The sequence below is a fragment of the Myotis myotis genome, unplaced genomic scaffold (genome assembly GCF_014108235.1).
Source record: "Myotis myotis isolate mMyoMyo1 unplaced genomic scaffold, mMyoMyo1.p scaffold_m19_p_3, whole genome shotgun sequence".
Lineage (NCBI taxonomy): Eukaryota > Metazoa > Chordata > Mammalia > Chiroptera > Vespertilionidae > Myotis > Myotis myotis.
In genome coordinates, this window is record NW_023416335.1 from 15,899,517 (window position 1) to 16,145,221 (window position 245,705).

The window sequence follows — 245,705 nt, forward strand, 5'->3', positions numbered from 1 at the left end:
GATGTCCATGATTTTGAGGTGACTCTGAAGTCCTAATTTTGTGTTTAGTGTCCTGTTTTGTATGGGTGAATTTCTCTAAGACTTTTGGGAAGCCTCCTTTGAGGCCCAAGGAGGACCTTGTATCTAATTATACACAGTCAAATGAGAGTCAAGTTAAAAGTAATTTACATGCTTTAGAGACTATCCCAAGAGCCTAAGCTATGGGAAAGGGTATTTCCCAGTCCCACTGCTTTTCATCAGGGGAATAATTAAAGTGAAGGGCCCCCAAAGGTTAGGAATCCCATGGCTTACCTTTGGAGTCTAGGAGCTTTGGTAAAAATAGATCAGGTTCCACAAAGAGGCCAAGGTCATCCTGGCTACAGAGGAAGGAGAAATAATAGCTCAACTCTTCGCTAACTCAGTCCTCTAGTGCTAGTCCTTCCTTCAGCCTTAAATGCTCAAATTCTGACTGGCTTGACCAAAATAGAACCACAAAGGAGAAAGAATCAAAGGATAATTTGCAACCTATTTCACAACAAGGAAAATAACCTGGGTTACATATAAACCTAAATCCTCTACATATAAATCTTGTTTTATAATACTTACAGATTAACACAATAAGAGGGTAATTGCTACTACTAGTGCGCCCAACTATCAAATATAAAGAATACCTTCCTCTAAGTAACTGTATTGAAAACAGAATGAAAAGCAAATGAAAACAGCAAGAAAGTAAACCCTTTGCCAGCTTAAAGCCAGTTCTTGTCCTCCCTACAGTGATATAAAGAGAGAATGATTGCCTAGGGAAAGTCCTAGAAATTAGCTGTGTTGTTAGAAGGGTGTAATACATGGAAGTTAATTGTGCTAGGGGCTATGAAGAATAGATCAGTCAATCAATATAATCCCAAACTGAGTGCATTCTCAGCTCAGCAGATGGAAATTATATGTAAAAGGAGTTAGGGAATTGTTATGAAAGCACAGGGATAAGATTAGTATCTAATCTATTATAGCTATGAGACTTTTTGAAAGACATTAGGGAAATACAAAGAAATAATCAGATGATTAAAGATAATGACATACAATTTTCAAGGGACTTAAAAACATAAAACTCTTGGAAGAGTAAAAATAATAAGAGCACCTTCTTTAATCCTTGTAGAAAACTTATTACCTTCTCCAACAAACAAAATAATCTCAAACTGATAACATCTAAAAATCCACACAACTAATTTTTATTAATGTAGGACAAATAACTATACAGGTAATATATGAGGTGTTGCTTGGTAACTTTCTAGCTAGGACTGAACCAACAATGAATCAACCTTTCCTCCTACACTGGATTGTTTTCCAGTTAAAAACCAATAGTAGTCCTCCGATTTCCCTCTAATTTAAATTGTGATTCATTCTTGTTTTTTAAGATATCCCTCTCATTTAAAAATATTAAGCTATCTTTTTGGGTTGGTCCAAAGAATTCAACAGTAATTTCATTTTCTACACATCTTGGTATGGAAAATATAGCTACCAAACACTTTCACCTCTTATGGCCTGCTAAACCTAAAAGTAGAAAATGAATGGCTGAAGCCAAAAAGATAAAGAAAAAAAATATTTTTTAAGATAACTAGTTAATACTGGATCATTTATATTGGTAGTGGAGTCATGTCCAGAAAACACGAATACACAATTATAATTCCTAAATAAATTTATCTAATTATACATCTTTTTCATGAAAGAGGAAACATTCATTTAAAAATTGAAGTTTTGCATATTTAAATTTGAGAAGGTTAACTAGCAGTTATCCAATTACCTTCATATCAGCAACGAGTTAATAATGTGCATCCTTACTAATGTTCCTATAAAGGATTGATTTTAATATAATTTGTCTATTTCTAACATCAAATTTAAGATTCTACCTGACTTAAATAACAAACAGTTCTCTCAAAAATTCTGTAGAAGCAGTTTAATCATGCAATGTCTAAAATACCAAAATAAACCTGGTGGGGATTACACCTCAGAGATGGACCGGAGACTTAAAGGACTTCAAAGAAACCTGTAGGCAAAATCTGAATATAGAGTCCCAAAGAATAAAAGTAGCTAGAATACTTGTCATATCACTCTAAGCAGAGAAATAAACTTGCATCATTTTTCTTTTGTGAGACTATTCTGTTAGACTAAAATTTTAGCCCTTTCTTTTGGACAGTCATATTAAATATAAGGTGACCAAAACAGAATAACTGGCCATTAGATTTTTTTCAGATAACAAATTTGTAGCAAGTAATTTTCCTTAAAAAATTTAGCATAAATAGTTCAAATAGATTATTTTTATAAGAAATTATTTGACTTATTGATGCCATAGGTTAAAGATAAATATTTTTAGGGAGTTTGGTAAAGTTAGATAACCTGGTTCCAAATCTTGTTCTGTCCCTTACTAGTGGTGCAACTTTGGACCAGTTATCTTATCTCTCTGTGCTTCGTTTTCTTCATATGTAAAAAGTGGGAAAATAAACAAATATCTACTTATTGAATTCAGTCAATCGACACTCTCCTGCTGTACTGATGAACTGAGTTAATATACTCAACACATAGAACAATGATTGACTTACAGTAAAGTGCTATGTAAGTGTTGGCTATTATTAGTGCATGTTTAATCAAATGAGGTATAACTTTTTAAATCTTATAGCTTAATGTTATTAATAATTTAACATTCCTCCATTCTTTAAAAACAAACCTGTGAAGGCCTATTTTCTTTTTAGCTTTCAGAGAAAACAAACATACATACAAGTGTTTGTATTTGTATGCGCAAAATACCCCAGATAGGTAAGTATAAGTTTGCAAAAACTAAAATCCTAGGTTTAACTGATTAAAATGGCCCTGCAGACAAAGGCAAACACAAAAATTTTGGGTTTTCTAGAGAGAAAGATGCATTTGTGGAACTTTCCTTTTTTTTATTTTTTAGATTTTTCTTTTAGTTGATTTTAGGGAGAGGAGAGGGAGAGAGAGATAGGAATATCCATGAGAGAGAAACACTGATCAGCTGCCTCCTGCACATCCCCCACTGAGGATTGAGCCCACAACCTGGGCATGTGCTCTGACTGGGAAGTGAACTCAAAACCTCTTGGTGCATGGGATGACGATCAACCAACTGAATCACACTGGCCAGGCTGTGGAACTTTTCTTTAAAATTTGTTTTTTCACTGAAGTTGCTTCCTATTACTTGGCTAAATATGACTTCATATAAAACACACCACACAGAATGTAAAGGATGTATAAAACTTAAGACTATCATTCCAAGTTCAAAGGGCTTATAGACTTCCCTGACCACCACTACAATATGCAATTCTACTAGCAAATGTTAATATCTCCCTTTACAGATGATAACTGGTTTTATGCTCATAGTCTCTGCTAAGATCCAAGGCCTCGGTGGGGCAGGCAATTGCGTGGAGGGAGGCAAAGTGGAGGAGGAAATGAGGGACGATCTGTAATACTGTCAACAATTAAAAAATAAATAAAAAAGCTTATGTGAGCTTGAAACAAGGCTTTACTTGTAAGTCACAACACAGAACACTTACTTAACAAAAAAAGAGGTTACAGCGGCTTACCTCAACCAGTAGCTCCCTAAGCCAATTGAATCTGGCCACTGAGCCCAGTCTAGGAGGATCTGCTCTGGGTGGCGACACCTTAGGGTGACTTGGTAAAGCCTGGATGGATTTGTTGCAGCCACCAGACTTCAGAAATTAAAAGTTCATTGACATCTACCCTGAACACTCTCCTTTTCTTCACAGCTTTAATGATCACTGTACCTCTATTGGGTTATATTTCACCACTAAATCTTATGTTTTTGAAGGCATCTTTGGGATGTCCAATAGGGAAAGCTATTTTTTTTAAATCCTCATCCGAGGATATTTTTCCATTGATTTTTAGAGATAGTGGAAGAGAGAGGGAAAGACAGAGAGAAATATTGATGTGAGAGAAACACATCGATTGGTTGCCTCCTGCACAAGCCCCAACCAGGGCCTGGGCCGGGGAGGAGCCTGAAACCGAGGTATGTGCCCTTGACAGGAATAGAACCCAGGACACCCTTTGGTCTGAAGGCCAACACTCTATCTAGGTTTGAGTGATAACTCTTCCTCTATCCAGCTATTTCTGTTTATAAAATTGAATGTGCTCCTCTAAAAGCAACCTTTAAAATTCATTAATGCTAAATTTGCTTCTGGGGAAGGGGTGTCTCACACCATTTAGAGATGAAGCCATATATCTTTTCCTCACCAAAATCCACATATTTTTTTTTTGCAAACAATCAGCGGCTTCAAGTAATCATTAAAAAGTCCATGTATCCTAAGTTAAGGACCTCTAGAAAAAAGTATTACAGTGGTTCATCCTGATTTAATACAAATAATGTTATTCATTCTTCCTTATTCCCCCTCTCTCAATCTCTCTGTCTCTGTCTCTCTCTCTCTCTCTCTCTCTCTCTCTCACACACACACACACACACTCTTACTTTACAGTCTTGCTGTTCAATCTGTAACTATACTAGCGCTTTTATATTTATTTTTTTTAAAGTGTGAAAAAATGAAGTTTTACCTTCACTGGCAAAAGGAAAGTATTTCCCACCCTTGATGCATGTGTGCTCACACAGGTTTTAGATCAAATCAGTGATATTCTCTTATTGCATTATTGTCCTTAAAACCGTCAAATTGAGTTACAGTGGATTAAACCTTTTAGAAACCTAAAATCAAAATACTTTTTTTTTTGTATATCCAGGATCCAATAGCACTGCCAAAGCTATCCAAAACCAAAATTAGGTTCTGATTGGGATTTAATTGTCCACATATATTCACAGCCACACTGGTGCAAGCAGTGGTTGCAGCTTTGCCAGAGTCTCAGCTGTTGTAATTAAAGACAGACTCAGGAGCAGCTTTGAAAGAGCAGTAATTACAAAGGCTTTGTATTATGTGGATTATACATTTGAAGGATATAGAATTCCTACAAGACTTTAGGGACTATCCTAATAGGCAAAGTTGCTCATTAAAGCAATCATCACATTTACTCTGAGTTTACAATTTTCTGAACTATGCTCACCTGATTACACAACTGCACCTCACCTTGTAAAATACAGCTACTTCTAAAAAGTTATCTTCCATCAATCTCACCCTACTACTGGACTAACTTTATAAAACTGAAATTATTACAAAGTACTAACAAATCACTCTAGTGTATCACTTATAAACACATCAAATCAATAAAATACCGGTGTTCTCGAAATGTTTGTTAAATTGAACTGAAAAAAAATCTTCCTTTTTGAACATAAAGGTAAGTAAAAAAGTGTGAATAAAAAGTAAGACTTAGATGAAAACTAATCCCACTGTGCAGCCCATTTAGGATTGGCAGTGTTAATCAGATTCCATCACATCGAATTGGATAACATGTAGGTGCTTCAAAGCCCCTAAGTCCTCCTTCATGAAAGCAAAGATATTTTGAAATAAGAGAGGAATTGAAATACAGGAAAAGCAGACCAAAGTAATATACTTACCAAAAATCAAAACTGCCAATTTTTCTAAAATTAATCTTCAGGTATTGTAAAAATAGTGGTTGTTTCCCCTAATTTAAAAAGTTTGCAATCCAGATATTGTATGCCATCCTTAGAATAGTAAAGCATAACTTTATAATTGAAAAGTATTCAAGTACACTAGTTAATGTACTGAGAGAAAAAGTGATCTCAGGTCATTTGTGATTAAGTTAAATACTATAATATACTAAAGGGCAGATGCACGAAATTTGTGCAAGGGGCTCGGCCCTCGCAGACCCGGCTTCTTCCAGAGGCTGTCTGGTCTAATTAGCATATTATGCTTTTATTATTATAGATTTTATTAATAAAAGTACTATAATTATATTTTATTGGTTGTATAAAACATTTTTAATGTAGATATGTTTAACATATTAGTTTCAGATGTACAACATAATGATTCTATATGTAATATTGTGAAATGATGAAATTTTAAGGCATTAAACTATAAAAATAAAATATGGCTGAGCTATATACTAAAATTGAAATTATCACTAGCCACCAGAGTTAAAATTTCAGAGAATGTAACTAAGAGTTATGCTATTTTTCCCTATCAGTTCACAACTAAACTCTACAAATAAACTCTACAATTAAACTCTACACATAATTAAGTCACATGAATTTTTAAATAAAATTTTTAAAAGAAAAATGTGCATTGGTATTCAAAATGCTTAGGCATTCTCTCAAAAATGTTGACATTTTTCTGAATAAGGACATTTAGAAAGTTTAAATATCAGGGCAATAAGGTAATGACATTCTTAAAAAATGAGAAGCTCTGAAGAAAGTGAATCATGACAGAGCATTGAAAATATCCCTAAACACTGGTTTTACTCCTTCAGTCCCTTGGTCTCTAAAATACCCTCCTTCCCAATCAGCAATGACATATTTTGAGAGAAGCCTAAAATCTTTTAAGAATACCTAAGAAATAAAAATAACCAATTTCTTGCCCTAACTGGTTTGGCTCAGTGGATAGAGCATCGGCCTGCAGACTCAAGGGTCCTGGTTCGATTCCAGTCAAGGGCATGTACCTTGGTTGCGGGCACATCCCCAGTAGGGGGTGTGCGGGAGGCAGCTGATTGATGTTTCTGGCTCTCTATCCTTCTCCCTTTCTCTCTGTAAAAAATCAATAAAATATATTTAAAAAACTAACCAATTTCTAGATGTGACCTCAATCACACTTCCCTTAAAAGTTGCATCACTTCTATACCCTCTATAGCTAACACACGACAGTGAAAAAGGAAATTCAAAACTTAAGTAAGTTATAATTGTGTGTTCCTTTGACTTGATACTTGGAAGTAGCCCCACATTCATCTCCAAACCCCAAAAAGCAAACAATGCACTTGCGGTGTTGGAGTGCGTCGCATTGCACTTGGAGCCCACAATTTTTAAAACTTAGAGGAACTAATACTAATAGCCCTCCGCCTTCCCACTTTCTAAACAGGTTTTCCATACAACCACCGTGAACCTCAAACTGAGCGTTCCAACCAAATAGAATAAATCCCACCACAAGCAAGGCAAGGATGGGAACTGCCTTCAAGTAGGAGTATGGGCGGGCGCAGGCAATGGCTCATATGAACCTACCTGTCGGTCAGACTTTTTCTGCACCCGCAGCTCTGTGGGGCCCGACAGGCATCACTACGTTCAAAATAAGCCAAGAGCGCCCACGGCGAAGCAGTCCCGCAAAATCCCCACTCTGCCTTTACAACGGCCAACGCGCCACGGACACGCGGCACCGCATCCCCGCATCCCCGGGCGCACAAGTCCGCCCGCCCGCCCGCCCCGCCGCCGGGGGGTGCTCACCTCGGGGCCCCCTCCCGAGCCGCCCTCGCCTACCCGAGCGCCCCCACGTCCACCGGCTTCTGCAGCGAGACCGCGGGCGGCCGGCGCCGGCGGGCATCCTCCGAGCGCGGGTCCTGCCAGGTGGCGACACGGCGCGCGCACGGCCCGGGTGCCCGGGCGGCTGAGCGCCCCGCTGCGAGGCCAGAGCAGCCGTCACCGGGCGGCGTTCCCGCCTCCGCGCTCCGGGGTCTCCCGTCGGTCGTGCGTGAGCCCAGGTGGCGGCCCCACGAAGCCACGCCCCGTCTGCGCCCCCAGCCCGCGCGGCGCCGCCTCGCTCCCCTCTCGCCCCCGCCCCCGCCTCCGCCTCCACCCCCACCCCCTGAGGAAACAGCACCCCGGCGCCCGCCCGGGACCAACGCGGGTCGAACGTTCCACGCTCACCGTGCACCGCGCACGGAGGGTTCAGGGTTCGGGGCGCTCCTTTTCCTGCCTTCGGGCAACGGAGAACTGGGGGGTCGAGGGCTTCCCCCTCCCGGAGCCTCAGCGCCCCCAGCTGCTAAGTCGTGCTATCTCGTGGCTCCTAACGTGGGGGGCAGAGCGGGCGCGAGCGTGGCAACCAGCCCACCTGAGACAAGCTAGTATTTCACGTTCAGTGTTGGAGGTCCCAGGGCCCTCGGACGCCCACCTTTGGGTTTGTGACAGGAACCCCTGGACTTCGTGATAGTAACATTCTTTCCCTCGCAAAGTCACCGAAAACCTTGCAAGCTTCTAAACCGCCTCGCCTCATCCCATAGTCCCCACAAACCTTGAGCTGCCTTCTTCGCCCACTTTCTCAGCATCTAAATCTTCACGGGGGGCCGGCGGGGGTGGTGGGGGGCGCAAGGAAACTTCAGGAACAGAGCGGAGCCTCTCAGGCACGTGCGCATTGCACAGCGGAGGCTTCTGTCAGAGTGGGTTGCATCTGCGCCTGCGCAATGGGAGGCCCTGGAGGCCCTGCAGGGGGAGACCTGCAAGTGAGGGGTGGGGGCCTGGGTAAGAATGGACTCCATATTACCGTTCAGTGTGCTAACGTGCAATGTGTATTCAGTGCAAACTATTTGCACATAGTAGGTCCTCAACAAACATTTAATGAATGACTAAATGAATGGAATATACCTGCTACTGGCATCCTTACCACTCAGACAGAGGCCTGGGCTCTCTTGCCTAAACTGAAGAGTGGGTCTTGCTTTAAGCTTCCAGGCATCCTTATAGTTCTTCTAAAGTGGCCGTTCTGGTACATTGTAGGCCTGAAACATCCTTCACTTTACCTATCTTTATGGGTAAAGATGTTGGGATAGGGAACTCAAGTGATGCCTCATTGCATTTCCCGATAATCACTTATTATAAAGCAAATTGTTTCAGGCCTGCAATTGTGAAATTAAATCTAAAGAACTGGCCCATAATACCTAGATTCTGTGGTCTATATAGCCCTTGAATCGGGCTGTGACAGAGCATGCTATAAATAATTTTCTGAATACAAGAAGTCTTAAAAATCTTGATTTTTGGAATTGGCTACTTCTTGGAGTTTGTTACCTCTAAGCCAGTGATGGCGAACCTTTTGAGCTTGGCGTGTCAGCATTTTGAAAAACCCTAACTTAACTCTGGTGCCGTGTCACATATAGAAATTTTTTGATATTTGCAACCATAGTAAAACAAAGACTTGTATTTTTGATATTTATTTTATATATTTAAATGCCATTTAACAAAGAAAAATCAACCAAAAATATGAGTTCGCGTGTCACCTCTGACACGCCTGTCATAGGTTCGCCATCACTGCTCTAAGCTCAAGCCTTAGCTAAGGAAGTTGGCCATTAGCCAAGGAACATATAAAGTCCTTGCAAAACTTTTTGAATTAAATTATAAAATCATTGAAAAAATGTACCAAAATGACCCCTTCATAAGAACTGGTCCAGAAATGCAAAAATATTTTTCAACATCACTGATGTATCTAGGTACTCATTTCTTTTAGCCTCCTTTCCTTTCTAAAGTCATTATCTTCAAGTGGATGAAGAGAGTGATCTATTTCTTGTCCTCCCAGATTCTTGCATGTCACATCCAAGATATTCAAGTCATTAGAAATGCTTTTCACATTGCTATTGCTGTTATCACTACTTTTTAAGAATATTGATAGAGCTGGGTAGAATTAATTGGAGCTGAATCTTGGCAAGCATACTATAATGTTCTGAATATACAATTCTAAGATAAACTTGGACTTAAACAGTTATCTTAAAAGAAGAGAATTCCTACATTAAAGTAGAATATTTTGGCCAGAATAAAATAAGTAAGATGTTATTAATAAATCCTACTTCTTTTCATTCTTCTACATCTCTGTATTTTATTCTTTTCCTCAAAAGAAGTAATGGTGCCATATTATCAGAGTTATCCAGAGAAATATATATATATATACTAGAGGCCTGTTGCACGAAGAGATTCATGCAATAGGCCTTCCTTCCCCTGGCTGCCAGCACCGATTTTCCTCCGGCACCCAGGACCCAGGCCTTCGGTCTGGCTGCAGTGGAGAAGCCAAGCCTCTTCAGTCTTCAGTCTTCGGTCTTTGGTCTTCAGTCTTCAGTGTTCACTCAGCCGGAGCCTCCAGTCTTTGCTCTGTGCCTGCATATGCAAATTAACCACCATCTTTATTGGGTTAATTTGCATAATCATCCTGATTGGCTGGTGGGCATAGCGGAGTGACACCAATTTGCATGTTTCTCTTTTATATGTGTGTGTGTGTATATATATATATATATATATATATATATATATATATATATATATATATATGAGAGAGAGACTGATTTATTATAAGGAATTGGCTCACAGGATAATGGAGGCTGAAAAACCTCCAGATCTGCAGTCAGCAAGTGGGACACCCTGGAGAACCAATGATGTAGGTGTAGTTTCAAAACTGGCAGGCTCAAGAACCAAGAAGAACCAATGTTTCAGTTCAAGTCCAAAGACAGGAAGATTAATGTTCTAGCTCAAGGTAGTCAGATAGGAGAAATTCCTTCTTATTCAGCTTTTTTGTTCTGTTTAGGTCTACATTTATGTGGATGAGTCCCACCCATGTTACGGAAGCCAACTTGCTTTTCTTAATCCACTTATTCAAATGTTAATCTTATCTGAAAATATCTCCACAGACATACCCTGAATAATGTTTGACCAGATGTCTGGGCATCCGAGGCCCAGTCAAGTTGATTTTACTTTAATAATCATAACTCCACTCCTTGTCAACTTGGCATCCATACACATCTCCTTAAACCAGAGGTGGGGAACATCCAGCCTGCAGGTCATATAAGGCCCTCAAAATCATTTGGTTTGACCCTGACAAGGCAACCACAGGCAAGATGTGAAATTCAATAAATCTAGGAGCTTTCTTCATAGCAAATACATTTATATTAAGTGAATTATATTAAGCTAATGATGTTATAAATGTTATAAATATCCAAATGGCCCTTGGCAGAAAAAAGGTTCCCTACCCCTGCCTTAGACCATATTTAATCCTATATAATAAAAGCCCAGCGACCGTAATGGCAGAATGAGGTGCACTGACCACCTCTCAGTCCCTTTCCCTGGCAGGCAAGCTCCGATCACCGGGGAGTCAGGCCTAAGCTGGCAGTCAGACATCCCTCTGGCAGCCTGGGAGCCCTCAAGGGTTGTCCACTTGCCAGCAGGGAGCAGGCCTAAGCTGCAGTTGGACATCCTTAGTGCTGCTGAGGAGGTGGGAGAGGCTCCCGCCATCACCGCTTTGCTGGCAGCCGTCAGCCTGGCTTGTGGCTGAGCAGAGCTCCCCCTGTGGGAGCACACTGACCACCAGGGGGCAGCTCCTGCATTGAGCATCTGGCCCCTGGTGGTCAGTGTGTGTCATAGTGACCAGTCATTCCCAGTGGTTCTGCTGTTAGGGTCAATTTGCATATTACCCTTTTATTATATAGGCTAGAGGCCTGGTGCACGGGTGGGGGCTGGCTGGTTTGCCCTGAAGGGTGTCCCAGATCAGTGTGGGGGTCCCGCTGGGGTGCCTGGCCAGCCTGGGTGAGGGGCTGAGGGCCGTTTTCAGGCTGGTCACACCCCCTTCCGGGTGGGGGTCCCCACTGGGATGCCTGGCCAGCCTGGGTAAGGGGCTGATGGCTGTTTTCAGGCTGGCCAAGCCCCCCAGCGGGGATGCTCACCCATGGGGGTGTGGCCAGCCTGGGTGAGGGGCTGATGGCTGTTTTCAGGCTGACCACACTCCCCAGCGACCCAAGCTCCCAGCCTCTCCTTTCTTTCTTTCTTTTTTTTCCCCCTTGGGATTTATTTATCTTCTATACTTGAAACTTTGTAGCCTTGAGCGGAGCCAAGGGCCAGCCAGGGCAGGCGAGAAGCTTGGCTTTCTCCATCGCCAGGGGCAACCCAAGCCTCCTGCTCGCTTCAGCTCTGTGGCTGCCGCCATTTTAGTTGGGTTAATTTGCATACTTGCTCCTGATTGGCTGGTGGGTGTAGCTGGTGGGCGTGGCTTGAGCATAGCAGAGGGTCAGTTAATTTGCATGTTTCTCTTTTATTATATAGGATCTTTAATATTAAAGGTAGAAATCTTGTCTATGCTGAAATTCTATTGTAATTTAAACATAGCCCTTTAAAAATAATTTCTTAAGTTAACTATGATTTCTTTTCCTAGATGTGACTAGCCTGTAGGTGTCACCAATGTGAATGCATTTTTTGGCAAAAGGTTGTAGGGTTAACAGTAACAGGATTTTACTAAGGTAATGGTGAACTTCAAGTGTAATCTACAACCTGACCATTCAAAGTCTCATGTTTTAGAGTTGGTAAGAACTTTAGAGATTCTGAAAACCGAGATCCACAGATGTGAAGTAACTTGCCCAAACTTGATGAAATATTTATAAGTAAGTCATATTCCCCTCTTTCTATTAAGAAATCCCTTACTCCACACACACTTACTCCATTGAAATGAGATTGAAGAGGAATAGGTCAGAAAAAAAACTAGCATCTCTCTATACAGAAAGACACTGTCACTTTCTGGATATATTTCATGGTTAGTTTGTCTAAGTGTTTTAATATAAAACATCCTTGCATCACGACATACTGGTCTGTTCTCTCTTCTCTCTTCTCTCTCTCTCTACTTCCATATCTACTTCTATCTCTATCCACCATAAGGACAAGATAAAACTAATGATACTTTAAAAAAGATTGAATCAAGTTGATTTTCAGTTGGATTTTTTTCTAGCCCTTTAAAGCTTAATGCTTAGTAATGTTTTTGGAGTGACACTACCATCTTGTATATGTTACCAGACACTGTGCCCTTTACATATATTCTCACTTAATCCTCACAAGAATCCTGAAAAGTGGCATAATTTTATTTTACAGCTGGAGAACCTGAGGCTCAGATAAAGTCATTTCCTAAGCACATACAGCTAATAAGCGGTAGAGGGAGAATTCAAATCTAAGAGCTTTGGCTCTCAAACCCACTTCCTTTTTATTGTACTACACTAACCAAAAATTTGAAAAGAACAGGTAATTTTCTTGCCAAATTCCAAAAGTAGAGATAGCTTTGTTAAAGTTTTAAGCTCTTACTGATGTTATAACCTTCATAAATTCTAATCTTTGACATTTTTTTAGGTAATTACTATAGCTCCAAGGCAGTGCTGGGCACATGAAATGGCTGCTGAACAAACGCTGTTAACACAAATCCAATAAATGATGACTTCTCTTGAATGATTAGTCAATTGTTAATTTATTGGCAAGAAAATTTCCAGCATCACCACCCATATATGGTCAATTAATTTCGGACAAAGGAGCCAAGACAATACAATGGGAAAGTGATAGTCTATTCAATAAATTGTGTTTGGGAAAACGAAGTAGCTACATGCAAAAAAAAACACATGAAACTAGATCACTATCTTATATTATACACAAAGATGAATTCAAAATGGATTAAAGACTTAAAGGCCTGAAACTATAGAACTTCTAGTGGGTAGTATGCCAAGTGAAATAAATCAGACAGAGAAAGGCAAATACTGTATGATTTCATTTATATGTGGAATCTAAAAAGCAAAACAAGCAAACAAAACTCATAGATACAAAGAACAGATTGGTGGTTATCAGAGGGGAAGGGGGTTGGGAATGAGAAAAATGGGTAAAGGGGGTCAATTGTATGGTGACAGATGGTAACTAGACTTAATTATGGTGATCACTTCGCAGTGTATACAAAGATTAAATGATTATCTTTTACAGCTAAAACTAATATAATGTCATAGACATTATATATGTCATATACACTATATATAATAATTTTACCTCAATAAAATAAAACAAAAATAAAAAGTTTCTAGCATTTTCTTCATATAGTAAATGACGTAGAAAAAAAAATCTCTTGAGTAGTTATGTAATTGAAAGGCAAATATGCACCCAATTCCCCAGGGAACGAATAGAGTGGTAACTTTTCTATGACTTAAAAATGGCTGCATCTCCCAATACCCTTTTGATGTGAAAAATGTACACATTTACTGTAGAACTAGGGAGGCCTTGACCAACTCTGGATCGATATAGAACTTCTCTGATGGAGGGAGATGATCCCCACTGGGATATGCTGGCAGAAGAGCGCCCTGAAGGCTCCCCAAGGATCAGCACTTATAGAGGAAGGGAAAGTGTGTTGACAATGGCCAACATCAGCACTTAGCCTGGGCCGAGTGTGAAAGCTCTTCCCAAACCAGCCACTACAGTATGGGTAGTCCATGGTGCTGTGTAATCTTAAGAGCACAAGCATAAAACACAAAACTAGAGAAAAAAGACTCTTTTCTCTTGAAGAATGTAAGGCCTCTGTAAGAAGCCAGATTATGTCTGTCACAGACGTAAGCAAGGGTGCAGAGGTAATGCTGTTTCAGAGGTAAAATGGAGTGGAAGGAGTAGCACTGGCCATGACAGATGCATGGGCTATAGAAAAGAACAGCCCAATAGTAGACTGTTCACTTGGTTCTTTCACCACATGGCCTTTTCAAAGCAAAACTGGCCCCTTTGTACTTACTAAGTCCCTGAAATTCTTGGACAAATCACAGTTGGGGAGGTGGTCAGATTTAGCAAAAAACAAATGAAAAGATACAGGATGCCCCATTAAATTTGAATTTCAGATAAATAAATAGTTTTTCAGTGCAAGTATGTTCTATGTAATATTTATCTGAGATTCAAATTTAACTGGGTATATTATATTTTTATCTGTCAACCCTATCTCCAAGGTAAAGATGACAGAATTTCTGGATAATTTTATCAGATGAGGTCTTAAACAAGGTTCATACCTGTTAATAAGCCAAGGTAGACTATAAATAGTATTTTCTCTGTAATCTAATGGTATCTGTGCCTACCACTATTGTAGCACTTAACACTGTATTGCAATCTCTAATTTTCTTATGTGTCCCCCAATTTTCTGTGAGCTATTTGAGGGAGGGCACTGTGTTTTCCCCAGGTCTGTATTCCTGAAACTCAACACGATACCTGATAGTCCTATTTGTTAAATGCTAAGTGAATACTTCAGTAAATTAATTCCAGTTTCAATGAACTCGGACAAATTGTCATTCTATCCAGCAGAGGGAAGCTGTGCACACAGTAGTATACAGAGCAATCCGTTCGACAGGGTGGAGCAAGCCAGCCTTCTGAACTTGAAAAATTCTATACCTCCAGCTCTCTAATTGCAGTAGTGTGGGCCACTCCCAACCCGCCCCATGCCTGTGCCATTGCATGCAGAATCAAGGTCAGTCGGCCTGTGGGAAAGGCTCATATATTCTGCACAATTGTTATTGTTCTATTGACAAGCTCAATTACAATCACAATCTGTGCTCTTGTCTTTAGAAATGCGGAACTCCCTTACTTGAAAACATTTGAGAAAAAATCTATATAGGCAATCTCCTTTTTAAAAACATGAGTAGTTTGACACATTTATACAGAATTCTAAATACCCTAGATGTTGCCATCATCCTTTAACATATTATATTTCATGTAATGATTAAAAAAAATTATTTTCATTTGGCTTAACATACTAAGCTGCCTATCAGAGAAAAAATAGAAGTAATTGTGCTAAAAAATGGTGTTATCCTAGTATTTCTATTATAGTTTTATGTAGTATGCAGGAACAGAAGTATGATTATTCTTGTTTTTCCTTTAGGAAAAAGACATACCCACTGAGATGTGGTGGGCGTTGGCCACTGTGGGGTGGTGGAACAGGTGAGTGGGGGTGCCGGTCTCTGTCATTCAGTAACCAGCCTCTGGTGGTTACTGAAAATTATTTGCTCCTGTGGCTGCTGTCCCACCCAGCACTCACACTTGCTGCCGGCACCATCAGCGGGTACAAGAGGTAGCTGCCAACCCCGATTGCCCCTCAGGGATTCTCCACCTCCCCCTGCTCCTGAGGGGCAAACGGGGCAGCAGCCACCGCTTGCACCAGCTGCTGGCGATGGCGCCAATCTCCACACAGTCAGTGGGTGCGAATGGGACTGGTGCTGTCAGATTGTGGGAGCGGTGGTGCCGGCAGACAGGGGGCCAGGTGGGGGCGTGGAGGATGGGCCAAGACCCACCCTGGTGCCCACCGCAGCCTCGTGGCCCACAGTTCCTTTCAAGGTGCACGAATTTGTGCACTGAGCCCCTAGTCAAGTAATAATATAAAAAATTAGTCAGCCAAGTTAGAAGACTAAATTATTTTCCTATTCTTACTACAGAAAATGGTAGTACAACATTTACATCATACAAAGAGGCATTCAGAGGGAATGAAGCCTAAACACAGAGGAAAAGATATATTAGAAGTGTGTAAGATAGTTGTTAAAATGCTATTTTATTTGATATTGTGATGTCATTGCATTTGTTTAAATATGTATTTTGTTATCTTTTCTTATTCATATCTACTTTTGAATTAATATTTTTTATTCTTTTCCTTAAACATGGGCTCTCAAAACTATACAAGATTCAGGACCTCAAATCCAGGATATGATTCTGGAAATATAAATTGTTATCATAATAATAGAGAAGTAAAATTGAAGTTTAGAGAGTTTATCAACTTACCTCAAGTCACAGGGCATGCAGGGTTCAAATCAGACCTGTGTGTTGAGAAGCCAGAGAATGAGGGGCCACAAGCCACCCACATGGGGCAGCAATAGCTCCTGCCTCTCTCAGATCCACTTTGGGGAAGTGAAGCCCACGGAGTGGCTTTGATTGAAGGTGCAGTTTCAGAATACCCACACTACATAAGACTTATTCAAAGATTCCCAACAGGGGGAGGGGACAGGAGGTTGCACAATGAGGGAAGGGCAGCCCTCTGTTTCAGCTCAGGATTAGAACAGGCGATAACAAGGTAGTGAGAAAGCATTACTTATGAGGTGTTTTGGGGGGAGGGTAACTCTAAGTTATTTTAAAAGTGCCCCTGGCCCAGGCCGGTGTGTTGTTTAGAGCGCTGATGTGAATCGAAGGGTCATGGGTTCAATTCCTGGTCAGGGTCATGCACCTGGGTTGCAGGTTCATCCCCAGCCCAGTTAGGTTGCATGTGTCTCTATCACATCAGTTTCTCTCTCTCTCTCTCTCTCTCTCTCTCTCTCTCTCTCTCTTTCTCTCTCTCTTTCTCTCTCTCTCTCCATAGAAAAAGTACATGAAAATTCCAGAGCCTCACATTGTAAACCCTCAATAAATATTTTTGAATTAATCAATGAATAAATAAATCACAGTGTAATTTGTAATAGAAAAAAGGGATAAAAACTAAACATCATTAATAAAGATATAGAAAAATATACTACACTAGAGGCCTGGTGCATGAAATTCATGAAGGGGGTGTCCTTCAGCCCAGCCTACACCCTCTCACAATCCGGATCCCTCTTGCAATCCAGGACCACTGACTCCTAATCACTCACCTGCCTGCTTGCCTGCCTTATCATCCCTAACTGCTTACCTGCCTGCCTGATCACCCCTAAGCACTCGCCTGCCTGCCTGATCACCCCTAACTGCTCACTTGCCTGCCTGATCACCCCTAACTGCTTGCCTGCCTGCCTGATCACACCTAACTTCTCTGCCTGCCTGCCTGATTGCCCCTAACCATCTCTGCCTCAGCCCCCGCTGCCGCGGCTTCGTCCGGAAGGTCATCCAGAAGGATTTCTGGAAGGTTGTTCGGCTCTCTGGTCTAATTAGAATATTACACTTTTATTAATATAGATTAACTAGTGGCTCCGTGCACAAAAATTTGTGCCCTCAGGGGGGTCCCTCAGCCTGGCCTGTTCCCTTTCGCAGTCTGGGACCCCTTGGGGGATGTCCACCTGCTGGCCAGCATCAAGTCCCCCTGTGCCAGAAGACCCAGAGTCAAGTCCCCACCCACTTGCGTGTGCCCCCTGGACACAGCACTCAGCCTCATGGAGGGGCTGACAGGCCCGGACATTGCAGCAGTGGCGGCGGTAGAGCGGCGAGGCTGGATCAGCCCGCCGGAGCGGTGACAGGCCTGGACACTTCAGTGGCGAGGCTGAGGGGACTGGGCACTGCCATCTTGTGGCTATGGGCTCTGCCATCTTTGTGACAGAGTGACGGGAGTGGCGGTTAATTTGCATATCACTCTTTTATTAGATAGGCTATTGTGTAATACTGTATGATCATGAGGGAAAAAATAATCAGATCTTTTTATACTCATACTGAAGGATGTTTGTAACATTTTTTTTTTTTGCCTCCAAATAAAGAGAATAATGGACTTGCATGTACCCATTATCCAGATTCAACAATTATAAACATTCTGCAGTTCTCATTTCATTTCCCTTCCTCTATTTTGTGTGTGTATTCATCATCCCAAGTCAAGTTTCCTTCCATCACCATCTATCCCCCCTATACCCTCTTCTACTCCTTCCACCTCCCTTTCCCTCTGGTAATCACCATACTAATGTCTGTGTCTATGAATTTTGTTTTTTTTCCTTAATCCCTTCACCTTTTTTACCCAGCCCCCCAACCCTCCTCCCCTCTGACAGTTGTCAGTCTGGTCTCTATATATGAGTGTTTCTATTTTGCTTGTTAGTTTATTTTGTTCATTAGATTCTTTATCTGACTGGCTTATTTCACTTAGCATAATGCTCTCCAAGGTCATCCATGCTGTCACAAAAGGTAAGATTTTCTTCTTTTGTACAGCTGAGTAATATTCTATTGTGTAAATGTACAAGCCAGGAAGAGAGACCTTAATAAAAAAAAACCATCTTGCCTTGATCTTAGACTTTTAATTTTCAGAACTGTGAAAAGATAAATTTCTGTCGTTTAAGCTATCCAGTCTGTGGTATTCTGTTATAACAGCCAGACAGCCTAATACAATGCCCTAGCATCTTTCTTTAAGATTATTTATATTCAATCAAGATCTCCTGTTGTCTTTTTTCAAGGAATGCTTTCAACCTTCCAGTTTCATCTCTATCTTTTCTTCTCAATCTTGTTCTCTCTCAGCCATTTATTATCATTTTTGTATTACTAACCTTTATTAAAATATAGTCTTCTGCTCTTTAGATAAGAAACTGAGGAAAATATAGTACAACATGACTTTGTTTTTTGAAAAGACCAGTTAAAAAATACACTCTGGCTTAGAACCAAATTGTCAAACTACTTTAGTTTTCATACACATTCTTATTATCTTCTTTATACTCTCTATATCAACTTTATTCATTTGAATCCATTTGAGAAATGGTGACTCTCCTTATCAGCCTATCAAGGTTACCATTTCTATTCAAGCAGAGTTGTTATTTTTTGTAAACCTCATAAGAATTCTTTTTATCACCATAACAACAGCAAAATGGTAATTATAGGAGGTAAAAGATGTGTTACTCTTATTGTGGTAGACATCTCATAGTATATATGTTTATCATGTCATTATATTGTACACCTTAAACTTACACAATGCTATCTCAAATATATCTCAATTAAGCTGAAAACATTTTTAAATTGTCTTAAATATCATTGTTTTAAAACCTAGAATGATCTCTGATAGGTATAGATTAATAGATGGTTTTAAAATTAATTTTATTTGTGTACACACTAAACCCGAAAATTATCATAGGTTGGCAATAAATCCAAGTTAACAGAAAAAAGATCCAAATGAATGGGACTCTGAATGTTATACATAAAATGCTATATTATATGTCGGGTAATTATTTCTTTTTTAAAAGCTTTTCTAAAGTTGATTTTTAGAGATAGAGAAAAGGAGAGGGAGAGAGAGAAACATTGATGTGTGAACCATACATTGATCAGCTGCCTCCTGTATGCCCCCTACCAGGGATTGAACCCACAACCTGGGCATGTGCACTGACTTGATGAACTGGCAACCTTTTGGATGCCCAACCAACTGAGCCACACTGGCCAGGGCTGTCAGGTAATCATTTCTTAATCATTCTATATAATAAAAGCCTAATATGCAAATTGACTGAATGGCAGAATGACAGCGGAACAACTGGTCACTATGACATGCACTGACCACCAGGGGGCAGACACTCAATGCAGGAGCTGGTCCCAGCCCACAGGCCAGCGAACAGGTGGTGTCAGGCCAGCCAAGGTGGATGCCAGTGGGGGCCCCCCAATTGCCCTGTCGGTTGCTCCACAGAGGGAGGCAACCGGTGGCAGCAGCAGGGGGCAGGGGGCGGGGCCGGTGAGTGGGTGGCACCAGGCCAGTCAAGGTGGGTGCCAGCGGGGGGCCCCCAGTCACCCTGCCGGTCACTCCGCAGATCGGCCCTAATTGCCATCCAGGCTTAGGGACCCTACCTGTGCACAAATTTCATGCACCAGGCCTCTAGTAATAAATAAGACACTTAGACTCTGAGTTTGTTTTCTTGTCTGTTAAAGAAGGTATCCACTGTTATGTGTTTTTCCCTCAGAGGTGTGGTTTGTGGATTCCTTTGAGTTCTAACATTCTTTCAGTCATCTGTCATAATTCATAATCTGAGCTGCATGGCATGCTGGGACATTCTAACCAGCAGGATCAGGGAGGCAGGGCCTGAAAGTGGCAGTGTTGAGGAGAAACCAGCAGAGGCATTAACTCCCCCTAGAAACACATTGTGCAGTCATAATCAGTCCATGGGCATGTAGCAATCTTCAGGTGACTTTAGGTCAGCAGTACTCTCCAGGAAGAGAATCTTGATTCTGAGGGCAATGGGCACAGTACCAGGTGCCGGATTTCTGGAGAGCAGTGATTCTCAATATCAGGTGGGTTTCCAGGATCATAACCCAGGGAGGACTCAGAGTAGTCATTGCAAGGAGTACCAAGAGTCCCAGAGGAGGTGGGTGAAACAAACTTGGTGAAGGGCATTTAGGTTATAGTTTACCAAACTGGGGTTCAGGTCTAAGTTTTGTTTCCAGTGGCGAAGCTGCATGGGGACAGAGAACCCAAGTAGACAAATCAGACAGAATGGCTGTACCTGGAAGTGGTGAATATGTATGAATGTATCTGTTTGTTTGCTGGTGTGAAGATTACAGGCAGGCTGCTGCTCAGTGCTCACACACCTATCCAGGACTCTCTTCACCTTTGATATATCAATTACAGATACTACCCAACTTATGATGGGGTTACAACCCAGTAAACCCATTGTAAATGGAAAATATTGTTAAGTCAAAAATGCATTTGACATTACACTGTAGAGTATCTGCAGTTTCCCTCAAGATCAAGTGGATGACTGGGGGCTGTGGCTCACTGTCACTGTCCAGCATCATAAGAGAGTATCTACTGCACATTGCCAGCCCAGGAAAAGATCAAAATTCGAAATTCATAGTATAGTTTCTACTGAACGCATATTGCTTTCCCACCATTGTTAGTTGGGATCTCCATTCACTGTTGGGGAGAGTTTATTTCCTGCCGGATTAGGTTTTCATGGGTTTGAGAAATGGACAGGGCTGAGCTGGCAAAGAGCAGGACATGAGCAAGCAGCGGCTGACATTTGGCAGGTGGAAGAGGGAGCCATTTCAGAGACTGAATGTTCTGTGCCAGTCTCAGCTTATTGATAGTGATGCTATTGGCTAGAAACCCCCAGGGCACTCTCCTGGGTCAAGGCGAGCCCCCACAGACATTTCCCTTTTGTCTTGTTTGGTTTTTTTTTTTGTTAATCCTCACCCCAGGATATTTTTTCCATTGATTTTTAGGGAGAGTAGAAAAGAGTGGGAAAGACAGCGAGAAACATTGATGTGAGAAAAACACATCAATTAGTTGCCTTCTGCACAAGCTGGTGCCATAGCTGCACCTTTAAGAGCGTTTTTGAGATGACTTCAACACTTCATCAGGCAAGCTGCACCTGGGTGATGCCAACTGTAATATGACCACTTGATCTTGTGGTGAGGGGCCCATGCTGTGCCTTCTTTGCTCTTAATTGGTCCATTTGTTATGTAAAGCGAGGCTTTGCTGTGCAGGGCCCCGAGATATTGTGAGCAAGAACTCAGGCTCAGAAAATATGTTGATCCTAGTCAAGATCAAGCACTGTCCCTTACCAGGTGTAAGAGATTCCATGTAATCAACTTGCCACTATGGAGCTAATTGGCCTCCTTGGGGGAAAGTACCAGAAGCAATGGTGAATTAGGGGGACAGTGAGAGAAGTGGTCTACTTGTGTATAGGCAAGAAGGGTGTGGTGTGTGTTGTCTGAAGAGAATGTACAAAGAATAATAAAAATGCCTACACGTCAGCTCATTGTTGTTTTTTTCTTAACACTGTACAGTGGTAATTCTAAACAATGTTGGTATTAAACTATTCATGCTGGGGTGGACTGCTCCCACTACCTCTACCCTCAACTTGGTATCTCCCAACAGTATGGGCCCAACAGTCCATGATATCCTTACTCCAGATTATTTCTCTCTTCACACAAATGGATGACCAGGTGCTCTACCTGAAACTTCAGCCCACTAAGAGGATTTCCCCTCACCACTCTTTTTCAAGAACACTCCTTCATGGGGCTGTAGTGCAGCCCATTTCATCTGTGGCTCACTCTAATGAGTTGACCCACCCATGAACCATTCCAACCCTGCCGAACTTTACAATAATTAACTTCACCTTGTCTTTGCCAACTGCCTCTACGATTCCAGAATTCTATTACTCCCATTGTCATTAAGAACAGTTCCACACAGCATCTGAAACCAGTGGCCCTGGGTATTTGAGTGTCTCAACTGAGTGTCTCAAGAGTTCTGTGTCTTCATCACTAGTTCATTCCTTATCACGTAGGTAAAGGAGCATCCTTTGGGCCCTCACAAAAAACAGAGTAGGTCCTTGAGCCTCAGAGTAATTCTCACATGGTCTTATCTCTGAGCCTTTAAAATACCATTCTTAACACTCTGCCAAGGTGTTTCTGGCATCTCCACTTCTTTAAATGTGGGTCATTTCCCCATCCCCCACAAACTTCTAAAAGCCATTTCAACAACACATTAGTTCTGGTTTCATTAGCAAGCCATTAAATCCTGACTGACCGGCTAGTGATCTTATATTAAGGAACTCTTCCTTTTCCAGATTAGTATACTATCCCCAACATCGGTCCAGCACCCTCAATATCCACCACTAGAAACGTTAGCTAATTCCTGCAGCTCCTTCAGTGAATACCTTTTCTCTCTCTGTGGCAAGTCAGCACTTCCTTAATCAGGCCACAGTGAGACTTGTCTCTTGTTGTTGGTCTAGTGGCCAGGAGGGGCGAGGCATATACTGTCTTGAGAAGTACAAGGCATTTGTCTTAATTGAGGTCTTATGTAGTCTCCAGGTGAGGGGTGGGCTGTTATCCTAGCCAGCAGCATAGACCACTTCTGCAGACCCAGAGGCTTCAAAGTTCTCAAGTGCATCTACCTAGATGTCACTATTCCAAGTTTCAGGTTCACACTCTTTTCCCCTACAAGGCCCTGACTTCGTTCTAAGAGACTGGATGAGGCTGCAAATTCGGCCTTCTCTGAAGTTCTGCTAGTCTTACAATTAGGTTCTGGTCTGGTCTCTAGCATGCTATGTCCTCTGGTTTCTGGAATCCAAAGTGTTTTTAAGTGATGCTAAGAAGGCCTTCTGACTTTCACACCTGAGTCTCTTCAGTGCATCAGTGATGCCCAGAAACAACCAATTTCACAGTCCTTACAATTACCATTTCCTTCTTACTTCTCAAACAACAGAGAGATTACACAAGCCACTGCCTCTCCTCCCACTCTGTCCTATCCAGATTCGCCATAGGTGAAAGTCTTAGTGAATGCAATTCTACAGTGTGACAAGGGCTGTCAGTATTTACTTACCCCAGTGAAGAAGTCCTGGTTGCCATCTGACTGGCAAGTGACCCAACTCTAGAACTTGTTTTTTAGAGTCAGCTTCCTAGGTCCTTTCAGAACCAACTCTTAGGCTCAGTTCCTCCAAAGCAGCCACTGAGACAAGGATTTGAGAACAAGTGATTTAATAATGAGATGCCTCCAGGAGATGTGAAGATGGGGAAACAGAATGGAAGGGGAAGAAGTGAAGCAAAAGTGTGCAAAGTCTCAGTTTCAGCAAGTTCCTGTCAGGCCCTCTGGATTGTAGTTATCTTTGAAGTTAGACCCACTCTAGACAAGGGAGATGGGTTTTCTTACACTCAAGCAACCCCCACCACCACCAAGGAGAGGCAAAGTTCTAAGCACACCTGTATTCCTGCAAGTATGGCTTTGGCTCTGGTAGCCCTTGGGAAGTGCTCTCAAGTGAGTCACTGGGTGGACTGTTAAAAGAAAAAACACAGAATTGGGGGGATGGCCCTTAGAAATGATAAAAGGAGCCTGAAGGAATATGGGTGGAGGCCCCCAAATGTCCACTACAGTGATAAAAGAGGTATAGTGATATATCTATCAGCTATTCTGAGGGACTTTACTTGGGTAGTTGGACCTCTGGCTGAGTGGGGTGAGCCATATGGACAACAGCAGGTGGAGCCAGTAGGTCTTTGGCATTGTGTCTATTAGATTGTGTGTGTGCGTGTGTAGCGTGTGTGTGTGTGTGTGTGTGTGTGTGTGTGTGTGTGTGGTTTATGACTCCTCAGTGTTTGCAGGCTTCTTCTGGTCACATGCTTGTATTCTTTATTATTTAATTGCCATCATGTTTAATGTGCCCACATTCTAATATTAGAGATATAAAAGAAGGGTGTAGCTATTCCTGTCTTTTGCTTCACTGTGGATAAATATTCACACCATGTCTATTCATAGAAACACAGGCAAATAGAATCCTGGATATAGATTTGAGAATTAATGAGCACCCATCCAGTTTAAGGTCTGACTTACAGGCACCTTAGATGGCTGCACATATAACCATAGCTTTAAAAAATGTTCATCTCTTAGAAATGATCCAGAATGAGAATTTTCAGGAACAGAGCAAGGTTAACTATAAGTGACATTGTTTATTCAGCAAATGCATGCTGTACACATTATACACCAGGCATTTTGTTAGGGGAGAGACATACAATGATGAATAAAACACAGTCCTTCTTTTTGAATGTATAAATTAGTAGAAAGAGAACACCAATACAGTGGGGCCTTGACTTACGAGTGTCCTAACGAGTTTTTTGAGATAACAGCTGTCTCTCTGCCGATTTTTTGCATTGAGTTGATAGAGTAATTTGAGTTAACGAGCTCCTTAACGAGCTCGGTCTCAGAATGAATTAAACTCGTAAGTCAAGGCCCCACTGCATATAGTTACATAATATGAACACATACCTATACAATACATATCTGTGCTGGATGCAAAAACAGATATATACAGGTTAAAAAGAGGTATAGAATAAGACTGCTAAAAGATGTACTGCTTCAACCTTGAGAATACTTAGTAAAACTGTGATTAAAAATTACAGACACCAAAGCCCACAGAGTCACTGATTTTTTCCCCTACTAGAGATGTGGTGGGAGTGTTATGTTGCATCTGCTTCTGACAGCCTCCTAAGGCTTGATTAGGATGTGGAGGAGAAGATAGCTTAAGCATAGTGCATAATAAGTGATTGTTAACTCTTGAAGGAGCTATTGCCATCACCACCAACCTATATTTATTTGTTCCACTATGAAAGATGCTCTGTGTGTGTGTGTTGGGGGGGGGGGGGGCAGGTGGGGAGCTTAAAGGGTACCTTCTTTACAAAGACTTTCCTGTTCTTTCCAGCTAAAATTTGGAGGAGATAAATTATGGTAATATGCAAAAATAATTATACTATTAAGGTCTAGTATAGCTGGAATAAAAAAATGCTTTGCAGCTGTACCATGAAGGATGGGTAGAATTGAAAAATATGAAGACATTCCAGAATAATAAATGAATGAATGAGTGAGGAGTGAATGAATGAATGGATGAATGAATGAATTTGAGCATCTGCTACATTTAAGACACTGTGTCAGGGCTGGGAGACACAAGAATGGAGAAGACTGATATGGTCCTATCCCTCATAAGAAGTAGATACAAAACAAAGAAGTACCAAGTAATTACACAATAAAAAGTGTTGTAATACTAACAAAGGAATGCAATTAGGTTGTATAATAGGTGGATCTAATTTGGGGACCTATAATAGTGTGATGTTTAGGCAGAGACCTGCAGAGTGAGTTGAAATTATGCAATTGTATTAGTTTCCTAGAGCTGCCACAACAAATAACCACACACTTGGTGTTTAAAACAACACAAACTTGTTCTCAGTTCTGGAGGCCAGAAGTCTAAAACCAAGATGTTGTTAAGGCTTCCCTCTGAAGCCTCAAAGAAAGAATACTTCTTTGCCTCTTCCAGATTTTCCTTTCTCCTGGTGTTCCTTGGCTTGTGGTTGCATCACTCAAATCTCTGTCTGCCTCCATCTATACTAATAAAAGCCTAGGTGGTCCTTGTGTGTGACATCATCACAAGATGGTCACTACAAAGATGGCCACCATAAGATGGCTGCCACAAAATGGCTGCACACACAACAGAGGCGGGACCTGGTGGAGGAGGCAGGTCAAGGCAGGGAAGGGCAGTTGGGGGCAATTGGGCCGGCAGGGGAGGGGGGAAGGGGTCCGAATTGGAGAGGTTGCAGGCCGGGTTGAGGGACAGCCCCCCCCCCTACTGTGCACAAATTTCATGCACCAGGCCTCTAGTCTTTGTATAAACTTCTTCCCCTCTGAGTCTTCTCCTCTGTGTCTGTGTGTCTCAAATCTCCCTCTCCTTCCTCTTCAAAGAATGTCAGTCATTAGATTTAGGGCCCACCCTAAACCCAGGATAATCTCATCTCAAGATCTTTAACTTAATTACACCTGTAACGATCTTATTCCAAATAAAATCACATTCACAAGTACTGACTTGGACACATCTTTTGGGGGATACGATTCAGTCTACTACACCAGATGCATGAATATCCTGGAGGTAAAGAAGGAGAAAGCCTTTTCAAGAGAGGAAATAGCATGTCAAAAGACCTTGCTATAGAAAGTAACACAATACTTTATTCAAGCAATAGAAGAGGATTTCTTTTTAAACTCACATTGAACAGATTTGTTTATAGCTGTTTCCTTTCAAGGCCCCACTAAAATGACAGAAAATGAATATGAAAAATATGAATCCACACAGATAAGAAAAAGAGACAACAATGGACCAGTGGTGATGGACCAGAGGGAAGAGTGATAAATAACTTTAATAAAATAGAAAAGGCTGGAACCTTCCATGCCTGTGTAGGAGGATGTCATAAAAGAGAAAGCCCATTTCCTATAAAACCACAGAAAGGATCAGTTACTAGAAGCACCAGAAGCAGTGGAAGGTAAGTGATGGTGCTGAAACCAATGATTAGTTGAAAATCTGAATATAAAATAGGTCCCAGTACCTTTCTCCCATTTCACTGCGAAGCAACAACCTTCCCTCCAGCCACTGTAGAATACCAGAGATTTATGATCTGAAGAAACTGAATGAGAGAAGCTCCACTCTTGACACCAGGCGGAATGGAAGATGGAAGAAAGATGCCTGACTAATAGAGGCAAAAAGAAGTGAATGGCAGAGTCCAATTCCTCTACCCCCTACCCTTGACCCCTGCTCCCTGGACATAGACTTTCAAATATAGAGGGGCATAGGCAAACTATTACTTACATATAAAAACCCAGAGTTTTTTGGGTGTTGTTCCCATGGGCTCTCCTGACGAATCTACTAGAGAAGAGCTTCAAACAGCCAATGTGACGAGAAACGTAGACAGGACAACCGTCTGAGAGCACTCACACATCCCAATGCTGGCTATGCTTCAGGTAGGTGTTTCTTCATTATCCTGGGAATTTATAGGATGGTTTCCATTCGGAAACTTAGTTCAGACTTAAACTTAGTTAGATGTATATAATTCCTTTGAAAACCTCTTCCCTTGCATTTTCTTTGTCTTCTTTCTGAAACTCCAATGTATCAGAAGTTTTCTACTCTGGTCTAGCTCTTTGCCTTTTTTGCTGTATGTTTTGATAGTTTCCTGGCTTTATCTTCCAGCCTTTATACTGAAAGTTTTAATTTAATCTCTCATATTTTTAAATTCCAAATGCTCTTTCTGTTGGAGGAATAATCATGACTGCCAATTGACCTGCAAGACAGACCCAGGCAATCAGAGGCGCCTCACCCCCTCCTCCCCTGTCCTTGGAATGTTCATTCTGCCCTTGGTTCACACAGTGGGAGCTGTTCCAAGGACACAGCCTTGAGAATGTAAAGTGTTGTTGAGACCATCTTGACAGTATAAGTGACTGAGCCCAAGTAAGACCTCTACATAAACTTGATTTTGTACCATGTGCCTGTTACATAGACAAAAAATTTAAGCTATAAAAGAATGTATACAAGTTCACACATGTAGTAAGGTACAAAAAGGGACTAAATCCAGATCTTCTGAACTGTAAGGTGGGTAAGAGAAGTTTCTTTTTGTGCAGGATGATAGTGACAGAGAGCATGGAAAGAGCCATGTGGTTGGATGAGACAGTGCCTAGCTATGGAGTGTGGATGTTGTCCTGAGGATCATGGACAATTGTATAAGTTTTATGCAGGGGGTAATTTGATCAAAGTAATATTAGGAACTTTACTTCTTTTTGACCACTGCCCAGAATCCACCTATTCAGACTTCAAAGAGATGAATTAGCAGAGTGAAGGATTCTGTAAAAATTGAAAAAGATACAGAATAATTCTCTTTTAATAGAAGCCGACAGCTCATGTAAATAGGTCTAAAAGGGTCCCAGGAGTGATAGGAGCACCTGGTAGCACAGGAGGTGATGGAGGGAGCTAAGGAGACAGCATACACAAAACCAGTTAACCATTAGGGAGCAGGGAGAGGTGCTGGACAAAGCATCGGAAGCAACTCTAACATTCTGGGTTAACTTTCATACTGATGGCTTTTTCTCTTGGACAAAAAACAGAAGAAGCTGTGTTCAGATTAGAATTACTTCTCAATGTTATGAAAGAATCTAGGATCTAAAATTCATTGCAGTTTTACATGTAAGCCTAGCTGTAATGCAATCATTTGCATTTATATAGCAACATTCATCTAGGGCAGAAACGTGCTTCCCCAGCATTAACTCATTAATCCTTACAATGTCCTTGTGAAGGAGCTGGCAAGCATGATTATCTCCATTTCACAAATAAGAAAAATGGAACTGCTGAGAGGGTAAGTGATTTGGGTGAAAATAGATGGGATCTATATTGGGTATTAATACTAGTATTACTACAAGTATCTTGGAAATGAGTTGTAAATGATTGGCTCAACACAATTTGGTGTTCAGATGTCTCAAAAATTTTAAATAAATGAATATTTTACTTTGACTTGATAGCCAATGGAATCTGATTATTATTCTGTCTTTATTCACTGTGATGAATAACAACATTTGTCTCATGGAATTCAAAGCCATATTTCTCCCTGACTAATAAATTTAGACTCTCTGAAAGGAATTATAAGGTCAAGGAAATAATAAGAGAAAGTCACTTGACTTTATAGGTTACATATCAGCAATTTTAGTTTTTGAGCCCCTCAAGAGGCAACTTTAAGACAAGATTTGGGTGCAAGTAGTTTATTCAGAGGGTACACCAGTAAGCATGTTGAAGGAGTGGAGATATAAGACAGGGAAGAGAGTAAAGTTAACAAAGGACTCCTTAAATGAGCAGGTGATGGAGGGATGACTTGATCTGTAGCTAAGAAAACGTAAAAAAGGCTCTGTGTGCTAGGGTCCCTCTGTGAGACTGTGTACACCACCCCTCAGAATTGCCTCACCCAGGAGCAAGGAAGTGGTTTTTTAAAGAAATATTTTTTAATGTTTTTATTTCAGAGAGAGGTAGGGAGAGGGAGAGAGAGATAGAAACATCATTGATGACAGAGAATCATTGGTTGGCTGACTCTTGCACACCCCACACTGGGGTCGAGCCCACAACCCGGGCATGTGCCCTGACAGGTAATTGAACCGTGACCTTTTGGTTCATGGGATGACATTCAATCACTGAGCCACACCTGCCGGGTGGAAGTGGGGTTTTTTTGTCCACCAACTCCTGCCCCTCTTTAGCTGAGGATTGTTCCTGTGGCAACCTCTGGTCTGTTCTGTGCCAGGCTGCACAGTTCTGAGGCCAGAGAAAGCCATCAGGCAGAGAAGAGCTAGGAAGCTGTAGTATAAGTGTTGACATTAAGCTTTTGGTTGCCAAGGCATCCATTTCAAAGACATCCATCCTGAGTCAACATATTGCCAGCTTTAGGACACAGCCTCCAGCAAAGTAACTAGATAAGAAATCAGGCAGCTACTCCCCTCCCCAGGTCCCCTTTTAGGAGGCCCTGAGCACCAATAAATAAGGAGAAACCCTAGGCAACCTGTACTCACCCTGGCACCAGGAAATGTGTGTGTGTGTGTGTGTGTGTGTGTGTGTGTGTGTGTGTCCAGGTGAGGGCAAGCATTCATAACTGATAGCATTACTCTCAGTAGGCCCAGAGACCAACACAACAGAAGCCTTCATCAAATAAGGAATATAAGACCTCAATGGCTGCTGACCTCAGGATTTGCCAAGAGGATCCAATAAAGGCTCTGACTGCATCTGCTGTAACATTCAACTATTCAGCATATATTGAATAGCTACTACGTGCCTGCCACTTTGCTAGGTGTAGGGCTACAAGATAATTAAGACATGGCAATTTCTCTGAAACATAAGTTCTGATCATGACGTTCTCTAGAACCAATCTTCAGTTGTTCAGATCTGATTCACACTGCTACTGTTACCAGAGAAAAATGTGTCTCATCTATCCCCATTGCTAGTGGGAGTGGGGTTCTTTGGGTACTGCTGGGATAAACATTTCCAGAGATCCACACGGGAGGATGAAACATGGTAGAAAGCTTTATTTCTGTGGCATTATATCCCTGCATTTCCAAAGCCCCATTCCCCTTTGTCCAGTCATAGAAGTGTAGCTGAAGTTTAAGTAAAACTGAAAGCAAAGCCAGTGTCCAGAGTTTTCTTTTCATGTTGGAGGCAGGTCCAGTACAGCATCAGGCTAGTTGCAGTCCATTAGTCCATTGCATGTGGGTGAATGCAGGGAAGCAGGAGCAAAAGAGCCCCACAAATCTGGAGTCACATGAGTCCCCAGAAAGCAAGAGCACAAGAAAGTGAACTTCTTTGTTTAGGGGGCTATGTATCACACATTTTCAAGGCCTTGCGGTGGCCACACCCATTTTGGCCAATGACGTCTGTTCCCAGGTGTGACTGACAGCAAACACCTTTACTATGGCATCCCAACTTTACCAGGCATGTGTCTGTCTACCCTTTGTCCAGTCCCCTTCCCCCAATGTTTTGCAGAGAACATGCCTGGCCTTCATGTTGCTTCTTTTCTATGATTCATAATTAGCTAATTACAATAATGTCACTACAATAGTATAAGAGATGCAGAGAAATTTGTAAACCTGTGATGGAAAAACATTGAACAACTTTAATATAGTCCATTCGATTGGGTTTGACTGAGGGAGCTATTTCCCAGCCTGCTTCTCTCATCTCTTCCCAATTTCTAAGTTACGGGATTTGGTTTCATGCTATAGCATGGCAGGATCTTCTTGCTTTATGAACCCATTTTCACCACATTTCAATTACTTCTTCCCTAATAGGCACAATACCTATTTGGCTTCAGTTTTCTTCATCTCTCCTAGATTGAATCACAAATATACCTGCTTTTGCCTGTCTTTCCTTTTTTCAATCCTATTTTCCCTTTTAATATCCTTTCCAATGACTGTGAGTTCATTTGGGACTTTACTTCCCTATTCCAGTGTCATCATAATGACTGCCCCTCCCTGACAATTCCTGCTCTCTATTTAAATTTATGATATTTTAATGTAATACTAAAATTCTCTCTCTCTCTCTCTCTCTCTCTCTCTCTCTCTCTCTCTCTCTCTCTCTCTCTCTGTCTCTCTCTCGCTCCCAAGGTGAAGATAGGTGAATTTGTCCTTGAGTTAGTAGATTGTTGGTGAGAAAAGATGAGCCCTGAGCCCTGTCTGCTCTATCTCACAAATGTACTCAAGATAGGATGTATGTATTTTAAACATGGGTCTCAAGAGCTAGCCTTCCCCTTCCTGACTGTTGTTTGGTCCAATGAAATAATAATGACAAGATCCTCAGTTTAACATGGAGGAAAGGTGATGTGTTATCTAGACTAGGGTTATTTCCTCTGCTCAGTGCATAAATCATGTGATTATATTTCCTGATAGTTTTGTGAGGATGGGAAATAAAATGATTTGGGGGTGTTGGGAAGGATTTAAGTGATATTCTGTTAGCTACATGGTTAGTGTTTTGCTTACCATCATGCAACTATCTTCCCGGCTTTCTGGTCATGGCAAGACATTAAGAAGTGTGTGTGTATGTGTGTGTGCATGTGTGCCTGGAGTGATAACCCAAGGACAAAGTCTAATGAGCCTGGAGTGTGTTAGCCATTTTGCACTGTTAGTGCCACATTGAGGAACTTGAGAAGCTGGAAGTTAATGCTTTATCTGCTTGCTTTGGTGGCCCTCCTCTAAGAAGAACAATTGAGCATCAAGAAAAGACAAGTGCCTACCAATAGGCGAGGTGATCAAAAGTTATGGTATATATAATGGAATATTACTCAGCTATAAAAAAGAATGAAATCTTACCATTTGCAACAGCATGAGTGGACTTAGAGGGTATTATGCTAAGTGGAGAAAAATACCATGTGATTTCACTTATATGTGGATTCTAAAGAGCAAAACAAATGAACAAACAAAATATAAACACTTATAGATAGATCAAACTGATGGTTGTCAGAGGGAAGAAAGGTGGGGGGAGCTGAGTGAAGAAGGTGAAGGGATTAAAAAGTACTAATTTGTAGTTACAAAATAGTTTTGGGATGTAAAGTGCAGCATAGGGGGTAGAGTTAATAATGTTGTAATAACTATGTATGGTGCCAGTTGGTTACTAGAAATATCAGGGGAACACTTTGTAAAGTATACGATTGTCTAACTACCACGCTGTACATCTGAAACTAATACAAAATGATATTGAATATAAACTGTAATTGAAAAATAAAATTAAAAAAGGAAAAGGTATAATTATACAGAAGGTATAATTATGTAATTGTAAACATTAAAAGTTGATTCCTTCCTTCACTCACAGAAGTTGTCTGAGGAAGTGATGAAGTACGAGGCCAAAAATACAGATTCAAATGATATCTCACATGTGGGATGTTCTCATTTTGGTAGCATTTGGCTGCCCATTATGTTAACTTTTGGTAAAAGAGAAAGGGCGTGGAGTTGTAGTCTTGTTCATGATTTCCGAAGACAATTCTAAATGGAAATCACAAATCTTTCAAGAATCTTGGCCAAAAAGAAAAGAGACAGAGAGAGAGGTAGCTATAGAGGAATGCAGGGTCAAAAAATTAGCAAGCCAGCAAACACCTAATAATGGAATATTATCAAACCAAGTTAGGGAATTTTGTTTCTGCCTCTAGTCTCAAAATGTTTTTATTAGATTTTATTTTATTTTTCTTGCAAACATGTCTGAGTCTCTATTCTGTGCCCTTCCTGGACATCTATGAACATCTATGGTCCTTTCATTTGGTAACATTCAATTTCCTTAGGGAGTCACCCTCCCCCACTCCCAGTTCAGGTGGTTGAGATGGGCTGATTCTATTACCCGTCTCTAAAGCTAAGGCTTGGGTAATTAGAGCCTTCCATCCCCCTAGATACGTAATTGGTTCAGGAATTAGTCCTGATCCAAACCAGACCATGAAATTAGCTCTAGGATTTTTATTGGAACTATTGGGAGAGAGTCACTCTCTTTCTGCAGTGGTTGCTAAGGTGATAGGATATAAGCCTGAAGCTGTGGGTAGTTACTTTTACCATCATCTGGGGAGAACTTGCATGAGAACGAAAATAGCATAGACGAAAGCACGGCCAATAGATAGAGAAGTCATGATAGCACTGATTATTTGAATCAAGCCAGGCCTGAAATAAAATTTAAAAATATCCCTTTACTTTTAAGTTACATGAGCCAATACATTCTCTTTAAGCAAATTTAAGTTTCCTTTCTTGTGCTTGAGAACCAAAGGGTTCTGACTAATATATTGAATAGTTATTATACTGACTAATATAACCTTTTATTGATCAATGGCTTTTTCTTTCACTGCTGTATTTGACTTGTCTGTGTATTTTTAATATAAGCTTAGACTTTTTCATTGTGGTAAAATATATATAGCATAAAACTACCATTTTAATCATTTTAAAGTGTACAAGCCAGTGGCATTAAATACACTCATAATATTGTGCAATCTCACCATATCCATTTGCTCAGCCTTTTTCAAGAAAACAATAATTCAATTAAATTTTCCTCTTTATAACCTGTTTCCTAAGAGATCAAGTCAATTGCAGTAATGGTGGGTTAAAACCATTATATGAAATTAACTTATAAAAGCAATACTGTGGAGGCAAAGAAATAAGGCATCCATGAGTCACAAAGGTACTATTTCTTTCAGATTCATATTGAGTGGACAGAAGCTTGTTGTCCCCTGAATACCTCTTAGTCTAATTGTCTTAGTCAGTTTGGGCTGCTATAACAAAATACCACAGCCTAGGAGGCTTAAACAATGCGCATTTATTTCTCATCGTTCTGGAGGCTGGGAGTTCCAAGATCACGGTACTGACTGATTCAGTTCATGGTGAGACCCTTCTTCCTGACTTGTGAATGGCCACCTTCTTGCTGAATCCTCACCTGGTGGAGAGCGAGAGATCATCTCTCTGTGTCTAATAAGGGCACTAATCCCATTCAGAGGGCTCCACCCTCATGACTTAATTACTTCCCAAAGGCCTCACCTCCAAATAGAATCACATTGGAAATTAGGGCTTCAACAGGTAAATTTGGAGAAGGAGGTCACATTTAGTCCATAGCACTAATGTTAGCATTCTAGAAAGGTACTTCTATTTCTAATACAAGGAAAGCCTTATTAATAATGAAACTAGACTAAGCCCCAAAATCAGAGACACTAATGGATAAATAAATAGTATTGGATTCCTACTGGCAAGTCAAACCATTCCAAGTTCTGATACTATGATTTGTAGTGTCCTCACTCTTCTGAGTCTTTAAAAAGTAATTTTGAAAACATTTTAGAACTTGGAGGGAAAAATATTGGAGCAAAGATAGTGCAAGACACTGAAGTGAACTGTTGATGAGAAATACACTTTAGAATGTAATAAGATGGCCTCGTGGTGTGTGTTTGTGTGCACACAGGGTGGGGCAGAAGCAGAATTTATTTTATTTATTTATATTTACAAATTTTATTATTTTTTATCCCAAAAATACATATAAATGAAAACCTGCTCTTCAAACGCAGGGAGACTTTACCTATAATGTAGCATTACATTTACATCACAAAACATCCTCATATGAAAATCAGTTGCAACTCTTTCATACGAGATTAGATATATATTCACACTATATATGAATTATCTACTTACACAGATTCCTTTAGTGGAAAATTAGGAAATTCCCATGCCTTCCAGCCTTGGGAAGGTAAATACAACCTCTCTAGATTTTTTTTTAAATATATTTTATTGATTTTTTACAGAGAGGAAGGGAGAGGGATAGAGAGCCAGAAACATCGATGAGAGAGAAACATCGATCAGCTGCCTCCTGCACACTCTCCGCTGGGACATGCCCACAACCAAGGTACATGCCCTTGACCAGAATCGAACCTGGGACCCCTGAGTCCGCAGGCCAATGCTCTATCCACTGAGCCAAACCGGTCTGGGCTCTCTAGATGTTTTTAAAAAGATGAAACATGTAAACTACACAACCTCCTTTAGACATGTACACATGTTGCTAAAAGAAAGCAAGGACCCTGCCACATAAATAATAGTGTGTTTCTCAAAAGAGAAAGAGATAATATTTGAATAAAAATGCAAAGTTGAAGAACAGATAAGATGGTCAAAATTGTTATGTACACGCTCCATGGAGAAATCAGAGTTCTCTCACAGGAAACAGATCCTCGATGCATCTCAGCCTCTCATGACATTAAATCAGCCCCCACTGGCAGTAGTCATGATCTTCCTGTACAGTCAAATGCTTAAGCAGGCTCCTTAAAGCATCTGTTTAAGTCCAACAGTCAATAATGAGGTCATGGAGAAACCAAGATGGCGGCATAGGTAAACACCGGAGATTGCTGCCTTGCACAACCACTTCAAAAATACAACTAAAAGACAGAATGGGCATCACCCAGAACCACAGGAAGGCTGGCTGAGTGGAAATTCTACAACTAGAAGGAAAGAGAAAAGCGTACCAAGACTCAGAGGAGGTGCGGTACGGAAGTAAAATACTAAGGTGCGGAGGTGCATGCAGAGCGGGCTGGTGGCTGAGGGCATGGTTGTCGTTTTCAATTGGGAGGAAGTCTCAGGCTCTGAGCTCCAGTTCCAGGCGAGTCTCTAGGGACCCAGACTCATACGGGAGAAGCGGGACTGTCTGGCAGCAGTCGGAACTCAAGGGCAGCTTTCTCTCCGAGGGGCTTGCAGTGATTACCGGGACACTGAGAAGCAGAGCCTCTGAGGGCTGGACTGAGAGCAGCCATAACTGCTAGCCCCGCCCTGTTGATCCCTTGGGACCTGCCCTGCCCAAGCCCTGCATGTGCCCTTTTCTCTTTACTCCTTTCCTTTGCCTCAGTCTTGCACTCAATACCAGAGGCAGTGGCAGATACCTCTTAAGCATTTCCTCAAATCCCTTTAGAACTCCAAAATAGGTTCACGGATCATTCTTGATGTCCAAAAAGAACTCAATATTTGTTCCCTGTTCTCGTGGCTAGCTGTACGGGAGTTCAGAAGTCATACTCCCTGTTACAGGTGCATGAAATTTCCCTATAGATATTGGATTATTGTCCTTTCAGGAGTTCTGCTATTTCAAGCCCTCAGCCATCCTTCAGTGGAAGATGCAGGAGAAATGATAATGGTCCCAGTCAATAATTCTTATTAAAACTGAGTATAGTGTAAGTATAATTTTTCAAGTCTTAACTAAGGACACTAGAAGGAATGAGTGATCCAAGGCAATTAAGAGTGATTCACAATGATTAAAACATCTTCCCTGCTTGTTACTCTACCTATACTTCTTTTGTGATGTTAGGGTTACTGTGTTGAATCCATATTTGGCTAATGTGTTGCAGATGTTGGGGAAATATCGCAACCTATAAATAGAGTGAGGGTTTTCTCTGAAGGGATCGCTATTTCCTGGAGCCATTTATCCAACTGGCATTAAGAAACCAGAACTTAGAGCAGGGGTCCTCAAACTACGGCCCGCGGGCCACATGCAGCCCGCCGAAAACATTTATCCGGCCCGCCGGGTGTTTTTGCCACCGCTGTGTGCATAGGAATTTGTTCATAGTTGTTTTTTTAAACTATAGTCCAGCCCTCCAACGGTCTGAGGGACAGTGAACTGGCCCCCTGTTTAAAAAGTTTGAGGACCCCTGACTTAGAGTATATAACAGGAAACATATGTCCCATTTGAGGCCATGTTCTTTGTAGGAATAAATTTGAAAGAAGGTTTCAGGGAGGTGAGTGTCTGGGTGTGGGCTCCTGTGTAACAGATGCAAAGATGGCCTCTGTCATAAATGTGGCAATCATTACTTTATTATCCACAGTGCTTTTATTCGAGATAATGTTATGTCCATAGCCCCTGGAACATACCACTGTGGCCCTAGCACAGCTCATAAGACAAGTTGTGGATTCCCAATTCTAGATGGGTCAATTAGAATTTGGCTTTTGAGAAGTTGGACTTGTGACAATGAGAGCTGGGTCAGTTTGATGACTATGGGTATTTGAACTAAAGGGTCATGTACAGTCAAGGCTGGAGTTGACTTCAGGGAAGCTCCATGTTCCAGCCAATTTCCAAGGAGAAGCAGGAGAATGGCAGGGCAACTCAGCCAAAAAGAGACTGTAGATCATACAGCAACCTTGGTTAGTTAGGGGAAGTAATGTCAGCGGCTCTAATAGATAAAATCCAGTGGTTCAATAGGTGCCCTGCAGTGGTTTAACCAGTAGAGGTTTATTTCTAGCTACATAAAGCCCAATTGGGTGTGCTGGTTGGTCAGTGACCTTCCACTTAATCATTCAGGGACCTATGGTCCTTCTTAAAACTCCGATCTCTTCTAGTGGCTCTTAATGTATAGTTTTGATACCAATTACTATGTTAGAGTATAAAATGCTCTGTAACAGATAAATCCTCAAACCTCAGTGGCTCAACTAAATAGTAATTTACTTCTTGCTCACATAAAGACAAATGGGATTTCTGGTTGGAGAACACTACTACTTACTCTAATATTAATATAAATTATTCTAATGTTAACATTGTCTAAATATTAGAACTATTGTAAATACTAATATTAGTACTAAAGAATAGAGGGGAACCCACCCGTTCAACCCTTCCTAATTGAGGTAATACAACTATGATTAGATGTCATCATTGCCCATCTTTTCTCCATCAGAAGTTTTAAAAAAGGACCAGAATGCTTTACACCTTTGGAGCAGGGGAGAACCAGTACAGGGAAGCTCCATGTTCCAGGCAAAATTATAGGGAGTGGAGAGAGCTGATCTCCAAAGGGAAGCAGGAGGATGGCAGAGCAATGCAGCCACAAGAAACTTGAAGCTGAGATATGTTGTGAGTTTTTTGTTTGTAAGAAGCACTGTGTTCACCTTTTATTTAGAGTGTGGGGAGCACTATATATGATTAAACATAGAAAAAATAAAGAACTTCTACCAGCAGACGTCTAAAACTAGTGTAGTCATTTTTGTTTTGGTTAGAGAATAAATAGGTATTAAAAATTCTTTTTACATGTCTGTGTTTTTTGGCATTTTAAAACTTTTTTCTATAATTTATTTAAAAGAACAAATTAGATTTAGTTAAAAAAGGGGGCAGGGGAGAGTCATCTCTGATTTTAGCAAGTGTTTAGCATAGGTATGAACTGTTTCCCTTACATTGTCTTTAATAAATCATCACTTTCAAGCAAGTAGAAGAATAGTAATTGCAAGATTGCATTGTTTGCTTACAAGTATTCAGGTGGAGTGATTTCTCTTTCATAATTCTCTTTGATTAAATGCCTACATTGCACATATCTTCCTTTCAAAAAACAAGAAATCATTCAGCATTATTTTTATGTAACAAATACTATGTCAGGGATACAGTAGTTTATCCTGAAAACAAGTTGTAAATACTGTGAATGAACAGTTTCCAAGTGAGAAATTTGTCAAGCTGAGATTTTGCTTTTGGGGAAAAGATGCAGAGAAGTGAAGAATAAAGACTTAAGGTGAGATTTCTTAAGAAATGACATTCATCCTTACTTCCATAAGTTTGAAAGATGGGACATTTTCTGACTCAAAGGCTGATGTTTGGGATTAAATTTATCATTCAGAATGGTTGCTATTTCCTCTCCCTAGCATGAAACATTGATTATAAGGTACAACCCATTAAAGAGTGGCATTCTTCTTTTTTTTAAAGAACAGTTTATTGATTTTTAGAGAGAAGAAGGGAAAGGAGAGAGAGAGAGAGAGAGAGAGAGAGAGAGAGGTGAAATCACAACATTAATTGGCACAGCCCCTACAGGGGATTGAGCCCACAACCCAGGCATGTGACCTTGACCCAGAATCAAACTGAAAGCCTCCTGTGACACCCAACCAACTGAGCCACACCATGGGCCAGGGCAAAGAAAGAGAGATGGTAGCTATAGCTTGCATTTTGTTTAAGAAATCCACAGAACACACGAGTCAAAGGGCAAAATAAGCTTTCTTTATTTTCATAGTAAAAGTGAATTTGTTTGAAATCATCTTTTCAAGGAAAATTGGGCAGAAAGTAAAGCTTTCTTGAGGCTGAGATATATTCTGGGTTTTCTGTTTGTTTGTTTTTGCAATGAATGTGTTATCATATAATTAGTTTATTAATATGAATAATAGAAAATGAGCAATGGGGAGGCCACACATTATAAGCATGGTCATCTGGGCAGCTTCACCAGGAAGTTATAGCTTCATGCTCCCTTGAGGACTACCCACCCATTCCTCGCAGATCGCTGGAGGAAGGGATTGAGCAAAGGGGGAGATGGGTGCATGGGCAGTAAAGTCCTGGTCTCGGAGCGGCTGGAGCTCTCGGTCCTGTGCAAGGAGTATGCTGAGGACGACAATATCTACCAACAGAAGATCAAGGACCTCCACAAAAAGTACTCGTACATCTGCAAGACCAGGCCCGAAGGGAGCTGCTTCTACTGAGCCCCCGGCTTCTCCCACCTGGAGGCGCTGCTGGATGACAGCAAGGAGTTGCAGAGGTTCAAGGCTGTGTCTGCCAAGAGCAAAGAAGACCTGGTGTCCCAGGGCTTCACCGAGTTCACAATTGAGGACTTCCACAACACGTTCATGGACCTGATGGAGCAGGTGGAGAAGCAGACCTCAGTAGCCGACCTGCTGGCTTCCTTCAACGACCAGAGCACCTCGGACTACCTGGTGGTCTACCTGCGGCTGCTCACCTCTGGCTACCTGCAGCGGGAGAGCAAGTTCTTCGAGCACTTCATTGAGGGTGGGCGGACTGTCGAGGAGTTCTGCCAGCAGGAGGTGGAGCCCATGTGCAAGGAGAGCGACCACATCCGCATCATCGCGCTGGCCCAGGCCCTCGACGTCTCCATCCAGGTGGAGTACATGAACCGCGGCGAGGGCGGCACCACCAACCCGCACATCTTCCCTGAGGGCTCCGAGCCCAAGGTCTACCTTCTCTACCGGCCTGGACACTACGACATCCTCTACAAATAGGGCTGGCTCTGCCCGCCGCTTCCCTGCTGCCCTCCCCTCTGCCAGGCTCTAGACATGTACAGAGGTTTTTGTGTGGTTGTAAATGGTCATATTTCACTCCCCTTTCCCTGTCATACAACCTTCCACGTTTTATTAAAGGGGATGCTGATGGTGAAAAAAAAAAAAAAAAAAGCACCTGTAGAGAAGGTGCTTGCCTGTCTGTCTAACCTGGGAAAGTATCACTGGCTAGGGAGGCAGGCCCCAATGCAAGCTCACAGAATCTTTGAAGGGTAAAATCCGCAAACAAAGAGTTCCCTCTCTCTTGTGCCCCTTGTTCCCTTCACTCTCACTCTCTTTCTCCATGACCCACACTTGCCCACCACATACTTTCCTGCCATGTGGCCTTAAGCAGCAGCATGGCCCATGGCCATGCGGACCCCCCATGCAATGGACTGCAGCTGGGAACACAAGGTAAGTTAGCAGAATTCTGGACTAGACTGGAGTTTAATATGGAGGAGAAATTCTGGGCAGTGGCCTTAATTCTAGCCCTGCTGACGAGGAGATTGGACTTCTTCCGTGGCGAGACAGACAGAAATGGGACCTTGGAGGGGAACCCCCTTAATTTTACATCATCAATAAAACTTTCCACAATACCCCAACCTCCCTTGGGGGGGGGGGGGCTCAGGAAATTCTTTTCCCGATGGCACCTCAAGAACTCCACTTCCAACGATAAACAATTGAGTTGGCTTTGCTGCAGCATCTTTCTACTATTTAGTGAAGTGAGAGAAAGCCTCAAATTCAAATGCTAAGCAGTACACTGACCTGTTTCCATTGCTACCTAGTCAGTGGGCTGTTAATGTCCAGAACAAGCAGGGGTTGCCCTGAAAGAGGAGAGCCATTCCTTGCTGTTTAAGCGATAATTCCTGTTGGTAGCAATTTTCACAAAGAGAGAAAACACTGCTGGAAGAGGAAAAAAAAGTTCTTTTCCATTGTCTATTCCTATATAAGGTCAAAAATAATCTATTGAAAGGCAGTGGGGGGAAGAAAATCTACCAGATAACTGGTGCTTTGTCTGGACTAGGTCAAATGATTTTTTAAAAACTAATTAACTGCAATGAATGGTTGTTTGTGCATTGGGTGGGAACAAAGATTTGAAGATTCACCTACACAGACTCTGCTAACTTGAAGATGGTGATAGAAGATATTGTTTATTGAGTGTTTATGGTGAGCACATTGTGTAATCTCCAAAAACCTAATGAAGTAGGTGCTATCATTGTCTTTGTTGTACAGTGAGGACATGCCCAGTATCACACATGCAGCAGAGCTAGAATATGAACCCAGGTTGGTGAGCTTCAAAGACATATGTAAAACATGCCAGAGAAGAGCTCATTCTTATGAAAATTTAACTTGCAAATGCCTACAAATCTATGTGAGTTGATAGTAAAAACCCAATCATGATAGGCCAAAAATGACAAATAACCTATTTTTCTTGAAGAATCATCTTTTGAAAACACTTTCACCATCACTATTTTATACCACTTACTCATATCATTTTGAAGATTGCACAAGATAGTTTTTATGTTTGAAAGTCCCTAAAATTGGAAGTAATACCCATCCATTTATGTAATTTTTTTACAGCATGTGTAACATACTTTCGGATGATGGTGTTGATGCGGTTGGGCATGGTATATGAAAAGAAAATAAGTTTAGAATAAGAGTAAAACATAATGTGTCTTAAATTTGGGCATGCCAACCCATTACTTAAGTGTTCTATATCTGTATACTTGGAGTAATATAGTAACATAGATACTTTGGTTATCTGACAAAGAAGAAAAATGAGATAATGTACAAGTATTTAGAATGCCAAATTCAAAGTTACTATGTTGTTATATTTCACGTATATAACATATAAAATTGCATTGTATCTTTATTTAAAATTTTTTAAAAATCTTTATGTTGAAAGTATTACAAATGTCCCTTTCCCCACCATTAACCTCTCCTAACCTTCCCTTACCCCCTGCCCCAGGCCGTCACCACCCTATTGTCTGTGTCCATGTGCATTATATATTTAGATATATCTCATACTAGAGGCCCGATGCACAAAATTTGTGTGTGGGTAGGGTCCCTAGGCCTGGCTGGCAATCAGGGCCGATCTGTCGAGCGACCAACAAGGTGATCGGGGGCGGGGGGGAGGGGGCCATTGGTACCCACCTTGGCCAGCCTGGTGCCTCTCGCTCCAGCCGGGTGATCTGGGGCCAGCACTGGCTCCCTTGCTGGCCAGCCCCCACCCCCAATCACCCTACCACCGCCACCGCCGGTGACCTCCCTCTGTGGGGTGACCAGCCGGGTGATTGGGGGGCCCCTCACTGGCACCCACGTTGGCTGACCTGGGGCCTGTGGGCTGGGGGCAGCTCCTGCGTTAAGCATATGTCCCCTAGTGGTCAATGTGCGTCATAGCAATCGGTAGCTCCACTGGTCATTCTGCTATTCGTTTGATTTGCATATTAGGCTTTTATTATATAAGATATTTTCCAAACCCTGGTGGCTCCACTTCCAGGACATATTTATGGTCCTTCCACTTATACCATCTCCACTGCTACTGCGGTTCAAGCCACTGTCTTCTCTTGCCTGGGTTATTACAAAAGGCTCTTAACAGTTTTCTTTGCTTCCACCTTACCCACTTGTGATCTGCTGGATCCTATTAAAATGTAAGTCAAATAGTGACACTCACATGCTTAAAACTCTCCAGTAAAAGCCTTTACTCAGAGTAAAAGTCCTTATGATGGATTTCGACATCACCATTGATCTGCCCTGTTTCCCCCATCAACCCTCCGATCTCATCTATAATTCTCTCCCTTATTAACTCTGTTCCAGCTACACAGACTTCCCTGGTGTTCCTTAAACATCCCAGGGACAATTCTGCCTCAAGGACTTTGGGCTTGCTGTTCCCTCCGCCAAAAATGCTGTTTTCTTCCAAATCCTCACTTCCTTCAAGTCTTATGTAAATTCAACATACCTGAGGGACCTTCCCTAAGGCCTGGGATTAGTCCCAACCCCCGCACTCCCTATTCTTCACATTCTACTTTATTTTCCCTTCATTCATAGCACTCCTTATCACCTGACAAATTTTTGTTTGTTTATTGTCTGTCTCTAGAATGTAAGCTCCAGAGCATTAAAAACAATTTAAAAATGAATGAATGAATGAATGAATGACTTAGTCCTCATTCGGGATTGACAATAGAATAGGAAAGAATCTACCCTTGAAAAACTGGTTTGAAAGCAGATTTTCATAACACAAATTCTGTTTGCCCATCACTTATACACTTTAACACAATTTAGCAAAAGGGGTTTTAAGTTTCCAACAGTTTCCATTTTGAGCTGGTGATAATCAAAGTTATAAGAGAACAGAAGAAACATTAACAGTTTGCTGTAAATCTATGTAAGTTCCACGAAAGCGGAGACTGTTTCCTGTCTTATTCACCATTGCTTTCTTAGCTCTTTCTTTTTTTTCCTTTTTCTTTCTTTTATTTTTAATAACAGCTTTATTGAGATATAATTCACATACTATAAAATCCACCCTTTTAAAATATACAATTCAGTGTTTACTATTATTTTTAGAGTTGTAACAATCTAACAATTACCACTATCTAATTTTAGGATCTTTTTTTTTTTTCTTTCTTTTTAAAAAGACATGCTCAGCCCTAACTGGTTTGGCTCAGTAGATAGAACCTGGGCCTGCGGATTGAAAGGTCTAGGGTTGGATTCTACCTCAGTTGCAGGCCTGTCCAGGCCCGGCCCTGGTCAGGGCACATGTAGGAAGCAACCAATCTATGTGTTTCTCTCACATGGATATTTCTCTGCCTTTCCCTCTCTCTTCCATTTTCTAAAAATCAATGGACAACATTGAAACTACCAACTATAAGACAAACAGCTATCATTCAGAACCATGGGAAAGCTGGCCCAGTGGAAGTTCTACAACTGGAAGGAAAAAAAGAAGCGCATTGAGACTGAGTAGGAAATGCAGAGGCGCCAAGAACAGAGGTACGCAGTCACTCGCCAGGCAGGCTGCAACTGGATGCGTGGTTTTTTTTCAATCGGAAGGGGTTACAAACTCTCGAATCCACTGAGCTTGTTTGGGGCGGGATTCTGAGGTCCCAGACCCCTACGGGGAGAGGCGGGATGGTGGGGTGGGAACTGGGTGGAGGGGAGCTATGGGGGGGCGGGGGGAGAGAATGGGGAACAACTGTAATCGGAACAATAAAGATTTATTTAAAAAATAATCAATGGAGAAATCTCCTCGGGAGGGGACTAAAAACAAACAACCAGATAAACAAGACGGTGGGTAATCTGGTCAGAAGGTCAAACCTCCAAAAGCGCACGAAGCTGCTCTTCCTCTGAAGCCTCTTCTCCCCGCTGTTGCCCCTGGGCAAGGAAGGGGCCGTCAGGCGGTGGGGACTGAATGTTCTCCAGCATGTCCTGGAAAGCCTGCGGGGATGGCGCCTCCGCATTCTGGAAGGTGACCTGGACTCTGCTGTACAGGCTGAGGCAATTGGGTTCCTGCCACATGAACCCGAAGTGGTCTTCATCGAACAGGATGAAGGCTCCAGGGATGCGCTGGGGGTAGGCGGAGCCAGAGCGAGCAACAATGCCCACGCCGTAGAAACACATCCTGCAGGCTCGGGGGTAGTTCTGGTCCCTGGAGCTCACGCCTGCAGGTAGGACAAACTGGACAGGCTGCTCCTCCAAAGCTGCAGCCCCGGACTCCCCGACATTGGGCTGCGCAGGGCTCAGCCGGCCATGGCCCTCGCCGTCCTCAGTGCTGTCTTCTTGCTGCTGCTGCTGCTGCTCCTGGATCACCTGCTTGTGAACCTCCTGGACCAGACGGGAGTACTTGTTGAAATTGCTGAAGATATCATCCGGCAGGTGGATGCGGCGGCTGAGGTGGATGTCTATCATCTGCTGCCCAGCAGGGACGTGGTGGTCACCCGTGATCTTCGTGGCCCTGGCATGCTTCCCATGGAAGCTGAGCATGACAACCTCTAGGCTGTTGTAGGCATTGTAGGTGCCTTTGAAGAGGCCTGGCCTGATGAGGTCCTCCGGGTGGCTCGGGGAGAGGTAGATGCGGCGGTAGTTCCGGCAGTCGTCATACTGATGGTCGATGAGCTTCATCAGGACGAACCGCAGCCTGTCCTCCTGGAAAATGTGCTCGAGCGTCTGCCCCCATTCTTCCCGCAGCCACGCGCGTAAATCCTCTCGGCTCCCACCAGGCATCCTGTGGTGGTGCGTCAGGTTGCACTGGGTGGAGAGCCCGTCCTCCCGAATCTGCACGTGGCAGCTGTGGGGCCCTCGGCGGCCGTACGTGCACTGCACTGTGGGCGATTTCCCCTCTGCCAGGTGAATTCTAAACGCGGGCTTGAACTGCAAGGAGTCATCCACGCGGGGGTCATGGAGAGGCAGGTACGTGCGACCAACAATGCATGGGCCCTCCACCACTACATACAGCAGTCCTCCATAGGGCCAGTTATCTGGCTGCCACAATCCCAAAATGTGCCTGCATGGGTGGAGCAAGTTGGCATAGAGTTCTCGACAAGACACAGCCATCGTCCCCGGGCTCCTCAAGTTTTCAACGGCGCCGTACTCCTCCTGGCAGCGCCGTCTCCAGATGCTGTCGGTGTGCAGGATGCTGCGGAATCTGGTGCAGGCCTGGGCCAGGCTGGGCAGGTCGGTGCCGGGGAGCGAGGCGAAGATCTCCACCAGCAGCTCGGGAGGCAGGTGCTGCAGCGAGCAGCGTGGGGGCGGCCGGGGTGGCATGGGGCTCCTGATCGCTCCACTCCCAGCAGAGGACCGAGCCGCCATGTCCGCCTCCACGTGCTGCCCTTCAGGGGCTGGGGCCGGCTTACTGTCGGCCGCCACCATCGCAGCTGGTCCCAGGCGCTGCTGGCGACACTGGCATCCTCGTGAAGGGCCCCGGCCGCAGAGGCAAGCGTACTCCTCCTCCATGCCTGGCGCAGTAAGCAGCGCGGACCTCTGCAGCCTGGCTTTAAGCTGGCACCTTCCCGCCCAAGAGCCCAGCCACGCCCCCTTCAGGGCCTAGCCACGCCCCCTCAGAGAAGAGCTGATTATAGGACTTGAGCAACACTGGAGAAACCCATTACCCCTTAATATTCGCCTCCTGCCGGAAGCCTGTCTATCCTTGCTGCATGACACAGTCGCTGCAGGGAAGAAACATCTGCACAGCATGTATTTCAAGGGACCTGGCCTGTATGGCATTCTGTTCTTAATATGTTTGCTCCCCTTTCTTGGTGCTATGTGTTTTAACCAAGGTCACCTCTCCAAGAAAGGTTGTTTCCCCAGGTAGGGATTTTCCCCTGAAGTTAGGGTGGGAATAAAACCCCTTAACTAAATGCCAGGTGGGTATTAATCACTTTAACTATGAACAATCACCCTTAAGCTACATAATCTTTACTCCCTGGAATGGAGATAAGAAACGCCCTAACCTTTGGAATAGAAATTAACAGGATTAAAATCAACTGGTATAAATACAGCTGTAACAAGACAATAAAAGACAGAACTTGCTGGAGATCCTGGCTAGGCTGCTGATCAACTGAACGCTGTCTCCGTGTCCTTCCTTCTTCGCCGACTCTGTCCACACCTTTGGGAACCCCTGGACCTGCTGGGGCTGGACTCCAACAGCCTCCCTTTCCCAGGGCTCCCTCCCTGTCCTCCCACCCTAGCCCTAGCCCCAGGCCGTCACTAATCTGCTTTCTGTATGGATATGCCTCCAGGGATATGCCAATGGGGACATTGCACATAAATGCAGTTATAATATCCTGTCATTTGTGACTGGTTTCTTTCACTTAACATAACATTTTAAAGTTTTATGTATGTTATTTCATGTCCTGGTATTTTGTTTCTTTATATTGGCGAAGAATAGTCTAGTGTATGGGTATACCACATTTTGTTTACCCATTCATCAGTTGATAAATATTTGGGTTGTTTCCAGTTTTGGGCTCTTATGAATAACACTGCTATGAACCTTATGTACAACATTTTGTGTGATCATGTTTCCATTTCTCTTGGGTATGTACCTAGAAGTGGAACTTTTGGATCATATGGTAACTATGATTTAACATGTTGAGGAGCTGACAAACATTTTCCAGCCCTCCCTGGTTTGGCTCAGTGGATAGAGCCTCGGCCTGAGGACTCGCTTTTCTCAGCTCTTTCAATAGTGCTTAACAGATAGTAGGTACTCAGTAATAATTTATTGAACAACTGTCCACTTTTTGTACATGTTCCCATTAACGCAATCTTATGGAAGCAAATAGCAACCTAACTCTTGTATTGATGTCATCAGACAGCTTTCTAAACAATGAATTTTAATAGGTATACCTCCGTGTATATTTGCATTATTATGTAACAAGTTTGATTTCTCCATTGAAATCTGCAGTGCTGTTTCTTAAATACATTGAAGGACAATGCTAATGTGATTACTCCTGCTTTATTTGTTACACATTTTCTGGTTTTGATTCTGCTTTGTAATTCAGTTGATTCATTCCCTGATGTATTTGTTGAGCACCTACTGTGTGAAAGTCTGGTTAGATGTAGTCATTGCGCTTTAGCAGAGTCCAATGAGGGTGATGGGCCCAAACTAGGTTACTGGCCATGAAGTACTTGGAAGAAGCAAAACTTAATCATGGCAGGATTCGACAACTGATTGAATGTGGGGGCAAAGGAAAGGAGGATTGACTTTCCTGGCTCCTGCTGCTGTTCATCCTGCCCTTCACCATAGTCATATGGAGAACATCCCTGAACTCCTCTGACGTGAGGCCCCGTGGAAAAACCTGCATGCTGTGCATGGAATACAGAAGCTCACAAATCAGACTCAGATGGGGACTTGAGACTCAAGGGGAGGAAAAGTTTATGGTGCAGTTCTTATGTTAGGATGTCTGTAGTTTGCTTGAAGATAACTCAGCATAAAATGAGTTTTATAACATGTTTGTTATTTAGATTAAACTGCAACCTAAGTGCATTCTGATAGGAGATTACCAGAGGTGGCTCTCCTGCACAGATGGTGTTTCTGTGATGCATAGTCGCTCTACTATTTAGTAGAGTGAGTGTCAGAATGACTGTTTACTGGTATAATTACATGACTTGTTAAATAGCAGGAAGTGAGTTAGAAACGGGTAATTTCAAGATTTATTGATTGGTGAAATATTTTAGATGCGCTCCATACCTGCAGGTAGAACATAGAAAAATCGACAGAATCCTGATGTATGTACCTGTATGAATGGTGTCTTAGACCACGGTTCTCAACCTATGGGTCACGACCGCTTTGGTGGTCAAACCACCCTTTCACAGGGGTTGCCTAAGACCATCCTGCATATCAGATATTTACATTATGATTCATAACAGTAGCAACATTACAGTTATGAAGTAGCAACGAAAATAATTTTATGGTTGGGTCACAACAGGAGGAACTGTATTTAAAGGGCTAGGGTGGTTAAGAACCACTGTCTTAGACTAAGAGGATCCTTGTCTCTCTAGAGTGGCTAGAGCATCTGGAAACAAGAAAGAAAGAAAGGCCAGGGTGGAGGGAAGTGGGAAGGAAGGGAAAGAAGTAAGAAGGGGAGGGAGGATAACATTAAACATACATTTTTTATTTTTTTATTTTTTCTGGCATTCCTGATTTGCTGAAGCCTTCATCAAAGCTTTGTTGGCCTAGTGTACAGCCCAGCAAAGCCCACCACAATGCTGTTGTCACTTAGGCTTCTGGATAAATCATCTGGGCATTTTGTGCCTGGTTACTTGTATTCAATTTCTCCCTGCAAGATGCATCAGGTGATAGAAGAGCAGCTCAAGGATAGGGAGAGAAGGCAACTGAAAGTCAAAGGAAGGTAAGAGCAAAGAACCATGAAGGGCCCTATGAAAAATTGAGAAGAGTTAGGGGCGAATTGCTGAAAGATATTATCGCTGCCTGGTGCCCTCAGGGCAGCTGCCAGTTGGCATGATATTTTTCACGTTCCTTTACACAACTGAAAGCCTATGACCTTGCATTATTTATGAGGCAACTGAATATTCTTGCTCTAAAATGAGTTTTCAGACCTCTGCTTGGTATTTGATTAAAGAAAATCAATCTCTGCATCAGTTTTCAAGCACTCATTTTCTTTCAGTCCTTCAGATTTTCTCTGTGTTAGTGCACTAAAACTGTTAACTTTCCATAATATCCATGAATTGTCAGACATGGAGAAACATATTACCAAATTTAAGGTATAAAACATGTCCTGCTTGCTTTAGTCTTTCTCTTTAATTATAGTTTTCAGAACTTAAATTATACAGCTGTCTATCAAAATGTGCAAATAAAAAAAAAAATCCCTACCTTGACACAACCAAAATAAGATATTTTTGTGCATAACTAAATTGCATGTTTACCTTCAATATACTTTATTCATTACCTCACAAAGAATTTATTTTGGATATTTAAGAAGCTTTCTTTTTAAGTAATGTCCTGATTCATGCTGCGACATGGATGAGCTTTGATTCCATTGGTATGAAATGTCCAGAACAGGCAAATCTTTAGAGACAGAAAATAGATTAGAGATTGCCTAGGGCTGAGAAGTGGGATTCGGGGATAGGAATTGACAGCTGATGGGTATGAATTTTCTTTTATAAGGGATGAAAATGTTCTAAAATTAGATTTCAGTGATGTTTGTGAGCCATCCTGTTTTATTTCCCTTTAACCCCCAACAAATTTGCACATAGGAGCACATACCACTTTAAGTACTGACATAGCAAAACCACATAATTGCATTTAGTGTTATTCAGCGGTGAGACATGCGATTGTTTATAACTCATCTTTCACAAGTTGGAATGTGGCCAGTGATTTCAAATCCATACACAGGGTGCGATGTTTCCCAGTATAATTAACAAGTGAGAATTGAAGTGGCTGGTGCTGTGCATCTCGTTTTAGCCCAACCACCAAACCATCCTGCAAAACCAGGAACTACAACATAGAGAAAGAAATTATATTTCAATAACAATGCTCCATCTGCAGAAAGTCAAAGCCGATTACACTCACTTTTCATTTTCTCTGTCCACATTGTGAGGACCCAGGCCAGTCAGAGGGATAAATCCCTGTTAGAATTTTTTTTGCCTGCTACCAGTTGTGCAATGAATGAACAAATACATACACAAAAGGAGATAGGTTAAAGAAAATCACTTATGTGAAAGGCAATAACATAGTGTCTTAGCATATGATGGGTCTGTGATAAAGAAATGATATACTAGTTTCTTAAGTAGGAGGGGTTGTTTTCTGCTAAACAGAAAGCAGGCTTCAACTTGAAGCTTTTTCCTAATACATATTTGCTGTTTTGCTATCTGGGGGATTCCGAGTATAATTAGTGATTTTCAGTATGTAGACCTTTGCTTATTGGGTAGGAGCCAGAGGACAGAATATATATAGAAAGATGACATAGTTTTTGTTTGTAGCTACACTTTGTTAGATGGAGGGAAGGACATTGAATCTGTTTGGTAGGTGTTGGTGTTTTTAACCTTTCACTCTGGTCTCCTTTGAGAACTGTCAAGAAATTTTTAAATTTTCACTCTTCTGCTCTGACACCTACAAATCAAGAAGTTATACACATCCTAAAAGACAAGGACATTTTTCCAATTTAGCAGCCCTAGCCTTCCAGCTGATTTGAGAGAGGTGTTGAATGCATACTAGTTCATACCATGCCAAATTGCTTTGACCCGCAACAGTAATGGGAGACAGAGAGATTAGAGAATTCAGAGAAAACTCAAAGCACAGCGCGCCGTCTCTGCAATTATGTGGGATATCCCCATAGTGTTGGTCTTTGTCCCATTCTTGGCACAGAGCTACTAAAACCCTTTGAATTTCCTAAGTGATGAGAGTGTAATATGAGTGATTAAGTGTCTCTCATTCATAAAAAACCCTTTTTAACCACACATGAGTTTATGTTAATGGCCTGACTTTTGGAAAGCCTTGTGGATGGGGGCTGGTTGCCAGGAAAACCAAGTGCATGTTTAGGTATTTGGAACTTCCAGACCCTCCACCCCCAGGGAGGGGACAGGGGTTGGAGATGAGTTCAATCACCAATGACTTAATCAACCATGCTTAGGTAATGAAGTTTCCATAAAACCTCCAAAGGATAGGATTTGGAATATGATTTTTTACCTTTTTTTAAAAAAAAAATTTTTAAATTGATTTCAAAGAGGAAGGGAGAGGGAGAGATAGAAACATCAATGATGAGAGAGAATCATTGATCAGCTGCCTTCTTGCACAGTCCTTGCTGGCATTGAGCCTGCAACCCGGGCGTGAGCCCTGACCAGGAATCGAACTGTGACCTCTTGGTTCATAGGTTGATGCTCAATCACTGAACCACACCAGGCTGGAATACTTCTTTGATGGACATGTGGGGTATGAGTAGGGAGAGGGGTATACCCAGGGAAGCATAAATGCTCTCTCCTATTTCCCCCATCTATGTATCTCTTCCATTTGGCTACTTCTGAGTTATATTCTTTTATAATAAACTGGTGATCTAGTAAAATATAACAAAATAAGACAGACAAAATATCTCCATAGTGGCAAGCATCTAACAACATATTTCTCCATCCAAGAGCAAGGTAGCTTCAAATCATCTTTAGGACAGATACAGGTGCTGTGGACCTCCTGAAATTTGGAAGTGGGAGCATTTGTTTTAAGGTTGCATAGAAAAAATGAGCTCATCTCTGGGCAGGATGTATCATTCATTTATTCATTTCATTCTTTCATTCAATTCAATAAATACTGAGTGTCAAGTATGTGCTAGGCCCTGTCATAAGTACTGGAGATAATCTATTAAATTAAAACATTAGAATTGATAGTGACACTAAGAAGGAGAAACAAAAAGGAGGAAAGAAAATACATCCTATATAATAAAAGCCTAATATGCTAAGTGTCCGGTCATCCAGTCATCCATTCAACCAATCAAAATGTTATATGCTAATGATATGCTAAGGCCACTCAACTGCTTGCTATGCCGTGCACTGACAACCAGGGGGCAGACAGTCAACTGGTTGACCAGTCGCTATGACGTGCACTAACCACCAGGGGATAGATGCTCTGACCGGTAGGTTAGCTTGCTACTGGAGTCTGGCTGATGCGAGATGGGCTGGACATGCCCTGGAGCCCTCCCGTAGTCCCTCCCTAGCTGGCCGGGTCCCGTGTCCCTCCCTGGCCCAATCGTACACTGGTGGGATCCCTCAGCCTGGCCTGCACCCTCTCACAATCCGGGACCCCTCGGGGGATGTCAAAGAGCCAGTTTCGGCCCGATCCCACAGGCCAGGTCGAGGGACCCCACTGGTACACGAATTTGTGCACCAGGCCTCTAGTTAGATTATAATTGTTTCTAATCTTCTCTCATCTCACTTCCTAAGAGGAAGAAGCTTAGGTTATTATAGGCCCATGGTCATGGGGATAATGGTCAAAGTAAAACAAACAAACAACCAAAGAGACCATGAAAAGATTTGTGGGATTGCATCAGAAAAAAAAACAACTTTACTGGAAATGACAAAAAGGATATATGGAAGGAAAAGTAGTGAGGCGAGAGAGAAGAGCTTGTATAAATTAAGTTTGCTTGAAACTAATTTTGAAGATCCTGAAGATGAATGGGTAAGGGCTTTTGTGGCCACTTCTGTGAGTATGGAATTAGAGATGAGAAATTTTGTTTGAATAAGTGACTTGTTCTTTTGAAATTTTCTTTTTGGTTACATTCATTTTTTTCCCTAATTTATTTTTAAATTGATAGTGTATGGTTTCAGAAAAAATAAGTATGTATAGTAAAGATGTCTCTTTCCTAATATATCAGATAGTTCTCCTTGTCTTAGGCAGCAGTTGTTAACAGTTTCTACTATGTCATTCCAGTAATATTTTCTGTATGTGAAAGCAAATATAAATATATAGTATTTTTCTTCTTTTTGTGAAAATGGTACCATACTATATTCATAGGAAAAATGGGGAAATTTAGAAAAATTGATCATATCAAATATTGGTGAGGATGTGGAGGAATTGTTGGTGGGAATGTAAAATGGAACAGCACTTTGGAGAACAGTTTTGCAATTTTTAAGAAGATAAACATATACTTACCATGTGATCCAGTCATTCTATTCCTAGGTATTTACTAAAGGGAAATGAAAGTAAATGTACATAACAATACTTGAATACAACTTTTCATAGCAGCTTTATTTTTACTATCCAAAAGCTGAAAACAACCCAAATGTCCGTCAATAGATTAATAAATAAAATAATTACTACATTAATACAAGGAAGACTACTTAGCAATAAAAGAAATGAACTATTGATACATACAACAGTTTGAGTGAATCTCAAAATAATTTTGCTAAGTGAAAGAAGCCAGACAAAAAAGAGTATATTTATTGTGTGACTCAATTTATATAAAATTCTAAAAAAATGCAAACTTATCTATATTGATGGAAAGTAGGTCAGTGGTTGCATGGGGCTTGGGGAAAGAATGAGGATTAGTGTGAAGATGGGAAGGGAACTTTTGCAGGTGGTGAATATGTTCATTATTTTGATTGTAGTGATGGTTTCATGGTTGTATACAAACCCAAAACTTACCAAATTGTACATTTTAAATATATACAGTGTATTTTATGCCACTTATCCTATATAATAAAAGCCTAATATGCAAATTGTACCCTTGACTGGGAGTTTGACCAGGGGGCAGGGCTGGCTGGCCAAACACCTGCCACCCCTCCCCCGGGCTGGCCCCACCCCCAAACACACCCCCATCCCAACCAGGGGCAGGGCTGACCAACCAACCACCCATGGCCTCTCCCCCATGGCTGACCTGGCCCAGTCAGCCCTGATCAGGGCAGATGGCCCAATCCCACCTGTGCACAAATTTGTGCACTGGGCCTCTAGTACCTCAATAAAATAATTAAAACATGCATCTCTTTTGACGAAGTAACTTCACTTGTTACGGTATTTGTAAAATATATTTAATAGAGCTTAGTTGAAATGTTAAGTAACTGAGAACAATGCAATTCCCATTATTAGGGAATTAGTTAAATAAATTTGATGTCTTTATACAATAGAATATAAAATTGTTAAAATAATGTTTTTAATCGTTATACACTGAAAGATGCCTAAGTTTAAAAAATAGTTTGCTTACTGAAGGGGATGGAAAATTGCGCAGCCACTGTGGACAATAGATCCTTAATAAACTAAATACAGAATTACCATATGACCCAGAAATTCCACTTCTAGGCATATATCTAAGAGAACTGAAAACATGTGTATGTGTAAAAACTCATACACGAGTCTTTATAGCAGCATTATTCAAAATAGTCCAAAAGTGGAAATAACCCAAATGTCCACCAACAAATATAGTATATGCATACAATGGAATATTATACACATATAAAAAGGAATAAAGCATTGGTACATGCTACAATGTGGATTAACCTGGAAAACATTATGGATCCTAAGTGAAAGAAGCCGGACACAAAAGGCCACAGATTGTATGATTCTTTTTGTGTAAAATGTCTACAATAGGCAAATCCATAGAGTCAGAAAATAGGTTAGTAGCTGACAAGACCTGTGGGAAGGGAGGAATTGGTACAGGGTTTCTTTTTGAGGAGGTGAAAATACTCTGGAATTAGATAGTGGTGATGGTTATGCAGCATAGTAAATGCAGTAAACCATTAAAGCGTACAGTTTAAAATAGAGAAAAAAACACCTATGAGAAGTAGAAAATGCAATGTTAAGAAAATAATCTGGATATTGGGTACTTGAGTAGAGTCAAATACAATTTTTGTTTAAAAATTAATGTATATGTTAATATATGCATATAAGTAAATTTGGAAGACTATTCGCTGAACTGTTAACAAGCGTAATCTCTGAAGAGTGAGATTAAGTAATATATTTAGGTACTATTTGATTTAAAAATACATATATAACTTTTGTGATCAAGTAAAATCAAAGACTTAAATGATTAAAAACATATGCTAGCAAAGTTTGACCTTAAAGAAATATGCTAGCAAAGTTTGCTATTGGTTACATCATATAGGAAATCTTTAAAAAATTATCCTTTGCCCTAACTGGTTTGGCTCAGTGGATAGAGCGTCGGCCTGTGGACTGAAAGGTCCCAGGTTTGATTCTGGTCAAGGGCATGTACCTTGGTTGCAGGCACATCCCCAGTGGGGGGGTGTGCAGGAGGCAACTGATTGATGTTTCTCTCTCATTGATGTTTCTGACTCTTTATCTCTCTCCCTTCCTCTCTGTAAAAACAATCAATAAAATATATTTTAAAAAAAATTATCCTTTGATTACATGGAAATTACTCTATATTCACTTTTTGTACAAATTTAGGGTTTTTAATTTTTTTTATTTATTTATTTTTTTTATTTTTTATTTTTTTTATATTTTATTGATTTTTCACAGAGAGGAAGGGAGAGAGATAGAGAGTCAGAAACATCGATGAGAGAGAAACATCAATCAGCCACCTCCTGCACATCCCCCACCGGGGATGTGCTCGCAACCCAGGTACATGCCCTTGACCGGAATCGAACCCGGGACCTTTCAGTCCGCAGGCCGATGCTCTATCCACTGAGCCAAACCGGTTTCGGCAGGGGTTTTTTATATTGAAAGAAATATTTGCATATTGAAATATTTTTAAAAGTTAAACATTTTTTAAATTAAAAAAATTTCAATTACAGTTTATTTTCCATATTATTTTGTATTGGTTTCAGGTGTACAGCACAGTGATTAGACAATTATATTAAAACTAGAGGCCCGGTGCGCAAAAATTTGTGCACTCGGTGTGGGGGGAGAGGGGGTTCCTCAGCTTGGCCTGTGACCTTTCGCAGTCTGAGACCCCTCGGGGGATGTATGTCCACATGGTGCCTTAGGCCCATTCCCTGGGGGATCAGGCCTAAGCTGGCAGTCAGACATCCCTCTGGCAGCCCGGGAGCCCTCAGGGGATGTCCACTTGCCAGCAGGGAGCAGGCCTAAGCTGCAGTCGGACATCCTTAGCGCTGCTGAGGAGGCGAGAGAGGCTCCTGCCACCACCACTGTGCTGGCAGCCATCAGCCTGGCTTGTGGCTGAGCAGAGCTCAGTGCTGCACTGACCACCAGGGGACAGCTCCTGCATTGAGCATCTGCCCCCTGGTGGTCAGTGTGTGTCATAGTGACCAGTCATTCCCAGTGGTTCTGCTGTTAGGGTCAATTTGCATATTACCCTTTTATTATATAGGATATTATTTTAAGTTTATTACTCTTGGTCAGTTCAGACTCCAATTAGGTTAGTTCTTTTCCAAGGATCAAAATTACGCCTCTCTCAAATCAACACTTCATCAGTGGCTGAGATGAGCTCTTTGTGATCACAAAGGCCTTTATGTGTTTGTGTGGGAGGCATGAGAATGTGCCTCCCAGATCTACTGCAGGATAATTAACCACAGCATCAGCTGCTGTGCTCTGACTTTCATCACGGTGTTCACACGAAAACCCATTTCCCCTGCTCATGGCAGGGAAATGAAAGTAGACCTGTTTCTGAAAGATACAGGACTGCTCTGAGGGTATCTTGGCTTGAGGACTCTCTGTGGGCCTTGCCAAAACTTCCTTAGAACAGTGCTGCAGCCTGAGGTCTTCCCTTTCTCCTTCACAGGGGCCAGGTCAGCATTGGCTCAATGGCTCTCCCAGCCTCCTCCAGCTCCTCATTTTCCCACACCAGCATTTACCCCAATAAATTTCTTACATAACTAATTCTTTCTTAGCTTTTGCTTCTCAGATAACCTAGACCCGTGGTCAGCAAACCACGGCTCATGAGCCACATGTGGCTCTTGGGCCCCTTGAGTGTGGCTCTTCCTAAGCTTTAGGAGTACCCTAATTAAGTTAATAACAATGTACCTATGTATAAAGTTTAAGTTTAAAAAATTTGGCTCTCAAAAGAAATTTCAATCGTTGTACTGTTGATATTTGGCTCTGTTGACTAATGAGTTTGCCTACCATTGACCTAGACAAACACAAGTGGTACCAAGAATGATCCAAGAAAACACTGTGATTTGGGACTGACCCACTGACCATCCAGTGGGCAAAAAGGATGTTAACCTGGTTGATAGATGGGACATAGTCCCTATCCTAAAGTGGTGACTCAAGTGTTAAAGATTTCATTGATGGTGACTCCTAAATGACCTGGCAAAGGAGAAGCTGTTGCAGGTGTGATGATTAAGGCATTTGAAAGCTATGGGGAGAACAATATCCTCAAAGACAGCAGGGTCGACTGGTTATTGCTAAGCTATATTGATGCCAGCACAGGAATAATGAGAGCTATAGAGCCCTAACAGGAAGTTAATGGTGAAGTGTGGGAGCCAGAGGGTCTTTTTGATAGCTTACCTCCTGTAGTGTGAAAGAGCAGTCACAGTTGAACAGGCAGAAACTCAGACAAGTGCAGAGATCCTCAGATATTTGAATGTTGAGCCAAGACCGATCTGTTATACCAAGGTCAGGGTACTGGTTGGGGAAAAGTGGGACCCTAAGTGGGACGGGGACTTGTAAATGGATACCTCTGAGTATATTATCTTGGCAGGACTACCTCCTGACCCCCAGATCCTTAAGGTTTGCAGAGGTGTCCCACCCTTCCTTTAAATGGAGAGAGCATGTCTACCATGCTAAAAGAATGCTGCAGAGCTCCAGCGTGTTTAGCTCAGTGTTAAGCATTGGCATGTGGACCAAAGGATCCTGGGTTCGATTCCAATCAAGGGGCACGTACCTTGGTGCAGGCTTCTTCCCAGCTGGGCCCTGGTCACGGCGCATGCAGGAGGCAACCAATCAATGTGTTTCTCTCACATCAATGTTTCTCTCTGTCTTTCCCCCTCTCTTCCACTCTCCCTAAAAATCAATGGCAAAATGGCCTCAGGTGAGGATTAACAAACAAACAAACAAACAAGGATGCTGCAGAGACCTCTCCCTCACCAGGAGCAGGTGCTTCCTTTAGTAGCTGCCCTTAGCTCCTCCTTGCCTGAACCAGGTTCAGTCCCAGCTTAACCTGGTGGGTACATGCTGGGAATTATTAAGAAGGAAAGAGACTATACTCCAGAAGAGCTGCAAGAAATAGCATGTTCGGGCAGAAGCCAGAGAAATATACCTTGGATTGTATTTTAAGAGTGCTTGATAAGGGACCTGAAATTTAACTTTCTCAGGACCTAAGATTTTTTTTACCTTGACAAGAACCTCAGGGAATGGGGCAAACTGCTAGGGTGGTTCTTAGAAATGGAGAAAAAGCAATGACAGCACTCAGTGAAGTGGAAATTTCTGAGTTGCCCTCAGTAGGAAAGGATTCTGCCACAGTGCAAGCCACACGGCCCATTAGTCCTTATACTCGAGGAAGGATAGAGAGGCAGAGGGAAGCGGGAACCCCAGAATGCACCATGTGAAAATCCAGGCTCCTGCCACTGCAGTGAAGTTTTTAGGAAATCCAATGGTGAGGATTTCTTCTCCAAAGTAAAAGACATATTATTGGTTTATCCTGTCCCCTCAGCTCTGGGCTCTGCAGGATTGGAGGTTCTGGTCCCCAAATGGGGGGACATTCTTGCCAGTTACAGCTGCTGCCTGGGCACTTTGGACTCCTCATGCCTAGGAACCAGCAGGCTAGGAAAGGAATCACAGCTTGGGCCAGCATAATTGACCCACATCAGTAGGAGGAGATAGTGTTGGGAGAAAGAGATGTGGCTGGAATCCACATGGCTCCCTCTTGCAGTCTCTTGGTACTTCCAAGCCCCATTGCATCTGCTAATGGAACTGTGCTGTAATCTTGGCCTGAGAATGGTATGGTTACAAGAGATCAGACCCCTCACGAGCGAAGGCTGAGTCACACCACCAGGTAAACCGCCGAGTCCTGCCAATGTGAGGGCTGAGGGTGAGGGGTAATTTAGAATGATGGTGGAGGAGGAAGAGAAAAAGTTCCAGCTGTGGCCCTGAGATCAAATGCAGCACCAGGGGTTGTGCTTTATTTTACCAACTTCCCTTTTCTGAGTTGTTCCCTCAGGAAGCAAGGTCTGTAGGGACCAGGTAGAAGGTGGTCCTCCAACTTAGGAGGAAATGTAGATCTTTGCAGCGTAAACAGAAGCCTGTGGTGGCCATGACAACACATCTCTCAGTTTTCCCTTAATTGACTCACAGACCAGCTGCTGGCCTCTGAAATCTATCACCACGTTTGCATTGAGGCTGTGCTTCCCAATGGCCTCTCCCAGCCAATGCCCGAGGGTGGCAGGGATACTACGCATGTTCATATCTGTAAGATGCTGGCTGCCTCTGTAGGGTGACTTTGGCTTATGGACTGTCCATAAGCCTGGCTGGAACTGTCTCAGAACTGTAAAAAAGACAAAAACAAAAAAACCTTCCTAGTTTCTTCTTTCTTTTCTTTCAGAGGTGACAGGCCTGCATCATCTTCTGATGGCTCCTCCACCAGCTCCTTCTCCATTTTCCCTCACTGTCATTTCCTCTAGTAAATCTCTGCACATCTAATCCCATCTTGGAATCTGCTTCTTGGAGCACCCAGACAGGTGGTTTGTATATGTACCTGTGGGCATCTAAGGCAGGATGGCAAATACATCAAGCATGTATGCTAAGTCTAGTCAACTTGTGTCTGCCAGGAGTCTGAGTTGAGACAGATTCTAGAGCTGTATCTGATCCTTCGTAAAGAATGCCATGATCAATTGGCAAGGTCTGCCATGAGGACAAGGGAGGAGGGCCTTGACCTTTCATTATAGCTATTTTTGAATTTGGATGCTTCTAAAATCTCTATCGAGAAGGTCATGGTCAGAGGGGTATTGTATTTGAAGCTGTTGTTAATGATGAATGATATTCATAATGATAGTAATGATTAATGATAATTATGGTTAATGAATAATAATAAGTATTACTAATAATGATATAATGATGATATGACATAATGATGTAATAATATATAGTGACTATATAAGTACAGATAATGCTGAATGCTGAATAATAATTATAAAAATGGTATATCATTAAGGAGCCGAAAATCATTATACTATAAAACAATATGTAGTTTAATTGTATTATATAAACAATATTATTTTCACACTGAAAGTGACACATGGCTTCTAGAAGAAAAGATTCAAAGCATAAGGACATGTTAGTGGTCTCTAGCTTTCCCTTGGGGTGACTGCTCTGATGAGCTGAGGTGATTATTTCTGTTTCCTAGCAGGTCTGTATTATGGAGCCCGTCAAAACATGATGCTCTTCATTAATTTTACTTATTTCCCCATGTGACTTTATACTTGTCAAACAACATTATGACATTAATTCGATTTTATAAATACACTAGAGGCCCAGTGCATGAATTCGTGCACTCGGGGGTCCCTCAGCCCGGCCCGCGTCCTCTGGCAATCTGGGACCACTGCTCCTAACTGCTCGCCTGCTTGCCTGCCTGATCACCCCTAAGCATTTGCCTGCCTGTCTGATCGCCCATAACCACCTCTACCTCGGCCCTTGCCACTGCAGCTTCATCCAGAAGGATGTCCCAGAAGGTCGTTTGGCTGTCTGGTCTAATTAGCATGTTATGCTTTTATTATTATAGATTTTCCTACTAGAAAGAGGATGTGCTGATCAGTTGATTATAGGTATTCTTTTCTATCTAGCATTTATTTCCTTCCTGTAAAAACTCATTTCTAAAATTATAAAAATAACACTTGCTTATCATTAAATAATTTTAAAAGCATAAAGCAAAATTTGAAGTCCACTTCTTACACACAGTCTCCTTTCAGCCCTACTCTGTAGGAGTAACACTGTATTTTTGGTTGTAAATGGATTTCTCCACTGGATATCTGGTGCTCCCTGTGCTTTCTATATGACTTTGTTAAAAAGAATTTCTTTGTATTTACCCAGAATGAACTAATAAAACTGAGCTTCTAGATACACAAAACCATGGGTCCACCCTTTCACTCAAAGTTCTTTTTATCTTTATGAGTCATTCTTTCATTAAGTCTTTCATGAAGGCAAACATTATGCTTTGCAAAAAGCGTAAGCTTTAGCTACCTCTCCCAGAATATCAGAGGTTAATTTGGGAGATTATGTGTAATGCTCTGCTCACTGCATTTTATGGTTTATTCAGTCTTATGAACTAGGACCACACATTTGCTTTTGTGTGAATTATATTACTTTATAGTTATTTTCCCAAGGAGACTTTTCATTGTCCCAAGGATAAAGTGTGTGTGTGTGTGTGTGTGTGTGTGTGTGTGTGTGTAAGAAAAGTGACTTAGTCTTAGTGTGAACTCAGTAGGCACCTACTTCAACAATTAATGAAGACAACTCAGAAATGATGTTAATCAAGCATGGCAAACTCACAGCCCACGGGCTGCATGCGGCCCACAACGAATACTTTCGTGGCCCAGCCAATATAACGGTACGTAAGAAATGTTTTAATAAAATTTTATAACTTAATTTTTACAATATCCTATTATACATAATTATTAATAACAAACTATAATGTTTGCTAATGACCGATTACTAGAATCATGTTGCATTCATTTCCCTTCCATGCCTTCTGCTCTGTGCACCATTTCTCTCCACTAATACTAGCAGTGGATTGCCATTTCATTAGTTTTGGACTGACTTGTTTGGTATGCACAACAGGAAATATTTCGCTTTTGGATAATAAGAAAAATAGGCTTATTTGCGTTACGCTTATTAATTGGTGCGGTTATTCAGTGTCTGGTAAGTTAATGTTCAAGAAAAAATATTAATTTTTATTAAAATGTTCTATTATTTTATGTCAACGATTACTCATTTATTTCAGCCATTTGCATTTAGCATGTCTCCATCGAAATAAACCTACGTTTCTATGAAAATTGAAGCTTTTGGTTTTTTTGTGGCCCACATAAACTTAAAGCTTGTTTATTTGGCCCATGTTAGCCTTTGAGTTTGACATGCTTGATGTAAATTATAGATTGGCTCTTTTTAAAAAAACAAAGATTATTATTGTCCATTTTCAAACTCAAAGCAATTTCTGATGAGAAAAATTAGTTTCTTAAGATGAATAAGGGTTAAACTTATAATGTACATGAAATTTATTTCAAAAAACCCTTCTTCAATGGAGAACATCTGGATCTTTATTGAAAGTACTTTTATTCAGGGTTTATAGATGAAATCCTTGAGCTTAAGATTCCCAAAGGAAATTCTTATTTTAGAAACAGAAAACATAACTTATCAAAATATTGTTGATAAAACAATAAAGACAAATACAATTTTGTAACTCTAGAAGAGCTTAAATAATGGTTTCACTTAAAGAGGGAGAGACTATATACTTTCCCTAAAAGAATCAACTTACAAAGTGTACTCATTTTATTTAAGATTGATAATTAAAAAAATAATTTCATACAAAAACCAAAAAATTTTTGTGAAAATAATTTTTAGGTGGGATAAATATTATGATGAACAATAACACATATCTGATAAGTGTGAGGATAAAATTAGAGATTTTTTTAATGTAGATTAATATGCACATTTTCCCCAAAAAACAATGTATTTATTCTCTCATCCTTTCATAAAGTTAGAATTAATTTTTCTTTTGATTAACATCAAAATATTACCACAGAAATAAAGATACTCTAAAATATTCCTAGCCCTACTTTCTAGGACTATAGGTCTTTTTTTTTATTAAAGAAAACCTGGAATTATTTTGTAGCACATTTATTATTTGCCAGTTTAATAAAATGGAATGCTGTAAAGTCACTTGCAAAAATGGCATGAGGCTGTGATTTAGTAAAAACTGCATTTGTTCAAGATAGTCCTGGAGGTGCATGCCCAGTGTTCATATGGCCTCTGTAATCTAAACTTCATTTTCTAATGTTAGGAGTTAGATATGATTTAATAACTATGTGAGGCAAAATTACTGTACCTTACACTCTTTACATAACAAAGATCCATAGCAGAATGAGAATGATATTTCAGTTGTCGGACCCACTAGGTTAGATTGATAGGTTTGATCATCTATTTGAGATCAATGGTTGTTGCTTGAGGAGCTTTAACAGATTTGCTTTGATCTTTTCTTTTCAAATTGATGGTCACCCATGGTTTAGGCAAAATACCAAGGAGAGAATGAACATTTGCAGGCTGCCTTCATATTGAATTTATCTCTGGCTTAGGAGGAACACCGCTGTGTCTCCATGAGGATAACAGCTTCACTTGTCCCAATGCTGTGTGATTCTTAGTGCAGGTGCTAAAATTAAAAATGCAGTAAGACCACTGCATGGGTTTATGCCATTCAGTTTGTCCTGGAAAGTTCCAATTTTATTTTGTTTCCTTATTTTCATATAGGTGGAGTGGAAATTTACTTTAGGTATCAGCATACACGAATAACCTTTGCATTGCCATTTGACTTGCAATAAAAGTTTGAAGGCATACTTGCAAATGTTACCTCATGGCTCAGCCAGATGATAAAACATTATTAATAAAGTACTAAATAAACAAATGCTCTCTAATGGCACATTTTTTGGTCTCTTCAACTTACATATTTTTCAGGTCTGAGAGGCCTAGTTTTTATAGGTCTGATCTAAACTTGAATTGAGAAGCCAAGCCAACTGGATTTAAATTCCCAAAGATACCACAAATTTGGGGGCACACATTAAATAACAAAATAAACACATGGTAAGATCAAATTTTGCTCCATATGAGGGCCCAGTAGAACTAATCTGCTTTCTGAAAAAGAACTAGGAATCCAAAGTAATATTACACACATATAAACCAGTTTATTAGATTGTCAGTGATACTTTGAGACATATTCAAGTTATTTTATTTTACTTCATATAAACAGAGGAAGGGAAGAAAGTTTAAACTTCAAGCTTTGTTCAGCATGTGTGCAGTTAGCATCCACAAAAGCACCATTGGATATGGAAGAATTAGCACCACAGAATTTTAGGACCTAACTGTTAACATGCATCACTGAAAAACTAGGGACATGAAAACACAAAGAAGTACGTGGTATGGTCCATTATAAACAATACAAGGCAATTTATGATTTGCTTTCATACAGTACAATACAATCACCAATCGATGAGAACCTGTTAAGTACAATACAGGACAAAAAACACTTTGTACCCTGTTAACACTAAAGCAGTTACAGATTTAAAAACATGTTTCTTATGAGAGGCAGGGGACTGAAATGATCACTCCTCCTCAATTTTTAAGTTCAGAGTTATATAGTTACATGATCTCTTAAGAAAGTATTTTCAAATTTGTGTCTCTCTGCCGCAATGTTGGCAAATGTTGTTTTTTAAACTGAAACATTTGATAAATTTTAAAAAAACAAAATAAAACAAAAACCTGATAAGAGTCAAGAAGTACTCCAGCATGGTCGAAGATATTCCACACAAGATCAGTTTGAGAAGGATGCCAATGGTGTTGACATTTGTCTTCCCTTCCGTGGAGGAATGTCAAGTACAGAAGCCTTGCGTTTGCGTTGACTTCACTTCATTTCTTTCACTCAATGTCTTTATTCTGAAGTGTAACATAAGAGACATTCCTTATTCCTCAACTGTCTTTGTAGTGTTATAGGGCTGTTCCTTAGGCTGGATTTGACAACAGTGAAAAGGGTTGATATTCTCTCTGGATTTAGGGTAAATTGTGAGCTAAAGAAAAAATATTAATTTAAATTTAGCATATGTGAAGTTTTAAAGGGAGTTTCACTATTTTCACAGTACAAACCCATAATGAATATCACTGAAAACCTTTCTGTTAGAAAGCATGTAACAAACCCTCAATTTTAAGTTGGGTCTAGGCCAATTTTGGCATATTAGAAGATTACTGTATAAGAAATGTGCAATAAGAATAGATAGGTACAGGTATATTCAGATCTCAATGCACTGATGCCAAGGAAAATATATTTTCAGTCACCAAGAGAAGAATATATCCTGAAGCATCCATGCAGACACATGAGTCAATCAAGCGTCTGCCCAACTTTTAATTCTGGAATAGTGATAACAGGGCCATGTAGGAAAAAGTACTCAATTACAGTATGGCAGCAATTTTATATTATATATTTTAACAGCAAAACATTTTTGAAAATAGATTCAGCACTATATGGCAAGTTTACAATTCACCATTTCTATACTTGTAATACATGCATTTATTTGTTTTCCAAGTTTTTTTTTTAAAAAAAACCCCACTAGGACCAACATCTTTCAGAACAACAATCTAACATTAAACAAAACCTTCTAAGGAAAATATTTAGCATCACAGAATTTGAGAAAACTTACTCAGCATCACAAAATACTCAATAGATGTACACTTGAGATTGTTCATGCCTTGACATAACACACCTTTGGGTTAATATATCTTATTATAAAAAGAAACAAAAGAAAGAATTGGCATGGAATTTATCTTTAGCCTGTCCTTGGTTCGAGAAGACTGGCCTCTAATAAACTTGACTCCTTTCCACAAAGATAACTGTTTCTATGAAGCAGCATTTATATTTAATAAAACTTCTTAAACTAGCGATGGAAAGAATGATCACCACAGAGAAAAAATTAAAGATAAGTAAAATTATAGGCAAATAGTTTTTTTCTTAAATGAACTGCTCCCAAACAAGAAAGAAAGCAAGGTTTGTTCAATTTGAAGTGTTCTTCTGTTGAAAAACATTCTTGGAGGAAAGCTAGCCTATCCTGATGAATGTCAGGAAGATGTAAGGTGTCACTTGAGAAAAAAAGTTAACTTAAAAAGAAATTATGTGTTGCTTTTCTGCTGAATCAAATCCATTATATAAATGAACTAGTAATTTTCTGAAGAGAATACAGCTACACACAGCAACACATCCGTGATACTATTTTCAATTTGATGACTCGCCGGGCATGGCTGACTTGAGCACAGAAGAAACAGAACTGATTTCTTAATGTTTTAGGGTTACGTTAAAATAACCTCAAAACAAAATCGAATTTTGACAGGCCAGCTTACTAGTTTTGGTTACCTTTATATTGGACCAACATTTCAATACAAGATAGTACCAATTAAAAATAAGATTTAAAAAACAAAAGCTGTCTAAAATTGTTCAATGAAAAAGCCTTAAAAGTTAGCATTGTAATCTCAAATGATTGTTAAGTCTTAGAGTAACAGTTTTGCCACTATCACATCACTTTTGTTACTCGAGTTTTATTTCTGTATTGTTCATTGGTTATATTATATAATACTATTTTCTGATAAGTTAAAGTTTGACTTACTACATTACATAAGAAGCTTTAGAAAGACACATAAGTAGGATACATTTATAAAAGGATAAATAATATTTTATGGTACTTTAGACGAACTCTATACAGATAAATATGTAGTTCAAGGTCATAAAGTGCCTTCATTTCCAGGTAATTAACTTTTCACTAAAATATTTTAAGGCTTTATAATATCAGAAGCTTGATAATATACGGGTTTTGTAATTAATTAGCATTCTTTTGTAATCCTTATTTCATTTAATCTTTTAATCCATTTTAGGTAATTTTTTAATAATTAGGAGCTTAAAAAGATAAAATTTGAATTGTATATTCTGAATTCATTTTGAGAGGAAAGGAAAAGATGTGTAATTTCTAAATGCTGTGATTTGTACACAAGACTCACATATTAAAAAAAAAAAAAAAGCTCACATGTTGCTCCTGAACAATCCAGCTTAGATCATAATATATAGCAGCCAATAACCCTCAAAAAATCAACAGAATATTTAATCCCATGGCAAACAGGGCCATCATTTCATTCATGTATATCTTCTGTTGTCTTTACACTTAAAATGATTGTGCAGCCTCAGATAAAAAAGACTATAAAAAAATCTAAAATGAATTCTTCAAATACAAGCACAATAAATATACTTTATTGCAACAGCTTGTGTAAAATCTGTATTGATGCTAACATCTAATGTTGAAGCATTTCTATGCTTCTACCCTCCATGAGCGTGTCACAGTAAAATACTGGTCACCTCATAGAAGTATGTGTAAGAGCCATAATCATACAGAATTCTCTTCTTATCAACTCTTTATGGAGGATATGAGGGCATTTAAGCACAGCTGTGTACATAGTTGTTCTGGCAGCTTCAGATTTTAAGATAAATTACAAATTTATGGACATCAACTTACTTAATTGGTTATGACCAATAAAAACTAATTAAAATGTTTGAATATTATATTTCAGGAACTTAGTAACGTGAGGCACATGATTAAATAGCCATGATACTTAAAATGCTTTGCCAATTACCATCGGATTAATTTAAAATGTTCTTTAAAGGGTTTTGAGGTTAGGATGAAGGAGGAAAGTTCAAACTCACTGCAAAGAATGGTTTAAATGAAATGTTCCACATAATTAGAAAAAGAGGAACTGCCAGTAGGAAAAAAGTGCTAGTCTTAAAATTGGTTTTGGTTTTGAATTTAAAGCCTAGTACAGGCAATTCCTGGGAATTAAAACAATTTTAAATGGCATAAACTTTTCTAATTGCACATTCCTTTACCAAAGTGCCACAAGTTACATTTTTTTTTTTAACGCACACAATGCTACTTTTCAAAATATAAGTACATATAAAGTTTTACCTTTTTCATAATAGTATAGTACAGTTTCACAAACTTGTCACAAATATAACCAGGACGACGCATTTTAACTTCCTAAATACAGTATAGTGTACTTAAAAAAATAACTGTTAGAACCTTGGCCATGATGAGATTCAAATCCAAGTCTAGCCAAAGCATTGCCATAAAATCTAAAAACATCACAAGAGTTTATTTAGGTAAGTTTTAGTAATACTCTGCCATGCAATGCACAGACATATGTGTTTTTTTTTAACATATTGGTTTACTTATCCTTTTTTAATCTGACTACTTATTATACTTACTCTCTTTAATCACTGAAGCTATAATGCATGTAATAACTGAGTTTTGAGAACAGTATTAAACACTGAGGTTTCTAGCCTTAATTGCTCATTCCTATGAAGCATATGAATGTTTGATGCATTGGCTATTCATTTTTATGCTTCTGTCTCTATTCTAAATAAAAGAACTAAATGGAAATGTATAGAACTAATGTAATAACAAAATGACATTAAAAACCAAAGCACCAATATATAGAACAAATAAAATAATAAACAAGTGTGTGAAAGTTTTTCATATTAATACACTTGTTAAGTCAGGGGAAGACAATAAAAACTAAGATCTCTTTACCAAGTAATAATTATATTACTATATATTTAGAAATTAAGTGGCATGCATATAAAGTTAAATTTTAAACATTTTTTAAACATTTTTTGTTGTTGTTTGAGTGTGATGAAGTTAGAGATATGTGTCATTATAATCTGAGACCCCCCTCCTCCAATCATATTCTTTTTTTTATTATTATTGATTTTTTACAGAGAGGAAGGGACAGGGATAGAAAGAGAGAAACATCGATCAGCTGCCTCCTGCACACCCCCTACTGGGGATGTGCCCGCAACCAAGGTACATGCCCTTGACCGGAATCGAACCCGGGACCCTTGAGTCCGCAGGCGGACGCTCTATCCACTGAGCCAAACTGGTTACGGCCAATCATATTCTTCAGAGGAAAGAGAGAATATAAGATCATGATTCTCAATGACAGGCCACCTGTCTTCCATTATGCCACAGGCTAAACATTGTGGTGTAGTACCTCATTTGATGAGGGTGAAAATGCTGGTAAAAATATAAAAGTGCTCATGTTAAAATTAGGAATAGTTCATCATCATGGAACATTAAATGACTATCAAAAGAGAACCCTTTCCTTTTTCAATAGTTTGAAATCTCAATCTTGGGTATAAAGAATGATTATATAAAAGCCTATAAAAGAAATACCCAATTCTATAAATTCTTCATCTTCTGAAGATGGAAAATGGCATATAAATTGGTATCTTAGTCCTCTGAGAGAATTAACAAAAATTAAAAACATAAGTAAAATCAAAATGGGTCAGACGTGATAAACCATTGATAACAGCTCCCCCCAAACCCAGGATACTGATAGGCGAATCACAGAAATTTTAGATATTCATTCTATATGACTTAACATACCTTCTTATAGTTTCTGAGTATTAGAAAATAATCCCTTGTGGGTACGTAATAGTCTTGGATAGTGGCAGCATTTAAAAACTGTTAGAGAATTACTTCAAATAAACATTGAAATGCAGACTCTTAATAGATGCTGTAGACATGTGGAAACTACACACTACATATGATACGCCAACCTGAGTCAGCTCATGTAATACCCAAAATAATATAAGATTCCACAATCTCTCTTACTAATACACAGATATTTTCTTGACTTTGTAAAAGGTAGGCAATTGTATTTACCTAATTTAGTTTTTCCCTGGTAGTAGTCCTATAGTGATGACATAAATACTGAATAAACCTATGAAAATCATTCATTCCTACGATAGCATTTAATCTTGTTTTCTATTATTCAGCTCTTTTACAGCATTTTTCATTTCCAACATGCCCTGCAATTAATTATAATAGTTATTTCTCATTGTATTGCTATAAGGAAGGCAAAGTTAATAAATTGCTTGTGCAGTGGTGGAGCTACACAGGGTTTTAAAAGACCGTATGTATGTTCTCTGCCCTGTAGGCAGGTATCTAGCATTGCCCTATGCTATGAATCTATACCACATGCTCCCTGGGGCCAAAGACTAGATCTTGTTGCCTGCTGCATATCCAGACCTAGCAGAGTGCTTAACTCATGCTGTATGCAAAATAAATATGTTGATTTAATAAAGGAGAAATGGGATTGAGAAAATAGAACAAAGAACCTCAACATACTTGCCCCTCACTACCACCCCCCCACAATGGAAAAGCTGTGCTTGCAAACTCTTGTTTCTCCATGACAACAGAGTAGGTAGTCTTACTCATTTTACACAATAGGGCAGTGTTACTCACTCTTAAATCATGACGGCAAAGCCCATATGGTATGTGTCTGCCAGAGTACCAATGATATGATTGACTGTTACTACAACTATTTCTAAAATTTAGAATTACCTTTCCTAATATCACATGATCTCATTTATTTGTGGAATCTAATGAACAAAATAAATTGACCAACAAAATAAGACCTGAAGCAGGAAGGCATGGAACAGACTGACATACCTTGATGTGGGGTTAGGGGGACAAGAAGAGATAAACCAAAGAGCTTATATACTTATATGCATAGCCCATGGACACTGGCAATAAGGTGGTGAAGACCTGGGGATGTGCGAAGGGGCTTGGAGGAGGGAGGAATGGGGGGAGAAAATGGGAGATATCTGTAATACTATCAACAATAAAAAATATGTTAAAAAATAAATGAATTAAAGGTTGTGCTTCTGCATATGATAAGCTATACTTTTCTTAAGCTAACTCAGGCATAAAGAATCAAAGAAATAATTCTCACAGCTTCAATCACAACACGAATATGGAGAATGTCAGAAGGGAATGAAAAGACAGTTACATATATATAGCAAAAGGAATTGGGAACTAGTGGCTCTTAAATTTCTTGGAAATTAGTGCAGAAAAGGTGGGATTCTTGTAAAGATAGTGATTTTGGTGACTAGGTGAATGCTGAGGTTAAACCAGATCCTGTCAAGTCTCTCTGAATTCTAAAATTCTATACTGTGCTAATTGGTTCCTCCTCTGATAATATGGGAATCTGTACACTATTCAAAGTTTATTTTATTTTTAACAATAGTTAAACTAAAAATGTTTAATGTTTTGGAACTTTTGAACAGTTGTTCACAGTTGTGAATATTAAAAATTACCTTTAAACCATTACTTCTTCTTTTATAACAATGCCATGTAAAGCCTTTTAAATCCTGAATACATCTGCTTAAATTATATCAATATAATGTGGATATTAGCATACTTTATATTGCCAGCAAAATTAGTAGCTTGGAGTTTGTTCCTACTCCTACTACTTTATATGAATGTGTGCCCTAAAGAATGGGCCTTACATTCAAGGCCTCATTTCTATTTTCAAAGAGGGGAAGGGAACATTATCCTATATAATAAAAGGGTAACATGCAAATAGACCAAATGGCAGAACAACCGAACAACCAATCAAAGTGTAATATGCTAATGATATGCTATGGCTGCTCAACTGCTTGCTATGACGTGAACTGACCACCAGGGGGCAGATGCTCCGACCGGTAGGTTAGCTTGCTGCTGGGGTCCGGCTGATCAAGATGGGCTGGACATGCCCTGGAGCCCTTCCATGGTCCCTCCCCAGCGCTATAGTGCACAATGGGGTCTCTCAACCTGGCCTGCGCCCTCTCACAATCTGGGAACCCTCAGGGGATGTCAGAGAGCTGGGTTCAACCCGATCCCACAGGCCACTCCTCTTGGGAGGGCGCCAGATGCAGGGCTAATGGCTCGGGACTGATCAGGACTGATTGGGCAGGCACAGTGGGGCCGGGATGAGCGGGAGTGGCAGGTAGGAGGTGCAGGCAGGGTTGGACTGTGGGTTTCCGACCCATCCCTGCAGGCCACCCAGAGGGACCCCACCCATGCATGAATTTGTGCACTGGGCCTCTAGTTTCTTATAAAAATTAGAGTTCTGGTTTTAAACATATCAGTAGAAAAACAATAGCTGTGCTATTGTTTGAATCTCTAACTTAAATTGCTACTAGTATACATGTTAATAAAAACAGGACAATTAACTAGAACATTTTGACTGAGAAGCAACACAAACATTATTAATTCCAAAACTAGGAAGCAAACATCTAATTTTTATTAGCCAGAACCATAAATACATAGTAGAAAAGATGACTTACTATCAGCTTTAATTTATGGTAAGGAAGGACTTTTCAAAACCCTTCAAGCAGCATGTACTCACTGGAAATCAGGCCCATACCCTTCTGACACTAAACGGGCATCATTACTCATACTCAGATGGGAACAAGGACCATGGTCTCATTTTTCCACATGGCAACAAACATTATTGGCAGTTAATTAAAATTAATTGCTACAACTAAAATGATGATAAATCGCTTAGAGAATTCTTGCATATTGCTCAAAAGTAGTTAATCATCTTTATAGTTTAGAACATACATCCTTGAAGTTTAGAATGGTAGCACTGCAAGACCTCCTACAGACTAAAGTATAGTAATGAGATTCTCTTGGTAATTCAAATGTAACTGCCTTTTTGTAAGAAATAAGACTTAGGATAAATTCTACACTAAAGCAGGTCACATTAAAGGGATGTTTCGATGCACCTGCCCAGCATCTCTGTTTTTAATAGAGTAATTTAGAGTTTCCAAAAACAGTACCTCTTGGTGCATATAGCATTAAGGTGGGAGAGTTCTTTGAGTGTTAGGAGTACTATCATTAAATACTAAATTAGAGGTTATTTTGCTCCCTCCATTATGACTACAGGTTTGCTGCCATGATTTTAATAGTGGTATGTGTCAATATACTCAGTAAAGATCTGCTTGTTTCTTGCCTGTTTTAAAAAAAATGTCGGCCATAAAAAGGTACTATGTACTGATATACTGAACAACGTGGATGATCTTAAAACTATTAGGCTGAGTGAAAAAAGCAAAATACAAAAAGTACATGTTAATTTATACGAAATTCCAGAATAGACAAAACAAACTAACTCGTGGCAACAGAAATAAGAGCAGTGATTGCTTTTGGAAGGTAGGATGGGGGGACTGTGGGAGTGTTAATTGGGAAGGGGATCATGGGAATTTTCTGGGGTGAGAAAAATGTTCTGTATTGATATTCATCGAACTCACTGAATGGTATATTAAAATCGGAGTATTTCACTTTATGTAAATGATACCTTAATAAAAATGTTAAAACGTATTACTGCTAAACACAATATTGTTGCTGAAGCATCAGAGGTTGAATGGCATTTTTCTTTTTTGCATTTCAAAACCTCTGTCTGCACACTATCCCCTTGAGAGCAGCACATCCTAGAATGGGATCCATGACTAATCGTGTACAGAAGACATGGAATTTATAGCAGGTACTGAACCAAAACAGGTTTTTGTTGCTGAAGGAAAAAGAAGACAAATTCTTTTATGGATCATACTAACTGTATCGGTCCTAAGGAGAGACCTAAAACGTCTTATGTTTAAAAGGTACCTTAGGATAGAAAAGGTTTTCCCAGTCAAATCTGTTACTTGAAAATACTAGTTTCTAAAGCCATAAAAATCAATAAAAACTTGGTTCAAATGCTACTTAAAAGTGATCATGGCTATATGGCCTTCATTCTTTTTCTTTCTTTTTTTTTTTTTTGGTTCTCCAAAGTATGGCAAGGAGACTAATTAACTTAAAACATGTAGGTGGGACGGAAACAAGAGTTTACCTTATGCTGCTTGGTGCATAATCAAGTATATATATGTTATATCACATTTTAAAACCATTTTGAATGCCAGTAATTGGGCCTAATATATGGTTACCTCACCATTTCAAACCCAAGGTGCCACGTGTTCATCAGCTTTAAAGAGGTTACATGCAAAATCAAAATATCTCATGAGTTCCCAATATTCTATAGAAATAACCTTGTAACACTATCTGACAATTCCAGAAATAAAAAAGTAAAAAATAGTCTATTGGTCTGAGAAGAAAATAGTAATATCCTGAAATGACAAGTATTCATGGGCAAAATTAAAACTGCAATCAAGTCAGATAATTATTTCTCCAATTTATTTCTTTGTGTAATTCTAATTCCAACTTACCAAAGGTTCGTGCTGTCTTGAATCCACATTTCATACAAAAACATTTAAAATATATAATTTTACTATTAATCATCATCTCCACCCGAGATTAGAGGAAAAAAGAAAAAAAAAAGGAAGCAATTTCCCTAGCATAATGCCTGACCTATGGGAGGAAACTCAATAACTATTTGTTTAATAAATGAATGAATGCTTTCATTTCCCTCAAATTGCCATCTCCTACCTCACATATTGGCTCTTTACTGCATATTAAAAATTCAGTATGATTGAAAAGAAAAAGCACAGGCACAGCCTTAATTAGCTTAAAAAAAAAAAGAAAAAAGCGCATTGCTCTGAAACCTTTAAGCCACAGGTCATTTATTGCTGCTACTGCTATTGTGACATAAAAATCACTTAAGCATAAATTGACACAATTGTAAAACAATAAATTGGTACAAGATAACCTATATTTTTAGCTATGAAATTTTTCTTTTAAAAACTCAATTAATGACATTAAAGGACATCATTTGCTTCTCTAGAGTGAACAATAAAAACTTAGGTAATTAATAGGATGGTTAGCTGTGTGATGGTTCATGTACACAATTTTCTAAATAACATTTTTGTTTAAAGGCTACCCTGCAATGTAGGTGCCAGGACAAGACCTAGGTCAACAGGACAGGAAGGAATTTATTATATTTTAGTCATTAGGATTGAGTCCTGGAAGGCTCACTAGGGTGGAAAGCCCAGGCAGTAAGACTAAATGATAGAGAGGGATCAAAGACTCAATGATTTCAAGTGAAGAGGCTGAATCTAGGCAAGTGGTATTTCTGTACACCAAATACCAATATAATGACTTGATATGCCTTCTGCCAGGACTAAACCCGATAGTTGACTGCAGAATTGAGCCTAGAGATGTGACAAAAACAAGAAAATACATAGAATACATTTAAAAATAAACTATTTAAATTAGCTATAAAACATGTGTTTAATTGTACCAAATTGATTTGAAATTTATCATTTAAAATTTCTATAGTGTTATTATGAAGGTTTCAATGAGTGGTGGGCTCTCTGGAAACCTTGGCATTTGACTATGTCACTAAATGATCTCAGTAAGTCATATAACCTGCCTGGCCCTGCTTCTCCATCTGTTGAGTGAGGTTAGTGATACTGAACTAAACTAACCTAACTCAGTATTTTCATCAGAATGAGATGCAATATGTAAAAGAATTTTGAAAAATATGTGAAATTACATATAAACTAGAGGCCCAGTGCACATAATTTGTGCACTCAGGCGGGAAGGGGGGTTTCCCTCAGCCCAGCCTGAGCCCTCTCTCAGTCCGGGAGCCCTTGAGGGATGTCCAACTGACAGCTTAAGCCTGCTCCCTGTCAGTCAGACATTCTTAGCATGCTGTGGAGGTGGGAGAGGCTCCTGCCACCGCTGCTGCACTTGCCAGCCATGAGCCTGGCTTCTGGCTGATCAGCTCTCCCCCTGTGGGAGTGCACTGACCACCAGGGGGCAGCTCCTGCATTGAGCATCTGCCTCTGGTGGTCAGTGCGCATCATAGCGACCAGTTGTTCTGGCATTGGGTCAATTTGCATATTAGCCTTTTATTATATAGGATTATTATAATTTAAAATTCCATATTCTCTCCCCCTCCATATTCTTTTTATATTTAATTTAATTTAGTTAGAAAATATTTCAGAATTAATGGCCAGTTATGGAAAAATCTTTAGGACAAATGAATCTTTTGTACCAGTAAGTAATTGAGTTTATCCATTATTGGCTCTTTATTGCAATGTATCTACAGTGAAAATTATTATGACTTCTGTTTTACAATCATGGTAGAATCAGGCTTATTGCATTTGGTTAAGACGTTGGTGAAATATTCATAGTTGAAAACACTGATGGAGTTTTGTAAAACACATATGGACAGAAAAGGAGTTTGTGAAGATATTTTATGTGTGATGCGAGTGAACTAAATGAAAGTAAGAATGAATATAAAAGCCTAGGGAAGGGAGGGCAAATATGTGATATTAACTGTCCCTACTCCTTGCATTCTTCATCCTCTCCCCATGCTCACACAGATAAATCACAGCAACCTTTTATGATGAGCCTGCATGGGGCTTCACAATCATCTCCAACCTAGAGCTCAGGAAGTCAGCTTGAATAGAGTAGGCACACGAGATGAAACAGATTATTATTTTCACCCTAGGACATCAAAAGAGATTTGGCATGGGGAAGACAGAATTATTGTTTAAAATAGTATCACTGTAGTTCTCTAAATTTGCATCAATGAAATATATTTTGAGCAGTATAAGAGAATATAGATAATTACTCATATTTAAAGGATAAATTGTTCAAGGTAAAATAACATGCAGCATTTTATAATAGATAGCGTCAAACTCACTTCTCATATACACCAACACACTGCCTGACACGTGGCAGATAATCAGATTAATATCTGTTGAATAAAAAGATGACAGTTTGATTAAGCTACAACAGCTGCTTTGAATCAAATAATTTTGGACAAGGCACACTTAAAGCTAATGGCAGTGGAATATTCTTATTTTGTAAATTATTGTAATTCTATTCCTCAGCATAGGGCCTGGTACAGAGTAATCACTGAGTAAATGGAACAGGATCATTTATCTACAAAGTAAGGGAAAGGATATTTTTGAAGTAAAATTCAGGATGTGCAATAAACAAAAGATCCCATATTCTACCACACCCTAATTTGTGAGTCATTCTTTGAAATAAAGTGACATAGTATTTCTTATCAGGTTTTAAAATTATCACTTTCATTCCCACTTGTCACCATTTTGATTTGTCTGTTAAGTACTGTGATCCCGAAGAAACAAGATTTCTAAGGCAAAATGAGAACAGGAACAGTGGTTTTTAGGTAAAGAGAGATTATTTCAGTCATGAGCACAGTGCTAGGTATTGAGAGGAACATAAAAGAGGAAGAAACAGTCTCTGAGTTTAAGCTTAAATTCAAGTTAAGATGATAGGAATTTATATGGGAAACTAAGCTTAACATTTTAAATATATTTAATCAAGTTTTAGACTTGATTAAGATGTCTTAAAAACATCCTTTGGAACTAGAAGAATGGCTTATTTAAAGCTTTGTGTACGGGGCCAAAAAAGAGATAAAAAAAATTAAGTGGCAGGGTCAAGAGGGTTCTGAGCAACTTAAAGCAACAGTGCGCGGAAACACTTTAGGGAAGCAGCCATTACGAAATCTGAAGGATGCCAAGAAGGAAAGGATGGTCAATAAACGCCAGACGAAACAAAGAGGAGGTGGAGGAAAATGAGAAAAGGCCACAGAAGGAAGTCAAAGGTAACTTTAGGTTTCTCCGACTCCAGGAATACAGAAAGTGAAAGGGTTCTTAGGGATCATCTGTTCTGATCCAATCCTCGCAATTGCCAGGTAAGCAAGTTGGGTTCCACAGAGGTTAACTGGCTCGCTCCAAGCCCAGCTGGAAAGCACTGAGCCAGGGCTTCTCCCTCCACAGCATCACAGCGCCCCTACCTCTGTACCACACGGCTGTGTGCCAGGGGGGCAGAGGTGAGATTCTTTAAATGCCATGGATGCTTGAAATAATAGTCCAAATAATACACAACTAGAATTGTTTTGGTTTTATTAATCATAGGACACATATAGCAAGTAATTTAGCATTCACATTCACTTTATAGTTATTTTGTCACAAAATTATTAAAACTAAGTTGTTACTTAGAATTAAATTATTGAAAATCTAAGTTAAGAATCAAGTTTTGTGTTTACCTAAAATATTTTCCTCATAAAATATTAAAAAATTTCCACCAAATATAATGTAGATTTTCTGTAATATGTCTCAACTCAGAAGCAAATCACCTTAATGGAAGGTATTGCTTGAATCCCAGCTTGGTATATTATTAAATTTAATATTTGGGTCTTTTTTTTTTTAAAGAGTCAATAAATGGTGATTAACAAACCAAATCGCACATAGTTAACTAATGACCCAAAGGATCCCTTAAATAGGACTTGAAGAAGAAGAATGCAAACTAGCTTTAGTCATAAATCAAACAGGCATCCTTTAGTCTAAGTAAACTTAATATTATAATTGATAAAGTAGGTAAATAATTGTCCAAAAAAAAAAAAAAAGGCTCAGAACTCGGGGAATTTTCAGGCTGGATTTACTATATTAAAGAGTCCTACTGGCAAAACATTAGTGCCTAGTTTATGTTAGACACTACAGAGGAGAGGTTAAGTTCTAGGCTGCTGAGAGCTGGTGCCCGGAGGACTGCATGGTGCTAAGTGAGTCTCTGTGATTTAAGAGTCATAATGGGGAGCACAGAAGAATGATCTTAAGTAGTGATGGGAGCTCTGCAAAGAAAAAAAGTAATTGCTTAGTATGTTACTCAGCCAGATATACCACAATCTTTCACTAAATTTTTCCATTCAATATCTTTTTCTCCTTACTAAGAACACATTCCTAATTTTATAATGGAAATCCAAGGAATAATGAGATTCAATTTTAAAGAATTCTTTTGAAGTAAATACTATCTACATGTTGCAGATCATTAAAGAAAAAGGGGCTACAAAATTATGGAATTATTTTAAATTGCTCTAAGTAAGTTGCATTTGTTTGAAAAAAATCTTATACATTGATATTATAAATTGTATTAATGAAGTGGAGAAAGATTCAGTTATCATTATCCAAGAATCATAGTCAACTAGTTTTTGTGTCAGTTCCAAGATAATTTAGGCCAAGAAAAGGTAGATCTTTTTCTACATCAAAATCATAAGCATAATGCTCATAATTATTGCATTTCTGGTTAGTTACATAGATATTGCTTGCAGGATTTCAAACTTTATTGATTTCTAAAAAATTTAATTACAGAAGACAACCTTTTTGCTTTTGAAAAAATAAGAGTTTGAAGAATGTTTCTTGGCTTGTGGTTTTTCTTACTGTTAATGATTTGGAAAATAACATTTGAAACACTCCATTTGCTGAAATGCATTTTTACTTATGCCTACTTCCTCCCAAATTATGTTTCTCATAAAGCTGCTTGAAGGGAACTGTTATATTGTACTAAGCCTAGACTTAAAAATCATTTGTTAAACAATAACACTGTCCAATTCCAGAAAAATTTCCAATCTACTACATAAGTAATGTGAAAACAACCCTAGAATGTTTATAGCAAAAATATACAGATATTCCAGGCTTTATGCCTAATTGCCCTCTAACTTCAAACCTTCAATAAGCAAACAAAGACAAAATATCCCTCTGGAGTCCTGTAGGTGTCACGGGAAATCAAGGGTTAACTTTCCCTGTAAATCAGTGGAAAGATTCCAGGATAAAATATCCTGTATTTGCAGACACCCAAAGACTATAAAAAAATTTCTTAACATAAGTACAATTGCTTTTAATTGTAAACCTTTTTACATGTGAGAATTACAACAATACGAAATACTATAAGGATTATACTTGGAAAGCTAAGTGGCAATAACTATAAACCCATTATTGATGGGAGAAGGGCTAAGCAAATATCTTGCTTATTAACAACAACAACAAAAAAGCCTGAGAAATAGAATGGTGGTTGCCAGGGGATGACAGTTTGAGTTTTGTAAGATAAAAAACAGTTCTGGAGAGTGTTGTACAACAAGGTGAATATACTTAACAAAATACTTAAAAATAGTTAAGAAGGGTTAGTATAATAAGAAATGGTTACAATGGTAAATTATGTTATGTGTGCTTCTTTTTTAACCACAACTAAAAAAATTCAAACAAGACCAGAGAGTAAGGTATTCAGATTGACTAAGGATATCTTTTCTACATCCAATAAATTATAAGTAGATAACTTAAAAAAAAAAAGGATTGAGAAAGTAATTTGAGATTTAGAGGGTCAACTTGTGAGAAAATGAAAGATAAATCACCTATGAAAATTACATTTCAGGCTGGAAAGACTCAGAACGTTTTGGTTGGGAAACCTGGGGAGCATACACTCAGTGGTGAAATGTCAAGTAGTTTGAATTTGAGTTTAGGAGGTGGGGTTGAAACTAGCATTCCCCATGATTGTTGCCCAGGAAGCTAGCCAAAATGATAGTACGAAACCTTAAATACTTGCATTTATGTATTTAGCTTCAATGTGTTTAAAGCGAGCCCTAGATATTATTTATTTAATATGATAAAAACTCATTTTCCCATGTGTTACTTATGGCTGACAGTATTAAAACCTAAACAATTCCAGCTGAAAAAATGATATGGATAAAAGGCTGCAAGTCTAGGTCCCTGACAAAGAATGGCTAGCAGACCACTTGTATCACAAACAGCAATTTCTGAACCCCACTCTGGATCAACCAAATCGGAACCCCTGGTGATGGGATCCCGAACCTACATTTGCAATGCACGATGTACACTAGTACTTGAGAATGACTGAACTACCTTTCAAAGGGAGAAACTGCTGTCATTTTAGTGGAAGGTTAGAACTCATTTGAGGCAAATATGGAGTTTAATGCTTAAGGGCGTCTTGATGACATCATCATGGCCATGAGGCTTTGAGTTCCTCAGGGATGCATTGAAGATTCTCTGCTGTTTTAAAGGAGGCCTGTTGGAGTAAAGCAATCTCTTTGAAGTATCAGAATAGACACATTCCAAGGTGAACCAAATGGTAGTTTGTGCTGCAAGAGCCAGCTGTTGGGCTACGATCGAAATGAGAACTTTTACAGCTCTAAAGCAGGGATGACAAATAGCAAATATTTGGCACAATGCTGTTTCTCTCTCTTTCCTTCTGGATGCAGATTTCAAATTCTCAATATAGCAAGTTAAGGCAATCAGTTATAGTAACAATCAATTGTAGTAACTTCTCCATGGGCGGGGAAAGGATGGGGTAGGATTGGGTTCTCTTTATAATTCACACACACACACACACACACACACACACACACACACACAATATTTGTGCACAGTAAAATTTACTTAGCTAAATATTTAGAAATGTTGTAATACAGATATAGTTTATAGACTTTGGTGTAATATATTTCAACTTAGGTCTCTCTCAAAAGGTATTATTTGTCCACTAGAGATTTGGAAATGTTACCGTACCAGAAGAAAGCACAGCTGACTGGAAGAAGTGACAAGAAAAAGTGGACCCTCCAAGTGAGAACTGAGTTTCATAGTGGTTCATACTAGGTCCCTGAATTTACACATCATCACTACAACTATCCATCTATCCTTAACAGAGCCTGAAACTCTCCAGGAGAGAATCAGACGTTATTTGCAGAAATAATCAACTCACTTGGAAACCTATTTTCTAAAACAGAAAATTTAATATGAAATTAGCAAACTATGTTGGCTTTTTCCATCTTAAGTTAAATAGTGCAAGAAAAAAATAATGAAAATATTTTATTGCTTCAACCTTTAACTAGAATTTAATCTGGATTTTTATAAAGATAAACATTATTTGCTAATATCCAATCATTTGATTTTCCAATTTACTGTATTATCTCTGCCTTTCCAAATAAATCCTTAGCAGCTACTTCTGAGTAGCAATATAAATGTATTCGTTTTTATAATTGTTTCTAAAAGATGATTAAGTAAAAATTTTCTCATAAAAATTAGAAAAGCTAGACTTAATTTTGCAGTGCAAATTTCATAAAACCCATCTTAACTAATTCATTTAATTAGTTAAGCTCATGAAATTTTGAAGACTGTTTCTTATATTATTTTTCAATAACAAGGGATGGAAGGAAAAAAGTCTTTCTTAATGTTTTCAGAATAATACTAGAAAAATTGAATTCACACTTCTTTATTCAACTTGGTAAATTAACAGAGACCCTGAATACAAGAGTTCCAAGTATATGCCCCAGAATCCTGTTTTGCAGAGTCGATAAGAATCTTCAAGGTAATAACAATCTATTTCTTTTCTGATTTGTTAATTCCCTCTAGCATCCTACATTAAGTGCATGTCCAGTCTCTGACTTAAATAATTCCGGCAACATGGAGGTAACACTGCTTCTTAAAGTTTGTTCTCATGTTGAGTTGAAATCTATAAATCTCTATTCTGTCTGAAGCCTACTCAAATTATAATTCTAAGACTTAGATTTTTTAAATCTAAAATTTAAGTTGTAGCAATCATACAAACAGAATAGAGAAAAGAAAGTTACACTATCTGCAATGATCCTTCTGAGTTGGTCACTATCTCTGTTATGTCAGGGGTTAATCCTTTTCACAATTAGAGATTCATTCATTCTTTTGGAGGGGTAGTAGTTACAAAAAGAAGTTAATGAACTTACAGAACTGCCAAAACTCCAGAAATGAATTAATTTAGTATTTCTGTTAGGATGTGATCCACTAGATTAGCTATTAAGAGGTTATTTGTAGTCATATGTATTAATTGAATAGATTTACATACAAGATATGGCTTTATTAATTTTGATCAACACAATTGTAAAATGTCTACAGGTTGGCAAACATAAGTTATTTTTAAATATATTAGTTACATTTTAAAATAATATGCTCAATGAAATTCAGGTAGAGTATTTCTAAATTTAAGTCAATTGGTTCAACTGTTAATTTTTAAAAAGTACCATAAACACACTACAGTATATATATATATATATATATAATTTCCTCTATCCTGTGTGTATAGATAGGACACAGGAAGATGGTGAAAATATATGCTTTTTAAAAGAAATTAGTATATTTACCACATATATTTTAAGAGATAATCAGCATTTTAAGCTTTAGCCTTTATTTTCTGTTTACTTAGCCTATTTAAGTAATTATGAACCATCTGAGCAACATGACATTATGAAATGTAAGTTCTCTTTAAGTCCTAATATTTAATATTCACTAAATTTGTATAAATAATTCTTGAGTATAGAAATTATTCAATTTCCTTTACTAAGATTTATACCCCAGAATTATTTGATAAATTAAAAATAAGCTTGTCTCCATATGTTTGAACTCGAGCTTTTCATACACAGATTCATAATTATTCATTCCTATCAGAATGATCTCAAGGCAACTGTCAAAAAATCAGAGGGAACAAAGAAAAGTTATTAAATATAGTGAAAGGATAAAAATAAAATAAAATAAATTTAACCTAAACTCTAGTCAATTTATAAAAAATGTTTGTTTTAAGATTTGTAAACTTTTCAAGGCAGAATGAGCAGCACTGAATCTTCTTTCTAAGATGCTACAGCTGTTTTGACCATGTTCCTCCGTCACTATCTTTTGTAGCTAAGGTAAAATCACATCAACCTACAGCAGTGGCTCTTAAATGTGGTTCCCATATCAGCTGCAGTAGTTCACCTGGGAATGTCAGAAATGGAAAATTTTGGTCCTCTTCTCCACGCGCCCCCCCCCCCCCCCCCCCCGCCCTCTTGCTGGCCTAGGGAGCAGAAACTCCGGAGGTGGGGGCCACGAATCTATGGTTTAACAAACCCTGTAGGTAATTCTTAATCACACTAAAGTTTGAAAACCACTGGCCTACTGGAAAAAAATGTCTACCTATAAATAGGGCAGCCATTTCAGTTTATCCTGTTGGGAGTTAAAGAAGAGGAAACATAGTAATTAAATATGAAAATGAACAATGTAGGAAGAGTAAGATGACAGGAAAAAGTGGCAATAAGTCAATAAAACTCTAATATTGGTAAGATTTATTTACAACTGATTTAACATGACCATTCATTTTTGGTTCATGAAAATATAATTGTAGATCTACGGTGAAGAGTAATTTGTCTTCTCTCTGCCCTTAAGGGTAGAATTGAGATGATCCATCTACATGTTCATTTGATGCCTTTAAAAATTATTGACATTTATTTCAAATAGTTGGTTGAAATGAGAGGTTCAATATGTAAACTATACTAAAGATCAAATAAATTGTATTTATTAGCACCATCCTTTAACCAACTAGAGGAACCCTCATATAAGCAAGTATATGTCTCTTGTTGAACTAGACCCATCTATAGGAAACAGTTTGGGAAAGATAATTGCCAGTAATCTGAGGCAGATTTATTTATAGTGGTGGTTGGGGGTAGACTGTACTTTATTAGTTAGCAGACTAAATTTCAGATTAAGTCTTAAAGGCAGTGTAGCCTGAATGAGCACAATCTTTGGCTTGTCAATTTGGGTTCAAATATAACTCTGAAATATCGAACCAGTTTCTAAGCTTCTGGGAAAATATATTAAAATGGAGATGATACGAGGGTTGTTAAGATACTTAGAAGTAGTAGATATAAGGGGCCCAGCAATGCCTAGTATATGGTCAGTATTCAATAAGTAATAGTTATTAGTATTAATACATTTTGATTTTTCCTTTTGTTACCACCTTCTCTTTAAAAATGGTCATGGTGCAATTTTCCTAAAGGCTAATTCATTTCTGAAATTACCTGTAAATCATGCTAGACAAAATATTTTCTGAAGATCCACTGAGTATTGAAGAGTTGGAGTAACTGACCTTTCAGTCCAAGTGGAATGTTATATAGAAATATGGTAAGAATGTTGAAATTAATTGAGTGAAGTATTATCCCTTCCTTCTCAGAGTCTATAGATCTAATTCATGGGGCAATTTCTAAATTTTCAAAGAGCAGCTTTAGTTTTTATTGTTATCTGAACAAATAAATAGGATGGAGTAGGGCCATGGTCATAGTGGGAGGAAATTGTGTTTTTACCCACTTCCAACAGCTACAGCGTATGGAGCGAGGAAAAGGAGGGAAGAAATTAACAAAATTACATGTGTATATACATTGCAAAATACACTTTAGTTACTCTTAAGCATTGTCTTTGATAAACAAATAGGTACCAGAAAGAGATGTCTAAGGAGAAAGGTGTCACTCTTTTTTAATCTTCCCTATAGACAGTGGTGGTGGCACTGCAAACTGGAGGACTAGGGTGACTAAATAAATGCCTCTAAGACAGAAACCTTGTGTGCTTCCTCCCTTCCCCCCCAATCATCAACCTTTACAGTTTCTCAAGAATAAAAGCAAATAAACAAACCCATTATAATGTGTTATCTTTGCACATCCTACTACTTATAGGTCCTCTAAAACAGAACCATAGTATTCACAGCAGTTCAGTGCCCTTCCTTATTTTCTTTGTTAAATGTCATTATTTGTAATGTTCAATAGGACCAAGAAAAAAAAGGTCAAAAGCAGTATTTGAATCTCAGGGACCACGGCAAAGATAGTTGCAGTGTATTACTTAGCAATGTAATAATATATAGCTATTTCAGAAGCGATGTTATTTTTAACCCTTTTCGGTCCAACCTCGAGGCTGACTCGACAGACCAGGTGCTAGGAGCAGGTCCAGTGTCGAGCAATAAGAACATTAAAAAGTTCAACATTCAACCCCATCAATTAATTTGGACCAGACTGAATTCCAAAAATAACATTGGACCGCAAAGGGCTAAAGTTCTCTTGTCATGCTGAATATGAGAAATGATTATAGAATGTGTACAAATAAGTGATGATTCCAAAGAATGAGACCTCATATAGATAATAAAAATACTTCTCTAAAAAAATCAAAGCATAGGATAGCTATGTAGTTAGTATACAACAATTTGGTCTTAAAAAGAAATAGCAAAATTTTATTTTGTGTGGCTAAACAGATATGTGTGTGTGTGTGTGTGTGTGTATATATGTGGCTAATCAGTTCCATATATATAAAAGCCTAAATGACTGACTGTTTGGGAGCTATGATGCGCAATGACCACCAGGGGGCAGATGCTCAATGCAGGAGCTGCTGAGCTGCAGTGATTTGGCAGCTGTGATTCTTGGGTGATGCACCCTGAACCAGTGAAGAGGGAACCTGATTCTGGTGCGTCACCTGAGAACCGCGCTCTAGCAATTCAGGACTCCTCGGGGGATGTTAGAGAGCCGGTTTTGGCCCGATCCCTGCAGGCCAGGCCGAGGGACCCCACTGGTGCACGCACTGGGCCTCTAGTAGTAGTATGAAAGTTTAGAGTAGGAGGGAACCTTAGCTTTTAGCACAGTCTTGTTCATTTTTCATATAAGGAAGCCATTTAACAAAAGTTACATCATTAGCTCTAGGCCAGGCCATTCACTGGCAGAATTAGGTATTATTATTCTTTTTCAAATGCTCTTTTAAGGTTAAATAGGGATTTAGTTTTGAGAATGACTTATTTTTTTATTTCTGTTTCTGTTAGATTAATTTCGTTACAAGCAAGCAAAATAACCAGCAGATACCATTCTCTTCTCTTTCTTATTTTATATCAGCCACCTCTAGGTAACAACCTCATTAAATCCACAACAAATAACAAAGAATATCCCGAAGAAGAGTATTATCCAATAGAACCACTTCCTTTAAGAAAAAAAAAATTAAGTATTTCATTATAGAGGACTCTCAGATAAAATAAATTCTGACTTTAATCAGATCAAATACAATAATCAGATTTATACCATTATTTTGATAAAGGCAAAAACCAACAAAAGTGACCCCTCCCCAATCTTACACTTTGAGCAACTCTAACTTTTATACACTATGAACACTTTTCTTAGGGATTACTTTCTCCACACCCCCACTTTTTTTTTTTTTTACCCCTACTATTTCCTGGGAACAATGAAAACTTTGAATGGAATAATACAGAAACCAAGTAAATGGGGTAAATGAGAGACAGACAACTCCTATTCAATTTTAGAAAAAAGTCAACAACATTCAAGAAGAAACTATATATTCCATTTACGTGAGTATTTTTTTCATATTCACATCACAAACTGACTTCACTGTGGAAGTACTAATTCATTATGAATATGTTTTTATTTACTGGTAGATGCCACTGGCCTCAATCAGAATAAGAAATTACTCAAAAGAGATATTCAAAAGAAAGTAAAAATTTTAAGACATATATTACCACAAAGCACCAATATGGGGAACTCCTTGATTAGTGTGGGAAATTGTTAATATTTTTTAGCCTACATTTAAGCAAAACTCATTTTGAAGATGAATTTACCTTCCTTTTTGACCCCTCTCTTCAAATAAGGAACAATACATTTAAACCATTTTAAACTTAAACAAGTAAATACCCAGATAACTTTACCAATGTTATAGACTCTGCAAAGGATGGTTGTCATTAAAATAAAAAAAGCAAACTCTTTTATGTTTTAAAAATATATATTTAAGAGAATCCTGTTTTCTAACAACACCTCTCTCATTTTACAAACAAAATCATGACACCAATTATGGAGATATGATTCTAAAGTTTAAACCAATGCTTACATTTCTTTCGAACCTTTTTAACATTTTCGTAAAATTTACAGAAACCAACCCATTAAAAAACTTCTTTCTCAACCCACATATTCCTTAAGATAAGCCTAACAGCCCTGGATTTTTTACCCTGGTTGCTTTAGTTTATGATTAGATAGTATCCTTCAGGATTCAAGTATAAAACCTTTTCTTTTTCAGATAACAATTTTCCTTGGTGGTCCTTAGAAAAGTGACTTTAAATGCCCCCCCGCTTGATGTGAATAAAAAGAAAATTATTATTTTGGGGGAGAACTATTAAAGTAGTTTTGTCCATATTTTCAGGAATAATAATTATGTAACATCATTTTTAAACAATTATATTTGCTATTTTGTATTTTTCCAGCAGAGAATAGAGATGGTTTAGTTGTACTTGCGACATCAAAGTCTTTACTCTTTCCCCAAATCATCATGGTATCTTCTGGTCCCAAGGATATCTGAATGGCCCTGGGTCCTTCAATAGGGAATCAATGCTTTAAACAATCAGGACTAGTTTTATTCCTTTGTTTAGTCTTGGATTTGAGTAAATTGCTAAATTAATTATTCATAATAACTTTATGTCTTTCTCACCAAAAACATTAAAGCTCATGTTAATAAATCAAAAGATTTCCATAGAGTATAACATAATTTTTTGCTATAATTCTAGTATTCATTTGCACTTATAACTCATTCCCTTTTTTCTAAAGAATAAGATAATAGTAACAGAACCACTAAAATTGGACTAAAAGTGATAATTTGTTAAAACTTTTGATATGGGTGTTTTTCATTAGAGAACCCAGTTAATCTAAAATAACATGTGGTTAAATAATTTAATATTCTGCTGGTCCTGATCTGTATTACTTCAGGAAAAAGATCAATACTTTTTTGGGAAGATGGACGATAGAAAGGCAATATGGCTAGGCATAGGGAAGGGAAACTGAATATTTATACATTTTAAAATTAATATATACACATAGTATTTGCCTTTTAAGTAAATACCAATGGGATTCATTAAAAATTTTAAGGTTCTCTTTGTGTAATAATATAGTTCAAATTAAATGCTATGTTAGCTAGATCAAGTACTAGTATAAAATTAAAAGGAAAGAATCCACTTATAATGTCAGATCTAAAATTGATACTACTGGGTATAGGACAGTGTATGTGATATGTCTTAATTTGTATGTTTAGAAAGGATGTATGTGTGAATCCATATGCTTGTATATGCAGAGTAACTCTAGAAAGATATATAAGAAATTGGTAACATTGGTTGCTACTTTTCATTTTCTACCCATCTGTAGATTCTAAATATTATGTTTTCCGTATTAAAAAATATTGATTAAAAACCCACTACTAAAATAAATTTAAATTACTTAAAAAGTCATGTCAAATTAAGAAAAAGACTTTTTCCACATTATACAAAAAAATACACTAACACATTGTTTTTCTAAGACCTACCTACATCAATTTGGGTAAATTTACTTCATAACAGAGTAACTGTAATCTAAAAACTCAGTTTTCACATGACATTAAATTGGGAAAACACATTTTCCCTGTACCTCACTGCTACAACACTGTGGGCTATGGATTGTCTTAACAGCATGCTAACATCCTTATTCTCTTTCTCTCACGGGCTAGTCATTCGTTAGCCACTACTTTCTCTATGAAATTCGAGAAATCTTTAAGGAAACTTCAGAAAGATTTTAAGACTCCTATTTGGCAGTGATAAATATTATACCTGTATCTTTCTGTTGGCATAGAATAAATTTTTAACTTCTCTTTGTGGTTTATTTTAGATTTTATCCCGCCAAAGATGTGTGGTGCTTTGGTAAAGACACACGTCGCACTATGTGGTGACGAAGCAAGTCTTTCCCTAAAGCTTGGAATCAGATTTTTATAAATAGTTCTAATGAGGAACATTTTGAAATAAGCAGGAAAAAGAAATCTTATACTTATGAAAAAATTATTTTCAGGACACCACTTAAAAATTCAAATTAAGTCCTATTCACTTAAATATTAAAATAAACCATGAAACAAAATCTAAAGGAATGATAATACATTTTTCAGTGGTAGCTGCTTATTCAAAATGAGTGTCTGAGAGTATATTCCAATTTTATCCTCTTCAAATTGTGCAGCTCAGATAAATGTTTATTTTACTGAAAATATTTGCAAAATTACAATATAAATACATGATTATATTAAGATAGGATGACTATTTATAATGTATTCTTATCCATCGATATAAAATGAATGCAGTAAATATAGTATACTCTCGATGAATTGTTAGTACACAGTGTTTCTTAGTAAAGTACATACAACCTATTATTAAGCAACAATTATCTAGTTTTCAAATGTACATTTCAGGAAAATTTTAGGATGAAAGGATACAATAAGTCCCCCAATACTATTTGTGTTTGGTGAAAGTTAGTTCTTCTGCAAATTTTGAAATAATATATTTATCTCAGCAATTGTCCTTAGGCACTTTGCATTTCCTCAATTTGAAATTTTATTTCTTTAGTCTGGCTGTTTTCTTAATGACACCAGATCAGTCAACCATACTTTTAATTCTAATACAGTCATATACTGTCTTTTCATTAGTCATTTAAACACATATCAACAATGAAACAGAATCATTCAAAAAAATTTGTCAGCACAAATTCCAAAAATTAACTTTTAGGGTATTATGGGGAGTCTCAACTAGATGTAGTCTCAACTGTAATATTAATCTGGGTTAGAAATAGTTTTGTTTTTTAATTGATTCTAGTCCTTAAAAATACAAATATGAACTCTACTTTAAAATTCTTTGTTAAATGTATTGGGCTTTGTTTTAAAAGCATCTTCTATCCTCCTTCTCCATTACATCAATTTAATGGAAACTTGTTAGTACAGCAGTTCCAACACAAACATATGCATGCAAGAGATCATCCTATAGATTCTAACTACATAGTAATTGAAACACATCCCACCTGTCAAGTGGCATAAATGTACATCTTTTATATACAAAAGGTAAAGTGCATTATTAAATTAGTGAACTGACAGATTGTCTGCCTGGATCATATAGCTTTCAAATAGACAAATGTGAAATTCTCCCATTAGAACCAATTATTTCAAGAGGTTCCAACTAGCTTTTCCACCCTGTCATTTATTTTTTGGCCATGCTCTTTAGTGCAAATAAGCTTGTGTTTGACTCAAGTTTAAGGGACATGGCAATTTGGGGCTTTAACAAGAAAAATTATAAAATGTGGCAGAACATTAATACTTTTATAATACATTGCATCTTTTGCATATAAGCAACAGATTAGTGCTGCTTTCAATTGCTAGGAGCGCACTGCCAACTATTATGAGGAACCCGTTTCCAAATTTCATACTATTAGCTTATATTATTACAGTTTGAGTCTGTACCACATTATGCTTGGGTTATTATGTGCAAACATCACCAGTGTTTTACAATTGTACAGTGAACTAGGAATTTTGGTTACTAACTTTAATGCTCGTGTTTTGACTTCTAATATCCTCTTGCCTTAAGAGTTTAATGTCTTCAAGGCAGGGATCCTGTTATTTTGAAGACTACCATGTACACTTGCAAGTCCATTTATGTCACAAATGACAATAAATAAAATGTATATTGCACAGATAACAATAGTAGCTTATTTTACAAGATACATGGCAATACGTGTCCTAATACCAGAGTTTTGAACTGGATCTTATTTGATTATGGCTAATGATTGACTGGGAATTTTAAGTATCAAAAAAATAGCATAATTTCATTTTTCAATGAATACATTAACTATGAAAAAATGAAACAAAAGGACTGGCAGAAGGCTAATGATTCTAAAGCATATTCAGTTGCCAGTAATAGATGGTATATAAACATCTATCCAATCTGTAGCTTTGAGATGGTAAAAACTTTTAAGTATACATACAATTAGAAAATTTGGCTGCTTAATGAACTCTTTACTTAAATATTAGTGCAAAATTAAACTAATAATATTTATATACAATAAATTAAAGATATTTATCTTTAAATCTGACATAGTATTGTGTGAATGTATATATACATATATATAACACATATATACATACACACAATCATATATATATATGTATATATATATATAGACACACTCAAATTTTATCAGACTAAAAACCAAAAAAGAAATCATTTAGACTTAACGGATATAAATATTTTAGAAGGGAAGGTTTTAAGAGAGAGTATACAGTCACAACAATAGTGATAGGAACACTCAAATACTGGAATATTCACAGCTCCAGCTTGCCAAAATCTGACAGGTTGGTTATTATTAATAGGCACTATGATGGGCAGCAATAACAATCAGTAGTACAATAATTCAAGTGCATACCACTCCTTCATTTACCCAAAACGACTTTTATCAAACCTACAATAGTTACTTTAGTTAGGACTGTTTAAAGATCCTTGATACTTTTAGAGTCTAAATACCCACCATGTGCTATTAACTCTAGGACTAACATTATCTTCTAACCTTCAGTTGTCCCGTAGTGATCCAGATGGTCCACCATTATAATGCACTAATGACATTCCTTCAAACTACTTGAGGAAATGTGAAATACAATCTGCAAACCAACACCAGCATATATGTCTGGGTTACTGAATGTTTGTTTTAAAGTCACATAAACCAGTGAAATTAATGTTCTCAATTCATATCATAAAGCTTCCTTAATGATCTTCCTTAAATGTATTTGGGGAAAAACCTCTGAAGGAAAAAAATTTGTTAAAATAACCTCAAGTTACTTATAGCATATAAAAGAAGAGCTATATTCTGATCTCAATCCATGCAGCCAGCTCTCATCAATGAGAGCTATATTTGGGGGTTGAAATCAGTGTCTGGCCCTTAAACATGATATTATGGACTTACTGTGTGGGAGAGGAATACAGCCAAGATAAAAGACAATCATTTCATTCAGAACAAAATGCAGCTCAACAGATAAAAATCAGTCAGTTAATACAGGGTGGGTTGGTACACATATACACTATAACCACTTGTTTAAAAAATTGCGTAGGTGTTGAAAAACCGCTGTGGCACTTACTGGAAAGTAATTTTTAATACATGTAAATGGGTGAGTCTTGTGTAAAGTAAACCTTTTTAAGTATTATAAAGAGCACCTTGGAAAATGCCTGAATTTTCCTTTCAAATATATTTATAACCAATCTTCAAATAATATTTTTCCCAGGCTGAAAATTTACATTCTAAATATTTTTTAGAAAAATCATTTCTCCTCCCCCCACCTTGGAATTAAAACACCTGTAAAAATCAGGTTTATACTGGAAGTGTTGACTCAGTTTTAAGGGTAGCAATTGCAAAAGTGCTACCAAAATATATTGTTACAGATGTATTTTTGTATCAGTTAACTGGTGCACCAACCCCTCTGAAATAGTGTTAAAGAAGAAGCATAAAATATAACACCTTGAGTCCATGATATATTTTGGGAAAAAAACCTCTCACAACCTTCAAATTAGCATGAAAAGCTAAAACAACAAAATTTCCATGGCAAAGCCATGGGATGACGCTTTCCCCTCAATAATGACATAAAAGTAATTCCTGAAACTTTGGAAAGTCAATAAAAATCTATGATACAATCAATAAACAGGAGTGAAGATGGGATTGCAACTAACTTAGAATAACCAATTAAAACTCTCCCATAGCTTTGATATGGCAACTATAAACTGTAGAGTTACCACACAATTTTAAATTATGGAATACTATAGTAACGCTAAGATTTTATCCTTTAATGGTACTGTTTAATATTCAGTTATCCAATGGACAATTAATATATTTCAACTTGTATTTTTATAAATAAATATGTTTATATTATACTTGAGGTCAAGTTCTGTTCTGTGGTAACTGTCCTATAGGAAGCTTCGCAGCTTTTAATGAAGAAGGAATGGGATACTTTTTTTGGGAACTTGTTAAATAGTAATTCACACTTCCAGATTAAATATAGGTATCTTTTTTCAGGATTATGTCATAGTGCAATGTAAATCTTAGTTATGGTATTTAGAAGGTCAGAATGTCACATTCTGTGCTGATTTGCATACTTCAATAGTCTGGAGCAGATGAAGCAGCTAAACTATTTAGCTCTGGGAAGGTGGGAATTCCCATAAGAATTATAGTGTTCTATGTATAACATAACATGAGAATCGGACTCCTTGAAGTATAAACTATAGAGGTATTACTAATAACAAAGGGCCAAAAAAAGAGGAAAAACTTCTCCAAATGATTACGGATCAGTACTTTTAGCCAATTTATGATTTTTAAATTTTGCCTGATGGAGTTCAATTTCACTCTAGTCGAGGCATTCTTGTTCTTCACCACTGGCCCTTCCGCCATCCATTTTCTTTTCTTTATGGCTGTTGCATATTTTCCTCATCTCTTCTTCATACTTGATAAAATTCTCCCCAAACCTCGTCCAAGCTTTGAACGGAACAGTAATAGTATTACGGTAAGGTGGTCTCACCTCACTTACCTTCAGGAAAATTCCATATTTATTAGAGCCCACATCAAAGTAGAACCTTTTATTGTCCACTCTGAAAGAAGTCCCCTCGGGGAGTTCAAGCGGGTCATCGTCTCCACCTCTTCGTTCTTCTATGTCCCCTTCGCCATAGTCTTCGATGAGCTGAACCAAGGCATCACGAAACTCAATCATTCCCTGTGCTGGGAGGACAATCGTCTGTTCTTGGCCCAAACTGTGGCCAAAGTAACCTATCATGCCAGTCCCCCGCATCATGGTTTGCCTAATCCTCAGGAAGCGACCACGCTGGTTTTCCTTCAGGTCCAGATAATACTTCCTATTGTCCCTCTCTATGTAGTCCGTTTTGAGGACGCTGTGGGGGTGCTCCTCGGACCCCACGGACACGGGTGGGGAGGGTGCCAAGTGCTTCTGTCTCCGCCGGGCGCCCGGCTCTTTGCCGAGGCCGTGCTCTTGCCGGTGGCCCTTCAGGCCCAGGTGGGCGTAATGCTCGATGAAGTCCCCTAGACAGTCCTTCAGCTCCGCGGCCACCGACAGGGACAGGGTCAGCTTACTCTTCCTGATATTGTCCTGCCGGCCTCTGCCGATCCACACTTCGGCGATCTTTAGGAATCGGCCCCGGGAGCTTTGCTTCACGTCGAGGTAGAACCTCTTTTTCTGGATGTCCACTCTTTTGGAGGCCAGCTCCTGGATTTCGGCCGCGCCCCCGGGCTGATTCGCGCCGGCTAACGCCGCGTAGTGGGGGTAGTGGGCGTGCTGGGCCTGGGGATAGAGTCTACTCTTGCTTAGGCCAGAGCCCCCTACATTCTTGCCTCCGCGGCCGCGGCCGCCGCCGCCGCCTCCCCTTCGCCTGGCTCTTTCCATCTTCAGCTGCAAGTGACAAACAGACACACGGGGCGGGGTGGGGGAAGGGTGTTGAGAACAATCGCAGGCGCCCCTCGGCCTGGGCTGCCCACGCCTCCGCCCGGGACCCCCGCGCAGGGCTCGGCTCCCAGGGTGCTGGCCGCCCCAGCGCCCAGCCGGACGGTCGGCGGCGGCCGGCGGCATCCCCGGTGCTGCACCGCGCGCGCAGCATCCCTCCGCCGCCCCTGGCCTCCCGCTCCCGCTCGCCGCCGGGCGCTGGGCTCGGGCTCGGCAGCCCCGGGGTCCCCAGCCGAGCAGACACTCACATCAGCACTGCCATCACCGCCGTCGCCGATGCCCTTCACGACCGCCGCCGCCGCCAGCTCTCGGCCCCTCTGCAGCAGCCGCCGCAGCCGCCGCCCCCCGCCTGCTGCCCCGCCGCCGCCGCCGCCGATCGCACCGCCCCCCGCCGGAGCAGCGGGGCAGGGGCATCGCCTGCGGCGCCCACCGCCACCCCTCCTGCGGCCGCTGCGGGGGCCGCCGCCTCTCTTCGGGCACCGGCCCGACACGGACCGGGGAGGGGGTGGGAGGCGGGGAGGGTGGCGGCGGGGGGCGGGCAGTGGACCCCGCCTCCTCCAGCACAGCCCGCTGATGGGAAGAGGCGATCTCGCGCTCTCCCGTGGGGCGCGCCCTGACCGAAGCCCAGCGAGTGAGTGCGAGGTGACGGGACAGGTGTGAAGATGGGAAGAAGGGCCAGGGTGTCTAGAGTGTTCCGACTTGTCCAGGTTCCGCCAGGATGCAGGATTCTCGAGGCCCGCGGCTCCCGCACAGAGACTACAATTCCCGGAGCGCTCCGCGGCAGCGCGAGCCTCCGCGCATGCGCACCGCTTAGCCAGCGGCGCTGTGATGGGAGGGCTGCAACCCCGCGGCGCGGCGCGGCGTGGCGCACGGGGGCGGGGCGGGCTCCGGAGGAAGGAGTTGGGAAGGCTGGTCTCCTGGTGCTCTGTGGCGTGTGCGCCTTGGCGCTCCGGCGTGCGGGCTGAAGCGCGGGAATAAAGTGTTGAATTGGTGCCTAGCCTGGATGCCATGGGTTCCAGGCCGTGCCGTGGTGGCGCTCCACACATCCTCCAGCTGAAGAAGGCCCGTTGAACTGGTTCTTCTCCGGGTAACGTGTGCTCCCCACCCCTGCTTCCGCCAGCTCCAGAACCTGGGGGATGACTGGCCTGCTCCGACGCTGGCGGTGCTCAGCCCGCAGAGCAGGCCTCCGTCAGGGATGCGGGAGAGTCCTCTGAAGCGGAATCTCCGTCCTCCTCCGAGCACCCCGGAAACGGCCCGACCGCCTGCAGGCCCTCTCAGAGCTGCAGGCAGTCAGACAGGGTGCCTCCCGGCCCCTCCAGCCACCGCCTTGCGCATCTGGTTGCCTAAAGGATTGTGTCTTTTCCATTCTGTCTTGACCGCTGTAGGAATTGAGCCACTCTACATTTACACAACAGAGGCAAGAGAAATAACTTGCTATGTGTAATTGAGCAAAATTATGTTGGATTTTTTAAGTTGAAATCACTTAGTCTTTAATGTTTTTTTAAAATATTTTTCTTCAATTACATTTGACATACAATATTACATACAATATTATATTAGTTCCGGGTGTGCACCCCAGTGATTATATAACTTACTAATTGATCTTCATGATAAATCTAGTGCTCATCTGACACCATACATAGTTATTACAATATTATTGGAATATTATTACAATATTCCCTATTCTGTTTCACATCCTCATCATGACTATTCTGTAACAACCAACCAATTTGTTCTTTTTAATCCCTTTGATATCGAAGGAAGTGGGAGGTCCTCTTCCCCACTGGGTGCTGCTGGACTTCTTGCTATCCCGAGAAAAAGAATTTTCTGAGACTTGCACAGGAGAACAAGTGATTTTTATTTTATTATTATTATTTTTTTTTTTACAAGTGATTTTTAAATCCCTGTGTTTCGAAAGTCCCACTTCCCTTAGCACAGCCATAGAAGGAGTGTAGCTGGGGCTTCAGTAAAGCTAGAAGCAAAGCCAGTGTCTGGAGTTTCCTTTCCATGTTGGAGACAGGTCCAGTACAGCATCAGGCTAGTTGCATTCCATTTGTCCATCGTGTGTGTGTGTGTGTGTGTGTGTGTGTGTGTGTGTGTGGAGGGGGAGTCCACATGGCAGTGGGCCACAGAGGGAATGCTAGGAAGCCAAGTGTGAGCCATGAGCCAGGTGTGCCAAGAGGAGCCAAGAGAGCCAACGTCTTTGTTCAGGAGATTATAGATCTCAAATGTCCACTTCTTGCAGTGGCCATGCCTATTCTGGCCAATGACCTCTGTTCCCAGGTATGACTGACAGTAAGTACCTTCCCTAGTTGTCCCAACTTTACTGGGCATGTGTCTGTCTTCCTTTTGTCCAGTCCCCTTCTCCCGTTGTTTTGAGGGAACATGCCTGTAATGTCTGGCCCCTTTGCTCCTTTCCTAATTACAAAGGTCTCACCTTCACCTTTTCCACTTATGCCTGTCGGATTGGAGTTGCTCAAGGAATTAGGCAGACGCAGCAAGCAAACAGGAGGGAAGTTTATTAGAGGGAATGGGGGGATGGAGCCACCACCTGGACCGTTAGGACTCAGCCTCCACTGGCCTTGGGGTTGAATTTTATGCGCCAAAACCACAAGGATCGGAGCCTGGGGGATCTTGTCTGATTAGATGGCAATTGTCCTTCAGACCCAGTAGTGCTGGTTGTTGGGGCTGTGGGCCTTATCCTTGGCCTGCTGTCTCGCCCTTGGGAGTCGCTGCCTCCTGTTGTGCCTGATAGGATGACTGACTGCTGGCTGTTCCAGGAAATGAGGCTGGGGCCACTTTATTGTTCGGGACTTTCTACTAGGCCAATGTCTTCTGAAGGCCTGTCAACACCCTCAAACCCCCTTCCATCTGGCAACTGTTAAATGTTCTCTGTATCTGTGAGTCTGTTTCTGTTTTGTTTTTTCCAGGGTAGGAATTGTGTAAGTTCCTTTTTGATGGCTTCAGGGAAATGTGAAGCAACCTCGTAAGCTGAGAATGAGAATGGGGAAAGAGATGTGATAGGTTTAAGCAGAGAGGAGAAGGTATGAAATGGAAGGGGAGGATGTAAATTAGTGAAAAGTTGTAGAATTGCTAGGAAGACTAAGGGCCCACTTGAGGTTGGTGGTCATAAATTTAAGGTGAGACCAGTCACCATGGTTGTGTTTCTCATCTACATTCAGCTGCATAGCTACAGGCACAGAGTTGGCAGAGAACTTGTTTTTAATCAGGGTTAGAGTTTTGCCAAGAGAGAACGATGAAGGCAGAGATGGATTTTGAAGTGAAGGGAATGTGCAAGGAAGTGGTTACAACTTTTAAATTTAAAGTGGTCAAGGGGAAGATGACTGGATAAAGAAGATGTAGCACATATTTGTGATGGACTATTACTTGGCCATAAAAAGAATGAAATTTTACCATTTGTGAAAATATGGGTGGACCTAGAAGGTATTATGCTAAGTGAGGTCAAACAGAGAAAGACAAATACCCGGTGATTTCACTTACCTGTGGAATTTAAAGAACAAAATAAACGAACAAACAAATCAGAAACAGACTGATGGTTGCCAGAAGAGAGGAGAAAGTGGGGCTGGGTGAAAAAGGTCAAGGTATGTCTAACACCTGAAACTAATAAAATAATATTGAATGTCAACTGTAATTGGGGAAAAAACCAAAATTGGTCAAGGAGGAAATAAAGACTATTCAGGGTGAGCAGAGTGGAAAGGTACTAGGATCTTTGGAGTATAGTCCCAGTTGGAGCAAAAGATTGTTTGAGTTGAATTTCTAGAGGGAATGAACTTGAAAAATAGGAGAGGGTGATGATTGGAGAGTGAAATCCTTGGAACTGAGATTATGGAAGGATTCGGTCACTGGTAGTGACATGATATCCTCATGTGAACAGATGAGTGGAGCAAGGTGTAGGTAAGATTATTGGAGGAGAGCTAGTCAGAAAACAGGGACACTCTCAAATATTGTGCATCAAAGGTTGTGACCCTCTGGGTAAGTAAAAGGAGTAAAAAATTATAGGATATAGATATAAATGTCTACAATATTGATGGTGATGGTGATGATGGTAAAGGTCCGTTAACACCCAAGTCAAGAACCATCAACTTGATCTCTATCTAATATTGGAAAGTTAGGTATTGAGTTATATATGGTTACATAGTAACTCATAGTCAACTCATAAGTCCTTCATGGACTTTTATTCTTTGACCAAAGTGTTTTCGTAACAGTGGCAGGTGACATAAGTCTTCTTAGTTGTCAGTTTGAAATTCTTCACCAAATGCTTATTATAATGCAGCTTCCTTGGTTTCCTGTGTAGACTTCTTCTGTGGCTTGCCTTATCTCTCAGGGTTGTGAAAAATTTATTGGTGAATGTTATGCCCAGATTTCAAGATCCCCCAAAGGACATCACTAGGGAGCACCAAATCCGATGCAAAAGCATAGAGTCTTTATTCAAGCCAGCTTGGTCCCCCTCTGCCTCCATTACTGGATTCGAGAGAGAGAGAGCCCAGAGTCCCAAGAGAACAAAGAATTTATAGGGCTTGGGGTGGGGGGTGGGGGTGGGGGTGGGGGCACACTCTGACCACTGATTTGGCCGATTCTGGTTGGTTGAGTGAGGGCCGGGGGCTAGTGACGCAAGGGCAGGGTGCAGCTAGGGTCTGGTTACACAAAGACAGGGGGGTGGCTAGCATATTCTTGGCCTTGGGCTAGTTTCCCCCACTTTCCCATTGGCCGAGATAAGGGCAGGCTGAGTAACTGATACATTCTTCGGCTTTTTCTTGGAAGAGGGGTTAAGGACACAGCTATCAGTCCTGTTCTGTCCTTTCAGTGAAAAGGCAGGCAGAGAAGGAGTACACTCTTACCTAGTAATTTCACATCTAGGAATCTGTCCTATATAAATAATAATATGAATGTCTGAAGGTACGCACAAGGGTGTTCATTGAAAATTATTTGTGATAAAATTTGCAAGCAACCTGTCATCTATAGGAAATAGTTAACATTCAATAGGGATATCAATATTAATAGGGGTATACTATCAATACAGATAAAGAAAATGGAATTCTATACAGGTTTCAAAAAATCAGATCAAGATTTGGCATTAGGTGTTACTTATCCCATTCCGTCAACAGGGATGCTTTCAGTTGCAGTTAATGGAAAAACCAGATTATACTGGCTTTAGCAATGAAGGTCTTTTTCTTCAGGGGTGATTTCTTGTGTGGTTGTAAGATGGCTGCGCACCAGCATCCATCTTTTGTATTTCTTTCTTTATATCTAGCAGGAGCAAACGCATTCTTTCCCTTGGAAGGAGAATCCTGAGCTTTGCTGCAGTTGGACCACCTTGGATCTGGTATTAGTAATTAAGGATAGGAAAAGGAGAGGAGAAAACTGAGACTTGGATTGTAGTGCTTATCCCTGCAACAGCCCTGTGGCAATGGGAATGGGATTTCCCTATTGGCTTTAAAACAGTTGGGTTTGGTTCCTGGTACTGGTGTTGAGGTCATACTATTCAAAATGCTTTGCCCTTAGGCTTTGAGGGCCCGAGGTGAGGACTGCTAAATGAGTTTGTTACTATTTTCCTAGTACTATTAAGGTAGTCAGCCTCTTTTTGCCCCTCTCATTCTTGATTTTACTAAAACAGATAGACTCTGTTTATTCTAGGATCCCAAATTGGAAAACTGTAAGTCACTTTTACCTTCATGATTTACAGAGGCCGTTCAGATTACTCTCAGGGTGAAAGAAAGAGGTACGGTAAACAAGAAGGAGGGAAGAAGGGAGGGAGAGAGGGAGAGAGGGAGGGAGGGAGGAAGGAAGGGAGAGAGAGAGAGAGAGAGAGAGAGAGAGAGAGAGAGAGAGAGAGAGAAGAGATATCTTGCTTATTGAGGAAAAACAAACAAGAAACTATAGACTATTAAAACTCTCCCTTCATATACCTGACCTCAATTCTATTTTTTCCCCTGTAAGGGCCCCTATTAACTGATATGAATCCTCCTGGATTGTTCTTTGCATTTACATAGACACAGAATTTCATTTTTTAAAATTTAAATGGCATTACTCACACTTCGTTTTCCTGTTTCACTTAGCACATATGTACAGAATTTATCATCTTGATACATATAGTTGTATTTTATTCTTTTACTATTTATTATGCCATATTATTGATGTGTCATTGTTTATTTAACTATTAGTTTACTGTACTAATTGCTTTTAGAATTTTTATATTACAGCTGACATAACGTATATCAAGCATATCAAACTTGCGGCTGGCAAGCCGTGAGTTTGACATGCTTGATGTATATCCTTTGTTTACATCTTTGTGCATATGTACATGTACTTCTGTAGGATAGATATAGCTACTGGCTTGAAGGATATGCATATTTAAAATTTTGATTACCTCTACCAAAGGTCTTTGAAAATGGTGAGCCAGTTTCTGTTCTCTGGCAAAAATTGTAGATGATGAATCTATTTAATTTTTGCTGATCATGGTTTATTGGAACTGTAGACAGTTTTGTTGGACTCGTTTATTGAATACTTTGTTCTTTCTTAAGGATTAGAAATGCTTCCTTTATCATGTGTCAAATTTCTATATTTACATGGATCTATTTCTGGACATGTTATATTTTATTCCATTGATTTATATCTCGAGTTAAACACTATATCTCCAGTTACACACTATTTTGATTACTGTTGTTTTTGTGCTGTTTTATATTTGGTAGAGTAAGTTTCCCTTATTGGTTTTATTTTTCAAAAAATGTTTACAGTTCTGAACATTTTCTCTTTCCAGTGAACTGAAATATAAACTTGTGTGGTTTCATGAAAATCCTGCTGACATTTTTTCTTGGTATTGCTTCTTCAGTGTATTAACTTAATTAATATTTTTACAATTTTGAGACTAAGTGTCCAGGAACTGAGTATATCTTATCTAGCTATTTTTTGATGTCTTAGTAAACTTTTCTCATTTTTAAGATGATTCTTATATATTTTACCTTAGGTTTGTTTCTTAGTAGGTTATCATTTTTTGCTGTTACTGAGTTTAGATATGTTCGTTATATTTTCTAATTGATTCTGGCTCAGATAAAGAAGTACTTAATTTGGATATGCTCATCTTGAATCTGGTCATCTCAGGAATATTTGCTGATTTTAATCAAATAGATAAATTACCTCCCCTCAAAGAGTTCCTGGGGAAAGATTATTTATTTTAGGAGACTTTAGCTTTTTGGTAAAAGTTAAGCTTACCTCTTGTAAAAACTGGTTAGCAATAACAGTCACCCTCTTTTAAAGGTGATTGTCTTTCTTTTTTTGATAAAATGCATAATATAGAGGATTAAGAAAGAGGATGGTTTTTGAATAACTTCTTCATAAGAAATAAGAAATTGGAATAATTTCACATTCTTCCCCAAATAAGTGAAACCAGTGACCTTCGTTTGTGCCTACTTCAAGCCTGTGTTTCTTTCTGACTCCTGTGTTTTTGTCACTGCATTTTTCTGATCTCTTCCATCATTAGTCTGATAGGCTAGCTCTTCAGAGGAGGGCAGGGATTCACCCTCTCTTTAGGTCTTTCTGAGGCTAAGAAGATAGAAATATGGGAACTTCTTGGTCTATGGCAGGAGAATTAGAAGCCATTGGAAAAAATATCAAAGCTTTGTTGTTTCTCCTGGAAATTTGGATATTATAAGCATGAGACATCATCCATTAATTGGCACCTGATGTGCTTTTGCTGTTCATTCATAAACTGAAGGCACTGAAGTATAGCAGAAAGATAATTGGACTAGAACAGTGGTCGGCAAAGTGGCCCCTTGAGTGTGGCTCTTCCACAAAATACCACGTGCGGGTGCGCACATACAGTGCGAAGTTGACTTAAAACTTTAAGTAAAGTTTATTAAGTTAATTTTAGGGAACGTTGTGGAGTGAAAGAAGATGTAGTGTCGAGGATTGAGAAAGGTATGTTGAGATGGTTTGGACATATAGAGAGGATGAACAAAAGGAGATAGATGAAACAAGTATACAAGACGAGTGTGGATGGGAGAGTTGGAAGGGGTCGACCTCAGCGAACGTACCTCAATCAGATTGAGGACGTTTTTAGCAAAGACCAGATTAGGAGTACCTTAATTAAGTTAATAACAGTGTACCTACCTATACAGTTTAAGTTTAAAAAATTTAGCTCTCAAAAGAAATTTCAATCGTTGTACTGTTGATATTTGGCTCTGTTGACTAATGAGTTTGCTGACCACTGGACTAGAAGATAACTTTTGCCTTCTTGGAGGTGTCATAAAATTGCTGTTCTTTTTCTTTTATTAATTTTACATAAACTTGCCCTGTCTGAAGAGATTGTATTAGAAGTTCTTATGGAAGAACTATATTGGCTAAATTTATGGTTACTTTTAGAATTGTGTATTAATTTTCCAACTTCTTTTTCACCCAATCTCCGTTTTTATCTTTCACTTGTCCTCCCACACTTCACTTGGTCTTACTGTGAAATTTATACATTTTTCCTTCTACCTGGCAATGCTGAATTTCAACCCAATGAAGAGCTTTGCAACTGAAAGTTAAATATCACTCACTCCCCTTTAGTTGTTATAATTTTATGTTTAATTGTTATTTAATGTTATTTTGATTTTTATTCTTATTTAAAAAGGTTTTTAAACTATGAGATTTTGAAAATTTTATCATTATAACTTTATGTGGCTATTTTGTTTATCATTATAATTTATTTAAAACTAGAGGCCCCGTGCATGACATTTGTGCACAGGGGAGGGGGATCCCCTTAGCCTGGCCTCCTGCCACTGCCACTGCACTCACCAGCCATCATCCTGACTTGTGGCTGAGCAGCGCTCCCCCTGGGGGAGCTCACTGACCACCAGGGGGCAACTCCTGCATTGAGCGTCTGCCCCCTGTTGGTCAGTGTGTGTCATAAAAACTGGTCGTTCTGCCATTCGGCCAATTTGCACATTACCCTTTTATTATATAGGATAAGGGATTAAAGGAAGAAAAGGATTGACCACATAATTTTATTTTCATTTATGTTTGTATATTAGTTACAATTCAAGCACAGAACTTGATTCAAACAGGCTTAAAAGATAAGGAAATTTGTTATTAAAATGTAACTTAAAGGCTGAGGTAGAACTGACTTGAAGACTGGTTTAGTCCATTGACTAAGATTCATTTCTCATCTTTGCCTTCTGTGTGCTGGCTTTGTCCTCAGGCTAACTTTCATCACAGTGGCTTCCCCTCTTAAATAGAGGGCATCTCTTTTGGTAGCTTTCTTACAAGAGCAAGACAGTGCCATTCTCAGACACACCCCCTCCCTCCAACACTCCCTGTTGGGTCATTGGCTTGAATTAAATCATATATTTTTTTCTCAAACTAAATCTAGGGGAATGCCAGTTTAGGCCTGAATTTCTCAGTCACCATTGTGGCAAGGGGAATGGGGTTACCTTTAGAACCAGTGGGTTTACCAGGAGAGCTTGGAGTGGGGGCAGCTTTTCTTACCCACATTGGCTTTGTGGGTAACTGGTCATTATCTGAGTTAAATTTATGGTACTGTAAAAAAGGGTGTAGGATGGAATGGATGTTGTGTAGGCAGCCATCAATTCCACTTGATAATGAGTCCTATAAAATTTCATCTCAAGCCATAGGAACTAACAGTAATAAATATAAAAGGGAAAATAGGCAGACTAAGCAGGTTTTAAATGGACTTACTTGAAAACTTTCTTTGCAGTTTCCCAGTTTATAATGGTTGATTTTGCTGACTGGCTATAGCTACTTACAGAACAGAGGAAATTCATTAAAAATAATGAATTATTCAGTTGGACAGTGAAATTCAGTTATAAAGCACTTCACTGTGCCATGGATTCAGTTCAGGTCAAGTCCCGTTCTGGTTTATGGGCAGTGCGGCTTTTCACAATGACACAGCATAGAGAGAGGTTTTCTCTTTTTTCCTTGTTGCTAGCATTTTAATGGCATTTCATTGTATTTATTTGGTTGGCTCCATTTACACTTTATTTCAGTTGACTTCATTAACACAAATTTTTATTTATACTTATTAATAATACAAATTATATATTATGTAATATTTGACAGTAATGAGAATTTGGTGGGTACTTATAAAGAGCTAGGTCTCAAAAAAAAATCATCCTGTTAACTTTTTAAAATTGCAGTGACTTACTGTAGCCAAACCAAATACTAATAGGTAGTTTAATTTAGCTTTTTAAAGTTTGCTTGCTTAGGTTATTTGAATGGAAATTAAGATTAGCAGAAATCTATCAATAGGTTAATGAAAGTCTTGAAGGCCTCTTTAGGGAATTTAATTAAAGCTTTGTCATGGATTCTTTGATTCCTCTCTGTTTTTCTCTTATCACCTCCTATTCCTGTTAGTGCATTGAAAGTAGAAAAGAATTGTCAAAAACAATACAGTTAATACCTTAAAAATTACTAGCCCTGGCCCGTTTGGCTCTTTGGTTACAGCGGTCGGCCTGGGAACAAAGGATCACAGGCTCAATTCCCAGTCAAGGGCACAAGCCTCCGTTGTGGGTTCGATCCCAAGCCCCGTTTGGGGAGCCTGTGAGAGGCAACCAGTTAATGTGTCTCTCTCTCATTGATGTTTCTCTCTCTCTCCCACTTCTCCCTCCACTCTATTTAATGATCAATGGAAAGAATAACTTCCAGCAAGGATTTAAAAAATCACATCCTGTTTAATAAAAGAGTAATATGCAAATTGACCATCACTCCAACACACAAAGATGGCCACCCCATGTGGTCAAAGATGGCTGCCACAAGATGGCCTGCAGGGGAGGGAAGTTGTGGGCAATCAGGCCTACAGGGGAGGACAGTTAGGGGTGACTGGGCCGGCAGAGCAGGGCAGTTGGGAGCGACCAGGCCGGCAGGGGAGGGCAGTTGGGGGCAACCAGGCCAGCAGGGGAGGGCAGTTAGGCATCGATCAGGCTGGCAGGGGAGTGGTTAGGGGTGATCAGACTGGCAGGCAGAAGTGGTTAGGGGCATTCAGGCAGGCAGGCAGGTGAGTGGTTGGGAGCCAGCAGTCCTGGATTGTGAGAGGGATGTCCGACTGCCCGTTTAGGCCCAATCCCAGTGGGGTAGTCGGACATCCCCTGAGGTGTCCCAGATTGGAGAGGGTGTAGGCTGGGCTGAAGGACACACCTCTCCCCCCCATCCCCCGGTGCACGAATTTCATGCACCGGGCCTCTAGTCTTCTATAATAAAGTATAGGTTATGTGTATGCATATGTTACAGGAGAGGAGAGGCCTTGTCTCCCCCGATTGCTCCAGGAGGGTTTTTGGAATATCCCTGAATAAGCATTTCCAGAGGCCCCCATGGGAGGGTGAGATATAGTAGAAAGTTTTACACTGCTGAGTTTCCAAAGTCCCATTTTCCTTAGTCCAGTCATAGAAGAAGTGTAGCCAGGGCTTCAGTGGAGCTAAAATCAGAGCCAGCGTCCAGTTTCCTTTCCATGGAGCCGGGTCCAGTTCACATCAGGCTAGCCTAGCTTGTATTTTCCTGCTGCAGTCCATTAGTCCACTGTGTGTGGGGCCCGAATGGCCGTGGGCTATAGAGGCCAATACAAGAGAACCAAGAGTGCGGGCCCAAAGGAACAAGAGTCCCAAGAGAGTAAACTCCTTTGTTTAGGGGATTATATATTCCCAAATGTTCTCCTGTTCCCCTGCTTGGGGCCACACCCATTCTGGCAAAACCATCTCTGTCACCAGGTATGATTGACAGGGAAGTACATTCCCTATGTCACCCCAACTTCTCTGGGCATGTGTCTGTCTTCCCTTAGTTGAATCCCTGGGGAGTATAAAATTGTGGCATTGAACTACTTACTGATAATTTTGTCCTGGACTTGAAATCGTTATTTGTATGTGCCATTGAATTTACCAGTGTGATTTTCTTTTTTGGGATGCATTTCAAAAAGGTTGGGATACTTTATTCAGTTTAGCCCTCAAGAAATTAGGCAAGTCAGTTACTGTGTAACAATAGGTATTAATTTCCTTACCTTCGAGGTTTTAGGAAAAATGACATCTCTGGACTAATCCACTGCAACCCAATTTTCTCTTGAGACTGGTGTTAAGTCTGCCCACTCTTTAGAAGATAACATCATTCTAAGTGGAAAAGTGTTGTGCTCTTGAGATGAATTTCTAGTCTTCTAGAATGAAGTCTAGAGCAGCGGTTCTCAACCTGTGGGTCGCGATCCCTTTGGGGGTCGAGCGATTCTTTCACAGGGGTCGCCTAAGACCATCGGAAAACACATATATAATTACATATTGTTTTTGTGATTAATCACTATGCTTTAATTATGTTCAATTTGTAACAATGAAATTGGGGGTCACCACAACATGAGGAACTGTATTAAAGGGTCGTGGCATTAGGAAGGTTGAGAACCACTGGTCTAAAGTATGTTTTAAAAGCTAGATTATTAGAAAGCTACCACTTCTTAGTTAATTTGGAATGTGATAGGTCTTAATTTTCCTAATATTGTTCTAACTTAAATTTTACTGTTGTGATTTCTATTGACATGAACTAGAAGTGCCTTCAGTAGACAGTTTGTTTTACTATTTAATTGCTGTCAAATAAAATCACTTAAGATGAATTTCTTTCAAAATATGCTATAATTTTGGCAGATAAACTCTTAATATTTAATTGACTAATATTACTAAGCCTATAACAAGCCCACTAATTTAGCTATCATAGGTCCATTTTGCAACTATTCTTTAAAAAGGCTTTATTAAGAAGTTGTATCTTTATTAGATATCTTATGAATGTATTATGGTTATTAAAAACTACCTATAGTGGGTTGTTAATAGCAGCAGCATTGGACATTTTCCAGTCTTAGAGCATTTTGTCTTGTTCTTTAGCAGCAGTTGGCAAACTGGCCAGTGGGCCACATTTGACTGGATGCTTGATTTTGTACTGATTATGAGCTAAATGGTTTTTATATTTTTAAGTGGCTGAAAAAAAAATGAAAGAATTTATATAAATCCATGTTTCACTATCTATAAATAAAGTTTTATTGGAACATAGCTGTGCTTATTCAGGTGCCATTCATGGCTTTTGTGCTACAATGACAGAGTTGAGTAGTAGTGACAGAGACAATTTGTCTATGAAGCCTAGAATATTTACTGTTTGGCCCTTTAGAGGAAAAGTTGCTGACTCTTATTCTATAGCATAAAAAAAATGTAGCCTTGATTGTTCATTGAAGAAAAATCTTTCCCTCTTTTACTGGCATACCCCAACCCCACTACTAAGTAACACATTTTCTTATAGAAAATTTGGAATATGTAGAAAAGTATAAAGAAAATTAAAAACCATCTGTAGTTGTATAACCATTAATATTTTAGTGTATATTTCTCCAGACCTTTACAAATATATGATATATTTTTTAATATAATTACACATTATGTAATATGTGTACATATACAAATACATTTATTTTTTTAATTAGTCTAACTTGCTTTTTTTCACTTGATAAATTATAAGAACATGTTTTTAATAACTGCATAGCATTCTATTTTACGGGATACCTTATTTAATCATATTCCTTTGTTGTCAACCTTTTATTATAAATATATATTACATTTTAAATATATATTTTATATATTTAATGTATACTTTATATTTAAATATTTTATGATGTATATTTTAAATATTATATATAACATGGATGACTATCCTTGTTAGAAATCTTTCTGGGAAATGCTGGTTATTTTTGTAAGATTCTTAAAAATGAAACTATGGGTAAAATGGTATAAAAACTAGAGAAGTATTTTGAGAGAAATCTTTGTATTACATGAAAATACTTCCTTGGCCTGCCTTTAGTAGGAAGATGGTTTAGCTTGCATTTAGCCTAGGTTCTGGTTAGATATACTAATTTTTGTACTAGACCATCAAACCAGTCATTAAAAATTTTGACTATTAAATAATGCTTATGGTGATACTGATAGTAGAGGGACTGGAAGAACTGGGCCAGTGCCCTACTCTGGGTTCATGGTTTTTAATCACGATTCTGCAGCTTGGGAAATAAATACTTTGCTGGGTGGGTACTCCTAGCATGATTCTCAGAGCCGTAGAGTGCAGTAATGCTCCAGGCCAGTATGAGATGACACAGTAGGCTCAGAAGTGGATGGTGGTGGCATTGAAGGAGCTATGGTCCATTCTGAAGATCCACTCATTCTTTTTTTTTTTAAAATATATTTTTTATTGATTAAGATATTCCAATGTGTCCTTATCCCCACGTTACCCCCTCCCCTCCCCCCCAACCCCCCCCCTCCTCCGCTCATGCCCTCACCCCCCCGTTGTCCGTATCCATTGGTTAGGCCTATATGCTTGCATATAAGTCCTTTGGTTGATCTTTCCCCCTTACCCCCACCCTCCCCTACCTTCCTCCAAGGCCTGACAGTCCAATCAATGCCTCTCTGTCTCTGGATCAGTCCTTGTTCATCAGTTTATGTTGTTCATTATATTCCACAAATGAGTGAGATCATGTGGTGTTTATCCTTCTCTGACTGGCTTATTTCACTTAGCATAATGCTCTCCTGTTCCATCCATGCTGTGGTAAATGGTAAGAGTTCCTTTTTCTTCTTCCTCTTCTTAAAGAATACCTTTCAGCATTTCATATAATGCTGGTTTGGTGGTGATGAACTCCTTTAGCTTTTTCTTATCCGTGAAGCTCTTTATCTGACCTTCTATTCTGAATGATAGCTTTGCTGGATAAAGTAATCTTGGTTGTAGGTTCTTGCTATTCATCACTTTGAATATTTCTTGCCATTCCCTTCTGGCCTGCAAAGTTTCTGTTGAGAAATCAGCTGACAGTCGTATGGGTACTCCCTTGTAGGTAACTGACTTTCTTTCTCTTGCTGCTTTTAAGGCCCACAGTGCGCATGTGTGGAATGTCTGAGGGACAGTGAACTGGCCCCCTGTTTAAAAAGTTTGAGGACCTGTGGTTTAGGAGATGCAAGCCTATGGGGGAAAAAGTGAGGGAAAAAGAGGGGAAAGGGAATGGTGAGATTGGGGGTGCTCCCCAGAGGGTGAGCACGAGCTTTGCCTGGGTCCTTTGTCTTGAGGTTTTATCTCTTTCTCTCAGGTGGAAATCTCAGGGGAGGTCTCAGGGGAGGGTATTAGCCGAATATTAAACAGTTCTTTAGGTGTGGTTCCCCAGGGCCCTGATTTCCACTGATCGGTCAGTGTCAGGGCAGGGGGTCTGAGTCGTTGCAGCTGGTCCTCATGGCCCCCACCTCATTTTGCTGCTTTTCTGGGTCTGGGGCTGAAATACAACTGAGGCCTAGATATTACAGGGAGATGACCTTCTGTATCTGCTATAAATTGCTCTGCTAGTTTGTTCAGCTGTCTGCCTCAGTTTCCCTGTTCCACTTGTCCAGGCTTACTGGCCTATCTCATAAAGACAATACTAATCCAGAACAATATTTAATTCAAAAGGTGTTCGTCGCAGATGTGAATCCATAAATATTGGCAGTGCCCCTTAATTAGAAGGCTGTATAGAATTCTTGAAGAAAAACACCTGGAACAACATTATTTACTTGGTAGAGAAGTTCCAAAATCAACTGAGGATGAAATATTCGAAGTGAAAACAATGAGTATTTTGAAACATACAAGATATAATGGAATGGTGGAAGTTGGGAATTGGTAGTAACAGAAAGGTATAAAGTCTTTACATTAAGTTCAGTGTAAAAAACATACACCTGATATCTTATTCACAGAGAAGCTCTTGTAATATTAAAATTTCCTATAATTCTGAATTCCACATTCAATGATGTCATAAAATTGATGAGCCTAATGAAATCCAAGCTGCTACAGTGCCTTCTTTCAGCATTAGGTGAATAAATGTGATTAGCTATTTCATTGCTAAAAAGTGTCGACAGTCCAAAGGAAGATTTATAAACTAAAAAGAAAAATTTAAATTACTCTGTGTGAATGATTCTTACTTTGCAGATTGTTGAAGTATAGTTATTGGCTTCAAAAAATGATATCCTTAACTGACATTTTGAGCACTTGAATTAATTTAAAAGTGCAATGATCATGTGGATATAAATTAACGTCTACTGACAAAGTTTATGGGCTCAGAGTAATATTTCAGCTTTGAGAGAGCAAAGTTAAAATAGTTTTAGAAGTGATGTTTAATGGGTGTTATTTGAATCCTAAAGAAGAATTAATGAAAGTGAAGTCAGTGTGTGCCTGAGACAGAGCTTTAGCAGTATATTGAAATACTTGTTATAAAAAAATTCATTTGTATTCAAAACCTACTTACATCATCAGAAGGAATTAGCATACTTCTCAGAAGAAAGGGAGAAGCTATTAAATTGAAAGATTTTAGCACTCTTGAAGTACAATTTAAAGAGATTGAGTTGTTGGAAGTCTGATTAATCATGAAAAAGGAGTTTCCAGCGTATTGGAGCAAAGCTGCCTCCTCTTTTTCCTTTTGCTACTGCTTGTGCTAATAAAGCTTCTTTGCAATGGTTGCTAGATAGAATATTAAAATAATGTTAAAAAGTCTTAATCAGGAGTTATGTGTAGCCTTTATAAGCATAAAATCTAATATATAAAAGTTGTGTTTAATCTCAAGTTTTTTATTTAAAGAGTTTGAAAATTTTAATTTTATTACGAAGATATAATAAGAGTTTTACAAAATTTTATATCACATTCCTAGTTGCCCTTTCCAGTGTGCCATAAAAATATATTCATTTTCTGGATGTGCCCTGAACTTGAAAATGTAAATTCCTGGTGTAGGCCTTCATTTATAAATTAAGTAGGCAATCGAGAGTCATGCATTTGAAGAAAATCAACAGATATCAAGCTCACTAAGGTGAATAATTGACCCTTGATAAAAAATAATTTATAAACAAGAATTTAATTAAGTCCCTATAAGTTTTATCAATGGATTCAATAGAACTTATGTTTATACAAGAACTGAAAATGGTGGGAAAGGAAAATTGGAGAATAGGAAAGGAATTAAGGCATAATTCCTAAATGAAATACTCAGTAGAATAAATGTTGTAGAACAGATATGGCCAAAAACTACAGATAAAAACTATAAATAGATGTTAGTTGAGTGAACTGAGCAACTGATGGTTCCTAGGAAGCTTACTTGATCGTTCCTGTCAGAGGACTTCTAGAGGAGTTGTACTGAGGGGCTCAATGTGCTGGCAGGCTAGCCCTCGAGATTGCAACTTTGGAGACCTGTGAATAGAGAAATAGCCTCCTGATGGTTCAGTAGAAAACTTAACAGTCTCTTGGTCCCTTGTTTGCAGCTTCCTGAGGGATGCTAAGGGCTGAAGACCGCTGATGGTAAGTAGAGTTATACAGGCCCAGTAAAATAATAGTCCACCTAAGGAATCCAGTATCAGTGGAAACAACAATAGAATGCACAGAAAAGGAAACTCCTATTCAAACAGTTCTTTGAACTATTTAGATTATAGTTTTTGCAAAAGAAAGAAATAATAAGCACATTTAGGGAGGCTCAACTAGAGGACAAAGAAACTTTCTAGAACAGTCAAGATCTTAACATTATAAAAATTCTGTTGCCAAACTGAAAGAGGAGTGTCACTGTTGAGAGTGAAATTAACATCTTGCAAATTAAGTGCAAGAAGTATCTTAAAATACAGAACAAAATTAAAGAGGTGGTAGTCAGGAAGGAAAAAATAGGGACTAGGAGAAGAAATTTATGCAGGGAAAAATTCACTAGCATGTGAGTAAAAGCTGTAGAAGGAAATCAAAGAATAGATATGGCAGTTGATTAACTTAGTAATGGGGGTAGTTTACTACAGCTTCCATGATTACCACAAACTGGGTGACTTAGAAATTGTCTCACAGTTTTGGAGTAGTTAGTAGAGTTGGTTCTTTCTTTCTTTTTTTTTTTTTTTTAATTGAATCTTTATTGTTCAGATTATTACATTTGTTCCTCTTTTTTCCCCCCATAACTCCCCTCCTCCCAGTTTCCGTCCCACCCTCCGCCCTCACTCCCCACCCACTGTCCTCATCCATAGGTGCACGATTTTTGTCCAGTCTCTTCCCGAATCTCCCACACCCCTTTCCCCCCCAAGAATAGTCAGTCCATTCCCTTTCTATGTCCCTGATTCTATTATGATCACCAGATTATTTATTCACTTGATTCTTAGATTCACTTGTTGATAGATGCATGTTTGTTGTTCATAATTTGTATCTTTACCTTTTTCTTCTTCTTCCTCTTCTTAAAGGATACCTTTCAGCATTTCATATAATACTGGTTTGGTGGTGATGAACTCCTTTAGCTTTTCCTTATCTGTGAAGCTCTTTATCTGACCTTCAGTTCTGAATGATAGCTTTACTGGATAAAGTAATCTTGGTTGTAGGTTCTTGGCATTCATCACTTTGAATATTTCTTGCTATTCCCTTCTGGCCTGCAAAGTTTCTGTTGAGAAATCCGCTGACAGTCGTATGGGTATTCCCTTGTAGGTAACTGAGTTTCTTTCTCTTGCTGCTTTTAAGATTCTCTCTTTGTCTTTTGCTCTTGGCATTTTAATTATGATGTGTCTTGGTGTGGTCCTCTTTGGATTCCTTTTGTTTGGGGTTCTCTGCGCTTCCTGGACCTGTAAGTCTATTTCTTTCACCAGGTGGGGGAAGTTTTCTGTCATTATTTCTTCAAATAGGTTTTCAATATCTTGCTCTCTCTCATCTTCTGGCACCCCTATAATTCTGATGTTGGTACGCTTGAAGCTGTCCCAGAGGCTCCTTACACTATCTTTGTATTTTCGGATTCTTTTTTCATTTTGCTTTTCTGGTTGGGTGTTTTTTGCTTCTTCGCATTTCAAATCTTTGCCTTGATTCTTGCGCTCCTCTGGTCTGCTGTTGGGAGTCTGTATAGTATTCGTTATTTCAGTCCATGTATGCTTAATTTCTAGTTGGTTCTTTATCATAACATCGAGGGTCTCATTAGATTTCTTGAGGATGTCACTACATTTATCGGCGGCTTCTAGACAGTTCTTAAGAGACCTTAAAAGTGTGGTTCTGAACTCAATATCCTCCATTGACAGTTTTGTCCTGTTTCTTTGTCTCCACATTTTTTATGCTTTCTTGGTGCACCCCCTAGTGGTCTTTGTGCGCAGTCTTGTTGTAGTTAAGCCTTGATTGTTGTGGGCAATACCGGGGGTGATTTGACCTCTAGGCTAACTGGCTATGAGAGTCCGCTGTGTCTGCGGTGGGAGAGCTTCTGTGCTGGATCTCTAGGGCGGTGCTAATCTAGTGTTTGCCTGAGGCTATCCGGCAAATGGCTCTGTGCAGGACTTGGGCGGGGCGGGTCCCCGGGGATCTACAGGGCGGGCCAGAGCGAGCAGTTATGGCTGCTCTCAGTTCCGTCCCTAGGGGCTCTGCCTCACAGAGTCCCAGCAACCGCTGCAAACCTCGGAGAGAAAGCTGCCTTCGAGTTCCAACCGAAGCCAGACAGTCCCGCTTCTCCCGTTTGAGTCTGGGTCCCTAGAGACTTGCCCGGATCTGGAGCTCAGAGTCTGAAACTCCCTCCCGATTGAAAACAACAACCGCGCCCTCCGCCTCCAGCCCGCTCCGCGTGCACTCCGCACCTTAGTATTTCACTTCAGCACTGCGCCTCCTCTGAGTCTGGGTATGATATTCTCTTTCCTCCTAGTTGTAGAATTTCCACTCAGCCAGCCTTCCTGTGGTTCTGGATGATGTCCGTTCCGTCTTTTAGTTGTTTTTTGAAGTGGTCGTTCGAGGCAGCAATCTCCGGCGTTAACCTATGCCGCCATTTTGGTTTCTCTCCCGAGTTGGTTCTTTCTGAGGACTGTGAGGGAAGGATCTGTTTCAGGCCTTCTTTCCATGACTTGTAGTTGACTGTCTCCTCCATGTATTTTTTCACATCATCTTTCCTCTATGCATGTCCATCTCTGTGTCCAGATTTTCTCTTTTTATAATGACACCACTCATTTTGAATTAGAAACCACTCCAATGACTTCATTTAAATTTGATTACCTCTATAAAGGCTCTATCTTCAGATTAAATCACATTCTGAGATACTGAGGTTTAGAACTCCAGCATACCTTTTTTGGGGGGAGAGATACGGTTCAATCCATAGCAAGGGGAGCTTTTCTGATCTTATGAAAAGATTTGGCAAGGAGTTCTTTCCAAGGACTCACTGATCCCAAGGAGAATAGACTTAAGAACTTTAAAACATAGAAATTCTTGAGAGTCTTTCCAGCTCCCAGATGGAAAAAAGAGATTACTCACAACTGAAAAAAGCATCAGAAAAACAATGGACTTTTGTTTTAATCCTCACCTGAGGATATGTTTTTTTTTTCTTTTCTTTTTAAAAAAATGTATTTTATTGATTTTTTAGAGAGAGGAAGGGAGATGGACAGAGAGTCAGAAACATCGATCAGAGAGAAACATCGATTAGTTGCCTCCTGCACACCCCCTACTGGGGATGCGCCTGCAACCAAGGTACATGCCCTTGACTGGAATCAAACCCGGGACCCTTCAGTCCCCAGGCCCAATGCTCTATCCACTGAGCCAAACCGATCAGGGTGGATATGTTTTTTCTTGATTTTAGAGAGTGAGGAAGGGAGGGAGAGAGAGAAAGTAAAGGGAGGGGGTGGGGGAGGGAGGAAGAAGCATTGATGCTAGAGAGAAACATTGATAGGCTGCCTCCCTTATGTGCCCAGACTGAGGATTGAACCCGCAACCAAGGTATAGGGTGTCCCAAAATTCACGCAAGAAGTAATTTTGGTAGAAAACACAGGTTTATAATTAAAAATTGTAAATTTTTTATTGATTCATAAAGTATGCAGTATAGGGTTATGTATGGAATAGCACATCGGGTAAATGGCCTCCACGGCTTTGCTGGCACATACGCAAAGCCGTGGCCTTCATTGGTCTTCATTGTCCCTGCTCCTGGGCCATAATTGGTACTTGGTAATGCTTATCAAATTGAAGGGATTGAAATCAAAGGGCAACAGATATTAGAATCTGATTCAATAAACTAAGTAAAATTAGGCTTTTATTTTTTGTTGTTGTTGTTGTTAATGCTCACGCAAAATTCAAATCTTGCGTGAATTTTGGGACACCCTATATATGCCCTAATCAGGAATTGAACCTGCAACTGTTTTGGTGTTTGGGACGATGCTCCAACCAACAAAACCACCTGGCCAGGGTAACAATGGACTTCTTACTTCATCATTAAAAGGTAGAAGACGTTAAAAAAAACATCCACAAACAACTGAAAGACTGCTACATTGAGCTAATGCATCATTCTCCTATTTGAAAAAATACATTTTTACATATGCAGGGATCACAGTTTATTACTTACATATTTCACCTGAAGAAAATAATTGAAAAAAGTCTGCTAACCAAACAATTGAATCAGAAGAGATATTCAAGAAAGGGCAAGATAAAGGGAAGAGGAAACTAGTATATATAGTAAGCAATATATACTAGTACATTGTGGTATATATTTAAATTTACACATATGTTTATACTTAAATGGATGGTGAGATAACATAAGTGCTTAGAAAATAGTAAGAATTCTTGAATTCTATGAACAATATTAAGAAAACTGGCCACATAACAGCAAAAAACAGTTAATAGGGTGAGGAAGTGAAAACATTTTAGGAGTTTTGCCTTGCTAGGTAGAGAGAGACGGTGTAAATGTAGGGTCTCAGTGGGGAAGGAATTTAGTTTTATTGTTTTGTTCAGATAGTACAGTAATAGTAGGATGGAAAAAGTGAAAATTTAACACTGACAATGGGAAAAAAAGAGTATGAATGATAGTTTCATCCAGTCAGAAAAAAATAGAAAAAGAATAAGAGGAAACTAAAGAAAGTAAGGTGAATACTAATCAAAGTAAGATGGAAGGGAAAACTCAAGTTCTTACACTAACTGTGAATGAGGTGAATTTCCCCATTGAAAGACAGACATGTTCAAATTGGGCTATTCAGAAAAACACAGAAAAAAATAAACAAAATTTCTAGGTGTATGTTGTTTAAAGACTGTCTTTAAAAAAGTGATAAAGGTTGAAAAGTGGCAGATTGTGTTAGATGGATAGGCAAGATGATTCCAGGAAAGTCCAAAGCAAATAAAAACACTTCGAAACACTTTATTTACTTAAAAGAGAAATTTAAGATCCTTTAATGGTACACGTGAAGTATTACGAAATGATAAGAATTGATTTTAGAAAAAGATGTGTCAAAGTTCATACTCAACAATGTAACATCTAAGTATATAAATAAAAATTCTATTATTCAGTGACTTAGCCCTTCCAAGAAAAGTCTTTCTGATCAATGATTAAAACCCTCATGTATGTTGAAGAATTTCCTTACTGCAAATTATTCCACAGCTTTAATTTTATGCCTTTTATCTGTCCCAAGATCTAAGTAAACTTGACAAAGATGTTAGATTTGTACAGAAGTTTACTTTCAATTTTTTGCCTGGAAACATCTAGACAGAATTTTATGTGCAAAAGAGAGTATTTACATCTGAAAATTAGGCCTTTAAAATTAAAATGATTTTAGCATTGCAGTTGGCTACAGGGAAGAGTTATTGAAGTTTATTTTTGTTTTGGCAGTGTGAATTAATTAATTCAGAATTCCAAGATTTTATAGTTTGTTTTTATAGCGTGTATTATTTACAGAAATCTCAATTTTCTGGCAGTTTTTCAAATGATCTACTCTGTGTAGAAAAAATTTGTTTTCCAGCTTTGTAAAATATATTTTAAGATTAAGAACAGACCACATATGCACACACACACAAAACACACACTTGAATACCAACTTTTGACTCTCCTGTCAAGGGTTTTCATTTGTGGCAAATACAAACTTAAGAATAACCACTAACATTTGGATAATGTTTTGCAGTGAATAAAGCATATACATTTTTACATATTTTATCTTATTACATATAATTCATATGGTAACACTCAAGACTTGAGTTGTCAATTCTGATTCAGTGAATCATAGATTTTACCCAACACCAAACTTTGCTAATGATTCAAAGAATACAGGCAAGCACCAAGTACAGATGGAATATTCCTTTTTTCTGGAGGAACCCCAGCGGTTAGACACAGATTCCAGAAATGTTCTTTTCTTCTGCATTAGGATATGTTATGATTTTGTAATAGTTTTGAGCAATGTGTGCAAGAAATTGCACAAAGGAAGTTATTTAGGTTTTGGGATCTCCTGTGTTGTTGTTGTTGTTGTTAATCCAAACCCAAGGATATTTTTTCTGTTGATTTTTAGAGTAGGAATGAGGGAGGGAGTGAGTGAGGGATGGAGGGATGGGGAGGGAAGGAGGGAGAGAGGGAGAGGTGAGAGAGAAGAGAGACACATGGATTGGTTGCTTCCCTGACCTACTGTGGTGAGTGAGGATTAAACCTGCAACCCAGGTATGTGCCCTTGATTGGGAGTGGAATTTGTGACCCTCCACTGCTTGGCCAACATTCTAACTACTGAACACACTGGCCAGGGCTCTTTTTTATTTTCTTTCTTTCTTTTTTTTTTTTTAAATCTTTATTATTCAGATTATTACATTTGTTCCTCTTTTTTCCCCCCATAACTCCCCTCCTCCGTTCCCGCCCCACCCTCCGCCCTCACTCCCCACCCACTGTCCTCATCCATAGGTGCACGATTTTTGTCCAGTCTCTTCCCGCATCTCCCACACCCCTTTCCCCCCCAAGAATAGTCAGTCCATTCCCTTTCTATGTCCCTGATTCTATTATAATCACCAGTTCATTCTGTTCATCAGATTATTTATTCACTTGATTCTTAGATTCACTTGTTGATAGATGCATATTTGTTGTTCATAATTTGTATCTTTACCTTTTTCTTCCTTTTCCTCTTCTTAAAGGATACCTCTCAGCATTTCATATAATCCTGGTTTGGTGGTGATGAACTCCTTTAGCTTTTCCTTATCTGTGAAGCTCTTTATCTGACCTTCAATTCTGAATGATAGCTTTGCTGGATAAAGTAATCTTGGTTGTAGGTTCTTGGTATTCATTACTTTGAATATTTCTTGCCACTCCCTTCTGGCCTGCAAAGTTTCTGTTGAGAAATCAGCTGACAATCGTATGGGTATTCCCTTGTAGGTAACTGAGTTTCTTTCTCTTGCTGTTTTTAAGATTCTCTCTTTATCTTTTGCTCTTGGCATTTTAATTATGATGTGTCTTGGTGTGGTCCTCTTTGGATTCCTTTTGTTTGGGGTTCTCCGCGCTTCTTGGACCTGTAAGTCCATTTCTTTCACCAGGTGGGGGAAGTTTTCTGTCATTATTTCTTCAAATAGGTTTTCAATATCTTGCTCTCTCTCATCTTCTGGCACCCCTATAATTCTGATGTTGGTACGCTTGAAGCTGTCCCAGAGGCTCCTTACACTATCCTCGCATTTTTGGATTCTTTTTTCATTTTGCTTTTCCGGTTGGGTGTTTTTTGCTTCCTCGCATTTCAAATCATTGACTTGATTCTTGCGCTCCTCTGGTCTGCTGTTGGGAGTCTGTATAATATTCGTTATTTCAGTCCGTGTATGCTTAATTTCTAGTTGGTTCCCCAATATAACATCGAGGGTCTCATTAGTTTTCTTGTAGATCTCATTAAGTTTATCGGCGGCTTCTAAACAGTTCTTGAGAGACCTTAAAAGTGTGGTTCTGAACTCTATATCTTCCATTGACAGTTTTGTCCTGTTTCTTTGTCTCCGCATTTTGTTATGCTTCCTTGGTGCACCCCCTAGTGGTCTTTGTGCGCAGTCTTATAGTTAAACCTTGATTGTTGTAGCTAATACCAGGGAGGGTTTGACCTCCAGGCCAAGTGGCTATGAGAATCAGCTGTGTCTGCAGTGAGAGAACTTCTGTCCTCTAGGGAAGTGCTAATCTGGCGTTTGCCTGAGGCTATCCGGCAAATACCTCTCTGCAGGGCTTGGGCGGGGCGGGTCGCACAGGATCAACAGGGTGGGCCGGAGAGGGCAGTTATGGCGGCTCTCAGTCCTGTCCCCAGGGGCTCTGCCTCTCTGAGTCCCAGCACCCGCTGCAAACCTCGGAGAGAAAGCTGCACTCGCTCTGACCCAGGCCAGACAGTCCCGCTTCTCCCGTTTGAGTCTGGGTCCCTAAAGACTCGCCTGTATCTGGAGCTCAGAGTCTGTGACTCCCTCCCGATTGAAAACGCCAACCGCGCCCTCCGCCGCCAGCCCGCTCCGCGCACTCCGCACCTCAGAATTTGACTTCAGCACTGCGCCTCCTCTGAGTGTCCGTATGCGTTTCTCTTTCCTCCTAGTTGTAGGACTTCCACTCAGCCAGCGTTCCTGTGGTTCTGGGTGATGTCCGTTCCGTTTTTTAGTTTCACTTTTGAAGTAGTTGTTCAAGGCAGCAAACTCCGGCGTTAACCTATGCTGCCATCTTGGTTCTCTATTTCTTATCTCTCTTTTTTATTTTATTAATTACACAGCTTACTTGACTGTCTAGGTAGATACTCTTTGTTTATTAGGATCCTGGTTGAAGTCCCTTATTTTTTAAATTTATTGATGTGAGAGAGAGAGAGAGAGAGAGAGAGAGAGAGAGAGATTGATTTGTTATTCCACTTATTTATGCAGTCACTGGTTGATTTTTATATATGTCCTGACCTAAAATCTAACTGCAACCTTGGCTTATCAGGATCATATTCTAACAGGCCTGGGCTGATTGTGGTCTTTTATTCCTTCTTAGACTTGTAGGGAGTGTGAGTTACTAGCCTGCTATTAACCCTTTCCCTCCAATGCATGAGAGTGGTGGAGTTTGTTCTATATGGAAAATTTTGCTAAAGTAATCTTTAAAATTTTCCTTCCATAAATTTTTAATATTTTCAGTTTTGGGGTTTATGCTTGGGAAAATGAGCAATTAAAATGGATACTTGTTAGATTGTTTAATTTCTTCAGAGTTTATATTGCTAAATATCAATAAGGATGGCAGGCTATCCCTAAATAATACATAGTTGTTTTATTTCAAATTAATCTCATATTTCATCATAAGAATCTGTAAATGTATGTTCAAAGCTGCTGCTCCTTTAATAGAAATTTGAAATCGTTGGGACTTGAAAATTTTATTAAGAACTAAGGCTGCTTCAATTTAGAATAAGTCACATGATGGTATGGATCCATTTTACCTTTAACAAAGTGAATATGTATGGTTCTCTTATTCATTGTTTTCTATAACCATTCTTTTTTTTTTTTTTTTTTTTTATATAACCATTCTTGATGTTTGACTTACATTGAGGAGATACCTCAAGGCTAGTAACAGGTTTTTAAAAAATATCCTTTAGGAAACTTTTATTCTTAGTGAAACTTATTCACGTGCTAGGCCAAGAGCAAAAAAAAAAAAAAAAAAAAAAAAAGAGAGGAGAAAGAAAAAACCTTAATATAGAAAAACTGTTATTTGTCTCAAAATTCCTTTTCAAGTAGACTTGTGAACAAATATGTTTGCTGAGTTTACTTAGATCTTAAGTCAGTTAATAAGAAAATTAAAGATGTCAAAAAATTCATAGCAATTTATACACCCAGGGATTCTCATTGTTAATGAGATAAAGATTATACTTTGAAAGGATCAAAATCATAGAATAGGATTTTGAATTTGCTAGAACTTTAAGAAGTCAGTTAAACCAGCTCACTTATTTTAAAAAGAAGAAATGCCAAACATATAGTTATTAGATCTGGCACATTGAATTTGTTTCTTTTTCTTTTCTTTCTTTTTTCTTTTTGATTCGGGCCCAGATGCTATAACTGACTCTACATATGTGTTGTTTGGTTCTTTAGTAATAGTGACAGGCCTCACTCTGAGTTTTCTTCCAAGATTGTATTTATTTATTCACTAAGTAATTGTTTTTCAGATTTTGCAACAAAACCTTTTAAAGATGAATGAAAAACAATTGGAAACTCTACAGCTGCGGAAACTTCCTGAATGGATGTCTATGCAGAATAAGAGGTGTGTTGTAGAAGAAGGAAAGGTATGTAGTTCATCAATTTTTCCTTCAGATGGGAAATTTATGTAAACTTGACTGAAAAATGAGTCAGTCAGTCCTTTTTTAAACTTCAGGTCATTATTTAAGTTAGAGTAGCTATTGTGTAAATGAACAAGAATCTAGTCATTGATTGAGTGAATGGGATTACCTTTCACCTGGGTTTACAAAATGAGAATTCTTACTCTGTACTTTACTTTTTTATCTAGTTTGCATGGTTGACCTAACTAGTTTGTGGCAATTCATATAATTTAGACAGTATTTACTTTGCTGAATTTTTATGATTGAGCAAATTTAGGTCCTCATAGATTTAAGATCCACCAACCAGTCTTTAGCATTTTATTGGCAGCATTATTACATCTTGAATTCAATATAATAAAATATGCTAAATGTCGACTGTTTGGTCGACCGCTATGATGCACATTGACCACCAGGGGGTAGATGCTCCAACCGGTAGGTTAGCTTCCTATTGGGGTCCAACCGGTAGGTTAGCTTCCTGCTGGGGTCCAGCTGGTTGGGACTGGGCTAGAGGGCTGGACACACCCTGGAGCCCTCCTACGGTCCCTCCTCAGTCGGCCGGCCCCCATCAGCCTGATTGGGACTGTGCGAGACAGCCTCAATCAGCCCCAATCGCCGGCCAGGCCGAGGGACCCCACCAGTGCACGAGTTCATGCACTGGACCTTTAGTACTAATATAATTACAGAAAAAAAAACAATAAAATAAATTTTTTTATGAAAATGGCATTAGAAGTTTGCAAATACACTTGCTAGAAAAATAACTGTGCAGTGGATGGCTTTATCTTTGTTACATTGTCTTTATGACTTCATTAAGCTATAAAATATTAGTTATTAAAACTTAGAACTATAATTTGAATGTTTCAAGGAGCTTTGTTATTTCAATTAACATTTATTATTTAATGTGAACTTTATTTGCACCTTTTTGTCATTTTGTTTAACTCAAGGCATCTGTTCCGAAGAGTGTTTTTGAAGATGACCTCCCCTACTTAGAATTCACTGGATCCATTGTGTACAGTTATGAACCTAATGATTGTTCTTTCCTATCAGAAGATATTAGGTAAGAGACTTGAATTTCCTAGTTTCATTGGAATTTGGACCTTAGAAGATTACTAATGTAATATTTGAAGTATACTGAGTTTTGCAATTGAGGTGTGTTCAATGGATAATTATTTATATATGTAGAATATCACTGATAAGTTTTAATTCTTTTTTAAGTAAAAACTTAAAATTACTGCCCTGACCGGTTTGGCTCAGTGGATAGAGCGTCGGCCTGCGGACTGAAAGGTCCCAGGTTCGATTCCGGCCAAGGGCATGTACCTTGGTTGCGGGCACATCCCCAGTAGGAGGTGTGCAAGAGGCAGCTGATCGATGTTTCTCTCATCGATGTTTCTAACTCTCTATCCCTCTCCCTTCCTCTCAGTGAAAAATCAATAAAATATATAAAAAACAAACAAACAAAAAAAAAAACCTTAAAATTACTGAATTAAATTACTTGTTTGCCTGTTTGTTCATTCATAAGCCTTTGTACTACTTTAGCTAATTATTTTACGTTTAACACTTAAGATAGAACTACTGAATATATTATGTTTATTTCACCAACTTAGGGAAAAAATGCAAGAATTACTCAAATTCCAAGTGCCCCTTTATATTTTAGGAAAACTAGAGGCCCGGTGCATGAAATTCATACACTCTGGGGCAGGGGGAGGAAATCCCTCAGCCTGGCCTGTCCAGTCTCGCAGTCCGGGAACACTTGGGGGATGTCTGACTGATGGCTTAGGCCCACTTGCCATGGGCTACGCTTGCCAGCTGTGAGCCCGGCTTCTGGTTGAGCAGTGTTCCCCCTGTGAGAGTGCACTGACCACCAGGGGGCAGCTCCTGCATTGAGCGGCTGCCCCCTGGTGGTCAGTGCATATCATAGCGATCAGTCATTCTGCCGTTCAGTCAATTTGCATATTAGCCTTTTATTATATAGTACTAGAGGCCCAGTGCACAAAAATTTGTGCCCTGTGGGGGGGGGGGCTCCCCTCAGCCCGGCCTGTGCCCTCTTGCAGTCTGGGAACCCTCAGGGGATGACCACCTGCTGGCTTAGGCCTGCTCCCCAGGGGATTGGGCCTAAGCTGGCAATCAGACATCCCTCTGGCAGTCCAGCAGCCCTTGGGGGATGTCCACTTGCCAGCGGGGAGCAGGCCTAAACTGCAGTCGGACATCCTTAGCGCTGCTGAGGAGGCAGGAGAGGCTCCCACCACCACTGCTGTACTGGCAGCCATCAGCCTGGCTTGTGGCTGAGCAGAGCTCCTCCCATGTGAGAGCGCCCTGACCACCAGAGGGCAGCTCCTGCATTGAGCGTCTGCCTCCTGGTGGTCAGTGTGTGTCATAGTGACCAGTTATTCCCAGTCCTTCTTCTGTTAGGGTCAGTTTTCATATTACCCTTTTACTACATAGGATAGAGGCCTGGTGCACGGGTGGGGGCCGGCTGGTTTGCCCTGAAGGGTGTCCCGGATCAGGGTGGGTGTCCCGCTTGGGTGCCTGGCCAGCCTGGATGAGGGGATGATGGCTGTTTGCAGCTGGTCACACCCCCTTCAGGGTGGGGGTCCCCACTGGGGTGCCTGGCCAGCCTGGATGAGGGGATGATGGCTGTTTGCAGCTGGTCACACCCCCTTCAGGGTGGGCGTCCCCACTGGGGTGCCTGGCCAGCCTGGATGAGGGGCTGAGGGCTGTTTGCAGGCTGCCCGCACCCCCTTCAGGGTGGGGGTCCCCACTGGGGTGCCTGGCCAGCCTGGATAAGGGGATGATGGCTGTTTGCAGCTGGTCACACACCCTTCAGGGTGGGGGTCCCCACTGGGGTGCCTGGCCAGCCTGGATGAGGGGATGATGGCTGTTTGCAGCTGGTCACACACCCTTCAGGATGGGGGTCCCCACTGGGGTGCCTGGCCAGTCTGGGTGAGGGGCTGAGTACCGTTTTCAGGCTGGCGGGCAACTGAAGCTCCCAGCCTCTCCTTTTTTTCTGTTTTTATTTTTTTTTACTTTTTTATTTTGGGATTTATTTGCCTTCTATAGCTGTCACTGGAGCTGAGAGCCGGCTCCAGCTCTGAGGCCCGGCTCCAGCTCTGAGGCTGTGGCTGGCTGAAAGCAGGTATCTGCATTTGTTTAGCTTCTATAATTGAAACTCTTTTACCATCACTGCAGCTCTAAGCTCTGAGGCCAAAGCTGGCTGAAAGCAGGTTTCTGGAGCTTGTTTAGCTTCTATACTTGCACCATTGTTTCTTAGACTGCAGCTCATAGGCCGGCAGTGGCAGGCGGGGAACCTTGGCTTCCTCCATCACTGGAGCAAGCAAGCCTCCTGTTCGCTTCAGCTGCCTGGCTGCCGGCCACCATCTTGGTTGGCAGTTAATTTGCATATCGCCCTGATTAGCCAATGGGAAGGGTAGCAAAGTTATGGTTAATTACTATGTTTGTCTATTATTAGATAGGATACCAACATAGTAGTATTGAATAATGGTTGTGATTGGCTCTGTTGAATTTAGTTAACAACTATTACAACAAATGGTCCTTAAAATAACATTTGAAATGACTGTTAATAGTTTTAAAAATTGTCTTGTTAAAATAAGACTGCAATAATTCAGTTTAAAGCTCTTGGAACTATTTTACATGGAGTAGTAGTAGGGAATTGATTCAGGTCTTTTTTGAAGTTGTTATATCTGTTTTGTTTTAAACTATTTTACATTGGGTTAAAAGAAGCAGAGTTAAAGTAAGGTACTTATTAATAGTTTTCTGGTGGTAGGTGTATTCTAGGAATAGCATTCAGGTGTCCTCACTCCCATTATCATTCCCTTGAACTTTCTGGATCTGTTTATAGTTTTATCAGATTTAAAACTTCAAATGTTTTTTTCTTTTATCCTGTTACTCTTTTTCTCCTTCTGGCACTCTCTATACACACAAGTTAGATAGCTTGGTACTATGTCATTGGTCCTGAGGCTCTCTTTCCTTTCAGTCTTTTTTGTTGTTGTTTTTCTTTCTTTTTCTCTCTGTGTTTCAGTATGTATATAGTTTCTTTTGCCATGACTACAAATTCACTTATTTTGTTCTGTAGTGTCTGACTTGTTATCCCATCCTGTAAATTTTTATTTTTATTTTATTTTTCCTCTGTAGAACTTATATACTTTAAAATATGTTCCATTTTGGCTCTCATGATATTCATGTTTTCTTTTTCTTTTTTTAAAAAATATATTTTTATTCACTTCAGAGAGGAAGGGAGAGACAGATAGAAACATCAATGATGAGAGAGAGTCATCAATTGTCTGCCTCCTATACGCCACACACTGGGCATTGAGCACGCAATCCAGGCATGTGCCGTGACTAGAAATCAAGTCCTGACTTCCTGGTTCATAGGTGGATGCTCAACCACTGAGTCACACTGGCCAGGCCTCATGTTTTCTTTTAAATCTTTGAACATAGTCTGCATATTTATAATGTCCTTGTCTGTTAATTTCATTATTCTAATTATTTTTTTCTATTAAGTGATTTTTATACTAGTTTATGTGTCACATTTTTCTGTCTATTCTCATGGCTGGGAATTTTTGATTGGACATTGTGATTTTATCTTGTTGAATGCCAGATTTTATTGTTTTCCTTCAAAGAAAGGAGCTTTGCTCTGATGGGCAGTATCAGCTTTACATTTTGAGGCTTACTTTTAAGCTTTGCCAGGGTGGGTTTTTACAGTAGCTTTTAATTTAGGGAGTAATTTAGCCATCTAATAAGGTGTGAGCCTTCTGGTGTCTTTGCTGACTGCTCCAGGTGATCAGCAAGAATCCCTTCGCTGACTTTTCTGAACTTGAATGCCTCTTATTTCTATGTAAGCCCTGGGAATTGTTAAGCTTACTGCCGCTGATTGTTCTTTGTCCAGCCTCATAGTTTCACTCTGTGCTTGAATGTCCTCACCTGCCTTGTTTCCTCCTCTCTAGAACTCAACCCACAACTTCCCCCTGCTTCAACCTCTCTGGCCCTGACCCTGTCTCCCCAACACAGTGCTGTGCTTTGGACCTTCTCCCTTCTTGCTGTCTGGAAAGTGTTCCAGGCAGACAGCTGGGGTGGCAGTAGGGCTCACCCTTTATTTCCCTTCCCGCAGAGAGCACAGTCCTGTACTGCCTATTGACAAGTGTCTGAAAACTATTGTTTATATATTTTGTCCGATTTATTTATTTACTAGAGGCCTGATGCACAAAATTTGTGCAAGAGTAGGCCTTCCTTCCCTCGGCTGTTGGCACTGGCGTCCCCTGGTATCTGGGACCCAGGCTTCCCTCCGGCTGCCGGCAGGCACCCAGGATCCAGGCTTCCCTCCAGCTGCTGGCAGGCATCCGGGACCTGGGCTTCCCTCGCAGCCCCAGCTAGTCTGGAAGGACATCCGGTCTAATTATCGTATTATGCTTTTATTATTATAGATTTATTTTGAAATTATTGACTTCAGAAATAGGAAGGGAGAGGGAGACAAAGATAGAAACATCAATGGCGAGAGAAAATCATTGATCCGCTGCCTCCTGCACACCCCCGACTGGGGATTGAGCCCCCAACCCGGGCATGTGTCCTCACTGGGAATTGAACCATGACCTCCTGGTTCATAGGTTGATGCTCAACCATGGAGCCATACTGACTGGGCTATTTTGTCCAATTTTTTATTTGTTCAGGGAAGAAAGGTATGTCTGATCACTATTATTCCATCTTGACCCAAAGCAGAAATTGCATTGAAATTTGTTTTTAAAATACATTTTTAATTTTTAAAAATTGTGAAACAGACAAATATAAACATTAATAGATAATAATATAAGCATTACTTATATATATCCCACCTAGCTTTATCAAATCTTAATATTCATTTTCTTCAAATCTTTATTAAGAAATGAAATAAAATATTGCTGAAGGCCACTCTATGCCCTTTCTGATTCTCCTCTCCACAGCCCACTGAGATAACTTTTGTCATGAGGTCAATGTTTAGCATTCCCTCGCATTTTCTATAATATTCATAATCTTATATCATATAGTTTTTGCCTATTTCAAAACTTTAAAAAATGCTCTCACTTTATATGTATATTTTGCCCACTTGTCTTTTTCACTCAACATTTTATGTTTTTGAGATTTTTTTGGTGTATATAGTTCTATTTTAACCTTTATTTAATATTTTTTTATTTCATTATGCCACAATTTTTCCATTCTTTTCTTGATGGAAATGTAGTTTGTTTCCATTTTTGTCAGTAGTAACAGTATTATAATGAACATCCTTAGACATTTCTGTCTGGTGGTGCACATAGAGTTTCATGTATTTATGAGAAAAACTTGCCAGGCATTAGTGTTTATACATCTTTAGCTAGAGATTGTCAAAGCTTTTGCCAAGAGGATGTTAGAAGTTAAACCTTCACCAGTATATGAGTGGTCCCATGGGTAGATATCCTTCTTAGCACTGATATTGTGCGGCTTTAACTTTTGCTGGTCATATAGCTGTGAATTGTGTAGATTTAATTTGCATTGCTATGATTTCTAGTCAGGTTTCATGTCTTCACGGGCTTATTTGGTTTTATTGGCCATTTGGACTTCCTTTTGGGAATTGACTGTTCATGTCTTTCTCCTTTTTTTTCACTGGATTATTTGTGTGTGTTTTTTGTGTAACTTTTCAAGGACTTGTTCATATTTTCTGGCTATTCACTAGCAGTTGTATTTATCACAGGTATCTACTACCAACTGTGGCTTGTCTTTTAACTTGTTGAATGCCATCTTCAGTTATGCAGAAGTTGACATTTAATATAACTAATTTGCACTATTTTCCTCTGTAGCATGAGTCTGTCTGATGGAGATGTGGTAGGATTCGACATGGAATGGCCACCAGTATACAGTAAAGGGAAACTGAGCAGAGTTGCACTAATTCAGCTGTGTGTGTCAGAGAGCAAATGTTACTTGTTTCATATTTCCTCTATGTCAGGTTGGTATCCCTTCTCTTTGTTTCATTTTTTATGTTGTAGATAATTATATTATGCTAACTTTTTCCCTATAAAATTAAGTTCTTGAATTAGCTGGCACTTCTTTCATTACCTTATGTTTATTTAAGTATTTATGTTCCACCTGATTCACTCAGATCCCTGTTTAATTTTCACATCTCTTTCAGACATTGATATTATTCCTGCTTAGAGGGTAAAGAACTTGAGTTTAGAGGGGCAAAGGACCAGAAATATACCATTAGTGTTAGCAGAGGTAGCATTCAAAGTAGTTGTTTTTCTTGTCATCAATCAGGGTTTTTTGCTTTAGGTAAAAAAGGAAATACTCAAGGTGAATGTATTTCTGAATTTTGACTTAATGTGAACGTAAATACAAATATAAAAATATAATATGTCAGAAGTAGAAAATAAATCCATCGTACCTGATAGAGCCTATGAAAATGATAATAAAATGTTACAGTTTTTCCTCAGGGATTAAAAATGTTGCTTGAAAATGAAGCAATTAAAAAGGTTGGTGTTGGAATTGAAGGAGATCAGTGGAAACTTCTACGCGACTTTGACATCAAATTGAAGAGTTTTGTGGAGCTAACAGATGTTGCCAATGAAAAGGTAGTGATAATACATATATTATTTTCACAAACAAGATAAATTTGTGTTTCATAGAATGTCCCTTCAATCTGAATGTTAGACTTTTAAAAAAAATAATTTAAGCTGTATGGTTTTGTAATAAAGAAGTCCCAAATGAGTGTTTCATAATGAGAACCTTCAGTTCTAATCTATTGCCCTTAGTAAATAGTTTCTTTAAGTAAGTACCTCCCCCATATTAGTACTGTTTCACATATTTTCAAATTTAAATATTGTATTTTAAGTTTATTTTGTTAATCCATTTATATCAATACCCAATACCTTTTTTTTTTTTTAAAGGAAGAGGCTAATGCAGCTCTTGTGGTAGGATGCTCTTACCATCAATAGAACTTTGACCATCAGTTCCATCACCCATATTTCACATATTTTATTAATGTAGTCATTAGGTTAAATTCTCATATTTAGCCAACTATGGCTGGGAAGTAGAAAGCGTACCAATCTATTCAGTTCTTTTCCATGAACAATACTTTTATAGTCTAAGAATTTTAACTATAGTGGGGAATTAAATTCTTATAATGTAGGCTGCAAATGAAATTTTTAATGACAAAATTAAAGACTATGCTTTATATTTTGGTATAATATTTCCAACTTTATATATAGCATGGGCATTTGGTAGTATTTAGGAATATATGAAAATAGAAGGGAGTAATTTTTGCTATGTTGGTTGTTCATTATTTCTAGCTAAGAAGTACGGAGACCTGGAGCCTCAATGGTTTGGTTAAACACCTCTTCGGTAAACAGCTTCTTAAAGACAAGTCTATCCGCTGTAGCAATTGGAAAAATTATCCTCTCACTGAGGCCCAGAAACTGTATGCAGCTACTGATGCTTATGTACGTACCAAAGATTTTTAGACTATGATGTATATTTTAAACCTAACATAATTTACTTTAGAAAAAATTTATTGTGGTAGTGGCACAAACTCAACTAAAATATTTTAAATCAGTTTGGCATTAAAAATGTTAGGAAAGCATTTAGTGAAGCTGTTAAGTCTCAATATTAATTAACAAGTACCAATCAGCAGATTGTTCAATGCTAGTTATTTTTATTGTCATGAAGCCAAAATAATGTCCAATCTGTATGTAAAAAATGTGAGTTCTCTGAAAACATGAAAGGTGAATAAGCTGAGACTGAGTACACACAAATGGTATTGATGATATGTTTGATTTATAAGCATCTTCAGAATAAAAATAATTACAAGACAGTTTTTATATGGAAGCTGGCCTTATTTCATATATTTATATTTAAAACGTGGTAAAATTTAGAAAAATTGCCTCCAGATTTAGTTTTCACTGCTGTTAGTCAGATGCATTTTCATATTTATATATTTGTACATAGTGAAATCTGGGCTTATCTTTATATATAGCACTATCGGTATATTTTTTTTCCAAGCAGCATATTTTATGTTCCAGTGAATTTCTTTTTCCCTAATTTATACTTCCACTTGTACATGAATATCGTTTTTCCCCCTTTATTGGGGGGGGGGGTGGTGTCTATTTTTTAGGAATAGAAACTCCTTTTATTTATAAACAAAAAAAGTCAGTTTTGTTGGAAAATAGGTTGGTAATTGTCCTTTATGTTCTGTTAAAAAAAAAATCATAAAACTTGTTGAGAGCTAGCTCAAATTCTGTAGCATTTTTACTTATGGAAAATCAGTATGACTTGATTGTATCAACAGTAGCCAGAAGGAGGATTGTTTTATACACCTATTAACACTCTCAGCTGATTTAATGAAATAGGCGTAATGGGTATCTGTAGTCAAAACATACTACCCTTGAGTGTATTTTATTAAATTCCATTCCTGAGTTATTTGGTTGGATACCTGCTTGTGATATTAGATGTTAAAACATGAGAACTTAAACATTTATTTTAAAGCATAGGCTGCTTACTTTCTCCATTCTCATAATTGTTGTGGTGAATAAATGAAGACATTTATATCTCTGCATAACATAATGGGTTGAATTTAGCTTTTTGGGTGCTTTGGGGATCATTATTTTGGATTTTTGTAAAGATGGGTCATAATTTTGGGGATCGTTAGTATGCTCTTTTCATTTTTCTGTTTTCCCATAGGCTGGTTTCATCATTTATCAAAAATTACAAATTTTGGGTGATTCTGTGCAATTGTTTTCCATAAATAAAGGTATGTTATGATCTAAAAATAAAAAATTTGACTTTGCTCTTTTGTGAGGTTTAGCTCAAAAAAGACTGCCGGGGTCCAACCCCAGCAGGTCCAGGGGTTCCCAAAGGCGTAGACCGAGTCGGCGAAGAAGGAAGGACACGGAGACAGTGTTCAGTTGATCAGCAGCCTAGCCAGGATCTCCAGCCAGGATCTCCAGCCAAGTTCTGGTCTGGATCTCCAGAGAGGTTCTGCTGTTTATTGTCTTGTTACATCCATATTTATACCAGTTGATTTTAATCCTGTCAATTTCTATTACAAAGGTTAGGGCGTTTCTTATCTCCATTCCAGGGAGTAAAGATTATGTAGCTTAAGCATGATTGTTTGTAGTTAAAGTGATTAACTACCCACCTGGCACTTAGTTAAGGAGTTTCATCCCCTCCCTAACTTCAGGGAAAAATCCCTACCTGGGGAAACAACCTTTCTCGGAGAGGTGACCTTGGTTAAAACACACAGCGCTAAGGGGAGCAAACATATTAAGAACAGTATGCTATATACGCCAGGTCCCTTGAAACATATGCTGTGCAGATGTTTCTATCCTGCAGCGACTGTGTCAAGCAGCAAGGATGGACCGGCTTCCGGCAAAAGACAAAATTCACACCTGTGCAAAGTATTTCGTATTGTTACAACTTCTTGAATACTGAGCAGTTTTGACATTAGTTTAACAACTATTTGGCCAAGGCTTAGGGTTTCCGGCATGTTACTGTGGCAAAGCAGGACTTTCTGCTTTCTCTCCATAGCATTGCTGCTTATTAGGCTTCTGTGGTTGGGGTTTTGTAGCTTCACTATGTGGGGATACAGGAGTGTGAATCTGTTTCCTGAGAGGATAACCTCTCGTTTTGTGGGAGGTAAAGATGAATAAAAAGGGTAGTTGCAGTGTGGGTAGATGAGTTCTTTGATGTCGGAAAACAAGGTGCTATGGTTAGCACATGGGAGAGGCATCCCGTGCATATTTGGAGGTATTAGAGAATATTTCTGGATAAAGTGATATTTAAGGCAAGACCTATGAGCACGAGTTAGCTAGCTGAAAAACAGAGGAGAAGTGTTATAGGCACAGGAGGTAACAGGTGCAAAGTTTCAGAGGTAAAGAGAAATCATGGTATCTATGGGCAATTGAAAGTAGTGCAGTGTGTGCCGAGGCCAGTTTGGCTCAGTGGATAGAGCGTCGGCCTGCGGACTGAAAGGTCCCAGGTTCGATTCCGGTCAAGGGCATGTACCTGGGTTGCGGGCACATCCCCAGTAGGAGATGTGCAGGAGGCAGCTGATCGATGTTTCTCTCTCATCGATGTTTCTAACTCTCTATCTCTCTCCCTTCCTCTCTGTAAAAAATCAATAAAATATATTTAAAAAAAAAAAAAAAGAAAGTAGTGCAGTGTGATGAGCTATTGAATATGACAGAGTAAGGAATGAAGCAGAGGCAGAAAAAGAAAAGCACATAAGTCATGTTAAGGAGTTTACATTTCCTCCTAAGAGTTATGGAGGGTTTTAAACCACAGAGTGACATGAATTACATTAAATAATAACTTGGGCTGTAGAGCAGAAAATGGATTGTAGTAGGCAGGGGTCCCAGTGGGAAGAAGACCTATTAGGAGGCTGTGCCAGTAATCCAAGTGAGAGGTGATGGTGACCTGACTTGGTTGCTTGGATTGATTCAGAGTAAATTCAATAGAGCAGTAGACTCAACAGAATTTGATGTTGAAGATGAGAGCCATGTGTCAAGGATCACTTCTGTGTTGTTGGCATGAGCAATAGGGATGAAGAGCATTGAAGAGTTGAAGCAATATTTGGGGATGAGGTGTCATACAGTTGATATTATGTATATTAAATGAAGGAAGCCTGTGTTATAGCGAAGTGGAGGTAGCCAATAGACACTTAGATATACAGCCTGTAACTTGGAAGACAGTTTGAGTTAAAAATTAAGAATTAGGAGTTGGAGATAAAGAATTGGGTCTAAGCCATTGATGGCGAACCTATGACACGGGAACTCATTTTTTTGGTTGATTTTTCTTTGTTAAATGGCATTTAATTATATAAAATAAATATCAAAAATATACATCTTTGTTTTACTATGGTTGCAAATATCAAAAAATTTTTATATGTGACACGGCACCAGAGTTAAGTTAGGGTTTTTCAAAATGCTGACACGCCGAGCTCAAAAGGTTCGCCATCACTGGTCTAAGCCCTAGCCAGTTTGGCTCAGAAGATAGAGCATCGACCTGCGGGCTAAAGGGTCCCAGGTTCAATTCTGGCCAAGGGCACATGCCCAGATTATGGGCTTGATTCCCTCAAGTAGGGGGCATGCAGGAGGCAGCCAACCAATGATTCTCTCTCATCATTGATGTTTCTATCTGTATCTCTCTCCCTTCCTCTTTGAGGAATTCTTAGTATTTAATATTCGCATGGAGGAGGGGACAAGAGAGGAGTAGCCATAAGAATAGAAGGAAATTAGGAGGTGTGGTGTGCAGAAGGCGAAGTGCAGAACATGTTTTAAGTAGGAGGATGTTATCAACTGTTTTAAGTTCTGCTGAAAGTTTGAGAAACTGGGGACTTAATAATTAGATTTGGCAACATGGCAAATTTTTTGTAACCTTTTACTACAGCAGCTTTGGTGTACTGGGTGACAAAAGAGTATTTCAATGAAAAAGTGGTCCTTTAGGGCATTTGCCATTAAGACAGAAAAGGGTCCACAGGCTTTTTGCTACATGAAGGTGCGATAACCTTAGTGGAGTAGTGGAATGGTGTGTGTGGAAATCATATTAACATGAACAGAGGACTAAGTTAGATCTAAGGAATGTGAGAAACAGGTGTAAACAACTTTATTTTAGAAGCTTGGTTTGGAAAGGGAATATTTGTTTCTGTAACATATTTGCTGGATATTTATTATGGCTCAGGCACTGTTTCGGTTGCAGGGGAAATTCACTGAAGGAAACAGACCAAGTGCCTTCACTTCATTTGACGGAAGTGGGAGGGAAGGAGCCACATGGATATTTGAGGGTAGGAGATAGCAGGCATAGAGGGAAGAAAGAGCAAAGCCTCTCAGGGTGATAGCTTGCCTTGTGTGAGGAATAGTGAGTATAACTGAAGTGAAATGAGTAAGGGTGAGAGTAGCAGGAAATGAAGCTAGAAAAGTAGCCTGAGCCAGATAGATCATTTAGGGCCTTATAGGCTATGAATCTGACTTCATATTTTATTAATTAAAATAAATACAGTGATAAGTGATGGGAACACCCTTACAGGATTTGGAGCAGGAGAATGACATGATTAAAATTTTATTTTAAAAGGATTTTTTCTGGCTGCTATAAGAGGGCAAGTGTTTAGGCAGGGAAGTCAGTCAGGAGGCTATTGTAATAGTCTAGGCAAGAGACAATAATTGTATGGATTAGGCTGTTAGCAATAGAGATGAGAAATGGTAGATTCCGTATATATTTTGAAGATTTATATTGTAAAGGATTTGCTAATGAATTCTGTATAAGGGGTGAGATGTCTAGACTAGGAGAACAATCAAGATACTTTGGTTGGATTAACTGAGTGAATGGAAGGGAAGGATCAGTTAGTTGAAAGATTATGGGGAGGAGCACGTTTTGGTGAGAAAAAAATCTAGATTTACATTTTGGACAGGCTAAATTTTAATGCTTTTTGATGTCTAAGAAGATATCTTATTTGGAAATGTGATTCCATAGTTAGGGGAAAGGTTGACTTTGGAGATGTAACCTTGGGAATCATACAGATGGTAGATAAACAGTGAAACTGGGTGAGATAAAATAGGGAGTGAGTGGAGTAAAGAATAGAAGAGGCCCAGGCATTAACAGCAAGGGCAGCAAAGAGGACTCTATCCAGGAGGAAGAGAATGCAGCAAAGAGGACTGAGAGGACTGGTAATGATGGAGCAAGTGTAGGAGGTGTGTTCAGACGCCAAGTGAAGAAAAACGGTTTAAGTAGGAGGAAGTTACCAGCTGTTTGAAATACCTTGGAGAGTTGAGTGAGATGAGGAACTAGAATTAAGTATTAGATTTGACAGTGGGAGGCCATTGGTGACCTTTCCAAAAGCAGCTGTGCTGGTGGGGGTGAAAGTCACTTGGAGTCAGTTTAGTAGAAAATGGGAGGAGAAAATGTCAGACAGTGGGTATGGAGGACTCTTTCAAGAAATTTTGCTGTAGATGGGAGTAGTGATTCTATACAGACTAACTGGCAGATTGGGGGTGGGAAGATGAGACAGTTCTCTTCTTGTTTCTATTTTCTTAGTGAAATAAGAGGTGAGTTGTTCCCTGAGTGAAAGGAGGGATAAGCTGATATTGGAGGCTGGAGGAAAAAAAGAAGTATGAAATAGTCATCTTGAGAGTGGGAAGTGGGAAATGTAGAATGATTAACAATCATTACTGAAAGTGGGAGGTCTGTGTCATGAATTTAAAACCAAGTGAGGTGAATCATCATAGTTTATTTGTGAGTCATCATAGTTGTGTTTTATTTTCATCTATATTCAACTACTTGGGTCCAGGCATCAAGTAGGTAAAAAAGCTGGGTCTCAGTAGAGTAGGGGGTTGATCCAGGTAAGTACCAATGGAGGGATGAAGGAGCAAAAGAGCTGAGTCCATACAAGTGAATGATTAATATGGGTAAGCAAGGAAAGTGAGACATGGTGAAGAGTGGCAGTGGGAAGGATAATGGGTAAGGAAAAGGTAGAGTCAATGGATTTGGTTCTGAAACTGTGAGAGAACTGTTGTATGGGGAAAGCATCTTTGAAAGAAAGAGAGCATTTTGGTCTTCAGAGGTTGGAATGCTTACAATTAAAGTTTGGAAGTGGTGACTTCATTGGAAGTTATAAGGTCACTAGAGGTCCGATACATGAAATTCATGCAAGGGTAGGCTTTCCTTCCCCTGGCTGCGGGCACTGCTTCCCTCTGGCACCCGGGACCTGGGCTTCCCTCGCAGCCCCTGCTTAGTCTGGAAGGTCGTCTGGAAGGATATCTGGTTTAATTAGCATATTATGCTTTTATTATTATAGATGACTGTGGGAATGGGTGGCTGAGGTCAGTTGAGGAAAAGATAGTTGGAAATGGAGGGATTAGGGAACTGAAAATGCTACACTTTTAGGTGGAGCATCTCTGTGAATGTTGAAATCACTAGGAATTATCACAGGAGCAGCAGCGAAGGGAAAGACAGTGAGCCAGGTGCTAAAAATCTTCCGTGAATGAGAGGATGTGATTTTGAGATCATAAGATAACTTCAGCAGTTAGTAATAACGATGTTAAATGCCTCCGAAGAGCTAGACTTTTTGAAGGACAAGAGAATTGGTAATGAAGAGTAAGAAATTCTAAGCTGGGGAATAGTTTGGGAAATGAGAGCAGATTTTGTGGTGTAAATGGAGAATATGTGCCAGACAGAATGAAGTTGAATGTTTGGAAGATGATCAGTGGTTATAAAAGCTTGCATTTTATTTTGTTGATGACTGATGAGGGCAGAAAGGAATGGCTGTTGGGTAAGGCTTTGTTTTACCAAATTATATTTAATAAGCAGCCCATATGGTATTATATTAATTTCTGATTTTAAAATAGTGCAGTTGGGTTCAGATTCTCATTTCTGTCTTTCCTTTCTGCCCTGGTTGATAATCACTGGGTTGTAATATGTATGAATGCAGATCATATTGAATTTATTCTAGAATTTAAATAGTAAAATTTGAAAGGGAAGTAAAGTGATTTAGAGACAGGATAAGGAGGTCTTTTGTTGCCATTTATTTAAAGAAAGAAAATGAAAATGTAAGCCCTAATGCTGTTTAAATAAATGACTAAATAAATATATCTGGCTTGCAAATTGATATTGACTCTTTTTTCCAGAGGAAGAAATACTACCTAGTGATGTGAAGAAACAATTGACTTCAATCTCTGAGGAGATGATGGATCTGGCTAAGCATCTTCCTGACACTTTTAGGAAATTGGAAAATCCACAGAGGTTAAATATCATTTTTAAAAATCAATTCTGTTAGTTCTTATTGCATATAAAGAATTACTATTCATTAAGGTAGACTTATATAAGTTTGCTCGAATACAGGCACACAGATCACTGTATAAATTTGAGAACTATCTTTCCAGTTTTAAATTATGCATCAAAAAGTTAAGGGTTTTTCTGTCTGCTTTGTAGGATATCTTAGGCAGCAAAGGAAAATAAAATGAATAAGTCCATGTGAAGGAAAATATTTATTATCCAAAGTTGTCTTTGTGTTTTGGGGCATCTTTCATTTCATTACAGTTTGCTCACTTGAAATCTATAAATAAAAGCAACTCATATTCCTACCAGCTTCATTATTCTGGTTATTATCTCATTATTACATAAGAATTCTACCCAATCAGTAGACTATTAGAGTAAGAGACATTCAGATTTAAAAGATCACTTTATAGCTAATGAAATAGAGAACTTGAAATATTTGGATTAATAGACATAGGACATAGGACTGATTGGTGCTGGTAGCTAACTCCTTTTGGAACCAGGCCTTGACCTAGTCTTAATTGCTGAATGGCTTCCTTGTTAAAAGGAAGATTGCTCTGGAACAGTGAATGATTTACAATGTGGCAATATAATTTTGAGGCAGAAATACTTTGTAGAAATATGAAGCAGTTAGTTAAAATAGAATTCTGACTGACAAATGAATGTTAATGTATTCTCTGCTGGATGAGATTTGTGATATTTTGATAGAGAGATTTCAAATATGATATATAAATTCAGCTCTTTTTCAAAGTCATTTTTCCTCTTAGCAATTTGTTTTAGTAGTTTTTATGTAACTTTGAGATTTTGGGAAAGATATACCTCTCATTTTTCCCCTCCATGATGTTTATGCACATTTCTGATTTTTTTCCAGCAATTAAAATATCTTTGAATGCTTTGTTTTGTAATGCCGAAGATATATAGGTTCCCTTAAAACTTGAGAATGGAAAATACTAGGTTCATTTTTAGTAAAGATACATCTTATAAAGTTTTATTGTCAAAACAAAAACTAGATAAATCTCTGATTTCAGGTTCTTTGTAATAAGTCTACAGTAATGCCTCATTTATCTAGATTATACCTCAGAACCCGAAGGGAACGAAAAAGGGCCTTGAACAGCCAAAATACATGCCATAAACATGAATTCAAGCTCATTTAACTGTATTTCCAGTGGAGTACTGTACATGAGGCCACAGTCGGAGCATATTTGCTTCCTGTTGTTAGATACATTTTGACAAGCTTGGATATCCAGTTAAAATAAAGACCAGGTATGGATAAGGAATGATATGTACATGACAACAGCTGGAAGTTATAGTTAATTAGCTCCGAAGTGGAGGGCAAAACTATAAAAATTTAAGGACTCTTAAAATAGAGCAGTTTGAGGTTTGTTAACAAGGGAATAGCTTTATGCTGCAGTGGACCTGGGAAAGTATTGGATTGTACAGTATTACTTAGTCATTGATTTAAATTCAGTACGTATTTGTGGTATTGCCTTTATGTACTTGACATTCTGCTGGGTGCTGAGGTTGTCTGTAGGTTACTAAAATACATAATAATACTCCTAAGAAAGAAGGATAATGCAATAATCCTATGCATTATTGAAGAAGGCAGTGCAACTTTTGATGTGTTTAGAGTAAATAATTATCCTACATGAAATGTGTTATTCTCTGACGTTAACAGGAAAAATGAGCCCTTAGAGACTTGTCAATCTGTGTGTCATTGTTGCTATGTTTATATGTCGCGTTCCCCATGCATTTAACAATTAAACTGGGGCGCATATCTGTTCCTACTAATGTTTTACATACAGGTCTTATATGTGTATATCTATGTATTAATGATAAATGTTCTTTATAAGATTTGAAGAGTTGTAGAGTTTTAGAGTTAGTGAGTTTTTAGGTTTGAATTTAATTTTGTTTTTGATTTTTTGATGTTGACTTTGGCAACTTAAGCTTGAGCCCAACTTTGCAGTGTGGTTAAAACGGTGCTTTCAGTATGGAAATAACTCATAACTTTTGATAGTTTATTCCCATGAATGACCAAATCTTTATTTGAATCATCAATATGAAACTTTAAAAGTCATGTCAGTCTGACTTATTTTACTTAGTACGACATTCTCTAGATCTATCCATGTTGTTGCAAATGGTAGTATTTCATCTTTTCTTATGGCTGAGTAGTATTCCATTGTATATAGGTACCACATCTTCTTTATCCAGTCATCCATGGGAGGACATTTAGGTTATTTCCATGTCTTGGCCATTGTGATTAATGCTGCAATGAATATAGGGGCCCATATATCTTTATGAATAAACGTTTTCAAACTTTTTGGGTAGATACCCAGAAGAGGCTATCTATTATGGTAGCTCTATTAATTTTTTGAGGATCCTCCATACAGTTTTCTGTGGTGGCTTTACAAATTTACATTTCCACCAGCAGTGTATGAGGGTTCCTTTTACTCCACTCCACAACTTCTCCAACATTTGTTATTTCTTGTCTTTTTTATAATAGCCATTCTGACATGTGTGAGGTGGTATCTCTTATGGTTTTAATTTGCCTTTTCCATATAATAGTTGAATTTGAACATTTTCATATATTGTTGGCCATCTGTAAGTCTTGGGAGAAGTGTTTGTTCAGGTCCTCTACCCATATTTAAATTGGATTATTTATTATTTATTGTTGAGTTGTATGAGTCCTTTATATATTTTGGATGCTAGCCCCTTATCCGAGGTATTATTGGCAAATACCTTCTTTCATTTGGTTGAGTGCCTTTTTGTTTTATTGATGGTTTCTTTTACTGTACAGAAGCTTTTTAGTTTGATATAGTCCTATTAATTCATATTTGCTTTTACTCTCCTTATCTTTGGGGTCAAATTCATAAAATCCTCTCTTAAGACCAAGGCCCATAAGTTTAGTCTCTATGGTTTCTATGTATTTAATTGTTTATATTTATGTCTTTGATCCATTTTGAGTTAATTTTTGTGTATGGTGACAAATAGCAGTTTAGTTTCATTCTTTTGCATGTGAGTTTCCTATTTTCCCAGCACTATTTATTGAAAGGCTTTCTTTCTTTTCATTGCATGTTTTTTACTCCTTTGTCGAAAATTATTTGCCAGTATATTTGTGGGTTCATTTCTGGGCTACCAATTCTGTTCCATTGGTCTGTGTGTCTGCTTTTCTGCCAATACCATGCTGTTTTGATTATTGTCACTTTGACAATATGATTTCACTCGTATGTGTGGTATAAACAGAAAACAACAAATAAACAAAGAAAAACTCATAGGCACACACAACAGTATGGTGATTACCAGAGGGGAATGGGGATGGGGTAGTAGGGGAGGATAAATGGGGTTAAATATATGATGACAGAAGGAGACTTGACTTTGAGTGGTAAATACACAGTGCAACATACAGAGGATGTATTATAGAATTGTACACTTGAAACTTAGTGTTACCCCAATAAATTTAATAAAATTAAAGGTCATGTCATATTTTATTAAGTATTGATTATAATTCAGAAAAATTAGAAGAGCTAAACAGAAGCATTAAATTGTATAACATTATCTTTGCTCAACAGAATCCCTTTTCTCCCTTTAATTTCTATTTTTATTAACTAAAAATTGCTTTAATAAGCCCTATAACCAATATGTAAGATAGTGTGTCTCATGTTATACTCTAGCAGTGGTTTTCGTGTTTAGTTAACCAGGTTTGTTTATAATATAGCCATTTAAAGTCACTTAGTTAAAATGCTATATTAGCAACTATATTTAAGGAGTTAAGAAATTCACTTCATATTTATTCTATACATCTTCATATTTTTTCACTTCATATTTGCCCACTGAAGGGAAGTGTTTTTTTTTTTCTATTCCAAAGAATTTGTGTTTAGTTGAGATTTTTGAAGATACAAAACATCATCATTTTTGAATTATAACAAAGTTGGGACTAGTTTGATCAGTAAATTGAAAAAAATAAGGTAAAACCTGGGATCATAAACATTTTCTTTTAACTTAACGTATCCACGTGTATGTATTTCTAATTTTCTGTTATACATCACGGCTTTTTCATTAAGCATAGGCCTGATGTTTGGAGTTTTGCAGAGTGTTTCTTGTTTAAACATACCCATGTGTATCATCTATAATTTCCAGTTTCAGTTTCTGTAAAATGGAGTGAAAACTCAAGACCCTTGAAGCAATCTGAATATAGATTCCTAAGATTTGTCCTCCAAATTTTTATGGTTATTTGAACTACAGTTAATCAAAGAGAACTTATTTTTAAAGGGAAATTTGCTAAGTTTTTCTGCATGTTCAACTTAGAATTCAAGGAAATAGTGTTTTTGTTTTTAGTGGTTATGTATCATTGTTGTCATTTACATTTCATTAAATTAATTGTGATAAAAAGTATGACTGGTATAAACAGTTTGGGACTGAACACTGCTGCACTTAATAAACATACAAGTCACCTGTTGATTGCAGAGGTGCATTGCTGGTTAGAGAGTAGCCTACCAGCTGTAAGTCTATAGTGGGCATTAGGGAATGAAGAGCAACTTTAATCCAATAATCCAGTATGTAATTGAAAAATAAAAACAAAACAAAACAGTGTGTCCTTGAAGTAAAGGTCAGTTTAGAAAGCTATTTGTCCAAAAGCATTAAAACTTGTCCTTATAGTTTATGAAATTAAAGCTGAATTAACCTTTCTTAACATTTTTTTAGGGTTTCTATACTATTGAAGGATATTTCAGAAAATCTGCATTCACTGAGGAAGGTGATACTTGGTTCTCCTGAGACCGAACCTAGGTCCAGCATTAATTTTAACTTACTATCATTCGAAGATCAAGCTGGTGGAGTACAACAGAGACAAGAGGAGACATGGGACACAACACTTGATAATTTAATTCTACAGGATGGAGAAAATGTGCTTGGAAATGAAGTCAAACAAGAAGATGGACTAGAACACAATAAATTGAACGAGAATACAGAAGGGGGTTGTCTGATGTCGTTAGATATTACAGAATATGAACTGCAAGTTTTGGAACAGCAGGCTCAGGAAAAGAACTTTAGTGATATTGCTTGCAAATCTCCTGAGGTACTAAATAAAGATAAAACAATTTTCATTCACCCGTAGAGGTTGGCACATTTTTTAATGTGAAGGGGCACATAGTAAATATTATAGGCTTTGTAGATCGCACAGACTCTGTTGTAACTACTTAATTCTGCCCATTTCTGTGTGAAAGCAGCTATTGACAAATGTAAGCAAACGAGCTTGTCTGTGGTTCAATGAAATTTTATTAACAAAAGCAAAAAGTGAGCTGCATTTGACTTGTGAGCCATATTTTGCTACTTCTGACTTAGTATAATAAGCAGCATCTTACAGTTTTGCAGTGGAAAGATTTTATAGTGTCAGTACACATTTATTGGAATTTATTATTTTAACATTCCTCCTGCCTTTTACCTAATAGCTATCTCTGCTAACATCTGTTTTACCCTTTAATTTTTTAGAAATTTCATATTATGTGTATACTTTGAAATGATGTTTCATATAATGATTCAGAATTATGATCAGGATTTCATGATCTGACTGACATTATTTACCCTAATTATCGCCATTTTTTATTATGTAATAATTAGTAGCATTTTTTATTTATCCATGAAGTACCTCATTTAAAATGTGAAAGAGTTAAAAAAAATTTTTAAGCTTAATATTTTCAGGTTAATTAAGGTTCTACATTCTTTTCCTACTTACAGTTTAAAGATTAGACATTTTTGGGTGATCTTTCCTCCATATTTCTTCTGTGGGTTTCATTTGTGCAGATTCATGTGCTGTTAGACACTTGGTTTCTGGGGATTGCCAAAATTTTGTAAAGTTTCCTCATATCTAAATATCAGCAGTAGCTAAATAAATAACTTATCTGACATTGTTTTTCAAATATATGTAGATGCTATTTGTAAAATATTGATTTACTTAAAGGTATTTTTATGATCATAGATTGTTCCCGACTTTGTGTAGAATTTTTCAACCTTGCAAAGAGGTTCTTACGCTCAAAAATTTTGGGAAACACAGTTTGACATTGTTTAATGATAGTTGAACTTGACACTTTGTGTTCTCATTTATAGTGTGGACTTTATTTCAAGTTTAATGTTTGTTTTTTTTATCTTTCCAATTATATTTCTTTCTCTTTTTATTTTATTTTTTTTTTGTTTCTATGTTAATTCCTCCTTTCTTTTTCCTCCCTACCACCCTCCTTCTCTTCTGTCTCTCTATCATAGAAACATATAAATATGTATTATAAATTTATCTTAGAGAAGAGAATATTTTGTAGAAGAGAGGTATGGAGTCAATGAAACTGAAATTCATGTTTTAAATTCTTTTTTTTTTAAAGGATTTACCTTCCAAGGATAATGAAGAAGATACATCTTATATAATTGAAAGTGATGAAGATTTAGAAATGGAGATGCTTAAGGTATGTTTAAAATTATGGAAAATTACTTCCAGTTCTTTCCAAAGGACATTTAATTAACTAAAAAATTGCCTAATTCTAAACTGGTTCCACTACAATGAGATTGCTATCAATTATGTAACATTAGATTTTACTTTCCAATTCATAGTTCCTTATACTTTACTAGAGGTCCGCTGCACGAAATTCATGCACAGGTAGGGTGCATAGGCCTGGCTGATGATCAGAGGTTATCTTTGGGGTGACTGGCAGGGCGATTGGGGGGCGGGAGAAGGGGTCACTGGCACCCGCCTTGGCTGGCCTGGGGCCTGCGGGCTAGAGGCAGCTCCAGTGTTGCATGTCTGCCTCTGGTGGTCAGTGCACGTCATAGCAACCGTTTGTTCTGCCAGTTCTGCCATTCAGTCAATTTGCATAATTAGGCTTTTATTATATAGGATATGTTCTATGAATAATATTTTAGTAGTAGAATACTAATCTTTACAAACTATAAGACATATTAATATGTTTTCTGTGTTCCTTCTTAGGTCACTTTTTAAAAATCGTTTCCTTGAGGGTGGATTGTGGTTCAGCTCTCCAGTATTGAAATAGGTTTCTTTCTTGCCATTCATGTGTATCCCCTTTTATATAGAAGTTCTGTATTTATACATTCATTATTCTTTTTTCTTTCTTTGGTTTTCTGTACTGTGAATATTTTATATTTATTATATATAATCTTCTAATGTTGTAAATGGTTCAGTTTTCTCCTGTTATCAAAAGGAAATTACTGTTTTATTAGAGGCCCGATGCACAAAATTCATGCAAGGATAGGCTTTCCTTCCCCCGGCTGTCAGCACCGGCTTCCCTCTGGCTGCCAGGACCTGGGCTTCCCTCTGGCTGCCAGCAGCCGGCCCCACCCCTGCCCCCGCCTGCATCCACCTTGGCCTGGTGCTGCCCATGTCCAACCCCAGTCCCCACTTCTGCCTTGATTGATTGTCCCGCCGGCCAGTGGCCTGGGGCGATTGAGGGGTGATGGCGGGCCCCCCCGATCAATCACATCACACCCACTTTGGCTGTCCTGGCGCCAGTGCATGTCATAGCGTGGTCATCCAGACAGTTGTTCTGCTGTTTAGCCGTTCGGTTGATTTGCATATTACACTTTTATTATTATAGATTATCTATTTTTAATATATCTTTATTGCTTTCAGAGAGGAAGGGAGAGCAAGAGAGAGATAGGAACATCATTCAATGGCTCCCTCCTACATGTCCCCAGTGGGGATTGAACCTGGACATGCACTCTTGACTGAAATTGCACCCAGAACCCTTCAATCCACAGGCCAACACTGAGCTAAACTGGCCTCTAGGAATATATATTTTATTGATTTTTTACAGAGAGGAAGGGAGAGGGATAGAGAGCTAGAAACATCGATGTGAAAGAAACATCGATCAGCTGCCTCCTGCACACGCGCCACCGGGGATGTGCCTGCAACGAGGGTACATGCCCTTGACCGGAACCATATGTGGGACCCTTGAATCTGTAGGCCGACGCTCTATCCACTGAGCTAAACCAGCTAGGGCAGGGCATAATTTTTTTATTTTCTACCCCTTCCCCCAACCACTAGTTTTTTTGTCAGGTCTGTTGGGCCAGCCTGACAAAGTTGAGCCAGGCTGAGGCAGGGAGGTGGGAATTGAGAAAAGAAAGAAAGACAGGAAAGCGGGATCGGGAGGACCCCAGTTCTCGAAGAACTGAAGCAAGTTTATTAGCCACACAATCTTATTTATACACAACACACTGAATAGGAGGTCTGTCAAGAGGAATGTATTCTTTGTTCCTCTTAATCTCTAAGGGAGAGACACAGCAGAAGGACAAGTTCTCGGTATAGCATATCTCAGTCAATAGTTACAGACTTCTTGGTAAGCCATGAAAGGCTGTTCTCATTCTACTGATAATCGCCATCCAAACAAGTCTGGGAAAACTGTGTGGGTAAGGGTCCCAGCCTTGCTAGCCCCTTCAGGTGCAAGGACCTTGCCAGCTTACATCTGGCCCCCAACAGTCTGTGAATCAAGAATGATAGAATGAAAAGTCTGAATTCAGCCAAATTAAGTGAAAATGAAGTGCAGAAGTTCACAATTATGTGTACTTACTATTTCTTATTTTTAGGTTGATGTGATATGTTTTAAAAATGAAATGAGATTAGGCTCCTGATTATTTAGTTTTGAGGCAGAGTATTGGGTAGTGATTAGGAATGTGAATTCTGAATTTAGATGTGGGTTAATTCCAGCTTCTCATTTATTAGCTGTGTGACTTGGAGCAGGTTTCTTAGCCTTTTTGATTCTAAATTAACAGTTGTAGTTATTACTTACGGTGTTACTTTTGCAGAGCTTAGTAGAGCCCGGCATTTTGTAAAGTGTTTAATAAATAATAGCTAGTAGTAATAATAGAACATAAGTGCCAAATCATATTCCTTTATTAATTAACCATTTCTCTGAAGAATGCTGTTTAGGTAGTGAATTTATAGGATACTTATAGACTTCTATAAGCATATTATATATGGAACCTCTTAGATGACAACTTGGTGCCCATGTGAGAGAACTTTATTTTTAAAATGCTTTTCTAGTATGTTTGTTAACTTGAATAAACAATCAGGAACAGAACTTTTATTTTCCTTTTCCAGGCCTGAAACGAATATACTTTAAAAAAAACTTTAAAGTCAAATTTATTAAATGGAAGTTTTAATAAAAGGAGAAAATTAGAACTGTAGTTTAATAATTCTTCCTGTCACTTCTCCATAAATAATTTTACAAATGAAACAATTTTGAAATATCCTAACAGTCTTTAACTACATAATCTTCATTTAGGAAAGGAAATCAGGTATTGTCAGACAAAATAAAAACAAAAAACTTTATTTTACATTTGTAATATTTCTTGCCTAAAAGTATTTGAATCTTTTTGTTGTTGTTTTGACAATATCAAAAACACATTTATTGTTTGCTTGTAGTTTAAACCTTATCCTTACTCAAAAAGAATATGAGTGACGTGTAAATATAGAGAAACTCATTACAAAAATAATATTAAAATCTGCATCTACCTCTTAGGAATTGAAAACATTGACGTATGATGAAGAAAAAATGTTTTAAATCATATAAATTCAAAATTTATGATAACTCTTTTTTTTTTTAATATATTTTATTGATTTTTTACAGAGAGGAAGGGAGAGAGATAGAGAGCCAGAAACATCGATGAGAGAGAAACATCGATCAGCTGCCTCCCGCACATCCCCCACTGGGGAAGTGCCTGCAACCCAGGTACATGCACTTGACCGGAATTGAACCCGGGACCCTTCAGTCGGCAGGCCGACGCTCTATCCACTGAGCCAAACCGGTCTCGGCTATGATAACTCTTTTAGGTACAGTTCCTTATATGCTATTAATGACCTCTGTTTATGCTGAAAGTATTCCATTTTTGGCCTTTTGCCTTAGAAACCATTTTTGAGCACATATTTAAATTGGAGCACACATGTTCTTTTGTGTAATTGCTTGCACATCTGCCAGCTTTGAACAAAATTGTAGGCTCTGTTAATAATACTCTTTTTGTGTTTGGTGAAAAAGATACGACATTGTCTATGGTTTTGCTTTTAAAATTATTTTTAAACTCCCAGTCTTTAGAAAACCTAAATAGTCGCACAGTAGATCCAATTCATTCAAAATGCATGGATGTGGAAAGCAATCTGAATGTTCCTTGTAAAGAAGATGAAGATGAGGATGAAGCTATTGAAGAGGAAGAGGAAAATGAAGGTAAGCACTGAAATATGAAATGACTCACCTCTGATACCTACCAGTGACTTTAATTTAGGGCCCAGTTTATAAATATTTTGGAGGTCAAGGGTTTTGTGGCATGTAGTTGATTAATTCCTATAAACTTGTCATTAAATCCCTTAGTGCTTTGGTCTTCATAAAGCACAATCTTACTGTTTATAAAAGTAGAGTAATGGAAGTGTCATTTGGTGGCTGTGGTGATGTGAAACTTTTCATCTTGAATTTTATATTTTTTTCAAAATTATAAAAAATTATTAGTAAAGAATTAATGACTGATATTAAACATTATTATAAACTAGAGGCCTTGTGCATGAAAGTTGTGCATGGGTAGGGTCCCTAGGCCTGGCCAACGATCAGAGCTGATCTGTGAGGCGATTGGCGGGGTGATCTGGGCCCCTGCTCACACCTGTCTTGGCCTGGCACCGCCCGCTAGCTGGCCCCGCCATCCCAGCCACCAGTTGGGGCCTGTGGGCTGGGAGCAGCTCCTGCATTGAGCGTCTGTCCCCTGGTGGTCAGTGCTTGTCATAGCGACTGGTTGCTCAGCCCATTGTTCTGCTGTTTTGTTGATTTGCATATTAGGGTTTTATATAGATAGATGGGATAGATACATAGTATCTGTTTTGCAGGCGCTTATTACTTAAAACAAGTGGCACAATGTCAAATAGCAAAATAGACTGATTTTTATACTGTGTATACTAACTATAGTAAGAATCCACTAAGTAAACCTATTATTTAAGTGAAGTAATAGCATCTATTATGATAAACTACGGATCTTCTCAAGAAGTAGAACACTCTCTAGAGCTAGATTTTATCAGTGTTATAATATGGAAATTTAAGGTACATTTTATAGGTGGAAAATATATGAAGATGTTAAAAAAAATGTTCTCCCCCTAGCTTTCTTGAATTAAATAAATATATGTTATATCCAAATCAATTTAGCATTCTATATAGAATTGTTAAAGCTGAGAAGTATGATAATGACTTCTCATTTGTTTAGAGATGAGTTATCTTGATTCTTTTCATTGCTCTTTTTTGGCCACTCTGAGAGTAAAGTTAGCATATCTCCTTGTGCTATGCAATGAGAATTTTGGTCAAAGATTAGGTGGAGTGGTAACTAAGATGAAGATTTTATTTTATCAATGGATTTCATTTGTAACTGTAATCTAATTTCTGGTTATTATTAGTTGGTTATATTATAAAATTTGGATTGGTGTTATTACTTGCTATGGTTGGGTCTAATGTTGATTTTTAGAAGGATAGCAAATTCCAAAATATCATTTTTTTTTTACAGTGCTGGCAAAGCGTGAACCTCAATAAAGTTCTAATCCTTAGAATTAGGTAATTAAGGTGTTTGTTTACCTGGAGTCATGACTGGTGCCCAGAGGACTAAATTGGTTGGATTTAAAAGACAGAAAAATAGTAACCTTTGGTACTTATCACTATATTCTTTACAAGAAACCAATGAAGTAAAACTTTTATTCCCTCTCACCGTATGAACGTCTATCTCTTACATAAAAGGCCCGTGGCCATCATGACCAAACAAGCAGTGGCTCTCCCTGCTCGCAGGGCAGGGCGGGTGTGAGCTACTAGTGGTGGAGAGCTGCGAGCTGCGGAGGGCAGGGCAGCGAGCTACAAGGGGTGATGGGCGGGGCCGCCAGCTGAGGCGAGCTACTTGTGCGGGCCTCTAGTTTTAATATAAGTACCTATTTTATTTTATTTTAAGACCATTCAATACCAGGACCCAATGAAAAGCAAGTTATTTGCCTCAAGACCTACTTTGGCCATTCCAGTTTTAAGCCGTGAGTGTAATCTCAATTAGTTTTTTAATTTTTAATTATTATTGTCATTGATTCTTAGAGGGAGAGGAAGGGAGAGGGAGAAACTTTGATGTGAGAGCAAAACATCCATCAGCTTCCTCCTGCATGCCTCCTGCATGCCCTCCACACGCAACTTGGGTGTGTGCTCTCTCTGGGAATTGAACGCGGAAAGCTTTTGGTGCATAAGACGATCCCACCAACTGAGACACACCGCACAGGGCTGTAAGCTCACTTAATTAAATTGCATCTTTATTATTTTCTTCACAAGAGAAAAAAGGCAAATAATCCATCTATTTAACAGTAGTAGTACAACTTTACTATAGCTTATATATGCGACACTGTATTTCCTATTAGTGCCTACAAAGTTAGTTTGAAGTAATATTTGTATAAAATTCATGTCTACCTAGTATACATTATTTTTATAAGCAAGGAAAATTGGCTTTTCTTACCATAGAGAGTTCTGGGTAGAAACTAGTTTTAATACACTAGTAAATGAATCTTAATTTAATACTGACTTGTTTTTCGTTAAGTATGTATCCATGTGCCTATTTTGTGCATCTGATTGTCCATAGCATGCTGATGTTACAGAAATTCATAAGACAACTGTTTGAAGAACAATGATAATCTTATCATTTTAACATGTTTAACTGTATTAACATTGAAGGGGGCACATTTACAAGTATTATTATGCGATGAGGAACAAGTAAATTTGAGTAAATCTAATAAGAATGTTGATACCTACATTGGATATTTTTCTCTTCTGGGAATTTAAAATTGAATCCATGGAAAAATAAAAAATTGTTCCTGTTGACCTTGAAATTAAAAAAATTAACTGTCTTACGTACAGAAAAGTGCATATAAATGTACAGATTATATGTACTTTTCTGTGAATTTTCACATTTTATGCACCTTGTGTAACTAGCACTCAGATAAGGAAGAATAGGTTGTTATCGGCATACTGGAAGATCACTTTTCCAGTTGATTTTCTCCCTCAATATTTTATTTAAGGATGAACAATAAAGTTGAAAGAATTTTTTTACTATGAATATCTGTATATTCAACATTTTAATATACTTTCTTTATCACATACTCATCGATCATCTCTCTACTCATTCCTTAATTCATCCAGTTTTGAAAATGCTTCTCAAGGTAAACGTGAATATCGTTCCACTTTCCCTGGAGTACTTCAGCATATAAATCATTAACTGTAGTTAAATATTTATTTATTTTTCTCTTAATGTGAAATTTACATAAAAGGAAATGGTCAAACCTTAAGTGTATGTACATTTGCAGATCTTAAGTGCACATGTATGCATCCATGTAACTTACATTTAAAGTTCTAGGGTTCAGACATTTTTATATTGAAGCCCAAAATGTAAAATAAATTCTATTAGAGGAAGTGGAAAAATTAAATGGGTTTGAACTTGTCTCTTGGGTTTCTTGGTAGTAAAACAAATCAGCCTTTTGTGTTTTCACTCTCCAGGGTTCAGTGGAAAGTGATTCATTCTGTACTGGAAGAAAGAAGAGATAATGTTGTTGTCATGGCAACTGGTAAGTTGTGCTTGAGCAAATAACCTAATACTTAAAAAAATAAAACGTAAAGGTTTTTAAATGCCTGTTCTTTCATTAAACTTTCAGAATGCAAATAACAGTAGTCCCCCTTTACCCATGGTTTTACTTTCTCTGGTTTCAGTTACCTGCTGTCAACCAATGTCTGAAAATATTACATGGAAAATTCTAGAAATAAATAATTCATAATTAAAATGCTCACCATCCTGACTAGCGGGATGAAATCTCTCACAGTTCCTTTATCCAGTGTATCCACGCTGTTCCCCCTGCCCGTTAGTCACTTAGTAACTATCTCTATAATTGGATCTGCTGCCACAGTATTGAAGTACTTGTGTCTCGGTAATCTTTATTTTACTTAATAATGGCCTCAAAGCATAAGAGTAGTGATGCTGGTAATGTGGACATGCTAGAGAGAAGCTGTAAAATGCTGCCTTTAAATGAAAAGGTGAGTACAGCACAATAAAGATACTTTGAGAGAGAGACTACATTCACATAACAGGAGATTGTTATAACTGTTGTACTTTATTCTTAGTTATTGTTAAAATCTTACTGTGTCTGATTTATAAATTTAACTTTATCGTAGGTGTGTATGTACAGGAAAAGAGATTGTATTGGGTTCAGTGCTATTCATGGTTTCAGGCATCCCCTGGAGGTCTTGGAACATATCCCTCATGGGTAATGGGGACAACTACAGGTGGCGTGAAATATAGAAGAGAGTGAACTGAGAGTAGATGCTTAAATTTATGCATGAATTAGCTCTTACGAAGATACCATATTAGTAAGTGATCCTTTATCTCATTCAGGTGCATTGTAAGAAGAAATCAAAGTACCAAGTCTTTATTTTTATTTCAGTGAGCATATTATTTTTATTTCAAGGCTATGGAAAGAGTCTGTGCTTCCAGTATCCACCTGTTTATGTAGGCGGGATTGGCCTTGTCATCTCTCCTCTTATTTCTTTGATGGAAGACCAAGTGCTCCAGCTTAGGTAAGTAATGTTTTCATTGCCACATTATCACCATTTTCTTCTCCTGTGAAGGAAAATTCTAATCTATCATGTATTTTAAAATCAAGTTCCCAGGAACACATTACTATAAGTGCTACTTTATTTTTATAAGTAATAAATGACATGTTAGTGGAAGAACTTACCTTCTTAAGTTCTCTGTAATTCAAGGCTACCAGGTGGCCCCAATAAATGTTTCTTAAAACCAAACTCTATGCCAGTTTAAATTGTATATCTCACAATTCTGTTCTCTTTCTCTCTGTATGAAGTGTATACATGGAACCCTATATTTTAGTTATGAAAAAATTTTAAACATCTTTAATTCGAGTTTGCAATCTTTTTGACAAACAAAAACCAAAAACCACCTTAACAAACTGCCTTCTAATATGGCCCTGGAAGGAATTTGTTTATCAAATTAGTAAGTTACAAAAAGAGCGAGGATTGCAAAGAAGAGGAATGTATTTTTTAAATAATATTTCTTTATTCCTTCTCACTTAAGAATGAAGTTGATATTTGTAGTGTGTACGTACGTGGCTTCATTATGTGTGTGTGTTTCCTTCTAGAATGTCCAACATTTCAGCTTGTTTTCTGGGATCAGCACAATCACAAAATGTTCTAAAGGATGTTAAACTGTGAGTAATTTGTATGATTTCTGATCAGGTGTCTAGGATATGTGAGAAAATTTTGTATGCACAAATGAACAAAATATCCATGATTTTAAAATGTATTATCTTTTCTATAGTGCATTTACAGAACTATTAATTTTAAAATCCTTCAAACTGAAAGAAATCTATTTTTAGTTCTTAACTATAATGTTAACATTGAATCATGGGATTGTAAAATTTTGATTTTGGAAGAGAACTTTGGAGAGTTATCTAGTTTTGCTCCATTTTACAGATGAGGAAACTGAGGCTCAAAGTAATTTGCCCCATATCACTCACTCAATGAATTAATGGCTGAGCAGGGACTAGATTCTAGATCTCTTGCCCCACTAATCTCATTATGACATAATTCCTTACTAGAATAAAATTGTCAGACACACAGAGAAATAAGTGTAGATATATTAATATAAATATTTGTATATTATTATACAAACAATAAACATGTATTTACCGAGTATTAATAAATGCATATAAGTATGTAACTCAAACTCTTAACAAGATACATAGCATTACTGTCTTTATGGTCTTTTATGTTCCTTTATGTTCTTTCCTAGTTTCTCCTTTACCCTTCATCCTAAAGCAGTGGTCGGCAAACTGTGGCTTAGCAAACTGCGGCCCGCGAGCCACATGTGGCTCTTTGGCCCCTTGAGTGTGGCTCTTCCACAAAATACCGACTTCTGTGCGTGGACCGTGAAGTTTCAATTGCCTGCACGTGGTATTTTGTGAAAGAGCCACACTCAAGGGGCCAAAGAGCCGCATGTGGCTCTTGAGCCACAGTTTGCTGACCACTGTGGACCTAAACCAAACCACTGTTCTAGTTTTTTTCTCCCATACTTTTGTTTTGCTTGTTCTAGAACTTCATGTAAATGGAGTCAGACAATATGAACTCTTGTGTAAGACTTCTTTCATTCATCCTTGGGAATTTCATAATGCCTTGGGAATCTTCCATGTTGTTGTATGTATCAGCAGTATTTTTAATACCAATGGTATTTAAAAATTTTTAAGAAAAATCCTTATCCGAGGACATGTTTATTAATTTTAGAGAGTACCTTAACACTGAATACTCCCTGACAGGCATTGCCAGCTTTTTGGTGATGAGTTGAAGTGAAATCAAAGAACAATATATATATACACACATACACACAATATTTAGTTTTTAGTAATTAGCATAATGTATTATTTAAAAATTTATCAGGTATTTTGGTTTTAAGTTGTAATCTATTAGGCTATTGTTTTCTTTATTGTAGAATATTTCTTGTCCTATTTTTTGTTGTTTGTTTTGTTTTTATAGAGGCAAATACCAAATTGTTTACTTAACTCCAGAATTCTGTTCAGGTAACTTGTACCTGCTTCAGCAACTTCAGGCTAATATTGGTAAGTGATACAATAGGATCCTTATAAGTATTTATTAAATAGAGTTACCCTTTAAAGTTAAACTTATGGATGGATATTGGATTTCACTTCTCTTAAAGTCTATTTTAAACACTAGAGGCCCGGTGCATGAGATTCGTGCACTGGGGGTAATGGGGTCCTATAGCTCGGCCTGCGCTCTCTTGCATCCAGGACCCCTGGGGGGATGACTGCCTGCTGGCTTAGACCCAATTGACCTGGGGATCGGGCCTAAGTCAGCAGTCAGACATCCTTCTTGCAGTCCAGGGGTCTCGTAGTCTGGGACCTCTTGCTCCTTACTGATCGTCTGCAGTGGAGGCGGGAGAGGCTCCCGCCACTGCTGCTGTGCTCACCAACCGTGAGTCCAGCTTCTGGCTGAGTGGCGCTCTCCCTGTGGGAGCGCACTAACTACCAGGGGGCAGCTCCTGCATTGAGTGTCTGCCCCCTGGTGGTCAATGCGCGTCATAGTGACCAGTCTTCTGCCGTTTGGTCGATTTGCATATTGCACTTTTATATAGGATTAACTCTTCCAGGAAATCTGACTCTCCAACTTGGTGTCTGTACTGTCTTATCCCATAGAAGACTGGAATTCCTTCTGCCATAGAAAGTACTGTGGGCTCCTGTATTATAATTACCAGTTTATGTATGTTATCTTCTGCTACACTCTAAACTTTTTGAGGAAAAAAACCCATTCTTATTTATATTTCCATGGTGCAGTATGTGGCACATAGTAGGCATTTACATGTATTGTTGAATGAGTATTGAGTCTTAGATTCTATGAAATTATTATAATTTTTTAAAAATATATTTTTAATCTAAAATCAGTGTAGTGATTCTCTACCCTTGTTGTTCAAGAGAATCACCTTTCAGACTTTTGAAAAATATAGGATCCCTCCATTGTGAAAATTCTGATTAAATGCCTAGGCTTGGGCCCTGGCATTTTTAGGTTTTCACAGGTGATTTTGATGTGTAGTCAGAGTTGGAAACCATAGTACCTTTGATTATTTGCCTCCAGCGAGTATAATTAACTTAAAAAATTAGATAATAAGTAGAGCTTTTTTCCTAGAAAATTTAAATATAGAATTAGTCAAGAGCTGACACCATTTTTTTGTACTTAAAAATTTTTTTGTCTGTTATTTCTTTTTTGATGTTAAGCTCAGCTATCCAAGAGTTGCTATCAAGGCTTCTATTGTAAATGCACATATTTCAAACATTCAGTTGAACCAGCCAATATTAGTTTTCTAATATTATATAATCCTATATAATAAAAGCCTAATATGCTAAGTGTCTGGTTGTCCTAATATGCTAAGTGCCCAGTCATCCAATCATCCATTCGTCCAATCAAAGCATAATCCTATATAATAAAAGCCTAATATGCTAAGTGTCTGGTTGTCCTGTCGGCTGTTCAACCAATCAAAGCATAGTATGCTAATGATATGCTAAGGCCACTCAACCGCTCGCTATGACATGCACTGACCACCAGGGAAGAGATGCTCAACACAGCTGCTGCCTCTGGTGGTCAGTGCGCTCCCATAGTGGGGAGTGCTGCTCAGGCAGAAGCCCGGCTCATGAGTGCAGCCACAGTGGCGGGAGCCTCTTCCATCTCTGTGGCAGCGCTAAGGATGTCCAACTGATATCTCCCAAGTACTCCCGGACTGCGAGACAGCGTAGGCCAAGCTGAGGGACGCCCCCCTGCCCCAACCCTGAGGGCATGAATTTCGTGCACTGGGCCTCTAGTATGCTAATGATATGCTAAGGATGCTCAACTGCTCGCTATGACATGCACTGACCACCAGGGGACAGTCAACTGGGCGACCAGTCGCTATGACGTGCACTGACCACCAGGGGGTCGACCAGTCGCTATGACGTGCACTGACGCTCCAACCGGTAGGTTAGCTTGCTGCTGGGTTCCAACCAATTGGGACTGAGCGAGATGGGATGGACATGCCCTGGAGCCTTCCATGGTCCCTCCCTGGCTGGCCAATCTCCTATGACCCTCCCCGGCCCCGATCATGCCCTGGTGGGGTCCCTCGGCCTGGTCTGCACCCTCTCACAATCCAGGACCCCTTGTGGGATGTCGGAGAGCCGATTTTTGCCTGATCCCGCAGGCCAGGCCGAGGGACCCGGCTGGTGCACGAATTTGTGCACCTGGCCTCTAGTTTTATATAATTATGTATTAAAATCATTTCACATAGGCAGAGTTTTCAACATTGCACTATCTCATTTAATGGTTATTTGCATATAACTCTATAGGTAATTAACAGTTAACAATTTTTCTCATGGTGTAATGAAAACAAATTTGTGTTTTTTTAGTATGTGTTAAAACCAACAGAAAAATGAAGGCAGAAAATAACATTAGATTAAATATATTGCCAAAAAACACACCCATCAGCTGTTAAACTCCCTTATTGCAATTTGGTGTGTCTTTTATTAGGTTGTATGAAGTTCTTGTGAATATTTTACTTTAGATTAAGCCTAACTACCTTAGAGACACAAATTGCCTGGTTTTATAGTAAAAAGTTAGGGTCTATGTCCATAGTGGTCTGGATGTATTTTGTCTGTTTTAGCATTTTCTTTGATGGAGTTAATAATTAGCTTATGTCTGTACTTAGATCCTTTGACAGGTAGTTCTAATTTTTTATTTTTATTATTTGTAATGGATTAAATTATGAACACTGCAAGCATTGTGGCAGAATTCTCTGCATATTATAGATGAAAATGCTCTTTTTGTTTGCCTCTCAATGTTGAACAAAAGGTTGAGCATTCTTTTGGAAATATTTTTATTTGGCTTCTGTTTGCAGGAAATTGTAAAATGCTCACAAAAGTGAATATATTCAGAATTTTATTTGTACAGTGGTCTGACATTTAGTTAATCAAATTTTTTATGATATATGTTACATTATTTAAGTAGTATGGATTTATAACAGAAGCAGCAAACATAATTTGTAGGAGACTTCTTAAAATCAAACACATTTGTAATTGTCTTTTAACTTTGGAAATAAGGCTTGAGTGACAGGAATGCCAAAATGAAATAAATATGTACAGGACTTGGTCAGACTCTTGGACTTGCACATTAAAAGTGAAGGTTGGCAAAAGCTTGCCTAAACTCATTGTGAGGGACAAAGTTCAGCTTCATTAAAAGGTAGTTAGTCAAACCTGTAACTTTTTTTTTTTTTTAAATATGCTTTATTGATTTCTTACAGAGAGAAAGGGAAAGAGAGAGAGAGAGCTAGAAACATCGATGAGAGAGAAACATCGATCAGCTGCCTCCTGCACACCCCCCACTGGGGATGTGAGCAACCCAGGTACATGCCCTTGACCGGAATCGAACCTGGGACCCTTCAGTCCGCAGGCCGACGCTCCACCCACTGAGCCAAACCGGTTTCGGCCAAACCTGTAACTTTTTTAAAAATTGATTTTAGAGAGAGGAGAGAGTGAGAGAGAGAGAAAGGGAGAGAGAGAGAAATCAGTGTGAGAGACAAACATCAATCTGTTGCCCCTCGCACGTACCCTGACCCTGGATTGAACCTGTAACCCAGGTTTGTGCCCTGACTGGGAATCCATCCTGCCACCTTTTGGTGTACAGAACGATCCTCCAACCAACTGAGCCACACAGGCCCAGGGTCAAACCTGTAATTTTAAGGAAGGTTTTAAAATAAAGGAGGAGCCACCATCTTTGTTTTAACCTAAATCTGGCTTATTTAGTTTCTAAAGCCAAAATAACTATAGTGGTAACATTGAATTTTCCTTAGGCACTCAGTAGTAATCAGAGAATTTTGATGCTAATCAGCCTACCTTACTCATATTTAGTAGGTTTCTTTTTTGCCTTCTTTCTCCTCCAACTCTTTCATAGTTGGTAATCTCAACAAATTAAATTATTTATTTGAATCTCTCCCTCTTCTTTTAGAATGATGAGCTCCCCAAGATCATGGATTGCATTTTATTAATCTTTGTGTTCCTAGAAAAGTGTTTGGATCATAGTGAACATTTAATAACCATATAATAGTAGTGATGATTTTTTTAAATTGAGATCTCTTTTATGTCAGGCCCTGTCTTAGCATTTTATGTGAGTGATCTAATTTAATCTTTAGAGTAACTAATAAATGTTAGGTACTGTTATCTACTGTGTTTTAATACTGGCATTTTAGAGGAACTCTCTGGTATGAAATGTGACCATTTATGGGTAGTCATACACCTAATCTCACTAGAAATGTGTTGATTTATCTCCTGATGGCTAATCGAAGAGATAAAGTTAAAAGTATTATCAAAGAAAAATGAAACAGCTCTTTTCTTGGGGCGTTACCATTACAGATGGTTCATGGGTGATAGTCTTGAGGACAGGTAATAGTATTTCATTTTTCTGAGGAATAATGATATGTAAATGTTTCCTCCATACACTTTTAATCTATGTATCCCCGCTCTTCTCAGTAATGATTTTTGGTGTTAGCTGATGCAATTTATGCTTATGTTTTTGTATGAACCAAATAGTTTGATTTGATTACTTATTCTTTCTGTAATATATATTCTGAGTGAAGAAGGTAATATTGACTTAGATGAAGTTATTCCTTTTTGAAGTTTATTTCCCCCACTTACTTCTTTTTCTTCTTTTACTAGGTATTACTCTGATTGCTGTGGATGAGGCTCACTGTATTTCTGAGTGGGGTCATGACTTCAGAAATTCATTCAGGGAGTTGGGCTCTCTAAAGGCAGCATTCCCGTTGGTAAGCTTGCTAAGTACAATGTCTTTTACATCATCCTCTAGTATTTGTCTCCTCATTTGCTAGGTTCTAGCTACCCTCTTCTTGATTTTCTGCAATCATGCCAAGCATGCTCCTATGTTAGGGCTTTGTTCCTGCTCTTCCCTGTCCCTGAATATTTTCACCCAGGTAATTCACATGGTGTGATCCCTTAACTTCTCTCAGGTCTTTGCTGAAATATTACTTATTTAGGCCTCGTAGGCCACCATAGGAAAATTTCAAATTAACCCCTCCTCCAACATTCAATATTTCTCATATTCCTATTAGGGAGGAGTTTTTGATGGATTGGTTTATGAAATCTAGAACAGTATATGGCATATTGTGGGTGTTCCATAAATAATTGGGTAAATGAATAAATGAATCTGATATGGAAGCTGATAATCAGATAAGTAACTTTCTCCCACAGGTAGTGAGTAGAAGAGTTGGCCAATAGCTACACAGTGGGAAACTGCTGGTTTCTAAAGCAAACAATTTGAAATAAATATAAAACTTAGTTTCTGCCCTAAAATAGCTTATACTCCAGTAAAGGAGATTAGATTTATACCTATAAAAATAGGAGCAATAACACCAAGCAATCAGTGTTACGTGGAACAGTATGAATGTTATAGAAAGATCAGTAATGTTAATGGTACATGTATAGAAAAAGAAGATATTTGTATGGTGAAAGTCAGTAAGCCAGTGTACCTTAGGACTGCTTTCCAGTAATTTAGAATGGTTTTAAAAAAATAAGCTTTTGGATACTAAGAAGATTGCTTTCTGTAGTCCTTTCCTAGGCCTTTGAATCTAGAAGGATTGTGTTAGAGGAATTTTTAAATATTCTATGCAGCTCTTAAACACATTTTAGTGCTGAATTTAAGTCTTTTATTATGTCTGACTTTGGACTCCATTGGAAAATTTTCGTTTCTTAGGATGATTCAGTATAGCGCAGAGTGTTTGTCAAGCAATGGTTCCGAAATCTTTTTCCCCTAGTGTTTTCCTGAATCCTTTTTATTAGCTGAGTGGTGAGAAATGCCACCTGGTGGTTGTGGGACTCCCACACTGTTCTCAGTGTCTTTTTTTCTCTTTCCCACTGCAATTACACTGGGACAATTGGTGTTAACCTGCAGTGCTTCACACCACATTACTTCAATAAATTAAAAAATAGCAAAGAAATCACTAAACTGTTTGGTATACAGATTCCAATTTGGAGAGAGTCAGAAGAAAGAGCACCCAGGCAGAAAGCTCTACATCAGTCTTAAACTCCCATCAAGTCCAAATAAGAGAACTTGTGAGATCTAGCAGACATGGTGCTTCTTTCCATTACTTTCTCCCCAGTCCTTTCACAAAGATCAGTGTATAGTACACACTCAGTAACTAATTGGAATGAATGAATGAAGCAGGAGAATGTTAACAGACAAGGACCGCCGACAGCGTGTCTGCCTCAGACCAGCCCAAGTGTGTGCAGGAAAGATTTCACAACATGAGTCCGGGTGATTTTGAGAGTACATTTATTAAAGCTGGGATCAGTGAAACTAAGGAAGAGCTTGAGGAAGAAGAAATAACAGGAGAGAGTAGTGCTTTGCTTTGGCTTCTTAGACACGTTATATGAAAGAAGTGAGCCAAGGGAAGACTGCTGTTTGCTCAGTGGGAAGGTCATAGTGGAAGAAGTGAGCCACTGGGAACCACTTTTAGCTCCCTGGCAAATCAGGGAAGAGAGGGACTTGGAGACAGGTTCAGGGGGAAGCCCAGGAGCTCCGCTGCTCCCCTGATTGTAAGTCTTGTGGGCGCCCTTAGATTTTAAGAGAAAGAAAATAAAAAGTTCATGTCCTAGAAAGGTCCTGTGTGTACTCCAGAGAGAATCCACACTGGCATCCTTAGTCTTGAGGGTTTTTATCTCTCTTCTGTGGGTGCAAAATTTAGGGAGGGAGAGTTTCAGAAGAATATCCATCAGCTTTTCAGGTGCGCTTATAATATGCTGATTCATCTGAATGAGCATATAGGGGAGTTTTAGATTATTCTTTGGTTGGCTTTACTGTGTTAGTTTTATCTTGGGTCTGTCTGGATTGAATCAGACTTTTGTTATTTGTTCCCCAGACTTCATCTGTCCTTGGGCTTGGCTGGTACAACTGGCATTAATTGGGTCTCTGTTGCCTATCTCTCTAACCAGAGTAATTTAAGATACTTATTCTCTGGTTAGGGAGGAGAGGTAGAATCCATTTGTTCTCGTGTGTCCTTGGTCAAGGAAGATAAGGTTTTGCTGTCTGTAAGTTGTTCAAATTGTTTGGTTTTGTTAAATTATTTTGTCTCAGTTTCCCCATTCCTCTTGCCTAGGAATTTTCCTAGCTTCTTACTGTCCTACCTTAGTATTATGGAGTATAGAGTTAGGATTAGCAACATGACCCAAATTTAGAAGCAGATGGAATAGTTATATTCTCTGAGTCTGTAGTTATTTACCATTGAAGTATATATATGACTAAGTCATCCCTAAATTTATAGTCACAAGATTAATTTCTATTTTATTGTTTGTTTTAACAAAACTTGATACTTATTACCAAGGAAACATTTTTGCCAGCTTAAAGAATAAGAGTTTTATGAGTTAAGAACTTTATATAGGTGACAGTATAATTATCATCCAACCCAGTTTGCTTTTGACAATTAAAGGGTGCAAACTATTAATAATTATGTCGTGATGACAGCAAAAACTGGGAGTGTCCCAGCAAACCAGGATGTATGGTCACCTTTCTCATAACCAACCTATATATTATTTTTAAGCTTTATCCTCATTTATAAATTTTAAATGTCATAAAGCACAAGCTTCTAAGAGAAAAGATTCTATTCATTTCTGAAGTGAAAGTAAATAATTGTTGTTTCTTTAAGTTTAATATATTCCATTACTTTATTCTATTTTCTGTTTATGGAAGCAACATTCTTAATTGTAACCTTTTAGAATCTTAGAGACAAAAGACTGAATTTATTGTGATTTTTTTCCCCCACTGTTAGCAGGTCACTTGAGAATGGGAATTTTTGTTAGAAGAGAGCCTAACATCTTGTAGCGTTCTCTCTATTTTGATGAAAAAATTGAGGCCAGGAGAAGTTAGCCCTTGCCAAAGTCAGTGGCAAATCTGGGAGCAGTGCCCAGGGCTCTGGAGTTCTGGTATAGAATTCTTTTTACTTGTTGCAATAACAGTAATAGCTGAAACTTTTTGAGTGCTTAATGTGTACTATGCATTATGTTCAGTACACAATATGTTTTATTTTATTTGGGCTTCATAATAACTTCATGAGATTGTTGCTATTATTTGTAGCCATTTTATAGATGAGGAAACCAAAGTTTAGAGAGTGAAACAAACAGCTCAAAATCTCACATCTAGTTAGTGGCAAAGGCAGGATCTGAACTCAGGCAACTGAGTCTAAGCCAGAGGTTTTCACTAATGTGCTGCTATTTTGCCTGATTTTTCTGTTAACTTCTTCAAGAGGTGTCATGTTTCTTGCTTCTTTCCTTATTTTCAGACATGCATTGCCCATCCACTCATATGGTACTTAGAACCAAACTAAACCCTCTTTTCCTATAGTTTTTATCCTGGAAACTTCTTTCTTTATCTGTGTATGCAGTTAAACAGCAGGTATTTTATTAGTGCATTTATAAATTGTTTCAGTAAAGCACTTAAATTGATGAAAATGCTTTGTTGCTGTGTGGGTGAGAATGTGCATGTCCCAAGAATGCCTAATATTTAAACTTCCCTTGTTCTTAGTTTTATATTTGATATCAATATTTTTATTTTATATGTTTGATTAGAGAATCTAACTTCTTTATAAATTGGCCTATTCATCTCTAAACTGTAAGGCAGGTATTCTTTAAATTCAGAGAACTGTGTCTGATTATAAACCAGAAATTAATGACGTTAATTTGGGGGTTACTGTTTTAAATAATTTAAGGATAGGGATGCAAAAATGCTAATCACCTGGTCAAATTGGTTTTGTTACATTTTTTCCATGAAAAAAAAAAAGACTCCCAAACATAATTGACACTTTTTACATGAACTTTGAGATAATTTTTTATTAGAGCTATATTGATTGTAAAAGTAGTTTTTAGTTTTTAATAAATTATTTTTCAAATTCTATAAGTGCTTTTTTTTTTTTTTTTTTCTATCTCAGAATCATTTTATTGTGTTTTTTCAACTTTATAAAGAGACCTATAGGTCTCTCCCACAAAATGATATTCATAAAGCTAATTATCTATGAAGCTGTATACAAATAATTTGAGATTAGTTATATAAGCATAACAGTATATAAAAATTTCCCAAATAAAAATGGGACAGAATGTTTTACTTAGATACTATTATTTTCCCAAAGTAAATTTATCCTATATTTGTTGATAATAATATTCTAATACATTTTAAAATAGGGGCCTTAACATGAACACATAATTTATCCTATATTTTATTAAAGGACTATTTGATGGGTATGTATCAGTTTCCTGGGGCTACAAAGTACTACAAACTGGGAGCCTTACGAAAACAGAAATTTACTCTCACAGTTCTGGAGGCTAGAAGCCTGAAACCAAGGTTTCAACAGGGCCATGTTCCTGCTGAGATAATTGTTGTGCCCAGATTTCATGATTCCCAAGAACCCACAGGGAGCCAGCGAGTCCGATGCAAAAGCAAAGAGTCATTCATTTCAAACCTAGGTTTGGCTCCCCTGCCACACTCACCGATGCAATGGTAAGCTCCAGTGGCCGAGAGAGAGAGAACTCTGTGTGGAGAGAGGTTTTATAGGGGTTTGGGGTAAGGGGAGGAGAAAGGACTGTGGGCCCTGCTGATTGGCCAGGCGCGAGTACACAGGATGTGGTCATAGTGATGGCGTGCACTTCCCTTGACTATCTTCCGGGAAGAAGCTTGCTGAGCACATGGCCAAGTTAAGATGAAGGGCATAGCCCTTACCCTGGGGCAAGGTGGAGGGCGTAAATGTATTTTAGAGGCTGAGAAACACATAAGTAGGAAGTTTCTTTTCTTCTCAAAAAAAGTTAATTTGAAAGTTGCATTTTAAACACTATTTCTTCTGTCATTGTTTCACAGTGTCTTTGTAAAAGGCAGTAGAATTTTTAGGAATTAATTAGCTCTCTCCTTTTTGAAAAATTGATGAACTTCATTCAGGTTCCAATAGTTGCTCTCACTGCTACTGCAAGTTCCTCCATCCGGGAAGATATTGTCCGTTGCTTAAACCTGAAGAATCCTCAGATTACCTGTACTGGTTTTGATAGACCAAACTTGTATTTAGAAGTTGGACAAAAAACTGGAAACATCCTTCAGGATCTGAAGCAATTTCTTGTCCAAAAAACAAGGTGAGGATTTCATGGTTGATAAATTTTGGTAACTTTTAAAAAAATTATTTTATTTTTCTATTTCTTTCTAATGTGTTCTTAACATACTTCAAATTCTACTTAGCTTTGGTTCAAGTCAAGCGTGGCATTATATGATCAAAATAGTGACTGCGATAATTTTTGAAATAAGAAATGAGTTCTAATATTTTTATACTTCAGGCTGTTGCTTGAATAGGACATACACTCTTTTTTTTAAAGATTTTTTTATATGTTTTTATTGATTTTAGAGAGAGAGAGAAAGGAAGGAGGGGGGAAGAGAGAGAGAAACATCGATTGGCTGCCTCCTGCACACCCCCTATTGGGGATTGAGCCTGCTACCCAGGCATGTGCCCTGACCAGGAATTGAACCCTCGACCTCCTGGTGCATGGGACCATGCTCAACCAACGGAACCACACCAGCCCAGTAGGACATACACTCTTAATAATTGACAAGTAAACACATAAACAAATGAGTCTCATATCTGAATTTTATCGATTTCACTAATTATATGACAAACTTGAGTTTTAGGGAATTTTTTAAAGTCATCTTCTAATAAACACTTTTGAGACTATATTATGTGCCAAGTACTATCCTAGGCACTTTATGTGAGTGACCTTCCTCCTCCTCAGTGTTCCTTGTTGCATTCTCTACATAATTTTCAGATTTGTCATTTGAAAGCATATCCCCAAATCTTGGTGTTCTTTTCTGGTGGCTTCCTCTTGCCTGTGGACTAAAGTCCAGACTCCTTAGCCTAACATTCAAGCCCATCCAAGATTTTGTTATTTAATGTGACAGTGGGTTTTCTGAAAGCAAGTCAAGGAGGATTTTGTACTTCCTTTTCAGTCCTCCAAGAAGGGTAATTGTAGTAGGGAATCATTGGGAGTCAGGATGCTTTCTACAGATCTTAGGCAAGTAGAAGTTTTCCTCTTAAGGAGCAGTGAGATGGAGGGTATTAAAACTTCAAAGTATTGCTTTTTATTTCCATTTTCTTTCCTTCGTTTAATTCTGCCATTTTAAAAAATCAGTATTCTCATTTTTTCTATTCATTGAGCTAGCATGTTTCTTAAATTCTGACCTTGTTTTCTGTATTCATGATACATTTAAATTTGATAGCTAAGCCTCTCTCACCTCCCTAATCTAATGGAAGATAGATTTTCCCCCTTAGGAAATTGTGAGGGAATAACAGTCTTTTTAAAAAGTAAACGACTTGGCAAAGTAATGAATCCTTTGGTATTAGACATTTTTACTCTTTTGTTTTTTCTGCTGTATAAGTTCAAATTATTATGTATTCTCCTTATTAAAAATTTAAAAAGTGACACAGTATTTGAACAATATAGACACATATAAATTTCAGAGTACTTTGGTCTTCCAATCTCATCCCTCAGTTGTAATCACCGTTGATATTTTGTCATTCAGCTTTATAAGCTTTTCTGTGTCTGTACTGTGCAGATATGCACTTCTAGTTTTCAGTATTATTAAATTTATGCAGAAGTAGTTTCACAGTAGATCCATTTTTTACTGTTTTTTTTTTTCCTTTAAGTATCTTTGCTATCTTTTCATAACAAGTCGTGTTTTCTTAAATTAGGGTCTTAATGTATAGGATATTACAGTATCCACATTTTGGTTAACTTTTTTTTTTTCTTAAAAATGCTTAAGTGAGATTTTTGCACATTAAAAAATAATTTCTAGAAGTAATAATTTGTATTTTATCTCACTCCATGAAGTTATGTATTATGAGTTTTTGATATGGAAGCCCCATTTGGTCACTATTAAAAATTTGAGTAGATTATTCAGTAATACTCTGTAATTACTCACTAATTTCCCCCCCTCTATTTATGTTTTTAATTATTTTGCCATAGTCCTTCTTGAAGGTTTTATGTGCATTTAAATGTTTTAAAAATATTTTATTGATTTGGGGAAGGGAGAGGGAGAGGGAGAGAGAGATAGAAACATCAATGATGAGAGAGAACCATTGACAGGCTGCCTCCTGCATGCCCCCTACTGGGGATTGAGCGTGCAACCCGGGCATGTGACCTGACCATGACCTCCTGGTTCATAGGTTGATGCTCAACCACCGAGGCACACTGGCTGGGCTACATTTATTTTTTAATGTTTGCTTAGTATTTTATAGTTGAATGTATATAATAATGAACATTTAGATTATTTTTCACTATTATACTTTTGCTATGAATATTTGTGTATATGTGTCTTTTAGCCAAGGTGTAAGTAAATTTGTAAAATAAATTACTAAAATTGAAATTGTGTCAAAGGATATATGTATTAGAAGTTAAATAACCTTTCCTTAATCTAAAATAGAACATTCTTTTTATATTCATTAAGTCATCATAAATGAATGTATTTATGGAAGTGAATGTATTTATGGAAATGAATATATTAAGGAATTAAATAAGGTCTATGGAAATCATCATTTACACTTTTAGTAAATAAGCACAGGTTTTTAAAACAGACTTTCTAATAAATGTTGTCTATGACAGTCATAGTCTCAAGATTACTAGTAAATACTTCTTTGAACTATAAATGATCTTTTAATATTACAAGAAAGCTTTTGCTTTTTCTGTAAACATAGAAACTCAATTTTATGATCATAAGAGAGAATAAGAATAATGTATTATAAATTTTATTTGCTCTCCTATGTAAATATTTACTTACCTTATGTAAATGAAGACTAATTGTTAAACTAGAGCTTTGTATTTCCAAAAGTATGGAAATTGCATTTCCAATAGTTTCTAAGTTTTTATCAAGGCTTCTGCTTAAATAAATAAAACTTGTCTCTGGTTTTAATTTGGACAAAAACTGAGTCAAAGGTGTTTAGGGTTTAACATAATTCATTTTCACATTTGACCCACCATAATGTTTTAGATTTTTATGTAGTTAAATATATCATTGTTTTCTTTATGCTTTCTTCTTTAAGTCTTTTACTAAAAGGAAAATTAAATTAAAATTTAATTAAAAATGAAATTAAAAATTTTAAAAGGAAAAATGAAATAGATATAATTTAAACTGGTCTGAATCATATATATATATTTGTTCTTATATTCTTTTTCTTTAGTTCTGCCTGGGAATTTGAAGGTCCAACTATCATCTATTGTCCTTCCAGGAAAATGACAGAACAAGTTACAGTTGAACTTGGGAAATTGAACTTAGCCTGTGGAACATACCATGCAGGCATGAATAATAGTTCAAGGAAAGAGGTTCATCATAAGTTCATGAGAGATGAAATTCAGGTGAAGATTGATCATCATTACTCTCTATCCTCCATAGTGGTAACATATTCCTCTATTTACCAAATCTTTATTGAATGCCTTCTTTACATTGAGCATAAAACAGCTCTAATAAAGGGAATCAGAGTTTAATGTGGGAAGTAGCTATGTGAACAAACTGTTACAGACTAGTATGGCTAGCAGCCTGTATATAGTGCCTAGGCGCACAGAGGTGGGAACGCTATCTGTTTATGTGGGTTAAGTAATGGGGATGGTCCACCCAGGAAAAAGCAATTTGAGTAGAGTCTGAACAAATGAATAGAAGTTTGTCAAGTGTGCAAGGCCAGTAAGTGAAGAAGGAAAAGGAAAATTGTTTATAGAATTCCAGGAAGGAGGACTAGCATGTGCAAAGCCCTGTGAAATGAGGGTGCAGGAAATTGTATATAGTCCAGAATGCTTGGAGAGAAAGAGAGTGTGGAGTAGGAATGACTTAGAGTAAAGGTACAAAGGAAGGAGGAACTGTTAGAGACCCAGAGCTGTTAAAGACTGAGGAAAGTTGAGTGGGTTGGTTGGCCAGGGCCTTAAAACTTACAAAGAGGCAGGCTGGGATTGGTGTGAAGTGCCTCTCCATTGTCCAGACTACTTTAGCCTTGTAATTTTTTACTTAAATGAAATTTTATATAATAGGTAAGGCAGGTTAAAGTAGAATAATTCTTATTAAAGTTGATGTGAGAGAGAAAGGGGTACAAGAGTCTCCTTATCTTTAAGACAGTCCTTGTGGGCATCTTATAATCCCCAGAGCTCCGCAGAATGAAGTTTGAGAACCGTCTATTCTGTGTTTCTGGGCAAGATAATATATATTATAGAAACATGAGACTGGTAACACTAAGTAGGTTTGATTTGAAGGAGAAAAACTGAAGAGAGGAAGGGTATCCATGAAGTTACTGTGAAGAGTTACAGTGGTTGAAGTTATGTCATAATTTCAAACTGTAGTGATTGGAATCCTGGTTCCCTGGGTGCCATACAGAATATTTGAAAAGATTTAAATTCAAGCCACGTTAGTAGGTTTTAAGTCAACAACTTCATCCCGTCAACATCATATCCAATCACTGTAAGCCTGTGGGCCAGTCCCCCTCAGTATTGCTTTGGGGTGGTTCTTAACCACCCCAAAGCAATACTGTTCAAACAACTTACCTCATGTCTGGTGTGTGTGCTCTCCCTATAAAATTCTCTATGAATTGTCTTGTTGTAGTGCACATCTGCCTGAAAGTATCTATTCTCTTTCTTCCTCTTCTTTTTAGAGATATGAACAGCTATCACAGCTGCCTGGAATAGAGATTTTATCCATATTCTTAAATGCTTATACTTTTATTTTATTATCTCAGGAGCTTGAAAATTGTCAGATAAAATGTATTAACTGGCCCTGGCTGGTTTGGCTAAGTGAGTAGAGCATCGGCTTGTGTACTGAAGTGTCCTGGGTTTGATTCTGGTCAAAGGTACATGCCCTGATTGCAGGCTCAGTCCCCAGTGGGGGGCTGTGCAGGAGGCAGCCGATCAGTGATTCTCTCTTATCGTTGGTGTTTCTCTCTCTCTCTCTCTCTCTCTCTCTCTCTCTCTCTCTCTCTCTCTCTCTCTCCCTCTCTCTTCCTCACTGAAATAAGTAAAAATATATTTTAAAAATATATTAGCTGCTGCTTACTGAATCTTTACAATCGGTGTTTGAGCCATGAACTGACCATGATTTCATCTATTATGGTATATTGCTCATTGTTCATTTAGGTAAAAACATCTCCTAAGAGACACGAGAGAGGACAAACTTTATCTACATATAATTTGTTGTGTTGGGAGACTTGTTGGATGCTTCTGGGCTTCCTGCCAAGATGCAGCTTCATTGAAACATTGCTCTTAATATGGCTTTAAAGCCTCACAGCAATCACCCATCAAACCTAATACCGGAAGGGTATATGCATGTATGTGCTATTATATTTTCCCTTTTTATGGCAGGATGTCACAAGTTTTTATCCACATTATGAAAATTAATACATTAATGTTGATTGTGTCACCCTAGGCCAGTGGTCAGCAAACTGCGGCCCCTTGAGTGTGGCTCTTCCACAAAATACCACGTGCGGGCACGCACGTACAGTGCGATTGAAACTTCGTGGCCACACTCAAGGGGCCAAAGAGACGCATGTGGCTCGCAAGCCGCAGTTTGCTGACCACTGCCCTAGGCTGACATTAGGGTTTCTCTTGTGTCTGACAACTGGGCATTGTACTCCTTCTTTGCCATTATAAAGAATTCTAAAGTTGCACATACGAAGTGAGAGTTCTCACACACCTTCTAAAGAGATGAACATACATTTCCTCATCTATATAAAATAGTTTGGTGCTTTTGGTATTGACTACTTGCCATTGAGTATTTATTGAGTGCCTATTGAATGCATACATATACAGAATTCTCAATATTCACACTCCGGTCTTTTTATAGTTGATTTATACTTTAGTATGAGCATAAAAGTAGAGCTCATCTTCCCGGCTCACTTCCCTAGCTCTTAATGTCTTGGACTGGGTGATCCTTAGAATCTTAGTATTTTCTATTTTATAATTGTAGAAAACTTTTTTTCTTTCTGATTATTCATAACCAAATCTAACCACCTTTGGGTGTAGATTTGCATTTTTAGTCTATGATCATTCATTTTTACTTTTAATCCTAACTTTTAGTTTTATGTTCTTTTGTATTTTATTTGAGCTTTCAAGATGGCTTGAATTTCTTATCTTTCTGAAATGAGGTTGTGAATTAATTATTTGAATATGTTTTATTGATTTTTTACTGAGAGGAAGGGAGAGGGATAGAGAGTTAGAAACATCGATAAGAGAGAAACCTCTATCAGCTGCCTCCTGCATGCCCCCTACTGGGGATGTGCCTGCAACCAAGGTACATGTCCTTGACCAGAATTGAATCTGGGACCCTTCAGTAACCAGGCCGACGCTCTATCCACTGAGCCAAACCGGTTAGGGCTGAATTAATTATTTGGTAAAATATCTTGTATTTACACCTGAGAGAATAGGTTGGTCTCATCTAAGATTAGTATCATATGATGAAAATTAAATCTTAAAAGTTCTCTACACACACACACACACACACACACACACGCACACAAATGAAGTATATGAGATGATGAATGTGTTAAGTAATCTTATTATAATCATTTAACAATAGGTATGTATATCAAACCATCACATTATATATCTTAAATTTACACAATGTTATATGTCAATTATCTCTCAATAAAGCTGGAAAAATTGAATAAGACATAACATTTAAAAAATAAAATTAGAATGATGTTGCTTATTTACTCTTAAATACAGCAAAATTGCCTACTCTTAATCACTCAAAGCTTTTTCTTAACATATTTCCATACCTATATTTATTTTTCTCTCACCTTTGTTGTACAGCATTTTCTTTTTATTTGCTAATGTTGGTCAATATTAACACATTTTTGAAGGCATTTTAATTTTTATCAGTTATGCATGTACATTAAGAACTAAATAACTCTACACATCTACAATGAAAAGCATCAGCCCCTCATTCCTCCTATTTATATCTAACCTCATTTCCTATCAATATTAGCATAAAAATTTTGATTAGCCAATATATATTCAAATATGTATACATAATTATTTATCTGTAAATGGTTTTTATTGCTAAGCCATGCAGTACATTATAGTTACTTTTCTTGCGCAATTTCATGTATTGTTATTAATACTTTTTAAAATCTTTATTTAGTTTTTTGTGTTCTTGTCATTAATTCTTCCCTTAAATTTCTCAAATTATGTAAATCTTCATACTACAGTATATTAGCTGTTCTACCAGTTTTATCCTTTTAAAGATGCAGAGATAAATTCATGTTTTATTTTACCATTTTTAATGAGTCACTTCCTTTCATCTTAGAACAGTGTTAGAAAATATTACAATACTATGCAATCAGGTAAGGACTTTTGAAACTTCATAACACAAAAGTCTCATTTAATATAATAATTATTTTAAGATCCTCTTTTGTGACTTGTACTTATCGCTAAAGAGAAAAACCACTTTTAATTTTTATAGAGAGGAAATAAGTTCTAATTTATGATCACTGATCCTTAATCTGTAAATTGGGTGGGTAATCGTTTAATCTATAAGTGATTGGTTAAAATCATATTAAGTTCAGTTTTATGCCAAGGACTTTAGCTAATGAACTAATTATTCTTATTAAAAGGTAAAAATGTAAGATTTTAGTTCTGCTAAATGTTTGTCAAACTATGTTGTTATTTATTCTCAGTGTGTTGTAGCTACCATAGCTTTTGGAATGGGCATTAATAAAGCGGACGTTCGCAAAGTCATCCATTATGGTGCGCCTAAGGAAATGGAATCTTATTACCAGGAGATAGGTAGAGCTGGCCGGGATGGACTTCAAAGTTCTTGTCACCTACTCTGGGCTCCAGCAGACATTTGCTTAAATAGGTAAAAACATGTATTGCTTTCACACTTGCAGATTTTTTTTCTTTCTTTCCATATAAGTTTTGAAAGCATTTGAGGCAGCATCAAAAATTTCAAGTAATGTGCTTTAAGTACATTTAAAAAGAAACAGAGGACATCTAAGAACATTTGTGGTAAGTGCTGCCACCCAGAGGAGAGGACCTATTTTAGCCAGACCTTATTTAGTATGAAGAATTAACTAAATCAGGATTCTATAGGGAATGTAACACAGATCCCATGTAATGATTTCCTAATATTGTGCACCGGTGAGCTGTTTATTTTTCCTTGGGTGCTCTCAAGTTTTTTTTTTTAAATTTTGTTTTATTGCTTATAGTATTACAAAGAGTATTACATATGTCTCCTTTTTTTTCTCCCCTTGACCTTCCCCCGGCCTCCCCTACCCCCCAGTGTCTTGTGTCCATTGGTTATGCTTATATGCATGCATACAAGTCCTTCGGTTGATCTCTTATCCCTCCCACTCAACCCTCCCCAGACTTCCCACTGTAGTTTGACAGTCTGTTCAATGTTGCTCTGCCTCTGTATCTATTTCGTTCATCAGTTTAGAATGGTCTTAATTATCCATAAATGAGTGAGATCATGTGGTAGTTTTCTTTCATTGACTGGCTTATTTCACTTAGCATAATGCTCTCCAGTTCCATCCATGCTGTTGCAAATGGTAAGAATTCTTTCTTTTTTACAGCAGCATAGTATTCCACTGTGTAGATGTACCACAGTTTTCTAATCCATTCATCTGATGATGGGCACTTAGGCTGTTTCCAGATCTTAGCTATGGTAAATTGTGCTGCTATGAACATAGGGGTGCATTTATCCTTTCTGATTGGTGTTTCTGTTTTCTTGGGATATGTTCCTAGAAAGCCATTAATTTCATTACTGGTTTTTTCATCCCATGGAGCTCATTCCAAATGACTTCTGATCATCCCTATTTGGATATCTTTACTATTTGTTTCCTTTGTTAGTTCTGTGAGAGCATGCCAGCTGCCCTTGACAGCGTGTGATAATCATGTTGTTCTTTACTGATTGACTGTCATGAAAAGAATTTAAGTGTTTAGTGTTTAAATGCAGGAAAACCATTCTATGTAAATACTAAACAGCTATTTTGTTGCCATTTAAGTTCTATGAAATTTATATTGGAAAGGAAAACTTCACCTTGCAAAATTTTTCAGTGCACGGTTTAGCAACTGATTCTCTCATCCATAGGGGAGAAAATTTCAGGAAAAAAAACTTCTATGTGGTAACTGATGGGCCTGCCAAGATGAAGAATTTTCAAAATGCACCTCCATGTAGCTGGATAAATTGAGCTCTTGAATGGACATATTATCCCATTTTATTAAAATTATGAGAATGCCTATCCAATACAGTTTTAATTTATTCATCATTTAACAGTGCCCCCCTTTTTTAGTGCCCACTGTGTTCCAAGCATTAAGCTTCCTGATGGGGATACAGTGATAAATAAAAGCAGATATGGTATCTGTTTTCATAGAGTTTACAGTGTAATGGGAATGGCGGATCCTAATCACAGAATCATACAACTATAGATACATAGGGTTCATTTTACTACTCTCTTTTTCTGTTTGAAAATTTCACTCATCAGAAGATTTTTTTTAAAGGATCAGGCAAATATGTGTAAAATTACAATTATGTTAAGTGCTATGAAGGAAAGTTGCATCGAGTAGTGAGTATATAATGGGGTGTGTGTTTACGGTTGAAAGGTCAGGAAAGTCCTCCTTCAGGAAGTGATAGGGTAAATTGAGACCTGAAAGAAGAATTAAGGATTAATTAGGTGTAAAAATGTTTGCTATAAACGTTAAGCTCTTTCTTTTACTAGTTAAGAGCAGTCAGTAGCTTTTGTTGCTTAACATATAATCAATAAAACCATCCTCTTAAACAGGACAATTACTATTTTCCTTTTGACACTGGTGTCCACAACTGGGATAGAATACAACTCTGCATGCTACTAGTAAGTTTGGGATTGTGTCAAGCGTAAGTTGATTCCTGTTAGTTCTTATTTTATTAGGGCATTATGCTGAAGGTACTGAAGACAGCCTGAATTCTATTTTGTAGCTTTGCAGATTTACCAATAGTGATATCTCCTATTTTTCTGGGTTTCAAAAGATACTTTAAATGTTTTTTTTTTCCATTGAGATTTAACAGATTAGTAATCAGATAGTGGTCTTTAGGGTAGATGGTTGCTTTTTGCGTCCACCCAAAGGGAAATAAAACTAGGGTTAATCAGACAAAGCAAAAAGTTTTCTAATAAATGAAGTTGCTGGTTCTCAACTGAAAAAGTCACTGTAATTCACAAAATGTTTAGGATCCTGTGAGAGAAGAAACTTGTCCAGCCATCATTGTAAATGTGTAATTTTATATTTCTTATTGCAGAAGCCATACCATTGGCAAAGTCTCAGTGTCTGCTTTTGCCATTATTTTAAACAGTCAAACCCAATAGTTACTATGTATTGTAACTTTTAAGGAAATAATTTGCAAATTAATCTCAATTCTTCCATTGGCTCTAACTGATTCCTATTTATGGTATTGTTTTGTAGAAATTTTATTTTTTTCAATAGGATTTTGTATTTTAAATATTGTAATAGTCCCAAAAGAAAAGAATTTATTTGATTTGATGTTAGAGACTTGTAATTTTATTTTCTAAAATTTGTTATTGACACTGAGAAGATTAAATGTAGATCATCTGAACCAAATATAAGAGTGAATCTAGTTCTTAGAGTGTAGGCATTTTTCTTTGCTCTTTCTGAGAAGGAGGTAAGCTAAGTAAACTAAAGCAAAAAGAACTGATTTTTAGCCCATGATCTAGGGAGAATGAGATTAGATGCTAATCTAGGAATGAAAGTCAACAGTTGGAAGAGACTTTTAGGAAGTTACAGGCATACCTTGTTTTATTGCACTTGGCTTCATTGCGCTTCACAGAGGTTGCTTCTTTTACAAAATTGAAAGCAAGACCCTCCCCAGCAAAAATATTATGACATGCTTATTGTGATACTTGCTCTATTGTGGTGGGCTGGAACTGACCCTGCAATATCTCCAACATATGTCTGTATATGGAAGGGTGGTTAGTGGTGTCAAATGATAAGAATGTTTTGAATAAGACATCATTTGTGTGTTCAGACTTTGCAGAAATCAGTTAACTGGATTCCCTGCTGGTGTCATCCTTGAGAGTTGTACAGAGGTATTATTATCAGTCAGAAGTTGGCATAGTCAAAATATGAGTGAGTGAGGTCTGTTTAGATGACGATCAGTATTATCACCCAGATCTTATAGGTAAATCATTGTTTTCCTTTGAAATATCCAAAACTTACTCAACTCAAACTTCTCTTTATTCTTGGAAAGAATTCTTGGAAAGATGTGCAGTATGTTTAGGAGATTGTCATGTGATATCTGCTATTCGTAGAATTTCTTCACAAAAGACTGGAAGAAACAGTCAGGATGAGTTACAGCAGCATTAACTTAAAAACAAACAAACATGTCTTTGGCGTTATTAACCATTTAAAATAAATTGAATTTTATAGAAAACACATCAGTTTTAGTTGTTTGAGGAAGGAACTTAATTCCGATACTTTACTGGTGTCCCATAATAACGCCCTATAATACAAAGAGAAATCCTCTGAAGAGTTAAAAGGGACCTAATTTCATGTTTGGATCAGGAACCTCTTAGTATTCCTTACATAGCTGCTTTAGTTTCTCCTGTAACATAAGTGAAAAAAAATAACTTTTAACTGGCAAAGGTGAAAATTTATATATAGTAGATGGATTACCCAAAAGCATGTAGCATATAAATCAAAATGAAAAACTTTAGGGTTTATAAAAAATTTTCAAAGATAGCTAAAAATTGATGCTTGGACACAGGTAGAATTCTTTCAAAAGTAATTTTCATAAAAAAATCAGAAAAATGCTTGCTTCTTGTGAGGGGCATTGACTGGCAAGGGGCACATAACTCTGGAATGATAGAAGTGGCCTTTGTCTTAATAGAGGTGTGGAGTGATAAAATAATAACGAGATAACTAAAAAGTAACAAAATCACTAATGCAATTTTACATATTCCTGTGATATTTTTAATTGACAGGCACCGCCTTAATGAGATACATAATGAAAAGTTTCGATTATACAAATTAAAGATGATGGCCAAGATGGAAAAATATCTCCATTCCAGCAGATGTAGGCGACAGTATGTATTATTTATTTATATCAATTAATCACATAGATTTATGGGTGGTGCTCTTTTAAGAAAAAATTTTGCAAAATAATTAGAAGTATTTAGAAAGAATATTTTGTTGGTATTGAATATGTGCTGAATTTTTAAGGCAACTTTCTTTTTGCCTCAGTAAACTGAAGCCAAATAATGAGGTCCCAGGTGAATCAATTAATTCACCTCATTATTTTCAGCAATGAATTTAACATATATGTTTTTGTTCTTTTATTTAATTTTAAATCTTCTCTTGGGTAGACTCATCTTGTCTCATTTTGAAGATAAACAGCTACGAAAGGCCTCATTGGGTATTATGGGAACTGAAAAATGCTGTGATAATTGCAAATTCAGGTAAATATTTCTTCTTCTAGATGAACATTCTAAAAGTCTGTTTCTTTTGCTTTGCAAATAATTTTTAATTGAATTTTGATGAATGATATGTATTATAGTTATTTATATATCATTATTTATATATCATTATTTTTAAATGTATTTTTATTTCAGAGAGAGGGAAGGAGAGGGAGAGAGAGATAGAAACATCAATGAGATAGAAACATCAATTGGCTACCTCCTGCACCACCCCTTACTGGGGGTTGATCCTGAAACCCCGGGCATGTGCCCTGAGCAGGATTTGAACTGGTGACTTCTTGGTGCATGGGTTGACGTTCAACCACAAGCTACACCAGCCGGGCATGTATTATAGTTTTTTAAAACAAAATAAAAAAAGATATTTAAATAAATGACAAAGCAAACAATAGTAGAGTATTTTGCTTTATAAATAGACAAACCAATAAAGTGGAAGACCTAAATCTAAACATAGCAACAGTTACATTAAATGTTAATGGTCTAAAACACCATTTAAAGGCTGACATTTTTAGAATTGGTTTAAAAATATGACCAAACTAAGAACATCATCAGAGGTAAATAAGGACATTACATGATGATAAACGGGTCAGTCTACCAATGTATCAGTCAGGGTTCTTCAGAGAAACACACACACACAAACACACACACACACACACACACACACACACAGAGAACTTAAGGAATTGGCGTATGGAGTTGTGGGGGTTGGCAAGCTGGCAGGCTGGAAAGTTGGGCAGGATTTCTATGTTAACAGTCTTGAATCACAATTCCTTGTTTTTCAGCAAAACTCAATTTTTGCCCATATCTTCATCTGATTGGATGAGACCCCTTCACATTACCAAAGGGAATCTCCTTTATTCAAAGCAACTGATTGTAAATATTAATCACATCTAAAGATACTTTTATAGCAACATCTACATTAGCGTTTGACCAAACAATCAGGTACCAGAGCCTACCCAAGTTGACACATAAAGTTAACCATCAATTCAAGAATACGTAATCCCCATATGTGTATATATTTAACAAAACTGACAGAATTGAAAGGAGAAATAAAGAAATCCAAAATTACAGGTGACTTAAACCTCTTCTCTTGGTAATTAATAGAACTACTAGACAAAATCAGTAAGAAGATAGGAGAAATGAACAGGACTGTCAACAGACTGGATCTAATTAACTTCTATAGAACCCTCCACCCGACAGTAGCAGATACACTTTCTTTTTAGGTGCCAATGGAACATTCACAAACACAGGCCATATTCTGGGTCAAAAAACAAACCATGACAAATTTAGATTATAAAATATATGGCATGTAGTTAAAGCAATCCTGAGAAGGAAATTTAGAGCATTAAGTACTTAGAATAAAAGTTTCCAATCAGTAATTAAGCTTCCATCTTAAGAAGCAGATAAGAGCAAAGTAAGCTAAAAGGAAGCAAAAGGAAGGAAATAAGAAAGATAAGAGCGCAAGGCAATGAAATAGAAAACAGGAAAACAATTGAGAAAACCAATGAACTCCAAAGCTCATTCTCTGAAAAGGTCAATACAATTGATAAACACTTATAACAAAAAAAACAGGAGACACAGACTACCAATATCAGGAATGAAAGGAATTTCATTGCAGACCCAACAGACATAAAGAAAATAAGGAAACACTATGAGTAACTCTGTGCACGAGATGAAATGGAGTAATTCCTGATAACCTCAAGCTAATGAAACCCACAGTGAAATAGGTAACCTGAATAATCATGCAACTGTTAAAGAAATTGGATCCTTGTTTAAAAAGACCTCTGAAAATAAATTCCCTAGTCCAAATGGTTTGAACAGCAAATTATACCAACATTTACAAGAAGAAATAATGCCATTTCTACAGTATGATTCCATTCATATGATATTCTCCCAAACAAGACTATACTATCGGGATGAAAAAAAGATCAGTGGTTGTCAGAGGTTTTAGAAAGGGGAAGGTCTGATTACAAAGAATGGCACAAGGGAGTATTTTACAGTGATGAATTTGTTGTGTGTCCTGATTATGGTGGTAACAGTTGTGGGGGTGGTTAGATGAGTCTATGCATTTGACTCCATGGATGTGTTAAATTTGTAAAACTTTACACACATCTAGACATACCATCAATTTCACTGAATATTAATTGAAAAATATAGTAAAAACAAATGATATACCTAGTGGAACTAACTGTATACCTAGGTGTGGTAACTATATTGCTGTTAGACAAAATAAGTATTCTTTTTGTTTTTGATTAGTTAAATCTTTATTGTTCAGATTATTACATTTGTTCCTCTTTTTCCCCCCATAACTCCCCTCTACCCAGTTCCCACCCCACCCTCCTCCCTCACTCCCCACCTACTGTCCTCATCCATAGGTGCACGATATTTGTCCAGTCTCTTCCCACATCCCCCTCACCCCTTTCCCCCCCAAGAATAGTCAGTCCATTCCCTTTCTATGCCCCTGATTCTATTATAATCACCAGTTCATTCTGTTAATCAGATTATTCACTTGATTTTCAGATTCACTTGTTTATAGATGTGTATTTGTTGTTCATAGTTTGTATCTTTACCTTTTTCTTCTTCTTCCTCTTCTTAAAGGATACGTTTCAGCATTTCATATAATACTGGTTTGGTGGTGATGAACCCCCTTAGGTTTTCCTTATCTGTGAAGCTCTTTATCTGACCTTCAATTCTGAATGATAGCTTTGCTGGATAAAGTAATCTTGGTTGTAGGTTCTTGGCATTCATCACTTTGAATATTTCTTGCCACTCCCTTCTGGCCTGCAAAGTTTCTGTTGAGAAATCCGCTGACAGTCTTATGGTACTCCCTTGTAGGTAACTGACTTTCTTTCTCTTGCTACTTTTAAGATTTTCTCTTTGTCTTTTGCTCTTGGCATTTTAATTATGATGTGTCTTGGTGTGGTCCTCTTTGGATTCCTTTTGTTTGGGGTTCTCTGCGCTTCCTGAAGTTGTAAGTCTATTTCTTTCACCAGGTAGGGGAAGTTTTCTGTCATTATTTCTTCAAATAGGTTTTCAATATCTTGCTCTCTCTCTTCTTCTGGCACCCCTATAATTCAGATGTTGGTACGCTTGAAGTTGTCCCAGAGGCTCCTTACACTATCTTCGTATTTTTGGATTCCTTTTTCATTTTGCTTTTCCAGTTGGGTGTTTTTTGCTTCTTCATATTTCAAATCTTTGACTTGATTCTTGCGCTCCTCTGGTCTGCTGTTGGGAGTCTGTATAATATTCTTTATTTCAGTCAGTATATGCTTAATTTCTAGTTGGTCCTTTATCACAACCTCGAGGGTCTCATTAGATTTCTTGTAGATCTCATTAAGTTTATCGGCAGTTTCTAGAGAATTCTTGAAAAACCTTAAAAGTGTGGTTTTGAACTCTATATCTAGGAGTTTGCCTTCCTCCATTTCTGTCATTTGTGTCCTTTTTCTTTGTCTCCGCATTTTTTATGCTTCCCTGTGTTGATAAAGTGGTTTTCTGTGCTAAGTGTCCTGTAGGGCCCAGTGGTTCAGCCTCCCCAATTACCTGAGGAGGACACTCTTGGTGTACCCCCTTGTGGTCTTTGTGCACAGTCTTGTTGTAGTTAAGCCTTGATTGTTGTTGGTATCACTGGGAGGAATTGACCTCCAGGCCAGTTGGCTATGAGAATCAGCTGTGTCTGCAGTGGGAGAACTTCTGTGCTGGAGACACCCCTCTGGGGCAAGACTTGCTTCAATGGGGCTTTGATGCTCACTGAGTCTGCCCCCTGAGTGTGTCCTTTATGGTTCCACGGAGCTGCAAACTGGATGGTCCCACTCTGACCTCTGGGTACATTGGCTCCTGGATCTCTAGGGAGGTGCTAATCTAGCCTCTGCCTTAGGCTATCCAGCAAAAGCCTCCTTGCAGGACTTGGGTGGGGCGGGTCCCACGGGATCAACAGGGTGGGACTAGCAGTTATGGCTGCTTTCAGTCATGCCCTCAGAGGCTCCACTTCTCAATGTCCCTGTAATCGCTGCAAGCCCCTTGGAGAGAAAGCTGCCCTCGAGTTCCGACCGATGCCAGATGGTCCCGCTTCTCCCGTATGAGTCTGGGTCTCCAGAGACTTACCCGGAACTGGAGCTCAGAGCCAGAGACTCCCTCCTGATTGAAAACGACAACCGTGCCCTCAGCCACCAGCCTGCTCTGTGTGTGCCTCTGTGCCTTAGTATTTTACTTCCGCACTGTGCCTCCTCTGAGTCTTGGTGTGCTTTTCTCTTTCCTTCTAGTTGTAGAATTTCCACTCAGCCAGCCTTCCTGTGGTTCTGGATGATGTCCGTTCCGTCTTTTAGTTGTATTTTTGAAGTGGTTTTTCGAGGCAGCAAACTTCGGTGTTTACCTATGCCGCCATCTTGGTTTCTCCCAAAATAAATATTCTTTAGGATGGAAATGTTCTCTCTGTAGCGATAAATGGTTCTTTCACCCAGGGGACAGACTTGTTCTGTGTACCTTGAAAAACAACAACGCTACAAATTTACAAAGCACAAATTGACAGAACAGTGGGAAGGAATCAACAAATCCACCATCAAGGTAGGAGTCTGATGCAAATTTTTAATTATTGGAAGGTTAAGCAACCAAAATATTAGTAAGCTCTTGAAAATTTGGTCAACATAGAAACAAGTTTGATTTATCAGACACCTTATACCAAGCCATTAGAACAATGTATCTCAAACATTTTTCTTCATGCCTACATAGTTCATGATAATACCTGTATAGCATCCGAGGCTCGTTGAGTCTGGGTTCTGTCCAGACCCCTAAGGTCTGACTGATTAACCTCTCAGCATACCTATATCCGTTTGCAGCACACTGATTGGGAAGCACTGAATTAGAGAGTACACTTCTTACACATACATGGAATATTTACAAAAAATCAACTATGTATTAGAGCAGGGGTTGGCAAGCTCTGGACGTGGCCATGCCCTTTTGTTTATGTATTATCTATGGCCGTTTTGCACTGTTTGAGCTGAGTAGAGACCGTATGGGCCACAAAGCCTAAAGTGTTTACTCTTTGACCCTTTAAAAAAAGTTTTCTGACACCTGTACCAGATGATAGCATGTCTCGAACGTTTTCAATGTGCTGGAATCAAACACCACATTTCTCCACAATGCAACTGAATTAGAAGTAGATAGAGGATAAACAAATTCTCATTCATTTGGAAAATTGAAAATGATACTTTAAAATAACTCATTGATCAAAGAAGATGTAAAACTGGAAATTAAAACATTTTTAAAACTTACTGATAATTACAGTTATATACATTAAAACTTGTAAGGCCCTGGCCGGTGTGCTCAGTTGGTTAGGCGTCATCCCGTATACCAGAGGTTGCTGGTTTAGTTATCAGTTGGGGTACGTGCCTGGATTTCAGGCTTCATCCCCAAGAGGGCATGCAGGAGGCAGCCAATCATTGTTTCTCACTCTCTCTTGCCCTCTCCCTCCTCTGTCTCTAAAATCAATAAAAACATATTTTTTAAAACTTGTATGAAACAGCATCAGGGGTATTTTGTGGGAATTTAAATACTTGGAAAAGAAAATTAAGTATCCTACTAAAGAAGCTCGGACCATAAACAAGTCTTTTTTCCCCTAAGCATATTATATCTGGGATACTGAATATATTTGTATTGCCATTTCAAAGATATTTATTATAAAGAAAGCAATTGAATTAGGTAGTTGAACATTATTAGTAGATTTTCTCTAAGGAGTCCTTTTGTTCTCAACCTGCTTGAAAGGTTTCACATTTGTACTAATGATGACTTCAAATCTACCTGAAGGATGGCTTAGGAATTTAACTTCCAAAAATGACTTAAATGAAAAGTTTATCATCTGTGTGTCATAGTTTACAGTCATCAGAGTTTAAACTAAAAATTTATTGCATAGATTTGTTTTTAAGTTAAAAAATTTTTTTTGATACCAAACCTCTTCTTCCAACAAAACCTAACACAGAAGTCTAATCTATAATAATCTATAATAATAAAGGCGTAATATGCTAATTAGACTGGAGGTCCTTCCGGATGTCCTTCCAGATGAAGCTGGGGCTGCGAGGGAAGCCTGGGTCCCGGGTGCCGGAGGGAAGCTGGTGCTGGCAGCCAGGGAAAGGAAGGCCTACTCTTGCACGAAGTTCGTGCATTGGGCCTCTAGTATTGATATAATCAGTAATGCGAGCTCTTTGAGCTGTAATTCTGCTCTCTGATTGCTTGAACTTCCTTTCCTTCTGTCTTTGGTCTGAGGAGCTTCCTGTGAAATTGGTTCTAGGGCACTAGGGTTGAGAACCATCACTATAATATACCTGTGATGCTACATTATAGTTTTCATTTCATATTTTACATACTTCATGTGCTCTTGGCTGTAATGAACTTTATAGCTCCTGAAGCAGTTGGCACATTTGCGATGTTTTTTACTTGGCTATTTATTACACTATATTTTTATTTCTATAGGTACATGCTTTAGCTAAGCTCTCTAACATATTATTTTTATTTAGCTTGTATAATTGCCTTTCCATTGATGACTCAGATGATAGGCCACAGGACTTTGGTCTACAAGCATTCCAGCTTTTATCTGCCGTGAACATCTTAGGAGAAATGTTTGGAGTTGGGGTTCCAATTTTATTTCTCCAAGGATCTGTAAGTATATCTGTGAATCACCTTCATAGTTCTTTTACTCCTATTATACTTTTCTTCAGAGGTTTGCTGCATATGACTGTAGCTTTGGCTTTAGATGAGTTATTAGAAACTCTGAGAGTCATATTAAGTTCCAGTTAAGGACTACATTCATTACTCTTGACAGAAGCTGTGTGTATCATATCTACTGCTGTTTTCATATTTCATGCTGATGTTCAGCTCTGAACCTCAGGCTGGAAGCAAGTTGATTACATCGCAGTTGGATAATCCCTAGATTGGTTTTTCTTAGGATAATTTAAAAAAAGTTAACTTTCATTGTGTCAAGGGACAAGTAGAACAAAATTGTATCTTTTGGTGCTCTGGAAAGTAATAAATTCTTTGAGTAAAACTTTAATCTCAGCGATTATTGTACTAGTAAAAGCAGTATTTGGCAGTATATTTTTTTTCTTTCCTTCTATTCTGTTTCTTATCAGAAGTACTTAGAATTCCAAGGAAGTTTTCTTTTTTTCACTTTACCAATACATAAATAGTCAATTCAGCTACTTTTTTTGATTAATGTGCCAATATTATGCTGACAATTGCAGGTAAACATGAGTAAGTCACGACCTTTGTAATAAAGAGCTTTGTTTGTAGTCCTTTTGTTTATATGATTTTATTCCTGATTTAGAAGACGGTAGAGCAAAGCTAAGTATTAAATGTTTATATTAGTTGAATAAATCAAAAGTGAGATCAAATTCTTTGGAAATATGTATATTTATTAAAAATGTACTTAAAAGTAGAGATTAACGTTCTCACTTTATATATAGAATTAAAATAAGCATTTATTTGTTAAATACCTGAATGTTTCATGTACATATTTTCTGAGTTTTTAGTTTGCTTAGAAAGGGACATGTTAGTTAGTCATAAGTACTTTTAATGAAATATGTTGAAAACAGGTTAACTTTTTGGGTACTGATGTTTTAGATTCATAATGGAGTTAAAAATTTACTTTAAGTTACAAGTTAGATTAGAAATTTAATAATAGTGTGCCTAAGGAACTTGGTTTTAGCTGGCATGAGTTCATTTTTTTATAAAAAGAATTTAAGGTGAAAAGGATAGATTAAATATAATTGAGATCTATGAAAATATCTTCTGTCTCTGTCATTTTCAAAACCTGTGTATCCCAGTTGAATTATAATTTATAAAAATTATCCTTGTTATAATTTGGTTTAATCCAGTAGTATCCAGTATCAACAAATAAGTGTAAGTGGGCTCCTAGACAAACTTGCGCTGGTCACAAGAGGGATCAGATTTCACCTATTATTTGAAAACCAAGTCATTCTGCTTATACTGACAGTCTCTTCTGGGAGTCCTCAAATTAAGAAGTTTATTCTTTGTGAAATTTTATATTACCCTTGCTAGGTAAAGGTGTAAAACTTTTTAAAAAGTACTACTTAATGAAAATTTGTAGACATTAACTACAGTGAAAATAAGGCAAGTTTTTTCCCCCTTCCATTTCAGTGATCTTGATATCGTTTTAAAATTTATAAATATAATTCTTTTGGGAATTTAGTAAATTATACACCTTAACGAATTTAGACAAAATTAATATATTTGTATGTCATTTTGATCTGTAAGATGATAAATATCTTAAACTCGGAACTCTAGGAATTTATTTAAAGAGATAATATTTGTATGTATTTGCATTTGGATACAGACAAAATGTAAAAATGTTGAATGACAGGCTCTACCTGTTCCTAAAATGTCAGACTGCATTTTATATTAAAATGTTTTGAAAACACTAACCTCTTGACGTGTTCAAGGACTGAATGTTTTGGAACATGAATACAACCTAAAATATAGTGTTTATATTAGAAAGCTCATAATCAGTCAATTTAAACAGAAAGGTACTTATTACTGGGTACCTTTAATTAAATAGCTTATAGAATTGTTGATATGATTTTACTACAAAATAATCCACCACAAGGTGCTGCCTCTTCTGTGATCGAGAAGCGATTTGTCAATTTTAGAAGCTGCCAATACAGCACCTGACCTCACATAGCACTGAACAGGGAGCTGTAACAACCAGAAAGGTTCTACTTCTCTTGCTCTGGGAGCCACCCCAAACCTGCTGTGTGTGATCTGTGTCAACAAAGTGGATGCTTCTTGGTACTTGGAAGCTAGCAGTTGTATGCTAGATTCTTGCTAACACTTTCTTGTGAAAAGCAAACAGCTCCACAGTCATGCACCTGCAAAAACAGCAGAGGAGTCACCTAGACTCACTTTTCTGCTTATAGATGTCACATAAATGCCTCTGATTAGTGGAACTTAAATTATATTCAGAACCCCAGCTGGAAGGGAGCTTGAGAAATAGTATTTGTAACTTCCCACATTCTGTGGTAGAAGTTGCAGTGGATGAAGGTTAGAATGACCCTTGAATTACAATCTGCCATGTACACCACACATACATTAGATAGGAGCAGTTTTCCCTAAATCCCCATGTTCATTTGCTACTATATACATTTGAAAGCAATATTTAAATGTGTGGGATGAATAAAAGAGGCAGTAAGAGAGCAAAGTAACTGGAAAAGTACTTCATAGAGAGTGAAGATGGGCGAGGCACCTCCATTAGAGGACATGACAGACTAGGTTCCCCACATTTATAGAACTTGATGGCCAGGAAGAGTCTGCCATTGAAATGCTCTCTTCACTTAGGACAAAATACCTCAAAAGCAGCAACCTACTTTTCGTGAGTGGTATATCTGAGTGGGTGAAGTAAACTGGGCTGTTGCACTGCACACACACTGCCATTAACACCCATACTCGTAGTCTAGGGCTGAAGATTATGATCACTGATTTCACACAATAATGTATGTTCCTAAAGGGTCTAAATATCAAAGGTTAAATATTTCAAACATACTCAAACCTATACATTGGGAAATGCATGTGAATTATGTGTGAAATTGAAATTTCCTGCCATTACTTTTAAGACACAAAAGGGAACACTATTTTGATTATATTTTTATTTGTGACTTAAGTATTCAGAGCAAGCAGGATGGATAAAAATTTTATAGATTTTTAAAGCTGAAATTTAGTTTTAAATACAAAGGATCAACAGACAGCTTTGTGTTTTATTTAGCCTTTTTCAGTAAATAAGCATATTTAGAGACTGATTTTTTATTCCTGATTTCAGAATTCACAGCGTCTTCCAGATAGATATCGCAGACACAAATTATTTGGCAGCGGCAAAGATCAAACAAGGAGTTGGTGGAGAGCTTTTTCCTATCACCTCATGACTGAGGGGTTCTTGGCAGAAGTGTCTGGGAGTAACAAATATATAAAGATTTGCACCCTTACAGAAAAGGTAAACACTGTGGAAGTCTACCTGTCTGATTAATTTTCCTCACTATGCATTAAGAGATCGTTCTTGCATTCAATAGGGTAGAAATTGGCTTCATAAAGCCAATTCAGGATCATCTCCTCAGCAACTTATCCTTCAAGTTAATGAAGAATTGTGCCCAAGGAAGATTCATCGACCAAGGTTCATTTTTCAGCATTTTTTTTTTTTTACATTTGGGGGTCTGGGTCAGTGGGAGAAAGATAAATCATAGAACACTTTTCTTGATTGATAGGAAGTAGTTGAGGATAGTATTTAGAAAGCTGCTTTCTCATTGATGAAAAAAGCAGCATTGAGGTCAATGTTGAAGAATCCATATACCATATTTCCTGCTGATGTGTACAGGGTGGGAGGGGATACACTTGTTGACTACCTTTTAGTATCTTTACATGTTATCAGTCATTTACCAGGTTTTAAAAATTGAGATATAATTGACATAACATTGGTTAAGTATGAAGTGTACAGTGTGTTGGTTTGATTCATTTATCTATTGCAATATAATTGCCACAGTTGCCTTAGCTGACATCTTTTTTTATAGTTACATAATTATTCTTTTTTTGTGTTGAGAAAAATTAAGATCTAGTCTGTTAGCAACTCTGAAGTTATAACATAGTATTTGTTGACTATAATCACTGTGTTGTGCATTAGATTATCAGTTTTTCTTTTAAACTTAAAAAGCTTCTGCTTTAAACTTTAACTTTAAAGAGCTTAAAACACTCCAGAGCTTTTTCTGGGGGAAAAAAAAATCAATTTTAAAAATCATCAGTTCTAAAAGTAATTTAATCTCATCTGCCTTTCTGAGCATGGAGATACAATGATTAGATAATTACATTCAGGATATTAGATTATTACATTTTAGATAATTACATTTTAACATTCTCGATAATTGAACTTTATTGTTTTCCAGTTCTAAAACTGTGTCTCCAGGCACTGAGCAGCATTCCTCTCATCAGGTGCCCAATGACTTAACTGCAGAGGTTTGTTTTTATTAAAGAGGTGGTTCTTATTTATTTCATTTTTTATTTATTTCATTTTCACTTCTATTTTAAAATTTTATATTTTAATTCTCCTCCAATTAAAGAGGAAAATGCCATACATAACAGAACATAAAATTTGGAGAAGTAATATGAACAGAAAAAAATGTGCAGTACATGATTTCTGGGGTTAATAGAAGTATGTGAGAAAGTAACACTTTGATTCTTTTAAACCTATTTTATAACTCCTTTGTCTTGAAGTTTTGTGTGTGTGTTTACATATTATGATACTAGTATACCAGATAGAAAAATAAGCCTGGTTTCTAAATAATCTGATTAAAGTCACACACATACAACATTCTTGCTTTGTTTTTGGATCTTAGATAACTATTACAGATTAAATAGCCAGAGAACTAGAACATGGGGGTAATAGCCAGCTAATTAGAACATGGGGGTAATAGAAAAATCTGCTGATTTAAATTTTTTGGTGAGCTTTTTCTGCTTTATCAAAGTAATGCAGAATGTAATCGAATCATTTTTGTAACTTGGGCTCTTGCTATGTCTCAAAGAATCCTTTTGATCGTATATTTTCTATAGATTTGGGAGGAATGGGACATTATGTTACATTTCTAACTGCTTTTAGAACCCTAAAAGTTAGTAATCAAGAACTTAATTTATTTGATAATTTCGTTAGTCAGAGGAAGAATTGTAATTGTAAGATGTTGTTTCTTATTTTCTTCATATTTAAAAGTTTTTTGAAATTTCTAATTTTTAAAAATGGAATTCTTTATATTTAAAATCAGTCTAACTTGAAGAAGATGTATTCCTACAAAGCACTTGATAAAATTTCTTCTGGGAGTAACATTCCTACAAAAAGGTACAGTTCAAATTTTTATTTTCTATATTTACTTTATCAGCACTTTCTCTCTGTCCTAAAGAGAAAGGCCTAGCGGACATGTGGCCATTTCACTGGCAAAAGAAAGTTAAAGCATAAGTCTCCAATGTTATAATTTTTAAACAGACATATAAAATGATACTGATAATTTTATTATAATAGCTAATACTTGTGGGTAGAGTATTGTTTGCCATACTCTATGCTAAGTGTTAAGCATTTTATATGTAACTAGAAGCCCATTGCACGAAGATTCAGGCAATAGGCCTTCCTTCCCCTGGCTGCTGGCACCGGTTTTCCTCCGGCACCTGGGACCCAGGCCTTTGGTCCAGCCACAGCAGAGAAGCCAAGCCTCTTCAGTCTTCAGTCTTCAGTCTTCAGTCTTCAGTCTTCACTCTGGCCGGAGCCTTCAGTCTTTGCTCTACACCTGCATATGCAAATTAACCGCCATCTTTGTTGGGTTAATTTGCATAGATGCTCTGATTGGCTGGTGGGCGTAGCAGAGTGACACCAATTCGCATGTTACTCTTTTATTAGTGTAGATAACATCAGATTCTTTTTTTGTTATTTTTTAAAAATATATTTTATTGATTTTTTTTTTTTTACAGAGAGGAAAGGAGAGAGACAGAGAGCTAGAAACATTGATGAGAGAGAAACATCAATCAGCTGCCTCCTGCACATCTCCCACTGGGGATATGCCCGCAACCAAGGTACATGCCCTTGACCAGAATCAAACCTGGGACCTTTCAGTCTGCAGGTCGACGCTCTATCCACTGAGCCAAACCGGTTTTGGCTCAAATTCTTTTTTTAATTGAAATTCTTTGTTGTTTAAAGTATTACATATGTCTCTCTTTTCCCTCATTGAACATTGAATTCTTACAACAACCTATGATGTAGCTACTATTATATATCTTCATTTTATAGTTGAAGATACCAATGGTTAAGCATACAGTTAATGGCAAAGCTGACTTGCAGACCTATATTTGTCCATCTCTAGTATCTAAACACTAATTACTTACATTTGTATGAAATATATATTTTCACCTAAACATTAATTAATTGTTTTTGTATGAAATAGATATTCTCACACACATTAAAAAAAAAAAGACTTTATGGCAACATAAAATGGTAGGTATTAGAATTGGTAGAAGATAAAGGCAATGTACTATAGGTGTGGGCAAAAGTAGGTTTACAGTTGCTTGTATGGAAAATAATACAATAATTAATAATGCAAGAATAAACTGCTTTGCATACTCACAACTGTAAACCTACTTTTGCACACCCCTGTATTGTACTTTCAAGTTTAATATTTGACTTTCTGACTTAATAAAAGTGTGGAGAAAGTACAGAATTACAGAAGGTCTTAAGATGGAGCATTTGAAAAACTTGTTAGGACTTAATTGCAAATTAAATGGACTATTCTATATAATGAAAAGTTAAAATGCAAATTGAACAGCAGAACGACTGGTCACTATGACGTGCACTGACCAGGGGGCAGATGCTCAATGCAGCTGCTGCCCCCTGGTGGTCAGTGCGCTCCCACAGGGGGAGTGCCACTCAGCCAGAAGCCGGGCTAACAGCTGGTGAGCGCAGCGGCTGTGGTGGGAGCCTCTCCTGCCGTTGTGCTGAGGATGTCTGGGGAGCAGGCCTAAGCTGTCATCTGGACATCCCCTGAGGGCCCCTGGGCTGTGAGAGGCACAGGCTGGGCTGAGGGCACCCACCCATAAGTGTGCGAATTTCATGAACTGGGCCTCTAATGTTTACATACATATTGGATGAAAGTAAATTAATGTGCTTTAATCTCATTTTCTAATGATTTGCTCACTTAGATACTACTGCTTTGGATCTGACATAAACATTTACCATAATACCAGTCTCCCGCCCCAAACAGTTTATTTTTTTTGGATATGTAGTATGTGATTGTTATGTTTTATGAAAAAAAGTGGTTTAAGGAGTGTACAAAACAGTATATTCACTCAGCATGCTGAAGCATTTCTTCATCTAAACATTTACTGTGTTTTTACTAGTGTAGGCACTGGGATTCAGTGGGGAATACTGGATACATAACGAAGACTAGTTTATACTCTAGTGCAGTGGTTCTCAACCTTGGCTGCACATTAGAATCACTTGGGTATCTTTTTAAAATTCTGATTTCTGGGCCTCATCCTCCGGAAATTCTGTTTCTTTGTTATGGGGTAAGGCCATAACATTAGTAACAAAGAAACAGAATTTCCGGAGGATTCGGCCCAGAAAATCAGGATTTTAAAAAGATTCCCAGGTGATTCTAATGTGCAGCCAAGGTTGGGAACCACTGCTCTAGTGGGATGTGCAGGTAAGGGAGCATAAACATCCAGGGTCATAACACTTTGGAAACACATTTTGGAAGTTACATTTGAGGCTTAAGTTTAAGTCAGTCCAGTGTAGTGAGGGGAGGTTTTCTAAGCAGAGGAATGGCTCACATACTAAAACCGAAAATGAGAGCATATGACATGATTGAAGAACTCAACAGAACACTAGCGATGACCTGGTAGAGGGAAACAAAGGGGTGGTAAAATGTAAGGGTGGAGAATTAAAGAGGATCCAGGATATGCAGTTTCTTTGAAGCACTCAGGTTGATCATGAAGGCAGTTTGGAGCTAAGGAAAGGTTTTAAGTAAAACAGTGACATAATCAAATGTATGGTTGAGAACAGGGCTGACAAACATTTTCTGTAAAGGGTCAGATAGTAAATATTGTAGGCTTTGAGAGCCATGTGCTATCTGTCTCAATATACTCAACTTCACCATTATGGCCTCACAGCTGCCATAGATGATAGTAAAATGAATGAGCGTGGCTATGTTCCAATAAAACTTTATTTGTGGGCACTGAAATTTGAATTTCATATCATTTTCACATGTCACAGAATGTTCTTTTGATTTTTTTTAACCATTTAAAAATGTAAAAGACCATATTTAGCTGACAAGCTTTACCAGCACAGACGGATTTGGCCTGTGCACCCCAGAGAGCAGATCCTTGACAGATGACTGGAGTGGAGGGGATGGATTTCAGCAGGATCAGGGTGGTAGACAAATAGGTTAAGTGGCTATGCAGCAGCCTTTGCAAGAGATGGTGGTATTTTAGATGAGGGAAGTGGCAGTGGATGTGGAGAGAAATAGATTTGTAAGATAGGTAGGAGACAGAATTGTTAGGGCTCAGTGATTGAAAAGATAGGTGGATTAAGGAAAACGGAGGATTTGAACATAACCCTTAAGTTTCTGTCTTTGCAGGTGCAAGTGTTATCATTTCCTTCCCTGGGCAATAAGAGGACCACAGTGTTGAGGGGCTGAAAGTTTAGGAAGTGAGGTTAAAATTAGAGTTTCGTGATAGACACACTGAGTTTGAGGTACCTGTTGAGTGGTCCAGAAATTAATTTTAATATATGAGATTGGTTTACGGAAGTGAGAAAGATGCTACCTATTAATAACTATTATTTTAAAGTTCATTTGCATTTTCATTGAAATAATACATGCAGCCCTACCTGGTTTGGCTCAGTGGATAAAGGGTTGGCCTGTGGGCTTAAGGGTCTCAGGTTCAATTCCAGTCAAGGGCTCGTACCTTGGTTAAAGGCTCAGTCCCCAGCCTGGTTCAGGGAGAGTATGGGAGGCCACTGATCGATGTGTCTCTCTTACATCATTGTTTCTCTCTCTGTCTCTCTCCCTCCCTCCACTCTCTGAAAAACAATGGAGAAAATATCCTCAGGTGAGGATTAACAACAACAACAAAACATGTGCATGGTTTTTAAAGTCAATTGATACCTAAAGACATAACAGTGTATACCAGTTCACACCCTACCCAAACCCACTTGGTTTTGTTCTATAGAAGCGTCCCCCTCAAATGTTCCAGCTGGTGTTTCTGGTACTTGCCACTATATATCTAAGTGACATGCTTAGATTACTGTTTTTGACTTAACAGTTTTAGAAATTTTCTTTTTTTTTAATTAAATCTTTATTGTTCAGATTATTATATTTGTTCCTCTTTTTCTCCCCCATAACTCCCCTCCTCCAAGTTCCCGCCCCACCCTCCGCCCTCACTCCCCACCCACTGTCCTCATCCATAGGTGCACGATATTTGTCCAGTCTCTTCCCGCATCTCCCACACCCCTTCCCCCCCCCCAAGAATAGTCAGTCCATTCCCTTTCTATGTCCCTGATTCTATTATGATCACCAGATTATTTATTCACTTGATTCTTAGATTCACTTGTTGATAGATGCATGTTTGTTGTTCATAGTTTGTATCTTTACTTTTTTCTTCTTCTTCCTCTTCTTAAAGGATACCTTTCAGCATTTCATATAATACTGGTTTGGTGGTGATGAACTCCTTTAGCTTTTCCTTATCTGTGAAGCTCTTTATCTGACCCTCAATTCTGAATGATAGCTTTGCTGGATAAAGTAATCTTGGTTGTAGGTTCTTGGCATTCATTACTTTGAATATTTCTTGCCACTCCCTTCTGGCTTGCAAAGTTTCTGTTGAGAAATCAGCTGACAGTCGTATGGGTATTCCCTTGTAGGTAACTGAGTTTCTTTCTCTTGCTGCTTTTAAGATTCTCTCTTTGTCTTTTGCTCTTGGTATTTTAATTATGATGTGTCTTGGTGTGGTCCTCTTTGGATTCCTTTTGTTTGGGGTTCTCTGCGCTTCCTGAAGTTGTAAGTCTATTTCTTTCACCAGGTGGGGGAAGTTTTCTGTCATTATTTCTTCAAATAGGTTTTCAATATCTTGCTCTCTCTCATCTTCTGGCACCCCTATCATTCTAATGTTGGTACGCTTGAAGCTGTCCCAGAGGCTCCTTACACTGTCTTTGTATTTTCGGATTCTTTTTTCATTTTGCTTTTCTGGTTGGGTGTTTTTTGCTTCTTCGCATTTCAAATCTTTGACTTGATTCTTGCGCTCCTCTGGTCTGCTGTTGGGAGTCTGTATAATATTCGTTATTTCAGTCCGTGTATGCTTAATTTCTAGTTGGTTCTTTATCATAACATCGAGGGTCTCATTAGATTTCTTGAGGATCTCACTACATTTATCGGCAGCTTCTAGACAGTTCTTAAGAGACCTTAAAAGTGTGGTTCTGAACTCAATATCCTCCATTGACAGTTTTGTCCTGTTTCTTTGTCTCCGCATTTTTTATGCTTTCTTGGTGCACCCCCTAGTGGTCTTTGTGTGCAGTCTTGTTGTAGTTAAGCCTTGATTGTTGTGGGCAATACCGGGGGTGATTTGACCTCTAGGCTAACTGGCTATGAGAGTCCGCTGTGTCTGCAGTGGGAGAGTTTCTGTGCTGGATCTCTAGGGCGGTGCTAATCTAGCGTTTGCCTGAGGCTATCCGGCAAATGGTTCTGCGCAGGGCTTGGGCGGGGCAGGTCCCCGGGGATCTATAGGGCGGGCCGGAGCGAGCAGTTATGGCTGCTCTCAGTTCCGTCCCTAGGGGCTCTGCCTCACAGAGTCCCAGCAACCACTGCAAACCTCGGAGAGAAAGCTGCCTTCGAGTTCTGACCAAAGCCAGGCAGTCCCGCTTCTCCCGTTTGAGTCTGGGTCCCTAGAGACTTGCCCGGATCTGGAGCTCAGAGTCTGAAACTCCCTCCCGATTGAAAACAACAACCGCACCCTCCGCCTCCAGCCCGCTCCGCGTGCACTCCGCACCTTAGTATTTCACTTCAGCACTGCGCCTCCTCTTAGTCTGGGTATGATATTCTCTTTCCTCCTAGTTGTAGAATTTCCACTCAGCCAGCCTTCCTGTGGTTCTGGATGATGTCCGTTCCGTCTTTTAGTTGTTTTTTGAAGTGGTTGTTCGAGGCAGCAATCTCCGGCGTTAACCTATCTTGGTTTTTTCTTTAGAAATTTTCTGTTGACATCCTATAATGGGAGATTAGGGCTTATCTCCCCCTTCCCTTCTTTCACCTCCTTCAGTCCCCCCTCCTCTCCAACATAATTATATTTCAAGTTTTGGTAACATTAATAATTTGTTTTTACATTGTTACATCTATTTAAATACTATATACTATGAAGCCAAACTGTTATTATATCCACCACTAACTTAATTTTATTTGATGATAATAATTGTCTTTGTTTTGCTTGTTTTTTAGTGTTCCTGTTACTAATCTTGCTTTTCTCCCTTTTTTCAAGCTTTTTGTTTTTTTTTACTCTCTTTGGAGAGTTCTTTGACTTTATATCCCCTCCCATCTAATGAAGTTTTATTTTTTAAAAATATATATATGTGTCACGGTGCCCAGATTCGTGCATATTGAAAGGAAAATAATTAGAAGAAATCTTACCTAATAAAAGAGAAACATGGTAATTGGCGTACGACCGCTACCCTTCCCATTGGCTAATCAGGGCGATATGCAAATTTACTGGCAGCCAAGATGGCGGCCGGCAGCCAGGCAGCTTGAAACTAACATGAGGCTTGCTTGCTTCAGTGACGGAGGACTCCAACATTCCCCGCCTGCCGCTGCAGGCCTCTGAGCTGGCAGTTTGAAACATAGTTACAAAAATAGAAGCTAAACAAAACCCCAGAAACCAGCTTTCAGCTAGCCGGGATCTCAGACCTGAAGTTGATACAGAGTTTCGATTGTAGAACCTAAACAAACCAGATACCTGCTTTCAGGAGCGGAGGCCTAAGAGCTGGAGCCTCAGAGCTAAAGCTGGCTCAGAATAAAAAAAAAAGAAAAAAAGGAGCAGTTGGGAGCTTCAGTCCCAGCCTGAAAACAGCCCTCAGCCCCTCACCCAGACTGGCCAGGCACCCCAGTGGGGACCCCCACCCTGAAGGGTGTGTGACCAGCTGCAAACAGCCATCATCCCCTCACCCAGGCTGGCCAGGCACCCCAGTGGGGACCCCACCCTGATCCAGGACACCCTTCAGGGCAAACCAGCCGGCCCCACCCATGCACCAGGCCTCTACCCTATATAGTAAAAGGGTAATATGCCTCCCGGCACCGGGATTAGCGTGACAGGGGGCAGCGCCCAAACCCCCTGATCGCCCTGAGGCTCTGTGTGTGACAGAGGGCGGGGCCACAACCTCCCTATCGGCCCTGCTCTGTTCCTGACAGGGGAAGGCGCCCCAACCCCCTGATCAGCCCTGCTCTGTGTGTGACAGGGTGTGGCGCCCCAACCACCACCCCCCACATGGGCCCTGCTCTGTGTGTGACGGGGTAGAGCCATAACCTCCCCTGCCCTGAGTGTGAGAGTGGTGGCGCCCCAACCCCCTGATCGGCCCTGCTCTGTGGGTGATAGAGGGCGGCGCCCCAACCCGCCCCCCCCCCACAGGCCCTGCTCTGTGTGTGATGGGGTAGAGCCATAACCTCCCCATCAGCCCTGCCCTGAGTGTGACAGTGGCGGTGCCCCAACCCCCTGATCGGCCCTGCTCTGTGGGTGATAGAGGGCGGCGCCCCAACCCCCTGATCCGCCCTGCTCTGTGCGTGACGGGGGAGCTCCCCAACCCCTTGATTGACCCTGCTCTGTGCGTGACAGGGTACGGAGCCCCAACCCCCCTGATGGGCCCTGCTCTGTGCGTGACAGGGGGCAGCACCCCAACCCCCTGATTGGCCCTGCTCTGTGCATGACAGGGTACAGAGCCCCAACCCCCCTCATGGGCCCCTTCTCTGTGCGTGACGGGGTGGTGCCCCAACCCCCCAATTGGCCCTACCCTGAGCGTGACTGAGGGTGGCATCGCAACCTCCCAATCTGCCCTGCTCTGTGCATGACAGGGGAAGGCGCCCCAACTCCCCAATCGGCCCTGCTCTGAGCCCGACCAGGGGCTGCACCTAGGGATTGGGCCTGCCCTCTGCCACCCAGGCAGCAGGTCTAAACAAGCAGGTCGTTATCTCCCGAGGGGTCCCAGACTGGGAGAGGGCACAGGCTGGGCTGAGGGATCCCCCCCTCCCCCCCGAGTGCACAAATTTTTGTGCACCGGGCCTCTAGTACTTTAATATTGCTATTTGCCCTTTCTCTGTAATGGAAGTGTCAGAGCCACTGCTGGTCACTGTCTGCAGAGTGATCAGCGGTGTGATCGAGCCCCTGCCTGGCTCCCTGAGCTCCTGGGAGCCGGGCAGTGGCCCCATCCCCCACTGCTGCTGCCACTGGTTGCCGTCTGCTGGGCAATCGCACTGGTCGCTGTCTGCTGGGCGATCGGGGTCCCTGCTTACACCCGCCTTGGCCTGGCATCACCCACTCACCTGCTCCACAATCCCACCATGGTCCCACTCTCGTCGGGGTCAGCAGCACCTCCACTGCCGTCCGCTGCCAACGCTGCGTCGCTGATGCCCACCATGTTCCGCGCTGCCTCCTGGTGGTCAGCGAACTTCATAGCGAGCGGTCAAACTTCCAATCTCCCAGTCAACAATTTGTATATTGGACTTTTATTATATAGGATATATAAAAATATATATATTATTGACAGTATTACAGATATTCCCCATTCCTTCCCCCTTTGCCCCTCTCTGCCCAACCACTACCCCACCTCATGCCTTCACCACACTATTGCACTATTGTCTGTGTCCAGGGGCTGTGCATGTAAGTATTATAGTTATCACATATTTAGCTTTTATGAGCTATTTCTTGCACTCTTTCTTCTTTAATAGCAATCTTTTTTTGTTTCATGGATACAGTATCTCCACTTACTTCTTTGATGATACTCATTATAGTTATTTTGAACCTTTCTCCTTTGTACTTGTAATAATATTCATAGGCAAAAGGTTTTTCATTTAACATTTTCCATGTGTATTTCTGCTTCAGGAACATGTTACCCAGAATTTTGCTAGTATATATGATAATAAAATTTGTTTGTGAAATAACTTAAAATACCATTTTGCAATAGTACATTATTATAAAGATTCCCATAAATGATAAGATGATGGTTAATATCATTATATTGTTTAAAACACATTTATAATTTTCTTGAGTAACCTGATATTACTGATTTTTTTTGCACTGTAGTTATTTTTCTTCGGGTTCAAATCTATTTAATTTCAGTGATAGAATTTGATCATTGTAAAAATGAAATCTTCCTTTACATGCAAATTTTGAATTCTTGATATAGAGAAATTTATAATTCTTAAATAGTAAACATGTTCTTCCCTTTCTCCCCAAAAGCAGGAATTTATTTAAATTTGGTGTCTTTCATATAAGATATTCTATACAGTTTCATTTTTATAACTTTTCCTCTTTATAATTAATAAATGAGATGTGCTTATAGATATTGATTTTCTATCTAGTTTGCTGCCTAGTACCTTTCATACAATGTTGTTTGCTAATTGGATGTTATTTATCCTTTTTTAGGAGTCAAAAGCAAAATTACTTTTGCTTAGTTTTGTTTTCTTTTGAAGAATATTGTGAATAATTTCATTAATCTCATGCTGATGTTCCCCACTATCTAAAGATTAGTAATATCATAGCAAAGGATCATAGATTGTATCCCTCTTGGCTGAAAAACAAAAAAAAAATGTTATCTTCTATATAGGGAAGGAGTATTTTCTTTCAAAGTATGTGGTTGAGAAGGAAGATGTGGCAAATGCTTAAGTACACCAATTTTGTGATGAACTCATATTACAGTTTTAACTTTACCATTGTAATGAATGTATTTGACCCCAGATGTTTAAAATCTTAGCTGCCATATAAGTAACAATGCCCTACTGGTATCGGGAAGAATACTCGTTAGCATAAGACTTGGAAATATACTTAATAGTCTCATTTTGGGGTGAAATAAAAAATGAACTTGGAGAAAGAAGAGTTTTTATTATTTATTTTCTTATAAATATTTTAGCATCACGGTGCCATCACCAGGAAAATCTTACAAGTCTTCAGAACCTGTTATTTCGGCTCAAGAGCAGGAGACTCAGGTATGACTTTTGTAAAAAGGCAGGTAGTTTTTGAGAGGATGGTCAGGATTCTATGCATGCTTGAAATTCTGTTGCCAGTATTTTAAAAAATTGTTCTTAGTTAAGAGTCTGAGATAGAGTTCAGTTTTGTTTTGTTTTTCATCCTCAGGGAAAATTTAATACCTGAAGCTCTTAAAATGAAGGACTAGATTTTTCTAAGTATATTTTTTTAGATATTGAGTTGTTTCTTTGTTCTTTGTTTAGACTGTATTATATGGCAAATTGCTAGAAGCTAGGCAGAAACTTGCCAATAACTTGGATATTCCTCCAGCTATCCTGGCAACAAATAAGATACTGTTGGATATGGCCAAAATGAGGTAAACTATTTATTTGTTTATGTTCTAACCTAATTTTCTTCTAACATAATAGGTTTGTAAAACATATCTTAAGTGATAATGACTATGGCTCTAACTGTCACAGCTGTTGGATTAGATATCTGTCACATCGTTGGTGACTTCCAAATCTTCAGGCTGCTACCAATGATCTCTTCTCTGAGCTTTAGGCTCAGGCTTCTACATGAATGGGAACCAACTGTCTCCAGCAATCAGACCCAGTACATAAACAATCTGTCATAATCCACAAACACTCCTCACATGGATTTCATTCAAATAACAAAACTCTTCTTTCTGAATTCCTTGTTTTTGTTAGTCAGACCATGATGTGCCCAATCACGTATGTTTAAAACCGATGATATTATTTTCACTCCTCTAACCTATGTCCCCTTCTTACTTTTCTCTGAAGTTTCTAGACTTTTTCATTTAAATGTTTCTGATATGTCTGCCTCTGCCTTCCTCCCTTGTTTTAGTATCACCATGTTTGTTTGGACCATTACCCTTGGCCTATTGCAAAAGCCTTTTAACTAGTTACTCTTTCCTCAGTCTCTCTCTTTCTGTTTCATCTGATATTAGACTACCAAATTAATCTTTATCATGTATACTTCTGCTTAACTAGATTCCCAGTATGTTAATTTCTTTAGGTTATAATTCAAGGCCCTCCATGTATGAACTTAAACCTACTTTTCCATCTGAGTCACAACATTTTAAATGGTTTATCTTGTTTAGGTTTTTTACCATTTGTTGAAGACCCCTTTTCAACCTCCATATACTTACTTACGGTGGTGCTTCTTTTTTGTAGTTTCCTTGATTCCCCAAAACTCCTGTTAGGAAATTCTTCAAAATCTGGCTTTGTTATTATTTTCTCCATGAAGTTTGTATTAGCAAAGTAATGCCTGTCTCTGTTATTCATAAAGGACTTCTAAATACAAATTTTAAAGATGCTTCTACAGCACTTATCACACAATGCTTTATTTTTTTGTTATTAGTGACATACATATATCATCTAGATTTTTACCTCTGTGAATAACAATAATATGTTCCTCATCTTTTTGTGTCTTTCAAAGCACCTAGCACAATGTTTACTAAATACTATGTGGTCAATAACTATTTAGGAGAAATTATTTCCGAAGAACAGTTGCTTGATAATTTTGCCTCTTATGCCTCCTTTTAAAAAATTGTTGTTACATAATAGTCATGGGGATGTAAACTGTAGCCTAGGGAATAAGGTCAGTAATATTTGTTAGCTATGTACGGTGTCAGACGGGTACTAGAGTTGTCAGAGTGGTCACTTTTTAGGTTACATAAATGTCTAATCACCATGTGGTACAACTGAAACTAGTATAATAATGTATGCCAACTGTAATTGAAAAATAAAAGTTTATTTTAAAAATTGTTTATGTCACGAAGTTTCATCCATGAGATGTTTCATTAGTGTAGAATTTTCTAATATTACATAGTACTTATATTTTATTTTATAATAAGTATTTCATTAAAAATAGATAATCACAGACCACCTTGCAATATTCAGTGAAAATATTTGATATCATTAGATTGGCATATTTTTAGAAAGGAGACATTATACAGTCTCTTGGATATTGGATAAGAAATATTGAGATAAAAGACTAAAGTAGTTTGGTTTATTGTTACAGGTAAACACTTTATAAGCACTGCATGAAATTTTCTGAGTTTCTTAGCCTCTTAGTTGTCTTCAGTTAGTACCTCATAGTTTTTCTTTTCATATCTATAAAAATAGTAATAATGATAAGATCAGTAATGGAGTAGAACATTATGATAATAGCCTATTTACCAATTAGTAATGTTTATGGTAATAGCCTATTTACCAATTAGTACTGTGTTTTTGTGGTAATGGTGGTGCTGGAGTTTTTATTCATAAATTACTAAAACAGCTAAATATCAGCTATGTTGCTAGAATATAATGTTTCAGTGATTTATTGACTGAAATTTTTTTAAATGATAGACCTACTACAGTTGAAAATGTGAAAAGGATCAATGGAGTTTCTGAAGGCAAAGCTACTATGTTGGCCCCTCTATTGGAAGTCATCAAACAGTTCTGTCACATCAATAGCGTTCAGGTAAAATACTGTGGTGTAAGGAGCTCTGAAGGAATAAATATTTTTGACTATTTCAAAAACACCCTTCAAACGCAACATTTTCTCCCTTTATTTTTATTTCCACACCAGATAACGTAGAAAATGAATTCAGATTTGTTTCTACAGTAAATCAGTTAATAAGAACATGTTAGTTACCTGATTTTTAAGATGATACTGAAGTAGTTGTCCAGGCTATTTATGTTTTTCTATTTTGTTGGGAGATATTTTTTTTAAATTTGAATAAGTACTGTGTTTTAGGTTGATAAATTATTTACCTTCAAGTATAGATAGAAATTAAAGCTGTAAAGTTATCCTTGTTATAAGTTGGTAAGGGGTTCAGCCACTTGGTTTTTCTTTCTTTTTAAAAATTTTTTTATTTTATTTTATTTTTCCATCACTATGCCCTCTTTCACTTCCGCTCATTCTCCTCCCCTGCTCCCCCCTCTTGTCCATGTCTGTGAGTTCTCTCTCTATCTCTCTTTTCTTTTTTCTTTTTTGCTCAGTCCCTCCACACACCTTCTCCCAGTCTGTCTGCTTTCTATCTATGAGTCTGTCTGTATTTTGCTTGGTAGTTCAGTTTGTTTATTAATTTCCACATACGAGTGAAGTCATATGGTACTTGTCTTTCTCTGAATACTTTTCTTATTGTTTGTTGTATCCCTAATTACCCTCCCCTGCCAGTCATGCTGTCTTTTGAAACTAAGTAGGCTTCATGGTATTTTGTCCATCGTAATAGCGCTTTCTTTGTATCCTTTGAGTTCTTCTTGCTCCACCATGTATGACCATTTTCACAGGCTTGTTTGGGTTTCTTCTTAAACTCCACATGCGACTCCAGTGACTGGATCGCACTTTACAAATAATTCTGTAACTATAAGCAGAAACTCTTCTGCTTTTTGTATGTAACATATCCCTCTTTTAATATAGTATATCTTTGGTAACTTTAAATTTTCTTTTAATATCCTATATAATAAAAGCATAGTATGCAGATTGTCCCCTCAACCGGGAGTTCATCTGGGAGTTCGACCAGGCGGTGGGGCCGACCGGGAAGGGAGGGTGGCCCCTGCCAACGGCAGTGGCAGGTGGCCAGGGGGAGGGAGGGAGTACCTGGCTGGCAGCCGGCAGGCACAAGGGACCCTACCAGGCCATGAATTTTGTGCACTGGGCCTCTAGTGCTTATGTAAGACATCACGTGAAAATGCCTTACATTTCATATTGGATATTTTTTTTAACAATTTGATAAAAAGAGATTATGCCAGTAGTAATTGAATACATTTTTTTTTTTCTCTTTGGACACTTGATGGTAGGATCTTCTTCATGAATTAGTGGTTTGATTTAATAATGAGAGAATTATCCTCCTCAGACCCTCCTCAAGAGTAAATTGAAGTAGGGTAAAAATATCAACGCTCCAAAGGATACGTATGGAGCTTTTGAACCTTCTGGATAGAGAAAATGACTGTTAATTTCTGGTGGTTAGGAATTATGCCTGCATTGTTGTACACATTTAAACCATTTACCGAAGAAGTAAATTAATAAATTTTAGTGCTTATTAAGCCAGCTTTGTCATTCATCACTTTCATTAAGCTTTAACATATTTACTTAAAATTTTGAAGCAAAACTTAAGTATTGTCATAATACAAGTCAAAAGTTATAAATATGAGGACATGGGATTAAACCCATTAAGATGGCCATTTAAGAAAAAGAAGTTAAAATCACTTTGTAGAAATACACTTTATGAGAATTATAATGTTTTAAAAATGTCTAGCTCCTCCAAAGATGAATTCATAGTTGGCAGCTACTTAAAAAATCCTAAAAAGAGACTATTTTTTTAACTATACATAAAAAGTAGATAGAAACCGCATACTATAATCATAATGATACCTGTAACAAACTAATTAAAAAAGTTAAAGATCCTAGTCCCTTGTTGAATAATGTTGGAATCATTTTGATAAGGTTATTTATCTTTGTGGTTCATTATATTATCTATAGATACATGAGGAAATATATTTATGAGCTTTTATTTGGGAAAGAAATGTAATTTTTGTATCCATATCCTATCATTTAGGAATTTTAATTAAAAATTATAGTAGTTGAATATTGGTTTACTCCTTGGTGAAAAATAGAAATGTTTCTGTTTGATTTTTTCATCTATATGACATCATCGTATACATGGTGCCTAATTTTAGAATTTGAATTTTCTGACCTAAGGCAAAAAAAAATGTGCTTTCCAAATCTTTTTGGCATTTTACTTTGCATACTTCAGAAGAATATCAGGGCTGTATTCTCACATTAACACAAAGGATAATTCCAATCAAATAACCCTAGGGGTAGACAGTTGGTGTTCTGAACATACAGTACACCTAAATAAAACAGGCAGGTGTTATATATTTCTGTTTCTATTTTAAAGCTTCAGAATAGCTGTGTATTGCAGATTTTAGAAAACATGTATCAAGACAGATTACATATTTTCTGGGGAAGCCTAGCTGGCTGCCCACACTGTGGCATTTGCCATGGTCTAGGCTAGAGTTTCAGTCCTCATTCATGCAATCTTAAAAGTCTTATGTCTTGTCACAAAATAGTTACGTTTTGGGGAGTAGATTTGCATTATTCTTCTCTGTGAACCTGGTTTTATGTGTATGTGTGTGTATATAAATATAAGTATATATATTAGAATGCAAATTCATTGATTTGTAGTGAGAAATACAACTGGAAAGTTTCACTTGACCCAACGAGTGTGTTCTCTCCTTTAGAAACTGGCTTATCTGAAGTTGTTTAGCGAGTCTGGAATTGAACAAGGGGAAACGCTGAGAGTGTCTTAAATAGGCTCTCAGCAGCAAAAGCAGGATGAGGCATTCTTACACACTACTTGCCAAAGGAACTTTAATATTCAAATCTAGTTGGCCAAGGCTGCTTCTCATCTGAACAGCGCTTGGATAGGCATTGCGTACTTTTGTTTTTCTGCCTTTCCTACTTATGTTTTCATAATTGATTGTTCTCTGTTCACATAGTCTTTTATCTACATAGAGCATGATTTGATTAGATATTTTGCTTACTAGAATCACATTCTAGCCCTATCTTCTTGAGATTATTACTCTCATATGAATTTGCTGATGTTCCTAAACACTTTTAGTCACACATTTACAGATGGTGGCATGATTTTGTTCCATATATCTTAACATCTTTATGTATTTGCCAGTATAATGCCCAGTGATCACATTTCTAAGACCTTGGTATAGGGGTATCCCATGGTTGCCTGCAGGTATAGTTTACACTGTAATCCTGAAGAATCTGGCTAATGGAGTTTGATTTTAGTCATTCCTAGAAACTTAAGGCCAATTCTGACCGTGTTAAGGTCTCAGATGGAAACACTTTAATTTCATTTAATAAAATATGTAATGTGTTCTTTGAAAGCCTAGCGGTGCTTGGAAACAACCTGGAGACCTTAGGTCTTCGGTGTTGTCTGGCTTCTCTGTTCGCCAAGCTGCAGTTGTCCCAGGTGTCTGTGAACTAATCTGCAGACTCCCTTTTTGTTTAGGATAGCAAGGGACTAGTGTGGGTTACAGTAAGCCAAGTTCTGTTGGATTTAATTATTTTAATCTAGTATTGGTTCTTACGTTTTGGAAGGTAAAGTTGGCATTTTGGAGGAAAACTATTGTTATATCGATGTGAATCCTATATCATGTACTAATTCTATCATAACTATTACTTGGCCTTTACTTTCTTCAGGCTTTAAAAAAATCCTAGTATTTCTTCATTAATTTTATTTTTTTTAACCCTTTCTCCCTTTTTTTTAAAAAAAATGTCTTAATGAATCATATTTAAGAATTTACATAATGCTTCAAGAGCCACAGTTTGTATGTATTTTTCTTAACTAAATGTACTGTATGTAGTTAATGAGAAATTTTCTTTAAGATATGTTAGCAGAATTTGTGGTTATAGTTTCTATATTTGAATATTAATTATTTTTATTTATTCATTTAACATTCACTTCTAGGGGGCTTGGGGACTTAATATTTAAAGGCAGAATGGTCTACATTATAGTTCATTTTTTCTTTCCTCTTATTGGCTAAAGGAAAGACTAGGGATTTCTAGTTCTATAGCCACATTTATTATTACAAACACTTGATTCCTTCTAGCTTTATTTTTCCTTTTAAAATTAATATGTAAAAAGTAACACCAAACACCTTTTTCAAGCTCCTCATAAAAAGGGAATTTTTTCCTCTTCCTTGGAGGTTTCATTTGTGTTATTTTTACCCCCTAAGGCCTACTGATCATATTGATAACCTTTCTATCATTATGTTGATATTATTATTCACCATTTGTGCTGCTTTTAAACTTTTGTAGACAGATCTCTTTTCAAGTACAAATCCTCAAGAAGAACAGAAGAAAAGCCTGGTGGCAAAAGACAAAGAATGCTCCCTCCCACCGTCTACGGCCATCACGTATTCTTTATTCCAAGAAAAGAAGATGTCTTTGGTAAGTGTTACATTCATATTAGAGGGAATTTTTTAATTTATCTAAACACGTTTTATCAACTTTTCAGTATTAAAGTTGTGACTTGGGGTACATTTCTTCTAATCCCATAATATTTTACATTGTTTCATTGTGTATTTAATTTTAGAATAGAATGTCATCTTCTTTTTGCTAAGCCTACTTCTGTCAGTTGAGTAAAAACAGCAAGTATAGGTTGACCATGATTATCTTATAGAGATTATATCCGAGGTACTGATAAACACATTTATAGCTCAGGGATATTAGAGCAGCCATATTGTAAGACTTTTTTTAAAAATTGGATTAATAGTTTAGAAACTATCAGCATATGTATTGATAAGAAATAACCTCCAAGACACATTAAGTTAAAAAAAAGGAATATGCAGAGCAATGTGAAGAACAAACATATAAATATGAACGTACTTATATATACACCATACTTGCTGTTCACTCTATATCCTTTAGTTCTGTTCTATTTTTTTAAAATATATTTTATTGATTTTTTACAGAGAGGAAGGGAGAGAGATAGAGAGTTAGAAACATCAATGAGAGAGAAACATCGATCAGCTGCCTCCTGCACACCCCCTACTGGGGATATGCCTGCAACCCAGGTACATGCCCTTGACCGGAATCAAACCTGGGACCTTTCAGTCCTCAGGCTGACGCTCCATCCACTGAGCCAAACTGGTTTCGGCTCTGTTCTATTTTTTAACCATGCCTGATGCTCTTTGAAAAAAAATCTACTGTGAAAAATAGCCACGTTTAATATTTCTTCACTGTTCTGGCATAAATCCTTAAGACTGTTGAGTATTTTTTAAATATATGGTGTGGGAAAAGTAGGCTTATGGTTGTGAGTACATGAAACAGAGTTTAGTTTTGTATTATTATATAATTATTGTATTATTTTCCATATGAGTAACTATAAACCTACTTTTGCCTCATTCTGTCCAAAATAGAGAGTTTACCTTAGTGGAATAAAGATAGAATGAGGCTTCCAGCTAATTTTTACTAATTTGAATTCCTATTCTCTCTGACCATAAATTGATTAGTCCAATGCCTGGTTTTTCTCTTCTGTGTCTTCATCCACTAGGCCACATTACACACTTTTTATACTGGTTAAGGTCTAATAGAAATAAGAATAAATAATTCATAGCTTGTCTTAATTACTTAATAGATGTTCTAATTTGATAGTCAGATTCCTTAATTAAAAGTACAGAATCCATTCCACAGGAAACCAAATAATTCCAGTGTACTATTTTTGAAACAAATTACATGATAAATAGGAAATAAAGTTCTGCCTCTTAAGTAGTAACTTAAATGTACATGTTAAATATACTTATATTGCATAATTTGACCATATATGCGTGGTATAACTGAATATAGTTTCTAAGAAAATTTAGTATAGCCTTCAAATTTTCTGAATGAAGTGCATGTTAATACTCATCCATGATATGAGGTTTTATGTCTTACATTACATAGTCATGGTTAAAAATGTGAAAAATTGCATATCTTCATTTATGTCCTTTGCTGTTATTTGGTTGTATATTATTGTGTAATATCATGGTGTAATTATCTCTACCTCCCAGGAGTCTGAGACGGTCTTGCCAGTTAACTATAAAATTAAACATGCCTAAGGACTAATTAATCAGGAGCAATAATGCAATTAGTTTTAGGTAATTTGATGCCTGGTATCAAGTAACCCTGCACACATGGTGTACACTGTCTAGTAGGAAAGGGTAGTCATTTAATGAAAGTAATTTAAAACCTACCTTTGAAGGATGAAATTATTGCTTTAAAGGCTCTTTTCTATGAAGTGTCAACATTTACACAAATCCAATCCAAATTCAGACTTTCCGTTTGTATCAAAAGAGAGTATTAGGAATTAATTTAGAGCCAAGTGACTAAACTCTTGGAGTGTTTAAAAGAATATTATATCTCATACATAATCTTAAATGAATTTGGAGCTACAGTTGTATAAAAGCTACAGAAATATGTAACAGTATCCTCAATTTTAACACAATTGTTTAATTCAATTCTAGGCACATGATATATTATTTCAAGTATATAGAACATTGGATTACAGTTTACTATATTTTCAAAGGTTGTGGCAGCTTTTAGACTTAACATAGTACTCTCTGCCGCTAATGGGTTTTAAAGTGAATAATTGTGGAGAGATGAGGATTGATTTCTTAGCTAATGCTGGATGATTATGTTGTATTCAGTATAATAATTGTAAAAAGTAGAATCTTGGAGTTCTCTAATGTAGGTAGTTTTAAAGAAATTGATTATTATAAAGTGAAGGTTGAGTACATTGTTTATTTCTCAGTGAACATTTATTACCCGAAGGTTTTGGACATTTTGTTTTCATACAGTACAGTGGAAACTTTAAAAAACTGACTGGTTGTTTTGCTGCTGTTTCTCTAGAAGAGTGTAGCTGAGAACAGGATTATGCCTCTTACAGCAGTTGGCATACACTTATCCCAAGCGGTGAAAGCTGGCTACCCAGTCGATATGGAGCGAGCAGGCCTGACTCCAGAGGTTCAGAAGATTATTACTGATGTTATCCGAAACCCTCCCATCAACTCAGGTGATCACCACCACCCTGGTCTGCAGCCTTAATGACTTGAGTCATTGAACCCAGATGAAGTAAACAAGCAATCCACTAATATTTTTCAGTTTAGCATCAACTCTTCATGCTACTATGAAAACTTTACTTTTGTAAGGTTTTTTATTGTATTAGAAAAACAGTCTTTCTTCCCATTATCACTCAGGGGAAAGCCTGAGTCAGAGAAATTCATGTTTTTCTTTTCAGCTTCAGATGACAACTTACACACCAATCCTGAAACAGAGCACTTTCATTCTTTCCTGATTTCTACCTCGTCACTTGGAGGAAGATACCCAGTTTTTTCTATATTCATTCCCCAAGCCTTACTCCTAGTTTTTCCCTAAATCTTTCTGATCCTTGACATTGGTTTCACTTAAGTAGCCGTTCTAATCATTACAGTCAGTGGGACTTCACTGTGACCTTGAAGGGATGGGCCAAGGTCGCTAGGCCTTTGTAGGAGGGTTTCCTCTTCTCACTTTGCTGCAGAACCTCAACTGTGCTCACTTTGCTTGCCCTGCAGACATTTTTAAATAGAATGAGGTACATTAGAGGATTTCCCCTCCTAAATGTACAAATATAAACTGGTGTGTTAATAACTCAATAAATCTGATAAATTTATTCAGACTGTTAGGACAGAGCAGTGGGCATATGGTTGCAGTGCAAATAATTTTTTATTATCTCAAATTCTTTCCCACTTGGGAATAACTATACAATCCCCCCCCCCCCCCTCAACATTTGGAAAAGAGAGGAGTAAGATCATCCTTTAAAAGCAAGTCAATTGATCAGAACAAAGACATTCAAGTCCCCTTAGAAGGCAGTATTAATTCTAGGCTGAGCAAGACTTGACTGAAGGTCTAAGAAAGAACACCTCCATCCCTTCTATCGGTCAACCATGGAAGCATAGGGGAAGGAGAGACACGGGCAAGTTTGGGCAGTGTCATCTAAGTAGAATCCAGGGAACTGAAGTTTTTCTTTTTTATTATATCATACTAAACGTGTGCTGCCAACTACTTAGAAGAAAAAAATACGCAATTTCTAATCCTGGCAATGAGACTTCAAGTGTATTAAGTAAGGGCCCCTCTCTCAGGACTCAGAGAAATGAGTGTCTTTGATGAGCTGTTGGAATAGGCAGGTTTTTCCTGTTGACAGTCATGTTTGTGATTGTTTAGCTGCCTTCCTTAAATCCTGAAGACGGATGGTGTTAGCCTAGTTCAGTGGTTCTCAACCTTGGCTGCACATTAGAATCACCTGGGAATCTTTTTAAAATCCTGATTTGTGGGCCTCATCCTCCGGAAATTCTGTTTCTTTGTTATGGGGTGAGGCCACAACATTAGTAACAAAGAAACAGAATTTCCAGAGGATGAGGCCTAGAAATCAGGAGTTTAAAAAGATTCCCAGGTGATTCTAATGTGCAGCCAAGGTTGAGAACCACTGGCCTAGTTAGTAAGAGCAAAGGAGCTATGTATGATACTTTGGGCAAGTTACCCAGTCTCCCCAAGCCTCAGTTTCCTCCTCTCTTAAACAGGGAGGGAGAATATGCCTTTCTTACAGAGTTGTGAGAAATAATTAGATACTACGCAGAATGCTCTGGCACTTGGTAAGTAGTTAGCCCTCTGGATCCTCAGGTTTACATCCATGGATTCAACTAACTGTGGATCGAAAATATTTGGAAAAAAAAAAATTCCAGAAAGTTGATCCCTAAACAACACAGTATACTAACTATTTACATAGCATTTACATTGTATTAGGTATTATAAGCAGTAATGGGGAATATCATGATGAAGAAGTAGATGGCAAGATATGGTGGCTTCTTAAATATACCCTTTGTAATTACTTTAATACTCTATTATTTTAGAAGCTAATTAAAAAAATAACGAAGTTAATAGGTATACCAGAAGGGAAGTTTCAAAACTATGGATGGGAAAATGGGAGATTTAAGATTATTATTCAGTCAAGTATTGGCAACATCTACTTTATTTGGCTATGGAGAAGAATAGAGGGAGATGCTAATTTGCTTTCTAAATCATATAGTTGTAAAGTTGTTGAATTTTTTATTTGGAAAGGAAATTGGAAATCATTATATTTTCATTTTCCTACTGGCATCCTGTTTCAGAGATAGGAATTTGAGGCCTAGAGGACTGTAAATTGTTTTAAATTCACGTTAAGGTTAATGACAGAGCAAGCTTTCATTTTTACTAGATCATGTCAAAGTTGTGCTGCCAACTCTTTAAAAGAAAGAAATATGCAGTTTTTTAATCCTGGTAGAGGATTTGGGTTTATAATCCTCTAATTGATGAGTAAAATAAATATACTTAATTATATAGGGTTTACTATATTTATATACCTAGTATCTTTATTTATTTTTAAAAAAATATATTTTATTGATTTTTTACAGAGAGTAAGGGAGAGGGATAGAGAGTTAGAAACATCAACGAGAGAGAAACATCGATCAGCTGCCTCCTGCACGCCCCCCCACTGGGGATGTGCCGGCATCCAAGGCACATGCTCTTGGCCGGAATTGAACTTAGGACCCTTCAGTCTGCAGGATGATGCTCTATCCACTGAGCCAAACCGGTTAGGGCTATACCTAGTATCTTTAAATATCTTCTATGTAGTACCCTCTACATTCTGAGTTTAAAAATTTTAATTTGCTTATGTTATCACTTTTAAAATTAAGAAATACTAAAATCCAGCAGATATATAAACATGGAAAATTCTCTATAATTGCACAACCTGATTCAACAAATATTAGGGATATGAGAAAAACATTTGTAATCATTAGTGACTATAACAGTAGTTAAAACATTTGTCTTTACCATTGTATACTTATTGCAAATAAATTTTCATTCAGATAAATATTAAATTGAAATTCCAAAGACCAATGTAGAATACTTTTGAACACGTTTCATTTTTCTGTCAATATACCATATGTAGGTTGTACATATAATATGAAAAAGCATATTATTGTAGTTTACTGCCAAAGCAAAAGTTGAGATTGCAAGAACCATGAGCTCTAAATTTTATTTCCTTTGATTGTACTTTTATAGCCTGTAGGATACAATTTATCGATGTGAGATTTTGCTTTTGAAATCTTATTTTTCCTTGATAAAAACTATTTGTTCTTTTATTGGAAAAATGTGTCATAAATGATAAGAAATGAGGATATACATAGTATATTAATGATTCAGAGATGTTATTTTGATCTTTTATTTAACTGTAGCTATATTTTATAATTTGGTATTTTAATGAACAAGTTTGGCATTTAAATTTTATACAATACTGAATTGAGAATTTTCTATATTTTATTATGTATAATCTTATACCTAAAAATAGAGTATTTTTAATAGAGTAGACAGAATTGGTAAATTCTGTCTAATTTGCTATGTAGATTTTTGTCTTAATTTAATATTGTAAATGAATTCTGTACCTTGTTATTCTTTGAATTTTATCATGTTTATATAATTTTAAGCTGCTGCTTTTATGGAGTTGAGATTCTAACTATGCTTAATAATAAATTAAGCAAGACATTTAATGAGGTACCTGGATAGTATTTTGAATAATTTCATTCTCCTGTTTTTTATGTGCATGTGCTTGGAAATTAGGGCTGGCTTCCCAGGGACCTGCAACAAAAGTAGGGGTAATATGATCTCTTCTAAAGCAACGAAGGAGTGCAGCCAGTGCTTATTATTTCACTCTCCAGTAGATATTTTTAACACTTAGCTGCTTGGAAAGTTAGGGCAGAATAACATGCATCTTTACAGCTAGATGCCACTTATTGACATATGTATATTGTAGGATGACTTTAAGATAAAAATATAAAGAGTACTTATAAGAAATATGTAGGTAAATATATAAATTTTCCAATTATATCTTGAAATTATATTCTAAGTACAGTATAACAACTGTAATTCATTAAATCACTAGTAGTTTAATACCGTAGGCAAATGTTTATATATCAATATATTTTATGAAAAAAGAGACATTCTTATTTTAGGAATAATTCCAAATGAAATAAAATACCTTATTTTTTCTTTTTAAAATAATTCATTTAGCTAATGATGATATGATCATACAAGATGTGTCGCTGTATCCCCCAAAATTGGTTTCTATATTTTACATTTATAGTATGATGAGACTAAGGATGTGCTAGTATAGTTTGTTTATTCAATATTTATTTATTGTTTTCATGATCTAATAGCTTTTTTAAAAATTCTTTATTAAGGTATTACATATGTGTCCTTATCCCCCCATTACCGCCCTCCCCTCCCCCCGCAGTCCCTGCTCGTGCCCTCACCCCCCTAGTGTCTGTGGCCATTGGTTATGCTTATATGCATGCATACAGTCCTTTGGTTGATCTCTCCCCCTTCCCCCCACCCTCCCCTGCCTTCCCTCTGAGGTTTGACAGTCTGATCGATGCTTCTCTGTCTCTGGATCTGTTTTTGTTCATCACTTTATGTTATTCATTATATTCCACAAATGAGTGAGATCATGTGATATTTATCTTTCTCTGGCTGACTTATTTCACTTAGCATAATGCTGTCCAGGTCCATCCATGCTGTTGCAAGTGGTAGGAGTTCCTTTCTTTCTAAGTGAAATGCAGGCATGTTTATTCAATATTTAAATATCCACAGAAGAAAATTAATTTAGTACAATGTAGTGTATTAGTTGGCTAGGGTATTGGAAAATTTAAATGGTTTTTCTAGAGCAGCACTATTCCAAAAAGAAATGTAACATGAGCCAAATATGTAATTTAAAATTTTCTGGTAGCCACATTTAAAAAGTAAAAATAAACAGATGTAATTAATTTTAATATGATTTAATTAACCCAATATATAAAAAATGCTGTCATTTCAACATATAATGAATATAAAAATTGTTAATGAGGTTTTTTTGTACTAAGCCTCTGAAATCAGGTAGGTATTTTATATTCATAATATATCTCAATTCTGATACTAAATTTTAATTTGAAATACTTAGTCTGTATAAAGCTTTGATAAAATTCATATTTGAATAAAGTAAATGAAGGTACCCAATTTATTTCCAAACATATTTAAAAGTATCAGTTTTAAATTTAATTTAATTTTTAGCTTTCAATCAAGCTTTTAATGAAAAGGTCATAAAATAACAGTTTCTCATCATTGTAAAATAAGATTCCATGCTTCGGACCAGAGAAATCAGTCATTGATGAGTTGCTTTCTTATGACACTTGAGGGCTGCATACTTGCATTAGAATTACTTAAAATTAAAAATTTGAGTTCATCAGCCCTATTAGCCATATTCCAGGTGCTCAGTAACTGGCTAGTAGTTTGGTATCGACAACAGAGTAACAGAGGTAGTTTGGCAATATATATCAAAGATTACAACTTTTGAACTAGCAACCCCTCTTCTGAGAATCTAGAAAGTTGGAAAGATATTTGTAATATAATGTTCATCCGAACTTTTTTTTTTTCCAAAGAAAAATTGAAAACAAATGGAAGAGAACTCTAAGTAAATTATGATAGATAAATACAAAAGATGATGATTTTAAAAATGATGAAGTAGTAAGATTGGCAGAATTTCAGTGGTATTAGCATGATATGACCAAGGGACAAATAAAATTTTAGTTTGGTTGATAGATATGATAGTCACATTGCTGATTTTTTTTACATTTAGAGGTAATCTTATATTTCCAAGGTTGTGATTAGCATCAGTTTTACATTGAGTGTAGCCACGAAGTTTCAATCACACTGTAGGTGCGCGCCCACATGTGGTATTTTGTGGAAAAGCCACACTCAAGGGGCCGCAGTTTGCCGACCACTGGTATAAGCCAAATAATTAGACCATTATCCTAATATGTATTAGCTGTGTTACCTTCTCTTCCTGACTTTTTTTTTTTTTTTTTTAATCTGCAGTTTTATTTGGGAAGTCCTGTCTTAGAGTAGCAAGATAAGAACTTTGGAAGGAAGGAGAATATAAACCTGCAAACTAGTAATTTAAAGATCACCTTTTCAGAGTGTCATTTAAAAATACTTGGTGTCTGGCTGTTAATTTGAATTGGGTGTCAGAAATGTGTGATACTAGTTTTTTAAATCACAGGAAGAGGAGGGAATAGTAGTTTCTAAGCTGGAGAATTGCAGAGGAATGTGATGTTGGAAGGAAGTACTTGAAACATCAATAGTGGTCTGAAAGGCATGGCTACATAATTTGTAAAGGTGTAAAGAGACTGACACAGTCTGAATCAGTTCTGTTGAATTACAAAAATTAAAAATCCTTTGATTCTGAAAATAAGATACACCTTTCCCAGGATACTAATTTAGTTACTAATATGCATTTTAAATAATTCACATGTTGCCAAAACCGGTTTGGCTCAGTGGATAGAACGTCGGCCTGCGGACTGAAAGGTCCCAGGTTCGATTCCAGTCAAGGGCATGTACCTGGGTTGCGGGCACATCCCCAGTGGGAGATGTGCAGGAGGCAGCTGATCGATGTTTCTCTCTTATCGATGTTTCTAACTCTCTATCTCTCTCCCTTCCTCTCTGTAAAAAATCAATAAAATATATTTTAAAAAAAAAATTCACATGTTTTGTTATGCTACCAAATCCATTGAAAGGATCATTTTACTGGCATCTTATTTACAGGTATGGTTAGCTTCTATTTTAAGAATAAATTATTTTCAACACATTAACTTGACACTTGGAATTTGAAGCGTATGTCATTCCTTTAGAAACAATTCTGGGAATGGTGGCCTTGATTCCCAGACAGTGTGGAACATAATTTACGCAGCATCCATGACACTGACCTGATTTTTGGATCGTGTAGGTAAAGGGTGTGGGTGGTGCAGGAGTAAGGGACACATTTTACCCCACTTCTGTTCTGTAGGATTGGCGGCATTGAAAGAGGAACATTTTCTTTGGCCACCCTCCTCCTTTATTTCCTCCAAAATATTTCACCATTTCCAGCTCATGGGTTTTTGAAAATATTCTGTGTATTATATTTTTAAGTCTTATTTTTTTCATCCTTTACAGAGTTGAATAAAATTAAACTCATTAGAATGTTTGTTCCTGAAAACATTGACACGTACCTTATCCATATGGCAATTGAAATCCTGGAAAAAGATTGTGACAACAGACTGTTATGCCAACCTTCATGTGATTCCAACAAAAGGAGATGTTTTCCCAACTCCGAAGCGAGCTGTTCAAGTCCTAAGAGAAGCAAGGAAGAAGTAGGCCCTGATACCAAGGTGCTAATTATGTGAAGAATTTTCATAAAATGTCTGTTCAATTTGCATATTCTAACACTTGAATGCTATTTTTTAAACTGTCATAAATTCTGATATAAGGTTACTTTTTAAATCTGTGTGCTATATTTCCGTTGCTTTTCATCACTCTGAGCTGAGAAAAGTGATTTTTTACATGACAAAAGGTGAATATAGTCTGTCATTTTAACTTATTGTGTAGAGTATTAGCTTAAATTTTTTCTCTACTTCATATAGCCTGGAAAGTACCTATCTTTTATAGATAATTAATACTGTCTTTAAGTATATGACAGTTTATGTGATTAATGAAAATGAAAGCAAATTCTAGTATAAATGCCTCCCAAACTGGTGTGTGTTTCATTCTCTCATTCATTAGCTCAGGTACAGGGTAATCATGGTTCCTGGTTCTGAGCGTATGCCAGTGCACTTTTTGCAAGATCAGAGAAAGACCATGAATTTAGTATTATTTTAGGTGGCACATTTTATTTAAAAAAACACTTTGAAAATTATTTCTGTGTCTGGTGTGAGAAAAATACTATTCTTTGGCAATGTGACTATTAAATGATGGAATGCTAGTACATTTGAAAATTTGGCCTTCAGTATCTTCCAGGTCAAAAATTACAGGACTCCATATGTGTTTGTAAAAACTAATAATTAATTAAAAATTATTTTAGTTCCTAGATGATAAATTCAGCATGGTTGTAGGCAGTTACTAATATTTATATTGGAGAATTAAGAGCTCCATTTCAGTTCTAACGTAATCATTATAGGCTTTCCAACAGTTGAACTCCTTTTCTCAATAGAACTGGTCTTTAACTACTAGAAGCCTGTTGCACGAAGATTCGCGCAATAGGCCTTCCTTCCCCTGGCTGCTGGCACCCGTTTTCCTCTGGCACCTGGGACCCAGGCCTTTGGTCCGGCTGCAGCCAAGAAGCCAAGCCTCTTCAGTCTTCAGTCTTCACTCCGGCCAGAGCCTTCAGTCTTCGCTCTGTGCCTGTGTATGCAAATTAACCACCATCTTTGTTGGGTTAATTTGCATAGTCACTCTGATTGGCTGGTGGGTGTAGTGGATGACACCAATTTGCATGTTTCTCTTTTATTAGTGTAGATGTACTTCAGTTAGGTTTGTTTATAGTTTTGTTCCAGATAACCTCATGAAATTTGATTTATTAGAATTCATTACATTATTTTGACAATTGAGTTAGCTATAAGAAGGACATTAAAGAAAGTATATGTTGGGTGATATTAGTGAAATTTGGCTTCTATGCCAGCCTTTTATTTCTGAAATCTATACCAGGTGCCTAAGACCTTATTTTTCTCCAACTTCTACTTATCAATACAGAAAAAAGGTGTAATTTTTAATTTTTCTTGAATATTGAAATACATTTATATAAAGTATTATTTTAACCACACATCAGCATTTTGCTTTTCCTCTATTGAAATAACATCAGTTCCCAACAACAGAGTGGGGAGACTTTGGTGGGGATGGATTTAGCCTTTTTTTCCCATTTAGGGGAACAAGGGTTTGGGGGCTGGGAAGTAGATTAAGAGGTGAGTGAGCCAGCCAAAGTATTTTTTCTTTCATCTACCTCCTGCTATGGAAAACTACTCCAGTGCTGTCTATCAGAGTCCTAGTTTCAGGATCTTTCATGTATTAACATTCATTGTCTCTACTGACTTGGTTGTATCCCTTCGTGTATTTCTTCTTGTAATTCTGAGGCTTCTGAAAGAGAATAATGTCAGGACAAGATTTAGTTTTTTTTTTTTTATCAGTTGGTGCATTGTTAGATTTACAACTATTGTGATTGTTGTTAAGGTAGAGGTCTAGTTATGCCTATGTTTTAAGGAGGAAGATTATGTCTTAATATGTGGTAGCTGTGAATTAATATAGAGAGGTACACAGTGGGTTCTTTAAATATGTACATATTTTATTTCAGAAAGTTTTCTGATAGTTTTTAAGATTTTGTTTATTTCAGGAAACTTTTCTTAAATTTTACTTCTCATTTCTAATTCTCTCTCTAGCTTTTCTTCACTCAGTTTTGAGTTTTTCTGATTTTGATTTATGGTGTTCTTTCATGTTTTGAATTATTTTCTTAATCTTTTTCAGCTCATTTTGAGAAGTTAGTTTTATTCTGTGTCTTAGAAAGTCTTTCTGGTGTCTGGGATTTGACCGTGATACTTTTCTGTTGCTCATTTTCATGTGAAATGAATTTTCCTGCACTTTCCTAAGAAGGCATGGTTCAGGATAGTATGTCTAGGTTCACAGAGCAATCCCGCCTGTGGTTCTTGTGTAATGTTCCAAGTGTGGAAACTTGGCTATGAGGCGCCCTCCTCTGCCACTTCCCCCCGGGCTTTCTCCTCCCTGTGCCTCTGCTAGGCCTGTCAAGCTTGGTTTTTATTTCACCCCAGCAGTTCCCGTGAGTGGGGCCTTCTCCTGGGAGGCAGCTTTGCCTGGTCAGGAGAGTTCTCAGGAGCCAGCTGCTGTCGCCACTCAAAGGGCCACTGTGGGCCCCTTTCAGCCACCTGCAAAAGCCCTCCCACTTTCGGATGCTGTTCTCTGCTCATCTGTCATGCTTTCCAGTAGACTGGGGTTCTCCTGTGCTCAGGCACCTCACTGCTTGCCTCTGCTTCCTCCCATACAGATGCTGTACCAGGCAGGTCTTTGGCTTGTCTTCACATGCTTACAGCTTCAGTTTCCCGGGGATACCTTTCAGCTTTCTTTATTGTAAAAGTAGATGATGAATTTTTGTTTTTCATATCTAGTTCTATTTGATTTAGTGCTGGGATTCAGAGAAATTTTAAAACTATGCTGCTGTTTCTACCATCTTCCTAGCACCCTCTCCTTCTGCATCACTTTTTTCCTTCTTATTTTTCCTGACTTCCAAAAGAGAGAGAATCTCCTGCCCTGCCACTGAGTTTCATTATAAATTAAAATATACAATATTATTTGCAAACTATTTTAAGATACTCATAAAAATGCCTTATAAGTAATATTACTGCAATCATTGTTAAAATTCAATACCTCAGAATAATAATTTTCTTTTTAAATTAAATTTATTGGGGGTGACATTGGCTAATAAAATTATATAGGTTTTAAGAGCACAATCCTATAATACGTCATCTGTATATTGTATTGTGTTTTCACCACCCAAAGTCAAGTCTCCTTCCAGCATCATATATTTGACCCCCTTTACCCGTTATTACATCCCTCCCCGTGTCCCTCTGGAACCACCATACTGTTGTCTGTGTCCATGCGTTTTTTGTTTGTCTTGTTTGTTCATTTGTTGCTTTCAGTTTTACATCCCATATATGAGTGAAATTATATGGTTCTTGACTTTTTCCATCTGACTTATTTCACTTAGCATGATATTCTCAAGATCCATCCATGTTGTCACAAATGGAAGTATTTCAATAAGAATTTTCTTAAGCTTTGCTTTGTTAGGCATAGTGTTTTTTAAGAAAATAGTGCATGCTGTAAATATTTTGTATGCCATAAAAATGTTAAAGATTGCCATGGCCGGTTTGGCTCAGTGGATAGAGCATCGGCCTGCAGACTGAGGGGTCCTGGGTTCGATTCCGGTCGGGGACATGTACCTTGGTTGCTGATCGATGTTTCTAGCTCTCTGTCTCCTTTACTCTCTGTGAAAAATCAATAAAATATATTTAAAAACAAATGTTAAAGATTGATGGAAAACATCCTGTGATTGTTCTCTGAAGGAGAAGAATCACAGAAATGCACTAACGTCTTGGAGTCAGCCATCCAGTGATCCAGAAATAGAAGATTTATTTACAGATTCTCAGTTACAGGTAACATTGATTAGTGAAATAGTTTTTGTGAAAATACATTAGGCTTGATAACTAATATGTTTAGATATATCTTTGTTTTATATGAAATGAAATACAAATATAGATATTTCTCTATTTGCTTATATATGTGCACATAAAATCAGCAAATGAGTTAATGTTTTGTATACTCAACTTAATGATAATAGTTTGTTAATAGAATTTAGAGTATCAAGAAGATGTAAATGTCACCTTAAAATGTTACTGTGATTGCTGGGAAGTTTAGTCTTCTACTGATGAAGGAAGTCATCTCTGACAGGCATTGTTTCTGGTAGGTGAGCTAGACTTCATAATTAAAATTTCCTCAGATACTTATTGTTGAGACTCAAAAGATACACACAGTGTAAGTAAGCTTTCCCTTTTTCTCGCTGAAATGAAATTATTATTATACTTATAGGAAAAATGCTGAAGATCATATTCTATAGAAATGTTACAGAAGATAAAAGACTTCATATATTAGCTACCAATTAATGAGTATCATGAATAAATCAGAATGTGTTTTGATGTTTTGCATTTATTCTCACTTAATTCTCCAAATAATCTAGTAATGTTAGGTAGTTATTCTCATTTTCTGTGTGAAGTAATTGAGGCTTAAAGAACATTCATAAGGTCATTCATTTATCAAGTGACTCCATTAGAACTTAACCTATTTCTGTCTGGGTTCAAAGTTCCTGCTTATCCCATGGTATTTGGGTACAATAAGACTTCAGGTTTTTTCCTCCTAGATTTCATGCTATGTTGTAGTGTTTGGCTTTGTTATAATCTTAACTCAGTGGTTCTCAACCTTCCTAATGCCGCGACCCTGTAATACAGTTCCTCATGTTGTGGTGACCCCAACCATAAAATTATTTTTGTTGCTACTTCATAACTGTAATTTTGCTACTATTATGAATCGTAATGTAAATATCTGATATGCAGGGTGTATTTTCATTGTTACAAATTGAACATAATTAAAGCCTAGTGATTAATCACAAAAACAATATGTAATTTTATTTATTTATTTTTTATTTTTTAAAATATATTTTATTGATTTTTTACAGAGAGGAGGGGAGAGGGATAGAGAGTTTGAAACATCGATGAGAGAGAAACATCGATCAGCTGCCTCCTGCACACTCCCTAGTGAGGATGTGCCCGCAACCAAGATACATACCCTTGACCGGAATCGAACCTGGGACCTTTGAGTCCGCAGGCCGACGCTCTATCCACTGAGCTAAACCGGCAACAATATGTAGTTTTATATGTGTTTTCCAATGGTCTTAGGTGACCCCTGTGAAAGGGTCGTTTGACCCCCAGAGGGGTCACGACCCACAGGTTGAGAACCGCTGTCTTAACTGTTCTATTTTTTAAATAATATTTTTATTGATTTCAGAGAGGAAGAGAGAGGGAGATAGAGATAGAAACATCATTGATGAGAGAGAATCATTGATGGGCTGCTTCCTGCATGCCCCCTACTGGGGATCAAGCCCGCAACACGGGCATGTGCCCTTGACCAGAATCGAACCTGGGACCCTTCAGTCAATAGGCCAACGTTCTATCCATGGAGCCAAACCAGTTACGGCTGTTCTCCTTCTTCTAAATGCACTCAGGGGCCTAACTCTAATTGTAAGCAACTTTAGTTGTCTGTGGCTACAAGGGATGTAGATATTAAGGTCTTTTGGGAATAATAAATATTTCTGTGCCAATTTTATGTCTACCCAAATGCCTTTTATCTGTGCTACTTTATATCCCTAATATTTATTATCTGTAAGGCAAACATTATAGTAAATCTAATAATCTCTTCTGATCATCTCTTCCCTGTGAGGAAATAAGTGCTCAAGAGAAAAGGTACTATATTAAACTGCTGCTTCTTTTTTTTTAATTTTTATTTATTTATTTTTAATTTTTTTTAAATTAAGTCTTTATTGTTCAGATTATTACAGTTGTTCCTCTTTTTCCCCCCCATAACTCCCCTCCACCCATTTCCCATGCCCCCCCCTCACCCCCCCACTGTCCTCATCCATAGGTGCACGATTTTTGTTCAGTCTCTTCCCGCATCCCCCACACCCCTTTCCCCCCAAAGAATAGTCAGTCCACTCCCTTTCTATGCCCCTGATTCTGTTATAATCACCAGTTTATTCTGTTCATCAGATTATTTATTCACTTGATTTTTAGATTTACTTATTTATTGATAGATGTGTATTTGTTGTTCATAGTTTGTATCTTTACCTTTTTCTTCTTCTTCCTCTTCTTAAAGGATACCTTTCAGCATTTCATATAATACTGGTTTGGTGGTGATGAACCCCCTTAGGTTTTCCTTATCTGTGAAGCTCTTTATCTGACCTTCAATTCTGAATGATAGCTTTGCTGGATAAAGTAATCTTGGTTGTAGGTTCTTGGCATTCATCACTTTGAATATTTCTTGTCACTCCCTTCTGGCCTGCAAAGTTTCTGTTGAGAAATCCGCTGACAGTCGTATGGGTATTCCCTTGTAGGTAACCGAGTTTCTTTCTCTTGCTGCTTTTAAGATTCTCTCTTTGTCTTTTGTTCTTGGTATTTTAATTATGATGTGTCTTGGTGTGGTCCTCTTTGGATTCCTTTTGTTTGGGGTTCTCTGCGCTTCCTGGACTTGTAAGTCTATTTCTTTCACCAGGTGGGGGAAGTTTTCTGTCATTATTTCTTCAAATAGGTTTTCAATATCTTGCTCTCTCTCATCTTCTGGCACCCCTATAATTCTGATGTTGGTACGCTTGAAGCTGTCCCAGAGGCTCCTTACACTATCTTCGTATTTTTTGGATTCTTTTTTCATTTTGCTTTTCCAGTTGGGTGTTTTTTGCTTCTTCATATTTCAAATCTTTGACTTGATTCTTGCGATCCTATAGTCTGCTGTTGGGAGTCTGTATAATATTCTTTATTTCAGTCAGTGTATGCTTAATTTCTAGTTGGTCCTTTATCACAACCTTGAAGGTCTCATTAGATTTCTTGAGGGTCCCATTAAGTTTATCGGTGGTTTCTAGAAAATTCTTGAAAAACCTTAAAAGTGTGTTTTTGAACTCTATATCCAGTAGTTTGCTTTCCTCCATTTCTGTCATTTGTGTACTGTTTCTTTGTCTCTGCATTTTTTTCTGCTTCGCTGTGTCAATAGCGTGGCTTTCTGTGCTAGGTGTCCTATAGAGCCCAGTGGCTCAGCCTCCCCAATTACCTGAGGTAGATACTCTTGGTGTACCCCCTTGTGGGCTTTGTGCCTAGTCTTGTTGTAGTTAAACCTTGATTGTTGTAGGTATCACTGGGAGGGATTGACCTCCAGGCCAATTGGCTGTGAGAATCAGCTGTGTCTGCAGTGGGAGAACTTCTGTGCTGGAGACACCCCTCCAGGGCAAGACTTGCTTCAATTGCGCTTTGGTGCTCACTGAGTCTGCCCCCTGAGTGTGTCCTTTATGAATCCGAGGAGCTGCAATCTGGATGGTCCCACTCTGACCACAGGGCACACTGGCTCCTGGATCTCTAAGGAGGCGCCAATCTAGCCTTTGCCTGAGGCTACCCAGCAGGAGTCAGCTGTGACGCAGTGCAAGTTGCCCTGGGGCCTTGGGCCAGCTGCAGTTTGTTAGGTAATTATCAGATTGCAAAGGGCCAGGCCTTTCATATGCAAAAGCCTCCGTGCAGGGCTTGGGCGGGACGGGGTCCCAGGGGATCAACAGGGTGGAGCGAGCAGTTATGGCTGCTCTCAGTCCTGCCCTCAAAGGCCCTGTTTCTCAGTGTCCCATCAATCGCTGCAAGCACATCCAAGAGAAAGCTGCCCTCGAGTTCCGACCGATGCCAGACAGTCCAGTTTCTCCCGTATGAGTCTGGGTCCCCAGAGACTCACCCGGAACTGGAGCTCAGAGCTTGAGACTCCCTCCTGATTGAAAAAGACAACCGTGTCCTCAGCCGCCAGCCCTCTCCGCATGCGCCTCTGTACCTCTGTATTTTACTTCCGCGCCGCACCTCCTCTGAGTCTTGGTATACTTTTCTCTTTCCTTCTAGTTGTAGAATTTCCACTTAGCCAGCCTTCCTGTTGTTCTGGATGATGTCCATTCCGTCTTTTAGTTTTATTTTTGAAGTGGTTGTGCGAGGCAGCAATCTCCGGTGTTTACCTATGCCGCCATCTTGGTTTTCCTCTTTTTTTTACTTTTAGCTTTTGCAAAAATGTGAATAGTCCTTTCTTCTACACTTGATTTCTTTAATTAAGTTGGAACAGCTAACAGATTTTACTATTTTTATTTTTACTTATTTATTTTAAAATATATTTTATTGATTTTTCACAGAGCAGAAGGGAGAGGGATAGAGAGTTAGAAACATCAATGAGAGAGGAACATCGATCAGCTGCCTCTTGCACGCCCCCCACTGGGGATGTGCCCGCAACCAAGGTACATGCGCTTGGCCGGAATCGAACCTGGGACCCTTCAGTCCACAGGCCGACGCTCTACCCACCAAGCCAAACTGGTTAGGGCTTTACTTATTTATTTTATCCTCACCTGAAGATATGACCTTTATTGATTTTTAGAGAGAGAAAGGGAGAGGGAGAGAGAGAGAACCATTGATGTGAGAGAGAAACATCAATCAGTTGCTTCCCTCACACTACCCAGCTGGAGCTCGAACCTGAGATCTGGGTATGTGTCCTGACTGGGAATTGAATCCACAGCCTTTTGGTGTATGGGATGACACTCCAACCAACTGAGCCATACCAGCCAGAGCACTTTTTACCTTTTTAAATATAGGCTTTAGAGTTTTTTTGCCAAGTATCTTTTACTCCCTCCCCCCCACCCACCCACACACACCATCCTTAAATATTTAGAAACCATTTTTAAACATAGAAAACATAATAAAATAGCCATTAATGTACAATATATAGGTATAGTCTTCATTTTTTTAAGTGGAATAAACCATACTTTTGTACCTTTGGCTAGCAGACATTATAACTGAGATGAGGCCACCATATCATAAAGTTCTTCAAATAGTTCTGATAACTAAACTAACTCTGCCGGATTCCGCAGTGTACCAAGGGTAGGATGATTTCTCTGTCTTGTCCTCAAACTAAGATAACACAAGTTAATACAATTTTAGCCTTATGGAACACTTACCTACTTAAAACTTTGATTTTGTTCATGTGTGGGTTGTTTAGTGCACAATCACTGTCTTTGGTTCTTAAAACAATTTTTCTTCAGGGATTTTTAGGGTTCTGAGGCTTCATTTGGTGCACGGGCCCCTAAAATTGTGCAAAGTATTGTACATGGCTACGTTTGTCTTTTTTTTTTTTTCTCAGAAGCGGATCTCTGATTTTTAGCAGATTCTCAAAAGTCTATGAAATGAAAAAAAATTTAAATTTATTTGGCAAATTTATTTGAGTATCTTCTATGTCTCAGTAACTCTGCAAGGGACTGAAGGTGACTAAACCATTTTACTCCATCTACCATTGTACGTGTAGAAGTTAGGTGCTTTTTCAGATGCCTAATATCACGGTGTGTGCATGCACACATGTTTGTGCACACACGTACCCAAGCAGATATCTTCCTCAGAGCATTAAATTCACCATTTTGGTCACCTCAAAGCACATACACTATGGGATGTAGACCTGAAATGATACCTAGCTTTTTCCTTCCCGAGTGAGTGTCTGTACTTGAGTGTCTAAGCATACACCACAGGATGGCAAGTAAATTGCCTAAAGCAATGATATAGTGATCTTGTATCTCTTTTTTTACTTTTTGATCCAGAAATAAATTGTATAGATTTCACTATTTTGTTTTATTTGGCAAGAGAAGGCTTATGGCTGTATATTTAGTAATCTGTTATTCCTTTTCTGTTTCTTTCTTATAGACTTCACCCAAAACCTCACAGAGAAAATTACCTGAATGGTTTGCCAAAGGAAATGAGACTTTAGCTGTTACCAGCAAGAAATCAATGGCCAAAACAAAAAAGAAGGGTCTTTTTAGTTAAAATGGCAGCTGCTAGAAGAATTATGTTTGTCCTGCTGTATTATAAGAGAGGTACTGAATTTTATTTCTGGAAAGAGTGGGAAATAATATGTAAGCTTAAAAATTATTTAATCTCAAAGTAAAATTCATCTATTCACTAATCAGCTGGCATCTTAAAACAGCCTTGTGCAATTTCCATAAAATTGAGTCTTCTGAGTACGACATAGAATGCTGAGTTTCCTTTAAGATTGCTTTAAGAATTGTTATTGCCCAGTTTTCTAATCATTTTATATCAGCAGTATATCTGGAAAATGTAATTTGTGTGATATGATACAGATAACAGATTAGCAGCTGTGTGGTGATAATGTGTGTGATGTAAAACATTCCTGTATTACCCAGATTCTGTCTTGTACATGAGGAAAACAGTGATTTTACAAATTGCCTTACTCTCTTTAGACAGTACTCCTCTGCACGTTGTTAAATGGACCAGAGCTGTGAAAGTGAAACATTTTGGGTTCCATGTAAATAGGGGAAAAGAATATAACAAAAGACACCATTTGTACTAAAAAACTGCATTTTCTACAATATTTCTATTATTTTTTAAATAATAAACTTTAAAAATGTTATTTATACTGAATGTTATGAAGAGTATATATAAATCTATTTTAAACCTTCATTTACTTAATAACATTTTTTTGAGGGTGTCAGAATTTGATTCTAAAATCTATTAATGTCATACATATAACTTAAATATCTGAAACCCATACTCTTGACTCTGATTTGGGTAAACCATAATTAATATAGCTTTAAGCAGTTTATCATATAGCCTTAATTGACTTTGGTAAATACAAATAACTTGTTAATGAAGAAATATATGTATGATTGTTTTAGAAAAACGAAAAAAAGAAAAATCACCAATAATCCCACCAGTTAACCTCTTTTATGACATTTGCCATAACTTTTTATATTTACTTCTTTTCTAAGTTTGTTACATGAATAATATAAGAAAGAATTTTCTTTGTAAAGCATTCAAGCTGCACTTAAAACATGGAAGTCCCCACAGTCCAGTTTCCTCACATGCCATTACCAGCCTTTACTAGAAGGTAACTTCTGTCATATATATGACATGTGGTTCTCTAGTCATTTCTTCTGCATTTACATGCTTTTGCATTTGCATCTGTACATATTCTTTTTTTTTTTTTTTAACACAAATGAGATCATGCTATAATTTTCGGCAGCAAATTTTGTACTTAATATATCATGAAGATCTTTCTATGTCAGTACATATTGATCTCATTGTTTTTTTACAGTAACATAATATTCTCTTCTATCCTGTAATTTATATAATCACTTTTCTATTGGTCATTTCTATTTGAACAGTTTTGTCATTGAATAATCTTCCACAGAATCTGTTCTGTGGCTTTATGCGGTACAGGAATTCTCTGAGTGTGGTCTGCAGACTGTTTGGAGTCCCTAAGACCCTCTCAGGAGGTCTGCAAAGCCGAACTATTTTCATAATACCAAGATGTTATCTGCCTTTTGTATTATGTTGATATTTGCAATGAGGGTGCAAAGTAATAGGGAGTAAAACCACTGATATTTTAGTGCAGCGATCACCAACCGGTGGTCCGTGAGGTCCAAAAAGTTGGCAACCGCTGTGTTAGTGCAAAGCAAGGCAATGGTACCGAATTATTGATTGTACTAATTCTTAGTCCTTTTCAGTACTCTGTGTGATGAAATGCCAGTATGCATAAAGCTCTTCAGCTGCCAAAGCATGATGGTCATCTCCTTTGATTGTGTGAGTTGTCCCCATGTAACACCACTTCTATTGAAAAGAATGACTGACGGGAAACTGTGATTAGCCAGACGTGGGTGTTAGTTGGACATTTCCTGAAAACTGAGCAAAGTCATCCTCTCACTTCAAGGAAAACTGCTGATTATTTGTCTCCAATGATAAAATTGGAGAGTTCTAGAGAAATTTATAATTTTGAAAAACTTGTGTCTGTTACCAGGAGTTTGACAGCTTCCCATACCATAACACAGACTCTTCTAATGAGATGGAAAGAGTTAATTTTTTTAAACATTATAGATTTTTGGCAACAGTTAAAAGATCTGCATAACTCAGAGAACCAATATTTTCTGAATGATTAATACATCTATATTATAAAAGGCCTGTGGCCCTACTGCCCTAACGACCAACAGCTGGTGCGGGTGGGCAGGGCTGCGAGCACAGCCGAGCGATTTTGTGCGCTGGGCTTCAGTCTATATACATAAAAGTCTAAGCAACCGTTAGGATGGAACGACCAGAGTGACCAGAACAACCGGTTGCTATGACATGCACTGACCACCAGGGGGCAGATGCTCAACGCAGGAGCTGCCCCCAGCCCACAGGCCCCAATTGTCGATGGGGCCTGCTGGCCACCCTCCTGATTCCTCCTCCCAGCCGGTAGGCCCTGATTGACCTGCCACCCACCTGCTGTGGTGGCGGTTGGCCCTTCCCCCCAGCTGGCAGGTCCCGATCACTCAATCAGGGCCGGGTCCCAGGCTGGGACAGAACTGGGGGTGTGTGGCGGCAGACGCAGGCAGTGAGGGAAGGAGGAGGGGAGGCAGGGTACCTGATTGGTCCTGATTTCCGCCCAGTCCTAGGGACCCCACCTGTGCACGAGTTTCGTGTACTGGGCCTCTAGTGTCTAATAAAATCATGCATGAACAAAAGATCCATTCAGAGTGCACAGTGGACCAAAGGATTTTCACATAGCACAGTAAGACACTAACACTTGTCCAGTTTGGATATAGTTTCAAAGAAGAATGTCTTCAATTATCTGGAAAGGTTATGAAAATACTTCTTTTTCCAACCACATACCTGTTTGAGATCAAACTTTCTTCATAAACTTTGGCCAGGACAGCATATCGAAGCAGATGGAATGAAGAAGCAGATCTGAGAATCCAGACACTTCTGTTAAACCAGATGATGATGTCACTTTTCTCACTATTGGGAGTGGGGTTTCCAAAAACTGTATTGATGTTAACATGTAATACTGCTATTTTTAAACAAATTAATAAGTATTTTTAAATTTTTTCTCAGTTTTAATTTCTAAAAATGGTAAATACCGATAGCTATTACCTACATTAACAAAAGCTCCATGGGGTTCTTAATAATTTTTAAGGATATAATAGGGTCCTGAGATCTAGGAGGTTGAAAACTGTTTATATGGTATTTTATTATACAGAAGACATCTATGAATTATTTAACTAATTTCATGTTGGACATTAAAGTTGCTTCCAGTTTTTCCGCTATTTTAAGTACCACTTTGAAATGAAATATGGAATAGTCTCACAGCAATACCAGAAGGAGAGAGAAAATGAATTTTGTTGTGGACTTGATGCCTTTCCGTCATGTGTGGCCCTTGGTTTCTGTTTGGGTTGTTGCAGGAGAATAATTCTGGCCTCGACATGTGAAGGCACCTACGACCTCATCTGAGCTAGTCTTTGGCAACAGCCCTTGGCTCTGGGGTGGGCACGTGTCCTCAGCTGTTCCAATCAGAGTGAAACTCAGGATTTGTATGGAAATGCTAAACCAAAATGCTCTTTCCCCTGCTGTTATTAATGAGGAAAGAAGTGTGAACCTTGGGAACGTTGATGCAGTTTCAGGATCATGCAGAATCATCCTTTAGCGAAGCTAGCTCTGAGGTAGGCAGGATGAATACAGGGCACAAAATCAGGTTGCTGGTGATGTTTCTGGGCTCCTAGTTCAAGCCTTTCCTAAAGTCAGACATAACTGGATATTTCAGCTACATGGGGCATCAAATTCTCTTTACTGGTGTTAAATGTGTCTCAGTGAGGGTTTTTTGTTTTACTTCCAAATGTGTGCAGTTGTCACAACCTTACATCATGTGGGTGATAGAAAGGTGCTCCCACAGACCCAGAAGACGTTTCTTCATTGGCGAAAGATATAGAATCTCAGAGTTCTGCCAAGTGGATGACAAAGCACTCGCTCCTGGGCAGAGTCGGAGGTTCCAAGATCTCCCCAGTTCTCATTTCCCATGAGTTCCCCTGTGGTTTTTTTCTCCTCCCCTCTCCAGGCTACCCACCTCCCCACCAGCAGAGTGTGTTTTGGAAGCTCTGCTGTATGAATCTGTTACCAGGTGCAGGTAACTGGTACAAAATGGTCACAAGCACATAGAGTATTTACTGTAAGAATAGATGGACTGAACTTGAATTTCCCGGGTACAGCACCATTCTTCAGTAGTCTCAGGCCTCAAGTCCAGTCTCAGGTTCATTCTTAAAAACAAGGAATTTCTTAATATCTCATGCTCTCCCCTCCAGAAAGTATTAATTACTTTATCTTCGTGTTGTCAGAGGAATCCCTGACTGTTGTTTAGAATACAAAAACACTGTGTTCCCACCAGGTTGATTTTTCCTATTCACAGAGGCTGTGATAGAATTAACTAAGAGCATGAAAGATCCCGTGGAATGACCTTGAAGTCATTTTAGAGCTAAATATACTGTAGGAATAATAAAGGTTAGCTATCCTCACACTTCGCCTATAGGAATGTGACAGGGGCAGCCCCATTGTAATCAGAAGGCTGTTAGTGGTTTGCTTAATGACAGGGGAGTTACGTAATTCTGACATTTAAGGGCACGGGTAAATTTCTCAGTGTACCGAAGTAACTTATTTTTCACTGAACGAAGGGTGTAAAGGGATGGGCATCCCAGGAGCTTTTAAAAAGGAAACCTTTTAAGCTTAGTTGGAATAATAAAATATTTGGAAGTTGATGTAATATTCTGTTTCATGAATCAGTATCTGTTAAGACAGTCTTAAAATTTCTGAATATAAATTACTTTTAATTTCTTCGAAGGCCTATTGTAGCCGATTAAGGACAGGGATTTTTAAGCTGTGGAGTGCTGAATGTGCAAGATAGTGAGGAACAAGGCAGGGGAAGAAGGTGTCGCTGGAACTCCGTAAGCCTTAGAGAAGATTGGCTTATCAAGCCCCCAGGCCCTCTTTGTCTTGGGACCTAATGGGGGCACTTTATTATTTTTATTGATTCACTTGAATTTTATACAGTTTAAAGCATCCAGCAAGAAACTGTCCATTTCTTTCTTTTAAAAAAATGTTTTATTAAATTTATTGTGGCGACACTGGTCAGTAAAACTACACAGGTTTCAAGTATACAGTTCCATAATATGGCATCTGTACATTGCATTATGAAAGCAACACATGAACAAAAAAGACAGTTTCTTTTGTTTCTTTGGCTCATTTTCATGCTGGGAGTGACTAAAGGAACCTTTACTTCACTGGCTCAAGAGCACCATCTACTGGTTAATTCTGGTAATTCAGGTTATATGGTGCACAGGAAGCCAGATCATTGGTTTCTGGTTTGGGATTCATGTCTGTGGCTAATGTGTCAAGATGTTAAAGGAGAGTGAGGTGTTTACTCTGGGCCAGTTTCTGTGAGCCACACAGAAGCTGGACTCTGTGCATTCATTTATAGAGCAGCAGGGATTCAAGTCTAAGTCTGTCAACCAGTTCCTATTGTGCTGGGCATAATGGGATTTACTTCTCTTGTCAACTGAAAATCTTCCTTGGACCTTTACTGAGAAAATTCCGTGGCTCCCTGGTTTAAAAAGGAGCTTCTTAAACATTTTTTTTCTTTTTACCTATCCTACCCCCCAACAGAGAACTCATTACATCTGGTCTCCAAACCTAGATTCTAAGTGTCTTAAAGATAGAATTGAATTCCGGTAGACAGCATCTCTGAAGCCTCTGCTAAGTACCATACTGCTTACCACCCTAGATGGGACCCACCTTCAGGCCACCCATCCCCATCTGTGATAGCCATAGTCCCGGGATAGCCGAGTGTTAGGAGCTGAATTGTGTCTCCTGCCTTCCCCCAAGGACATATGTTGAAGTCCTAACCCCCAGTGCCTCAGCATCTGTTTTTGGACATAGTTTTTTTTAAAGGGGAAATTAAAATGCAGACATTAGGGTGGGCCCTAATGCAACATAAACTGGTGTTCTTAGAAGAGGAGATCAGGACACAAACACTTGCAGAAGAAAGACCAGATGAAGGCACAGGAAGAAGACGGCCGTCCACAAGTCAAGGAGAGAGGCCCTGAAGAATCCGAACCTCCCGACACCTCCGTCTTGGATTCCAAACGTCTTTTGTGTAACCCACCCATCTGTGGCAGCTCCAGCAAACACCTGGAGTCTTTCATTGTTTAAATTTATTCTGTAAAACGGGCCATTTAAACAGCCTTTCTCTGAGCAAAGTTTTCCGTTCACACACATCCTGTGGGGTCCTGGGACTCTATTTCTCAAATATTTAGACCATACTCAGGAGATGCTGAACTCAGTAGAGAGGGGAATGGAGGAGAATCAAGCCAGGAGTAAGCTCCCGGGTGTTTGCAAATGCCTGTCTGCATTGTTAAGGGTTCTAAGAACCTCTCACCTGGAACACAAGGCCTTTTGCAGCTTGGCACCAACTCTCTTCATATTAAACTGAAAAGCAAAGTCGCAAATACAGTACGTGTTCATTAGAAAAAATAGAAATGCAATTAGAAAAATAAAATTTCTATATCCTCCCCACTCAGAATTAACTATGGTTTTCAATGAGGGTTTGCTCTCTTGTTCACTTTGATATAAATTCTGACACCTTGTCATGTTCACTCACATTTTTGTTGTTTGTTAATCCTCACCTGAGGATATTTTTCCCCATTGCTTTCCAGAGAGAGTAGAAGGGAGACGGGGCAAGAGTGGGGGGAGAGAGACAGAAACATCTACGTGAGAGAGACACATTGGTTGCCTCTGGCACACGCCCTGACCCCCTGACTGAGGTATGTGCCCTGGAACCTATGACCTCTCAGTGCGCAGGCCAACGCTCTAACCACTGAGAACACCGGCCAGGGCCACAACACATTTTTAATGGCTACACAGCATATTGCATGCCATGCCATGCTTTTAACTTTTCTCCTAATTTTGGGTACTTAGAATATTGCTATTTGTTGTCACTGTGCTGCCATGGCCATCTTTTAAAATACTTTTAAGAAATGAAAATCCTCTTGGCATAAATTCCTGGATATGGACTTGTAGGGTCACGACTTCCCATTTTAAGGCTTTGACACTTATTATCAAATTGTTCTCCATACAACACTCTTGAGTCATTTCCTTAGCCTCTAACCAGCACTAGCATTGTCATTCTTTTGTATTTTTTGCCAACCTGATGGGTCAAAAATGGTCCCACTACTATATATAATGTGAATTTCTTTTATTAGTGAGAGTCAAACATTATTTCATGAGTTTCTTGGTAATTGTACTTTATTCATTAAAAATGGGGTCTTTTGAAAAGCACAAAATTATGAAACAATTTTTATGGGTTAAGAATTGAACTTTTTCTCTGTTACATTTATTTCTAATTTCCCTCTCTTTTGCCATTTACCTTTTAATTATATTCATGTACCCATTCCACAGGAGGAGATCTTGGTGCCTGTCTGGGTCCACCTTGCTTCTCTATGAGTTTTCCCAGAAAAGATGTTGCTATTTGCCTCTGCCCACGTTTCCAGGCAGGGGAATGGGCTGGAGTCCAGGGAGGTGAACAATGCTTCCTTTCTAGTGTAATTTCCTGTCCATGGAACTGCCAGGCGATCAACTAGTCAACTGTCCATAAGGAAAAATTTTAAATAAACAACACAGTCTAATCCTAGATGAAGGAAAGTAATTCTTTCATTAGCAGAACTCTGCCTCTGCCTCTAGGAAGAATGGTTCCCACCATTGTGCTATGTTGGGCTATTTCTTGCTTTTGATGAGTCCTGGGGCATTCAGGTGGGCCTCACCAGGTTTCAGTGTCTGCTTTATTTACCAGCTAACAGTACTGAATAGAATTAAATCCTATTAATTTACAGTCTCCTGAAGATGGAAAGAATTTTTTTGAGTTTTCTCAAATTCTTCCCGTCATACGTGATATCCCAGATGTCCGTTGGTCACCACCCCCCGCGCCCTCACCTCTCCTGTCTCCCTCAGTGATCTTGGCATGCTCAGCTTGGACTCTGCTGAGTGTACCTTGGAAAAATCAAGAGTTCACTCCATGACTTAAAAAAACACACAGAAGAATCCCAGGTTGTTAGGATGTGCTTTGCTTCTGTGTCAAGAAGGGCATTCTCTTTCCAACTTCGTCCCTTGTAAACCGGTTGGAGTGGCATTTATTCACTCAGGAAGACTTTAAGAGCCGCCTGAGCTTCCCTAAGGATTTCAGCAGGCGGTGTGTATTCATGTGTACGCTCCACAGCCAGTAAACCTATCTGGATGTTCTTGTCCTTCCCAAAGTCTCCTCTAGGCTGTTACATCACTAGGGGTGTCCTCATGCTGTGCCCAGCTTTAAGGCTCTTTTCCTTCCTCCTTACCCTAATTTCTCCTGAGAACTTCAGGTTCTTCCCCCGGAGCAGCATGGGCCCTCACTCGTTTTTCGGTTTTTATTGTAGGCACAAGCCAGGCCCTTGGCGGGAACTCACCTTCTGCCTCCAGACTTCTCATGACATTGACTCAAGGGGAAAGTCTGTGCTTCCCTCCAGAGGATTCCTGATGAATACAGTTACCTCTGTCTCTTCACACACACATGCACAGACAGGCCTCCTTTGGAGAAAGGCTGACAGGGTGTTCTAATTCCAACTTCCTGCAAGGGCTTCCGTGAGGCCAATTGGGTAGCTTTGAAGTGTGTTCCCCACAGTGGGAGACACAGGGACTGGGTCTGGCACCTGCATAGGTTCCCAGGGGGACTGAAGCTGCTGTGGTGGCAGAGCCAGGAGAGGTGCTTGTGCTGGGAGCAGCCTGCTCTCCTGGAATTCGTCAGGCCCAGGATGTGTGACTGTTTCCTGTGGACACACATGGGCCGAGTGGGAGGGAGGCCTGGTGGGTGGTCTTCTCGGGGCCTGTTGTGCAGGGTTGACTGGTGGAGTGAGGAAAACGCAGCATGAGGAGGCTGGTGACACTGCCTCTGGTTGCCAAAGGGTTGAAGAAGGAGTTGCCAAGAGGCCCCTGGGGTCACGGGAACCTCGAGGACCTTCTGAAGAACCTGTAGAAAGCACCACCACATCTCATGTGTAGCTTGCAGCCAGGCCCCTGTGGGAACACTCGTGATGCAAGAATCCCACACCTCCTCACTCACTGCCTCCCCTGCCACCCCAGGAGGGGTCTGAAATCACAGCTTCTCTGCAAGGAAGAAGTAGCCAGGAGAGAGCAGAGGGCAGAACTACACACCCACTTCCTCATTTCTGAACTGAAGTCAGCAAAAGTGGAAGGACGGAAAAATCCAACACTGAGCTAAGTCTGGGAACTTTCACTGTTATGTGGGACTAAGTATTTCAGCTATTGAATTGAGGCTATTTTTAAAAGTGACAGAAGGATATTTTATTACCTTCCAGGAGTTCAGGTCATGTGTCCTGCACTCAGCCCCACGCTCACCGTGGGTGCCCAGCACCTTCATGCTCTCTGTCTTCCTAGAACCGTGGTCGGCAAACTGCGGCTCACGAGCCACATGCGGCTCTTTGGCCCCTTGAGTGTGGCTCTTCCTAAGCCTTAGGAGTACCCTAATTAAGTGAATAACAATGTACCTACCTATATAGTTTAAAAAATTTGACTCTCAAAATAAATTTTAATCGTTGTACTGTTGATATTTGGCTCTGTTGACTAATGAGTTTGCTGACCACTGGACTAGAATGTTCTACATCCAAGGAAACCTGGTTCTCTCCTCAAGGCCCAGCTCAGGGTCACTCCACCAGGAAGCTTTCATGGATCCACCCAAGTAGAGACTTTTTTTTTTTTTTTTAACTTCAGAGAGGAAGCGAGAGGGAGAGAGAAACATCAGTGATGAGAGAGAATCATTGATTGGCTGCCTCCCGCAGGCCCCACACTGGGGATGGAGCCTGCAACCCAGGCATGTGCCCTGACCAGGAATCAAACTGTGACCTCGTGGTTCATAGGTTGACACTCAGCCACGCCAGCTGGGCCCAAGTGGAGACTTTCACTGACCCCTTTACATCCTCTTAGCACCTTAGTTAAATTATTCATTTAGTACAACATAGACCGTACCTAGAATTTCACAGAAGTCTATGCTAAGCAGAAATAGGGTAATTTTCTAGCCCTGAAACAAACCAGTTCTCTCTTTTGCATCGATGTCAGTCTCTCTGTGCTCCTGAGAAAAGGAGAGAAATAACACTTCAAAACTTGATGGGAAAGAAAATTAAATTCTTAGCCCTGGGGCCTGTGAAATCGTGAACTGACACCTTCGCTGCCATCCCAGCAGGGGTCCGCACCCTCCAACACTGGCGCGTTTAGAAGCAGAAGCACAGCTGAAGTGATACGTTTTTATTTACCCTTCCTGCCTGTGACAGGCTGCGTGTGTCAGCTTATTCCTGCGGTGTCTGACGGGCTGCGATCTGATGCTTCCCTCTGCTCTGAGCGCCCCTTCCTGCCAGGCAATGTCTGCCTGGGAAGACATACTCCTGCAGAAAATGGAGCCAGCCACAGAAACAGGTCACAGAAACGTTAGGACCTTGTTGAGGCGGAGAAGTCACTAAATTGGAGACACCATGCCTCTGAAATCCCAGGGTCGCAGAATGTTGCTGGAACTGGGGTTTTGTTTTGTATAATACTTTATGGTGGCTGGGGAATGTCTGTCTAAGCGAACCCATTTTTTATATCTATGGGAATAACAACATTATTGTCACCTTCTTTTAATTTTATTTTTTCATGTTCACCTTCTTTTAAATAAGAGAAGTAAGACAGGCCGCATTTAGAAGTGCTGGAGTCAGCCTTAGTGATGGTGTTAGAAACAGCATTTAGTTCAGAAGGAAAGGAAATTATGAAGTGTGTCCCCCCTCCCCAGTCCTTCCCCTTTACTCAGTGGAAACTTCAAGCATATTCTTGGCTAAATGCTTCAACCTTATCAATTTCTTCAGTGAAATTCCCGGTTCATGAATGTAAAAAAATACGTCAATGGCTTAATAACAAAATGAACGTTCCCCAGCACACAGGAGGATTTTCTAACACCAAAATAAAGAAAAACGAAAGGAAACAGAAACCTTCTCTCCAGAAATGACAACAACAAACAACTTGGTGTGAAAAACTATGTAATTGGCTTCTGAGTACCTATGGCCTATCCTAGTTACTTTTAATCATTCCACACAGTGTTTCTATGCATTTATGGGCTAAACTCCAAACATAAAATGGAGAGGAAGAAGCCAGCCTGTTGCATAACGAGGATTATACTTCATAGCAGCCTTCCTGTAAGTGTGGTTTGGTTCAGGTTACACCAGTTTTAGCTAAATTTATGTAAGAATGACATTTAAAAAATTATGATAGGAATTCACTGTATTATTAGTCATAAAAGCAATTTTCCCAAACCTGCCTTAACCTGTAAAAGTTTTCAGCTACCTGGGTGAGAGGAGGCCAAGGTTGCTGGATGTCTTGCTAAGAGACCTGTTAAAAAAAGTAGAAAGATGAGAATCTCACGGTAGTCTACTTTTGGAGTAAATGTATGCTTAACATTCTGAGGGGATCTTTCAGTGCAAGAAAGAGAATTTTCTAGTACACTATTTAGAAAATCTAAAGGATGCTTTTTTTTTTTTTGGCTCTTCAACTTTTCAAAATATCCTGTTTTCTCCCACAGATGGGGTACAGTTTTTTGCAGGAGAAACATTTTGAAGAAATGCTCCTGTATATGAAGTCCCAAAGCTAGTTCTGAACTATTAAACTTTTTTTCTGCATTGAACGCTTTGTTATAAAGAGCGAGTCACTTGAAAAATAGGGGCTTCCTTTTCACAGTCTCACTTTGAGTGTAAGTGGAAAAGATTGCTTTCAGCTTCCACTACTCGATTCTCAGTGGGTGTCACTCTCCCTGGCTTTGTCTCTCACTCACTTTATTTTAAGTGGGAGGGTTTGGTTTCAGTGCAGGACTTGTGTCTTTCTGTAGATTATTTGCTAGAGGTGCTGGGGAGGAAATGTGATAAAGCTTTACTATGTTCTCCAGGCCAACACTGGTAGGTAGAATGGTGTTTATTCTCCAGTATGAAATCAGCGTTGGTAGGTGGGGACAGGGGCATACGGCCCTGATTTGAGGTAGTATACTGGGGCAGCATCCTCCCCCTTCTCAGCCTTTAAAAAATTTTATTGATTGATTGATTTTTAAAGAGAGAGAGGGACATTGATTTGTTGTTCCACTTATTTATGTATGCATTCATTGGTTGATTCTTGTATGTGCCCTGACATGATCGAACCCACACCTTGTATTGATTTCAGAGAGGAAGGGAGAGAGAGAAACATCAATGAGAGAGAATCATTGATCAGCTGCCTCCTGCATGCTTCCTACTGGAGATTGAGCCCGCAACCCAGGCACGTGCCCTGACCAGGAATCCAACTGTGACTTTCTGGTTCATAGGTCAACACTTAACCACTGAGCAACACCAGCTGGGGAATTATTTTGCTTTTTTGTTCTCCTTTTTTCCTTTCTCCTCCCTCCTGCCTCCCCTCTTCTGCCCTTCCATCCATTTTGCTGCCCCTTCTCCTCCTCCTCATGAAACTTTCTCCACCTCTTTCCAGAGTTGGCTGGAGTTCAAGGGAGAGGCCCCTGGCTCAGAGAACACACGGTTTAAACCTAGAAAAGATAGAGAAGCTGCTCTTAAATGCAAAGGAACGTACTGATGGTCCCATGCTCTGGTCTATTTCCAGTTCTGGAACCAACTCTCATGCATTTCCACTGGTGTCTCAAGGAAATCTCAAAATCTGAGGTTTCACTGAGAATCAAGCTGGGACGCAGCAATAAGCCACGGGGCCACCCCACTGCCTCTGACATTTCTGGGTACAGATTTCCAATGGTCCCCTGACCCCGAAGATTGTCACATCAGCATTCAGGGGCTGCTCCCCATCAGCTCAACTGTTTCTTCGTTTCTAAATATAACAGCACCAGGAATCAGCACTTTAAAACACCTTCTTTTCTTTATAGTTAGTAGTTTCTGAGGAGTGATGGCTAGAGTGTTTGCGCCCTAAGCAGGATATTTTCAGTACACGAACACGCTCTACACTTACTTTCTGGCGTCAATGCCATGATGCCGGTTCCTCTTTATGGGGAAGGACTCATCCCCCAAGTGCTGGGACCGCAGCCCGAAGACAGCCTTCAGCTCCCTCTGGAAATTGCCCAGGGCTGTGCTTGGGGGCAGCCCACAGGACTGACCGGTTTCTGAGGGAATGCAAGGCCAGCTGCCCTGACTGCAACACCATCTCTGAGGGGCCAGCCCAGCTTTGCTGTGCCCCATGGGAAAGGGACATCAACCCTTCATTGGAAGAGGATTAATTGATATTAATTAATAATATATAAACACTTAACAGTTGAAAAAGAAAGCGTGGGGAACCAGTTTCTATTAGAAGAGAGATTGGCAGGAGGCAATTCGAAGTAGTTTAAAAAGGTGACAGTTTGACTTGAGAGCTGTGGAATGAGGGGAGGGGTTTGACAGTGTGGAGCCTGGGCTTCCAGATGTACCCACATCACCATCCATCTGGGAGTGAGGCTTTCCTGAGGGAGGCCTGCTGGAGTATCCATCCACGTAGAATCCGCTTGTAGAGCTGATTCCTTAAAATAAAGCTTTGTCGCAAATTATGAGACTGACGTGCTGCCTACTGTGCTAAGGAGGCAGGTACTTTGTAGCAAATTAGAAGGGACATTTTAAGAGAAAAGAAACTGCTAGTGACAGCTGACAACAAAGTTAGAGACAGAAGGACTATTTGACATAACAGGTGACTCCTGAGGACACTAATCCTATTGGATCAGGCTCCATCCCATGACCTCATTTAACAGTAATTTCTTCCTTGGAGCTCTCTCTCTAAATATAGTCACATTGGGGATTGGGGCTTCAACACAGGAATTTTTGTCTTTTTGCAGGGGGTGGGGGGAAACAAACATTCAACCCTTAAGTAGAAGGACTTGCCCCTGTGCCATCTGGGCTCCTACAGGGCATGCACCCAGCAGAGAAATGTCCCCTTAAATGTTTTTATTCCTCCATTGGTGATACTGGCTAATGACCAGTAAGCATCCTTCCTGCCATTCAGGGACTAGGTCCTGAGGGTGGAGGATGCAGGGGTCTCCTGGGGACCCTTGAATGCTGCAACTTCCCGGTGAAGCAGGCTTATTGTCCAGCTCAGCTCCCCAGTTTATTATGTCTGATTCCCTTTGCTCCCTTCCTTTATTAATACTAACTAGCTACCTATGCTAACAAAAGTAGAGGTGGTATTTCTCAATAATTTCAGACAAAGCCTTGTTTGTTTCACATTCAATGCTATGTAATAAAAGCCTACTATGAAAATTGTTCGACCGGGAGTTTGACCGTTCGTTATGACGTGCACTGACCACCAGGGGGCAGTGTGGAACATGGCGGATGTCAGTGACCAGTGGCAGCGGGGGGCGGGGTGCCGGCCTCTAAGGTGCCGAGGGAGCTGGGGGGTTTGGGGGGAGGAGGAGGCGGGTGGGTTGGGGCCAGCCCCGATCGATCATCCCATAGGTGGGATGGTGGAGCAGGTAAGGGGGCAGTGCCAGGCCACAGCAGGGTGCCAGGTGGGACTGCAGGGCTGGAAGGCTGGGGGCGCAAGCTGGGGCTGCAAGCTGGGGCTGTGAGCCTGGGGGCATGGGCTGGGGCCTGATCCTTGCAGGCCACCACAAGGGACCCCATCTGTGCACAAATTCATGCACCGGGCCTCTAGTATAGAATTAATTATCTTCCAATGTAAAACATAATTAACCTTTTATTCTTCTAAATAGTAAAAAAAAAAAAATCACAACTTAAAGGAATGACTTCAATTTTGTAACCAAAATTGCTTCCCAGTAATGAAGTGGTGGGGGCAGAGAAAAGAGATACATTTTAAAGATATTAAAATGATACAATTATTGGGCTTTGGAGTTGGGGGAGGAACCTGGATGGTGCCCAGTTTCTTGTTTGGGTGAGTGGTTGGATGGTGGTGTTTTAACCAAGGCGGGGTACTGGAGGTGTTGCAGGGCTGGGTTGAGAAGATAATCAGTGTGTCTCTCTTGATTTAGGAGTACTTCTGAAATGTGCTGGTAGCAAAGTAGAGAAGAATGACTTATGGAATGGAATTCAGAAGAGAGTTCCAACCTGGAGATGCAAATTTGGGTCCAGGGTTTGGAGATGTTTTTGTAACATGGATAGAGGTGCTGATTGCACTAATTCTCTTAAGGATGGTCCTCACAATAAGACAAATCAGAAGACTCATGTATCTCAGAGAAGGGGAGATGATATTTCACTTCTGCTCAGCAGCCAAAAGGGGTTGCAAAAGTGTCCCTTGGGAAGATACTAGGGGCACACTTGTCTACTTCACAGTTTTGTCTTGGCCTGGCCCAGATAGATGGTGGTTTCTGAAGAAATGCAGTTTCAGGGGGCACTGAGCTGCCTCCTAACTGGGCTCAGAGAGTGACTCACTCTCAGTGACAGCAGGGCGTTGAGACAATGAATTGCTGGCCACCTGCCTCCCTTTAGGACTGAATTTAGCTGAGACTTTTCTGCCTTTTGTCATGTTAAATGGTGCCTGCCAGTATCTTGCTTCCTGGAGGTTTGTGCTTAATCTGTGAGAGAAATGAGTGACTCACTCTCTATTCTCAGTCTGCTCTTAAAGAACTCAAGCTTTCTTAAAAGGACCCCAGGGGAACCCCTTCAGGCTCAATATGAAATTCATCTTTATTTCTGAATTACTCATTCCTTTAAAATTAGTTTCCATATCCTGGGAGAAGCAGCTCTCTGCCTGGTTAATGCTTTGTTTCATGGGGGCCCTATTTGCTAGGGTTCTTCTTATGCAGCGTCATCTAAAGTTCTCTCAGACTGATGAATAGCCATTGTCCACATCCTTCAAACCCATTGATTGTTTGATAGCCTGTTCTTATCAATCCAACCTCCAAATGCTCCCAGGATAAAGGCCCTGAGGAAGAGACTGAGAAGAGAATCTGTCTTCAGAACAAACATCCATTTCAGTGTCACTCAGAGTCACCAGAAAGTTCAATGTTTAAGGCAGCGGTTCTCAACCTGTGGGTCGCCTAAGACCATCGGAAAACGCACATATAAGTACATATTGTTTTTTTGATTAATCACTATGCTTTAATTATGTTCAATTTGTAACAATGAAATTGGGGGGTCACCACAACATGAGGAACTGTATTAAAGGGTCGCGGCATTAGGAAGGTTGAGGACCACTGGTCTAAGGGCTTTGGGACTTATCTTTCCTTGTTTTAGGCAGGATAGATAGCTGCTAGGGCAGGCAGAGGGGAAGGAAGAGGGGAAGTAAGGGGAGTTTATCTCACCCATTGAACAAAAAAGTCAGCAGTCTTGGCATTTGCCAAGATAAAATCACCAGATGTTCTCATAAATTCTGGGAAAAGTCACAACAATGTAAAAGGGGAACTTGGAATCTAGTCTATCAAGCAGGTAAACCTTGAAACCTAAAGGAGGGAAAGGTATAAAACTCTTGAACCCCCACCAAGAGGGGCACTCAGACTAGCTGAGTTGCCCACTTGTGCTTTATGCCAAGTGTATTCTTAATACATTCACTTGCTTTGCTTCCTTAATAAATTAGCTTGCGTTGCTTCAACACTGCTTTCTGTCACTTGTCTGGATTTTTTCCTGTGAGCATGACAAGAGCCAAGGAGAAGAGAGCCTCCTCTGACTTGGGCAGCTCTCCAGTAACAGAGTTTATTTACTAGAAAAGCCTTCACCTCGTGTGCTGCTTTAAGGTTGAATGTGCTCCACACCTTACAGAACTGGAGCTTGTGATCATACTAGTAACAGTACAGGGTTTGAGGTCACCTTTAACTACCCCCGTTTGTTAGTTCAGGGCATCAGAGTGTGAAAACAATAGTTTTCCTTAGGGCAGTGATCTCAATAGCTTTAAATAACATTTATAATGAAAAAGATTTAATTGGACAGACTTCCTGAGGAGCTTCTTCTTCTTCTTTTTTTAAAAAAAATATGTTTTTATTGATTTTTAGAGAGAAAGGAAGGGAGAAGGATAGAGAGATAGAAACATCGATGAGAGAGAACCATCAGTCGGCTGCCTCCTGCAAGCCCCCTACTAGGGATTGAGAATCGAACCTGGGACCTCTTGGTTCATGGCTTGACACTCAACCACTGAGAAACACTGGCCAGGCCTAAGGAGCTTTTAGCTTTTTTTAAAATTTATTTATTTATTTATTTATTTATTTATTTATTTATTTATTTATTTTTTAAGAGGCCACAGAAAGAGATGAGGGAGTAGGACATCTATAACCTTCCTTTTTTTAGCCTCTTGTAACCTCAGGCCTTTCAGTTTCCCTGCTTTTCTACTAGAGGAGCGATGATGCTTTCCAGAGGAAGCTCCTGCTGCATCTTTAGTTGTAAGAAGTAGAGTTTCCTATATTTTCTTTTTTTAAAAAAATTGATTTTACAGGGAGAGAGCGAGAGAAACATTGATGTGGGTATACGCCCTGACTGGAATCAAACCCACCACCTTTTAGTGTATGGGACGATCCTCCAACCAACTGAGCCACCTAGCCAGGGCTTCTATATTTTCTTATTTTTCCATCAGCATTTTCTCTGTGATGACTGCCAGCACAGGAGGATGAGAGTGGTGGATTGTCTTTTGTTGCCAGAAGTCCTGAGTCATGATTAGTCACTACTTTTTAGGTAACACACAGGCTTGACTTTAATAAAATAAATAAACATGGACATTTACCAAAGGTGTAAATTGAGGGCATGTAAATAAAAGAGGGGGAAAATATTGATCCTGTCCTGAAAGAGAGAGAGTACAAATATGCCTATGAGATAAATCACAATACCAGAGACTATAGCTATACTAATGTGTGGGGAGCAAAGAACTACCTTCTGAAAAACTGGGTCTCTCACTATTGTCAAATGTTGTAAATTCAAGGGTCCTCAAAGTGAGCTTATTATTTCATTCCCCCCCCCCCCGAGATTGAGAATAAATTCATTTGAATAATGCTAAACCCTGAACATAGAAGAAAATTGAAGGGCTTGTGCCTAGAATACAGGTATCTCTAAGAATCAAGTTTTTTCCTGAAACTCAAGGAGGGATAGACTTGGCAAAATTGGGTTTTAGGCTTGACTTCAGAATAGGAGTACTAGCATAAATCAGAGATATTGTGGGTTTGTTTCCAGCCCACTGCAATAAAGCAAGTAACACAATAATGGGAGTTGTTATTTTTTTAAAAAAATATATTTTATTGATTTTTTACAGAGAGGAGGGGAGAGGGATAGAGAGTTAGAAACATCGATGAGAGAGAAACATCGATCAGCTGCCTCTTGCACGTCCCCTACTGGGGATGTGCCCGCAACCAAGGTACATGCCCTTGACCGGAATCGAACCTGGGACCCTTGAGTATGCAGGCTGACGCTCTATCCGCTGAGCCAAACCGGTTAGGGCGGGAGTTGTTATTTTTTTTGCTGTGGGGGGGGGGGGGGGGGGGGGGGTGGGGGGTAGGGGGGAATTGCCTTCAATTTTTAAAAATCACAACACCTGTGAAGCACAATTAAGTGAAGCACAATAAAACCAGGCCTACTTTCACTGTAGTTGGAAAGTGAAAGGAAAATAAAGAAAAGGCTGCTAATTGAGCTGGAGGAGGAAGAGAATTTCTTTAGGAAAAAGATTGAGATCTTAGCGGTCAGGTCAGACAGATATAAAACATGTCAGATCTGTGTTCCCGTCAGGATTGAGCGTGGGAGGGGTTCTTGTGACTGTTAGTAAATTGTTCAACTTGTTTGAGGAGCATACAATTTATAACATTACTCCCGTCTGGCTTCTAACTAGTTAAGTAAGAAGATGCCAGAAACACAAGACTCAAAAGGAAGTTGAACATTAAAAGATTTTAAAATGTGTGGAATGAGTCCCGGGGAAGAAAGAGAATCTCAGGTAAAACCTGGAGACTTGGAGGCACTACCTTGCCAATCCCTCTCTTTTGCTGTGTTGGAAGAGGTCACAGGAGGATGTGACTCTGGTTGGCCCTGGAGCTGGATCCTCGCAATCAGAGGCTCCCCACCTCTTCCTGATCCTTGGAATGTAGGTTCCACCCTCCATTCCCACAGCTGGAGCCATTTCCAAGGACACAGCCTTGAGAGAGCAAAGTGTTATTGAAACCATCTGGATGGTGTACGGGACTCAACCCCATTAAGACCTCTATTAACAGAAGATTCTGGTGGGTAGGTGGGTGTGGAGATGTACTCATCCTGGGGCGCCCAAAACAAGTCTCCTAAGTAAGTTCCCTTGCTTATTAAACCTGCCACCCACCAATCTGGGTGGTGCATCTCTTTCTTAGGCCTCTCCTTGCCCCCCGAGGGGGAACAGTTTCAGATCTCACCTGGGAAGCTCCTGAGGTCGTTGCCCAACATGCTAGAGGCAGAGTTGTCTCAAATGCCTTTCTTAGAGAGGCTGGAATAGGTATGATGAATTATTTTTCTTAGGAAAGCAGGTGTATAATGTCACAATTCCTTTTTGGTAGCATATTTCTCCTAATGGGATTGTTTTAAATACTGGGTTTGGAGAAGATTGTTTTTGTTTGGAGTAACTATGGGACAGGAGCTGGTCATTTCTGTTTTCTACATTTTGGGCCTGGTGCTATGCTTGGTATCTTCTTCTTCTTCTTTTTTTTTTTTTCCTTTTTACGCTCTTTGCAAGTTGTTTAAGGGAGAGATTTGTGTGTGGTTATTTCAACTTGGGAGGTGATGAAGATGCTCATTCCATGAAAGTTAGCTTGGCTTCTGAAGCAGGGACCTGACTCAACCCAGGGATCAAGGTAAGAGTCTCTAAGACTAAGCAAAATAAGAATTTGGGAGGGGAATGTTTTAGGGATTCATTTTTTCCCCCAGCCATAACATACAAGAGGATTTTATTTCTGGAGTCCAATTTCTCTCTAGACACTTAGTATTTGAGGGGATGCATATTGTTTAAATTGGGTGCATATTTATATTATCGCTAAAGAATTGGGGATTTAAAATGTCTTTTTTGCTCCTTGCACACATTTTGGGGAGCTCATTAGACAGTGCAGCTGGGCCTAATTGGAGATGGGAAATAGGTAGGGAGTGTATCTTGGTCCTAGAAGTTAATTTACTAAGTATTCAATTTTGACCATTTTAGATCCTTTAGGTACAAAAATATCATCCACATGAGCCCAAGGAAGATACATAAAGAAGAGTAACAGATACAGATGGAAAGGTCTCACAAAAGTGGAAGCAAAACTAGCCTGATATGCTACAGGTTTTCTTCCCTGAGGGAGAGCCATGTTCCCAGCTCATCATGAACTTGGTTGATCCAGCACTGAGGCAAAAGAGTAAAAGGTGCGTGTGTATGTGTGGGTGTACAGGAGAGGGAGAGGGAGAGGGAGGGGGAGAGTAAGAGGGAAGAAAAGGGGAGGAAGAGGGGGAGAGAGAGGAGGAGGGGAAGGGGGAAGGGGAACGCGGAGGAAGAGGGAGAGAGGGAATGGGGTTGTATTGTAAGAGGTGGGAAGTGTCTATTATTATTGTTGCCTGTTGTGAGGGGAATTTCTTCCCCATAATTCCTGCTTTCAGGGAGGGGATAAGCTGTTGGTTGGATCGTGCTTTTCTGTGGGGAGGGGGTTAAATCTGCCAGAGGTCCCTGCTCTTGCATGACTTGATTTCTTCCTAT

General features: G+C 38.7%; 3 protein-coding genes and 1 long non-coding RNA gene across 12 annotated transcripts; 2 read left to right on the forward strand and 2 right to left on the reverse strand.

Moving 5' to 3' along the window:
* Positions 1 to 44,849: 44,849 nt before the first annotated feature.
* Positions 44,850 to 46,716, reverse strand: LOC118649779 (F-box only protein 31-like). Its single transcript, XM_036297133.1, has one exon. It carries the CDS (start codon positions 46,488 to 46,490, stop codon positions 44,850 to 44,852), a length of 1,641 nt encoding a protein of 546 aa, XP_036153026.1. The 5' UTR covers positions 46,491 to 46,716.
* Positions 46,717 to 64,194: 17,478 nt separating this feature from the next.
* On the reverse strand, positions 64,195 to 95,252 carry PURG (purine rich element binding protein G). Of its 2 annotated transcripts, XM_036300501.1 has the most exons (3): positions 95,074 to 95,252; positions 93,902 to 94,774; positions 64,195 to 65,156 (listed from the first exon to the last, which is right to left on the reverse strand). In XM_036300501.1, exons 2-3 carry the CDS (start codon positions 94,766 to 94,768, stop codon positions 65,052 to 65,054), a joined length of 972 nt encoding a protein of 323 aa, XP_036156394.1. In that variant the 5' UTR covers positions 94,769 to 94,774; positions 95,074 to 95,252; the 3' UTR covers positions 64,195 to 65,051. The 2 variants fall into 2 exon arrangements, with proteins under 2 accessions (XP_036156394.1, XP_036156393.1); XM_036300500.1 differs by lacking the exon at positions 64,195 to 65,156 and having other exon boundaries at positions 86,704 to 94,774.
* Positions 95,253 to 95,734: 482 nt separating this feature from the next.
* WRN (WRN RecQ like helicase) lies at positions 95,735 to 225,633 on the forward strand. 8 transcript variants are annotated; one of them, XM_036298494.1, is made up of 36 exons: positions 95,735 to 95,912; positions 112,093 to 112,129; positions 121,666 to 121,782; positions 122,757 to 122,869; positions 128,634 to 128,779; positions 129,253 to 129,401; positions 130,119 to 130,268; positions 131,506 to 131,575; positions 137,442 to 137,556; positions 142,288 to 142,660; positions 143,955 to 144,035; positions 147,665 to 147,800; positions 149,545 to 149,620; positions 151,122 to 151,189; positions 152,084 to 152,192; positions 152,771 to 152,839; positions 154,161 to 154,243; positions 158,873 to 158,979; positions 164,148 to 164,335; positions 167,425 to 167,599; positions 171,895 to 172,076; positions 176,191 to 176,292; positions 176,572 to 176,664; positions 183,186 to 183,327; positions 186,497 to 186,667; positions 186,744 to 186,844; positions 187,608 to 187,677; positions 188,478 to 188,551; positions 198,350 to 198,425; positions 198,669 to 198,781; positions 200,778 to 200,892; positions 205,252 to 205,383; positions 207,823 to 207,985; positions 215,008 to 215,222; positions 218,955 to 219,044; positions 224,910 to 225,633. In XM_036298494.1, the coding sequence occupies exons 2-36, from the start codon at positions 112,127 to 112,129 to the stop codon at positions 225,027 to 225,029; spliced, it is 4,287 nt and encodes a 1,428-aa protein (XP_036154387.1). In that variant the 5' UTR covers positions 95,735 to 95,912; positions 112,093 to 112,126; the 3' UTR covers positions 225,030 to 225,633. The 8 variants fall into 8 exon arrangements, with proteins under 8 accessions (XP_036154387.1, XP_036154388.1, XP_036154386.1 ...); XM_036298493.1 differs by lacking the exon at positions 95,735 to 95,912 and adding an exon at positions 110,243 to 110,484; XM_036298495.1 differs by lacking the exon at positions 112,093 to 112,129.
* LOC118650261 lies at positions 172,085 to 175,245 on the forward strand. The gene is made up of 3 exons (XR_004965923.1): positions 172,085 to 172,225; positions 174,001 to 174,069; positions 175,236 to 175,245. It is a non-coding gene; the product is annotated as an uncharacterized LOC118650261 (long non-coding RNA).
* Positions 225,634 to 245,705: the final 20,072 nt, after the last annotated feature.

Bases quoted from the DNA above. Each gene is read 5' to 3' on its own strand.
- LOC118649779 (XM_036297133.1), bottom strand. From the start codon at position 46,490: ATGGAGGAGGAGTACGCTTGCCTCTGCGGCCGGGGCCCTTCACGAGGA.
- WRN (XM_036298494.1), top strand. The intron at 129,402-130,118 runs GTAGTGATAATA...CATTATTTCTAG, and splicing joins CAGATGTTGCCAATGAAAAG to CTAAGAAGTACGGAGACCTG. The intron at 207,986-215,007 runs GTGATCACCACC...CATCCTTTACAG, and splicing joins AAACCCTCCCATCAACTCAG to AGTTGAATAAAATTAAACTC.
- PURG (XM_036300500.1), bottom strand. From the start codon at position 94,768: ATGGAAAGAGCCAGGCGAAGGGGAGGCGGCGGCGGCGGCCGCGGCCGC.